This window comes from Acanthochromis polyacanthus, chromosome 11 (genome assembly GCF_021347895.1).
Source record: "Acanthochromis polyacanthus isolate Apoly-LR-REF ecotype Palm Island chromosome 11, KAUST_Apoly_ChrSc, whole genome shotgun sequence".
NCBI classification, from domain to species: domain Eukaryota; kingdom Metazoa; phylum Chordata; class Actinopteri; family Pomacentridae; genus Acanthochromis; species Acanthochromis polyacanthus.
In genome coordinates, this window is record NC_067123.1 from 25,058,741 (window position 1) to 25,347,098 (window position 288,358).

General features: G+C 40.7%; 6 protein-coding genes across 9 annotated transcripts; 2 read left to right on the top strand and 4 right to left on the bottom strand.

Annotated features, from left to right (window-relative positions):
• The first annotated feature begins 53,545 nt into the window (after nt 1-53,545).
• On the top strand, nt 53,546-60,226 carry LOC110959511 (tissue alpha-L-fucosidase). The gene is made up of 8 exons (XM_022206393.2): nt 53,546-54,231; nt 54,372-54,506; nt 56,932-57,069; nt 57,231-57,336; nt 57,468-57,668; nt 58,136-58,326; nt 59,299-59,398; nt 59,619-60,226. Exons 1-8 carry the CDS (start codon nt 53,891-53,893, stop codon nt 59,751-59,753), a joined length of 1,347 nt encoding a protein of 448 aa, XP_022062085.1. The 5' UTR covers nt 53,546-53,890; the 3' UTR covers nt 59,754-60,226.
• A 12,018-nt stretch (nt 60,227-72,244) lies between these two features.
• On the bottom strand, nt 72,245-225,804 carry dlgap3 (discs, large (Drosophila) homolog-associated protein 3). 4 transcript variants are annotated; one of them, XM_051956241.1, is made up of 15 exons: nt 225,635-225,804; nt 180,817-180,929; nt 150,809-150,883; nt 103,452-103,516; nt 95,443-96,620; nt 86,081-86,295; nt 83,254-83,356; nt 82,958-83,174; nt 81,100-81,638; nt 80,185-80,279; nt 78,992-79,211; nt 76,066-76,360; nt 75,884-75,975; nt 75,528-75,674; nt 72,245-74,927 (listed from the first exon to the last, which is right to left on the bottom strand). In XM_051956241.1, the coding sequence occupies exons 5-15, from the start codon at nt 96,544-96,546 to the stop codon at nt 74,613-74,615; spliced, it is 3,342 nt and encodes a 1,113-aa protein (XP_051812201.1). In that variant the 5' UTR covers nt 96,547-96,620; nt 103,452-103,516; nt 150,809-150,883; nt 180,817-180,929; nt 225,635-225,804; the 3' UTR covers nt 72,245-74,612. The 4 variants fall into 4 exon arrangements, with proteins under 4 accessions (XP_051812201.1, XP_051812199.1, XP_051812200.1 ...); XM_051956239.1 differs by lacking the exon at nt 180,817-180,929; XM_051956240.1 differs by lacking the exon at nt 103,452-103,516.
• Nucleotides 225,805-238,214: 12,410 nt separating this feature from the next.
• Nucleotides 238,215-243,350, top strand: gja4 (gap junction protein alpha 4). Its single transcript, XM_022206395.2, has 2 exons — nt 238,215-238,394; nt 241,188-243,350. The coding sequence occupies exon 2, from the start codon at nt 241,197-241,199 to the stop codon at nt 242,310-242,312; it is 1,116 nt and encodes a 371-aa protein (XP_022062087.1). The 5' UTR covers nt 238,215-238,394; nt 241,188-241,196; the 3' UTR covers nt 242,313-243,350.
• Nucleotides 243,351-250,633: 7,283 nt separating this feature from the next.
• Nucleotides 250,634-253,617, bottom strand: smim12 (small integral membrane protein 12). The gene is made up of 2 exons (XM_022206396.2): nt 253,505-253,617; nt 250,634-251,848 (listed from the first exon to the last, which is right to left on the bottom strand). The coding sequence occupies exon 2, from the start codon at nt 251,818-251,820 to the stop codon at nt 251,545-251,547; it is 276 nt and encodes a 91-aa protein (XP_022062088.1). The 5' UTR covers nt 251,821-251,848; nt 253,505-253,617; the 3' UTR covers nt 250,634-251,544.
• Nucleotides 253,618-257,386: 3,769 nt separating this feature from the next.
• pef1 (penta-EF-hand domain containing 1) lies at nt 257,387-263,043 on the bottom strand. Its single transcript, XM_022206397.2, has 5 exons — nt 262,944-263,043; nt 261,177-261,426; nt 259,530-259,685; nt 258,776-258,919; nt 257,387-258,671 (listed from the first exon to the last, which is right to left on the bottom strand). The coding sequence occupies exons 1-5, from the start codon at nt 262,962-262,964 to the stop codon at nt 258,442-258,444; spliced, it is 801 nt and encodes a 266-aa protein (XP_022062089.1). The 5' UTR covers nt 262,965-263,043; the 3' UTR covers nt 257,387-258,441.
• Nucleotides 263,044-264,263: 1,220 nt separating this feature from the next.
• gjb9b (gap junction protein beta 9b) lies at nt 264,264-269,568 on the bottom strand. Its single transcript, XM_022206398.2, has 3 exons — nt 269,500-269,568; nt 265,702-266,191; nt 264,264-265,426 (listed from the first exon to the last, which is right to left on the bottom strand). The coding sequence occupies exons 2-3, from the start codon at nt 266,089-266,091 to the stop codon at nt 264,998-265,000; spliced, it is 819 nt and encodes a 272-aa protein (XP_022062090.1). The 5' UTR covers nt 266,092-266,191; nt 269,500-269,568; the 3' UTR covers nt 264,264-264,997.
• Nucleotides 269,569-288,358: the final 18,790 nt, after the last annotated feature.

Genomic DNA, 288,358 nt, shown 5'->3' on the forward strand with positions numbered 1-288,358 from the left:
CCTCAAAAGGTTGTGCAACAAAATATTAAGTTATGGGTACCATCATTTTTGTCCAGCCCTATTTCATTAGTTTGTTTTTTTAAATAATTATGTTAATCAACAATTCAAAAGTAATGGCTGTTTTTGATTATTTAATTTTCAATAAATTTTTATTTATTGTTACTTTTGTGAGTTTCAAGTGATTTCAGTGAGAATTGTGGGTTTTTCCTTCTTTAACTGAGGGGTACCAACAATTTTGTCCACGTGTGTACCGTAGTTTAGCTTGAACTTTTATTTCTTTACGTTAGCTCATTCATTCGTAGAGAAGCGACTGTGATTCCCGGCAAAACAATGCAGACAGGAAGCAAACGATGGTTTTCAAAATAAAATCATAGCAATATAAAAGTGAACCATTAACTCCAAAAACACCAGAAATGTACACATAAAGCAGGTAAAATTGCATTTCTTAACAAAACCCATATAATAAAACTCAGCATATGTGAAGATTATGTCACAAAAAATGCATTTTGAATGAAACTTAATTTTCTAAAGATAACTCACACACAACAAGCTGCCATCTGGTGGACAAAATGAGACATAGCACGCATAAAACAAAATGGGTTTGCTACAAAACATGTCATCGTTGGTCAGATCAGGCAAGGGTCCAGAGAAAACTATGGAGTCCGACATGGTTTTGGCGAAAGTACACACCGATGCCACGCTAATTTTGGTGACCTCCGATTGGCGTAACCGGGTGTCGTTACCACCGACATGTATAACAATCTTGCTATATTTACGATTATCTTTAGCCAGCAGTTTCAAATTTGCTTCTATGTCACCCGCTCTGGCCCCTGGGAGGCATTTAACTATGGTCGCTGGTGTCGCTAGCTTCACGTTTCTGACTATGGAGCTGCCAATGATGAGAGTTGGTTTCTCAGCGGGTGTGTCACTGAGCGGGGAAAAATTATTAGAAGATTAAAAACATGAAGCAGTTTGTGGTGGGCCGGGACAGCAGGCTTGCGCTTAGAACTGTGTTTCCTACGAACTGTCACCCAGCCAACCCGACTTCCCGGCTGTTCGGGAGCTGCTATGGGACGGCTAACAGATGCTACACTAGCAGCTAAGCTATTGCGGTCCACACCGGCTAAGGGGGCCTGGCTAGCTGCTAGCGGGTTATTTTCCATGGTGCGGAGCCGCGATTCTAATTCGGAGAGCTTCGCCTCCAGAGCTACAAAAAGGCTCCAAATATTACACATATCGTTATCACTTAAGGAGGCAGAGGATTAACTAAACATGTGGCACACTGAGCAGGAGAGGGAGAGAGAGGGAGAGGAAGAGGCAGAAGCCATGCTAACAACACGACACAGCGCTGAAACAGGAAATGACGCAATACGCACACCGTAACGTCAGACGTCGTCGTCCTCAGCGAGTCCCACTGTGTAATAATGGCCGGTGGAGCCAAGATACTGTAAAACTAAATGAAAAACATATTAAAATCATTCAAATGAACAATTCCAAACTAACACTTCACTAAATATGTCCTCTGTCATTAACTCAGGATTTGGCCTGACTTTCGACTCTCAAATCATCCTTCGTGGGTACCACTATGTCAACTTGAAAATGAACTGGACCGATGCTCAGCAATACTGCAGAGTAAAATACAATGATCTGGCCACCATTGAAAGCATGGATGACATAAGCAGGTTAAACAGACCTGCTTCGGAAACCTCATTGGCATGGATCGGAATGACAGATGACCCAGAATCCTGGAGGGAAACTATGGGCAATAATTCAAACTCCTGGAGATGGACAGCGACTGAAGAAACAAGCAGAACTGGTTTCCATGACTGGGCTCCAAGTCAGTCAAATAATTCTGGAGGGAAGGAGAACTGTGGGTATGTGACAAGGACAGGAAAGTGGGCTGACAGTGAGTGTGTCCTTCGGCGACGTTTCATTTGTTACCAAGGTAAGAACATTTTGTGTTCGTATTGTCTTAGTATATATCTGATCTATTGTGGTTCAAAGTTCTGAGTTTGTTTCGATTTGGTCAGAGATGAGCCACACACACACACAAACTTGTGTTACTTAATATGTGACAAGTTTGAACCCTCTTGCTCCAATTCTTTTGTCACTCTGTGGATTTTACGTGGCACTGTGGGCAAACAGAAGGGATAGAAATCTGCATGTTTTAAATGATCTACTCATCACTTCAAATCTGAAATGTGTTTTGGAACAATACCATCTCTTCACAGTAAATGCTGTGGTCCGTCTCACACATACTTTATTTCTCTTCTATCAAGATACAAATCCTCCATGTCAGAAAACGTATACTCTCAGCCCCACGTCAATGAAATGGAGTGATGCTCTGGCTTACTGCAGAAAACACTACAAAGACATGGCTATGATGGAGAATGATCAGGAGAACACACAGATGTTGTCAGTCGCATTAAACCTTGATGTATGGATAGGCTTGTACCGAGAATCATGGAGATGGTCCGACAACAGCAGCAGCAGGTTCAGAAACTGGGCGTATGGTGAGCCAAATAACATAAATAATGAGCACTGTGCAGTTGAAGACACACATCATCTTTGGTATGATGACCCCTGTGCTCGGAAGTTGCCCTTCTGGTGCCAAGGAGGTAAACAGAAATACAAATATTGGAAACAGCTCTGTGTTATTTTCTGCAATTCAAAAATGTTCCTGTGCTGTGGTTTGTGATGATGTGTTTGTTTGACTGTCCAGCCCCAAAAATGAAGACCATTGTGAAGATGAAGATTCAGAGTGATGCTGACCTTTCTGATCCACATGCACACATGCAGATCCTAGATCAGGTAAAACTCACTCCCAGATTCTCTGGTTGTATCATGAAAAATCAGACCATCAATTAGTTGCTGACATACACTTATAAAGACCATGTACATCCACTGGCCACTTGTTTTAGGTACATTTTGCCAGTAAAAGGCTGGACTCCCCTTTGCCTTCAGAACTACCTAAATTCTTCAGGGCATACATTCAACAAGGTGTTGAAAACACTCCTCAGAGATTCTGGTCCATATTGAAATGAGATCACCACGCAAATGACACAGATTTGTCAGCTGCACATCCCAAAAGTGCTCTTTTGGATAGAGATCTGTGACTGTGGAGGCCATTGGAGTACAGTGAACTCATTGTCATGTTGAAGAATCCAGTCTGAGATGATTTGAGCTTTGTGACTTGGTGCATTATCCTGGTGGAAGTAGCCATCTGAGGATGGGTGCACTTTGGTCATACAGGGATGGACATAGTTGTCAACAATACTCAGGTAGGCTGTGTACAAGTAGGTATAAAAGGAGGACAGCAGAACAAGCCATCAACAGGAAGTGCTCCAGGAGACAAGGATTCAAGTTCAGTTTTCACTAGTTCATTTTTAGGTCTAACTGGCTGTTTTCTTTTAGATTTATGCACCAAAACTACTTGATTAGATTTAAGATCATTTCATGGTTTGGGTTAAAGTACTTCCCTTTCACATCCCCTTTGAAGCTTCTCCTCCATGTTTTTAGGTTTCCCAGGTGCAGTTCATTTGAATTGGAACATTTTTTGGTAGACAGGCCTGTTCATGTCATCATGCATACAAGTGACAGTCTTTTTTTGTTTCCAAACAATCCATCAGAGAAAGTGAATACTTTGATGAAAAATTCTGCTATATTCGTAATTTGATTACATAATCTTGTAGTGTTCCAATTTCTGCTCAAATGTCTGCAAACAGCACCAGATATCTGCTGTAATTCTGCTTTATCTGTCTATGAGTGCCTGAGCACTATGCTTCTTGACTGTGGGAAAGTGACGGAATAGAATGAAATCGCTATTATGAAACTGTTATCTGCCAAGATAGATGATTTTACCCTCGAGAAAGTTGCACATGAAAATCTCAGGAGATCATCAGTTTCTAAAACACTCAGACCAGCCTGTCTGGCACTCGCGACCATGCCATGCTCAAAGTCACTTAAATCCACTTTCTTCCCCATTCCCCATTCCGAATTTTTGAAAGTTGTTTTGACCACGTCTAATTGCCCAAATAAATTGAGTTGCAGTTCCATGTGATTGACTGATTAGCTTTTTGTGTTTATAATTGCATACATTAACCTGTGGTGTTGCGATTTCTGCTCAACTGTCTACAAACAGCACCAGGTATCTGCTGTAATTCTGCTTTATCTGTCTGAGAATGCCTGAACAACACTTTTTTTTAACGTGGGAAAGTGACAGAATAGAATGAAACTGCTATTATGAAACTATTATCTGCCACGATAGATGATTTTACACACAGAAAGCTTTACATGTTTCTTCTCCTTCATCAGATTGATGCAATGATGAGGGCACAGGGACTGACTGATTTCAAGCTGCGATGGAAGATTCCACCCAGAAAAGAGGAAGAAGAGGAGGAAGAGGAGGAGGAGGACAAAGATGAAGACACTTGCCACGGGCCTTAATAAGTCATGGATAAAGTAGCAACAGTGCAGTAAAATGAAGTAAAGATGGACACATTATTGTAGTTTTCATTTAAATATCATTTCAAGAATTGAATGAGTATACCTTATAGTAGATGATGTATTGAAATAGTGTGATGAAAGTAAAAGTTGTTTTTTGCATGACTGACCTACCATATCATATTACAACCATATTTAGTTTGTGTTTATTTAATATAATATATTTAAGAAGGAGCAGTTTGTTAGAAAGATGTAAATGTGAAAGTTCAATACATTGTAATTTAGCTTCAAGTCAGTGAGGTGTTTGTAATCAGACCTCGAGTTGAATCAACTTTCGAAGTAAGGATGTGCAAGAAAGACAAATATCAACCATTCTGAAATAGTATTTCTATTTCAAATTGTGTTAAAAAGAATTATATATATATATATATATATGTATATATATATATATATATATATATATATATATATATATATACATATATCAGCCTGCTATTAAATTGTAACGAAGATCGATAATGACAGTGACTTGAACTCAGTCAAATTCCTCCATCCATCCATCCTCTATACACCGCTTTATCCTCACTAGGGTCGCGGGGGGTGCTGGAGCCTATTCCAACTGACTTGGGCGAAGGCAGGGGACACCCTGGACAGGTCGCCAGTCTGTCGCAGGGCTACATATACAGACAAACAGTCATACTCACATTTACCAGTCAAATTCCTTATTTTGGTTAATCCCACTCCACCAAAGCCTTCTAAATTGCTCTGTCTTTAGAAAGGGAAATGAAATATTTGCACATCAGGCTGCCCTGCACATCGTCTATGGAAACCCTCCAAACCTGCTCAATTGCCACATAGGAAAAAGTACTTAGTCATTTCCGGACACATCATTGTGTTTTATTGCTTAAATGACTGAAACCATTATGTTCACTGTAAACTGTGTTCATTTCTGATAATTCTTTTATGAATCCAGTTATTGTCTATGGCAGGCATCTATAGTATATTAAAGTGTCGTGCTTAAGCTGGAATTCATGGCTGTTATTCTCTACATAATAAACTACATGTGCTACATACCAGTTGCTTGAGATCTCTTCTGTCTTGCATATATTTCTGTGGTAAATGGGTGTACTCACTTTTGCTGCAGACTGAACTTAAAAGCGAAACAGGAAAATAATCACTCACAAGAAGTTAAGCGGCCATGCCGCTTAGAAAAATTTCTACATGACCAAAACTGGATGTATATATATGACCCAGACGATTTTGTAATTTTTCCTTTTGACCGACAATAAATCTATCAAAGAGCCAGAATGCATGTCTTTTGTGACAATAACACATTTTTTAAAAAAAAGATTGCATCATTGAAAATTCTGAATTTTGAGAGTCATTTTAAAATAAAGACAGCTGTGATATGCATTGTCTTTGCAGGTTTATGCAATCTTTTATTAAAAATTGAAAATATAAAGCTCAGAAAGCAACTTTATAAAGTTTTAGTGATATGTGTTTCTGTCTTTTTAATATTTGTGTTGGTACTCATTTGTCCTGCTATATTTTCATGTGGACCTATTATTATTAGTTTTCTTTTTTATTGTCTGTGGTATTTTATATTTAGTACTTTGTATTTTGATTTGGATTGATGTTGCATTAATTACAGTTCCACATGTTACAGCTTCACATGATTTGGAAAAACGTGGTTCATCTTAACACATTTCAAACTTGGGATGGTGTTTATATCAGTTGGTCAAGGTGACCTTTTCACCATCTTTTTTTGTATATTTAAATAAGTGAACAATAAAATACAGCACAGCCACTAGCGGAACAAATCAGAGCCTGGCCGGGGACGGGGCAAATGACCAGGCCCTTTAAACCCAAATAATAAAGCTCATGATAACAACATTTTACAACATACACATGCCCGCAACAGCGGGGCTTATAAGCTTCGGCACCACGGAGAGCGACTGTCGTTTAGAAGTCCATCAAACGGACATGAAGTATAACAAACCAAGAGAACAACAAAAACTTTAGGCCATATGGTCACTCCTAAAAAAACAACACAAATTCAAAGCTGTCTTCAGAAAGTTCATCAAAGTGACGCTTAACTTTTCTGGCCCTGGTTGCTTCAAACTGCGTTTGACTTCCCCATTTTGTAGCTAGAGAAAGAGTAGCAGACTAAACCTCATCAAAATGCTCCCGAGACTCCATCAAAACACTGATGGCGTTTTGCAGAAGAGTAGATGCTTTCAGAATGTCCGCATCCTTAGTTTGCAGTAACTGTGAGGCAGCGTTTATACACTCAAGAATCTTGGTTTGCACGTTGACCAAAAATATGAAAGAAAACTTGCTTATAGCATTCTTGAGCGCATTTGCTTCACTACGCTCCTCTTTTCTGTCACTGGTCAGGGATATGTTGACGAGGGCTTTTATAATGTCTCCATATCTATGCCTTAACGCAAAAAGTGCATCATGTCGAGATGACTAGCGAGTGGGACAGAGGCGTTTAAATGTGACAGTTCTGCTCTCTGGTGTCATTAATTCACTGAGGAGCGCCCATCGTTTGATACTGTGACCAAAAAAGTTGTACAGGTTCTCTACAGTGTCATAGAACTGCTTCACTCCAGGGACATTTTTAACAGAGTCGTTGAGAGCAAGGTTGAGGTTATGAGCAGCGCAATGAACATAATGGGCAAGGGACTCCCTCTCTGTTATTCTTGCCTGTACACCTGAATATCACCACTCATATTCGCGGCCCCATCATAGCCCTGTCCGCGGCATTTTGACAGATCTATTCCATTTTTCTGTATAGAGCCCAAGATTTGGTTTTCAAGCTCTGATGCTGATGAGCCCACACTCACTTCAAAACTCAAAAACACTTCATTGGTCTGTATATCTTTTGCAATATCCATGTCATTCTTAACAACAGTTACGTAACGGTACACCTGGCTCAGCTGGTCTATCTTTGACACATCTTGCGTTGTGTCCATGATAATGGAATAAAACAGGGCTTCGTTTATTTCATTAATTATGTCAGCTTTCACACGTTGAGACAAGATGTAAATAATCTCATCTTGAATCTGGTGACTTAGGTATTTCACTGACCCTTCTGATCGGTTGATTAGCTCTTTCAAAACAGGATCGTAGCGAGCTAATATAGGGTGACCATACGTCCTCTTTTGCCCGGACATGTCCTCTTTTGAGAGGCTGTCCGGCCTGTCCGGCCGGCGTTTATAAGGTCCTTCAAATGTCCGGGTTTTTGATCCCCTAAATTCCACATAACGCGAAACCGCCACGCCGCACCGCGCCGCACCGCGCCGCGCTCTTGAATCGTACTGCGCAGCGCTTAGAACCCATTCTCTTCTATCAGACAATTTCCACTGCACACGCTGCGTCTCTGAAGCGTCGGCGCGCGCCACGGCACTGGAGATTCGCTTCCTCGCAGGCTGACAGGCAGGTAGGCACACTGCGAGAGAGCACTCGAACTGAAAGAAAATGCCGAAACGCAAATGTCATTTCACTGATGAAATGCGAAAAAAGTACCCCTGTTTTCATCCGGGTCGTGTCAAATGGGAGGCAGAATGTACAGTCTGCAAAGCTGGGACTTATGTCTCTGTAGCTAATAAGAAAAGGAAAAAGAAGGAAAAAAAAAGGACTGTTGACTTGAGGCATTATTTCTATATTTTTTTCATTTGCCATTAGACACATTATTTTGAAGAATGGCCTAACTGAACATTGAAAAATAGGCTACCTCTCTTTTTTCTTTTTGTTTAATATTTTGAGGCATTATTTCTATTTTTACATAATTGATAATTGGTAGGTTATTTTGAAGAAAGGTACTCTACCTCACTTTTCCTAACTAAGGTGTAAATGTCAGACTTAAGAGAGATGATTATTTCTTATTTTGTTAAACATCTGAATACATGTGTTCCTACACAACTTGAGTCAATAACTATTAAAGACTAGAGCAGGCCATATTTGTATGTGACTGATTATATTGTTTAGGAGAATGGCTTTAATTTAATACATATATTATTTATAAAGCAACTGTTTGTGAGTGTTTTGGGCTATTTTTCTGTATATCCAGGTAAAGTGTTCTTTTCTGGGGAATTCAGAATATCTGTTTAACTGAGTTTGAAGCACAGAAAGCCCCCTGACCCACGAAAAACCCCTAAAAATGTGTGTGTGTGTGTGTGTGTGTGTGTGTGGGGGGGGGGGGGGGGGGACTGAAAATTTTTTGCGCGCAAGCTGGAAGTGTGTCCTCTTTTCAGAGAAACAGAATATGGTCACCCCAGCTAATAACTCAATTATTGACAAAAAGTTGCCAGCATTTCCCTGACCTAGAACTTCCCTGTGCCCCCTGAATGCCAGGTTGCAATGAAGCCAGAGTAAGAGTGACATTTACAATGCGCTCTAGGACCTGTCTCCAAAACAAGGCTGCATTACCCACATTCCTCTCAATTTCAGCGTCTATTGTGCTGTTGAGTTTCCACTGCTCGTAGACTAAGCATGCACCAAGATGTATTTGTGTAGATTCATGCTTCTCAACTTTGACAGAAAGATGTTTCCAGTCTCTTATTCCGTTTACCCATGCACTGTTGTAATACGGGGCATTTCGGTTGGCAAAAAGCCAGCAAGGCTCACAGTAACTGCGGTCTAATTTGGGGGAATAGCACAGCCAGCTGCGTGGAAGTTTCATCCCAACTTTAGGGGTAGAGGTGTAATAACTTTCCGAAAAACACCGATTGTCGTTATCAGTGGGAAATGGACCTTTTGGTCTTCATGGGCCCATCTTAAGGATGTATCTTTTAATGTTGGCATCCTGGATGTTTTCAGGAAAATTGGCCCGATCAGACATAAAACATTTCAGAGGAGGGTTTTTATCCTTTAGCCTGCGTGTCATCTATAGCAGGAGGAGACCTGCTGCTGCTTTCATTTCCAGTGTCCAGCGCTGGTGAGGAGGGGGGGCTGTTGGTCAGGCACCAGGTCTGGCTCTGCCCTGGAGCAGCTCGCAACTGCTGAGTCCCTGACATCACTGCTATACCGCCAAGAGAGAAAGAAGGGGATATAAGCTAGGCGGCTGGGCTACTAAATTGTACAATCATGAACAGTTTACAACTAACTCACACATTGAGTATAGTGATTGTTAGAATTGCTACCTGTAATTAACCGGGCTCCCTGGCTGTGCTGGCAGTTTTGGCGGGCCTGAATCGCTGCCAACAAAAAAGTCGAGTTCATCTCCAGGAGGACGAACAAAAAATATGTCCATTTTTTGTAACTTGCCTTTTCCTTGCTCTCGTTTTTCCTTTTCTTTTCACTTTGCCGCTCCACTTTTATGCTTGTATGAAGTGCCACTCATGTTAGCTTAGTCCATAAAAATGCTCTACCTAGTTTGAAATCTGTTGACAAATGACAGATGAAGATGTTTGTGGACAGTGATGATGAGTTTTATCCAAAATGCACTTGGAGAAAATATCAGCGATCCACTTGTAACTTTGCACTATAAAGTTAAATGTGACAGTGAAAATAAAGCCAGTCATGCAGTACAACATTTTATTCAATATTTTATACCTACTACATCACTAAAGTCAGTCAGTCTTGTAAAATTTTTAGCAACCATGAGTCAGTCCTGATTGGGAAACCCTGTATAAATATTGTACTTGTCAAGCAGAGCATGCTCATATTCTACAGCCATGGCCATAAGTTTGGACACAAGTACCATGACGCTTGTGAATCTTAGAAAATACCACAAAATTGTCACTTACAATACAGTACACAACTCCTGAGAACTATATTAAGTTTCATATTTAAAAAAAACATCAAAAGAGTTTGGTGTCATTTTGTTATTCTTACCAAATTCGGTTGTGAAAGTACTGCATTTTTTTGTTATTTTCTTCTAATATTATGTTTTGGGAACAAAGTTGTTCCAATTGTTGGAATTTATTGATAATATAAAATCCCTTGTTGATTTGTTGACTAATTAAACTGGTGCTGTCAAAAAATATTAGTTATGTTCTGTAATAGACATCAAAACAGACATAGTAAGTCATGCTGTGTCCAAACTTATGGCCATGGCTGTAGGCTCCTCTGGACACAAGTCATGGGAGGGCCCGCTCTCTCCAGCTCCCCAGAGCAGTGGTAGTGGCATGGCTCTCTCAAGTCCCACCCCACGTCCGAGCCCCTCCCGGGCCCGGGCCGGGAGCGTGCCGCCCTCCCAGCCCCCCCTGAAGCCCCGCCCCTGAGCACAGCACCGAATCCTTCTGAGAAACGTCCATTAAACACTGGCAGGTGTGATTCGGACTTCAGATGCTGGACTTTAAACCAGTGAGTATATCTTCTATTCATCTAATCTGTATTTCAGCAGGACGATAGGAGAATGAAACCCACGAAACTCATTTATATCAAAGTCCTGTCACTCCGCTGTGTTTTATGAAAAGATGCTGCACTGATGGTACAAGAGATATAAAACTGTGACCATCAAACATTCCTATTTTGCAAGCTGATAAATCACTTCTTAAAAGATGAAATTTGTATTACCTGTATTAAATAATAATGAATGTTTCATGAATGTATTTCTGTAATAATGGCAGATTCTTAAATTTGTGTTTACAAACTGATCTTCAAATCATAAATGCTGCTCTGCCAATCAGGTTCTTGAAAAATTCCAGTAATTTGAGGAATATGAAAGAGACGTGGATCTCATTCAGACAAATGATTATTTGATTAACAGTCTTCAATGTCCGTATTGTTGATTGTAAAAGAACACAATTTAAATGGTTTATGAGGCTGTGCAATAAAATGTTTTAACCCCTTGACGCCTATTGTCGCAAATTCACATCATACCACTTTCATTCAGACTGCAGCAGAGATAGCGTATCCATTCCCACAATGCCGGTTTGTGTATATTCAATGTGTACCTCGGAACCTTTTGCAATCACTGGTTTCTCATAGGACCGGTCGGAGTGGGAACTAAATTATTACAAATCTGCTATTATTATTCTGATTATGATGATGATTATTATTATTATTATTATTATTATTATATCTGTTCTATGTGTAAGAGATAAATGAATGATCTCCACTCATTTAAGCATCAGCTGGAAAGCAAAAATACACATTTTTTAAAATTTACTTGTAAATAAATGCAGGCATCAAGGGGTTAATGATTAGTGCTGTTGTAATTTACTCTAAAATACTGTTTGAGGGTCGACATTTGTTCTGATCTCTAATGGTGATTCTTGTTTGTTTCATTTGCAGTGACATAAGAAATGGATCATAAATTGATTGTGATTTTCCTCTTCTTTGGTAAGAGTCAAGACTGATTTTTGATTTACCTAATCTTATTCAAATGATCCATGGTATATTAGCTTCCTTTGAAATGCACAGCCGAGAAATACAAGCCTGAAAAGGACACTATATTCACTGGAGGACAGCGACAAACAACAACAAAAAATCTCGTCAAGTTAGGCCCTGATGAAGAAATGAGAACTGTCATTTAATACACAAGACAAAATGGCACAAAGTGGAATAATTCTGACAACAGACTGCACAAAGGAGCTCAAATGACTGCTATTTAAACTGATTTCTATCATCTTTTTCTTTTTTTTTTCAATTTACACTTTATTGGTTACTTCAACAGAGCAAATATTTTCAAACTGTTACGAACAATAAGCCCTTGTTTGGTCTGAAGAGCTAAAACGCGAGATGTGACACAGAATACAAAATACAGAATACAGAATACAGAATACACGATAGTATATGCGAGCTCTGCATTGTATATCCCACACCTGGCCCCACACCCTGCTCAAAAGAATAATAATAGAAAAGTAAAAATAAAAAAAAAATTAAAACAAATATAATATATATATATATACACACACACACACACACACACATATATATATATATATATATACATACATATATATGTATACACATAAAAAAAATTGCATAACGGGAAAAGAGGTGCTAGCAATGAAACTATGACCAAAGAACAAGTGCGTCATAAAATATATATATACATACATACATACATACCCATACATACTGTACATACACATACATAAATAAAATTAAAAGGATATAAATATGTGTGCACATAAAAAAGGGGAATACAGTGAAGCAGAACCATAGTGTGTAGAGCGCCAAGTACAGTGAAAGTCTTGAAGGAAACCATTTAAAAAAAATAAAAATTCTCCCTCCCCTTCTCCCTCCCCTAAGCCAGTCGAACCCCAGGCACTATTATGAACTAAATTCACTTAAATCCCTTTGGTCTGAGCCTACCCAGCCTGCGTCAAAAAGGGACTCCACACCTCCAGGTAGACCTGATTATTTTATAGATCAGCCTTTCGTAGGAGGCTGTTTCTGACAAAGCTATGAACCACTCAGAATATGTTGGGATATTCTGACCCAACCAGTGTCTCAAAATGACCCTTTTGGCTGTAGTGATGGCTACCTTCAGCCACTGGGCTCGGAGCCTGTCAGTTCTGTCCTTACTTTCAAGACAGTTTAACAGACATAAAGCAGGTGTTGGTGAAACTTCTCTTCCGAGGCAATCCCCAATCTTTTCTATAACTCTTTGCCAATAGATGGTTAACCTTGGACACATTAACAACATATGAATGATGTCACCTTGCTCTGAATTACATCGCCAACAAAGGCTGGAAGAATTAATACCAGCTCTGTGCAACTTAACAGGAGTCCAATAAAGTCTATTGAGTATTTTAAACCGAATAAGTTTAGATCTGGCATCTCTCATGGGTTTTAACATATCCCTCACAAGAGATGTCCACCTATCTATTTCAAAAGTTCTCTGCAGATCTCTTTCCCATACAGCTTTAAGGCTTTTGTTAGAGTCTTTACGACCTTCTAATAGATATTTATAAATAAGACCTGCCTTGTGAGGTAATTCATCGATAATCTTGAATCTTGAATAAGCTGAAGAGTGGATAGGCAAGATAGTCTCACGTGAAGTTGCTTTAGCAAGACAGTCCCTCAGTTGTAAATACCTCCAAAAGTCTTTTTTTACTTCGGTTATATGTGTCTTCGAGATTTTCAAATGTTCTAAAGCTATTATTACAATACAGGTTGCCTATATTTTAAATTTTTTTTGAATACCATTCCCTCCAAAAAAACATCCTCCCTCCTATCTTTAATTTTGGATTGTTCCACACTGAGGCTGATTCTATAAGATAGAGGCATATGCCCTCTCTCTTGTGTATAGAATGCCAAATATCCGTAGTACATGTAATTATTGGATTTTGAATTACCATTTTAGGACACTAAGTTAAATAATCAATAGCCTTAAAAGGATTCGTTAAGTCATCCTCCATATGTACCCATACTGGATTACTCCCCCGGCTGGAGAGAAGAGAGGTTTTATGGGTTCCTATGAAAGGCTCCTGATAAAGTCTTAGATTAGGTAATCTCAATCCTCCACTTTCTTCTTCTGCCTGTAATCTTTTGAGACTCATCTTAGCCTTTTTTCCTGCCCAAAGAAACTGGCTAATCATTGTATCTAAAGTTTTAAAGGTAGTGTCTGGGACGTGGATAGGTAACATACTAAAAACATCATTTAACTTTGGTGCTATTACCATCTTAACTCATTCGCTGCCATTGACGTCTATAGATGTCAATTAAAATCTGAACGCTTGCTGCCAATGACGTCTATAGACGTCAATCATGTTTTTGACTGAGGGGGCTGCAAGATAGTCTGTCGGAGCTTGTCGGTGAAAATCCTGGAGTTTTGGAACGTGAGAGTGTTGCGGTGGGCCAAAAGAATGACAAAGACAGTGGCCATGGTGGGGCGACAACAAAAAGTGCCGTTGCCAACAGCCGCTGGCGATCAAAGCCGCGCTAGTTTTCGGTTTCGGTTTCGCCATCAACGCTCTCTTGAGCTCATCTGACGAAGCCGAGTCAGATGAGTTTAGAGCGAGCACACATACACACACAGACACAGACACACACACACACACCTAAAAATAGATTGTTTATATTTTGTAAGATGTATTGTTCTGAACCAAAATGTTGACTTGTGTTGTTTGTTTGTAAATAAATGATTTAGCGAACAAAAGGTTAAAAAGTTGGCCTCAAAATGCTTTTTCGGAGTTGTTTTTGTTGTTTCATATAAGTAAACAACTGTTCAGTTGTGTGGGATGTCACTAAACCAAAAAATATTGGCATCAAAGTGACTGCTCTGATTGATGTGCCTCTCTGCACAAAAAGCTCGTTATCTTTGTTTTTTGGTAAAAAACAGGTGTTTTTGCTGAAACGACCCTATGTTTAGGTGCCGATAACTTTAGAACCGAAAATGCTAGAAACAAACTTTTTTTTCCTGATGAAAGAAGAGACCCTTTCTTTCGATAGTTTCAATGTTTATGTAGTCTTAAAACTTCATATTCTGTAGATCTTGAAAAATCTGTCAAAATTCTTAAAAACTCTGGCAGTATGAGGCTCTTTGCTCTGAAAACAGCTGGCAGCCAATGAGTTAATTACCTAAACTCACCCCCATAATGAAATTTGTAATTTGTTCCATCCCTTCAATAGGAGTTGTATTTTATTCAAGGCAGGGTAAAAATTATCTGCGATAATATTCTCCAGTCCTGGATTTAATAGTGTATACCCAAATACTTAAGGCTCTTAGAAACCCACCTAGTTCCACTTTTGAAAAAGGGCCCTAAAGCAAGACTTAGATAAAGGCATCACCTCGCATTTGATCCAGTTTATTTTATATCCCGACATGTCTGAGAATAAATCCACCAAGTCTAGCAGAGGCGGGACAGATCTGTGTGGGTCTGACATCAGGACTAACATGTCATCGGCGAAAATCGATCATTTATGCACTCCCCCCCCCATTTCAATACCCTTTATTGCATTGTTCAGTCTTATAGCCTCTGCGAGAGGTTCCAGACCAATGATGAAAAGAAGTGGTGAAAGAGGGTCTCCTTGTTTTGTTCCACGTCCTACGGGGAAGGCATCTGATCTTAACCCATTGGTTGTTACAATAGATTTCAGATTTTTATAGATAATTTGGACAATATCTTGAAATAAGGTTCCAAACCCAAATTCTTTAAGAGAGAAAGTTAAGTAATCCCAGCTAATGCGATCAAACGCCTTGTCTGCATCTAAGGAGAGAGCAGCAACAGGAATATTAAAGTCCTTGGTTTTCCAGATCAGATGCAGAAGGCGTCTAAGACTACCTGAGGAGCACCTACCTTTAACAAAACCAACCTGATCAGAGTGGATAATACTTGAAATTACTCTGTTAATTCTCGTTGCAAAAATTTTTGTAAACAATTTCACATCACAACATAAGAGGCTGATTGGACGATAGCTGCTGCATTCCAGTGGGTCCCTCCCCTTCTTTAATATGAGGGTAATTAAAGATTCTGACATAGATAGTGGAAGCTGTCTAGCAACAACCGACTCATTAAAAGTCTTCACCAATTCTGGACCGAGCTCAACCTTAAATTTCTTAAAGAATTCATTGGGTATTCCATCAATACCTGGAGTCTTCCCATTAGGTGAGGTTTTAATAGTTTTATTTAACTCCTCTAGCGTTATTGGTCCCTCTAAATCCTTGGCCCTATCTGCTGACAATTTAGGAAGCTTAAGCTGTTTGAAAAAGACATTTATTTTTTTTAGATCCATTTGACCCTCCTGACTGTAAAGATCCTCATAAAATTCTCTGAAAACATGGTTAATTTTCCTGTGGCAAGTTAGTATCATACCTTTTCTGTCTCTTATGCCACTTATCTGACGAGATGCTTCATGTGCTTTTAATTGACTGGCAAGACGTTTACTAGCCTTGTCCCCTGATTCATACCATTTTTGTTTTAATCTGTACAAGGAATATTCTGCTTTTTTTTTGTTTGTTTTTTTAGAAAAAATGGTTTTCAGTTCATATTTAATCTTAACCAGCTTGGCCAAACAAGCTGCATTTGGATTTTCCCAGTACTCTTTCTCCAACTGTTTTATTTCCGCTTCATAGGTGTGTATCTTATTTTGGTCTTGTTTTTTAACCACTGAAGCTTGTTGTATACATATTCCCCTTAAAAAGCCTTAAATCCATCCCATACAAAGCCTTGTTTAGCAGTCCCATTATTAATTTCAAAATATTGAATGATTTCATTCTTTAATTTTGTACAAAAGGCTTCGTCCTGTAACAAGCTAGTATTCATCCGCCAACCTTTTATCTTTTCTGCAGATATTACTGCAGAGATAACAAGGTCTACAGGTGCGTGATCTGTCAAGGCTATTGTTCCAATATTACATGCTCCTATTTTTTCAATTAGTGAGTGTGAAATTAAGAAATAATCTATACGGGAGTATACTGTATGTATACTTGAAAAGAAGATGTAATCCCGGGTTTCTATCATCTTGAATGAAATTAGTTTTTTTCTTTAGCTATAAAGTAATTCTGCAACATCATGAATACACAACTAGAATAAATCTTTCCAAACTACCCAACAACTTACAATGTTCCATCAGACCAGGAAAATACATTTACATGGTTGATTTCAGGTTCATATTAGCTCAGAACTGCAGATATTTGATATATGAGGTGGATTGTTGCTTGATATTTGCTTTCCTGGTGCAGTCTTGTGTTTCTATTTATTTTTTCTTTTTATTTTCTGTGGAATTAGAAATTGATCACAGGGAAATATACACAAAACCCCGAAACAGCTCTAATTTGAATATTCAGTTTCTTCAATGAGGTCGTCCATATCAGATTTACAACGACACCATTGGAAGAAAATCCTCTCCAAGATATGAATTACTTTAAAGAGATTTGAGGTTATACTGTCCTCATGAAGAGCATATTCTTAAATAAAATCATGATCAGTCAAATTAAATGATAGATTTACACAGATTCTAAAATATGAACTGCTGTTGCAGGACTCTGTGGTAGCTTGGATAGCAGCAGGGTGCATATTCCAGTGGTAGGTGGGCAGTCAGTGGGAGCCAACAGCAGAGGCCTGTGAACAGGTTGATCCAACCACGGTGTGAGGGTAGGATTATGGCCTCTCAGAACTAGATGATATTATTTGTCGTCCAAAGAAATAAGAATTGATTACAATGTTTCTGAATGACGACACTGGAAGGGAAAGGAAAGCCATCGCAGTCAAGGGGAGGATCATTATTTAAAAACTGTGACAACAGCTCACATGTGGAAATCATCTCTCCAGGGAGACAATGTAAAGTCTCACAAATTGTAGAATAATACATGAAATTTAAAAACAAAATATTTTTCTTGCACTTTTCTTGCAATGTGCGACATTTCAGCTCATAAACAAAATTGCTTCAAACTATGACTTCAGTGTTCTTCATCACCTGCATTCAGTGCATCATGAGGAGGTAAAAAAAAAAGGTGTGGGACAAAAAGTGAGATTTAAATAAAGTGATTTTTATATATACCGTATATGCTGTTTTCTATTGGCGTGGTTTTATATAGTGTGTTGTAGTGGTCGTATGAATATTCAGATAACTGTGCAGCCTCAGATAAAGGTAATGATCAACACAAACACCCACTGATCGATGTTTGGAACATGTTGTGGAGAGGAGGCTGTTTAATGAAGCGTGCAGTCAGTACAGATCATACATCCAGATTAAATGGGATTTAATCAATTTAAAATGTTCGACTGTAAAATTAAATGATAAACATATTAAAGTCATTCAAATGAACAATTCCAAACTAACATACTTTACTAAATATGTCCTCTATCTTTGACTCTCAGGATTTGGCCTGACTTCCGACTCTCACATCCTTCGTGAGTACCACTTTGTCAACTTGAAAATGAACTGGACTGATGCTCAGCAATACTGCAGAGTAAAATACAATGATCTGGCCACCATTGAAAGCATGGATGACATAAGCAAGTTAAACGTGGAAACCTCAGAGGCATGGATCGGACTGACAGATGACCCAAAATCCTGGAGGGAAACGATGGGCAATGATGCAAACTCCTGGAGATGGACAGCGACTGATGAAACAAGCAGAACTGGTTTCCATGACTGGGCCCCAGGTCAGCCAGATAATAATGGAGGGAAGGAGAACTGTGTGTATGTGACAAGGACAGGAAAGTGGGCTGACAGTCAGTGTGTCTTTCAGCAACGTTTCATTTGTTACCAAGGTAAGAAAATTTTGTGTTTGTTTTGTCTTTGTATACATCTGATCTATTGTGGTTCAAAGTTCTGAGTTTGTTTCGATTAAGTCAGAGATGAGCCAGACAGCAAAGTTCACGCACACACACACACACACACACACACACACACACACACACACACACACACACACACACACACACACACACACACGTGTGTGTGTGTGTGTGCCCATGTTTTTGCTATATTGTGGGGACCAAATGTCCCCACAACTGTAGGAAAACCGAAAACTATGTCACTTGTGGGGACCTCATTTCAGTCCCCACAAGTTTAAACAGTGTTTTCTTGGCCATGTTGTTGTTACTGAAAAAAGTAAAAGTGCAAAAACGTTTCTTTAGGGTTAGCCATTGTTTTGGTTAGGGTTAGGGTTTGGTTAAGGTTAGGGTTAGGGTAAGGGTTAGGGGTTAGATATGAATGTGAGTCAATGGTATGTCCCCACAATGATAGCAAGACACACACACACACACACACACACACACACACACACACACACACACGTTTGTTTTTCTATACCGGTGGGGACTTACCATTGACTCCCATTCATATCTAACTCCTAACCCTTACCCTAACCCTAACCTTAACCATCACCAAATCAATGCCTAACCCTAAACAAACGTTTTTGCACTTTTACATTTTTATTAACAACAATATACCTCATTTTAGGTCCCCACCGTAAGACAAGTCCCCACCTTTATAGCAAATAGTCAGGTCAAAGTCCCCACCTGTATAGCAGAAACAAGTACACACACACACACACACACACACACACACGCACACACGCACGCACGAACAAATGAGGGGTATTTCTTTTCATTTTATTACTCAGTGCTGTCTGAAAACTGAAAATAGTGATACTTGTTTTTAACTGTAAAAGACAAACAAACAAACTTGTTTTACTGACTGTGTGACAAGTTTGAACCCTCTTGCTCCAATTCTCTTGTCACTCTGTGGATTTTACGTGGCACTGTGGGCAAACAGAAGGGATAGAAATCTGCATGTTTTACATGATCTACTCATCACTTCAAATCTGAAATGTATTTTGGAACAATACCATCTCTTCACAGTAAATACTGTGGTCCGTCTCACACATACTTTATTTCTCTTCTATTTCAGATACAAATCCTCCAGGTCAGAAAACGTATACTCTCAGCCCCACGTCAATGAACTGGAGTGATGCTCTGGCTTACTGCAGAAAACACTACAAAGACATGGCTATGATGGAGAATGATCAGGAGAACACACAGATGTTGTCAGTCGCATTAAACCTTGCTGTGTGGATAGGTTTGTACCGAGAATCATGGAGGTGGTCCGACAACAGCAACAGCAGGTTCAGAAACTGGGCAGATAGTGAGCCAAATAACAAGGGTGATGAGCACTGTGCAGCTGACAAAAATGATCATCTTTGGGGTGATCTCCCCTGTTCTTGGAAGATACCCTTTTGGTGCCAAACAGGTAAACAGAAATACAAATTTTGTAAACAGCTCTGTGTTATTTTCTGCAATTCAAAAATGTTCCTGTCCTGTGGTTTATGATGATGTGTTTGTTTGACTGTCCAGCCCCAAAAATGAAGACCACCATTGTGAAGATGAAGATTCAGAGTGATGCTGACCTTTCTGATCCACATGCAAACATGCAGATCCTAGATCAGGTAAAACTCACTCCCATATTCTCTGGTTGTATCATGAAAAATCAGACCATCAGTTAGTTGCTGACCTCAGACCTCAGGCGTCAGATCAGTGTTGAAAAAAGTAGACATACACTTATAAAGACCATGTACATCCACTGGCCATTTTTTTAGGTACACTTTGCCAGTAAAAGGTTGGACTCCCTTTTGCCTTCAGAACTACCTAAATCCTTCAGGGCATACATTCAAAAAGGTGTTGGAAACACTCCTCAGAGATTCTGGTCCATATTGAAATGAGATCAGCATTCAATTGCTGCAGATTTGTCAGCTGCACATCCCAAAAGTGCTCTATTGGATAGAGATCCGTGGCTGTGGAGGCCATTGGAGTACAGTGAACTCATTGTCATGTTGAAGAATCCAGTCTGAGATGATTTGAGCTTTGTGACTTGGTGCATTATCCTGGTGGAAGTAGCCATCTGAGGATGGGTGCACTTTGGTCATACAGGGATGGACATAGTTATCAACAATACTCAGGTAGGATGTGTACAAGTAGGTATAAAACGAGGACTGCAGAACACGCCATCAACAGGACGTCCTCCAGGAGACCAGGATTCAAGTTCACTTTTCACTAGTTAGGGTCCGAGCACAGAGGGTGCGAAGGACAGGCGGTGCAAGGGCACCGACTGTCAAAGGCACCAGCGGTGCCTAGGACCCTATTGAAACGCGAGGGTTTATTATTATTATTATTATTATTATTAGGGTCCGAGCACCGAGGGTGCGAAGGACAGGCGGTGCCAGGGCACCGACTGTCCAAGGCACCAGCGGTGCCAAGGAACCTATTGAAACCCGAGGGTTTATTATTAGGGTCCGAGCACCGAGGGTGCGAAGGACAGGCGGTGCCAGGGCACCGACTGTCCAAGGCACCAGCGGTGCCAAAGACCCTATTGAAACCCTAGGGTTTATTATTATTATTATTATTATTAGGGTCCGAGCACCGAGGGTGCGAAGGACAGGCGGTGCCAGGGCACCGACTGTCTAAGGCACCAGCGGTGCCAAGGACCCTATTGAAACCCTAGGGTTTATTAGGGTCCGAGCACCGAGGGTGCGAAGGACAGGCGGTGCCAGGGCACCGACTGTCCAAGGCACCAGCGGTGCCAAGGACCCTATTGAAACCCTAGGGTTTATTATTATTAGGGTCCGAGCACCGAGGGTGCGAAGGACAGGCGGTGCCAGGGCACCGACTGTCCAAGGCACCAGCGGTGCCAAGGACCCTATTGAAACCCTAGGGTTTATTATTAGGGTCCGAGCACCGAGGGTGCGAAGGACAGGCGGTGCCAGGGCACCGACTGTCCAAGGCACCAGCGGTGCCAAGGACCCTATTGAAACCCTAGGGTTTATTATTATTATCATTAGGGTCCGAGCACCGAGGGTGCGAAGGACAGGCGGTGCCAGGGCACCGACTGTCCAAGGCACCAGCGGTGCCAAGGACCCTATTGAAACCCTAGGGTTTATTATTAGGGTCCGAGCACCGAGGGTGCGAAGGACAGGCGGTGCCAGGGCACCGACTGTCCAAGGCACCAGCGGTGCCAAGGACCCTATTGAAACCCTAGGGTTTATTATTATTATTAGGGTCCGAGCACCGAGGGTGTGAAGGACAGGCGGTGCCAGGGCACCGACTGTCCAAGGCACCAGCGGTGTCAAGGACCCTATTGAAACCCTAGGGTTTATTATTAGGGTCCGAGCACCGAGGGTGCGAAGGACAGGCGGTGCCAGGGCACCGACTGTCCAAGGCACCAGCGGTGCCAAGGACCCTATTGAAACCCTAGGGTTTATTATTATTATTATTATTTTTTTTTTTTTCTCCCGTAAAGTAAATTGGCTTTTTGGCGGCCTTATCATACTCCAAAACGCGTGAAATTTGGCATGCACATCAGGACTGGCGAAAAATTTGATATTTTATGGGAGTTGCGCATGTGCGTGGCAAAATGGCTCTATAGCGCCACCTGCAAAGTTGAAGAAGTAGTCATTAGGCCAACTGCCACAATGTTTCATGTACAGCTACAATATTTGGTGGGCATATGCAGAACATCTGGACACACAAAAAAGTCAATTACAGCCACGCCCTAAACCCAACAGGAAGTCGGCCATCTTCAATTTGCTGTAAATTTTTCAAACTTAATCGCTCCTCGGGAAATGAATTGCCTTTTTGGGGGCCTTATCATGAACCAAAACGCGTGAAATTTGGCGTGCACATCAGGACTGGCGAAAAATTTGATATTTTATGGGAGTTGCGCATGTGTGTGGCAAAATGACTCTATAGCACCACCTGCAAAATTGAAAAGTGGTCATTAGGCTAACTTCCACAATGTTTCATTTACAGCTACAATATTTGGTGGGCATATGCACCACATCAGGACACACCAAAAAGTCAATGACAGCCACGCCCTCAACCCAACAGGAAGTCGGCCATCTTGAATTTGCTGTACATTTGTCAAAATGTATAGCTCCTCGTGGATAAGTCTGAGAGAACTGAAATTTGGCCAGTACATGCACCAGACCTTTCTGATGAAAAGTTATCAAAAACTCAACCAGAAGCCAAAAGGTGTGGCCATGGCAGAGCCTCAAACAACTGATCCTTCGCCATGAAACAGGAAGTGGTGTCTAATTCTTCTCAACATGCTCCAATCTGCCTGAAACTTTACATGTATGATGACAGTCCTGTCCTGATGTCATCCACATAGGGATATTCATTGACAGTCATAGCGCCACCTTGTGGTTTCAGGAAATAGACATCTTTTACACTTTCATGCCCTATTGTTACCCGGTTGATCATATTCACTTCAAATGCAGTGACAACAGCCTAAACACATTGATGATGCATCCCAGTGAAAATGGTGACTTGTCATCAAAGGGCGTGTCTGTGGCGGCCAAACCAATTTCCATGTTTCGCCATGAAAATTTAACGATTCATATCTCAGCTGAACAACATCCTATCTGCCTCAGACTTCACATGCTGGATACCAGGTCCAGTCTGAACACATCCACACTCATAAATTTTGAAAAAGTCATAGCGCCACTTGTTGGTAATAGTAAGTTTAAGGCCTTATATTTTCAGGTACAATGGCCCCAAACTTGGTGATATCATGCTGGAAATTGGTCAGTCGAGTCTTCACCTCTTGACAATCACACACTGTGAAGGGTGTGACATTTCATGCAACGCTGTTGCCGTAGCAACCAAATATCGCCATGAAAAACAAAGCCCTTTCTGACAGGTTAGGAATACTCCAATGCTCACAAAAATTACCACACACATCACCATTGACCCAAGGAACAACACTGTATGCATCTCGGCACTGCACATGCTATAGCGCCCCCTACAGTATTTTTAACAAACAGCCCCCCCAGCACGTTTCACCTACATCCATGAAATTTGGGAGGCTTATAGAGCACATCAGGACGCACAAAAAAGCCTCTTGGAGCCATGTCCTAAACCCAACAGGAAGTCGGCCATCTTGGATTAATTGTGAGATTTTTGATGATTTTTCTCATTTTTGAGAGTTAATACCTCCGAGGGGATAATTCCAGGAGACCTGAAATTTTGTCAGTCCACACAGCAGGACTTGGTTTGGAAAAGTTATCAAAAGTTTAACCAGAAGCCAAATGGCGTGGCCATGGCGACCATTAGAGTTTCGATGCTTCGCCATGAAACAACAACTGCTGTATAACTCTCCTCTGCATGCTCCAATCTGCCTCAAACTTTCCATGTGTGATCACAATCCAATCCTGATCACATCTACAGGCCAACAGACACTCTCAGTTGCAGCGCCACCTGTTGGAGGGACAATAAATGCTGTATAACTGGCCTCTACATGATCAAATCAGCCTGAAACTTTTCATGAGTGATCAGAGTCCAGCCCTCATCACATCCACTGTTTGAAATACACTCTGAGTTACAGCGCCACCTGGTGGTGGATGGGCAGGAAATGCTGTATAACTAGTCTGAACATGCTCCAATCTGGCTGAAATTTTACGTGTGATTAAACTCTGGTCCAGATGTGATTCAGAGGCCAGCACACACTCTCAGTCACAGCGCCACCTGGTGGACGTGCATGGATTCGCCGACCAGCGTGGATGCGAGGACCCGTCCATCGCTGCTTGCAGCTTTAATTTTTTTTTTTTTTTTTCTCCCGTAAAGTAAATTGGCTTTTTGGCGGCCTTATCATACTCCAAAACGCGTGAAATTTGGCGTGCACATCAGGACTGGCGAAAAATTTGATATTTTATGGGAGTTGCGCATGTGCGTGGCAAAATGGCTCTATAGCGCCACCTGCAAACTTGAAAAAGTAGTCATTAGGCCAACTGCCACAATGTTTCATGTACAGCTACAATATTTGGTGGGCATATGCACAACATCAGGACACACCAAAAAGTCAATTACAGCCACGCCCTGAACCCAACAGGAAGTTGGCCATTTTGAATTTGCTGTAAATTTTTCAAACTTAATCGCTCCTCGGGAAATGAATTGCCTTTTTGGCGGCCTTATCATGAACCAAAACGCGTGAAATTTGGCGTGCACATCAGGACTGGCGAAAAATTTGATATTTTATGGGAGTTGCGCATATGTGTGGAAAAATGGCTCTATAGCGCCACCTGCAAAATTGAAAAAGTGGTCATTAGGCCAACTTCCACAATGTTTTATTTACAGCTACAATATTTGGTGGGCATATGCACCACATCAGGACACACCAAAAAGTCAATCACAGCCACACCCTAAACCCAACAGGAAGTCGGCCATCTTGAATTTGCTGTACATTTGTCAAAATTTATAGCTCCTAGTGGATAAGTCTGAGAGAACTGAAATTTGGCCAGTACATGCACCAGACCTTTCTGATGAAAAGTTATCAAAAACTCAACCAGAAGCCAAAAGGTGTGGCCATGGCGGAGCCTCAAACAACTGATCCTTCGCCATGAAACAGGAAGTGGTGTCTAATTCTTCTCAACATGCTCCAATCTGCCTGAAACTTTACATGTATGATGACAGTCCTGTCCTGATGTCATCCACATAGGGATATTCATTGACAGTCATAGCGCCACCTTGTGGTTTCAGGAAATAGACATCTTTTACACTTTCATGCCCTATTGTTACCCGGTTGATCATATTCACTTCAAATGCAGTGACAACAGCCTAAACACATTGATGATGCATCCCAGTGAAAATGGTGACTTGTCATCAAAGGGCGTGTTTGTGGCGGCCAAACCAATTTCCATGTTTCGCCATGAAAATTTAACGATTCATATCTCAGCTGAACAAGATCCTATCTGCCCCAAACTTCACATGATGGACACCAGGTCCAGTCTGAACACATCCACACTCATAAATTCTGAAAAAGTCATAGCGCCACCTGTTGGTAATAGTAAGTTTAAGGCCTTATATTTTCAGGTACAATGGCCCCAAACGTGGTGATATCATGCTGGAAATTGGTCAGTCGAGTCTTCACCTCTTGACAATCACACACTGTGAAGGGTGTGACATTTCATGTAACGCTGTTGCCGTAGCAACCAAATATCGCCATGCAAAACAAAGCCCTTTCTGACAGGTTAGGAATACTCCAATGCTCACAAAAATTACCACACACATCACCATTGACCCAAGGAACGACACTGTATGCATCTCGGCATTGCACATGCTATAGCGCCCCCTACAGTATTTTTAACAAACAGCCCCCCCAGCACATTTCACCTACATCCATGAAATTTGGGAGGCTTATAGAGCACATCAGGACGCACAAAAAAGCCTCTTGGAGCCATGTCCTAAACCCAACAGGAAGTCGGCCATCTTGGATTGATTGTGAGATTTTTGATGATTTTTCTCATTTATGAGAGTTAATACTTCCAAGGGGATAATTCCAGGAGACCTGAAATTTTGTCAGTCCACACAGCAGGACTTGGTGATGAAAAGTTATCAAAAGTTTAACCAGAAGCCAAATGGCGTGGCCATGGCGACCATTAGAGTTTTGATGCTTCGCCAAGAAACATCAACTGCTGTATAACTCTCCTCTGCATGCTCCAATCTGCCTCAAACTTTCCATGTGTGATCACAATCCAATCCTGATCACATCTACAAGCCAACAGACACTCTCAGTTGCAGCGCCACCTGTTGGAGGGACAATAAATGCTGTACAACAGGCCTCTACATGATCAAATCAGCCTGAAACTTTTCATGAGTGATCAGAGTCCAGCCCTCATCACATCCACTGTTTGAAATACACTCTGAGTTACAACGCCAACTGGTGCTGGATGGGCAGGAAATGCTGTATAACTAGTCTGAACATGCTCCAATCTGGCTGAAATTTTACTTGTGATTAAACTCTGGTCCAGATGTGATTCAGAGGCCGGCACACACTTTCAGTCACAGTGCCACCTGGTGGACGTGCATGGATTCGCCGACCAGCGTGGATGCGAGGACCCGTCCATCGCTGCTTGCAGCTTTAATTCATTTTTAGGTCTAACTGGCTGTTTTCTGTTAGATTTATGCACCAAAACTACTTGATTAGATTTAAGATCATTTCATGGTTTGAGTTAAAATACTTCCCTTTCACATCCCCTTTGAAGCTTCTCCTCCATGTTTTTAGGTTTCCAAGGTGCAGTTCATTTGAACAGGAACATTTTTTGGTAGACAGGCCTGTTCATGTCATCATGCATACAAGTGACAGTCTTTTTGCTTGTTCCTAACAATCCATCAGAGAAAGTGAATACTTTGATGAAAAATTCTGCTATATTTACAATTTCATTACATAATCTTGTAGTGTTCCAATTTCTGCTCAAATGTCTGCAAACAGCACCAGATAGCTGCTGTAATTCTGCTTTATCTGTCTATGAGTGCCTGAGCACTATGCTTCTTTACTGTGGGAAAGTGACGGAATAGAATGAAATCGCTATTATGAAACTGTTATCTGCCAAGATAGATGATTTTACCCTAGAGAAAGTTGCACATGAAAATCTCAGGAGATCATCAGTTTCTAAAACACTCAGACCAGCCCGTCTGGCACTCGCGACCAGGCCATGTTCAAAGTCACTTAAATCCGCTTTCTTCCCCATTCCAAATTTCTGAAAGTTGTTTTGACCACGTCTACTTGCCCAAATAAATTGAGTTGCAGTTCCATGTGATTGGCTGATTAGCTTTTTGTGTTTATAATTGCATACTTTAACCTGTAGTGTTGCGATTTCTGCTCAGTTGTCTACAAACAGCACCAGGTATCTGCTGTAATTCTGCTTTATCTGTCTGAGAATGCCTGACCAACACTTGTTTTTTAACGTGGGAAAGTGACAGAATAGAATGAAACTGCTATTATGAAACTATTATCTGCCCCGATAGATGATTTTACACACAGAAAGCTTTACATGTTTCTTCTCCTTCATCAGATTGATGCAATGATGAGGGCACAGGGACTGACTGATTTCAAGCTGCGATGGAAGATTCCACCCAGAAAAGAGGAAGAGGAGGAGAAAGAGGAGGAGGAGGAGGACAAAGATGAAGACACTTGCCACGGGCCTTAATAAGTCATGGATAAAGTAGCAACAGTGCAGTAAAATGAAGTAAAGATGGAAACATTATGGTAGTTTTCATTTAAATATCATTTCAAGAATTTAATGAGTATACCTTATAGTAGATGATGTATTGAAATAGTGTGATGAAAGTAAAAGTTGTTTTCTGCAAGATTGACCTACCGTATCATATTACAACCATATTTAGTTTTTGTTCATGTAATATGTTTAAGGAGCAGTTTGTTAAAAAGATGTAAATGTGAAAGTTCAAGACAATGTAATTTAGCTTCAAGTCAGTGAGGTGTTTGTAGTCAGACCCGGAGCTGAATCAGCTTTTGAAGTAAGGATGTGCAAGAAAGACAAATATCAACCATTCTGAAATAGTATTTCTGCTTTTACATTAACAAAATTATGTTAAAAAGAATATATATATATATATATATATATATATATATATATATGTATGGCATGCCATTTAGGAAACTATATATATAATGAAAGTCGATATATATTGAATGAAAGTCGATATATATATACTGAAAATCGATATATATTGAATGAAACTTGATATATATTGAATGAAAGTCGGAATATATGGAATGAAAGCCGGAATATATATAATGTCCAGATTTTCATTCCATCTATTCAAAGTTTCATTCCATATATTCAGACTTTTTCCTACTGAGCCCTGGAAGGACATGGCAAGCAAAAACAGGAACCTTATTGGACGTTTGCTCTTCAGATGAGCTCTTCTGTGATTATCTATCTGTCTTCATCGCTGTCACAGGCAACAACGACTACGTTTGCGAAGGCAGGTAATTTTTAGAGATGTTTTGATTCTGAACACTGAACGTGTTAGCATTAGCTTAGCTACTTAGCTTCAACTACGTTTGCATCCACTCCGTATAGGTTAAACACACGCTATATGTTGATGATAATGATAATATCTATGTTTATCTTTATAGCTGGTCTTAAGGCTAATTACGAGGCAGAGGTCAGCCGTTGCCTGGACACATCCACGATCACGCCACTGGTTGGACACAATTGTACTGGATTTCAGCTGAAGGCTGCTGTTCTGTCCAAACTGAGACATTTTTATTGTGACATACCCTCCACTGTTGTTAGCTTTTGATTCAATAAAATTTTTTGAGATGAGGAAATCACTATTGCATGTTTCTACTTAAATGCCCTACTTTTATGATATGATATCACTACAGCATGAACTTTTTACACTTTCCATCAATTTCACCCAAAAGTTGAATAACTATTTGTGAGCAGTGTATGTAGACACATAATAGAAGCACATTTCAATAATATGTCTGCTGCAGTAGTGCAGTTTATCTACCGAGATTGGCGTAACAGTAAAAAACAACAACAACATATGCTACTGATATGTTTCTGACTAAAATTTGTTTGAAAAGCACAACCGATTATCTGTCAAAATGTGTGTAGCAAAAGTGTGCACTCAACACTGAATAAAGTCTCTGTAGATTATAGACAAAATTTGCATCTCTCATCACAAATTTCTGTTTATTCACCCGAACTGCATGAGCAAAATACAAAACAGGTGAAGTTAAATAACTAAAAAGTAAAGGAATTTACAAAAAAAGATTTATTTTCTAGTAAAGGCAGTAGTGGACAATGCAGTTTATTTCTGGGACAGTTGCTCCAGCACCGACATCATGCATCCCATCAGTCCAACCAAGGTTTTCATTCATCCTCTGGATGTTCTGGAGCATGGCAGAGGTCACGTCTTGGTCTCTTCTGATCTGTTCCAAGAACCATTCCTCTGACCTCTCCAGATACTGCAGCAGATCCACAGCAGCTTCCTGCTTCCCTTTTCCTGCATAAAAGCACCAAAAAGTACTAGTTGTCAGTAATTATTTTCTATTTTCATAAACACAGTTAACTTAAAGTGAATGTTATATTTTGTGATTTTAGGATGGGAAAAAAGATAACATACTGATCATGTTGATGTCTGCATAGTCTAAACAGATCTGACTAGATTTAGTTTGTTGAATGGAGGACGGTGTGGAAGAGCTGCAGGATGGGACCAGCAAGCTGCAGACTAGTGCTCCTGGTAACTGGACCTCATCATCCAAGGCTGACAACTAAATAAAATGAACAAGACATGCTGTTGATAGCATCTGTAATACAAATCATTTTCTCCATTAACTGATTAATTATTGCTTTATCCATACAATGTTAGAAAGTGTTACCAAAAATACCTGTAATCATTTCCAACTGCGCTAAATGCCTTGTCTTATTTGCCAACAACTAAAAACCACCAAAAGCATCTGTGTATAAGAAATCAGTGCATTGAATTTCCACATCTGTAAAGCTGGAAAATCACACATCAGAATTTTACCTTGAAATTATGAAAATAGCTGCAGATTACCAGTACTCTTTACTTCATTGTGTTAACTTGATCATTTGAATCAGTTTTTTAGACTTGTATTACTGATACAAAACATAATCAACACATAAATTAAAATGTGTTCGCAAAGAGTTCACTGGTTCTTCAAGGGAAATTTCAATGATTACCATATAGTTAAGTAATATGATTAATGGGTCATTGTTTAACAGCGTGGGAGGTTTTGAATACAGGTCTTGTACTGAAATATTGCTGCTGCTTTGCTCCGGTTTTATAAGGAGTTGTTTCATAGCTTGTTAGCTTACCAGCAGCTAACTGGCTGGCAAACTATAGACATTTTCGCAATGACGTCAGAGTCTGGGACACGTGACCATACCTTCCTTAGCAACGCACGCCGCCATTAAAAGAGAGGGCAACAAAGTCATTAGCAACCGCGATTTGACCGCCGAAACCGCGCAGTTTTGACCCGGAGAAAAATGTCTGCTGATTATTTCGGAAATCTTGAGCCAAAAGCCAAGCTACGGTATCAAGAAAAATTAGAACTGGTTGGTTTGCAGTCATGTCCGTACCAAATTCCTCTGGTTTCATGGGAAAACGACCGTACTACGTGGCCAGATCTTCAATGGCACGCCGTTTACGAGTACCTTATCAACAGCCCAGGCATCCACACAATGGAGAAGATGAAGACTTATAAAAGCCTGGACTCATACGTTTTCTTTGAGGTATGCTTATATTTATATGTTTATGTGCATACAGGTCAATGTCAGAATGATAAATGCCTTGTAAGATACGGCTACACCAGCTCCGCTATGCTAAGCTAATGCTAAGCTAACGGGGTGAGCCATTACACCTTTTAATTTCAAGTGGAAGTAGTGTATGTATATTAGTTAGATGTGCATTATCAAAACTAAGAGTCAGATACCTGTAAATGAGCTCTACCCACCCTAGGCCCAAGGGTATGAGGTGCTAACAATAATGAGGACAATGCTGCTGATTACAGCATAGTAGTTAGCAGAACGAAAGGGAGGAGAGAAGGGAGACTTGTTTGTTCAGTATTGAGTTTAGGAGTGTTTAAAAATAGCAGTGTGAGTAGAAAGACCCCTGACTTTTTGTGGGAAGCACAGCTAGCACTAGCCTAAGCTAAGTAGCTAGCCTTCAACATTTCAGATAATTATAGACATCATAAGCTGCAGTCAATTCCAGCCATTTTCAGTACAAAAAATATGACGAGAAATACAGGGAATATTGGATGCACATTGCGAGGTGCATTTCCTTGAAAACGACCTATTCCTGGAGTATATACCGACTTCAAGACATGTTTTGGACAAAATATGTTACTGGCTTGTTTCGTCTGGATGTCCAAGGTTGGATTATGGCCGTTTTTTGTGGAATATTTTCATCTGTGTGTAATAATGAACCCGGAAATGTGAGTCGCGCTGTGTACGTTGAAGCCGTGAATAGAGAACGGATGGATGGATATTCGTTGTTTGTCGGACAAATGTGGTTATATTACCCGCTGTGGTAATCACATCTGAAAGTGGTTTATACCGGCGGATTCATGAGAATCTAAGCTTTCCATCGGCGTATAGTGTTTGTATAATCGCGTTTGCAGTTTCAGACATTTAGCAAATTACTTATGCAGATCTCAAAGTGTACCGCGGGTGGGACACTGAAGTGCAACTGAAGCGCAACTGGTTAAGCTTATTAATTAATAATTTCAGAAAATCAGTTAAGGGGTAATAATTTCATGAAACACAACATACCATTGACGAAATGCTGACTGCAAACATAGGACCATTTTGACTGTGGGGTCCATGTGGTTCCATCATTGTTAATCCGCCTCAATGCTTTGAGCCATAAAGTCCTTTTCTGGCCCTTTCCAGTCAGAATTCTGTAAAAGGAAATGTTCTTGTTGCTCCATGAGTGAGAACTACAGCCAAAAACAGTGCAGGTTTTGGGCATATCTGTTTCTGGTCGTTAAAATCGGGTGGGAAAAGTGGGAAAGTCCTGGTCGTCAAGGCAAAAGCATACCCCTCTTAAAATGGCGGAATCGCGTTGCTCGGGGTGGTGACCGGCGGTGACGTTTGATTATGACGTTTCGGAAAAAGGTCAATAGTTCAACACCAACCTCTAATCACTGATCCGGTGTCCGGACCGCGTTAGCTGGCGGAACGTTCATAATACTGATGTGGGACTGTTGTAGCCAGCATATTCATAGTAGGCTAACAGCAGGATGTTGGAGAAATAAAACTTTTCATTATCAGGATCGCTGGTCTGCATGGCAGACTCTTAGCGCATCGCACTGCTTGAATGTCTGTGTATTTCAGGACGATTTCAAAATAAAACTCAATAAAATTCTCGTCTGGGTGAGTGCCCTTCATTGTAGCTTCGCTGTACGGACATGTCCCTTCCGGGGCTCGGTAGGAAAAAAAGACTGAATATATATTGAATGAAAGTACGAATATATATATAATGAAAGTCGGAATATATTGAATGAAAGTACGAATATATAATGAAAATCGATATATATTGAATGAAAGTACGAATATATTGAATGAAAATCTGAATATATTGAATGAAAGTCGATATATACTGAATGAAAATCGGAATATACTGAATGAAAGTACGATATATGGAATGAAAGTCGGAATATATGGAATGAAAATCTGAACATTATATAAAGATATATATATATATATATATATATATATATATATATATCGACTTTCATTCAATATATTCGTGCTTTCATTTTATATATATATCGACTTTTATTCAATATATATCGACTTTCATTCAACATATAATTTCCTAAACGGCATGCCATATATATTTATGTATGTGTGTATATAATTGTAATAAATACAGATGGAGGTCATTTGTGAAGATCGATAATGACAGTGACTTGAACTCAGTCAAATTCCTCCATCCATCCATCCTCTATACACCGCTTTATCCTCACTAGGGTCGCGGGGGGTGCTGGAGCCTATCCCAGCTGATTTGGGCGAAGGCAGGGGACACCCTGGACAGGTCGCCAGTCTGTCGCAGGGCTACATATACAGACAAACAGTCATACTCACATTTACCAGTCAAATTCCTTATTTTGGTTAATCCCACTCCACCAAAGCCTTCTAAATTGCTCTGTCTTTAGAAAGGGAAATGAAATATTTGCACATCAGGCTGCCCTGCACATCGTCTATGGAAACCCTCCAAACCTGCTCAATTGCCACATAGGAAAAAGTACTTAGTCATTTCCGGACACATCATTGTGTTTTATTGCTTAAATGACTGAAACCATTATGTTCACTGTAAACTGTGTTCATTTCTGATAATTCTTTTATGAATCCAGTTATTGTCTATGGCAGGCATCTATAGTATATTAAAGTGTCGTGCTTAAGCTGGAATTCATGGCTGTTATTCTCTACATAATAAACTACATGTGCTACATACCAGTTGCTTGAGATCTCTTCTGTCTTGCATATATTTCTGTGGTAAATGGGTGTACTCACTTTTGCTGCAGACTGAACTTAAAAGCGAAACAGGAAAATAATCACTCACAAGAAGTTAAGCGGCCATGCCGCTTAGAAAAATTTCTACATGACCAAAACTGGATGTATATATATGACCCAGACGATTTTGTAATTTTTCCTTTTGACCGACAATAAATCTATCAAAGAGCCAGAATGCATGTCTTTTGTGACAATAACACATTTTTTAAAAAAAAGATTGCATCATTGAAAATTCTGAATTTTGAGAGTCATTTTAAAATAAAGACAGCTGTGATATGCATTGTCTTTGCAGGTTTATGCAATCTTTTATTAAAAATTGAAAATATAAAGCTCAGAAAGCAACTTTATAAAGTTTTAGTGATATGTGTTTCTGTCTTTTTAATATTTGTGTTGGTACTCATTTGTCCTGCTATATTTTCATGTGGACCTATTATTATTAGTTTTCTTTTTTATTGTCTGTGGTATTTTATATTTAGTACTTTGTATTTTGATTTGGATTGATGTTGCATTAATTACAGTTCCACATGTTACAGCTTCACATGATTTGGAAAAACGTGGTTCATCTTAACACATTTCAAACTTGGGATGGTGTTTATATCAGTTGGTCAAGGTGACCTTTTCACCATCTTTTTTTGTATATTTAAATAAGTGAACAATAAAATACAGCACAGCCACTAGCGGAACAAATCAGAGCCTGGCCGGGGACGGGGCAAATGACCAGGCCCTTTAAACCCAAATAATAAAGCTCATGATAACAACATTTTACAACATACACATGCCCGCAACAGCGGGGCTTATAAGCTTCGGCACCACGGAGAGCGACTGTCGTTTAGAAGTCCATCAAACGGACATGAAGTATAACAAACCAAGAGAACAACAAAAACTTTAGGCCATATGGTCACTCCTAAAAAAACAACACAAATTCAAAGCTGTCTTCAGAAAGTTCATCAAAGTGACGCTTAACTTTTCTGGCCCTGGTTGCTTCAAACTGCGTTTGACTTCCCCATTTTGTAGCTAGAGAAAGAGTAGCAGACTAAACCTCATCAAAATGCTCCCGAGACTCCATCAAAACACTGATGGCGTTTTGCAGAAGAGTAGATGCTTTCAGAATGTCTGCATCCTTAGTTTGCAGTAACTGTGAGGCAGCGTTTATACACTCAAGAATCTTGGTTTGCACGTTGACCAAAAATATGAAAGAAAACTTGCTTAGAGCATTCTTGAGCGCATTTGCTTCACTACGCTCCTCTTTTCTGTCACTGGTCAGGGATCTCTACTGGACAGGTTCTCCACAGTGTCGTAGAACTGCTTCACTCCAGGGACATTTTTAACAGAGTCGTTGAGAGCAAGGTAGAGGTTATGAGCAGCGCAATGAACATAACGGGCAAGGGACTCCCTCTCTGTTATTCTTGCCTGTACACCTGAATATCACCACTCATATTCACGGCCCCATCATAGCCCTGTCCGCGGCATTTTGACAGATCTATTCCATTTTTCTGTATGGAGCTCAGGATTTGGTTTTCAAGCTCTGATGCTGATGAGCCCACAGTCGCTTCAAAACCCAAAAACACTTCATTGATCTGTATATCTTTTGCAATATCCATGTCATTCTTAACAACAGTTATGTAACGGTACACCTGGCTCAGCTGGTCTATCTTTGACACATCTTGCGTCGTGTCCATGATAATGGAATAAAACGGGGCTTCGTTTATTTCATTAATTATGTCAGCTTTCACACGTTGAGACAAGATGTAAATAATCTCATCTTGAATCTGGTGACTTAGGTATTTCACTGACCCTTCTGGTCGGTCGATTAGCTCTTTCAAAACAGGATCGTAGCGAGCTAATAACTCGATTATTGACAAAAAGTTGCCAGCATTTCCCTGACCTAGAACTTCCCTGTGCCCCCTGAATGCCAGGTTGCATGAAGCCAGAGTAAGAGTGACATTTACAATGCGCTCTCGGACCTGTCTCCAAAACAAGGCTGCATTACCCACATTCCTCTCAATTTCAGCGTCTATTGTGCTGTTGAGTTTCCACTGCTCGTAGACTAAGCATGCATCAAGATGTATTTGCGTAGATTCATGCTTCTCAACTTTGACAGAAACATGTTTCCAGTCTCTTATTCCGTTTACCCATGCATTGTTGTAATACGGGGCATTTCAGTTGGCAAAAAGCCAGCAAGGCTCACAGTAACTGCGGTCTAATTTGGGGGAACAGCACAGCCACCTGCATGGAAGTTTCATCCCAACTTTAGTGGTAGAGGTGTAATAACTTTCCGAAAAACACCGATTGTCGTTATCAGTGGGAAATGGACCTTTTGGTCTTCATGGGCCCATCTTAAGGATGTATCTTTTAATGTTGGCATCCTGGATGTTTTCAGGAAAATTGGCCCGATCAGACGGAAAACATTCCAGAGGAGGGTTTTTATCCTCCGCAGCCTGCGTGTCATCTATAGCAGGAGGAGACCTGCTGCTGCTGTTATTTCCAGTGTCCAGCACTGGTGAGGAGGGGGGCTGTTGGTCAGGCACCAGGTCTGGCTCTGCCCTGGAGCAGCTCGCAACTGCTGAGTCCCTGACATCACTGCTGTACCGCCAAGAGAGAAAGAAGGGGATATAAGCTAGGCGGCTGGGCTACTAAATTATACAATCATGAACAGTTTACAACTAACTCACACATTGAGTATAGTGATTGTTAGAATTGCTACCTGTAATTAACCGGGCTCCCTGGCTGTGCTGGCAGTTTTGGCGAGCCTGAATCGCTGCCAACAAAAAAGTCGAGTTCATCTCCAGGAGGACGAACAAAAAATATGTCCATTTTTTGTAACTTGCCTTTTCCTTGCTCTCGTTTTTCCTTTTCTTTTCACTTTGCCGCTCCACTTTTATGCTTGTATGAAGTGCCACTCATGTTAGCTTAGTCCGTAAAAATGCTCTACCTAGTTTGAAATCTGTTGACAAATGACAGATGAAGACGTTTGTGGACAGTGATGATGAGTTTTACCCAAAATGCACTTGGAGAAAATATCAGCCATCCACTTGTCAATTTGCGCTATAAAGTTAAATGTGACAGTGAAAATAAAGCCAGTCATGCAGTACAACATTTTATTCAATATTTTATACCTACTGCATCACTAAAGTCAGTCGGTCTTGTAAAATTTTTAGCAACCATGAGTCAGTCCTGATTGGGAAACCCTGTATAAATATTGTAGTTGTCAAGCAGAGCATGCTCATATTCTAGGCTCCTCTGGACACAAGTCATGGGAGGGCCCGCTCTCTCCAGCTCCCCAGAGCAGTGGTAGTGGCATGGCTCTCTCAAGTCCCATCCCATGTCCGAGCCCCTCCCGGGCCCGGGCCGGGGGCGTGCCGCCCTCCCAGCCCCCCCGAAGCCCCGCCCCTGAGCACAGCACCGAATCCCTCTGAGAAACGTCCATTAAACACTGGCAGGTGTGATTCGGACTTCAAATGCTGGACTTTAAACCAGTGAGTATATCTTCTATTCATCTAATCTGTATTTCAGCAAAACGATAGGAGAATGAAACCCACTAAACTCATTTATATCAAAGTCCTGTCACTCCACTGTGTTTAAAGAAATGATGCTGCACTGATGGTACAAGAGATATAAAACTGTGACCATCAAACATTTATATTTTGCAAGCTGATACAGTAAATCACTTCTTAAAAGATAAAACTTGTATTGCCTGTATTAAATAACAATGAATGTTTCATGAATGTATTTCTGTAATAATGGCAGATTCTTAAATTTGTGTTTACAAACTGATCTTCAAATCATAAATGCTGCTCTGCCAATCAGGTTCTTGAAAAATTCCAGTAATTTGAGGAATATGAAAGAGACGTGGATCTCATTCAACAAAATTATTTTATTAACAATCTTCAATGTTGTTCGTATTGTTGATTGTAAAAGAACACAATTTAAATGGTTTATGAGGCTGTGCAATAAAATGTTTTAACCCCTTGACGCCTATTGTCGCAAATTCACATCATACCACTTTCATTCAGACTGCAGCAGAGATAGCGTATCCATTCCCACAATGCCGGTTTGTGTATATTCAATGTGTACCTCGGAACCTTTTGCAATCACTAGTTTCTCATAGGACCGGTCGGAGTGGGAACTAAATTATTACAAATCTGCTATTATTATTCTGATTCTGATTCTGATTCTGATTATTATTATTATTATTATATCTGTTCTATGTGTAAGAGATAAATGAATGATGTCCACTCATTTTAGCATCAGCTGGAAAGCAAAAACACACACATTTTTTTCAATTTGATTGTAAATAAATTCAGGCATCAAGGGCTTAATGATTCGTGCTGTTGTACTTTTCTCTAAAATACTGTTTGAGGGTCGGCATTTGTTCTGATCTCTAATGGTGATTCTTGTTTGTTTCATTTGCAGTGACATAAGAAATGGATCATAAATTGATTGTGATTTTCCTCTTCTTTGGTAAGAGTCAAGACTGATTTTTGATTTACCTAATCTTATTCAAATGATCCATGGTATATTAGCTTCCTTTGAAATGCACAGCCGAGAAATACAAGCCTGAAAAGGACACTATATTCACTGGAGGACAGCGACAAACAACAACAAAAAAATCTCGTCAAGTTAGGCCCTGATGAAGAAATGAGAACTGTCATTTAATACACAAGACAAAATGGCACAAAGTGGAATAATTCTGACAACAGACTGCACAAAGGAGCTCAAATGACTGCTATTTAAACTGATTTCTATCATCTTTTTCTGTTTTTTTTCAATTGATACTTTATTGGTTCCTTCAACAGAGCAAACATTTTCAAACTGTTACAAACAATAAGCCCTCGTTTGGTCTTTAGAGCTAAAACGCGAGATGACACAGAATATATATATATATATGTGTGTGTGTGTGTGTGTGTGTGTGTGTGTGTTCCACGTCCTGCAGGGAAGGCATCTGATCTTAACCCATTGGTTGTTACAATAGATTTCGGATTTTTATAGATAATTTGGACAATATCTTGAAATAAGGTTCCAAACCCAAATTCTTTAAGAGAGAAAGTTAAGTAATCCCAGCTAATGCGATCAAACGCCTTGTCTGCATCTAAGGAGAGAGCAGCAACAGGAATATTAAAGTCCTTGGTTTTCCAGATCAGATGCAGAAGGCGTCTAAGACTACCTGAGGAGCACCTACCTTTAACAAAACCAACCTGATCAGAGTGGATAATACTTGAAATTACTCTGTTAATTCTCGTTGCAAAAATTTTTGTAAACAATTTCACATCACAACATAAGAGGCTGATTGGACGATAGCTGCTGCATTCCAGTGGGTCCCTCCCCTTCTTTAATATGAGGGTAATTAAAGATTCTGACATAGATAGTGGAAGCTGTCTAGCAACAACCGACTCATTAAAAGTCTTCACCAATTCTGGACCGAGCTCAACCTTAAATTTCTTAAAGAATTCATTGGGTATTCCATCAATACCTGGAGTCTTCCCATTAGGTGAGGTTTTAATAGTTTTATTTAACTCCTCTAGCGTTATTGGTCCCTCTAAATCCTTGGCCCTATCTGCTGACAATTTAGGAAGCTTAAGCTGTTTGAAAAAGACATTTATTTTTTTTAGATCCATTTGACCCTCCTGACTGTAAAGATCCTCATAAAATTCTCTGAAAACATGGTTAATTTTCCTGTGGCAAGTTAGTATCATACCTTTTCTGTCTCTTATGCCACTTATCTGACGAGATGCTTCATGTGCTTTTAATTGACTGGCAAGACGTTTACTAGCCTTGTCCCCTGATTCATACCATTTTTGTTTTAATCTGTACAAGGAATATTCTGCTTTTTTTTTTTTTTTTTTTTTTTTTAGAAAAAATGGTTTTCAGCTCATATTTAATCTTAACCAGCTTGGCCAAACAAGCTGCATTTGGATTTTCCCAGTACTCTTTCTCCAACTGTTTTATTTCTGCTTCATAGGTGTGTATCTTATTTTGGTCTTGTTTTTTAACCACTGAAGCTTGTTGTATACATATTCCCCTTAAAAAGCCTTAAATCCATCCCATACAAAGCCTTGTTTAGCAGTCCCATTATTAATTTCAAAATATTGAATGATTTCATTCTTTAATTTTGTACAAAAGGCTTCGTCCTGTAACAAGCTAGTATTCATCCGCCAACCTTTTATCTTTTCTACAGATATTACTGCAGAGATAACAAGGTCTACAGGTGCGTGATCTGTCAAGGCTATTGTTCCAATATTACATGCTCCTATTTTTTCAATTAGTGAGTGTGAAATTAAGAAATAATCTATACGGGAGTATACTGTATGTATACTTGAAAAGAAGATGTAATCCCGGGTTTCTATCATCTTGAATGAAATTAGTTTTTTCTTTAGCTATAAAGTAATTCTGCAACATCATGAATACACAACTAGAATAAATCTTTCCAAACTACCCAACAACTTACAATGTTCCATCAGACCAGGAAAATACATTTACATGGTTGATTTCAGGTTCATATTAGCTCAGAACTGCAGATATTTGATATATGAGGTGGATTGTTGCTTGATATTTGCTTTCCTGGTGCAGTCTTGTGTTTCTATTTATTTTTTCTTTTTATTTTCTGTGGAATTAGAAATTGATCACAGGGAAATATACACAAAACCCCGAAACAGCTCTAATTTGAATATTCAGTTTCTTCAATGAGGTCGTCCATATCAGATTTACAACGACACCATTGGAAGAAAATCCTCTCCAAGATATGAATTACTTTAAAGAGATTTGAGGTTATACTGTCCTCATGAAGAGCATATTCTTAAATAAAATCATGATCAGTCAAATTAAATGATAGATTTACACAGATTCTAAAATATGAACTGCTGTTGCAGGACTCTGTGGTAGCTTGGATAGCAGCAGGGTGCATATTCAGCCCGATCTCACGAGGATTCGTGAAACTGTCACGTAAGTTTTAGTTTCGGTTTCGTGCGCACCAACACGATTTCGTCATGTTTTTCGTGCCGCTCACCACGAAATGCGCACCAATGTATTTTAAACGGCGGACTTTTCGTGCCACTCAGAACGTATTTCAAAAGAATGTGTATATTATATTTTTAATGTAAAACCGTGGCGAATCCAACGCTATATTTTGCATGACATCGTTCCTAAACATAACCCTAACCATAACCATAACCTAACCATAAGCCGGTGGTACACTTACCAATTTGCATAGGAATTTCAAGAATGTCCGGCGGCCGGCGGCCGCAAACGCGATCGCACAAGCAGTATACGCCGATGGACAGCTTAGATCGTCATGAATCCGCCGGTATAAACCACTTTCAGATGTGATTACCACAGCGAAAAACATTTCGTGGTGAGCGGCACGAAAAACATGACGAAATCGTGTTGGTGCGCACGAAACCGAAACTAAAACTTACGTGACAGTTTCACGAATCCCCGTGAGACCGGGTTGGCATATTCCAGTGGGAGGTGGGCAGTCAGTGGGAGCCAACAGCAGAGGCCTGTGAACAGGTTGATCCAACCACGGTGTGAGGGTGGGATTATGGCCTCTCAGAACTAGATGATATTATTTGTCGTCCAAAGAAATAAGAATTGATTACAATGTTTCTGAATGACGACACTGGAAGGGAAAGGAAAGCCATCGCAGTCAGGGGGAGGATCATTATTTAAAAACTGTGACAACAGCTCACATGTGGAAATCATCTCTCCAGGGAGACAATGTAAAGTCTCACAAATTGTAGAATACATGAAATTTAATTACAAAATATTTTTCTTGAAATGTGCAATATTTGAGCTCATAAACAAAATTGCTTCAAACTATGACTTCAGTGTTCATCACCTGCATTCAGTGCATTATGAGGAGGTAAAAAAAGGTGTGGGAACAAAAGTGACTTTGAAAAGAGTCAAAAGACTTGTTCTAAATGTGAGATTGAAATAGTTATTTTATATATACTGTATATGCTGTTTTCTATTGGCGTGGTTTTATATAGTGTGTTGTAGTGGTCGTATGAATATTCAGATAACTGTGCAGCCTCAGATAAAGGTAATGATCAACACAAACACCCACTGATCGACATTTGGAACATGTTGTGGAGAGGAGACTGTTTAGTGAAGCGTGCAGTCAGTACAGATCATACATCCAGATTAAATGGGATTGTTACGATCCAACCTCTAGGGGTTGGCTGGATGCAACAAAATAACCAGATAGTGGTGGTTTAGGTAAAGGGATTTATTGCTTAGTAGTAAAAGGAACGAAAAAGTGACAATAAAACACAAGACTGGTGAGTGTTGCCAACACAAAGAACGGAATAAAACATAACGAAGGCTAACAGAGTTTGAAACTGAGCTAAACACAAAGAAAACAACTAAACTCCCTAGCCAAACCGAACTACAGAAGCAACACCCACCACCAGGAACAAAAACTAATACAAAAGGTGTACAAAACAAACAAAACAAAACTGGTGCCTCTGAATAGGTCTACATACTGAGCACAGTTCACAAAAGCTCAAAATACAAAGTGGCTTCTACACAGTTGGCAGACTACGAATTGGAGCCTCAGTCTCCACTGACACATAGGGCTCCACACTAAACTAAAGCCAACAGAAGGTCGAAATTGTCTGTAGCACCCACCACAAGTGCTTCCAGACCGAAAGACCACACAGAACAGTAATATGGAGCCACAATACGAAGAGGCACCAGGGTGGACTGGTCAAAGTACCAGTCACCAAAACTAATGGCATGGTGGGACTTTATAGGTAGCAGGTGTGGTGCCTGGCTGCCTCTGGTTGGTCGGAGGAGGAGGAGCTGGAGGGTGGCCCAATCAGGACAGCCGGAGGGCGGGGAGAACCAGAGTGGAGTGCAGGTCGTCATCAGCTCTGTTGTCAGCTGAAACGGCTGGCAGCTGGGGTTCCAAAGGCTCTGCAAAAATCCACAGCTGAACCCACACACAAATTACTCCCAAACAAAAGGCCCTACAAAACACCACCTCAAAATAAGACAGCACACCAATACTGGTGGCCGTAACAGGGATTTAATCAATTTAAAATGTTTGACTGTAAAGTTAAATGATAAACATATTAAAGTCATTCAAATGAACAATTTCAAACTAACATTTTGATACTTTGCTAAATATGTCCTCTATCTTTGACTCTCAGGATTTGGCCTGACTTCCGACTCTCACATCATCCTTCGTGAGTACCACTATGTCAACTTGAAAATGAACTGGACCGATGCTCAGCAATACTGCAGAGTAAAATACAATGATCTGGCCACCATTGAAAGCATGGATGACATAAGCAGGTTAAACAGACCTGCTTTGGATAACACAGGGGCATGGATCGGACTGACAGATGACCCAAAATCCTGGAGGGGAACTATGGGCAATGATGCAAACTCCTGGAGATGGACAGCGACTGATGAAACAAGCAGAACTGGTTTCCATGACTGGGCCCCAGGTCAGCCAGATAATAATAGAGGGAAGGAGAACTGTGGGTATGTGACAAGGACAGGAAAGTGGGCTGACAATGAGTGTGTCCTTCGGCGACATTTCATTTGTTACCAAGGTAAGAAAATTTTGTGTTTGTTTTGTCTTTGTATATATCTGATCTATTGTGGTTCAAAGTTCTGAGTTTGTTTCGATTAAGTCAGAGATGAGCCAGACAGCAAAGTTAATGCACACACACACACACACACACACACACACACACACACACACACACACACACACACACACACACACACACACACACACACACACACACACACACACACACACACACGAACAAATGAGGGGTATTTTTTTTTCATTTTATTACTTGGTGCTGTCAGAAAACAGTGAAAATAGTGATACTTGTTTTAAACTGTAAAAAACAAACAAACAAACAAACTTGTTTTACTGACTGTGTGACAAGTTTGAACCTTCCTTCTCCAATTCTCTTGTCACTCTGTGGATATTATGTGGCACTGTGGGCAAACAGAAGGGATAGAAATATGCATGTTTTACATGATCTACTCATCACTTCAACTCTGAAATGTGTGTTTTGGAACAATACCATCTCTTCACAGTAAATACTGTGGTCCGTCTCACACATACTTTATTTCTCTTCTATTTCAGATACAAATCCTCCAGGTCAGAAAACGTATACTCTCAGCCCCACATCAATGAAATGGAGTGATGCTTTGGCTTACTGCAGAAAACACTACAAAGACATGGCTATGATGAAGAATGATCAGGAGAACACACAGATGTTGTCAGTCGCATTAAACCTTGATGTATGGATAGGTTTGTACCGAGTATCATGGAGGTGGTCCGACAACAGCAGCAGCAGGTTCAGAAACTGGGTGTCTGGTGAGCCAAATAACAAGGGTGATGAGCACTGTGCATATGAAAAGATAAATCATCTTTGGGGTGATATCGCCTGTTCTTGGAAGATACCCTTCTGGTGCCAAGGAGGTAAATAGAAAAACAAATATTGTAAACAGCTCTGTGTTATTTTCTCCAATTCAAAAATGTTCCTCTCCTGTGGTTTGTGATGATGTGTTTGTTTGACTGTCCAGCCCCAAAAATGAAGACCACCATTGTGAAGATGAAGATTCAGAGTGATGCTGACCTTTCTGATCCACATGCAAACATGCAGATCCTAGATCAGGTAAAACTCACTCCCATATTCTCTGGTTGTATCATGAAAAATCAGACCATCAATTAGTTGCTGACCTCAGACCTCAGGCATCAGATCAGTGTTGAAAAAAGTAGACATACACTGACGAAGACCATGTACATCCACTGGCCACTTGTTTTTTTGCCAGTAAAAGGTTGGACTCCCTTTTGCCTTCAGAACTACCTAAATTCTTCAGGGCATACATTCAACAAGGTGTTGAAAACACTCCTCATAGATTCTGGTCCGTATTGACATAATATCACCACACAGTTGCTGCACATTTGTCAGCTACACATCCCAAAAGTGCTCTATTGGATAGAGATCTGTGACTGTGGAGGCCATTGGAGTACAGTGAACTCATTGTCATGTTGAAGAAACCAGTTTGAGATGATTTGAGCTTTGTGACTTGGTGCATTATCCTGGTGGAAGTAGCCATCTGAGGATGGGTGCACTTTGGTCATACAGGAATGGACATAGTTGTCAATACTCAGGTAGGCTGTGTACAAGTAGGTATAAAAGGAGGACAGCAGAACACGTCATCAACAGGAAGTGCTCCAGGAGACAAGGATTCAAGTTCAGTTTTCACTAGTTCATTTTTAGGTCTAACTGGCTGTTTTCTTTTAGATTTATGCACCAAAACTACTTGATTAGATTTAAGATCATTTCATGGTTTGGGTTAAAATACTTCCCTTTCACATCCCCTTTGAAGCTTCTCCTCCATGTTTTTAGGTTTCCAAGGTGCAGTTCATTTGAACAGGAACATTTTTTGGTAGACAGGCCTGTTCATGTCATCATGCATACAAGTGACAGTCTTTTTGTTGTTTCCTAACAATTCATTAGAGAAAGTGAATACTTAGATGAAAAATTCTGCTATATTCATAATTTGATTACATAATCTTGTAGTGTTCCGATTCCTGCTCAATTGCCTACAAACAGCACCAGATATCTGCTGTAATTCTGCTTTATCTGTCTATGAGTGCCTGAGGACTATGCTTCTTGACTGTGGGAAAGTGACGGAAGAGCATGAAATCGCTATTATGAAACTATTATCTGCCAAGATAGATGATTTTACCCTCGAGAAAGTTGCACATGAAAATCTCAGGAGATCAGCAGTTTCTAAAACACTCAGACCAGCCCGTCTGGCACTCGCGACCATGCCATGTTCTAAGTCACTTAAATCCGCTTTCTTCCCCATTCTGAAGCTTGATTTGAACTTCTGCAAGTTGTTTTTACCACGTCTAATTGACCAAATAATTGAGCTGCAGTTCAATGTGATTGACTGATTAGCTTTTTGTGTTTATAATTGTTAAGAAAGGAGTTTTCGCTGAACCCAAGCAGTGAACACTGAGGCAATTTAACAGACTTTAATCAGGGGAGAGGAGATGACTGCAACCAGGTCTTCGGTGGTTGGATGATTTCTAGGCTGGGGGGAAGCGACGGCGCCAGGGGATAATGGCTGTGGTTGTCTGGGGAAGACGAGTGTATGGCGGCAGGTAGCAGGTAGGTCTTGGTGGAGTCAAACTGAACAACAGCTTGGTGATCCAGCGAGGCAGACAGAGTGGGGGCTTGACTGTGGAAGCAGGAGGACCAACAGCCGACTTGAACTGGCAGGAATGGATCCAGAGGATCATGCGACGAGCAGAACCAGGAACTCCGTAGACACACTGAACAACACGACAGGGCAGGACACGATCCGAGCAGCTGGGTCCAACTACAGAAACAGGGAGGACAGACTAGGATTAAAAACCTCAAAGTGTAACAGGAATATTTTACGTGGCAAGAGAGAAACTGACTGCATGAGCAGAGTTTACAATCCAGCAGGGTGTAGAAGCAGGAACCGGTCTTTTATTGCAGGTGTGTAGATGATCAGATGACACTCAGCTGCTCGGATCAGGTGACACACTGATTACTGAGTGGAGCCAGCTGAGGCTGACTCCACCCAGCACAGCCGGGGAGAGAGACAAGAGGAGAGAAAGAGAGAGAGAGACAAAACCAAAATGCACACACAATGCATAACCCTTACAATAATTGCATTACATTATCCTGTAATGTTGCGATTTCTGCTCAATTGTCTACAAACAGCACCAGGTATCTGCTGTAATTCTGCTTTATCTGTCTAAAAGTGCCTGACCAACACTTTTTTTCATGTGAGAAAGTGACAGACCATAATGAAACTGCTATTATGAAACTATTATCTGCCACAATAGATGATTTTACACACAAAGAGCTTTATATGTTTCATCTCCTTCATCAGATTGATGCAATGATGAGGGCACAGGGACTGACTGATTTCAAACTGCGATGGAAGATTCCACCCAGAAAAGAGGAAGAGGAGGAGGAGGAAGGAGAGGACAAAGACGAAGACACTTGCCACGGCCCTTAATAAGTCATGGTTAAAGTACTGCAACATTCAGTAAAGTGAAGTAAAGATAGAAACATTACTGTAGATTTCATTTAAATATCATTTCAAGAATTGAATGAGTATACCTTATAGTAGATGATGTTTTTAAAGAGTATGATAAAAGAAAAAGTAGTTTTCTGCAAGACTGACCTACCGTATCATATTACAACCATATTTAGTTTGTGTTTATTTAATATAATATATTTAAGAAGGAGCAGTTTGTTAGAAAGATGTAAATGTGAAAGTAGATGACACTTTATTTTAGCTTCAAGTCAGTGAGGTGTTTGTAATCAAATCTCAAATTGTATCAGTGGCTGAAGTAAGGATGTGCAAGACAGATAAATATCAACCATTCTGGAATAGCATTACTGCTTGTACATTTACAATATTGTGTGTGTGTGTGTGTGTGTGTGTGTGTGTGTGTGTGTGTGTGTGTGTGTGTGTGTGTGTGTGTGTGTGTGTGTGTGTATCAGACTATCATGAAATTGTAACAAATGTGGATGGAGGTCATTTGTGAAGAACTATAATGGCAGTGACCAGTCAAATTCCTTATTTTGGTTAATCCCTGTCCACCAAAGCCTTCCAAAGGGCTCTGTCTTAGAAAGGGAAATGAAACATTTGCATATCAGGCTGCCCTGCACATCCTCTATGGAAACCCTTCAAACCTGCTCCATTGTCACGTAGGAAAAAGTGTTTAGTCATTTCAGGACACATCATTCTGTTTAATTGCCTAAATGACTGAAACCATTATGTTCACTGTAAACTGTGTTTATTTCTGATAATTCTTTTATGAATCCAGTTATTGGCACATGGCAGGCATCTATAGGTCGTGCTTAAGCTGGAATTCATGGCTGTTTTTCTCTGCATAATAAAGTACATGTGTTACATACAAGTTGCTTGTGATCTCTTCTGTCTTGCATGTATTTCTGTGGTAATTTACTGAGAAGCTATAAAATACTGAGGAACAGTACAGCGGTTAGATAATTAACACTTCTGATTCTTATGTGTAAATGTCAAGATTTTGTAACAATGATTAATGTGTTGGAAATGAATGAAAATAATCACGACAAGCCCACTTGGTATAAACTGTCTCTCATGTGAAGAAATTAGAGTAACATTCATTAGAGAGTACCTTAAATCCTGATGGAAGCTACATTTTTGCGGTTGGAAAAGATATTATTGTCAAGATAACAGCACATCAACCACATTTGAACAAATCCACATCCATATATGACTGATATGACCAATTTATATTCCAAGGTTCAGAAAACATACTTGGAAATACAAAGTAAAATTAAAAGCTACATGCTTTATGTTTTCCCATTTTCGATTCATTGTTTTAATGATTTTCGTTCCTGCTACATTTTGTTCAGACACTGTTCACAGTATTAGTTTTCCGTCCTCAGTCTGATTTGAAGTTAAATACGTTCTATTTTCATTACGGGTGAGTGTACATTGATTAAAATAGGCCTTATTAGAGCTGTACAAGGATTGTAAAAATGTGGTTCATGTTGAAACACTTCAAACTCTTAAATGGGTCATTCTACCTCAAATCACTAAATTTTAACAAAGGTTGACACACGAGCATCTCATATTTGTTGCATTTTTATTTCTGGGCATATGTATGGTATGACGTAAAACATATTTAAAATCTGGGGTAACATGTCTATCTCTGGGTGTTTTTCTTCGAGTCAATCTCTGGAGCAGTGTCCTAGAAGTCTAGAAGTTGCTAAGTGACACCATGGCCTAATTTGCATAACTGGCAATTTGCACATTGTAGGAGAGCGGAATAATGTTGTGGGAGAGACAACAAGTGATTAAAAAACACCCAAAATATATTTTTGAATTAGAGGCTGGGTGAGTCAAATGCAATGATTTTTGACACGACAGCTTTCATGTCAGAGCCTCCAAAACACTAGAAAAAGTCACTAGGTTTGTTGCTAGTCACTTCTGACCAAAAAGTCAAAAGGAGGATTTGAAAAGTCGCCAGATTTAGCGAGAAAGTTGCCAAGTTGCGGAAGGTTTTAAACAGACTGCCATGATGGAGACAGGTACGTTTGGTTGAAAACACAGCTTATGAGGACTGGTTTAAAATCCCTTCATGCATAGAGGTCACTACAGTGTACAGCTATTCAAAAGCTGTTTTTGTGTATGGCATAGTTGCACATCAGCCACTACAGTGGATCCTATTGCATCATTTCATGCACTGCCAGTCATTCTCTAGCCATTGCAAATAAATTTTAAAAAGAGTGAAACCAAGATTGCCGGCACCCAGCCAGAAACACCAAGTTGCTCATTTTCTTTTGTTCAAACCTTCTATAAAAAAAAGAGACCTTTGCGGGGGAAAAAAATATGATGACATCAAGTAACATCTAAAAAGTCATGCAACTGCAAAAATTTTCCAAGTGTTGATTTTATATTGGGAGGAAATTATGATTAATCATATGTCCACTACGGGTTTTCTCCGGGCACTCCGGCTTCCTCCCACAGTCCAAAAATATGCTGAGGTTAATTGATCACTCTAAATTGCCCGTAGGTGTGAATGTGAGTGTGATTGTTTGTCTGTATATGTAGCCCTGCGACAGACTGGTGACCTGTCCAGGGTGTCCCCTGCCTTCGCCCGAGTCAGCTGAGATAGGCTCCAGCCCCCCCGCGACCCTAGTGAGAATAAAGCAGTGTATAGAGAATGGATGGATGGACATGTCCACTCCAGTGTACATCATGCATCATGAGCAATATTTCAACTACAATTCATAGGCTATAATTTGGCTGTTGCTGCGGCTGTTCTGGAAAAGACGTCATCTGCAGGAACTTATTTTGGCTGTAAATAAGCTTGTTAATGTTTTTAGACTGTAACTTGAAGTTTTCGTGTATATTTATATTTTGTAGAGCTCAAGCTCTATCACTGGTGTTTTGATTATTTATGCATACATTATATTATTTTATAGTTCACATCACATTTCACAGTTCAATACAATGCATATCATTTTATTCATTTCTTTGTTCAATCCATATTTCTAAAACAAAATGCATGGTGTCCGTCTGATTGGACATGTAAATATATTTTTGTTAAAATGGGTTGAAAAGAAATAAAGTTCAAACCTTGTTTTTCATACCTAAAGATGAATAGTCGGTTAAAAAAAAATCCTAACTGAGGTTATCATAATTCATGCATGAAAGGGTTAAATAGACCGCGATGATACAGAGAGGTGCATTTGATATATTATATATCGTTAACCTAATAGCATAGTTGCCTAAGTCATATCTTAACTCCAGTCCGAGGGTGGTGTTGGTTGCGCAGCTATCAGCAAGCTAACTGAGGAGGGCGACAGATAGCCTATCTCGAGCGTAACGTGCCTGAAACCATAGAAGAAGAATGAATATTTACGACAGAAAGCGGCTTCGAGTGCGGTGTTTACTGAAGCAGCCTTTCTGCGGGGCGACGCGGTGATACATGGGGAAGTCGCGAGATTTAAGCGAGTTTGAACGGGGTATGATCGTGGGAGCCCGGAACGCCGGCTGCAGCATCTCGCAGACAGTGAACCTGCTGGGCTTTTCCAAGACCGCGGTGTCCCGGGTGTACAGGGAATGGTGCGAGCGGCAGAAAACCTCCAGCCACCGAGGGTCGTGCGGGAGAAAACGCCTCGTCGATGAGAGCGGCGAGAGAAGGATGGAGAGGATGGTGGAGGCGAACAACCAGGCGACCAGCGTGCAGATCCAGGCTCTGTACAACAGCAGCGGACCGGAGAAGCCCATCTCACTCACAACCACCCGGCGGACCCTGAAGAGGCTCGGTTACAGCCGCACTACGCCGCGGCGGGACGCACTGCTTGTGGCCGGGCTGGAGGCTTTAGCGGTGTACGCATCATGCTCACAGCAGCTGGACACCTCAGCGGACAACAAACATGACTCCAAGCCTCAGACTGAGTCCTCCACGGGCCTTACATGCAACAATGACAATGACCCAAACACATGGATGTAGTAAAGATTGTTCCAATATGGCGTCCTATTATTCCCAAAGAAAGTTGTCCACTCTAGAGAATTTCTTCATCAACATTGAAGACTTTCTTACCCATATGTGTATATATATATATATATTATCTTCGAATAATGAAAAAATTAAACGCACACAAACAAAATCAAATAATACAAAACCCCCCACTATATTTAAGAAAATACCTGTTTTCTTTTAAGTCATTCATATGTCTGACAAAAGTGTGCCATGTTTCTTTTGGAGTGATTCCATTTAAAAAAAAAAAAAAGGGAATGAAATCGGTAAAGAAAGCATTTACCTATTCGGTTACCTTCAAAGAAATTAAAAGAAAACTGTATCCTGATGCCAGACCGTTTTCTCAGTCTGTCATATTTGGTATGCAAAATTTTGCTGTGGTGAAAGTTAAAAGGGTAAAAGATGATCTAATAGCGTTAACTTAAAGATGAAGCGAGATTAGTGCATCATTTTTATTGTGTACAATTTCAGTGTCATCTTATTTTGCTTGTTGGGGTCATGACTTCTTCAAGGTCATTAAATGCCAGTTGGTGCAGATTTGAATGGTTAGAAATACTCTGACTGGAGCTGAACAATTCAGCAATTTCAAATTGAAATGACAATTAGAAACAATGCAGTCAGTAGAGTGTGAGTGAATCCTGCAATTCAGAATATAGAAGTTGCAGCTATTGACTAAAGGAAGTACCAATTCAGTTTTATTTAATTTCAACAGACTGAAACTTTCAGATGCCTGTGATGAGTTTTAACTTCGGGTGTTTAAGGTGGAATTATACTTATGTCCATGCCAGTGTCCACATAGACATCATCCTTGATAATAATGCCCCCTGATCAATGTATACAGCAAGGTTCAGGCACACACACTGTGGTCTGACTGACATAAGCCCAACCTCATTATTTAACAGCCACACTTTGTACATTTTGCAGGATTTAAACTTTCACAGTATTAGTTTTACAAATTCGTGCTGTTCTCCTTGTGTGACAGTCACTCTTTTTATTGTGTCCTATGCCATAATGCTCCATTGTGTTTCAAACTGAGAATATTGAGCCAAAGCTCCATCAAATTATATTGCCAATCAAATTGCAATATGGGCAAAAAATCCCAATCTGATGTTTTTTCCTGTTCATCCCTACCTTTTCCTCCTCCAGCTTTGCTCCAACAATCAGCAGCCAAGCCTCCTCTTGGCAGCTAAAAAAAGGAAAATTAAAATAGACAAAGCAGTGAAAAGCTCTGAGAAGATAGCAAAAATGTTTTAAGGTAGACCTTTACTCAGTTTGTAATATGTTTAAAAAATGGGATGTAACTGGAGTGTTTGAGATAAGACTGAGATCTGGAGGAATTAGCTGACTGTGGAGTGTTGGTGGACTGTTTCTTCGTGCGGCAACCCACCACTCTCATGAGGAATTCTAAGGAAAAATATTTCCTGCATCATAACTATAGAAATAAGTGTCAGAAATTTGCAAAAACAAACAACAAATTTAAATTCATCACATGTTGGGCTTGTGGTGCAGCCAAAGTCACAGGGAACATTTCACTGGTAAAGAGAAGAATAGATTCAGTTAAGCAGCAAATTTTGGAAAAAAAAAAAACCATCACAGTGGCTGTAAAAATGCTCAAGAGGAAAATAGTATGGCTTCTACAACAGGATAATGATCCGATACACAGCAGAAAATCCACAGTGGACGACGTAAAGAAGTGCAAAACACCAACAAAAACAATCCTCCAAAGTGCCATATGTACAAGGCAGCTCAAGAGTCTCGCAGAATTAGAAACTTTTTGCAGGAATAATCAGTGAAAATCCCATAAACAAGAACCTATAGGCCCTCATTTGTTACACGTATTTACAAACTGTCATATTTTCTGACTTGAGCATTAAGTACTGACCATAAGGACCCCCCACATTTTGGTTTGGGATTTTTTTTTTTAAAGCAATCTTTCCTGAAATAGTTAAGAAATATGTAATGTTATACTCCTTTTGGAAATCAGTTAATCTTTTACTCATTTAGGTGCCCAAACATGATCATGACAGCTTACATGCAGATCAGAAAAAGAACAAATTACAAATTGCTACAAGTTATAATGAATAGAAATTAGTAAAGGTTTTCTTTTTGCACTTCAACATATGGCTTATTATTGGAAATGTCCTGTTTAAGCTTCTAAAATAAAGCATTATTACATTTGTTTTTTAAAAATCAATCATAAAATGCAGTTAAATTCCCCAAGAAAATGTTACTGAGAAAATAACAACTGTGCCACAATTTAGAACCAGTTCCATGGGAATGGGATGGCGCTTTTTATTTTTATCAGCTTTACACACATCATAGGTAAAGTGAAGTTGTCCCACAGTCCAGTGTGCATCCATTAGGTTTGTATCTACCATTGAGAGCAATATGAGGCCATGTCTTCAGTAGTTATTTCAAGGAGTTTAGTTATTTAGAGGGAGATTATTACTATACATTGACATCCATGACTAAAATTAGGGCACCGAAAGTTAATTAATCCTTTCACATTAACTTTAACCCTGTACATTTCTCAGCAAATGTTGTGAAACAAGTAACTGAATGAATACAACATAAGAATTCTAACATTTTCCTTTCTTTTCCCGTGGGATAAAGGAGGTGGGAGGAATTGTCTTGATTTCAGCATATTCAAATCCTTGTTACGGCCCTGGAAACGTATCCAGCAAATGATGCCACAATAATTTCTTGTTATTAGGATTTTTTTCCCACAATTGACACCCATGTATAATGCATGCATGGTAATTAAAGTCGTAATTGAAAATAAAAACGAAAGAATGCACTTTGCACTGATGAAACAGCTCAAGAAACAGTAAGTCATCGATGTTACACAGTCTTGAACAGCAGGTGGCGGTATGTACTTTTGGGTTGTGTGTAGTCCACCAGTAAAAAGAGCGAAGAAGAAGAAGCGTTGGCAGCAGCAGAACATAGACAGCAGAAGAAGAAAAAGTTCACGTGATTCTGGTCATATGATGGCTCATGACAAACAGTGAAACCTGCTTCTAATTTCGCTGCCAGGGGAGCAGTTTGACTTTATCATGTTCTTGTTTACTTCGCGGTTTTTGCAGATAAAGTTAACTATTATCTGTTAACTTGCTGAACTCGCTTGTAGCACTAAGTCGCGCTGACAGCTGCAGAAGTTCCAGGTGGACTGAGCTGCTGTAAACATGCTGCCTGTTGCCCTCCTCGTCATTGCTTTTGTAGCTCGAACCTCGGCTCGGTTCACTCCGGACTGGAAGAGTTTGGACGCCAGGCCGCTGCCTACGTGGTACGACGAAGCCAAGCTGGGCATTTTCATCCACTGGGGGGTGTTTTCTGTGCCCGGGTTCGGCAGTGAGTGGTTCTGGTGGCGCTGGCAGGGTCAGCAGCCTCCCGACCAGAGCTGTGTCAACTACATGTCCAAGAACTACCCACCTGGGTTCAGCTACCCGGAGTTTGCTCCTCAGTTTCACGCTCAGTTCTTTGACCCAGAGGAGTGGGCAGATATTTTTAAAGCTTCTGGCGCAAAGTGAGTTGCATCTTTGTCTGTCGCTGAATGTTTTCATAGAGCACCTGCTAGCTAACAGACAGTGTCACAGGAAACAGGTCCGTGTTTGAAATGCATCTGCTTTGATTGAATAATTCACTTTCACACTGTTTTCATTGCAGATATGTTGTCCTGACTGCAAAACACCACGAAGGATTTACTAACTGGGGCTCTCCAAACTCCTGGAACTGGAATTCTGTTGATACTGGTCCTCACAGGGATCTAGTGGGAGATCTGGGAGAGGCTGTGCGCAGCAGGTGGGTCCTCAAGATGTACAGTTGTGAAGCTCAAAGTTGGTAAACAAGAGTTTTAGTCTTTGATACATGATGCAAAGATACATTTTTTCCCTTGACAATAATGCCTTAACATGGCTTAGATGTAACTCTACACTATTCCTTTGTTTAGATTGTGCATGTGATTTATAACATTAAGTCCCTACCTCTTTCTCTTCCTATCCCACACTATTTGCTGCAGCTTAAGCACATCCGCTCAGCAAACGAAAGAGCATCAACTATCCGGTTACTGTGACTTCTGGCTTCCTTCTGTGGTACTATTACTGCAGATCACCAGTTGTTCAGTCATCTTGTGTTACCACCCAGCTAATGCTGATTTGCATGATCAATTAATATGCCTGTTAAAATTGTAACATTTTTGTTGTTTGGATTTCTTGATTGATTATTTTTTCATTTCATTGTACTAAAATGAGTGAAATCCATCCCTACAGCCATTTATTAGCTTTACCTGCTTTATCCTGAGGGTTGTGAGAGGCTGAAATTTGGTAGTAAAAAAACTAACTGATGCATGATGTTCATTCTGCACTCATATGTTAAAGGGGAACTTCGGTTTTTTTCAACCTGAGGTCTGTTTTCATATGTCATTCCATACATGTGAGTGATGGAGAAATGAATTTTCGACATAGCTCTAGTATTTAGCCAGGCAGGCAGCTTAGCAGCTCAGCTAGCGAAAAGTATGGGACACCTGGCCCCCCGCGTCAAAGTCTGCTCTAACGTGCTTTTTTTCCCACACTGACTGGCTCGGATAGTCTCAACGAGTGTCCCACAACATACTAGAGATGAGAAGTGAACAAAAACCTCCACATTACTTGGCAATCGCTATTTGTTGTGGTCTGTATCCAAATCTCGGGACGCTAGAAAGCAAATCTCGTTCCGAAATCGTACGATAGCTCGCGCCAAAACACCGGTGGGGGAAACAGCTGTTTGTCTCAGGTGAAGAGAGACAAGTGGAGCGATTTTGTGTCGGATTACATCTCATTATTGCATTTCTTACTTTCTCTTTACTTTTTGTTTTTGATCTGCTGGATTGTGAAAACGTTCACTGCACTGACTAGTACTAACACACAGGTATGGCTGCAATTATTTCCGCCTCCCAACTTACAGTAAGAATCAAAACAAACCGTGATAAACGGATATAAACTAAACTGCTGTTGGGAGGCACATAAAACATTAGCTAATAACGTACCTGCACTCCACCTGCAGCTGGTGTCTCCCATCTAGGAACTGCACTTTTCCTCAAAGAAAACGTGTTTGGGATTTGCTCGCCTCTTTGATCTGGAGTAATCATCCCGGTCAAAATGGTCGCTGCAGACTCTGTGGTCGGCATGTCGAAGTGCATCAACTGGAGTTTCAGGGTCCACTTGTAAAACGTTTTGCCACAACTTTAGCGTTTCCTTCTCCGAATACGGTAGTCTGTGAAAGCTGCGCGAAGTGTAGCGCACCATTCTGTTGCCACAACTCGGAAATGCACACTGACGACCCATTAGTTTTACCAGGTTTAGAAAAAACTAAATGTTCTGTAATCCGACACAAAATCGCTCCACTCGTCTCTCTTCACCTGAGACAAACAGCTGTTTCCCCCACCGGTGTTTTGGCGCGAGCTATCGCGCGATTTCGGAACGAGATTTGCTTTCTAGCGTCCCGAGATTTGGATACAGACCACAACAAATAGCGATCGCCAGGTAATGTGGAGGTTTTCGTTCACTTCTCATCTCTAGTATGTTGTGGGACACTCGTTGAGACTATCCGAGCCGGTCAGTGTGGGGGAAAAAAGCGCGGGGGGGCAAGTTGCCCCATACTTTTCGCTAGCTGAGCTGCGAAGCTGCCTACTGGAGCTATGTCGAAAATTCATTTCTCCATCACTCACATGTATGAAATGACATATGAAAACAGACCCCAGGTTGAAAAAAAACGAAGTTCCCCTTTAAGGAGGCTTCCCAAGTTGCCAGACGCACTTCACACATCAGTAGTCGTTTAGATCAAATATATTCCTAAAAATAATATTAATCTATTAGTTGTAGATGAGTATGGACATATGGAATAGGTTTAGTGTTTCTACTGTTAATTACTGTCATGTGGTCTCTGCTCAGGGCTGCTGACCACATTTCTAGCGCTACACCACCCCTGTTCGTATGTTATGCCGCATCAAAATTATTTCAGTGGGTGCCATACACAGATGTATACCAACTTTCAGTTTAAGAGAAACTGACTACAGTCCGACTTACGCTGAATATTTTAAATGCTGCTTTATTCTATTCTTGTTATCGTTACTGTAGCATGTCAAGAAACCTGGATTTTTATTGTTCTGGGGCCTGTATTTTGCCTGTTAGCCACCCTGCAGTAATGGTATGGTCTCGTGAGTATTGTCTTGTGTTATTGTCTCATTTAGGTCATTGCACTATGGACTCTACAACTCCTTGTACGAGTGGTTCCACCCTCTCTATCTGAACGACAAGAAGAATGGCTTCAAAACACAGGAGTTTGTGATGCATAAACTCCTTCCAGAGATTTACAACATGGTTGTCAGGTCTGTAGTGCTCAAATTACTGCATCAGCTGTTTGCATTGTCTATGTGTTTTTTTTCTGTACATACTATAATCAGGCATTGTTATATTGACATGTGCCTGTATGAGAGCACAGCATAATTGTTACATTTTTTTGCACCTTTTTCTTGCTGTTGCCTTGCAGGTACCGACCTGAGGTGATCTGGTCTGATGGAGACTGGGAAGCACCTGACACCTACTGGAACTCCACTGAACTCCTGGCCTGGCTCTACAATGACAGCCCTGTTAAAGTAAATGTCTTCTAAGGAAACAATGTGTTACTATGGAAGAATAGTGCCGATTACATTGCTTTAAATTATTAAACTGTGCGTTGTTTCAGAACAGTTACACATACTGACCAGATCTGCCTCCTCTGGTGTAGGATACCGTTGTGACCAACGACCGATGGGGAGCCGGCTGTGCCTGTAAACATGGGGGCTACTACAACTGTGAAGACAAGTATACTCCAGGCAAACTGCCCAAACACAAGTGGGAGAAATGCACGTCTGTGGACACACTCTCCTGGGGTTACCGGCGAAACATGAAGATGAAGGAACTTATGGACCTCCCTACCATTATTAAGGTGAGGATACAGCTTCAGATAATCTTTTTTTTTTATATAACTGACTACTAAATCTGAAAAGGTAGTTGCTTGTAATTATTCTCACCTGGACACATTTTTGTACTTGTACTGGCTACGTTGTGCCAACCTTTAAATCTAAGCCATTTTTAATTCATTTTAATTCTTTATTTCCCTTTAATTCTGTTCTAATGTCTCACTTTTCCTCTTGCAGATCAGTCTTCGAAGTTTTATTTTTTTTAATTAGTCACTTTGTTGATCCTTTCACTCACATGTTACTTTTGTTAAGCTACACCTTGATTGTGTCATCACTGTCCAGACAATACTGACCAAAGCTTAAGCTGTGCTCATAATGAGCCCACATTCTGTTACTCATCTGGTCTTGACTGTAAGTAATACCAATAGTTTGATCGGGACATTTTGCCAGTGACTGACTGCTTCCTCTTTTGTCTGCTGTTGCTTTGTTCCAGGATCTGGTCCAGACTGTGACTCTCGGGGGTAACTACCTTCTCAATGTGGGTCCTACACCTGATGGGATGATCCCTGCTGTGTTTGAGGAGAGGCTCAGGAGTGTTGGAGCCTGGCTGGAGATCAATGGAGAGGCCATCTATGCCTCCAAACCCTGGAGGGTGCAGACTGAAAACAGCACTGTACCAATCTGGTAAGAAAGATGGAGAGTGTTTACACACCCAGTTCACTGTTTACATTCACCATTTGCAAAGACAATGTGATGTGGAGACACATGGCAGTTTGAGACTGCATCCACAGCCCTACACTTTTTAGAATACTGTTTTAAAAAACAAAAGGATATCTGTGTGTTATAATCGTTACAGAGATTGCCACCCATCCTAACACACGTGAATATGAATGTAATGTGACACACAATCCTAATAACATACACTGGGCATGCACAAGCCAAACAAGAGGCAGAGGGTTGGCTGCTTGTTGTAAAAAAAAAAAAAAAAAAAAAAAATATATATATACACAGTATTTTTTGTGCAGTACCTTGCCAACTGTACATGTGGGAAGTCATAGCATTATACAATACTGAAATGAACTGCACAATAGGTGCTGTCATAGACAACAGAAGCAGCAATGTCTATCGATCTTACACCCAATCACCCATTTACCTGTGTCCTTGTTTTACTATATTCAGTTCATTTAAATATATACAGCACCAATTCACAACATAACTACTCTCTGTTGACTTCATATAGTAATGTCAACACTTTCCAGTGTGATAAAGAGAAAGTCAGTGAAGATAATAATTTCCTTTTCAGCAAGCACTTAGAAACAATGGGAAGGAAAACTCTTTTAACCAGAAGACACCTTTGACAGAATCCGGCTCAGGCAGGCAGCCTCAGTTTCTGACTGGCCATACTGAAATATAATCCTGGCATTTTCAGACTAAGCCAGGGTCAGCAGTGTGCTAAAAAGTCTTTTATTTTAGTGGGCTTCAAAAAAATATCGAAGTTTTGTGGATGCTGCGTGTAAACATTGCAAAAGTTCTGTATTTTAAAACAAAACCAATCAGTATGGATGTAGCCTCAGGCTTGAGTGTCGAATTAAACTTGCTGTGATCATGTTTATTAATCAAATGATCTATAACGCAGTTGTCGTTTCCATCATTTAGGTATACATCTAAGGGGACCACTGTATATGCCTTCATAACAACCAAACCCCCAAAGCCTGCAGTTCAACTGCTGGAACCTAAAACGTCACCAAGCACAAAGGTAAAGGGACAGTGCTGTCTATGTTGTCTTCACAGACTGCAAAAACTCACCAGTAGAGCCTTACTAAAAATACAGTTATGTCTGGTTAATACAAATACAATAGATTTAATAGAAGAGTTGAGCTACTCTCTGTCTACAACATGACATTTTGCAATCAGCTCAGTGACTATTCATTTAGTCATATGTGAAATGTAAATCGGAATGTTTGCCTCTTGTCCAGGTGACCTTGTTGGGGGATGCTACGTCCTTACCGTGGTCCCCAGTCCATCCTGATGCTGGCCTCAATGTCCTCCTGCCTGAGCTGCCTTATACTCCTGCTCAGGTGTGGACACTCAAACTGGAATTTGTCCAGTGAGCCTTAAACACCTGAAGTGTTGAATCTCTGTAAGACTAAATGTTTAGAATTTGGTAAACTCAGGTTTTTAACAGGAAAATGGGAAAACTTCTGCACAATCACTGAAGCGACGCTTGTGTAATAGCTAAGTATTCTTGCCACAATGAAATACTGGAACACGCCACTTCAATGATTCCTTTGTTGCTTTGAGGACTAAAATTTGAATGTGTCCCTGCTTCTTAATTGTAAGTTTTTTATAATTACATTATTATGGATGAAAAGTGGAGCCTCCTGCTCAGCTTTTGCAGCTCTTCCGGCACTTTCTCAATTGTCAAATTACTTTTTAGAGAAAAATCATTATTTGACTGGTCTGTTTTGAAAATGAACAATTTGCATACAAAATACTTTCTTTTTTATTTGTTTTTTAAAATATTGTGACTTTGTTTAATTTTTAGCTTGTCGAGTTCGTGAAGAATTAAAATCCTTTAAAGCAAGGTCAAGCGGCAAAGTTCTTTTACTATTTGTTATGGGATGCACTATGACAGCACATTTTGCCAAGGACAAGTAATTACATTTGGGTACCTGTCGATGCAGACTACCGATGTGTGTCCTGAATACCTTTACAATTCTACCAATGAGGTGTTATATTTTCAAACACAGCTTCCATAGCTTGTCCAGCATGCAAATTCTTAGACTGCTTGCATGTAGAATGACACTGGGGGGTTAAGTCCTCATCAATCCACTGAGCAAACCACTGTTAGCGGTGAAGCTGAAGGCTGCTCTGTCCTACAGCCGGTGCTTTTCCACAAAGTCGTTTTGGTGGTGAGGTTTCAGTGACGTGATCGCTGGGAATCTCCTGTGGGCTCCAGTAAACTGAAAAGAATTAATTTAGTATTTTCTACGATTCAAGAACAGCGTGCTGGTTCAGAGCTTCCTATTTGTATAGATTGCTCATCCTGAAGTCTTTACAAGCTGCTAATGTTTAACTAATGAAAAGTAAAGCATATTTTTCTGCAAAGTAGAATGCTTGCATTAAAATAGAGCATAGCATCTTACAATGAGTAGTTACTCCCTCATTTGGTAGATTTAGTCAACCCTTATCACTTCAGGGACTTGTTTCTTGCTACCATGTTGTGCTGAGATTCTTTTCAAAATGGTACATGAACTTCTATAGTCTCAGCTGACATGTACACACTTTTGGAGTGCTTTTCACGTACAAGTAGGAGTGAATAGCCGATTTTTTTTTTCTTGCTTCACGTTATGGTCCAATGGGAGCAGGATGACTGTTTTGATTTTATTATTTTATTTTATTCTGCACTTGTTAGCACTTCTGTTTCCAGCAACGCCCTGAAGTGCCTCAGGAGTTCATTTCTCATTCATCACCCCCACTTTCGTATTTTACTAACTGCTGACCTTTGACTGCAACCTGCTTCTCTTACCTTGAGGTTACTGCTACATGTTTTTACATCTCAGCTGGGCGCTTATATTAAGTAGCATTTGCTGTAGTGGGAATGGACAAAAATATCCCTTCAGTGTCATTCCGAGTTTAGACCTGTCTGGGAAGAGAATACCCCCGGGGATCGAGCATTTGAGTCAGAGAATACCAGCACTAAATTGTTCTCTGTCCCCTCTTTTACCCTTTCCTAATATGTGTATGTGGCCTGCTTGATATTTGCATTGTAAATTTCTCCAGGCTGAGAGAAGCACATACAAAAAATGTAAATTATGTTTGGGAAAAAATCCTTCTTCCTGACCTCCACTTTGCATTTTTGCTGCATGCCATTGAGGTTAATACAGCAGCACTGCAAAAAAAAAAAGTCCATCTAAAAAGTGGCTCGTCCATGAGGTTCATCTAAATGATGTTATCACCAATGGTGTGAGGGAATGCTACCACATTAGGAAAGCTTAATTTAAGGTGAAATTGCAGAAAATGACTTTGACAAAAGCAATAATTTTACTCCACTGGCGTGAGTGTCATAAAAGCTCTGAAAATATCAATCAGGTTGTTAGAGATGGAAATGATTGTGCTGGTGTTTTTGCCAAGAGTTAGATGAGACAGCTGAGACCACTTGCATGTAATGTCCTTAACCCTCCTGTTGTCCTCATTTCATCCTTGTTTTCATCCTTCCCAAATTTCTGAAAACTTGCAAAACTTTCAGGAAGAAAATTCCAATAATTCCTTAAAAGTTTTATTTAAAAAAATCCCCAAAACAGTCCTAAAAATATCTAAAGTAATGATATATATATATATATATAAAACTTCTGTTTTCTTTAAGACCATCTACAAAAAATCAACCAAAATTCCAGCGAAATTCGATGGATTATGGCTGATTTTTTTTGTATGAATGTTCTTAAACATTTTTAACATTTCTTTTTTTCCCACCAAAAATATTCAAAGATTTCCCAAAAATGTGGACATCAGAAGTTTCACTGTGAAAATATTTTTTCCCCCTCATTTTCAAACTTTAAACGGGTCAGTTTTGACCCACAGGACATTAGGGTTAAACATCCTGTTGTATAGCCAGCAGCTTCATAGGCTCAACCAGGTAGCCCACCAAGGTACCTGCTTCTTATGTTTTACCACATATTTTCAGTACAAAACCTTAAGTTAGATAAAGTTGCTTGCTTTAAATATTCAGGAATGAGGACATTTTCATTTTAATTAGTTTGCTTGAAGAGACTACATTGAGTCAGTCATGTTTTAGAGTTGGAAAATCCATTGCAAATTATTCCTATTTAAGATAGTTATGCATTTGATGTACAGATTTGTTTTATATAGCGAAGTCCTTCTAGGCAAGTCTTGCCACTTGCCATAAATCTTGCGAATGTGACAAGACCGTGCTCCCCTCTGAATGAATGAGGAGAACCATAATTGTAATGCGAGTCGTCAATTGGATATAAACACTGCTTATATCTAATCACAAGCCAAATCTTCTAAAAAAATTTGGGACTCTGCAGCTACACCTTTATTTTGCATGCATAGTTTCACTACATCAAGCTCACATCAATGTAAGAACACGATCGGCTGATTGTATTCTGGTTCAACTGTTGGAAAGCAGATAATTGGCTTTTTGAGGGGAGGGGAGGGACAAACGTGTCACACAACCATCATTGTGCGAGTATGAAATTCTTCCATAAGTTTCTGTTCAGGATTCTTTAAATTTCTCAACGGGTGAAAATCCATTTTTTTAAAAATTGTGTTCTATGGTGGTTGTGAATGAAGAGTTGTTAAGCTATAAAAATGATTATTTAACGCTGTTCCTCAAGGCCTCCACATCGAACAGCTGACTGCTCTGACTGTCTGTCACAGATGAAGACAGTGTATTCTTCCTGAAGAAGGCAGGGACAGCTGCAGTTCACTGATTTTCAGAACAGCCTTTTTCAAACACCCCTAATAGCAGGACTTATACAGTCATGGTGAAATTAATCATCTTTACAATATTTTGAGTTGAAAAATTCAAACACAGGACATGCAGGACGTTGATTACATTGCTAAAAAGGGGAAACAATATGGGACCTTAAAGTGCTGAGATTGTCCATTTTAAGGATTTTGCCTATGTATAGTCAAAGACTATCAGCCTGCTCAGTTAGTCTCCAATTTTTGCCTGGCAACTGCTCAGAGCATGGAGAGGATGGTAAAGGCTTGTAAAAATGTTTATTTTTGTGCAGATGTGTAGTATTCTCCAGCAAATGAATTTATTTCTGAAAACATCTTTAAAGTTAGAGCCAGTTCTGCTATTTATCCTGTTTTTTTCTACTGATTTAGGGAGTACTCCGCCAAGGCTGCTCAGTCTTATCATTTCTGATGGCTGAAATCTTGAAAAAAGTCATGGCAGATATCACAGCCAGAGGCGGATCCCGATAAACTTTAGTGGGGGGGCACAGGGGGGTACAACAGATATTTTGGCGGGCTACCGAAAAGTTTTAAGAAAAAAATGAAAGCTGCTACCTACTTCTTGCTTTTACAAAGTATATTTTTTACATTTATTTATTTTTTTGCTCTTTAAAGCAATAGGAATGCTGTATATGACCTTTTAATTTTGGACTGTTTAATTCTTCGTAGTTCCGCATTTTATCTTCTCACTTCCGGTCAGCCCTTTCCCGTAGCCGGCTCCACAGAGTTAAAGCATCAAAATGTCAACAGACGTGACACCAGGAGCTCTAAAATGGGAACATGCTGCAAGTTTTATTAGGAGAACGGATGGTCTTGCGTTCCCTCATCCATCGACCATGTCAGTGTGGGTTGATGACATGAGAAAGTGGCCGGAGATCACATATGGCGACATTTTTAACTACTTTGTGCTATCCCTGGGTGTTGATGGTGCGTCTATGAAAAATTATAAGAGCACAGAGCACCAGTACCTTCATAGCGGCAAACTTGGTCGTGTATTCTTGCACACAGAAGATGATTACATGTTTTTAAAAGCAGACTTGAACCCGAGCCAGGCCAGCAGTACGAGTCACTTGCCGTGGGTGCTAGTTAGCAGTAGCGGCGCGGTGGAGACGACGGGATGCTCCTGCATCGCTGGATTAGGACGGTCTTGCAGTCATGCAGCCTCAATATTATGGAAGGTAAAAGTCCTACACCTTACCCTTCTTTTTGTCATGACTTGTTTTGCCATCATTGTTATCATTATTATAATTACTGAAGAAAAGTTTTCTCTATTAAAAAAATGGTGGCGCTTGAGACAGTAATATTTGTTGCTTTTTGCATGTAATACATGCTTAAAGCTGTAGTTCTAACATCAAAATATTTGAAACTATGAACTATTTATTTCTTACATTGTATTTGGACTGCATTTAAGGCTATATTACAGAGTTTTATGGATATAGCATAAGTAGAAGTGGTAGTTTTCTTGCTGTTGTGGTGCACAGGTGGTAGAGATCTGCAAATTTGCACAGAAACTCATCTATCCTCTTACTATAGCCATGCAAAGTCCCAACTTCTAGCCATCACTGCATCATGCTCAGTGTTACCCTCAAACTGGGCCATTTTTGGTAGTCACGAATCTGAACATTACCTGTTATGCATATATAGTGTGCATATTTATGCTGGTGTGTACAACTGGAGTTGGAAAAATAACTTCCACATTTTTTAGATAACTTGCAAGGGTTGAATTGTGCCCACTGAACTTCTGAATTTAATAGAATAAACATACCTACTTTCATTCAAGAAATTACAGAACAAATCATTTCACCTCGAAAATTTCCTGGACATACCTCATCTTGAAGAACAAAACTCTTTCAAGCCCTATGTCACTACATAGGCAAGTATAATTATATTTAAAATACCTGCAATCAACTTTTTATAGAACACAGTACGAATAAAAGATATCATAAGGAGTAGGCCAGTAACATTGACTTCAGGGTCCTTGAAAATTAGGCACTTTTCATCGGGGGCCAATGTTCAGCAGTCCATATCTCTCTAAATAAGGTGCTTAGAGGGCTCCCCCTGTATAAGTTATAAGCCAGTCTGGTCTAGAGCAATACTAAATGGTGCTAAGACATTAATCTGGAAGATTTCTGGTATTTTTAACACCCTTAACCCTACTCGGGAGTGGTTTTTACAAACAATTTATACATTTTGGGCGAGCTCCCCTGCTCTGCAGAGACTTCTACTGAGTTTGTGTGTTGTTTCTAGGACATCACCAACACGTAGAGAGCTTGGAGAAAAAATTTCAAGTCTCTGTGATACCCAGAAACAGAGATATAAGCATTTTAAAACCTAAAAATTCAAGGCGAGGATTGGGGGAGGGCATTTTGGCCTAAATTATTAAAATTTGAAGATGCCATAACTCAAAAATTATTGGGAGTATAAGCCTGTAAATTTGCACACAAAGCTTTTTTATCATGATCTTCCACCACCAGCACCCACAGTAAAATTGAAAATGGCTGTGCGATCAGCAGGAATAGTTCTCTCACACATACATAAGACATTACACAGGCTGCAGAAAGTCATGGTGTATAACGAATATTTCTGTAAAGTTCATATTGGCGATATGCTGAGGAACAGAAACGGGCACGCGTCATACAACCCAGTTTGTATTGGATCATGCAGTCAGACGTGAGGCACAGTTCGCCCCTGCCTCACCCGGGGTTTCTGCCCTGGATTTGATCGGAAAAACTCAAATTCAGCAATTTTTACTCAATAAAATGTCAGAATTGTGTAGTCATACTGCAAATGCATTTTTAACACAGATCAATGGAAAATATTAATATTTATTTATGTACACTTCCTTTTTCTTTTTTTGTCATGATGACAGGTGAGGCAGTGCCTGACCTGCCTCCCCTGACCGCACGTCACTGCTATGAACTACAGGCCATACTACGTTATTCTTGAAAAGTATACTATACGTTGACATTTTCTGAACTACATCCTATACTATGGCGTTATACACAGAGTACTTTGGTTACATGTTGAGTTATAATCTCGATTTTTTTTTTTTCCTGTTTTGTTTTTGACAGGATTACCACAGATCTGACCGTGAACACCGTTGACACCCACCTGAGGGAGACGCTGCCTAAGATCTCAAGGCTGCTTGGTCGTGGTCTTTCTGGTCCTGCTCCAGAATGCCTTCATCAACTACATCTTCTTTTGAAGAGGCCCTCAGATGCTGCGATCTTTGGCCTTAAGGAGGAACTGCTACTTTCATTTTGTAACGAGACGACGGTTATTTCAAAGATCCAGCTCCGGCTTTGAGTGAAAATTCAACATCTATCAAAACGGAACCGCAGACAGTTAAATCTGAGCTGTCGGTCTGTATTTCAAACATCAAGTCCGACCCGGGTGCCCTAAAGCACGCTGTGGGTGAAACGGGAACTTCAGTCGCCACATCACCGACGACATCGTCTCACTTCAAAGCAGAGCACCTGTCTGCTGAACTTTTAAAAGTGGATTATAAAGGTGAAGAATGTGAGCAGTGGAACAGATGTGATCAGAAAGAAGTCATTTTCTTTTTTCTTTTCTTTGTGGTTGACTTGATGCTGTCTGATGCAGATGTTGGAGCTGATTCTGATCTTTCAAGATAAAAATCTGCTTTTCTTTCATAGACTTTTCAGGAAATTATTCTCTCAGGTTTTCTCTGCTGTTTATATTTTTATTATCTGTGATTATGTTATTATTATTATTTTATTACTGAACTCTTTGACGTAGCTGAACTAAACTTCCATTTTCCTTCTGATACTAGACCTAAACGTGACTTCAACACGGATCATCTGGTTTTAATGAATCAGCAGCAACATCACAGCAATAAATGAGACAATTTTCAACAAATTATTGAAACTGATGCCATTTAAAACTATGTCTGTTTTAGTGTCAAATTAAAGCTGATTACTGACAACTAGAACATTAACGTTACTGTCTTAATCACATTTAAGTTTCCTTAACGTTAATATAAAATGTAACTGACTGAGCTGTATGAATTAGATCGAGGTATTTTAAATTGAAAGAAACACAAAATTAACTGAAAGATTTCAGTCAATTAAACCTGAAATTAATTTACCTAAGAAAACCATCCTTTAATGTCTTACCATAAAATGACCTACATTTTCAAAAAATATAGCTGCAAAGTAAAAGTTTAACACTAAACATGAATCACTGATGAATATTTAATTGCATTAACTAAATTATTATGAGGAAACATATATCCATTTCTAATATTTCTGTCAAATATGTTGGACTATAAAATATACTGGACATCAAAAAAAAAAAAAAAAAGGACACTGTGGCAGATTTGTGACCTGAACATTAGCACATCGTTTAGTGGAAAAACAACCATCCTTGTACATTTCTATCAGCACATGCATTGAGTCCATCCACGTGCTACTATGCCATGATCAATTTGAGACCCTATACCTGTAAGAAATCTCAGGATGTACATTTTCTAGAAGTACGCTAAGGGCCATTGCACTGTTTTCATTAATATCACAACCCATCGCTGACTCCCACACTTCCTCAAACCTTTTGATAAATGCTAGCAGCGGCTCATCATCATTTTGCACACAAACATTAAAGGCATTATGGAGGAAGTTTTTTTTGTTTAATTTGTCTGATTCACATAAAATGAATATACTGACCTTTAGTGGACTTGTATGTATGGTCTCTAAAAGAATAAAAAATTTAAAAAAATAACTGTGGACATGGCAGGACCTGAAAAACATCAGCCAATCAATGCGCTCGGACCGAGGTGTTTGGTTTGCTCCCTTTCCTGTCAATCAAAAATCTTCCGGCTCAGGCCTAGTTATGTAGATTACGTACGCCTTGGACTTACGTGTTTTCTGTATGTGTTGCTTTGGTACAGCTTCGTAGTTAGCTGGCGACTTGTTTTGCTCATCTTTTTTCACATAATGGCAGATAAAGATCCAGGGGGACCCAGCCATAAAAGGCAACTTCACGAGTGCTACGCAAGTTTCTGGAGGGGGGCGTTTCTTCGTAAATGGTAAGAAGGGGGATGTTAGAGGGGGGTGAGGGAGAGGTTGTATGTGCGCATGCGCATGCTACGTTCAAAGTCGTAGGAAATGAAATCTCCTCTAATGCCTTTAAAGCTTGTAAGGTTTAGCAGTATGGTGCGCATGTTTAAATACTGCCTTTTTAGCTTTCTCCATTAGCCATGTCTACATGTCCAGGTTGTCAGGCTACTGGACGTTCTCAGTAGGAGGTAGATCAAAAGAGGCCTCGACCGTGGACCACTCTATGCCATAGAGTGGTCAGTACCTGCATGTCTGGAACCAGAACATTATACAATGTAGCTGTAACCCACAACCAATCAAGATATTTCATGGGGCTAGTGAAAGGATCTGGTGCCCTAAACACTATATCTCTGGCCAGTCAAATCTGATCTGAACAGCATACAGTTTTTAAATGCTCTTTAATTGTGACTGTTACTTATTTAATGATGAATATTAAACATAATGGGCAAAAACTTTAATTAGTTCAATAACTCACTTCAGGATTCTGTTTCTCAGTGGTCAAAACATTTGGCAGAGTCAAAGAATCGACACACAAGAAAGACAAAGGAGACGCAGCACCCTCTCATTTAACTCGCTAAAATAGCTTTATAATAATCATATTAATAGTAATAATATTAGCCATTAGAAAATGTTTTGACAACGTTGACAGTGTTACATTCTGTGTTGGGGTAAACCACGTCACAGTGTGCCATCTCTCTGGGCTTCAGCGCTATCAGACGTGCTCCTTTTGACACATCTAGATCCATAAACCATACGAGAGATCAATAAATAAATTTGTATGTACAAAATGAGAACCACAACACAACAAACAGAATCATGATTTACACTGTGCATCGTCCTCCACTTGCCGTCCAGCGCGTTGTCAGACTGCAGTCTCAGGCTCACCAGTGTGTTCTCATGCATCGTGTGTATCCAGTAGTGGCATCATGAAAAGTTTATATCTTATGGCATCTCTATTGCTATATGGTCCAGTCAATTCATTTTAGAAGAGAAAAAAAACAAAAGCATCTCATGTTTGTATGTACAATATGCTGTCTTGGCACTGAATAAAATGTGTATAAAACAAGTGAACTCAAGAATAAAGCTGAGCTTAAAGACAGAAAAGCTTGCTGTATCAAACCCGTGTGATTAAAAATCATGGTGTTCAGTGAGAAATACAAGGGATGAAAGAGGAGGAGGTGGAGAGAGTACAGAAGTAGGAGCTATTTCATTTTTGCTACATTATACAGAAGAATACCAAGAGTGGAGCGTCTGTATCGGCTTGATGTCCGTGTTGCTTTCCTCCTCCGGCAGCACGAAGAGTTCAGAGTGGAATAAAAAGCACATGGAGAAATGTTTGGATCTTCCATTCACTCCATCTGTTCAAAGCTTGCTTTCCTCTTTTGGTGATCTCTCACTCCTCTCTGGAGTGTCCATCATTGATCCCAGAGAAAAATGTCTTCCCAGAGTTATTGTCAGTTTGCTTTTCCTCTTCTCCATCTCCTCAGTAGCAGCGATTTATTTTCATTATAGATGAAACCGTTTTTTTCTGTTATTGTACACAAGACTCGCCCTTGAATACGGAACAATGTTTACCCATAGCTATAATCAACAACACCATTTATAATAATGAAAGTGATGGCAATAATTAATCCTTTCAATGACAATAATCATACTAATAATAATCATATTGTAAGAACAATATATGTAATATTGAGAAGAGCAATGTCCATTGATAACAGGTATTTACATTTTGTAAACGTGACGGTGGCAGGGTGTCGTTCTTTTTTTGTATGTATTTTTTTTTACTAAATTAATTACACAGTAATTGCTCAGTTGTCTCTGATCCACATGGTTAGCTGTGTGTGTACTGTAAAGCAACATTACAGTGTTAATACACACGCATACACGTACAAACAGAATTACACCTCAGTGCTAAAGGCACATTGGAGTTTCAGTTCAACATCTCTTTGGCGAGAGCTGCTCTGGAGGCAGAAGGGAATAAAAGAATAAACAAATGGGTTTCACGAAAGTCTCGTCAAAGTGGAACGTGAAGTATTAAAGATATGATCCTTATGATTTTTACTAAATCACACTGATGCTGGATAAGGTCAAAGCTTTTCAGCAGTAGCCATCCTGCAAGTGCCTCGCTGTTAATACCGGGGTCCTGTGCTGCTGCTGCTGTAATTTTATTTCATTGATATCAGCTCTTTTAGACATGTTTTCATATTGAATGCAAATATTTAATGAACTTTCACAAAATCAGCCGGAGAAAATGCTAATTAATGTGCATAATCATCCACAGTGGGTGGCGGTAATTGTCTAGTAAGGTGCCATTAAAACACTGCAAATGAGGGCGGCGAGGTGGTGTCATTAAATGAGTCAAGTCAAACCATAAAATGTGGAAAACAGTCAAGAAAGTGGCATTTATGTGTGCCTGATGTATTAATTTGAGTAAATTTATAGCCTCTTCATCACCTCTGCCATCCCTACCTCAATATTTCAACTGCAAGCCATGTCATTGTTTTGGACAAGTTCGAAACATTGCTGGGAACAATGAAACAAGAGCAGCAAAGCCTCACAGCTCTCTTTACTTAGCTTGAAAAACTGAGCTTCTCCCGCTGAGGTTTAATTCAATACTTAACTTTATCCCCCAGAGCAGCTCTGCCTCACAGAAATGTCAAATTAAAACTCAAATCTGCTGCTACTACTTCCCTCCAGCTGCAGTTTGTTGCAGACGCACAGTATACAGCACACACACGCGCTCACAAATCGGCTACAATTGAGCTGCTGCCTCAGCCACCGCCTCCTGCGATCGGAAAAATGGCTAAAAGAGAATCTGTACTTAAACGATGAGTTATTTCCCCCTCAATCGGGATTCCTGCAGGACCAATGTGACCCCATATTTTCAGGGCCTGGTGGTTGTGTCGTGTCGAAGAGAATCCCCCTGAGGACAGAGGCGTGGGTCGGGGTTGGAGACACTGCTGCTAGAAACTGAGGTACTCGGAGTTGACTTGTCCGTCTGACTGTCCGCGTGGGGTTTTTGCACTTATACAAAGAGGTGAAAGGGTCCACATAGTAGTCTGTTGTGTTGGTGAGTGCTCAGATCATGTTTGTACATCTACACACCCAAGTGCTGGGGACCCCCATACTGTGCAGATATAGGACAATGGATTGGTACAATACTCAACAAAGAGAAAAACAACCACCAAAAGTGTGTTTGCAATGGACCTGTTTCAAGGCAAGGTGGCTGGCTAACACCTCAACTTGTGATAAAAAGTATAGAGGAGAAAGTCAGCGAGAATTGAAGAAGTAGTAGTTGCTACTGTGGATAAATATCCAACAAAGCTTCTTTGATTCCTGGTGTCCCTCAAGGCCAACTCGTAATGGAAAGACCTTGCCATCCCTCCGCATGTAGGTTTGAGGATCGTGAGGGTGGAGTCAAGAGTCCTTCACAGTGGAGTAACAGTATTATAGCAGGTCTTTGTGCTTTGTTTGATGAGGGCTGAGTCAGACACCACTGAGATGGTGCAAGTTTGGAGGAGAGAGGAAGATGGGATAAAAGACTGCTCTGCAACCCACACTGCTGCAAATGAATTAAACATGACGCCTGCCCCCCCCCCCCCCCCCCCCCCCCCGGTCGCCAGGGCGGCTTGTTATACATGGAGGTTATTAAATTGATCTGTTGAGATTCAAATCAAAACATCGATTGCTGTTTCCAAGGATGCCAGTATCATTGTCCTCCAAGGATGTAATCTTTGTACAAAGAAGTGACTCTGCAGTGTAAAATCCTATTAATTATTGTTGTTGTTGTTTTTTTTTCAATCACAAAAAAAGGTTTGTAGGCTACAAAATTTGCTTTCCATTTATCGGTCAAAAACAAGATTCTGCTAAATTTTTCAAAGGAGGTTGTCATAAAACATGCAGTATTAACATCAACAAAATTCGCCAGTCTTATATGTGTATTGCAAGTGAAGGTGAGGGAGATAAACGATGGTGTGTGAGTACAATAAAAACATTTTCTTTAACAATATTCTCTGCAGATTTCATACTTTTCTATTTACATATCTTTATATATATATATATATATATATATATATATATATATACTGTAAACTGTGTTCAAAGGAAACCTCCACATATAGCTGGTTAGGCACATGTAGTTGGTTCTAAAGAGGAAATACAGGGAGGGGATACAGCAGTATATGTTGTTGGAACCACAGACAGATATATAGTAGGCCTAAGGAGGATCAAACTTGGCAATTAACACTTGCCAGTTATACCCTGTGAACCTGACTCACAAACTGAAGATAATAACAATTGTTTCAAATTCTTTTTCACGTGTACTGAGTCTGGATATGCCACACAGCTGTAGTATCACACAATGCTATAATCTATCATAATAATACTGTAGTATTTCACATTTGATATATGCTTTCTTTGTACATATACTGTACTTAATAATCTCTACTAATCTAAAAATGTAGATTATATTATAAAATATACATCTCCCATTAAAATATCCCATTTTGCCAACACATTCCATCCAAGTGTTACAAAAGAAAAAAAAATTGGTCATGCTAAAAGATTCTTATATTTAGTGTTTTTGGCAGATTTGGACGTTTTAGTACTCACTGGGCTTGTGTCCCTCATAACACACAGCCTTCATCTTCATTAATTCCAGTGCATTCACACACAAACATCTATGCAACATCCATACTAAATACTTAAATTAGAAATATCTATTCTGGCATACAATTTGTAAATACGATCCCTTTAAAACTTTGAAAATCATGCTGCACTTGTGGAAACACCAGATAGTTTGATTTCAGGGTGTAAATAAAGGGAACGGGAAACACAGTGCAACAAATGTACACTATTCCATTCATATCAAGTGTTACGTAATCTTAGCCTCATACAATTGCTTCTTTTCTATTGTTTCACAATTGATGGGCTCCTCGGTTTGATGACTCTTTGGAAGGGTTACAGAGGGAGCTACTGTTCACTGATTGACTGCTTTTGTTTGCTTTTGATCAAAGAAACCATTCCTTCTGTTATCAGTGCTGTGGGAAATTGTGAGGACTGCACAAGAAATTAAGCAGCGCTCCCTCTTTTACTTTGTGATCTGCCACCCTCTTAATTATCCATAAAAACATCATGGGAAAGTCCATTCAAATATTATTCAAGGGAAGAGAAAACACACTGCAAGTCGAGGGGAAAGAACTGAAATGAAGTTAGAAAGAATCTGATCTTCTTTCATGGCTGTTTCATCAGGGTGTCTGTTAATTCCTGACTGAGGTGGAGAGAACTCTCTACAGACCACTGTTGTTAGTGTCCTCATTTGACCACTTGGTGGTGCTATAGTCTCACAGTGAAAAGGTGGCTTCCTCAGTAAAGTCCTGAAAAGCCCCCAAAAATATATTCCCCTAAAAACTCCCAGAAACCCCACCCCTGAACACTTGAAACTTCAGAAAGACTACGTAAGAAGGAAACGGCTCTTCTTTTTTTTCTTTTTTCTTTTTTTCTCGTCTGTGATGCTCTCTAGCTGTCAAGGCTGTGATGCTACACCGCAAAAACTCCTTTTGGCAAACATGAGTGTGCACTCTATGTACAAAAAGCACTTGCACATTCAAACAGCCTCACTGCTGAATGCTGAGGGTCGTCTGCGGACACACGGGGCGTGAGAAAATGAAAGAGATAAAAATTGTTTCATATTCTCTGACCAAGCCCCCCCGTGTGGACAGATGGCACCTGGGCCTACGGTGCCAGATGTAGTTGACTGACTATGCTCAGGGGATGTTCTTTGGGGTTTGCCAACCATCTGACTTTAAGGGCATTTAAACTGATGCTGAGAAATTCATCAATGTTTATTCATCCATACTGGTAGCATCGGTGAAGAGTATGGATACGTCGTGATTCAGAAACCCCATGAATGTGACATGTAGCTGATTTTGCTGCAAACCCCATCTGGGATTCACATTAGGAGATTCTGTCAGAGGTCTTGTGCCTGTTAAGCCCTTAATTTTCAATGATGGAGATGTGCTAGGTGAACACGCACAGGCATGCTACTACTGCGTGAACCTCCGCTGACTACTGTTATAAAAATGGACTGGTTCTTGTTTGTTGTCAGCCAAAATGATAATAAAAAAGAAATCCAGAGACCTAAAAACGTCAGTAACTGCTAGCTACCGTTTTAGATCGAGGCTTCTGTGTCAGTAAAATGTCCAAATTTCAAGACACTAACATGGCTGTCATTGCTTGTTTAATGAATTTGATGGAATTGCTGAGGGGGAGTAGCGCATGGACAGCAATGACTCGCTAAAGATCCAAAACTGGGCTCAGAGAAAGATTGGCTGAGACTGGCGCACAGGCCAGCTTCACAGGGGTGAGGGTGAGTGAGGGAGGTGGGAGGGAGACACCTCAGCCTGGCGTTCAGAGTCGAGTCTGGGCTTCGGGGATGTAGATCTCGATGCTGTCGGCGCTCTCCGTGGCAGAGTTCTGCCTGAAAGAGGCAGTACGCTTGGTCTGTAGCAGCCTCCTCCTTGCTTCTGTCCTCTGACGGTCCACGAGGTCCAGGGACTTCTCCCTGATGGGTAGGGTGTGTCCTCCCACGCGAGGCACCACCAGGCCCCCCGACCCACCTCCTCCACCTCCAGCACCGCCATCGCTAACGCTATCGGCCCGGAGGCTGCCGCTCACCCCGCCCGCTGGCTTCTTTGGTAAGGGAGGAGGAAGCTTCTTGTCCTCCTGGCCCGGCGACGGTGAGACGTAGACACAAGATGAACCCGGACAGTGGATATATCATGTTGGGTGGTGGGGGAAAAAAGAGGTTTTGTATGGTTGTGCAAAAAGGGATCCCATGCAAAAAAAAGGGGCGATATTGGGAGACACAAAGAGAATGAGAAACCAAAGAGCAAAACCACCAACAGAGAGGGTAAAATTCAAACGCGGAAGAATCATGTGCCGGAACATCAAACAACAAAACAACAAAAAGTATTTCAAGCATGCATTGGATGATGTAAAGGAAATGAAATGGCAGAAGAAAAGGTAAACAAGGTAATGTAAAAAGAAAAGAAGAAAAGAGAAACAACTGTTAGTTTGTTATTAACAAAAATGTAGTTGATCAGTGAGTAGCCTAACCTTCAGAGAAAATAACTTAACAGACAACCTAGCACTAGACTCCAAAGTCTCCAGGGCAGCTCAGTTCCTCTCGCTGTTCTGTATTTTCACAGCCTGCAGAGGCTTGTAGGGCACAACCATCTGCGCTACACGCCTGCACACTGCCATCTTAGCTCTGGGACAGTGCTGAAGGGAAACCAGGGTTGCTTGGACCCCCAGGTCTCTCACCTTCTTTTCAGGTGGAAGCCTCCAACCAGAGTCCTTAAGCCTCTGAAGGTCCTGAAACTTGACCCTGACGTCCTCTATGTTGAGCTGGAGCAAGTCCCAGAAGGCTGCCAGGTCCTGAGACGTGGGTTGGGGGTAGACTGATGGATCCTGGGTGGGCAGAGAGATAACATGTGATGAGTAACGAACTGATACAGAAGGATTTGTGAAATAGAGATAAATTACAGTAGAACTAGCTCCTCAAGTAGAGCGTGCGCAACCAAGCAAAATTTGCCTTTAACGACAACGAATCTCTGCAAAACCATGCACCGTATGCAATGTGTGCTGACATGATTTTTCATGTAGTCAGACATACTCACCACACTTTGTTGGCAGAGGCGGAAGAACTGCTGGACTTTCTGAGACATGAGCATCTGGGCGCTGCCAACTGCATTTCGAATCGGCTCAAGAACTAGGGAGGCAGACAGTGCATAAGCAGTTTTAGAGAGCTAAGAATTATTCATTGTTGATCTTTATACCCGCTCCTCCTCCCAAAACTCACCTTCCTCTGGAAGTTCATTCTCCTCTGCCTCTCTCTCCATGTTCTGGCACCACCCCTCCATCCTCTCCACTTCCGTCTGCAGGAGGCGTAAGAAGAACTCTCCGTCTCTCATGCAAGGCGAAGCTCGGCCAGAATCAGGAAGGCTCCTGGGGCCCTCTAAGGACGGTGTCCCCGCCCAAGCTCGCTCAGAGGTAATGGGCAGAGGTGAGTGGGAACGTGGAGGCAGGAGTGGGTGCTGGTGGGGCCGTGGGTCTGCTTGGCAGGCCTCACTGGTGTAGCCGCTCTGGATAAAGTCCTGGGATAACATAAGAGAAAACTGTTTGGAAACGTGGTATTTTGCCCATCCAGAGGTGCTCGTCTTGCAAAGAGATTTTCACTGCAAACCTTCTGTTCATTGAAACAACCATTTTCTGTGACAGTGAATGCAACAATGTCAGCACAATAACTGCACTGAACTGTCTCATATCCTCAAATGAGGTGAACCATACCGCTGCAGCTCGTCTTCCAAATGGAAAACATCTGATGTGGGGGATATTATGAACACAGTGCTTAATCATGTAGAAACCATCTGTGTGGTGTAGTGGTAGCGCTATCATTGTGGATTCCACTGCTGAACTATAAAACAAAGCCGACGTGAATGGGAGACTCCGTTGTTGGTCATGTTTAAAGGCACTCTATGGAGGTGTAAGCCACTATAGCGCTGTAGGATGAAGCTTTTAAGCAGGTCCTTGACCCACTTGAATCATGTGTGCAGATTCATTAGAAAACGCATGAGCACATGATCAGCGTTGCACTCCTGCTGAAAGTTTAAGTGCTATGTTGTTAAGGCCAGACGGCAGAGGACTAAATCTCAACTAAATAACCATCCGAATTTAATAACAACCACCTTCTAATTAGTTAAACAATAATAAAAATGAGCTTATTCAAAAATTGCTTTGATTGAGTTGTTTTTATCAAGTTGACATAATCATGACTGATATTTCTTTTGTTGCAGTATATCAAATTTTATATGGAAAATAACAAGTTGTTACCATTACAAAAACACCTCTCAAGGAAGTGTGTTAATTCCAAATCAAATGACGTGCTACACATGATGTAATTTTCTGCTGGAGAAAAGACGGTCAAGACTCCAAGGCTTTCTTAGTTATTTAATACAAAGTAATGTGTTAGTGTGGATTCATCGCATGTCAACAGGTTTACCACAATATCTTTAGAAATAACTTTCAATTTCAATTTTCCTCAATTGTATATATAATATTTGGAAGAATCTTTGCCTAAAAATGCCAAGTGGTGTTTGGTTAGAATAAAAGAAATGCTGATTTTAGGCCTGAAAACAACAAAAATGTCAATTATGGCACCCGTCAGTTCTGATGCAAAAAGTCCTGCAATTATATATTGACCCATTTTATTTTGAGCCAGAGTGGAGATCTGCATAGTGATATCCAATTTGCACCGTTACACACAGACAGCAGGTGGTTTTATGGCATTGTACAAATACAAAAATTTGCCTTCAGACGTCTCACGCCAAACACGTCCGTTATTTTTTTTTTAAACTATACTGAACAGCTGTAGCATCACACAAAAGCAGGATCCCAGCTGTCTATTGCACTGCACCATTTACACAGGTGACACAACAGCAGCAACTTCTGTCTCTTGGCGATGTAACCAAGCCTTTTTTAACATCAATGCTTTTCAAAAAGCAAACAGCTGAAATTCAGTTTCTGCGGTGAAATGACTGTTTTCTTTAAAACAAGCACTTTTCAGCAAAAGTCCAAAAGTACTTTTCTTTGGACAATCAGGATATTTTTGTCTTGTGTATCTAGTGGATCATTACTGAAAGCTTGTTAGACAGTCAGCAATATTTGCAGGAGAGATATTACTGAAAGCATGGACTTATTTAATCACTTAAGTAGATAAAAATAATTCAATACACAGTTGGCTTAATAATAAAAAGGACATAGTTACTGGGAATAGGCTTGTATATTTTGGGGTTTTGTATTATTCTCCTTTGGAACTTCATGGAGCTTTATGGAAATGGTCTTTTTTTCAAACACATTTAAACATTTTCAGCATCCAAATTACCAAAAGGTACAGCAATAAAATAATCTAAAAAAAATAAGAGTCTTTGTTTCTGGCTATTTAGACATTTACTTTGTGACTTCTGGCTCTGACATTGGAGGCACGTTGTTTAGAAAATTAGAAAGTCTTTAACATCTCTGTTGTCGCTCTGTACTACACAGATCCACTGAAGCCCATGTATAGTTTTCACAGGAACTACTTTGTAGAGTTAGTCCCTATTTTTACTGTCTGTCATATAATCTGTAACCCTGGCCTCTCTGTACAAGGGTTCTCCCTCCTTACAAATCCTAATTTAACCCCTGTATCTACCAGACACACATATACTACAGCGATTTGATGATTCATCAGTTTGTCAGTCAAGAGAAAATGAATCAGCATCTTTTCGTAATTGGGTAATTGTTGGGTCATTTGTCTTATAATCTCAACATTGAGAATTTACTGATTGTCCTTTGTTGTACACTAACAGTCAAAAGTTTGGACACACCTTCTCATTCAATGGTTTTTCTTTGATTATTTTATCGATTGTAGCCATCAAACTCTAAACAATACATATAGAACCATGTTGTAAACAAAAAAGTGTTAATCTTCAGTATTAATCTACAATGTAAAAAATAATACAACTAAATAAAAAGCATTGAATGAGAAGGTGTGTCCAACCTTTGAACTGGTAGTGTACATTACAGGAAGTTCAAGAGCTCTGGACAATCCCATTTTTCAGTAGTTTTGTTTAACTTGTATTTGAAGTGTTTTGGTGGGAAAGATTGATCGTTCACACAAGTGCGACCGTTTCCATGAAAACTCCATCTTTACTCAAGGAGGAGAGTCCTGCACATGGTTGCAGCCCTACCTCTCTGTAGGCCCACTGTCCCTGCGTGTGGACGGTGCGGTGGCACTCGGTGTACTGGCTGGCCGACTCGGGCTCCGATGAATGCCTTTGGAAGGAGCAGCCGAACTGGAGACTCTTGTCCTGCGTTGGCACGGCCATGCTGAGCCCGGGAAAGCCCTCAGGGTCCAGGTCGGCCTGTACGCTCGCCGTCACGCTATTGGAGCGCTTGAAACGAGCGCGCCTGCAAGACAGGGAGTCTCAGCGGGCCCAGAGCAATCCAGTCACACAGTATTGCATGCACAAGCCCTTCTCAAGTGCTTTTTTTCCCCCCTTTTCATCTTCTAATAACTGCACATTCCCATTTGCGAGAGGCTGTGCTGTCACTGCAGTCACTACTACTCACTTGCTTGTGATAAGTCCTGCTAAATCCTCTGGCATATGACGCACCAGTGTGTGCAAATGTCACGTCAGTGGACTCAGTAATGAGTGTTTACTCTATTACAAGTTTATCCCCCCTCCTCCCCCATCCTTGTTTGCTGTCTGATGAGGTGTGACTCAGATTTCCGCGACCGGTCTCCTGTTTTCTCTGCGGATGCCACACTGTTATCCCTGATGCTTGCGTGAGGTGAACACTGCTACCAGGTGTACGATCACACAGCGCTAGAGGTTTGGAAGTAGCGAGCGCTTTCATGCATGCGTGCAAATCTGACCCGTTAGCAGTGCTGGATATAATTAGGAGAAGGGCTGAGTCACATGAGAATGTCATGTTGCGTGTATGATTTGCAGTTGTCATGGTTACACCCACTAATGGCGAAAAACAATACATTCTCGGAACAAAGCATGACTGAATTCAAGCTGTGATGTCTGATGAAATGTTAAATGAAATAATAGGATCTAGCCTAGAAATCAACCATAGGTGGCTGCACTGCTGGGCGCCCAGGAAATGAAGGCTTTTTCAGATTATCAGCTGAAATTATTCACATAAATTACTGTACAAATACCAAAAGTTCTTGATGAAGCCACATATTTTGGGGCAAAGATAAGTGATCAAACAAACAAATGTGCATCTTAGTTTGCAAATTTGTGCACTCATAATGAATGAAGTTAGTTAAATGCCAGGCAAAACAAACAGCTCAAAGAGTTGGAAAGAGATTTGGAAGATAAACACTTTTTTGCTGCTTAGATTTAAAAAATAAAAAAAATTGTGTCTTTACCTTTTGTCTTCCTCCACTTGGACTCCTATAGAGTGGACCTCTGTAAGAGCTTTGCCTTCTGCGTCCGAATCTGACAGAGTCTCTGAGCTGTCCACCTGCAGCAGAAGAAGCCACAAGCACCACAGTTACACAACCAGAAATGAAGGAATTGTGAGATATTTCGGGAAATGTTGGGTTTTTTTTTACTTAACATTCAACAGAACTCTCATCTCTGTTCATGACCAAAATGTCTACAGCGGATAACTCAACATGATTACTGCAGCCTGAGAACACAGCTAGCTTGGTTTTGTCAAAGGATTATTCACCAAATAGCACCTATGAAGTTCAGTAGTTATTTTTGTACAATTGACAAGAATCACACAAATCTGTACAAAAACATAATTGCAAAAACATCAATTTGTGGTTTTGTATGGGGTTAAAAGGGATATTATAGTGAACTTACAATGCAACAAAACCAGGGCAGCTATTTCCCCATTTTGACTTTTTGCTGAGATAAACAGTTGCTAGGCATGCCTTCAAATTAAACAGATACCCATAAAGGTGGTATCTTCTCATCAGAGGCTGAGCATGAGTATGAACATGATTCCCAAAATGGAAAACTGTAGCTTTGTATTAGAAGAATGATGCCGCTCTCTCAAGAGGCACTGTTTTAAATATGGATCAATAGCCAGAGGTCTGTACTACAAAGCTGTGGGTTACTGAGGTAACCGTGGGTTCAACTGAACTGTCTTCAGGACTACAACAGTGGCTCATTCCTTAGTGGAGTATTTTTCCATGGTAACTCACGCTGGATACCTAGCTTGCTAAAGATCTGGTTATGTATAGGGTAACAGATCAATGCAGATCAAAACATCACTACTGACCAAGTACACATAATTTCAGTTTTAGTCAGATCTACTCAATGTGCTCTCTTACCTGCACGGCTATGGAGGGCCTCCACTTCCTGCCTCCACGTCCTTCGTCCTGCCCTCCTACTTTACTCAGCACTATGCTGTTTTGAGGCAGAGAGGCCGACTTCCCCAGGCTGCCTCCGACCCTGCCATCCCTCTCCCTGGCTGGCCTCGGTGGACCCTCAAGGAGGCTGTCAGCTGAGCTGCTGTGTTTGGCCCTCACCCCGACTCCCGGGCCCCCTCCATAGGGTACCAGCTCCCTTGACCCCCTGACCCCATCTAGGCTCTCTGCAGAATTACTGTGCTGTCGGGAACGTCCTGGGCCGCTAGACGTGTAGTAGCCTCCTCTGGAGGTGCGACCCGAGGGCCCGTCAGAGCTGCCCAGGTCCACGGAGTTGCTGTGCTGCTTGGGACGCCCGGGGCCGGAGCCTGAGGCCAGCTGTCCGCTACTCTGGTAGTAGGTATCCTGGGTGGACTCGGTGCTGCTCTGGGCTCGCACTGAGAGTGAAGACTTTGACATGCGAGGTGGGAGTGGGGGAGGAGCACCTTTGCGATAAGGAAAGACTGAAGTGTCAGAAGAGCAGAGAAAAAGGAAGACAGAGGCAAAGAGGGCTGTTAAAAGTAAAAAGGGTAATATATCAAGAGGGAGCAGCAGAGGTGGATACTTACAGAAGGGACAGACTGGAGGGAAAATGTGACAGGAAATTTAAAGAATGAAAATGGAAGGAAATTAATTGAGGAGATCAGTAGAGGGAGATGGGGAGAAAACAACAAAACACATTAAGAAATAATGTCAATGCAAGATGTGACAGAAAGATTTACAAACAACTCAAAAATGACATTTCTCTTCACTACAAAACATCAGCTTTTGGTATGAATTTCAGCGAGAGGGGTGGAGTGAAGAGCTGGGGAAGACACATGACAGAAGTGACAAAAGGAACCCTCTTCCCTTGAGCTAACTTAACTCTGCTTCTTAAGGAGATAAAGCAGTTTCCAAGGAGAAATACTAAAACGTGATGTGCACATTCTGCCTCTTCCTCCTCCTTCTTGTGCACATACATCCACACAGTTTATTTTCAGAATGATCACTATGGAGCTCTAACCTCCCATGTGTACCTGCATCTATAGGTGTGTGAGCATGTGTGCTGTGCATGTGTGTTGATATAGACGACACTTCACAAAGGCTTTAATAAATCTCGGGGGGGATTTGCTAGAAGAAATTTGAGTCCTGCAAGGCACAGAAAGTGGCTCCACTGAACAAACACACAGAAGCAAATACATGCACCCACAGACACGCAATCATAAACTACTGCGGATGGATTGTGTATCGGGCTTGAGCGTTATTGGGAGGAATTGTCAGGGAAAAAAACACAAACATCACAAAGAGTGACGGGAAGACAGAAGCAGTTGGAGACAGTGAGCTATCATCATAATCACGAGTGTTCCTGTACCTATTACTGAGCCTGAGAAACCTGCAGTCACACAAGGGAGGGTGATGGAAGAGATGAGATACAAAGACAAGAGAGAGACGACAGAGAACAAAGAGAATGCACAATTACATACACACAACTCTGTGCTTATAGCATGCACGTGTATACGCAAACAAAAAAGCCTTGAGTAAGAAAAATGAAATCATAGACTGAAAGAAGAGAAAAGGAAAATTAAAAATTTAAAACCGACGCATGCAGCAGTGCATTGAGGGCTTGCAGATGTGTGTGTGTGCATAGATTTGCTTTAGTCAAGGTGAACAGACACAGGTTGTCATAAGAATCTTTCTCCCACTGTGTCTCCCACCAGGTTTGTGCCACATGAAAGGCAACCGCACATCTTTTCTAACGCTCGCACGAGACAACTACAGACTTTCAGGCAAGCCGCACACTCACCGGCCCCACCCTTGATGCTTCCCTGGGGGCCAGACATGGAGAAGACGGACAGGCAATCGTCGTCCTGGGAACAGCCAGCCTGGATGGCGCGAACGTAGCTGTGGCTGCGAGTGCGGAACACGCCAGGAAGATCCAGGGCCTCGACGGCTTGAGACTCCACCTCCCCGAACATGGTTTCACACACGGCCTCGAACTGACGATTCAATGTGTCTCCCAGCTGGAGCGCGACAGGGAAGGTGATGATCCGAGTTTCACATTCCCAAACACAGATGCAATCAAACCACGTTATTCATTACCTGTGAGCTGGTCAAAGAGCGGGTGTAGCTACGAGAGCGGGTGTGGGTTTTGGGTGCCGTCCGGTTGTTTGGGTAGGAATCTGTGCACTGCTTACACGAGTACCTGGAATAAACACACACATGATCAGCATTACTGATGACAACAGCTGTGATGAAAATTAGAGATTCGTTTTTTGTACGTTACATTCTGGCTGTTAAATCTGAGGCCATTTGCTCTGCTATTTTTGCCTCATTTTTGACACACACAGCACGCCATTTGCTTAGCCGCAAATATCAGATGAATTTTCACTGACTCATGTGGTATGCCTTCGCCAGCTGGAGTAATATTGAGTATTGTGATGCTGCATTCCCATGAAAAATGGGGCGGTAATGCAGAACAACAAATTATAACTGTAATTTAGTCATTTTATTTGAATCCATTTGGAGCATTTGAGCATTTATCGTGCCATGCCGAAGAGCAGTTAAATATGAAAACTCTCCATGTTTCCAGGAAGCCTACCTATTTAAAGGTATAAACTTTATATAACAGGAGAATGAGTGCTGCTGCTATTTCTGTTTTAATAATGGTGACTGAACTGTGATGAGGTGATAAGAAGTTTGCAATAGCTGATGTTTATTGCAAGGCTGGGAAATATTAAATATAACTGAACTTTCATCTGAACTCCCTGAATCCAAAGGAGTTGCTGGGCATTTTTATGCTCATGTCATATTTTTACTCAGTGTGGGGTCATTTTTGACTGCATCTCTATGGAAACAGAACAACCACTACTAAAAGTAGAGAGAACGACATAGTTATACACACGTGGACAAAATTGTTGGTACCCCTCAGTTAAAGAAGGAAAAACCCACAATTCTCACTGAAATCACTTGAAACTCACAAAAGTAACAATAAATAAAAATTTATTGAAAATTAAATAATCAAAAACAGCCATTACTTTTGAATTGTTGATTAACATAATTATTTAAAAAAACAAACTAATGAAACAGGGCTGGACAAAAATGATGGTACCTCTATAAAAGATTGAAAACTATTTGACCAGAGTGACATGATTAACTCAGGTGTGTCATTTAATTGACATCACAGGTGTTTCCAAACTCATAATCAGTCAGTCTGCCTATTTAAAGGGAGACAAGTAGTCACCCTGCTGTTTGGTGAAAAGGTGTGTACCACACTGAACATGGACAACAGAAAGCGAAGGAGAGAATTGTCCCAGGACATCCGAAAAAAAATGATAGACAAACATCTTAAAGGTAAAGGCTATAAGACCATCTCTAAACAGCTTGAAGTTCCTGTGACAACAGTGGCTCATATTATTCAGAAGTTCAAGACCCACGGGACAGTAGCCAACCTCCCTGGACGTGGCCGCAAGAGGAAAATTGATGACAAATTGAAGAGACGGATCGTTGGAATTGTATCCAAAGAGCCCAGAGCAACCTCCAAAGAAATTAAAGGTGAACTCCAAGGCCAAGGTACATCAGTGTCAGATCGCACCATTCGTCGTTGTTTGAGCCAAAGTGGACTTCATGGGAGACGACCAAGGAGGACACCACTGCTGAAAAAAACTCATAAAAAAGCGAGACTGGAATTTGCAAAAATGCATGTTGACAAGCCACAAAGCTTCTGGGAGAATGTCCTTTGGACAGATGAGACCAAACTGGAGCTTTTTGGTAAGGCACATCAACTCTATGTTCATAGACTCAAAAACCAAGCATACGAAGAAAAGAACACTGTCCCTACGGTGAAACATGGAGGAGGCTCAGTAATGTTTTGGGGCTGCTTTGCTGCATCTGGCACAGGGTGTCTTGAAAGTGTGCAAGGTACGATGAAATCTGAAGACTATCAAGGCATTCTGGAGAGAAATGTGCTGCCTAGTGTCAGAAAGCTTGGTCTCAGTCACAGGTCATGGGTCTTCCAACAGGACAACGATCCAAAACACACAGCCAAAAACACCCAAGAATGGCTGAGAGAAAAGCGTTGGACTATTCTAAAGTGGCCTTCTATGAGCCCAGATCTGAATCCCATTGAACATATGTGGAAGGAGCTGAAACATGCCATTTGGAGAAGACACCCATCAAACCTGAGACAACTGGAGCTGTTTGCTCATGAGGAGTGGGCCAAAATACCTGTTGACAGCTGCAGAACGCTCATTGACAAATACAGAAATCGTTTAATTGCAGTGATTGCCTCAAAAGGTTGTGCAACAAAATATTAAGTTATGGGTACCATCATTTTTGTCCAGCCCTATTTCATTAGTTTGTTTTTTTAAATAATTATGTTAATCAACAATTCAAAAGTGATGGCTGATTTTGATTATTTAATTTTCAATAAATTTTTATTTATTGTTACTTTTGTGAGTTTCAAGTGATTTCAGTGAGAATTGTGGGTTTTTCCTTCTTTAACTGAGGGGTACCAACAATTTTGTCCACGTGTGTAATAGCATTAATCAGAGAAAAATAGACACGTTTCTCAAAAACATTCATGTTTTTTGTCATGTGACCACCAACGCAGTACTTCGCCAAGGCTGTTCAGTCATTGTATCATTTGAGATGGATGAAATCTAGAATAAAAAATGTTTTGGAGTAATGTTGATAACAGACAGACAAACAGACAAATGTACGCTGATTGTCACATAACACATGCCCACAAACTCAGTTCAGAGGGTTAAGTATTGTATACTGCACCACTGTGTACGTCTGTGCAATCCTTTATAGATGTTTTGTTGTTCTCTATTGAAATTATTAAAAAAAAAAAACACACAGACAAAAAAAAGCCTCAGTGGAAGCTTACTTCAGCATCAATATAAAGACTGAATTTGAGGTGTATGACCTTTGATCCATGCTGATAGCCCGTCTGAAGGCATCCCTCTGAGCGATCAGGGTGGACTTGGGCGAGGCTTTAGGGCTTGTGTCTGAGTCGGCACTGTCATCATCACCCATGGCTTTGATGTAGCTGCCGCTCCGCATACGACGACACGGAATCTCCCCTCCACTGTCAGCGGCATTGCCACCACCGTAGCCACCTCCCCAGTCTTCTGAAGGGACCTGAGACACATTAAAACATTCAAATGCAGCCAAACATTCAAACAGTCAGCGGTGACTGTAAAAATGACCCACCAGGACTGATCTGAAAATACAACATGTAGTGAGTAGAAATGTATCAACCATGTGGACAAGACACATGGTCAGACTTTTAGTAGGATTCTCTAAAAATGAGTTAAGATGTTTTGAAAGGTAAGTATGCATTCCTCTTCTACACCAACTGTTAAGGGAAAAGCAATTAATCACAATATGAATTAATTAGTGTCGAGATATTAAGGATGTTTTCACTGCACTGTTGGCAGTCTCTTCCCAATATCCTTCATTAAAGTTCAAAGACTGCTCAAAACAGAAATATGTTTCATCGAGGAAAAATATTTCACACCTCACACAGAAGGACAGCGATGATTCACACATACAGTCCTGGCACGCGTGCATATAGCATCGAGTTGGAAAGCAAACACACAAGACAGCTCAACCATGCACAACGAGTGCACACACCCACACCCACACCCACACCCACACACACACACACACACACACATGCACACATATGCATCCATGGGAGATAATGTTAGAGGAAGAGAGAAAGGGACAAGGGACTTACAGAGAGAGAGAAACTCTGACAGCTGGAGAAACACTGACACAGAGAAGGAAAAACAGCGTAAGCTAGAAGCTGACCGACAGAGAGCAAATAAACAAATATGCAGCGAGGCAGGTAGATAAGGAGAGAGGACAGAAGACAGAACACATGACACACAGACAGACAGGGAGTGAAACATGGAACAGAAGCAGAATAAAAGACTGCAATGGGCAAAGAGCGGGAAAACAAAAGGAAAACACGCAGGAACACGTTCAAGACGAGAAACGAATCAGGAAACAATATATAGAGAACTGACAGGAAGCAGAAGTCATCCAATTCCGGCCGGTGTGAAATGAACAAACTGTGTAATGAATAAAGTTTCCTTTCTAGAATATTCATATGAGGTGACTTATTTTCGAAAATATGGATTACAGTGGTGCTTGAAAGCTTGTGATTCCTTTGGAATTGTCTATATTTCTGCAGAAATGTGACCTAAAGCATAATCTGATTTTTTTTCCAGAACTTCTTAAACTAGATAAAGAGAACAAAGTTAATCCTCTGAACTCCAAAACCTACCAGTGGGTTTAAAAACCATACTACCTTTTAAAAATTGCCCAAATTACAAAAGAACATTCAGAAACTCAAAACAGAAAGAACTGCAAAATTACAACTTGTCATCTGTGACCCAATCTAGGCTTAAAATAATCATATTTCATTTTAAAATTGGTCAAAAATAATCTATTTGCACTAGCAAGATTCTGTAAAGAGAAAAACATTCGGCTCTCCTTGGTGACTCAGCTGTAACAAACAGTCACATGACTGAAATCCAAGGACTGTCCAGATGAACTGCAGGCTGTGTTTACACGCAGCAGATGGTAGACGAGTACGGAAACAGATTAAAAATCTAAGTAGAAAAATATCTATAGCTTTTTGAGCCAACACTTCTTTCCCCAGTATTGGTAACACCTAAACAGGTGTACACAGTGATTCATGGGTTTTTCTAACATTTTTTCAAATTATGTCAGACCTGTCATTGTGCACATTAGTTCCCCCTACTTCTTGCTCTTGTTTTGTTACATTCCTACTAAGGAAACTTTATGTTGTAGTAAAAAAAATATCCTACAGTGAATACAAATGTAAAAGAAGAAAAAAAAAATCCCAGCAACTGTTTGAAGTTCAGAGGGTGAAATTAAAATATTGATACATTTCCTACTGAGGATAATGATCTAACACTACATATGAGCTCGCAATCTTTATGGAAGTGTTTTCATAGAATCTCAAAAACATTCTTTATAGAATCTGGACTCCAATCTACAGTCAGAGAGACTTTGTACAAATGGGGAAATTCATTACCGCAGTCACCTCTCCATGAGTGGTCGACCGACAATCTCGACGAGAGCAAGGTATTTATTATTTGTTGAGGTCACAAAGGAACCCATGGTAACCTCAAAGCATCTAAAGACATCTCTCCTGTTGGCTAATGTTAATGTGCATGGCAGGTCTGCAAGCAGAAAGCCAAATGCTCTCCAAAAAGAACACTGCTGCTTATCTGCAGTTTGCTAAAAATCATATGGATGATCCATCAGGCTGTTAGACGATGCTTTGTGGATGAATGAGACCAAAAAATAACTTTTTGGCTTAAATGAAAAGTGTTATGTCTGGAAAACCAAAAAAGATCACACTCCAGCAAAACAACTGTATCCCATCTGTGAAACACGGTGGTGGTAGTATCAAGGTTTGGGCCTGTTTGTCTGCATCTGTCATCTATGGCGGAACAATGAGCTCTGAATTGTATCAGCGAAAATGTCAGGACATCTGTCCATGAACTGAATCTCAAGAGAAAGTGGGTCTAGCAGAAAGACGACCCCAAACACACAAGTGGTTCTACAGGAGAATGGTCAAAGAAGAATAAAGTTAATGTTTTGAAATGACCAAGTCAAAGTCCTGACCTTAATCCAACAGAAATATTGTGGAAGGACCTGAAGTGAGAAGTTCATGTGAGGAAACCCGCAACCCAGAGTTATAACTGTTCTGTACAGACGAATACACTGAAATTCTGACAAGCTGACATCTGATGAACAGTTAACAGATACTCAAGATCAATATTAAACACTACTGCCACTTGTATTTATCTGTGTTTAGGACTTGCATGGAAATTTTTGTGACATTTTAGGGCATATTTCTGCAGAAATACTAATCTTTCAAGCACCACTGCATTTTCAGATTTGGTCAGTTATAGAGAGAAACAAGCAAATACTTTACAGTTCTTGTTTTAAAGCTGCATGAATAGATTTTCTTTAGTCACTTGGGGGAGGTAAGACAGCTTTAATAATCACATTTAAGACACTATCCAGTGGACAAAAAGCAACATTTGCATCATCTTGGAGTTGTGTTTAATTACAGAAAGCTGTAAAAATCTTTCTGTCTTGCTGTTTGATTGTCTTCCCCAGTTAATTGCTCACTTTGTATGTGGACTGGTGCCAGACAGGGAGCAGAACAAGTAGCGGAAAACAGCTGCATTCTGGAAATGGGTTTCATGTGGGCATAATTTGCGGGTCAGAAAACTAAAACAACGAAGTGCAAGCTGCTTAAAATCTCTGTAGAGCTGAACTGGAACTGCAAAGATAGGTGATCATTTCATGTGGGTTTGTCACCACGAGTGAACCCTTTCACACATCGCCAAGTGTGGCTTTAATTAGCATCATAGCAGATGAGTAGACCTATTAACCTTCTACACAAAATTCTATTATTGTGGAGGACCACTCAGATCGACAAGTAAATGTGCTCGTGTGCATGTGTGCACCATTTGATCCCCGTTCTTTTCTAGTATTCATGAAAGCTTTGCACCAGCCTACAGTAACAGCAGCTGCTTGTGCTGAAGGACCTCTCAATCTTTTGGTTTTAGCAAAATGCTGTGAGGTGTGCAGTCTCACACAAGCATGCGACCAAATGAAAACACCTACACTCGCTCACACGGTGCAGGCCCCAGGGTTTGGCATCCAGCTGAGTGTGTGTTTTTAAGGTCATCGCTTAAAAGATGATTCAGCCTAATCTCCTGATCCCTCTGGCCTCCCACTATCTCTCTCATTTCCTCATCCGGCTCTTTCTCTCCTCTTCTCGCTTTGCCCCTTGGCTACCATCACCTCCTTTATCTCTTTTCTATCCCTGAGCTTGCTTTTACTATCTCTGCATCCCTCTACCTTGCTCTCTTCCCCCCTCTATCTTTGTCTCCGTCGCCACTTCTGTCTTCATTTCACTCTTGCTCAATATTCTCTCTCTTTTTTTTATCAGTCCTTATCTATCAGACACAGGCCGAGGGGAAGAGAGAGGCTTAGGGAACGGGGAGATTCTGGAGCTGTACGTCGTGATTGGCGTGGACACCATAGGAAGAAGCCTCAAACATGCTCCTTTGCCACTGACCATTGTAATTCAGGTCACATCTGCTCTAATACGTTTTCATTTTAAAATCTCCATCCACACCAACATTTGAGAATTGTTTCAGAAATAACCTTCTTCTATGCTAACAAACTGAAAAACACACACATGACACACCATTTACAAACCAAATTTTCCTAACTGACCCTCAGGGACAAATTAATTTTTTCTCTGACTCTGATTCTGACAAAGGTCACGCGTGTGCTGGTTCAAACAGGAGGCAGGTGCTTGATTGCTTGAGTCACATGATAGGAGTGTGACGAATCACAGGAGGACACTTTGTAACTGATTAGACTCCATTAGCAAGCTAGTGTGGATGCCTGCATTTTCAAAAATGCTCAGTTTTCTACATATGAGTTTCTCAAAAGGCAATTTTTCTAGGAAAAGTTTTAGTTTAAAAAAAAAAATCCTGTTCTGTCTCTTTGCAGTACACTTGAGCAACCACCCAGTGTAGGTTTGTCAGTATAAACCTGTATTTAAATGTTGATACATGTTAATGTGATGTCCCTATCAAGTTTTGAGTAGATTCTACTCGCCTCTATTCCTCTGGGTGAAGGTGAGCCGTTCCTGCTGCTCGATTCTCTTCATTACATCTGTTTTCCGGCGCTGTTACAGTCTCTTCCTTCTAAGTGTCAGTGTCACTGCTCTCGTCCAGTGATCTCTCTACCCACGTTTTCCGAGCGAGTCAGCTACCAACAGCAACCCTGTTTAAAATAACTGTAATTCTTTCCCTCTCCATTTCAGATGGTTTGTCATACATACCTCCTGCTCTCCATTTCCACTTCATCCAGCTTCTCCAGGGCATCTTAAAAAGTCTCTATCAGCTGTCTGTTAATTTTATCCACCACCTGGAACTCCTCTCAGTCAAGTCACTTTTCACGAGAGTAACCAAAATACTTTAGTTTAATTCTTCAGTTCCATGATCTGTCCTTACTAAAATGACACAAAGTCGGTAGACTAGGAGAATGACTGGGGAGGAAGTAGTTGCAATATATTTGAACATTTTTTTTAACATAGCGTATTTGTACTATGATCTATGGTTCCCTGTGCTACAAAGAACTCTTTGTCATCAAAGACTTGTTAGTGTGGATTGATATAAGGTGTCTCTTTAAGACTCCTGCCTTTGAATGGGCACACGCTCACTAGTGGAAGAACGTTACTAGTAAAAATCATTTTTGTCACAATGCAATGCTTGGCCGGGAAACCTTGAGTCCTGACATTCATACGGATGTTGGACGTATCACCCACCTAAGCATCGCAGGTCAAGCAACCCCCGCATGGCAACAGGAGTCCTTGATGTTGGTTGCTACCCTCAGCAGCATAATGCACCCCGACACACAGCAAAAACTGCTCAGGAGTGGCCCAAGGAACACGACAAAGATCAGGTATTCACCTGGGTTCCACACTCCCCCAGATCCAAATCTTATTGAGCATCTGAGGAACGTGCCAGGATAAGCCTGATCTAGGTAGGTCCCACAGAATTCACTGCCACCATCTCCCCAGAGGTCCTGTGTCCATGCCCCACTGGGTCAGAGGAGTTTTAGCAGCAGAAAGGAGACTGACAGAATATCAGGCAGGTGATCATAATGTTATGCCTGATCAGTGTACATGTTGTGAACACAATTGACATATTACTGTTTAAATAAAGTGACAGATTGTTAATTATTGCACAAATCCAGCAGCTATAGAGCCAAATTAGCATTCATTTGAAGTTGTGTGTCTTTTAACTTGACAAATGTCAGTGTAATATTATCTCTATGTTTGGATCTACTCTTTGCTGATAGTTCTTTTTGTCACAACTAAGTTTGAGAGTAGAATATCTGGCTCTCTGACTCCAGTAAAGGTGTTCACCAGTTAGTTTAGTGTCAGGTAGTGCACATTTGTCTTTTTGAGCTTTTATGTTAAAAAGCCAGCGTGCTGCAGCTAGAAACTACTACTAATGCTGAAAATAAACTAAAATAGAACAAGTGTGGACATATAAGTGAAATCGATGAACTAAAAGATGCTATAAAATTCCAGAGCTGAGGGGAACTGCACATTCCAGTGTGAATTCATTGTCAACTTTTCACTGCAAGTAATGCTTTTAAAGTGAAAATAATTGTGTTTAAAGTCAGTTGTTGATTGTAGAAGGTCTGTGTTTTCTTTCAGAGAAGAAGGTTTCAGTTTAGAGCTGTTGCTTCACTCTTCAACCTGTCCTGCGGTCCCGTCCAGGTGGAGCTGACCTGAGCACCTCTATCTGCAGCTCCAGAGAAGTGCCTGCTCTGAAGCCATGGATCAATTTGGCTGGCCTCAGCACATCTAAGCATAGCACCAAATTCTCCGAACACACGGTTTCCCTGCTCCTCCCAAAACTGCTAGTGACACCTGGAGATAGAAAAAAATCTTCAGCAGGGAAGCTCATTTCGTGTCCGGCGGTGTGAATGTGATGGAAGCCTAAAGCACGGAGTCAAATTTAGTGGGGTTTGTCCTTTGGAAGCACAAACACACACGACCCCGCTCTCTCTGTCTCTTCTATCAGCAGACCTCAGCTGTGTCTAAAGGATGAGAGTTGGAAAAACACCAGGGACTCCTGTGGCTACCTGCTGTTTCCGTAGAAACACAGCCTGCACGGCAGCTCTACCTCAACACAACTGGAAGTTTGTGTGTGCATGTTCGTGTGTGTGCGCAGCTCTTTCAGCTGCCTACTGTAACCACCACTAGGTTCTTCTTTCATTCTAGGAGATTCATTTACACAAAATAAGTGAATGGACACTGGGAACACTGCATGTGTGGGATTCAAGATAGAGCGTGGTGACTGGAAGTGGGAGACGGATTGTTGGAAGAGACACGTAAATAATGTGTAAGTGACGAGCATTGTTTTCTGACTCACAGCTAAATACCAAGACAGTCCATCTGCTCTCTCACGAGGATGTTTAACTCTTTCAACTCTGCGCTGCTCAGTTTCCACATTTCATTTCATGTTTTATGGAATTCAAAACAGCTGTTTGTGTATAGATTTTACCACACGGCAAATATCTCAGGATGTACTGATGCCGTAAAATTATTTCCAATAACATTCCAATAGCCACATTACATTGGTCCCTGTGTCTCAGGTTGATATAAACAAATCTAAACCACTGAGAACACACAGACAGATAGCAGATCACTTTGCAACAACAGACTGTGACGCTCAAAGTTTGAGGCACAATTTATGTGTCTGTGCTATGTCCCAACTGTACATGCACTGCAAGAAACAGTGAGTGCAACTGTTGTAAAGGAAGCTGGAGTATGCAATCAAAGTAAAAAGTATGCAATTGGGAATGCAGTCATTGCAGTGATTGTTTTAACCACCAACAATTATCTGCTCAGGAGTTATGACTTCCTGAAGGTTCATGAACTTTAGGGTGGTGCTTGCAGTTCTTGACTATCACTGATTGTCCATTTCCACTAACCTTTTCCCCACTTTTTACAACTAGCATTCCTAAAACTCCTTTCTTGTTCTTTTTTTTTTGTTTACTGTGCTTCTATGCAACAACACAAGAAAGCCTATGATTTATGGGCAAACAATGATTTTGTTAAAGTTGTCATCGATTTGGCTTTGTCTCATGCAAAAATGATTAATTGCCTAACTTTTTGCAGGGTTTCTGACAGCAGTAGAACCACAGATTGATTAAGTGATGGATCTGTCTTTAAGTTACAACAATAGCTGAAGGAAATTTTAGTCCCGTGAAAAGTTTCCAGATCTTAGTCCTAGGTATTAAAAGTTCTAGGGACACTGGTGGAAACACAGCTCAAACTAGTGAGTTTCCTGATGGCTACACTTGAGCTTTTTTAATAGTCTGTATGTCTTTTTGGCAAATCTGTATGAAGCTATGCATCATGAATTTACATGGTAGGGGCTCACAGAGTGGGATCATGGGGCCTTGTCACACTTGGTACTAGAGTATGTTTTATTGTTGTTTTTAGCTAGTGGAAGAGAGCAACACAAATCACGACTTAGCCCATTGTTGCTATTGCCTATTTTCACATTTTGTTATGATAGAATGGAGGGAAAACCAGCCTCAACAACTAATTGATTAAGAACCTGACTAATTGTTGTGTGGTCCATCAGGACGGCTTCCTTAAGCCCCAAGATTAGATTAAAGTTGGTGAACATGTCTTTAAATACTACAATGTCTACAGTTTATAACGCTAAACATGATGCCACGGTGAGTGCAATCTGTGCATATTTAGAGAACCCGGCAAAGTTTGAGAAGTTGGAGTAATAACAATCCTAGATACAGATATCGAGCTAAAGCCTGACCATAAAGAGGAGGAGGAGACTCATGTTGTTATTGTGGAGGGCATTCTGCTTTTCACCTACAGACATTTGATTGATGTGCCGAACAAACATCACTTGATTTCCAACCCGAATAAAGAATGCAAATAGAATAAGTGCTTTAGAGGCAACATAGTACCACACTTTGCTGGTCTTTTGCCAGCCATATCTGGCTCAGGTATTTGAGACACAAGAGCATGGATGGGACATGAATGACTACATACTTCCCCTTACATAGTGGATCAAAATATGAGAATATGACCATATGTGGCCCAGAATATCTCAGAATGTGGTCTGAGAGATCTCAGTGAGTCATTAATGCATGTTGGCTTCTTTCACACCTGTACTCAGAAGTATCCACATGTGTCTGTGAGCACCAACATGTCAGATGTGAATGTGACCATGGATGCACAGATAACCATCCCAAACATCAAATTAAATCATTTTTAAAAGGGAAAAGAGCTTAAAATCGGACTTTTTTAAGCAGACTTCAAAATGGGGACACATATTACTGGACAATCAAATCACTGTCATCACTAAAAAATTAGACATTCCAATTTCACTGAGTTAAGACTCTGAGAAGAAAGTGTGCATTTCCTGATGTGTGTGAAAGCACAGCAAAATGTAGTTTCTTAATAAACTCAATGCACATTACCCTTATCCCGAGGAACTGTGCATTAAAAATGCCTGGTCTTGTGGCTTTTTTACAGAAACATTGCTTTTTCCTGCAGGTCAGTACCAAGCAGCAAACAAAGTCACCTACATTAAATATTCCTTTTGTACACTCACAAAGCCCTACACACAGTACACACTTCTTGATGTGCAGGCGCACACACACCTGCAGGTAGTGGAAGGTCCTCTCCTTCATCTTGCTCTCGACTGGCACCAGGGCTTTGTCATAGCCTCCTCCCCTGGTGGAAGGATACACCTCTCGGGCCTGACTCACTGTCATGGCTGACCAGGTGCTCCTCTTCAGGGAATGACCGTGGTGCCCGTGATGCCCATGATGTCCATGGTGTCCTCCTCCCTCAGTACCAGCCAGGGCCATTGTGGTACAGGCCATGCATTCCCCAGATCCCGGCCCACCACCTCGCTCCTTGGGCTTTTTCATAGTGAGCTCCTGAATGGCAGCATCTAGGCTCTCATGTCCACTGGGATACCCTCGTCTACCCCCACTGACCAGGAAGCTGCTGTCGCTGTCCAGATTGTCATCAGAACTCCACCAGCCTGCTGTCCTGCTGCGATGGCGTCTGCCCGACTCATGCCGCGAGTCTCCACTCTTGCTACGCTCTCGAGACTTGCTCCTCCTGGTAGAGCGAGACTGGTGACCCGAGTATTGACCCTCCTCCCCTCCACTCCTGTGGCCTCCCCCTCTCTCACCACGGTAGTCCCCGCCTCCCCTTGTGCCGTTGTACTCCCGTTTGGATGGCGCTTCCAGGGAATGGGACTTGGCGAAGAGGCGCTGCACCGAGTTGACCAGGTGGCGGATGCGGGAGGGGCTCTCGCTGCGCTGCTCAGCACCCCCGCTGGCAGTGCGCTGGTACTGCAGTGTGTGGAAACCATCAGGGTGGAAGGGCACCTGCTTCTCGAACTGATCCATCAGATTTGGGGGAATCCGGTGCATCTTCCCTCCGTGGCCCGACGATAGGCACTCTTCGCAAGAGTCAAACGACTGGAGAGGTGGGTGCTGGCTGGGGTGGGAGCGGGGGAAGGTGCCCCCTCCAGAGTGGCTATGGGAGTGTGAATGGGAGTGTGAGTGGTGCCTCTCCAGTGCCAGAGCCTCAGCTGGACCTCCTGGAGGGTAATAGTGGCCATCGCTGTGACCCTGGTAGTAGTCTCTGCTCGGGCCGTCGCAATCCTCAGGCATGCAGTGGCAGGGGCCTCCTCCGCCACCACCGGAGGAATGCTGAGACATGCTACGGCTGACATGGTACCCTTTCATAGGCGCCGGGGCGTGGTGGGCCGTCCGGGCCGAAAGGGGGCGCTGTGGGCGTGACAGGGCTGCACCGGTCTCACCTGAAGGTAAGAAAAAACAAGAAAGAAAAAAATAACAATAATTTAGGTGTTATGAACAGACAGTATTCATCAAAAAAATTATCCTTATCAAATAATTGAATCTCGTGCTCAGTAATCAGTAAAATGTTACTGTCCTACACAGAATAACTGTGAGAGGATGAGGCGGTCCTGCTGATCATTTTTATACCGCCTCAACAGCTGCTCAAATTTCAAGCATTCTACACACAACTCTGCATGAGAACTTTGTTTGCACAGTAATATAATCCTTTAAAAATACGATGCTGAATGAGTGCAGGTATAAACTATTTTTGTTCTGCATATGAGACACAAATGTGGGAGGTGCAGTGGTGTGAAATTCATAGTATAAGCTACAAATGAATCACAACAGAAAGAAAGATTTTGCTGATTGATGTCCAGACTGTTTTCGCTCTTCTATCAAGTGGCCTCAAAAATTGAAAGCGAAAACAATTTTGTTTATTGTGTTTTGTATTCTGATTAACATTTTTATTGATGTTACACTTCAGTTTTTACCCAACCAAAGACAAACAGAGCAATGGTGAGCATTTATCCTGCGGGCTGCAAACAGCGGCCACAGACAGCTTTCTGCTTCTCATTCATCTCCAGGGCTGCTGCACTGACAAATCACGACTGTAAGCTATTCTTTCTTTCAATGTATCTCTTTAGTTTCTATCATTTAGCGCCTCTTGATCTTCTCTGCCATTTACATTTGTCGGACCAGCGCCTCTTGTTTTTGTTTCTCTCGCCATCCAGGCCTGCAGGGCATCTGTTCTCATAATTTACAGCCGAGGAAAACTGCGTGATTATCGATCACCTGCATCTTAATGCAGAGGAGATAGACAGAAAGCGGTGGCAAGGATCCAACGCACATTCAAAAACGTCTGTGCGATCCATCACAAAGAGAATTCACTGTTTGTGCACCAAGTAAACAATAGCGCAGTTCACAATATCCAGGTGACCATACAAAAGCCAAACGTGCTACTGCCTCAAAAAGACAATGGGATCCGCCTCACAAAACAAATGCAGGAAATGAAATCAATACACCTCGTCAAGCTGCAGTAAAAATGTGGCGCAATGTAAACCTTATCACCCACGCTTTCTGGTTGCTGTAAGTAAAGGTAAACAGAATGGAAACAGGAAAAAAGGCTATCTTGGGATTGCCTGTCTTTTTCAGCACACGGATAACAACTGAGATTACATTCCAAATGTGGTAATCATGTATTTTATTGGGCTGGCATTAATTGCCGCTGCTGTAATCACATCCTCTATTAACCACTTCTACCCTAACTATATAATGAATCATGGGCGCACCGCCTGCTCATAATGCACACAACCATTTCCTGTCATTTCCAGATTTGATTAAATTGAGATGAAATTGCTCAATGAGAGCCAGAATCGAGCCGCTCGGCTGGATGGGATTCGCTGAGCTCCTGCGAGTGTGTTTGGGCCTGTGTTTGCCGGCTTTCACACAGAGATGAGAGATAGGGGACAGATGCTGGAATAATCATTAAATAGAGCGTGGCCTGTTTGCCTTGATTGGCTGAATGAGAGCCGCCACCCAGAAAGCTCACCCACATCGAGCCGTGTCATTGGTGTAGCCGTGACGACAGGCCTCTCCAAGTCAGCATCCCACCGTGGACAGATTTTAGACAGCCGTGGCACCTGAGGGGACTCTCATTCACTCTGTGGGTGTGTGCTTGTTCGACTGCAAAAAGTCGAAACTGTGTGAATTTTGCCGTTTTCACAAGTCGTAAGGGTTTTAAAGTCAAGCTGGCATGAGTGGGTGCTCAGATCGCAAAAACAACAGCAAATAATGTCAGCAGCTGGGATGTCATGAGCTATTTTTAGGGGCAACTCAAACATATATTACACCAGTCAAGGTGGTGCTAGCAAATAAATCTTAAATTTCTTCCGCAGTAGGTCAGAAAACACCATACTGTATAGCGCACAATGGTTTCTCAGCAAAAATACACGTTCAAATTCTGAACTTTTATTTTGCAACAAAAGAATGAATCATTATTTATGAGGAACAAAACTTCAAAACAAGTGCCATCCCATGTTTGAACAATGATTCCATTTTAAGTATGAACACTGTATCAAATACCTTGTTGAGGTCGATATTTTTTGCAGTGTGTTGTGCTAGCGTATGTGTGTGTGTGTGTGTGTGTGTGTGTGTGTGTGTGTGTGTCCCTGTTTATGAATAGACAGCAAAGTGAGCAGCGCCTCTCTGCCTGGAGGAGTAAATTAAACCATGTTCTGTTTATTATGAAGTCTTTGGCTTTGGAGCAGGCTGCTGGCGAGGAGCTGTCAATCACGGCGACACGCACGCACACTCCCGAATATGCGGCTGCACGCGCACAACCCCCCCAAAAACAGACATACACAGACAAGTGAAAAAGATAGTAAGGGATAAAAGACACAGCCCAACGTTGGCTGTCGCATTCCTTTATTTCCTTCTTTCTATCCATCTCCCTCTCCTCCTCTCAGTCTCTCCTCCTGACCTACTTCCATCCATCCTCCAGTCATGTCTCTCCCTCCCCGGCTCTCATTCTTTCTTTGTTTTCTCTTTGTTTTTTGTACCTGTCAGTCCGTCTGGCTCTCTGCCTGTCAGCACTCTGTGCGGAGTTAATTACAAAGTTTGTTTCCATTCTTCATCTTGTGGCCTCTGCTGATCTATCTGTCATCTGTTGGAGTTCTCTCTTATGCATTCCTTGTTAGATAGCTGATGCATTGTAGGACTACGTACACACATATTACACAGCAAATAATTCACAGAGACTTTCAAGATGATGCTTCCTTTGTTCTCTCTCCATTACCTTGTATAGTGTCACAGATCTCCTGAATCTCAAAGCATTGCCACTATCCCCCCTACCCTCTTGTACTCCTTTTATTTTTTTTAATATTTCTGTTCCTCTCTGGACAGCTCCCCTCCTCCTCCTCCTCTCCGGGAAGGCAGGAATATGCGGTAGCAGTTGGAGCTGTACAAAATGCTGTCATTGTTTAACACTGCTTGGCATTGACGTGATTGTTACAGAGGCTTCAGTCTGGGGCTGTTTCATTTTAAATATTCATGCGATCATGCCAGCTGCTCTGACCCACTTTGCTAACAGCTGAGTCTGCCTGCTCTCTGCCGTCTCTCCGAGTAGTGGGTCAAAGGGTGTTTCACATCACAGAATTTCATACTGTAAATTCAACACCTAGAAAGGCTTAATTGACAATATTTATTTCTTGAAATCTCATCATTTTTGATGGATTGGAAATGAAACCCCTCAAAAACATCAGAACAGATTTTCATGCACATCAGTGGGCAGAAACATCTTGAACCAAGCAGCCTTTAATTAGATTTACATGCTAATCCAGTTGTGATTTAAAAAAAAAAAAAAAAACTTGAAGAGATAACATTTCAGCAAATAAATGGGTATACATTTAGATTTGCGATCAAAGGCTCCTTGAAGGTGGTTTCAAAGACTCTTTTTTGTTTGTGTGTTTGGGCTCTCTTTTTTATTTTTCTGTGCTTTGCATGTATTCAAATCCGCATTGTTAAACTTGCTTTGAACTGCACCATTCTGGTGGCATCTCATGGTTTTGGGTTTCTTTACGGCCTTCGTTAGATTTAAGGACAGTAACAAACACAAACATGAATATTAAATCTCTGGTAAATGAAAAACGGCCTACTATAAACATAACATTTAAGAGGGAGGTTTTGGAACAGGTTTGTGGAGGAAAATTGTTTTGGTGTAAGCAGATGAGCATTGTAATAGTGTAAAGTGTCCAGTTAATATGGCCATGCAGATCTGCAAGGAAAAGATTCTGGAATGCAATTTTACATCAAAATATGTGATAATTATGTTGGTGGACACTGCAAAGCAAAGGACTGTCAAATATTGAGATCCCTATGGATCTTTGGCCTGTTTACCTATTGGCCAGCATCCACGTCACATGACTTAAGTTTGTTATTTTGCACAAAAAAACAGCAACAAGGTCCCCATTAGAAGGTTTGAGAGGTCTTTAATCAGAGATCACAGACAATTCTGTTCTAGATTTATTACTCAGTCAAGGAACGCGGTGGAGCTATGTGACGATCGGCGTACGTTTGTCTGTCCATGTGCAACATTACTCAAAAACAGACGAACGGATTTGAATGAAATTTTCAGGGAAGCTCAGAAATGGCACAAGGACCACCTGATTAGATTTTACCAGTGATGCGGCTTATAGTCTGGATCCACGGATTTGTTAAGTATTTCTGTATCATTGCAAGATAGCGGCATGGCATCACTGTAACTACGACAACAAGTGAACACTCCGTCAGCTACCTGCTGATGATCACATGATTGCAATCCGATTACAAACCCACCGCTGCGGACTTATCTGGGCTTATCTGTCGGAAATCACACAATGACTGAGCAGCCTTGACGGAGCACTGTGCTCTCTGAGTGTTTTTCTTGTTTTTATATTCTGTTGTGTTTTCTTCTGTTCATTAAATTACTTTAGTTACGATTTTGGGTTAAAATACACCCATGCAAATGCTCACCACAAATCAGCACAAGAGAATAGTCACTAATAAATGTACGACTTTGTGCGGTGAACCAACATAGCTATTGTAAATTGTGGTATGAGACTGGTAGTGGAAGGTCTCATTTTCAGAACAATATAAAGTATTTCATAGATAAATGTTTGGTGATACAAATGAGATGACACGTTAGAGGAACAATCTACCGGTGTTCTGGGAAATCTGCCAAGAGTTAGACAAGAGGAATGATACCACACGACAGACAGACAGACAGACAGACAGACAGACAGACAGACAGACAGACAGACCAGCAGTCTCTTAGCTTCACTTAGCATAGCATGAAGACTGAAAACAGGGGGAGTTACATTGTGCTATTTTTACGCTCTTTTTTCACGTTTTCACTGGTAACACATATTGTTGTTGCATCTCCCATACCCATATCCTAGTTCTGAGTTGATGCAAGGACTGATATTGACTTCAGACTTCATATAAGGTATTTTGATCAGAATATATATTGATTTTGTCACCAGACGTTTCCTGGAGGTCCTGCTGTCATTTCTATAAACTGGTCAGATTAAACTCCTCTCCTGCTTAACATCTGATTATCGATAAACACCGCAGTTTACTGTCATTCGACAGATGCTGCTAGGCGACTGCAGCCGAGTCAGACTGGCGTTTAACCTCAAATTATTTTGATAAGAGTGAAATAAAGTGTTCTAATCTCAGATATACAAAAGCTGAAGCCAGAAATTTAATCAACATGGGCTGTTTTTTATGTGCCGAGCACATTGTAAATGTCACAGCTGCAATCAATCATGTCAATTCAACTGTGGGAAGCCAGAACCATGACTTTCCAAGTCATTGCGGTTAGTTTTATTTAATTTTGCAGCCCTAGTGCTCGGTTGGTCACTGTGACTGAATGTAGTACTTTTTCTTCTTCAATGGCTCAGTTTGTATCTCCCTGCCTGCACCTGCACTCTATCAAAAGGAGTATCTGAGTTGGACCTCCCCATTTAGATTTTTCAAACAATCAGCTATCAACCTGCTTCATCACTGGAACATGCAACAGTGAAATGGATTGTTTCATGTGTTAGGTAGGGAAAGATTCACTGAGCCAGTGAAGGTACAATTTTCCACCACTATGGCTGCCACAGCTGCAACATGCACCCACCAGAGGGGAACCAAAACAGCCTAATGATGCACGTGTTCACTTTGGTGAAACGTTAACTTGTACACTCAATAAAACGTTGCATACGTGACCAAGTTTGTTGCAGCCCTGTAAGCTGACTATCTGCTGGCTTTAGAATAATATTAATTATTAATCATAATAGATCAGTTTAGCCAAGTGTGACACTCTTCATTTCATGTATGCAAAATTTCAAAAGTTCGCACTTTGAATTGTTTTTTTCCAATTGTTTCTAAGACAGTGACCTAGTGGGAGACAATAGGAGACAATCATTTGGAAGAAGCAGCCACAATCTTGGCTTTTCCTGAAATGGGCCAACACTGCAAAGCTGTAGGTATTGTGTCCCTGAATACTGGCTTTGTTTGACTGCAGATACAATGAACCAAGCCACTGCATGGCCACAGGCTGATATGTCAACTCATTTAAGAATACGAGAAGGTGAACTGCACAGACCCCAGTTGTAGTCGAACAATGGGAAAGTTTTCATTAGTCTGGTATCTGTTCATATGTTCCCATATAGTAGACTTGAAAGAGAGTATTAACTACTGGCACTCTGCAGACCCATAATGGAGAGCAGGACAGACAATAGCGAAATGTATGAATGTGGGAATGGGGAAATAATCGAGGGTTGGCTCAGCTATGTGTTGGCGTGCTCTTCCTTCTTTGCCAGCCAGAGACATGCATGCTGGGAAAATGGCAGAAGGACTGATTTGCTCTTCGCAGCTTTTAGCCATGAATGATCTATTTTCATTTTTCCACTGTCTTTCTCTGAGTTGCACACAAAGACACACACACGGACACACTCTTCTCTGCCGTAGCTAACCTGTCATGATCCAGAAAGAATCAAGGATGATGGGAAAGATGGAACATTTCAAGGGTGACCCAAAGAACAGGACCCGTAAAAATATGAGTGCAGCACTGAGCTGGGAGGCTGCAGCTCATCAGCTCTGCATACAGAGAGACAGGCAGATGTGGAATAAGGGGAAAGGAATATACAGGAAAAAAAATATATGATGGGTACAGTTTTTCAAAAAGGTGTGAGGCATCTGCTGGCCTAATGCTTTCTCTTTTGTTTTGCGGGAAGATATTGTGGGAGCACATTTGAACATGCACTCACATTCACAGTCTGGACATTAAGATTGTCGGTGAAGGTGGCTGATGATTGACTGTTGCCTGAAGTGCCTATGAGGGACAGAAAAAAAGAGTGTGAGAGAAGCAGAAATGCAGCAAGAAAGACAGAAGGGAAATGCTGGAAGAGGGCAGAGTGAGTATGACAGCGAGTGTGTGTGTGTGTGTAAGAGAGAGAGAGAGTGAGAGAGATGATGGCTACAGCACAGGGGAAATATGCTCCCATCATAAGGGCAAAATTGAAGAGTGCCTAGGGGGCAATTCCTCTATCTTTCTCTCTGAGTCTCCTCCTCCTCTTGCCCTGTTTTCCCATCTCTCATCCTTCTCATATTATCTTGCACAACCTGCTTTTTCCCTTCCTCCTGTTCTCACACTTTCACTGTTACGACACCCGATTGTCGAACGCAAACACAAGATTGTTCGTCAAGTCCAGCGTCGTCAGTTTACAGGAGGTGCGTGGTCAGCACTGTGTTTGTTTTAAATAACATATTATCAAAATGCGAATTATGGTACTTTAGAGACACTTTTGTGATGCCGGTTAACAGTAAAAACAAAAACACACACATCTAACACAACAGCCTCGGTGTCTACACAATCACAAAGCCTTCACAGTAACAAAATGTCCAAAATGCTTCACCACAAAACACCAGTTAATATTTACATATACATTTTCCACTGGTTCCACTCATTAGGCTATATCTGATCTGACACCTGTTTTTTTGTTGTTTTTTTGCCATCCCAGGTTAAGTTTAGGCACAAAAACTGTTCACTACTATTAATAAAGTATGATATCACAGTACTTTCCAATGTTAAATACCAAGACTTTCTGTAATATATTACATTTCATTAAAAAAGAAGAACATGTACCTTAGTAAGCAGCAGGAAATCATTAGTTTAGCCAGTTAAAACTGATTGGACTGATCGGGCTGTTGTGATTCGTTGGCACACCTACTACACCTAGATTTTAAAAACAAATGCTTCATGCATTGTAAGTCTTATTTTCATTCTGTATTACTGTGTAATTGCTTCATGATGTCATTTTGGGCTCCAGTAATTGCTTGGATGCACTTATTATGACAGTTTGTTAAAATGGCAGCTGCAGCAGTATCTGATTAGGTTTGGCATCAAAATTTCCAGAGATCCTTAAGCTTTAAAAGGACTGGGGTACTTCAAATCCTCACAAAAAGTGATAGTTTTACACTGCAAAGTTTTGATTGTGCAAGAGAGAAAACACACAGGTGTTATTCTGGAAGATGCACGATAAAAAACAAAACAGCGAAACCACCCGAAGTGTTGTTTATTCATTAGTATGGAGAGCTGTTTTAATAATTTGTCCTTGGAGCTGCTAAATACACAAATACAGCTCCAAACTAAAAAAAAAAATCATGAAGAGATCTATCAGATTTTTGGAGGAAATGAATCATTAAGCCAGGTGGATGAGGCCTATTATTTCAAAACTGACCATTAACTGTCCATGATGAGAAAACAAACATCATATCTACTCCAGCTGCTACTAAACAACCTGCCATCCACCAGAAACTATTTCAGAACAAACAGCCAATGAGAAAACATTTTAAACTTCAGCAAATTAAATTTAAGACTACTTGATATAAGTGAGATGCTTGTGATTAACACCTGCAGATAAGACTGTTAAAAGAAACCAGTGTTGACTGCCGATAGGAATCTGGATGCGCATCAGCCTCGAGCGTCACTCCAGCAACTTCACACCATTTCCATCTTTGCTTCTCAGATAGAATAATCACTATTCACCAGCACAACACGTCATTTGTCAGAGGAGGGCAAAAAGAAGCCATTTTACAGTTATTTTTTTCTACCAGATGACTGCAGATGTTGTGTGGAGGTTAATTGGTTGAACTATATTAGTGCTTCATTTCAAAAGGAAACACGCTATCACGGAGGTGTGCAGCAAGCAAATTCTTTCAAAAGATATCCAGAATAACAGAACTGAATAGGCTGTGGTTGTCCAGAACTTCGAGTAATTGAGAATGAATATCATGAAATTTCCATTTTTCTGACTTTTTTTTTTTTTATGGCAGCCTCCAATGAAATGACATCAAATTGGTCATGTCTCTTTAAATCAACATGTCTCGTCTGGCATTCATTAGTTTGAACTTGATGAAAAAACACGTTCAGCATAAAGCTGTATGTTTACGCCGCCGAAAACAGCCTGAGAGGGCCTCTGACTGTGACTTAATGAGAAGGAAAATACCAACAGCACTTAGCAGAGTGCTGCTCACTTGTAATTGGCCTTCATTTTCCCTCTCTGCTTCGGATAACATGGGAGGACATAGCCACAGATATTAGATGGGGGAAAACAGAGATCAAAGGTGATAAGAGAACAGCAAAACAGATTCATTCAGAGAGTCAGTCATTAGACATTAGGCCATAACCTTCTGCTGGAGAGTCCTTGAGCACACCCACAGCCGCACACTGCAGCTCTCACTCAATTTTTACAACACACACATGCTAATATACCTCTTCCTTTGGTAGTTTTAGCTTCATATTTGTTTCACCTTTCCTCCTGTCCTTTTATATCTCCTCCTTATTCCCTCTTTCTTCTTTCCTTTGCATCACCTCTCTGGCTCATCTGTTCGCTGTTACTTCTGTCTCGGTTTTTCTCTGTATCTACCCTCTGCTTTTTCTTTCTGTGCCCAGATGTTCCTGTGCTGTCAACACGTAATGCTGCCAACCAACAGAATCGGAAAAAGTTGCAGAATTAGCCTGAAATTTAGACAGCGTAGGTTATTTCTTATTATTTCTTGGAAAATTGTGAAAAAAAACCCAGACAAACTGAAAGAAAGACTTACTGCTACTTGTAGCAAAATAAGCGCAGGATTGTGGTGATGCCTTCATGTTATTCAACTGGACGTTCGATACAAATCAAGGCAATAAAGCTCTATTCTATTCAGTGTTTGAACAGAGTCGTAGGTGAGCAGGTGTGCTGGAGCTGCAGCGGGTGGGTGAGAGGTGCATGGAGAGGGATGCAGTGGCTTCACAGATCTGCACACTGTAAAGGAGTCAACTGTGTAGAGTTACATCTGAGCCATTTTCAGCCAGATAGGGATTCTTTTCATGATTAAAAAGTCACACACAACATTATGACCACTGACAGGTGAAGTGAATGACATCAATCATCTTGTCATAATGCAACGTTCTGCTGGGAAACCTTGAGTCCTGACATTCATGTGGATGTTTGACATGTACCACCCACCTAAACATCATCTCCCCACCTCTCCCACGGCAACAGCAGTCCTTGATGCCAGTTGCCACACTCAGCAGGACAATGCACCACGACACACCACAAAAACTGCTCCGGAGTGGACCGGGGAACACGGCAGAACTAAAGTGTTCACCTTGGTTCCACACTCTCCAGATCCAAATCTTACTGAGCATCAGTGGGATGTGCCAGGATAAGCCTGATCTAGGTAGGTCCCACCCTAGAACCCACAGGACCCACAGAATTCACTGCCACCATCCCGGTGCCACAGGATATCCCCAGAGTTCCTGTGTCCATGCCCCACTTGGTCAGTGGAGTTTTAGCAGCATAAAGGGACCAACACAATATTAGGCAGGTGGTCATAGTGTTATGCCCGATCGGTGTATAATACGGGCTTAATCAAAGACCAGAGAGGGATTTCCAGGTCTCTGAACAAGTTTATTAGGAGGTCATGCATTGATAAAGTGGAAGAGACAACATCAATCAGAAAAGAGCTGTCTAGAGAAACCTGATGGCCACGCTGGGGATGCTCCAGCTACAATCTGAGGGCACTCAGATTCTGAATCTATCAGCAGTAGACAAACCTGCCTGTCAGCCTGAATTACTTTCATTCCTGCTCACAACAGAAGTAACAGGTAAAGAAATCTGACTCATCTAAACAGCACAACAAGTGTGTTTGGCAGGCATACATCATTGTATGTCATATATCATATATCATCATCACAGGTTTGGATAAGGTCGAGGTAGAGACTGGGGTCACCTTGGTCAAAAAAGTATAAAACTTGAAGCTAGTAAAGGACGTGTTGCTGCTATGGCCAAGCAAAAGACTGTCCTTGAGATTAACAGAGCTGGGAAAGGAGACACTTCCCATTAAGTCGAAAAAGACAAAAAATGCACACACAGCTGATTTGACAGAAAGAAGTCGGGCACATATTAAGGTCATCACAGACACTGTGCTTTTCTGTGCCAAGCGAGGAATCACTCTACGAGGCCACCAGGAAAATCTAGAGAGTCTTATCAGAGGACATTTTTAGAGATGCTCAGATCTGTTTGTGTGGATGATCGTGGCATACAGAGACATCTCGATGAACTCGGAGGAAATGCAAAATTGATGAACCCTGATAAATAAAACGAGCTCAGTGAGACTTCAGTAATGCGTGCACAGGCTGGGGATGCTATTTTAACTGATGAATGCAAAATATTTCTTAGAATAAGCTCACTGTCATGTGTATAAATACCTAAATAATGGAGTCATCATAAGAGAACAGTGGGATTTGTGGCGACACATGATTTGACATCCCATCTGATCTGATCTGACACTGGAGATATTGGAGCGACTGAACCCTGTAAGGTTCAATTTACACAGCGGTGAAGGTGTGATACTAAATTGCAAAATAAAAAGTAGGAAATCATCTACTGATTAATTGACATGAAAAGAAATCTTTGTATCTATTCTTTTCAGTGTCAATTAATCAGTAGATTATTTTCTCAATAATAAAATATCAGAAAATTAAGAAAAATATGTTTTTCAAAGCTCAAGATGGCATCCACAAGTACTTACTGTCATAAAGGAGGAAAGAAACCAGAAGATATTCAAAATTAAGGAGCTGGAATTACAGAATTTAGACATTTTTCTTGAAAAAAAAAACCCTCTAAAAAGTCAATAATTTAATTTAATACTTGAGAAATTATGGATTATTTGATAATTTATTACATCTCTAACTATAATTCACACTTCAAAAATCTAAAGCTTTTGCAAACAAAGTATCATCTTCTGTTGTCTCTTTATGACAAGATGCAAACAGAACCGGAGAGAACTTCGTTCAGAACTTCAGTTGTACTTAAATATTTCATGGATATAAGATGGAGCTTAAGATCAGACTCAGTTGGTAGACTTTTAGCTTTGTTTGATGCTGTATTAAAGGCACTAGCAGAATGTGCTAAAGCTGTATCCACACCAAAATGGATGCAGAGTGTCTTGTACAGCCAGTGCAAATTAAGCGATTTATTTCTCAAGCTGTACAGTGTTGATTTTGTCTTTAGCCTTCAGGCCCATCAATAAACTAACTGCACTGATCTGACTGACAGTCTATCACAGAAGAGAGAAAAAAAAAGACGTTCAGAACTGAAACATTGAAAAGCTGCCGGCCTGTTGGACGATCGCATCCATTCAGAGCAACCAGTGGTTTACAGACACTGTGGACTCCTGCTCTGGATAAACAGCATCTAGAACTGAGGAAGCTTTTACAGATGAAGTCATTTGGAAGGATGGGAGGAGAGTGATGAGAAGGAGCTGACTTTGGAAGAACACCATGTTGAAGTCTGCTGCTGTATGGAGCCAACATCGCTCCTATGAAGAGTTTGCAGGTCATACTTATTAAAGTGCCCTTTGTATAAATGGCCCTTTTTGTTGGTAGCAGTGATTTTGAAAATGGGACCTGATGGTGTGATATACTGTGTGGATAAGAATGGACCAGCTTATAAAAGAAGCTGAACTTAGTTATTGTCATGTAATGCTGTATTATTATACTCACAAATAACGCGTGTATGAGTGGCAGGCTTTCAATTTGTGCGGCATGTAGCTTACATCACTCCTTCATGGTTTGCTGACACATGTAAGTCACTAATGTGCTTTCTGTTAGTAGCAGTGCTTTGTGAATTGGGACCTGCTGGTGCATTAATGTCACATTTCGCTCCATTGATCTCACTCCCAAATCATCACACATGAGTCAGGCTGCTTTGTCAGGACGTCTTGGAATCACATTTGAACATAGTAGGCAACCTTTAGAGGTGCGGCGCAGACCTACGAAAATCAGGTAACGTCAGAAATAGATTCTATGAGACCACAACCAAGTCAGCTGGCGACGTCACTGTCCGTTCCAGGCAACAAGAAGTTTGTTTTGTAACGTGTGGTTAATGTTGTGAGACCGTGAATTTTCACCGATACACTGATTTTTTGCCTTAACTTAACCATCAAACAGTGAGCGAAAACAAAACAGAAGACACAAAATAAAATGACACAAAATGTAAAGACGATATTCTGACATGGGACATGAACCTGTAACTTACATTACCACTCATCCAACATCCATACAAGCCTCTGTTGAACTGGAAGAACTTCTATGCATGTATTGTTGTGAAATAGTAATGCGGGCGGCACCAATGCTAAAGGACACTTTATGCACAACACCTTGTCCTTTGATGCAACTGTAGTATTAGAAGCCCTGGGAATGAGAATGGGTAGAAATAGCCTTAAGAGACATTTGGTTGTTTTGTTGTATCCAATTTTATGCACTTCAGCATTCAGTGTTGCAGCTGTTCAGTGTACTGGCCATTACAGCTACAGATTTGACTGCTACTATGCTATTGGAATCATTGCAGCATTAAGTGAAATAATGTTGCAGGTCACCTCCACCAACAGCAAACAAAACCAGTAGCCAGCTATTGATACAAGGCTCAAACTGATATCAGGCAAATAATCTGAACAATTTTTTAATAACGTCTTAAAATTAGACTGAAAAGCTGCTGTATCTGATCCACAGATCACTATCTGCTTTGCTTCTTGCACACATATCATCCCACAGGCCCATCTAAATTAATATTTCTGACAATGCTGCTTCTCTCTCCATGGATTGTTCCTCTTCTTCCTCTCCGTCTCCCGAGTCGCTTGTGTTGTCTTGTATTACAAACCCTCCTTCCAGAAAATCAAAGGTACATGCAGAAACTACTGCTCGGAAAAGACTCAAGACACACACACGCACACACACAACAGCAGCTTTGTGTTTTCCCAGTGCCATAAACCTCAACAGAAACTGAAATGGTTTTAAAACCTTTCTGCTTTTCACCTGAGTGAGCTGTTTTTCTTTCCTTACCTTAGTAGCACTAATTATACAAGGTCAAGACTGAACTTCAAGTCTGAAGTATTCTTACATAGTTCAAAACTGGAAGGACAAATTTATTCTTCTCGTCTTTTAGCCATGAACGATCCATTCTCATTTTTCCCCCGGCTTTTTCCACACACACACACATTCTCTAAGTTTGACAGCACGGATGAAGAACCTTACTCCGAGGAAATTTACCGTGTGCAATCCAATGACAAATGAGTAAAACACCCAAGATGATTGTGCGATTCCTTCAAAAGCTGGGAAAAAAGCCTATAAAAGGAACTTGTCCTGACTTTGTTCTGGTTTTAAGATAACAAATGAAAAAAAAAAAATCTTCAAAAACTCAAATTATGAGGATGTTCTGAACTTATTTGACTGACAGGTGATCACAGAGAGGCAAAAAAAAAAAATCACAGTAAGAAGTACAAGAACAGAGATAAAAATCAGTAGAAGGAGTCACTCACAAATTAATATCATGCAGCATGACAGATTGCTCCAGCAGCAACTTCCAGCTTTACCAGTTCACCTGATTCCCAGCACACGGACACTTTAGAATCCTCCAAACGCTGCGCATACATGTATACTGGCTGCAGTTGTGACCAAGGATGCAAATCACACACAGACAAGCAGAGGGATGGACACATACACACACACACACACACACAAACAAACACACACTTCTAACCAGCTGACTCTAGTGTTGCTAGGTTACTTGGTGAACTAGGTTACTACATGTAGAACGTATTTGCATAAATCTCACATGGGTGTTCATCCAGCATGAGAAGGAGCGTGTGAGTGAATGAGAGAGAATAGGTGTCTGATGGGATCAATAATGGTGATCTGCCTCTGAGGGCACGACAGTGTCAGAAATGCAGCACAATTGGGTCTTATTTGTGTGTGTTTTGTTGAAAAGGCTTTGCATACACATGTAAGTGAAATGCAAATAAAATATACATGCAAAGTGTGTACATATTTGCATGATGTATGTGCATGTGTGTGGCAGCTTTGGCTGGTGCTTTGACGTAGGATTGCCACATACAGAAGCTTTGAGGGCAAAGCAAGCAGGGAGGCATACCCCTTTCCTTTCCTTTCCTTTCCTTTCCTTCCCTTCCCTTTGGTGTCCTCCATTTTAATTCCCTTTCCCCTCCTGTATTTTTCCCGCTCTTTATTATCCCTATCACACTTTCTCTTCCTACCAATCTCCCTCCCTTATTCTAACCGCAACATCTTATTAGAGCTAACTAATATCAATGCACAAAGTGCAGTGTACGATCTGCAGAGCTCCAATACTGAGCAGATGGAGGAGGCCTAATAACACTTAATCTCATTAAGGTGCAAAAGAAATAGTTTAGCAGTCATCTCTGCTAAACGGGGAAGTGTATACATCATTTAGTTAAAAGAGAGCCTCGGTATCTGTGGTACCACATGCTGCATTAGGATGGATTTTACACGTGCACACACACAGGTAGAACAGCACACACAACACATAACCTACAGATGCACACAGAAAGATGAAAAGTGTGCAGTGCTGAGAGGTGGTCTGTCACTCCTGGCAATAGGGACACAGCTGTGCAATAGCAGAGAAGTGACAGACAGCCAAAACCTTGTTTTGTGGTAGAGGGTGTGTGTGTATATCTTCTCTAACTGGCTGCCCCGTCTATCCACCACCACCGGTATAACAAACACGTACATGTACCGACTTCTGCACAGAAAAACTAAGAAATGTGCAAAGAGCTCTACAGGGTGGGTACTGTAGTGTTCACAGGTATTTCTGTGATTGAAGAGTTCCACTTAAGTTTGACACGGAGCTATTTTCCCTAATCTTGACAGAAAATACCCAGAACAGCGCTGTAGTACACTCGTCTGCCTTGAGTTCCCATCTTGACACACAAAAAAAGCCTGATGTGAGAGCAGAGCAGAGCTGGCTGACACTTGAGACTTGGAGTTGAGGATGTGAGACTTATTTTGTGTTTTGACTGCTGTGACGTTTGGCATACAAACATCATAATATGATCCACGCCACGGATAAGACTCATGACCTGGATATGAAAACTGTGTGCAGCTGCACGCTCAACTCCCATCATTTAGTGGTTCATAGTTAATTTTTTCTAAGTTTTTTCTTAATTTACCTTGCAAATCTGTTTTAACTTTGAGTCAAAAGAGTATTTTTTTGTTTTGTTATTTTGCAAATTATTGGCAGAAAAGCCTGTAAATGTGAAAAGATTAAATGTTGAAAAGCAATAAATAGGGACATTTTGCAGAAAGTGAATAGTTTTAATAAGCACTGTACAAACAATCTACATCTGCACTAGTGACTGAAATAGGCATTGGGACTCCATGAATTACTTTACCAACGTACTGCGATTAAAAAAGACTCGTAAGGTGAAAAATGTAATTCAAAAATCTGGATCACATAAAACTCGGTCAGTAAAGCTGACTTTTTAATACTGGTACACCTAAAACAACAAGTAGAGCCCATTTTGAAATCATTGACTGGAGCATTATGCAGCCCTGTCTCTCAAAAAATGATGCTCCTTTGCAACTAAACTGAATTCAATTAGCTAGATTGTGTTAGAAAAAAACCCCATATCAGATCAAGATATTTTTTGTCATTCATTTTTATTACTTTATTGTTGCTCCTTTTCAATGAACCAATCACATATTAGAAGGGATGGGATGTATCACCCTGGTAACCCAGAAAATGGAGAAGAAGCTAAAAACAGGTTGTAAAAGGGTTGCATTTTAATTAAACCCATGTGATTTTTCTTAATCTAACCAAGTAATTTAGCTTTCAAGATTAAACCAAGCTTCCAACATGAAGGTATTGTTGTGAAAGTCAACCATCATGACAACAGAACTTAAGTCTCAGAATAATGTTACAACACGGGATGTAAATTCTGCTGTCATGTTGCCGGCATATACCACAATCCTCCTCTAATATCAGCTCATGCAGACTTTGTGAATCCATCAGAGTGGCGGCATTTCCCACTATGTCACAGTAATACTTTCAAAGTGTAAATTAGGGTGCAGTTTAGTTCTATAGAGATGGAATTTTAGCAGGGCCAGGATTGCATTATACACTCCTAAACCTAGTTTTGCTATCCATAGGGAGCTAAATATTTACATACTTATTAAGGATTTGCACTTGTAAGAAGCTGAAAACCACTTACACCCTGAAATCAACAGAAAGTAAGGATTTTTTTTTTACTCTGATTCACAGCATCAACACCATTTCAGGCACTTTCAGTAATAGATGCCTGTTATAAATCCATATGTTTGCTCAGATGTTCACACAGCATTAAGAGAGAGTGACCTGCAAAGCTATAAATATAAAAGCTGCAATCCGTTTTAGTAACATAGCAGTGAGCAACAGTGAACAATGTGAGCAGAGAGTTAATTTGTGTCTATTTCAGTGGCATTTACAAAGTGAGTCACATCTGCCTGACGTGGAGGAGTCGATGACGCTCAAGCACGGATGATTGGAAACTTCATAATGTTACAATCACAGAGGGATATTAAGAATCTAATGTTCCACATCAGGATAAGTCATTACAGGGATTAGTTTAAATGTGAACTTTCTAATTCACGCAATTGACACAGAACAGAAGCTGAGAGAAGCTGAAAAAAATACCAATTTGAACTAATAAGCAGTCCTAGCAGCTCTCTAAGGTTGTTTTAAACTGAATGCTAATGTCAGCATGCTAATATACACATATTGTGAATACTAACATGCTGATGCGTGGTAGATATAATGTTTACTGTGCTTATCTTCTTAATTTAGAAAGTGAGCATCGCTAATCAGCATTATACACAAAGTGCCATTTAGCGTGATGGAAATGCTAATGGGTTTGCCGATTTTTTCGAACAAAGTTTCTATGAAAAGTCTGCAGATCACCATAGTCGCTGATCTTCCGGGAGTCAAAGAAATGTCTGTACAAAATTTCACACCAGTCCATCTAATAGCTGTTTGGAACAAAGTGGTGGCTTTAAAAACTGTCATGGTTATTCCTGAAGCCCCATTACAAAAGCAGCTGAGATAGTAAGGCAGGCAGGCCTTTGCAAAGCAACACACAAAAGCAGGGAAATTCTAGGGACGTGCATTTACAGGATTTGGTCTTAATCATGTCATAAAAAAAGCACAATAAAAGTTGAAGTATGCAATTTGAGTCCCACTCCAAGGGATGTTATCAAATCATCAAATACGCAGCATCGACTCCTTTCATTCCCATACATATGACCAGGTAGGGACCTCCTCCACCATCTAACATCAGTAGGCTGGTATCACATCATTTAAGGTGGAGCTGCAATTCAGCACTTGCATAACTAAAGTCTACACTGGAGGCTGGAGGGGTGTAAGAGATTCAAGTCAGTGGAGTTTTATAGTTCTAGCTTTCACTTGTTCATTCAGGTATGAAAGTACTTGGTTAACTTTTGAAAAGGATCCTAGTTTGGGTTAAAATACAATCTGTTCAGTGTTTACTGTGTTACAAAGCTCCACTCCTATTCACACACCCACAAGATGTTGCCAATGTTATCAGGGTTACTTTCTGTTTTACCAGTGCTCAGAATGGATGATAACATGCCTACTGAGTGTACTAGAAGGTGGATCACATCCCTATTAGCATAAAAGGTAATGATGTGCACTGCTAGTGGGCCATTTAATAGATGGCACTGTCCAAATCAGGTGGTAATCCAGAACACACCAGATTCATTGAATATCTCCACATGGATTGCAAACTTTCCACCCACACGATACTATTCCATTGTGTACCTGTCTTCGACTACAAGACAGAGGGAAAGGAAAGAGGAGAGAACATGAGAAAAAGAGGACAGCTGAATACTAACAATCTCTCTCAAGAATTGCAGGCTCTGCCTGTAACAGCTTTGGAAGCAATTGTCTTATTTGTCAGATGCCTAAAAAGCTTGCCTATAGTTTGACTGATTGACATGCAAACAATGCAAACCTTGATTTGAACATGTATTATTTCATTTCAGGTGTTTGGGGGAAAAATACAATAATTTGCATAAGCATAATAACACCGTTACCAAAATTGGTCTGTTTCTCATTTAAAAGCATCCAAAACAGTCAAGCATTACTCTGACTTGTTATTTTTTCCTTCTGTAGAGATGAGCGATGTATGTAATTCCATTATTGCACTGCTTACGCGCAGCACTGCCAGGCACAAGTAATCTATTTCACTTTGTGATGAATTTGTCACTGCAGCACTGTGAAAGGTTCTTGTTACTACTGTACTCTTTTGCATTAAGTGTGTGTCAGAGAAAGAAAGGGAGAATGAGAGAAAGGGAAGGAAGGAAGAAAAGCGAAAGAAGGAGAAAAAAACACTTGCTATTCAGCCAATCTCACATCCAGAGGTTGCATCTGTGTGTCATATGAATGCATAATTCTGTTCACTCAATTCATATTCAGCACAGTGCTCTGCACACTTCTATTAGCCTAATATTACCCAAATCAAATTAACTGAGGGTAATTTCATTTCTGTAATAGATACTATCTAATAGGCTATGCACACTGCCATGTAGCATTACAACGGCTGCTCCTTCAAAAAGACAGATTGTCACCCAACACTGGCAGAATCTGACCTTTAGTCAAGTCATTTAAAATTGCATAAGCGTTTGAATTTTATAAATTGGTGTTTCGATTTATAGCCGCCGCCTACAAACAGGCCACAGTGAAAAGTCAGCAGGGTTATTATTAGAAAGGCCTCCTCATTCATTCCATTCATAGTTAAGAATCAATGAGAATTCTCACATAAAACGACGAAGAGCGACATTAAACCAAAGAGGGAGAGAGAGAAAGAGAGAGAGAGAGAGAGAGAGAGAGAGAGAGAGAGAGAGAGAGAGAGAGGGAGAGGGAGAGAGAGAGAGAGAGAGAGAGAGAGAGAGAGAGAGAGAGTGACATTCAGGAGTCATTCACTGAGGATGCAGACAAAAGAACGAGTATCGCTGAGGAAGAGAAGTGAAAAAGTACTCTGCTATTGTTCCCACTCTCATTATGAACTACAAAATCGGCGCAATCTAACCAGGCAAAACAATGAGACCAGACGAGAGCGGGAATGAAAAGAAGAGGCAAAACAGGAGATAATGAAGACTTCATTAATCAGCGCTGATACAAGCCCTCATTTATCATGCCATTGTTGAAACCAATACAAATTTCACCGTTGAGATGTCCTTAAAAACGCCTGATTGTGGAAACTTTTCCACTTGCTGTCACACCGACGCAATCTGCAGAGCTGCACGCCGAAAGAAGGCACACGACGGAGAAGCAATTCAAAAATCTTTGCGCACTCACGCAGCGAAATTTACAGGTGGCGTTAGATTTGCAATCCATTCAGCGGAGTAGAATGAGGAGATGTGAACGCAGGAGTGACGGAAACAACCGTGTCTCCCTGCTGTTAACGGCTCACTGTGGCTTTGATTTTTATAGCAATGAAAACTGCCAGTTCAGTAAAATGTTAGTGAGATAAAATAGTCAGACACGATGAAAATGAGTCTGTGGATCTAATGAAATTGTCAGAAAAGATCAAGGAAAGCAGCAGGTGTTACTTTGGGTTATGTGGGATGAATAATGCAGGGAAGTTCATTTTTTGGTTTTGGGTGGGCATCAAGGAACAAATGTTAGCAGTCTGACATGTTCTTTTGCAGTTTGTAGCCATAACGGACCCTAAATGAGATGCGTATAATGCAAGTTTATTCCACCTAAGATGGTTTGTAGTTCCCCGTTAATCCTGCAGAGAATTATACACACTAAAAAGGAGCCATACAGGTGCTGCAATTTAAATTATATCCAGAAACATGTCATTTTCCAATATGACACAGATTACTCTGACACATTCTGTACCAGAATTAGGTATCATGTCTGGACGATGACAGTTACAGGATTGTGTTTTGTCAGTCAGCACATTCAGTACTGAACAGTGGAAACAATAAACTCTTAGAGACTCTTGTTTCCTTTTCAGTGTGAAATACGGGGAGTTTATTGAACTCAGAGAGACTGTAATATCTGCCTGTAGAGCGACACCATGTTTATTTACTTCATTGTTAAAAAGCAGACATAGCTATGATTATTGTCCAAAGTTTCATGAATATTGTGATGACAATGCACGATGTTGAAGCATCGAACTTGCAAGAGGCAGATTGAAACAGGAATCTATACTTACAGACATACAAATATAGGTAATACAGATAACTGTGATATACTTAAGAACACCTCAAGGAAAATGATATTTTAAAAATCAATGATGTAATGCTCCTCTGTGGAAAAAGCAGCTACACACTTGGCCTCAGAAGCCTGTGTTGCCCCTTTTGGCTGCAGTCTTTTTTTGGTAGGCGTTTTATGTAACTTTCCAGAAGTCTGACATTGGCTTTTTGAAATAACTCCTCAAATTTCTTCTTCTGGAGCTATTTCTAGCGGACTTGTTGGTGCGCTTAGGATCATCACCCTGTTGAAAGGTCCACTGCTACTTCGCTTTCAACATTCAGATAGCGTCACATCATATTCAAGCACTCTTTGATATAAGGCTGTATTTGTAGTTGAATCAATGACTGTAAACTTCAAACCCAGAACCTCCATGCTTTGATTCATCTGTTCAGTGCACATTATTCCAAAAAGTCTGGTCTCTGAGTAAATGTTTATTCGCTATCATGTTCTTGTTGGACAGTAAAATGTTTTTCCTGGCACACTGCAAATCTTATCAAAATTGTGCAATATCTTTTTGATTGCAGATGCAGCACCTTGACACAAACTCTTGCACATGTTACCTGCAGATCCTTTAGTCAAATATTAGAGATTTTGGAGGATTCTTCTTGCATCAAACAGTCTGTGCTGTCGCAGCCAGACCTGGACAGACCGACTGTCCTCGAAATCAATGCTACCTGGAGATGATTTATCTTAATTTTCCCTTACATTTAACCCAAAACTTTTAAATCCCTTTACAGGCTAAGAATCATCCACAACCTTATTTTTTCTGAAGGCCTTCGAGAGCTCTTTAGAACTTCGCATAATGACACCAAGCACTTCAGTAGCTCTAAGATTTCAGAGGTTTAAATAAGACACCTGGCACTTCCCGAGGAGGCTCTAATCACTGGCACCAATTCTGAATCCCCCGTTTCTAATTTTATGGTTTTGTAGATGGGATAAATGTAGGGAATTTGTTTGTTTTCCTGTGTGGCTGGTCTTTTTATAGTTATCTAAATTATAAAACATCCACAAAATATTGATTCCATTTATCATTTGTAATAGGATCAAATAGGATGCTTTGTTTGCTTGACCAAAAAGTCCAAAAAGTCCAAAACTTCCACATATTTTTTTTTACATAGCTACATCTTTAACGAAAAGGCAAGCATGCTAAAATGCTCGCAAAGACAAGGTTAGCATGGTGATCTAAAGAAGGTAACTAGCAAAAAAAATAATTAACAGACAAAGAAAAATGTCTGAAGTGGTCAAAACTCCTGCAACACTTAGTACAAAAGACCAACACTACTGTTAGACCAACACTTACCTGACTTTTTAAAGCAGCAATTTTGAGCATTTCATTAAAAAAAAAAAGTTTATTAATCCACTATCCATTGGCAAAGGGGATAACACACTGAGTTTGGAACCAGCTGAGGAAATTATATAAATCTCCTTGCATTTCAAGATTTACAAAGTAGGTGTCTGTGGTGACAATGCAGCACAAACAGTAAATCCCAAAATTATCATCTCAGAAGACATTATTCCCTTTTCATGGTGACCTCAAATTGACCTGACAAAATTACAAAGGTGACACTGGCCGGATTAAGTAAAATTGAGGTCACAGCTTACTGTTGTAGGTGCTGCCAAAGAGAACAAAATGGAAACATTTGAGATGACCTCTTTAATTAGCACTAAACACAGGGTAGAGTTGACCAAAATCATTAACATTCATCCTTTAAGAACCATGCATGTCCATTCTCGAGAGCGACATTTCCAACATTTGTAAAGAAAAAAATGGACAAAGTGCCTGATGATATCGAGTGGCCGGCCATCCATTCATCCATCCTAGTCAGTTGGGACTTGGTTGGGCTCCAGGTTAGCAACAATTGTAGTCGGACAAAGAACAGAATGGTCAAAATCCAAGCAGCACATAATTAGACAACCTGACTTTGAATCATGATTGTGGGCCAATTTCATGGCTCTTTGAAAGTTTAAAACCACAGATTTTAAAAAAAGAAAATCTGAATAAATAGAGCAACTAAATGTTTTAGGTACCTGTCCATTTAAAAATAGTAGTCTATGGGGGAAATGGGGCCTATGGGGTCTTTGGCATCTTATCCAACTTCCTTAATACATCCATGGTCAAGCTCAGAAAACACTTGGATCTAAAATTCCCACAGTGCGGCTCAATAACATCTTCTGTTAAACCCTTCCTTGCTGGTAAATGGCTGCATCTTTCAAACTGCATGTCCCCAGTGTGTATCACAGGCTCCAAGCCCAGGCTGTGATAACCCCAATGACTCCACATGTCTTGTTCTCTCAGAGTGAACAAAATCATGTTCCGAGGCACCAAAAGCATAATAGGACTGTACTCACAGCTACCCTTTAAATGTGACTGAGCGTTTTTCTCGACTCGAATGGAATCAGTTTGAAAGGTCACGGGGTCACAGATATTATTGCAGTGGATGCCTCATTTAGAATCAAAAACTCTTACTGATAACTAATTATCTCTAAAAGTGGGCTAAGTGTAATAATGAAATCTGACTGCATGCTCACTTGATAAATGAGGCCTGTTGTAACTTTGCTGCTTTTTTTTTAATTTATTTATTTTTTTGTAAGAAGCCTCTGTTCTTGTAGAGGCAACTTCAGATCCACAGATAATCAGGATCCTGGAAGTAGTGGAGTGAAGAGGAAAACGCTAATGAGTTCTAATGAGAAAAGAATTCATGGAAACAGCCACTTGATTACCTGTCTGACTCACTGTAATGGAAGACAATGTACCCATGATTAGTGTGTTTCCAACAGGAAAATTGCTCCATCAGTTTCTCTCCTCACCATGCCTTTATATCTCTGTTTATGTGAGCTATATTGTATGCTAGAGGGCTTTCCATTCTCTATTGATATAGTTGCACGCATCTATGTGTGTGTTTGTGTGCGAGTGTGTGTTTGCATGTGTCACTGAGATAGGAAGAATGATCTGCCCATCATCCATCAGTGCAGACAATAGAAGGCAGCCGTAAATCCTCTGAGAAATATCCATAATCAGAGAGAAACACAGAGAGTTGGGATGACTCAGAGGGACAAGCTTAGCAAAACTTTCTGAGGAATTTTGGATCTCTGGTGAGTTGGAGACTGTATGACTGACAAGCCATCTGGGGGAAACAGATGAGCTACGCAGCTATAGCCGAGAAAGCCTTCCACACAGAGGGAGAAGCTATATTCAGCGAGGTAGTCAAGGGTAAATCCACCTTAATTCAAATTTACACATTTGCAGAGGAGTTTACCATCTGCTGCAGATATCTTTGTGGAGGAATTCAGCTTATTTTCACTTCGGGAATGCCTTCACATTTTCTCTTCTAACCGGGAAGGCCGATAAGGGGAGAACATCAAACGCTGTGCTTTGGTGCACTTATCCCTGAGCACCAGAGATATCACCAAAACCAAAAAGTAAGAACCTTGCAAGGACATGGAGTTTGTACTTCAGCCATGTTTTAATTTGCTCCACATCTCTGGCTGGAAAACAAGCGGGATGGTTGCCATTTGGTAAAAGGAAGTAGGAAACGAGGGAGAGGGGTTCTATAAATTGGATAGGGAAATTATTTTTGCAGTCACTGGCACATTTAATTCTCCCAGGTTGCCAGACAGTGTCCATCTTACAACCATTTAGCTCCTTATTTGCACTAATAATGATAAAAAAAAAAAAAACAATCTCAAATCCAAGTCTCCTATCACTGTATTATTCACCACTATCTGTATTTTCTCCACTTGTAATTTAGTCCCTTAGACGCCTTTTTAAACCCCAGAACCACAGAGCAATTTCGCTTTAATCTAGTGGTACATGGAACAACTCATAAGTCTTCAAAGTGCAATGATTCATTTAGAGGACCAAGTGGTCCAACTTTTTAATAGAAGTGATTCTGCAAAGAGCCAGTCTACAGAGTCATATTTTAGGGTAATTCTAAAAGATACCGGAGTTTTATAGGGGTGAAGGTAACGTTTTTCCCTCTTGTAATTATAAGAGAACTACTTATGTTGCTACAGACCTTCTCTTTGAAGCAATAAACTACTCTGATGATGCTTTACGGTGATTTTAGAACAGCTAAGAGGTGCTGTTTTACATTGCAGAGTAAAGTGTTGCACTGTAAAAGTACTGATTTATGTAGGTTAATGGCTTTATAGAATAGTAGACACACACACTGACATGTTTCAGCTCAGTTCTGCACTAATTAGAGATGTTTTGAGTCTGATCCCAAGATTGGAGCAATTTTTTTTTTATTTTAGATTCATTGTCACAATAACATGCAGGAGAAGCCACAGTCAAGACTGTTAGATATTAAACTATGTTCTAAAAATCCTGTCCTCATTTAGCCTGGCTTAATTTAACACTTGTGAGCTGGCAGGACATCAGTAAGTCTCATTTAAGTCTTCATCATGGTGCTCCTTTACTTAGTCATCTCCCATGATGTTCTCTGCTTATCAACACAGATGCGTATGCCTCATCTGGTTGCTACAGTTATACGCCAGGTACTGCAGTTAATCTACAACATTTGAAGGTTGCATTATTACAGTGAAATTGTGATGAACCACGAACAGTTACTATCGAAATGTTAAATGAGAATTTTAAATGAGATGCTGATACATCAGTTTCTACCCCTTCAAAGGAAACATATGAGGTTGGATGGATGGAATCAATCCAAGTCTCTTCTGTCACCTAAGAAACCGAGGCATGTGTCCCATGTCAGACCTTTGTTTTCCCACTTAGTTTCATTTTCACTTGATGTTTATTTTTGTTGGTTGGTTTGTTGCTTTCCAGGCTTAATCTGAGGAAAAGTTTATGGTTTAGTTTAAAATACATCCCTTCATGTGATTAATCACATCACATGACAAACTTTGTTTCCTGAAAAGTAGCAACAGTGACAACACCAGCAGAGGACATTTGGCTGTAGACTCATGGTGCCTATTTCTGACATTTGCAAATTTTTGTAGGTCTATTGGACTACCCTGCAAATTGAACAAAAATATGCTAAACGGTAACCAGTTCATGATACCCGAAAGCAACAGTATACGATGAGTTGGGAGTTCAAGTTATCCTTGGCTCCATGTGTCATGTTTGCATCTTAAGATTTATGAACCAAATCACCAGTTTTGCCAGATATTTTCAAAGCAAAGTAGTTGAAGTTGCTAGCTGTCTCTAGATTGTGTTGCACATTAATCAGCAAAATTGTGAAGTTGTGACTTTTAAGTGCTGGTAGCTCCATTCAAAGCAAGAGAGTTCGGACAGTTCCTTCCTACAGTTCTTTTCAACTATTATTGCCATTACTGCTACTCTGACTAAATTTCATTAATTTCCCCTTCAAATATATTTTGTTACATTTCCTTGATCCTTGTTTTTTTCTTCTTCTCCTTTCTTTTGCTCCCTCATCTCCCTCATCTCTTAACATTATCATACTATAATGTGTGTCTACTTCCTTTTGTTGTCTTTTGGCATGTTTTTTTCCTATTCTTTTATTTAATTTTTTTTAGTGATTTATTATTATGACATTACTGTTTAAAACACTGCCTCTGCTTAAGCCCTCCTCATTATCTCTGATGTTACTTTTACTGTTATAACCAGCTAAACAACCACCAAGAAAGTACCACAAACTAGCACATGTACAAAAACACATGCACACGCTCACCCCTACACTCCCGCACACACACAATACTCACAACCTATTGTATGTTTCAGTTTTGTACCCCTGTTGTCTGTTTTTTTGTTTGTTTGTTCGTTGCACAATGTTTTGTATGCTTACATGTTATTAAATGTGAATAAAGGAAAAAAAAAGCAAGAGAGTTCTCAGACAAAGTCTTAAACATTGCTAAATTGCCAGTCACTTTTATCTTTAGATGTTGAAAAGCTAGGAGACACTGAATTCTGTAGCTAAAGAGGTGACAGAAAGCCAAATCTGTGGGAGAAGAGTTTCGACAAGGTGCAGATGTGGCAAGAAAGCTCGGTGTCGAGGTTCACGAACCTCGTTAGTTCTGCCTCTCACAGGAAGCTGATTTCTCTAATCAGAATAAGCAGCTTGTCAGCACACACTTCTCATCATCTAATTAATCACACTCAGACAGGAATCAACAACACTGGCGCTACCTAGACATCTCAAAAATTTGCATACATGTTGAGAACACACACACATAAATAGCAAGTGGCCTTAACTCGGCCCGGCTGGCCACAAGTGAGTTTCTTTATCCTGCTGTACTGGCGGATGTGTTCCGGCATCTGGGGTGTGACCTCACTAAGTTTCAAGGGTGCCATGAAAGCGGAACGATTTCAGCTCATCAAATCAATACTAACCCTTAACGGCCTTAACTTCTCAGCCAGCTGTGACGAGGAGGAAAAAATTGCGACTCAATCAAACGAAAGATAAAAATCACAAAAGCTGAGACTGAGAGAGAGAAAGGAGGCGTGAGAGCATGGTGGGGCAGAGTCTGGAGAATCGCTCGGGTGGGGAGACGGAGCGATTTAAGGGGCATTGTCACCCACTCGTTCCTATTCTTGACTCCTCGAGGATCAGAGGAAAGCCTGGTGTCATTCGCCTGTCTGCTCTTTGATGTGTTCTGTGAAAGAGCAGAGACTCCTGGCCTTTCATGTCGTACTTTGTATTCAAGCATCCCACCCCTGGCAAAAGAATTACAGTAGGATAGTCATTTAGTTCAAGCTCATCACACAGCCGATTTGCCTCTTCAGAGGTTCTTATGGTAAAGGAGCATTCTGGTTTATTTCAGCCTCATGTATTCCCCATTAAGGCAGCATTGTGGATCTATGAGTCATGCTGACTCTGCACTTTTCATCTCTCCTGAAGCATTTCTGGAAAATAACGAGTCGCACGAAACATCATGTGAACAGTGTGTTGCAGAGCAACTTACAAAAGCTGGAAAACTAATTTTTGCATTTTTTTTTTTTTAAAGTTTGACTGAAATATGATAGAGCAATTAGCAACTTTGCACATGCATTTTGCACAAGGGATCTTCTTCTGGGGATACCGAATCACCAACATTTTTAGCACCCATTTGTTAAATGTGTTGGAAGAGATATGTAGCAAAACCTGACACTAATCAGACTCTAGGGTTAAATTTTGGAGACTGGAGGACTGATAAGCTACAACATTCCGCTAAAGAAAATAGACTTCCTATTTATTATTGCTTGACAAACATCACCTTTCACATTTTATTTTGCCAATTCCATTTTTAATCCCTCTATGATGCATTTTCATTATTCCCAGGTCAGAAGAGAGGTCTCTATCTCAAAGCTGTCTGTCACACACACCCCTACACACACACACACACACACACACACACACACACACACACACACACACACACACACACACACACACACACACACACACACACACACACAGTGCTCTTAATGACAACAGCAGAGAGGACTAAATGTTCAAAAGTGTGATTACACTTCACTAGCATCAGTGCTGACAATGCTTGTTGCCACGAGAACATCAAGTCTTTTGCATGTCAGGCTGAAAACCAAAAACAATCTGTCCAGACATCAAGTGAAAGTTCATCACATACAGGCAGAGAAATGCACCATCTTCTATGGCTTAGCATAGTTCATCTCTTGTTGCTCCTGCAGGTGTGTTATTCATGAGCACCCCAGGGCTCACACATGGATTTAACTGAATAATATGAACAAGGGTCAATGATTAAAATAGCTGCCTGCTTGCTTAGGCTTGAGTGTGTTTCAAAATTTAGTCTGAAGTGGTCAGAACATCTTTGGATGTCATTTAGATTTAATTTCACAATGCTCAGGGCAAGGAGAGATTTACTAATCTGGACGCTGCTTTGTTTTCAGCAGTTATCTTAAAAGAAGTAGAAGAAAAAGTACTCAAACATTTTCTTCTTGTGAAAAACTGTAATTACAGCACAGTTACGATTAAATCAAAGTCCTGCGTCAAGCTTTTGACTGAAAAGTGAGCTTGCTTTTCCTTGTAAAAAAACAACTAATCCACAGCACTGGATCCATGAGCAAACTGAGTGAAGTCGTAACAGTATCCATCCCATGAGTGAGGCACTTTATCTGAGGTCATCCTCTGAGGAAACTTAGAGCTAAAAGCAATGGCAGATTATCCCATGGAGCATTATGAGGATGACAGTGGGTCATTTCATTCTGATGGTCAGGCACATTTATTTCACAGATGAGGAAACTGGTGGCTGTGCTCACTACGCTGCTGCCAAATGAGGAGGAAAAGTTTTGTTGCAAAGAGTGAATCCTGTTAATGCCAAACTTGGAAAATCTCTATGTGTCCACTGATGAGAGTAATCCCAGCGGCAGAACAAATGAGTTTGGAAGTGTGATAAACACAGGGTGTTTAACCCTGAAACCAGAGAAGATCAAAAACATCTGGACCCGAAGCTCAGCTCTCTATATGGTAAGTAAAAACCAATGAGTCATTCCAGAATTGGAGGACATTTCACATCCTACCCATCAAATTTCAAATAATCTGACGTTAGCATGGAAAAGCAACCCTGTTACTGTGATTAGAGTAGGTTTAGCAAACAACAAATAAAACATGCAATAAAAATGGTCCTATTGTTGTGTAAGCTGAGCCAATCAAGCCATTCTTAGTTTATTACCTATTATTGATGAATATGTAGCATAACATTGTTAAACAGAAGGTTTAGTTTTCAAACAATTTGAAGCCCAAATGACCTCCAAGTCTGCAATGACCCTAATACAGTTCACCAATAGTAGTTATCCCGTTAATTACCGTTCACACCCTGTTTGGTGCAACTACTCATTTTCATAAAAACTCCACACTAGAGGTAGAGAAAATTAGTAAATTTTATCTTGATACTTAGAGCCACAACAGCTACATCAATGAGAAGTATGCCAAAGCTGAAATAAACTGAAATACTTCATTAAAACTTCAACAAAGAATATCAAGTTGTATTTAACTGCACAAAATATGAAAACACACAAGGGAAATATCAAATTCCACATAAATTTATAGTTTATTAGATCTCCTGCCGTGAGCACACTATAGCTACTGGTATTCATGCACAGAGAAACATCTTATTTTCAGTTTATATCAGTGTACAAAGAGGTTAAAAGGCCATGCAGTGATTTCCTGAGGTACACCATCCCCTGAGCTAATCGCAATAGCTGGATAAAATTATTTGATATAAAAGTAGCTTCGAAAGGTCAATGCTTTGTTCGGCTCAGCGCTCTATTCATGGTCAATAGTGCTAGACTGCAACACAGGGATGAGATCATCAAGCAAGGTCTGTTTTTAGTTCTTGGACAAAGGCTCCCGATTGGCTCGTCCCAGTCTGCAAGAAGAGCACTGAGAACTGATTGGTGTCTTTAACCTCAAAGCACTGTATTGGTGTTTTCTCTGTAATTAAAACAACAAAATATCAACATGGTGTGTCAGATGTTCAGAATCCAAATCTTGTGGCCATCAGTTGACCTGATCATCAGTCAAACCGGGGGAGATTCACTGTGCAGGACACATCGTTTTCTCCACCACAGTGGTTTCAAAACGCAAAATCAAAATGCAATGGGCATAAAAATCAAAATGGCTGTGCATTTCCTGGTGCAGTATGCTTCTGATGCACAAGTGCCAAGTACTGATAGTGCTCTAAATAATTCTGTTATCATTTTTGGCTTCAGTAGAGAGTTTCTTCATGAGTCCTTGTGGTTGCCCTTATACACACGTGGACAAAATTGTTGGTACCCCTCAGTTAAAGAAGGAAAAACCCACAATTCTCACTGAAATCACTTGAAACTCACAAAAGTAACAATAAATAAAAATTTATTGAAAATTAAATAATCAAAAACAGCCATTACTTTTGAATTGTTGATTAACATAATTATTTTAAAAAACAAACTAATGAAACAGGCCTGGACAAAAATGATGGTACCTCTATAAAAGATTGAAAACTATTTGACCAGAGTGACATGATTAACTCAGGTGTGTCATTTAATTGACATCACAGGTGTTTCCAAACTCATAATCAGTCAGTCTGCCTATTTAAAGGGAGACAAGTAGTCACCCTGCTGTTTGGTGAAAAGGTGTGTACCACACTGAACATGGACAACAGAAAGCGAAGGAGAGAATTGTCCCAGGACATCCGAAAAAAAATTATAGACAAACATCTTAAAGGTAAAGGCTATAAGACCATCTCTAAACAGCTTGAAGTTCCTGTGACAACAGTGGCTCATATTATTCAGAAGTTCAAGACCCACGGGACAGTAGCCAACCTCCCTGGACGTGGCCGCAAGAGGAAAATTGATGACAAATTGAAGAGACGGATCGTTGGAATTGTATCCAAAGAGCCCAGAGCAACCTCCAAAGAAATTAAAGGTGAACTCCAAGGCCAAGGTACATCAGTGTCAGATCGCACCATTCGTCGTTGTTTGAGCCAAAGTGGACTTCATGGGAGACGACCAAGGAGGACACCACTGCTGAAAAAAACTCATAAAAAAGCGAGACTGGAATTTGCAAAAATGCATGTTGACAAGCCACAAAGCTTCTGGGAGAATGTCCTTTGGACAGATGAGACCAAACTGGAGCTTTTTGGTAAGGCACATCAACTCTATGTTCATAGACTCAAAAACCAAGCATACAAAGAAAAGAACACTGTCCCTACGGTGAAACATGGAGGAGGCTCAGTAATGTTTTGGGGCTGCTTTGCTGCATCTGGCACAGGATGTCTTGAAAGTGTGCAAGGTACGATGAAATCTGAAGACTATCAAGGCATTCTGGAGAGAAATGTGCTGCCTAGTGTCAGAAAGCTTGGTCTCAGTCGCAGGTCATGGGTCTTCCAACAGGACAACGATCCAAAACACACAGCCAAAAACACCCAAGAATGGCTGAGAGAAAAGCGTTGGACTATTCTAAAGTGGCCTTCTATGAGCCCAGATCTGAATCCCATTGAACATATGTGGAAGGAGCTGAAACATGCCATTGGAGAAGACACCCATCAAACCTGAGACAACTGGAGCTGTTTGCTCATGAGGAGTGGGCCAAAATACCTGTTGACAGCTGCAGAACGCTCATTGACAAATACAGAAATCGTTTAATTGCAGTGATTGCCTCAAAAGGTTGTGCAACAAAATATTAAGTTATGGGTACCATCATTTTTGTCCAGCCCTGTTTCACTAGTTTGTTTTTTTTAAATAATTATGTTAATCAACAATTCAAAAGTGATGGCTGATTTTGATTATTTGATTTTCAATAAATTTTTATTTATTGTTACTTTTGTGAGTTTCAAGTGATTTCAGTGAGAATTGTGGGTTTTTCCTTCTTTAACTGAGGGGTACCAACAATTTTGTCCACGTGTGTAAATGTTAGATGAAAGCGATTTAACTAACGTGGCGCAAAAAAGACAAATCTAGCACAATGACTAACTGCAGAAGCAAATAAACGTCGGACTCACTTTGAATTGTGTAACACACAACAAACTTGACAAGTACTGTGTAGTCTATAACACCTGCCTCGAGCACAATCATAAATTATTAGGCTTTCCTTCATTCATCATGATTTTGAGATGAGACCACGCCTGTAGTGGATATGAAGGTAGTGCTTTATCAAAGAAACATCAAGGGCTGTGCACGGTCCAACTTATCATGAGGTTTGTTTTCTTCTTCAGTTACACACATTTTCATGTAGCTTAATTGATTCCATCATGAAATCATCTGTCTCCTTTTTCTTTTCCCCTCAGGGGTCGCCATAGCGAATCATCTGCTTCCATCTAACACAACGGACACATTAATCAGCAATTATTTTGATAATGATATATCCATTTGAATGAGTTCTGAAGGGAAAAAAGCTTAAAATTTTATAGAATGAAAAAAAATGATGTCCTTTCTGGCAATGTATTTCACGCATACCAACTTATCATAAAGACAACACTTGCCTCTGCACCATCATCTGCTCAGCTGCAACGCATTCTCTGCTACATGTGCTGCCGACATCGCTTAGTATTGGACACAATCGAGGCAGAGATGCTCTACTGGGATACATACGTGACAACACCTTGTGTAAATTATACCAAATATGTTTTTCTCTGCTATTGGTATTCTCTGCTTCTGTAAAAGAAAAAACATAATAGATAATATAATTAACAATACAATATATCTGTGGGAAGACAATATCATCAGTAATATCGGCAGACATATCTACTCATATGTCAGACAGGCTCTGATTTTAAAGACCAAACAGATTAATTGACAATGGAAATTGAGAATTCTTCCAAAATATATTCCCTTGTTTCATGTTTTGATGAGAGAGCGCTGTCTAACACATTGCTTCAAAATCTCCCACAGGTGTTCAGCTGGGTTGAGATCTGCAAAAGGCCATAGCATATGAGTCACAATTTTTTGACGCAATTTTCATGAAAATTCAGCGATCTCTTGTGCCCCGTGTTTGGGGACATTGTCAGACCTCTCCCATCAAGATGGAAATGTCTCATCATACTTATGAATTTGCAGTGACTCTTCCATCTAAGGGAACAAGGGGACTCAATCTATGCCAGAAAAATGTCGCCCCATAGCATAGCAGAGCCACCAGATTCCCTCAATGTAAGATCAAAGGTTCAGGTTTTTCCTTTAATTTGTCACCCATCTGTACATTTTCATAGCTGCAGAGCCTAGAAGACGGACTGAAGGACAGATGATGAAATTTTTATGCTAAGTGCTAATATAGCCACCAGCCGGGCCTGGATTCATATTCAGGGTACAAATGTGAGAGCTCAATCTTCCTCTCTTCTTCATCTTCCTTTAACCTAATGCATATGACCTATTTAGCAGTGTCTTCAGTGCCAGTTATATTCCAACATTCTAGCAGCAAAAACTTGACCTTTGATTTGAGTGACAACAAAATAAAGACAGAGAAACTCTTCGTGTTCGTCTGATCTGCACTTTGTAACCCAGCGGAAAGGTTATCAAGCAGCAGGCTGACTCACGCTTGAAACACACCCGAATACAAACACCCACATGCCTGCACACCAACACGGGTGGAAAACACTCTGAAAAGGTCAAGGGTTGTGGATCAATTCTGACAGGGCCACCGGGATATGGACACAGATGGCGCATAATCTCCCCATCCCCTCTGAATTATGCACCATGACTCTCGCCTCTCTCTGCCTCTCTGTCTCTCTCACCCAACTCTCTCTTCTCTGGCCAAAATCACAGCCAAAACATTCATTCAGACCTAGTTACACTCCACTAAAAGCCCTTGCTGATTCACACTCCAGTGACACAATAAAGGGAGAACCAATACCCAGATTAGTCACCAACTAAACACATAAGCTTTCACTGTGGATCTTCTGTTTTTTTTGTTATTATTATTACTTATTTAACTTACTAAAGGCTCAAACCAACATTTTTATTAAATATAATCATACAACTTCTATGGGAAGTGAACTCCTCCAAGTAAAATTGGGCATCAACTTGTCGACCTCAGTATTTCACGTTATAATGATGGAACTTGTAGCACAATGTGTACAAACACATGAATAATAGTACAGTTCAGGATGGCAGTTGTGTAAAATTTCTTTAATTTTCATTGCTATGAACTCCAGTAAAAAGTTGGAAAAAAGGCAAATTTCCAATCTTAGCGCTCCTTTTTCAAGCTTTAAAGAAGATGAAATTAAAGTGTAAAAAATCACTTTGTTAATATATAACAATGTACTTTCTCATGCAAATTTAAGGTCTTTCATGTGGCCAAAATTATTATTTCTGCTGTCACGCAGGTAATTCAAATATTGATTAAAGTAAAGGGCTTTGATTCAAAGTGAGGCAGGGATCAAAACACATTTTTCAGGACAAATCTGGTGCAGCTTTCTGCCGTCTACAAAAGCCCGGGACAAAAGGAAGGGACAGCACCATGTCACTTGTGCTTATAATACATGATTTTGTGGGTAACTACATGAATTGTCCGAATAAAAAGACCATTTCTGGGGTAATAATGGCACACAGAAGCATAAGGGAGATGTACACAAAAGGAAATAAAGTCAAAGAAAGGGACACAGGATGAGCTCCACTGCCTTTCAATTACTGTCCCCTCTCTCCTTATGCTCTTCCAGCTCTCCTCTGAGACGGAGCTGTGAAATTGAATTGCTGAGCACATCTCGACAAACAAAGCAACTCTCCACCTTGCTGCCAACAGGAGGAAGGACCGGCACCGTGACAGCGACAACACATCCATGTCAGAGCCTGATAAGTTCACTAACTGTTGGAAAGAAAACAAATCTGCGGGCTTAAATCAAAAGTGCAGCAGAGGAGTTGATAGGATGAGGGAGGTGGGAGCTATTGGAGCTCTGTGATTGGTCAACTTTGGGTTTTTTGTTTTTCTTTATAGCTCCAAGATACTTTACAAAATGTGGTGCTTCAATTAGTGCCAAACTATTCAAATTTGTTGATTTGAAAAATCTGGATCGCTGCATGTGGTTAAGTGACGTTCTTAAAAGGAAAGCTGACATTTTGGGAAGTGAGATTATTTGCTTTCAAGCTGAGATTTTGATGAAAAGAGACATCAGCCAGCCTGGCTCCATCCAAAGCTGACAAACTCTGCCATCCAGCAACACAAATGCTAATGAATTAACACATTATATTTCACTAATTTTATCTGTACAAGAACCAGCAGTGCAAGAAAGATCTCTGGGCAGAGTCAAGCTGGCGTTTCCCCTCTGTACATCATATTTGGTTTACAAATAGAAGTGAAATGATTCTCTCATCTCACTCTTGACACTCTTGACTTACTCTTAGGCATGTTTCTTAAAACTGTATTCTATTAACAAGCTCAGAAACCCTTCTTGGCTTCATCGTTGGACTTTTGCCCTCACTCATATGAATAATATAACAACTAACTCAGCCATGTTGTCAATATGCTGAATATAGATTTGACAAAGCAGCTTTCAAAGTGACAGATGAATCTGAGTGACGCTGAACTTTCCCTGGCAGACAGCCTATCCGACATGTGCAGGTTGGAATTTAATGATTGAAGTATAGAAATAGCCCATGTAGCACAAATTGGTCCCTGCAGACATTCGGTGGTTGTCACCGCCACGGTGCGAGAAATATTATGTAGAACACTCTCCCCTCACATATCCAAAGTGTTGTCAGATTACAGTGGGCATGGTTGAAAGGCTGTGAAGGATATCTTACTTTGGGAAAGAGGCTGTCTTGGTGTTAATGCACTGAAAAGTATGAAAAAAAAGTCTGTGTCAGTTGTTCTATGATCTACAACAAGGAAACCTGAAGTGCGATGTTTTTTTTCTTTAGTCATGTGAGGGTAGTGGAAACAAACACTCAAACATACTACTAAACAAACCCACTAAAACAGTAGTACCTACATGGAGTCGTGTTTCTGTTCACCATCTGATTATAAGTTCAACTTTCAATCTCTTTTAGCTCTGTTTTAGTCTCCACTGACCCCCCCGAGTCAAATCCTGGTGCTGTCCAAATCACTGACATTAAGTTAGAACGGATCATAAATCCTGCTATATTCTCTCTGCTGCTCGGTTTACAGCAAGTAGCATGAAGTAGAAAAGAAAATTTAAAAGCGATCTCTTCTCTGGCCATCCTATTTCTCCAAGACTTAACTGAGTTCATTCTAAAATCAATATTAGATTCTCGCCATTTTTCGTACTTCTTGAAGACTTGATTTAGTAAAACACAAGTTTTTACCTTGTTAACATGTCAATACACATTTTATATGCCAGAATATCATAAATATTAAGTGTATTAATGACAGTCAGGATTTTACAGATGTGAGGAAGAATCCTGTCAACTTGCAGGATGGGGGCTTTCTTTGTCATTGTTCTTCTTCAGAATAAGTTTCCAGCTTTAATGTGTCTGACAGAAGTACTCTGATATTACAACTTGACATTGTAGTTTTACAGTTTTTGAGCAGAGTCATAGATGAGCTGGTGTGCAGAGTTGTAGCGAGCAGCAGAGGAGTGAGTGGAGAAACAGACGAGGGCTTCATGGATGACAACATTTTGGAGGAAACAACAATGTAGAGTTACATCACAGCCATCTTAAAGCAGGAAGGAATTATTTTCAAGGGGAAAAGGGTAATTTTTATACTCAGAGATGGGTTTAAGGGGTTTAATCAATGCCTGGTGAAGGTCTTTCAATTTAACCCTTGAGAAATGGCCTTCCTCTCATCTCAGCTCGATTCCAATTTAAAATTTGAAGATGCACTTCCCTTTCTCTCACTGCACTGATATTTTGTTGTCTGAAATAATCAGCTCTTGCAATAATAGCAAGATCTAAAAGAAACCTGACTAGCTTATAAAGAAGCCTGAACAATACTTTCTCACTAATCTACCTATAAAGAAAGGAATCCACCCATGTGGTAGTGTCGGTCTGTTCTTCACACCGTTCATTTGATTTACTTCACATTTGTTACTTCATATTTGTGAGGATCAGAGGAAGTCCGGTGTTGAGTTATTCCAAAGAGCAGTTCTCACATTTTGGCAAAAAGTTGCTTTCTGTGAACTTTCACAACATGTGTTTTCATGACGCATGGTTTAAGTCCATCTGCATGAATCGCGTGAACTCAGTGCAGCTCAGTAGTTGAGAGTTTAGAGGCCACGCAGCTCCATGAAGCCGAGGGTGAACTGCAGAGATGTGCAATAGCTCTCTGTGGGTTTACTACTACAAATGACCCATTTTGCATAAACATAAAAGTATCATATAGCTGCTTTTAAAAACTGTGATCTTGCAAAGATAGGCAGTTTACGCTGAATTACTTTACACACACACACACAAACTCAAATGTAAAATATGCCTATGAGAGCAATCATGGGTGAATAAATGGCATTGGAGTGGATAGAAGTGTACATATAGATGTTTATCCGGGCTGTTCCAGTTCCCACTCTGTTTGTTGCCCCGAGGTGAACAAAGCGCAGTGGACAGTCTGCCTGGTCTTGCTTAGCCTGAACCCCAACACACACACACACACACCCTGGAGGCCCCGGGGCCCCCCTGTGCCAACCAAACTTCCTTGGGCCCACAGTTGGTGATCTAGTTTTACAAGCTGACACATATGGGATCCCTCCATTATTCATACTCCAGGGAGGTGGTGTATCGGAGTCTTGCTCTATGGTGCCAGAGTGGCAGGACGGGGGGCAGACGGGGCTGTTGCTTCCTAGTTTTTGCATCCTAACAGTGTGTGTGTGTGTGTGTGTGTGTACGTGTGCATTCATTATTTCTGGACGGAGGGGGGGGTTTCATTGTGACATGGGCTTATGCAACACATCAGATGATCCCTGTACTGCAGCAGACTGTGAATTAGAAAGCGAAACACAGAGAAAGTGAAAGAGTTCAGGCTCTCCATGCAGAAAATACACACTAATGCAAACAAAAGTGAATTCGATCGAGGAGAGAGGAGCACACAAACACACACACATACATACATACTCTCAGCAGTGAAAAGGTGATGCAAACTCTATAGTACCCTCCTCACACACACACACACACATGCTGATTACTCCTCTCTGCTTGTACATGAGTGGGCCTCTGACCAGCAGAGAGGAGCTGGGAGTGAATTACAAACCATTATCCCTTGCACTAAAGCAGTTACAGTAGAAACCTGAGAGTCCTCAACGGATGGAGGAGAGAGAGAGTGAGGAGAGAGATGCAACTGAGGGAGTGACTTCAGGACAAATGGAAACGAGGAGAAAACAGATGGGGAGGAAGGTGACGGAGGGGTAGAATGACAGCGAGAAGCAAAGCGGGAAGACAGAGTGGAACGCCGACTCTTGACATTTCTCCGCCACTCTGCATGAGGAGAACTCGGATGACGGTGTACCTTTCGGGTGTGTTTTCTCATTTTCATCCCTCTCGCTCCTCACCCATCCGGCTCTTATCGGCCCTCCTCTCTCCCACCCTCCTATGCCCTCCCTCTGTTCTATTTTCCTCTGACACTGTCACAGGTTCATAGCTTCCTTGAAAAGATGACATCACATTAGTCACGGCGTTTAATCAAATGTCATTATCATTTCACAGAACTCTCTGTTTGCGTGCGCGCGTGTCTGTGCGCAATCGTGTCAGCAATGTCACTTCTACTTTTGGCAGGAAAAGATGATTTATCCCTATGGGGATCCATCTCAAAACTCTGTGAGAAAATGCGAAGGAAGAAGTGGGGAGAAGGGGTGAGAGGAAGCCCAAAAAGAAAGACACTTGATAAGATGGTGAAGATGAAGAGAGTGAGGGAAAAAGTTTGAAAGAGTCAAAGGAAAGGTGGAGGAGAAATATGTGCAGTAATGAAACAAAAGACGCAGAAGCAGAGCTGAAGTCTGCAGGAGAGACAAGGACAGGAAGTGAAGGGGGGAATGCAGAGCAGCGATGTCCTCGTGGGGTGGGTGCTGGGTGGAGGTGGTGGTGGTGGGTGTGAGCCAGGGATAATCCTTGTATCCCATTGTCTCCTGTTTTCAAACCAATTATTGTCATCTGCAGCTCCATGAAAGAGAGTTAATGAGAGGAGCAGAGCTTTGGAGTGTCAGGGCACAGTCAGGGGAACAGAGATAAAAAAAAAACAAAAAACAGAGGATGGAGAGAAGAAGGGGACACGGGAGAAGAAAATGTGGTGGAAAAAGGACAGAATGTAAAATAAGTGAGAGAGAAGAGAAAAAGTCAAGTGTCAAGGAGGCAGGTGATGCATTTTGTATGACCTGCACTTTTTCTCATTACATGTCCTTCCTCGAAGGAAATTACTACTCCTAGTTTTTATCTTCTTCATTTTTGCCTTTTTTTTGGGCTTCCCTAAAAAAGTCATTTTGTGCTACATGTTTATATTTAAAAAATAAAAAACCCCAACCGTACAGAGTTGTTTATTTAGACATGCAAAGATAGTAATAAAGATTGAATTAACAGATATTACAAAGCTTCTCAGTTAATTATAACTCAAAGTAGTGATAGGGCCGCACAGCTACTTTCAAAAGCATTAATCTTATTTTTTTTTTTAATTAGTGAAGAGCAACTTGTAGCACCACTGGCTACATTTTCAAAATACAACTACCTAAAGAGTTAATCTTTATCTAAAAAATTGCACTTAAAAAAGAACAACCTTTGTTCGTTTTTGTTGTTAAGAGATTTCAACGAACTTTTTGTATTTACTAAGATCCATAAAAAGGATATTTTGTCGGCATCTATGAACGCTATGGATCTTTTGAAATACTGAATAATTTATGAAAATGTATATTTTGTCATATGATGCCGTTTGTGATGTCTGTTCTGTCATGATAGCTTAAAATGTCTGCTTAATCCCATATGTGCCCAACATGTGAACGTTTTTTTTTTTTTTGGTTCCTGTTTGCAGTCCAGATGTGCTGAGTATTTTTATATGTCTGTGCAACTTGCTCAAGGCTACACAGGGCTCTCTCTGCCTTCACTCAACAGATTGTCTGCTGTAGGCTGCTTTTTTTGTCACTAGTAGTCTGTCATCAGCCAGAATATTAAAACCCCCTACAAGTGAAGCTGACATTGATCATTGGTTGTTATAACGCAATGTTCTATGTCACTGTGACATGTACCACTCACCTAAACATCTATTCAAACCTCACGGCGGAGGCACATTCAGACAGCGGTGACCTCCCCCACAACGCGTCCCACCAGACCGAGAAACACGCTCAGGAACAGCTCAGTGAACATGACGAAGAGCCCAAGGTGTTCATTAAACTCCCCAGATCCCGATCTGATTGAGCATCCAAGGCATGCACTGGAACAAGTCAGATCCATGGAGGCTCCCACCCTCCAACCCAGAACACCCAAAGGATCCGCTACCAACATCCCACTGCCAAACACCACAGAGGATCCACATTCCACGGCCCAACAGGTCCTAAGGGACCTACATGATATAAGGCAGGTGGTTTAAATGTTGAGGTGCAAATTTATGCAAAATGATGAGGAACAAAGTTAAGCATGAAAGACATCTGTTACATCAGTGTGATCTCATGCTCTCTGCATTATTTCTTCATTGCTTCCAACCTAATAAAAATACAGAGTAGATTAAAACAATATATCAGTACCCAAAGCTGGAAGTCTTGTACACTTATTTCAATACGTTTATCATGATGTAATGCATATAATTCCTTGCTGATCACACTATGGGACTCCTTTTCATAATTCTGGGCCTCATTTTTATAGGATCACAAACTACTTTTTGGCAACAGGATGTCTTTATTTCAGGGCCAACAATAAGAGAAGACAGGCGATGAGGGGAGATGAATCTGGAATGACATACAAGAAAGTAAATACACTGAGTCCTAATTTTGCTGCTTAATTTTTGCTTCCAAATAAGCCTGTCTACCTTGAGGTTTGTTGCTAGGATGTCTTCTTGTGCTGTTGCTGTATTTTCAGATCTCAGTATCTCATATAGTCATTTGGCTTGGAAAACATTGAAATGGTGGCAAAAACTATAAAGTAAGCCCTATGTTGTGATAACAAATATACTGAAAATGAATGGTGTTGAATGTTCAGAAACCCTGAGATGTGTTTTGCTGTTACATTAAATCAACAGGGACTATAACGGCCTAAAATGAAATATTGGCATCAGTGCAAAATGACCATTGACTGGCAAATAACACCTAAAAGTTTACAGTTTTGCTATAAAACGTTAAATAAAAAGTAATATGGCGTCTTTAATGCAGTGTTAAATGGTAAATGGTCTGCACTTGTATGTTACCTTTCTACCTTAATGGTACTCAAAGCACTCTGCAGTGTTTCTCATTCACCCATTCACACACCAGTGGCGACAGATCTGCCATGGAAGGTGCCTGTCGTTGGGAGGGACTTTGGGTTCAGTGTTTTACCCAAGAACACTTCAACATGGTGGGAGGCAGGGGATTGAACCGACAACCTTGCAATCAGTGGACAACCCACTCTGCCACCTGCGCATCCCTAACTGCTGGAATCATGTACACACTTTGCTATTCAAGTGAATTTGAGTAAAACAGATTTCAGGTTCTTCTTACACCAATGAGTAAACACATTTCCTGAAATCACTCGATGCTCACATTCATACAGGCGTACTCTGCATGTGTCCTGTTAGTGTGTGAGTGTGTTATGTTGTGAGCACATGTTGTTTCAGCTGTGACTGGCAGGACAGGTCACTGTGGGAGCATAAATGCTGCAGTTGACGAGAATCTTCAACTGCCTTCATTTCCCCTCAGACGCAATCCGCACACACAGTCAGCTGTGTTTGAAAAACCTCAGACACACATGTGAGACCAACGGATGCACAGAAACGCACATATGCTGTGCACGATGCTCAAATCTGTTGCATTTTACTGCACCTACATCCCTTTAGCAGCTGGTTTCTGTGACATATCTGATCGGTTTTAGGCTGGAACCATCTTATTACCTGCGCCGACAACTCAGTCGCAAGTGAGAATGAAATGCAGCGAGAAAAGATTGCATCTGAGGAGGAGATAAGGTGATGATGACAAATGAGGATGTGATTTTCCTTTGCATGTGTGATTGTGTTTATTAGCGGAGGAGACGGAGGGAAGGTGGTAGAGGAGAAAATGAGAGAGATGTCACGGGATATGAAGTATGGAGACGAGATGGAAAAACTCAAATCGTAGCGCTGCACTTTTGTGACTCATCCGCACGTTCGGTAAGAGAATAAGTGAGGAATAGAAGAGAGGGAAAAGGGCAAGATGTCTCACTGCATCAACCCTTAGTCTGTAATCTGCATATTTTCATTAGGGCATGCACACATTCATTAGTCTATATTGTTTTAAATTCCTCAGAGAGCCCATTGATCCACTGTGCTCCCCCTCATCAAATCAATGTAAACACAAAGTCAGCATTAAAACAGGATCACTCAAAGCGTAAGAGCCACATTGTTGGTTGATTATGAAGAAGCACAATAAAAATACACCTAGGCAGGATTACTGCTAATCTGTAGATGCAATACATATTCTGATGTGCATGTAATTGGCAGAATCCTTATTGAGTGCCTTTTATATACTAAGCATGTATACAGAAGGTGGATTAAGGTAATGTTGCTCCTCTTGATCTGATTTCCCTGAAAGAACAATCAACATTTTTTACGACAGCATGGAAAACGTAATTTTACAGCAATCTACTGAGACACTGTAAAGCCTTCTTTCAACATCATTTAACATTTTGAATTGAGGCGAAACTGGCTTACAACAATTGGCATGGAAACACACACTCATTATTGGAATAATGAAATATTATAGAAAGCAGTGGGCAAAGACACAAAGTGCTTCCAGTAACCATAGTACCATTCTACAGTCATGGAAAATATGATTAGACCACCCTTCTTTTCTTCAATTTCTTGTTCATTTTCATGTCTGGTACCACTAAAGGTGCATCACCCGAATAATACAATGAACATGATAAAAAAAATGCAGCTGATTACATAATACTCTATGTCCTATTTGACATGCTTCAGCTTCATTGTATTCTCAGGGTATATAAGAGGCCATTTTATGTCATCAGCAGCACTGCACATGCAAAGGCCTAGAGTGGTGTCCTGCTGACATTAAAGCCGTAGCACAACTCAGAAGTTGCCAGCTCTCACATGATACCTAAAGCAAAGGAATTATGTGAAGCCACAAAGGCAGCCATCTTAGCACTGTTGGAAATTGGCATGAGTGAGAGACAGGTAGCAAAAAAAACTGAAGATCTATAAGACAGCTGTTCATTACTAGGCTAGCCGCGCTAGACCCATGCTCTGAAGACACAAGGGTCTAGGCACGCCCCACAGGGAGGGAGGCGGGCTAAAAGGTTGTCTATCAAATCACTCTGCAGCAATTGGGTAAGTATACAACCAATCAGCGCAACGAATAGGCTCCTTGAGCGCCGGAAATCAGAGGATGCGGTAGTTCGGTGAAGCCTTATTTATACAGTCAATGGGTGAAGCTCAAGTATATTACAGACATGTTAACAGAAAGATTATTCAGAGTCGGCGCTAATGGAGCTCAACGACTGTTGTCGTTTTGTTGTCGACCCTGGCAGAGAATTAAATTCGTTGCCGTGGGTTGTCTAGCACGGCTAGGCTAGTTGTTTCCGGTTGTTTCTGTCAGAATCGTCGCGCCTCTGTCGTCACTTAGTTATGCCCGCCTTCTGACTCTACACTTCATGGTGATTCGTCCGGCCAGTTTTAGGAGCATCCAACCTCGAGCCTTATGGAGGGTAACTAGACCCACCCTGGTAAAGAATTAAATTTGTTGCCGTGGGTTGTCTAGCGCGGCTAGGCTAGTTCATTACACCAAGAAAAAACAAGCCAAACTTGGTACTACCAAATTGGTAGCTGGTCAAGGCAGGAGATGACCGTGCAGTCATCCATTTCTGTGTCAGGAATCGTCGTCAGGCCTCCAACGACCTTTAAAAATGAGTGGGCACTGTGGAGAAATGTGACTGTTCGGCCTAACCTGCTCAATCACCAGATCTAAATCCAATTGAAAACCTGTGGAAAATCAAACACAAAATGGAGAACCACAAGCCCAAAAACAAAGCAAATTTCTTTGAATTTGTGCAACAGGAATGGGCTGCTGTGACAGCCGAACAATGTCAGAAGCTGGTGGAGAGCATGCCAAGGTGTAGGGCTACTGTCATCAAAAACAGTGGTTATGCAATCAAGTACTAACTCTTGTGTGTATCATGTGACTAAAACAGACAGGAAAGAAAACACTGAATGCATAAAAGCACTGTTTTTGGCAGTACAATGCCATAGCTATTGCTATAAGAACTTAAGTGATTTTGGTGATTATCAAGACAACCATGGAAAATGGCTAGATATCAGCTCTTAAATTTAACTCTTCGGAGCTATTTTTGCTGTTGCCATTATACTTGTTCAAACAAATGTGCTTTTAGTTCTTCTAGGCATTACAATGAACAAGAAATTGAACAAGGGTGTTCTAATCATTTTTTCCGTCACTGTATATAGTATACCAGAAAAAGATTTTGTATATCCCAGTATGTTTCATAGTATTTCAACAGCAGTTTGCCAAAAACTGGATATTCTACTACATCTGAGGCTTTTTCTTTTTGCCTTTCTGAACCACAATCCTTTGTGCAGCAGAAAGATATTGCACATATATTATAAACAGTTTATTTCACACTAAAAGCTGCAATGGATATATGAGGAAGACGGTCAAAGTTGAAAAGGCAATATTATAATGAAGGAATATGTATCTATTGTATGCGCATTGCACACAACAGTACACACTTTGTAAGGGCAGCTATAGGTCATACTGACACTAAAAAAAATACGCTGTTTAGAATGCAACCTTGATCATCTTCAGTGTCATGACTCAATGATCATATCATGATCAACATCAAATCTCTGTTTCTGTGATGCACATTTATGCATAACTGAAACAGATGATTCCACCATACTAACCCGAACATTAGTGACTATATTAGGAATTCACATTTTTACCTTGTAGCATAAAGTATTACTGCACAGTCAGAGATAACCTTGTAGACTTCAAGGAGGTTTACAGGGATGCTATCAAACAATGTTTTTTTTTTAAAACTCAGCCAGCAAACACTGATTACATTTTTTAGCCACAGGCTGCAAAAACAACACCGTGTTATCACCCTTTGTGCATTGTCCATCGAAAACTCTCAGTTGGCTGGAAGGTGTGCATTAACATTTGGTAAATGTACAGTGCAACTAGACACCTACAGTGCTGAAGTGTAGGCAAGGACAGCAGCAGTGAGGCTTAGCTGGGGGGGGGGTTGAACTTGGGTAATTTATGCAACCGCAATGTCTCTGTGAGAAGCACACAAATATTTATGTGTTCTGCACGTCCGCAAGTCCAAATCAACCTTAGGTGTAAATGTAGCATTATTAGCATTAATGATAGAGGAAGGAAGGAGGGGATTTTTGAAGTTGCCCAACAACGGCTGTAATAGCTTATGGCAGCACAAGACTCTGTTCTTTATTTGAAAACCCTTGAACCCATTCACACAATTACACTGTATGTTTTGCCTCGCAATACAAAGGCAGGTCTTCTAAGGATATATTTTACAATATTTAAAACAGAGGTCCAAAAATTTCCAGCATAATAATTATAGAAATAGATCACTTGGAACAGCTTCTTTTAATATGATAACATGTGGGATTTCTTGTTATATGGTCATGGTATAAGCAGGATAATATTATTATCTGCATACATTTTATGTGTGTGTCCAGTTGATGAATGCTGGTAAAATATACAGTCTCCTTTGGGTTTTCACCATCATGTGAGAACAAATATATGTGTCTTTGGTAACTAAATGCTTCATTATGTTCAACCAGTGAGATCCTAACGTTGTCTGCCTGGCATGTTGTGCTGGGGAGGCAGTGTACAGTGGGGTTTAAGACTTTTTGCTGGACTGCTGGACTGTAAGAAATTATGAAACAAAAGTAGTGAAACAAAGTCAAATTAAAAAAAAACACCTAAGAATATTATAAGAGGGTTCATTAATGCAAGAAACCCTTTCCAAAACTGGTCATTTAGTTCAGTTATATTAAAAAACATGGACCACTGCAGATTTCAATATTTCTTACATTCATGCAAAGATTTCATCAGAAGCACTACAACAAGCTGAACTGGTACGGTGAATTAGAAGTAAGGGGTGCTGTAATCATTTTCTCTAGACTAGACTAGTGTTGACACTTCAATGACATTAAATGACTTTCTTGACTTTCTGTGCAGTAAGTCACCGCATTCTGGTCAGTTTTGCACAGAGTTCTCTGCCTGCCAGCATTAATTCTACACAATTAATTGGCCATCAGGAAGTGAAAACCCCACTGACGGAGACCAAGTTAGGCTGACTGCCTCAAACTGCTCCCAGTTGTCTATCGCTGACTGATTATGTCTAAGTTTGGTGCCAACATGTTCTCGCTGCGATCGTCCTGGGTGGATACAGAGAGGCGGTTGTTGAACCTCACACTGTGGTGGGACCCTCCCCTCTTGTTTTCTGGCTGTGTGTAGAAATAGAGATGGGTGTGAATGTGTATGTGTGTTCTAACTGATGGGCTCTGGTCATGCGATCCATGCTGCTGTCTAATTATCCAGATGTGATGGATGGCTTTGATTAAATCATGTGAAGGCTGTGAGACAGTCACTGCCTCCCTCTACCTCTCTTTTGCGTATTCTGTCTCTCTTTCACTTACACACTCAGCTTGCAATCCCTTCATTCTAATCTCTCCTCTTTTCCCCCCCTTTCTCTATATAATATAAGACTTGAGTAGTTCAGAACAGATGAGCCCTGCTTTCAACATTGATAAAAGATATCCATAAATCATCTGGAGGGAGAGGAACAGAGTGAGGGAGGCAGTGAGAGAGAGAGAGGGAAGTGTGTGTGAGTGACACTAGAAGAATTCTAGGTAAAAGAAAAGATGGACAGATAGACTTAGATGCAGACAATCGCAGAGAACCAGAGTTTACATGCTAATAATTCTTGGTTCATGGTAATTTTCACTTGGAATAACTCATCTCTTATTTCTGTCAAAAATCAGACATTCAGAATAGTTCGGGGAGCGTTCTATGTATAATTTCCAGCATTTATTGAACTTCTTTGAAAGAATCTTTTCAGGTTCAAGCTGTCGCTTTTTCTCCGAACTTAACAGCAGCACATCAAAGTTTTGAAAACCAGCAGTAACCTTGTGCCACAAAATAGGGGGCGAGTTTATTGCATATTTTTGGTTATCTCTTTTTCGTTGTGTCCATTTTCCTTTCAATAATTCAAAGCAGAACCTCCAGCTTTTGACAGGTGGCCTTCTTTTCATGCAGCTCAGATATGAAGACCAACTTTTCTGATCTAAAAACTGTAGAATCCTGTAGGAATACTAACAAAATAAAGTTTATTTCATACTGATGAGAACAATATGAAAACAAGAAAGTAAATCTAATAATATTATTCCCATGGGAAGTTGTTGAGAAAAAGGTTGCCGTGCAGGAGTGCGGCACAGAAAACGATTCTCGACCTAATTCTCTTATCTGCTGCTGATAAGCTGCACTGCAGATAATCAAGAAACACAATTGATAACCTGTTCTCCTGAAGGCTCACTTCTACCTGCTTCATCACAGCTACACAAACCAGACTACACACTTCCTAATGCGCTTCCTAATGAGATGCTGTCCCTCAGTGCTACAAAAAGCTGCCGTTTGAAGTTACTCTCCCAGAAACCATATGCTGACAGCAGGAAGACTGGGCGCAGGGCCACAAGCCACACATGTAAGTACACATGCCTTCAATAATATATGGACAGCCACACAGACATCCATTCAGAAGTGACATTTGTGTGGAAGGAAGGAATCTCGCCTGCAAAATAGTCCTCACATGACATCAACTGAGCTCTTTTCATTGAATTCACTGTATTGTGAAAACATGAAACACACTGTCGCAAGCTACATAAATAGTGGTGTCTAATTGTAATTGATGTTAAGCTGCCATCTGCAAACACATTTTCATGTTGAAAGATAAATAATAGAAGCCTGGAATGTCAAATATAGGCGAACAATCAGCCACAGCATTAAAACCATCTGCCTAATATTGTGTCAGTTTCCTTCGTGTGGCTAAAACAGCTCTGACCCATCGGAGCATGAACTCTACAAGACCTCTGAATTTGTTCTGTGGTATCAGGCACAAAGCTAGCAGTAGACATTGATGTCTCATATGTTTCAAAGTGGGACCTCCATGGATCAGCTTGATTGTCCAGAACATCCCACAGATGTGCAATTGAGATCAAAACAACTTGAGAGCCAGGTCAACACCTTGCACTGTTTGCCACCTTCCTCAAAGCTTTCCTGAACAACGTTTGCAGTGTAGAAGGGAGCATAATCCTGTTGAAAGAGAGCACTGCCATCAGAGAATACTGTTGCCATGAAGGGGTGTACGTGATCTGTGGCAATGTACACACGTGGACAAAATTGTTGGTACCCCTCAGTTAAAGAAGGAAAAACCCACAATTCTCACTGAAATCACTTGAAACTCACAAAAGTAACAATAAATAAAAATTTATTGAAAATTAAATAATCAAAAACAGCCATTACTTTTGAATTGTTGATTAACATAATTATTTAAAAAAACAAACTAATGAAACAGGCCTGGACAAAAATGATGGTACCTCTATAAAAGATTGAAAACTATTTGACCAGAGTGACATGATTAACTCAGGTGTGTCATTTAATTGACATCACAGGTGTTTCCAAACTCATAATCAGTCAGTCTGCCTATTTAAAGGGAGACAAGTAGTCACCCTGCTGTTTGGTGAAAAGGTGTGTACCACACTGAACATGGACAACAGAAAGCGAAGGAGAGAATTGTCCCAGGACATCCGAAAAAAAATGATAGACAAACATCTTAAAGGTAAAGGCTATAAGACCATCTCTAAACAGCTTGAAGTTCCTGTGACAACAGTGGCTCATATTATTCAGAAGTTCAAGACCCACGGGACAGTAGCCAACCTCCCTGGACGTGGCCGCAAGAGGAAAATTGATGACAAATTGAAGAGACGGATCGTTGGAATTGTATCCAAAGAGCCCAGAGCAACCTCCAAAGAAATTAAAGGTGAACTCCAAGGCCAAGGTACATCAGTGTCAGATCGCACCATTCGTCGTTGTTTGAGCCAAAGTGGACTTCATGGGAGACGACCAAGGAGGACACCACTGCTGAAAAAAACTCATAAAAAAGCGAGACTGGAATTTGCAAAAATGCATGCTGACAAGCCACAAAGCTTCTGGGAGAATGTCCTTTGGACAGATGAGACCAAACTGGAGCTTTTTGGTAAGACACATCAACTCTATGTTCATAGACTCAAAAACCAAGCATTTGAAGAAAAGAACACTGTCCCTACGGTGAAACATGGAGGAGGCTCAGTAATGTTTTGGGGCTGCTTTGCTGCATCTGGCACAGGGTGTCTTGAAAGTGTGCAAGGTACGATGAAATCTGAAGACTATCAAGGCATTCTGGAGAGAAATGTGCTGCCTAGTGTCAGAAAGCTCGGTCTCAGTCGCAGGTCATGGGTCTTCCAACAGGACAACGATCCAAAACACACAGCCAAAAACACCCAAGAATGGCTGAGAGAAAAGCATTGGACTATTCTAAAGTGGCCTTCTATGAGCCCAGATCTGAATCCCATTGAACATATGTGGAAGGAGCTGAAACATGCCATTTGGAGAAGACACCCATCAAACCTGAGACAACTGGAGCTGTTTGCTCATGAGGAGTGGGCCAAAATACCTGTTGACAGCTGCAGAACGCTCATTGACAAATACAGAAATCGTTTAATTGCAGTGATTGCCTCAAAAGGTTGTGCAACAAAATATTAAGTTATGGGTACCATCATTTTTGTCCAGCCCTATTTCATTAGTTTGTTTTTTTAAATAATTATGTTAATCAACAATTCAAAAGTGATGGCTGATTTTGATTATTTAATTTTCAATAAATTTTTATTTATTGTTACTTTTGTGAGTTTCAAGTGATTTCAGTGAGAATTGTGGGTTTTTCCTTCTTTAACTGAGGGGTACCAACAATTTTGTCCACGTGTGTATAGATATGTGTCAAAGTAACATCCAGATGATTGCAGGACCCGAGGTGGACAGGGGTCTGCACGGACAGGTCTGCACCTGTACAGCCCCATATACAGCAAGCTATGATTCAGTTTGCGTTCTGACACCTTTCTATCAACATCAGCCTTTTAGACTTTCAGCAATTGGTGATGCAGTATCTCCTCCGTGTTATCCAACTGCACGGACCAGCTTTCAGTCCCCACGTGGACCAATAAGCCTGTCATTGGTTCTTCAGTTGTCCTTTCTTTGGGTTACAATATTTGTAGTAGGTATGAACTACACCCCACATGACCTGTTGTTTTGGGGATGTCCATTTCTTCTTCTTCCAACACATCAACTTCAAGACCTGACTGTTCAGCTGCTGTCCAATACATCCCAGCCTTTGAGAGGAGCCATTGTAGCAAGATAATCAGGATTATTCACTTCATCTGTCAGTGGTGTATCTATGTATGCACATTTATCAGGACAAGGAGTGAAAATTGAGAAAACTTCAAGTCTGCATAAGCTAAGAATTGGGAATTTACAGAAAGAACATCTGGCACTTTTGGGTTTTAGTTGACATTTACTTTCCGATCACAGCTTAGAATTGGGTAAGGTCAACAGAAATCTGTATCCTACAGGTGTGGTCACATCATCGCCAGTCAGTGTGATTATGGCCTCCTATTGAATTTTTATCACAAAGATTTGCTTTTTTCCGCTGCATAACTTTTTTGCTTGACATATTTGGAAAAGCACATGTGCTGTTAATAACATTTCTGCTGGCTATTCATGTACCCAAGTCCCATTTTGTTTAATTGATAGTTAATATAACTGTGTAATCATCAAAATCTAAATATGTCACCCTGAGGTGTAAGAAAACTCAAAGGACATTTAAGGTGATGTCAATCAAGTATATCATGTTCAAACTTCTCCCAGGTCAAATCAGTCAAAAAAGATAAAACACTTGCATGAGAACAAAGGCTATAGGTCTTTTGGCAGTTCAGACACAGTACTAATCTAGACTTTATCCATTGTTGTAGCCGTTGCTGAGATGTAATTAAGGACTAAAGCTGGCTTTATACTCTGCCAAAATTGCTTGCAGGATAGTTGGATACCTTTGGGTCCATGTAACGCTTTTCAGTTCTTTGTTCAATTCGCACCATCAAAATGAACAGAATGAAAAATTGTATTGAAAGTTTAATTATCCACATTCTTTCATTACTTCACAAATGGAAAATCGTCTCTCAGTTCAATTTTAATGATTCACATTTCAGTTGATTTTTGGAGAACAATTAAAAAATGCCTCCTTATTTTAAATTTCTATTTACAGGCAGTTGGCAACTTAAAAGTAAAACCAAATAGTAAAACCAAAGTAACACATAGTGAGGTGCTGGGCAACTGTGTGCCACTGAAACAGCTTTAAAGTGCCTTGGTATCGGCTCTACCCATCTCTGGAAATCTACTGGAGGGATGCAACGTCATCCTTCCAAAAGACATCTCTCAGCTGATGTTTTAATAATGATGGTAGAGAGTGCTGTTCCAAAATCTAAACTAGACTGAGATTTGGTCAGTCTGGAGGCTGCAACATGTGATTCACATTGTTTTCATACTCATCAAGCCACTCACTAACCCTTTGTGTCCTTGGGATGGAGGCATTGTCATCATAGAAGAGACCATTCCCACCACGATAGAAATGTTTCACCACAGGGTGAAGGTAATCACACAGAATAACACTGTATTGATTTACAGTAACCTTTCTCTCTGGGAACAAGTGGACCCAGACCATGCCAGCAAAATTATTCCCACAACATAATAGAGATGCCAGATCTCTTTACAGTATGGGTCAAACAGTTCAAGGTTTTCCTTTTGTCATCCGTCTGTATGTTTTGCACTTCAAGTTGGACTGTACCATTCGGGCAGAGGATGACGCGAACTACAGCTAGACAAGAACTTGTTAACACAAAGAACTGCAACGCTGTGGAACTCACCACAGCTTTTCAACATCAGTTTTTAAGATTTGTGGAACCTTCCAAAACTGAAAATCTGACTTTCGAATCAATTTGAAGCAGTGATTCTAAATGATTCTGAAACTACTGTACATCTCTGTCTGCTCATGCTTTTCTTTTGTACAGAAATATTTTCATTGCTTTTCATACGAACAACCAAGAGCAACGCTATAAATGTCCTTCATTAGTTTTTAATAACCCCATTTCCCCTTAAATGTATCTTTTCATATCTCACAAACTATAGTCTACAAAAAGCAAGTAGTCACAGCAATAATATCTATGCTGTACTGATGGGTTCAGAGGAATACATCTTAATCATTTTCTTATATCAGCACATCTCAGGTGCTATTTCAACACATCGAGTAGCTGTCAGCAGTGGATATACAGTGTTTTCACCCTTACAACAATGACAAGCCTGACATATCACTGTGGCAACTGTGCAAAGCCTTCGCCATGATAAGTACAAAAGGGTTTCCGGTTCATTCAGCAACACTCTGATGCATCTGTGATTTTACTTGCATAGAACATCACAACCCATCCTGTTTCTCCATCCCATCACAGAAAAAGCATGCACACACAGGCCATTTAGTCTCTAAGTGGCCCTCTCTGTGGCTATAATTAAGTGGAAGCTTCGAAGCTCTGTATCGCCTGATAAATCCAACTCTGGTCAAAAAAACAGGAGTGTGTGACTGTATCAGCTAAGGTGGTGATGGACAAATAGGTGAATAGGGAGGATAAATAAATAAAATGACAAATGGTTGGGAAGCAGACGGATGGAAGACAGTTAAGTGGTTTTAGCCAATTATATAGAGAGAGTGGATATCCAGAGTGCTTCCAGACACCAGATGGACTGTAGAGGACTGACGTCACAGCGGTAACACAAGACTCAAGAGAAAGAAGGGAGGGGAGAGAAGGAGGAAAAGGAGGAGACTGAGGCTAAGAATAGTCGTACAACCTCGGGCCAGCACAATCGTTCAGGCCTGCCTGCTATTTTTTACTTTACTACTGTGCCAGGCAGCGCACGTCTGACATCTCTCTTCTCTTTCTGTTTCACCCTCTCCATCACTCATTTTCCAAAATATAAGGGCACCCTTTTGTCACATCGATAATCCCTCTGAAAAGCAGCGTCCATGACCCACGTATGGTAGGTACAACTCAAACCGTTATCTGCGGTGTTCAACTATGGCTGTGGACAACAACTTCTACAGCGAAACATCTACAGAGAAGTAACTCAGTCAATATTTCCTGAAATGCGAGATCAAACACACGGCACCAGAGGCCGCAAAGCAGAGTGAGTGGCATGCTTCTGATTTCCACTTTCTTAGAGCTGTTTCACTGATGTGGGTTAATCCTTGAGAGGTTCCACTTATGCACTCCTCCAGGGGATGGATTTCAAGGATGCACAAGACAGAAGTGGGATTTACATGTCCGTACAGGTGACAAGTAACTGCAAGATTTACATTTGTGTCTGTGTGCATGTATTCTACTTACCACAGTCTCATCAGGAAATGGTGCTCCATGTCTTTAGGTAGGAAAGGGCAGCAAAAGAACTCGGTGCCAATCACTCTGCAGAAAGAGAGAGACAAAGAAAACACATCAGGGGGGCTCAAACTACAAAAAGCCCACATGTGCGGATTTATGCAAAACCTATAATACCTGGCAGGAAGCATTTAGCTCTCTTTCTCTATCATTTTTCTACAGTGCGTGACTCCCTCTGTTTTGGGAAAAGCACCCCTCTCCATAAGCTCCGACCTGTAAATGGGTCCCTGGCGATGCCTGCAATGTGGTGGAAAATGTGTGGCTGTGCCTGTTGGTCCCAAAACAGAGAGCTCCCCTGACTGCCTGGCTAACACCTCAGCTCCTCAGTACAGAGCGCTGGGCCCTGAAGCCACAAATGGGGGAATGACAGGAGGACATGATGGGAGGAGAGCAAGGGAACAGCAGAGAGAGTGAAATTAGACATGGAAATAAATGCTTGTGAGGGACGGATGGAAAGACAGAAGCAAAAACACAGACAAAAAGAGGAGGGGAAAAGGCTAACAACTTAATTGAGCGTGTGCTGCATCCAATTACCTCCTAAAGGTAGCAGAATGTGTGAAATCACTTGAACTTCAGAAAAGGAAAAACACACACACACAGCGAGGCTTACATAAAGTAACACTGTGAGCGTGTCTCCTGATGTGAGAACATGTGTACCTGTGTTCATTCCCATGGTGATAATAGGACAAAAACAGGAACACAGCGTTGTGCATTCATCCTTGATGTGTCTGTGAGAGCTGAATGCTAAATGCTAGTGAGCTAACTGCAGTCGCATTTGAGGATGCCACAGGGTTTCACATGCTTTATTACCCTTCCATTAGCATTAGCGCAGTGATTACTGTTAGCCGTTAGCATTAGCACTGAAGCTTTGCCTTCTCTTGTTCTGTACCTCATTACAGCTAATGCACACCCCATGTGCTAGTATGGGGCTCCACAGCAACAGTGGATGATATAGAAGTGCATTTACAGTCAATATGAGGAATCATCTCCAAAATGACTGAAGTGCTCCTAAAATTCCCAAATGCAACAAGGGCCTGATTAAATTTCAGCTGTGTTCACCTGGTTTTTTTTTTTGCCATGCACTATGCAACAGCATCTTAGAGACTTGAAGGCCGTCGTCATCACAAAAGGGTTTTAATATGCAATTGTATGACATGAGGCAATGTATTTTTGCCAATCCTACACAGAGGATCTGCCGCTGTCTCTCATCTAGCAGAGCGTGGCAGATGCTCTCACGAGCTCCCATTGATTTGACGGAAAGTGTGTACGTATGTGTGTACTCGCGTGTGTGTGCGCGCGGGTGTGATGTGTCGCTAGCTAGCTGCAGAGATAATTAGAACACAACTCTTTTGCTGTCCCTGCAGGCCACTGATCCAGCTGCTTTCATCTAATATAGGTCAGCTGTGACAAAGCCCTCAGCATGGACACTGATCAGCTCTGCTAGCTCTCTCATAGGCAAAATATGAAGTCAAACTCACACACAAACACCTACACACACGTGGAGAAATGCTGTTGCATGCATGTTGCTGGTACATATATGGTGCACGCATGTATTGTAGATACACATACACACATACACACACACACACACACACACACACACACACACACACACACACACACACACACATACACACACACACACACACACACACACACACACACACACACACACACACACACACACACACAGCAGGTGAAGTCCCACAGTATGGGATCGGGTGTGCGTATTCACAAAAAATGCTCCCCGCTTCTTCTGCCCACCAGTTTCCAGCTACTGCTGAAAACACACTGCCTAATTCATGAATACACTGGGGAGTGCAAACGAGCAACTTCAAGTCGGCTCTCTCACAGTAATAAGAAAATACTGCCAGACATAGTCAATGCAAATTCATTTACTTGCTTTGAAGTCAATACTAGGCTGGAAATTGTCTTTTGACATAATATCTAATACTCAGTGATGTACAGACTGCCGTAGTTTACAGTTATTTATCATACTGGCATGTAATGGATACAAGTACCACAAGCACAAAAACATTAAATTAAAATTGGGTGCAGCAAGGGACATGAGTGAATCATTTAAACTGATGACTAATGTTTTCAGGCCGACATGATCCTAGTAACACGATGGTACATATATATTGCAGTATTTTTGTGACAGTAGCATCTGGTAGTGACAGAGACTATGTATTTCTATTGAATTACTCTTCTGACTAGTATATGTGTTTCTAATTCAGGAAAAGTGATTGAATGCTACTCTGACTACTTAAGATGCGTATGATAGAAAACTTGGATTTTTATTGCACATTAAGGTAAATGCATGTGTGTTGTAGTCCAAGAACTGCATTGTTTCTTACACCTTTTGTGTGCAGCTCTATTCCAAAACAGTGAGAGTAAAAACACTCAAAAATGTATTTTTGCATACAATTTATTCTTTCCTCTCAAAATCTGAAATATAACTGGTGTCATATTCTAAGCTATATTTTTAATTGTACTCAAAAGATTTAAACTCCATGCTACAAATATAAGAATCACTATTTTGACTAATTGCTTTTGTTTCTAGTAGTTCTTTAGCACACTGCATTGCAGATTACACAAGACTGGTTTGATTCTCATCATTTACTAAGTTGTTTGCCAATAAATTCCTAGAAATCTTGTTTAGCACTTCTGTGACTTTTGCAATTCACCTTTGCAAATGTAACTGAACACTCTGTTCTTTGGCAGCAACTGTGGGAGTCAAAGCTCTCCTCTGCATAACCTCTAAAAATGCAGAGAGGGCTACAGCTTAGTTAACAGTAAATCCTTAATGTCCTCATAGACACTTTCAAACGCATATTCTCCACTCACATACATGAAGACTTACACTTTTTTTACACACTCAGACACACTCCCTGTACTGGCACTTGCACAACAACTTACAACATCATATACAGTCCCTAATCATCGGTCACCAGGGATAACCAGAGGGCAGCAGCTAAGAGGAGGCAGGTGGAGAGTAGAAAAGCAATTATTTTCTCCTCTTTTCTTCATGCACTACACTCTGTTGCCCCTCAGTTTCAAAGGCCAAATTTATTATGTGTCTCCACCAACAGAGAGATTACAACTAGGGTGACTTCTTCACCTCCTCAGGTGTTTTATCCAACCTATTATATTGATGATCAACTCAAGAGAAAAGCATCATTATCGTCAGCCACCCTACTACAGTGGACTCACTAATGGGGTAGTAATTGGTGCAAATTACAAAGTAGTGATGTAGCCTTTGGGATGGTTAGACTAGGATGCCTACGCAATGTCGCATTGCGGGACATCTATACATTCTCTTGACTCTACTCGCCTCTTTTCTCCCTCATCCAGCCTCCCTATATTTTTTTCTCCAGATGCATGCCCAGATATGCAAAGTTAGCAAGTAGGGTCATGCAGGGGCTTTAAACAACTGCAGCTATTTATGCAAATACAATCAATATTTGATAGTTCCCTTTCTACCTGCTCTCTCTCTCTTTCTCTCTCTCTCTCTCTTTCATTTCCTCTCTCTGCCTTCGTCTAACAAGAGACTGCAGTAGGGGCATTAATTAGGGTCAGACATGCACCAAGGATTCCCTGCAGGACTGAGCAGCAAGGCCAGTTCATACCAGGTCAAGAGAGTACAGGTTTAGCCCTGACCACAGCAATCAGGAAACAGCGAGGCAGCACAGAAACAGCAGTGGCTGCGCAGCAATCTCCATCAACGTTGGTTAACTTTAAAAGGCTTATTAAACCAGCTTTTATGCAAGTGAAGGGCATAAAAATGCTTGTCAAATAATCTATTTTTTTGTTGTTTAAAACTTAGCAATATCCTGTATTTTGATGGACTCCTGAGTGAATAAATGTGATTTCCAATGATAATGGTGGTATATTACTATGCAAAATGTTTTCAGTTTTTTTTATAAACTGCTACTTTTAAATTTTTAATAGAAGAAGACGAAAACAGTTCTCTCATTTGTAGCCAGAGACCATCGATTTGGGGACTGAAATAACAGCTGTTACTGGCAGATTTTATCAGTAACCTGCTAGATAATTAGGCTAAAGTTGGGTCCATTAGTGTGGGTGGACTTTCTAATGTTTCAGGTAAAAGGGGACTTAAATATACACTGTTAGATTGAGCAGAAGGCTCTTTATAAATCATATTAATGGTTTGTTTTTTGTCTGATAGATAGTGGGCAGGGCTCATCAGTTAACCCGGTTGTCCAGGTGCAATAAGGTGGTTGCATCCACTTTTGATTTGGGGCTGAACAACTGCAACAGTAGAGCCAGGTCTTACTCCCAACTCATAGAGGCGCTTTGTCACAACCCCTTGGAATCACAGTTGTCTGTTTATAGGGTGGTACAACAGACCTACATATGCATTTACCTGAACATCACAAATTGACTTCATGTCTTCAAGAAATAAGTTTGCTTTGTAGAATGTGATAATGTTTTGGAAAGGTGTAGTTGAACTCAAACCATTATCTTTTACTAAACTTGTTACTCTTTTACTAAACAAAGTGGTGGTTAAACTTTACATAACATCTAGAGAGAACAACAATAAACAGCAGGTACAAATTAAGTTTAAGTCACAAAATGAAAAGAAACTGGGCAAAAGTCTTGTAACCATCAGTCCATTGACCTGCTCAATTTGGACAGAAAAAAACTCCTTTATGTCCACTGGCTTTGAATACTGACACTGGTGGCACTGACGCCAAAGGAAACTTTCTTGGTATCTGTCAGACACTAATGACTTTGACAAAAGCGCAGTTTTTGACACTTTGGGGATAACAAAGATTTCAAAGAGCTTGAGAGACCCAACTTTCAGGTACCTTGATATCTTTGACCTTTAAGATTGGAGACTTACTTCTTCAAGTACACAAAAGACTGTAACATAGAACATTGACCTTGACTTAATGCAGTCTGGCTGCTTGTGGGCATTTCTGTCAGATGTAGCTGCTATATGCTGTCTGAAGGTAAACCCATACAACCCAGCCAACCTTTTGTTCGTGACATACACTTTATGTTTTGGAAAGGAACTAGCCCTAAACGCATCAAGAGCTGGACTCTCAGTTGTGCTTCTAACAGCACTCACTGACATGATGTCATGCTAAAAGACTGAGGCTCGTGTCTCAAACATAAGAAAAAAAAACAGTATCCTTTCCAGTTAATGATCCATGGAGACATTTATTATGTTGCAGAAGAGTCAGTATTGTTATGACAAGATATTCATTTCCACAGGTTCTTGAATTTTTCTTTCAATTTTTGGTTTGCATGCGTTCCAGGCTAATGGAAATTAAAGAGCTCCTTTCATCTGACAGTACTTCAGAAAGATTATTACCCTGAGAGATGACCAGACTTGTGTCTAACCATCAACAATAGAAATGTCTCATCACTTCCAACAGCTGAAATGCGAACATAATTTAAAAGCACAGCAGTTCTTTGAAAGCAGCTGTAAGTATGAAAATGTGGCATTGGGCTGATGCTGTGATGAATGGGGAATATACCCTAACTAAATATTCAAGAGCCATTTTATCCCCAACCAAAGAGCCGATGTCAAAAGCATTCTATTACTGTACTCTAAACTTTGGGGCAACCGCTAAACCCGAAGAGGCTGAAAGCTTAGTTCCATTCGTGAACCAGTGTCCTACATTTAGGACATAGCACATAGATTTTTAATAACTTCTTAGGGATTTCCACAGGATTAGGTTCAAACAACCCAGGCAACTTCCTTAACACCAGCCATTTCCAATTAGATCCTATTAACAGAACACTGACTTCAGCTCTGCAAACACCCTATAGGGGATTTCCGTCAGCTTAACAGAGGAGGAGAGTTGAATAGCAGTTACATGCATTCGGTCCATACTGCTCTGATTTTTTCATTCCAATGCACCATGATGTTGTTTGATAACCCCTGAATCCCAGCAGTGTATATATTTTAAGTAGGGGTTGGTATAGTGCCTACGACACATAAATACTTCAGGATCAAGCTAATAATATCGCTAGGATCATGTATATGTTACAATTATGATTAATCTGCATGGAAGATGACGGAGCTTTAGAGACTGTATGAAACAAGATCAGGAGAGAGGAGAGCAAAGAAAGGAGGAACGCTGACTTTTCCCTGGTGCAGATGCAGATGTAGATGTAGAGGATGGATGACGAAAGCCAATAAAAGAAAGATGCTTTAGTGGAAAGGTTATATGAAGAAATGAAGAATTGTTGAATCTGGTGAAAGGTTGCCAAGTTGAAAACAAAGGGATTTCTGATGCTTTCCTTTTCTAAAATCAAACTTTCAGTCTAAGATCTCGGTCACACCAGCATTTAAAAAGCAAGAATCTATTCATTTTAATGCCAATTCAAGCCTCCTTTGCTGGAACATATCCACTCTGCACGTTTTCTTTAAAGATAGGTGTGTCATACATGATCAGTTTTATTAGTCCCAGTAACTCTGTTTGCACTTTTTATTAACGTGGTGACACAACAAGGATGGAATGTATAGTATATCATCCTATGGATTTGTTCTATTTATATTGTTTCAGTCTTTAATAGAGTCCCATGGTGAAGTTTGTAGTCGTCATGGCCTTGCTAGATGTGTGCTTTCGGAACCATTTTCAGCTTGTTTTCACTTTCAGCAGTCATAACTTGTTTCTGGCTGAAGTTGACCAATGACAGTTTTGTGGTCTCCAGATGGGATCTCCATTGTCTCCAAGTTACAAAAGAAGGCATATTTCACTCCTGCATAATATAGTATAGTAGTTATGTATTGAGGTTCACAGGATAACTTTTTAATGTCTTACCTGTAAATAAAACTAAATGTTAAAAAATCTGTAGTTTAACAGAATATTTCTTTTGTATTCTTCAGATGTTGTTTTTATTTTGAAATTTACAAAAATATGATTTTTTTATGTGAATAATGGAAAATGAGATTAAACCTGTAATTGTGACCACTGCAACCAGAAAAATAAAGTTTTGCAGAAAATTGAAATTATTTCAACATTAAGTAAGGCGCACATATTTAGAAATTTATCATAATTTCACCACGTTTTGACCATGTATTTGCTTTGATTTAATACATGAAACTGTTAAATTCAAGTTTAATACTGTAAATGTGTTTCTAAAATAAGCAATTAGTGGCAGGTATCAGACAAAGAAGTATCTGTACTATAATTCAACAGAGATTTGTTTGTTTGTTAAATGAGAGATGTCTTGTTTAAGTAGGTAAGTTCAACAAAATTTTCAAATAATCGATTTTAATCGGTGCATAATAGCTCTAAGCATTGGTCAAAATGCAGTTTATCATTATCTGTTTAATTTCTCATTACACAAATGTTAGAAATGATGTGTTTTATTTTGCAGATTATTTTATTGTTTTTTTTTACATGTAAATATCCTTCTTTAAACAGTAAAAATGCACAAATATGTGATTTTAGTTCTGGAAAAATACAGCATTTTTTTATTAGATGTTTTTTTCTCCATTATTTTCCTGTTTTTTTAGCACCCTGGTGGTGGAATATTTACATTATTTTTTACAGTGTTTTTTTAAAGTGTAGGTGACTAAGCTAGCAGCACCCATTTCTCTAGAACGTGTGAATAGACTTCCCTCCGTCCATTTGTGGTACCACCAGCGCGAACAGACACCTCTGTTGTCTGTGTATGGGGACATCTTGACCTACTACAAACTGCTAATAGTATCAGGAAGAAGATTTCTTCAAGATTGTGACATAGAACCCTTGTTTACCGTTAAGGGCAGTTCAGTTTGCTCTACATACAACTTTGGGCAGTTAATCAATATAGTACTTCAGCTTCAGTCGGCTTCACGCAGCTGGCCTGCTAATGGCCCGTTTCAAAATCGGAACTGTCATCTGGCCAAATCTTTTCCTCCAAACAGCTGGACAACGACCTTTTACATTTGGCACACACACACCTGGATGCTGCTCCTATCTTAATGGGTTTTAGACTATATTCTGACTGTACACAAATCAAATGAATGTACCAGCTCAAGGCATGCCTGGAGAAACACTTCACATTAGAGTGAGGTGGTAGTGATATGGTGCTTTTAAGCTGGCACAGAACTGCATGCATAAATCAGAGCCGTCGAGCCGAACAGAAGAAAGAGGGGCACAGAGCGGCTGAAAGGAAGGTAAAAAGTCGGATGAGGACATGAGAAGACGGAATGAGACATTTCTGGGAAAATAAAAGTCGAAGCAGAAAAAAAGAGGGGACAAAAGTACTTTTTAATGCTTCGCTGAGCCTTGTTTCATTCTTACATCTGTGTAAATATAAACGCATGAGCGTGTAGGAACACATATGTGGGCGCATTAATGCAGCTGTGCTTTGGTTCACGGTGATGTGTCTTTATGGGTGCACTTACACACACACACACACTGGTTAGGGCAAAACACTTAGAGTCCAGCTCTCCCTCCAGTACTCACCTGACAGCTCACCATTTTTCTTAGCATTTCTACTGCCTGCTCCCTCTCCCCCGACTCTTAAAGATCCCTTGGTTCTCATTAGGTGATTCCTTGGCAGCAGCTGGATACAGTAAGTGAGCGTTTCTTCTCCCTTCGCTCTCTCTCAATCAATCTTTCACCCTCTCCTACTCACTCCTCTTACCCTCTCGCTACCCTCCACTTGTACATCTTGCACCTCTCCTTGCATCCTTCTACATTCCTCACCAACTCTTGGCCTTTTCATTTACTGCTATAAAAACTGTTCAGCTCTGCTAGGAGACTAGGATGGGGTGATGAGTTGCAAAGGAGCAAAACAAGGCGACGACATTTAAATTTGGAGAATGACTTAAGTTATGATTAATTCATTCCAATGCTGCTGGTGAACATTACAGCAGAAATGATGCCCGGGAGCATCCAAACAATCAGTATCGTTCTCATTCTTCTCAGTCAAAAGATTTGGTCTATGTGTGGCTGCTAGAACACATTCAAACTGTGCACGCACATGCGTGATTCCTTAAATGCAATTTTTTATCCGTGTCCCTTCACCCGAAACCCAATTTCAAGCTTGCTAATGTGTTATGGATCATTAGACAAATATACTGACGGCACACTGATTACAGAAATGAATGATGCATGCCGTTTGGCCCCATTGTGGGTGTGTAAATGTATTTAGTTGCAGTTGTGTGTTGGGATGCATGCAGAGAGGTCATTTAAGAGAGACAGTCTCAGAGCAATGAATAGGATGTCCATTAGTGGCAGGCTATTGGTAATCTGACACAGAGATTACAGCTCAGGTTCACAGCGTCATCCTAGACCTCGTCATCGGCTTCCACTCAAGGTCAAATGCAGTTTACCATCGAGAGACTGTTCCTGTTCTTCAGCTACTTTCAATCTTTCCTTTAACTTTAACGGAAACCTCAAATGGTTCCAGCTTCTACACGTCCACTGACGAAATTTTCCACTGACAGTTCAAAAAGTAGAAGTCATATTTCAATTACCGACTCCCCACACAAACTAGCAACCTCCATGGCTGAAAAATGAAGCTAACATAGAAGTGCCAAAAACTGTAGTTCCTCAAATATCCACTTGAGGCTGCTCCAAAATTGTGTGAATCCTCATAGACACCCATGGAAAAAGGTCCAACTATACAGCAGAAACAAGCATGTTTACAATCTAGGATGAAAAACTGGTTTCTGTAGCTAATTTTTTTGGTTCCTGACAACTGTAAGGATGATATTTTTTGATACGACTCACCCCTTTAAAGTACATTAAGGCTTAAAGTAATGCGTAATTAATTTAATCACAGGTGGCTGCCATCAGAAGACAGCCCATGGCCCAGAGATGTTTAAATAACCCACTTCAGCTCCATTCAAGCTTCACCTCTTTGCTCATTTTTGGATTAGCCCGGAGTTAGGAGGAGTCAGGCACTGCCAAGATGACGGCAACCGGATCCGCCACACTGAGCTTCAAAACTGCTCTTCTGGAAACCTCTAGGTGACGTTTCAGGGGGTTCGTCCATCTTTATATACAGTAAGTGCTTCTTGCAGAACAGCTGATGCTTCAATTATTTACAATGCACTTAAATCTTCTCTGTGGCTTCAATTTCAATTGCTTTTATTGATTACTCTTCAGATGACCGTTAACCTGCTTGCATCAATCACCTTTCAATCTGCAGTTAAGAAAAAAGACCCTCAAATGCTTTCAGTGATTGTGCTTCAAATGATTGCATCCGATTTTGGCTCTTACACTTCAAAAGACACTTTCTGTGCCTGAACGAAAACTGGAGATTTCATTGAAATGCTCAGATAGAAACAGTTTGCAATCCTTTTACGGCACGATTTCTAGTAAAAGGGAGCATACTTAGATTTTCTTCAGAAAATTTAGTCTTTTTTAGTTTGTTTCATGGTGTCTTATTGCATGAGAACAAGTGGGATGCTGATGTTAGCCCCATATGTGTCACTCGGATAAAAGGACATCTTCATGTGCACGGAACCACATTTGATCATTTCAGCTGTCTCTCACCGCTCATTTGGAGTTTTTCCTCCCTCACTTTTCAATGAACAAGCCAATTTTCAAGTGCGCTTTGGATTCTGTTCCACCCAAAAAGCATCAGCTGTTGATTTTCCTCGCAATGCATCCAAATGGCAGCTAAAAAAAAAGTGCTTCCTCTACTTACCTCTCTCTACAATATACCATTCCACAATCATTGAGAAATGGTGACATTAGTTTTCCACCTTTTCACTCCATCTGGCAAAATGATCTCCAGCCAATCAGGGGCGGCGACTTCCACGGCGGAAATGGGGACGGCGTGAATGAATCAGAGCAAAGTCTATAAGGGTCACACTGAGGTCAGAGATGATGTCAGTGAGCAGCGAGTCTCTTCAAGTGAAGTCATCAAAGCCTCATTATTCCTTTCACTCGGGTCCGCTCAGGCAAATTAGCTTCACCACTCAGGTGTGTGTACGTGCATGTGTGTGTTTCAGTCTAATTTGTGGAAGAGAATGAGCTTTAATGTGCATGCACGTATGCATGTGTGTTTGTGTGCACAGGTGCTAATTAAGTTTTCAGCCGTTCAAAGAAGCACACGGTACTTGACCACATGTTGTTCAAGGAAAAGGATACATCATCAAACAGCCCCTTTACAATGAAAAGCATTAGGGATGATGCAGATACAGAGGAAGCGCGGGCAGAGGGTTAGACTATCCTTACTGTTTATATTTGAAAAATCGTTTTCATTCAGTTGAGCAATAGACAGAACAGGCAGAGAGAAAAAAAAAGTTGACAAACAAACAAAAAAGGAGTTTATTTATCTTAAAAATCATCATCTACCTGTCGTAGTGTGCACCGGCGGAACCACTGGGCGTAACATTCGTCACGGACTGGCTGCCTCTGCTGCAATTTGCATATTCCTGTTTGCATAAAGCACATAGGTTTGGGCGTCTAATTATAGTACAACAAGCATCAAAAGTGATTGCTGGCGCATCTGTTCTGTTTGGGGAGTTGGTCTTGATCTGAACAGCCATTTGGTGCGTGCTCACAGTTGTCTGTTCTGCATGTTTTGTAAAAGCGAGTGATCTGGTGACCTTTACAGAGGAGGACACCGAGAGTCATATCGGGTTAACGCATTGCTTTTCCAGATTGAAGATTGGCCATATCAGGGGAACATGTAAAACACTCCATCACATGGAGCTTTGCTAAAGGCCAGCTCTGTCACAGCTGCTTTGTGAGTCTCTAGGTAACTGCTGCTGCTATTTACTACATACATACGCACCCACATAAACTGCATTGGCATTATTTTTTGCAAGCACAAAGCCATGCAAACAAAAACATCCAGGGACTATATCAAATGGAGGTCACTCACTTTCCCTTAGATGTGCTCCTTGATGCATGCGTAAAATATAAATGCAAACTAAATGCAACAAACTGCCCTTATTTTTAAGCATATTAAGCTACACCTGAATTCAAACATCTGTTTTATTTTGACAATCTGTATATTCATTCTATACCAATTAGCAGGAAAAAGTCGGCAAAGATTTCATTGTAAATGTCAAAAAGACCTACATGCACACCCAGCGGAGAGTGAGAGGAAGAGAGAAAATCAAGGACAGTCAAACACTAATTAGCGGACGGGAGCAAAGTGGCGCTAAGAGTTTTGACAATGACGAATGTCGTAATTTTGAATCTTCCTCTCATGCTCTTTCTCTCCCTCCTCTTCCATCCCATCCCTCTCATTAATTGGCTGTCACCGTTGTGTGTCTTTATGTATGTGTGTGTGTATGCGTGTGGTGATTGTCAACATCAGAGCGCTGTGGGCTGCGGTTGCCCCCGGCGATGAGCGACCACATCATTAGAGGGAGGTGATTATCGTACTCCATGTGACGGAGCAAACTGTATAGTTCACCTATACGCACACATTCACATGCCATCTCTTTCTGCTAGTTTCCCTCCCACCGTTTCCCTTCATCCATCGATTTTCAGATTTTTTCTTTTTACTGAATTCCTTATTTTTCTGCTGCCTTGCTGCCCCTCACATTAGACCCATGCCTGAACACACACACACACACGACAGGGTAGGAAAGTCAAGCAAAACTACAATAAGTGGACAGTTGTAGAAAACGCCACCCAATTGATAATGAAGGGAAGAAATGCTAACGTGTGTGTGTGTGTGTGTGTGTGTGTGTGTGTTCTTGTACTTGCTACATGGTGAGGACCATTTTCTGCATTTAACTGTCAAAGTGAGGACATTTTTACAAAGTGAGGACATTTTGGCCGGTCCTCACTTTGAAACAGCCATGTTTGAGGGTGAAGACTTGTTTTTAGAGAACAGGTATGAATTGAGGTTTGGTTAGGGTTAGGGTAAGGATTAGGGTTAGGCAATCAGTTGTGATGGTTAAGGTTAGGGTAAGGCTCTAGGAAATGCATTACGCCTATGGATGTCCTCACTAAGATAGAAGTACAAACGTGTGTGTGTGTGTGTGTGTGTGTGTGTGTGTGTGTGTGTGTGTGTGTGTGTGTGTGTGTCTTAGCTAAGTGGCCCTGTTAATGTTTGTGTCCACATATGCTTGCTTATGAGACTGTTAAAGTTTAGAAGATACAAAAGGAGAAAAACAGAAAGTTACCAAGACTTCACACAGAGCCACAGAAAAAAAAGAACAGAAATAAAACAGCAAAAGTTTTGTTTGTTTTTTTTAAAACAAGAAAAAAGCGAGAGATAACTCATTTTCTCTCCTACTGAGATTCATCTGCGGACTGTGGAATTGGGCTATGCCATCTTTACTGCTTGGCTTGTAGCCCTTAAGCAATACAGGGATTAGTGTAGAATTTGTTCTGTGAAGTCCCTGCCGTGTTAAGTGGCTGTGATCTAAAGGAATCCATCTCAATGCATTAAGACCTGAGGGAAAGCTGTGTAAGGAGTGGTGAAAAAAAAACAAAGATGAAGGTGTTTGATAAAAAAAAAAAAAACAGTTGCCGCACGATTCATCCTATTAAGTCGAGGTGTTGGATCGCTCCGAGTCTGTCAGCGGGGTGGTGGACAGGAAGGGTTGCTGTTACTTACATGTTACCTGGAAACTTGGGAAAGAGACATGACTCGTTCACCGCTACATCTGAGGGGGACGATTTCATATTGATGAATTTGTTGTATAATCATTTGCTGCTATTATGCTGAGGCTGACTGAGGACGTACTTCCTGTCTGACACTGCTGGGTGCTAGAACCGGCTCCTATAGCTTGTTACTTAGTAACATGAAAGTTTTGCTGTTGCTTCCTCTGAAGGTGTTTATTAAATAGACGTAATTTCATACCCATTATCAGTGTTTGCCATTTTCTGTTCTTCACTGCAGCCATTACATGATGCTTCAGGAATGAAAAGGTGATATGAGAGATGGAAACTCTTAATCAGATTGGCCGTGGCTATCGGGAAAGCATGTCATTGTATCTGATTGAGTTTGGCTTCTGCTTATCTTCTTTATTTTTGTGTGCAACATATTAGATTAGGGGCAGACTGATATGGAGTTTTAAGGGACAATACTAATTAGTCAGGGAAAAACTTAGTGTAAGACAAATTCTAGCAGAACTTTCTCAAAATGTCTTTACTTGTATTTTACATATACTCAGTTAAAGGAAAATTTAACATTTATCCTTTAGTATTGATGAGTTATTTGTTTGTTACATGAAACCAGATAGTGTTGACATTGACACCACAGAGTAATTACTGGGAGAACTGAACTGAGAGAATAAGAGCAAAAGCTGTGCATTTCTAGAAAATCTTTTATTTTAACATGAACAAATAACGATAACAATAAAAGGAAAAATACTAAATCTCAGCTTCGATAATTGGCCTGGATGATAATCGCTCAACACGTTCATCCGACACTTGAAAAGATTTCAGCTCAATGATGGGAATAAATATGCCTGCTACTGAATTCTTGCAGTGACAACAAGACTCCAGGAAGGCTGTTTTGCCAATTACTGCACGGATCTCCCGCTAAAATTGCAAAACCGTTAGACATTCATTTTGTGGGCACATTCTACAAATGGCCAGTGTGAGATGTTTTGGTTTTCAGAGTTTTGATCTTAGGACAGAGCCACACTAACTGTTCTTTCCTGCTTCCAGTCTCGAGGCTAAGCTAAGCCACTAGTGGCCAATCAGTCGGTTGATAAGGAACCTAAATTGATGTCATAACATCATGTGAAGCCAGCTGGTAACTATTAGATCTGCTCAGCTTGCCTTTTTGGACCACAAGCAGGTCATGGGAACACAAGCCAGTCTGATGTGCATCCGCGCTAGCAGGGTGCTGAAAATTTGAACAACTGTTTTGGCACTCTCAGAGTCTTCCTGCGATGCTGTTTCTCATTATCTTCGTGTGTTAATCCTGAGATCTGCTCATTAAACAGAGCAAGAACATCCACACACTGTCAGCAACTCCACGGGAACAAAGTGCCGACACACCGGGAAACGTCCGCACACAAAGGCGCACGCAAAGACACACAAGCCATATCTCATCCCCTCTCCACATGTGTCACTCACATCATGGAGTCATTTCTGCTTCAATCACACGCTGAAACGCTTTAGATTTCCAATATGATGGCATGTGGCATTTAGCTAATCAATTTTTCATACTCGACACTGTATGAATATAATGAAGGCCAATATTTTCACAGCCACTCATATTGGTCTGTCATGCCGTTGGATATGTGTCTGCCTGTGTCATTGCTTGTGAGAGTCTCTGTTTTAGTTGGGGGTTAGAATCTCTTTGGGATATGAATTATCCCTCCCTAAAAACACAAACAAATGCAAGATGTATTTTTGGCCAAAGAGAGCTGTCAGACCTGATCTCCGTCGATGCCCGCTGTGTGCATCTGCCCATGATGCTGCTTGTTTTATATTCATGCATTTCTTATGCGTTTGCAAAACTTCTTCGGAACAGTTCGCTACCAAAATGACAGTGTATTCCTCAAATCGTGTGCTATAAAACCAGTTCACACAAGATGCAGCCTTGCATAACATTACTGTGGTTTTGCTTGTTGCCGAACCCCACATTAGTCTAAGCACTAAGTGACATCCATATTGCATGAGAATATTCCTGGGAAATGGTCAGACAAACACATATCCTTATGCACAAGCTTGCATGCATACAATCCACCCAAAAAATACATACAGAAACATGCATGCAGATTAACAGAATGCGTGCACACTAACACTGATTATAAAGTATGAGCTCATGAGTTCAGGCCTTGAGCCTGCTGCTCAGATAGCACCTTCTTCTCCTCTTGTAGTTTTATTAATTCATTGAATGGGAGCCGAGCTTCACAAGCTCCACAAATCATAATTTACTATGCACTGCACTAACAGCTGGAGTGTATCTCAAACAGAGTAGTTTCATTTCCCCCGCTGTCCTTTACATGACAACAAAGGCATCAGATCAGTTATTTTTGATTTTTTAAAGCGCACAAGAGAGAAGCACTGCAGATGGGCCGAATGACAAAGAGAAACTGCCTAAACTCAGCGTGCCTCTGATGTTCATCAGTTTGCTGAAAAGCTGGAGGTTAAATGAAGGAGAAGTAAATTATTGCCAGCTAGAGGAAAGAGCAAGTGGTTAGCAGAGGATTAAAAAAACCAGCATGTGGCATTTTACACAGTTTCACAGAGTATATTTAAATATGAAACTTCTTCACTTTTCTGTCTTTCAGTCTTTGGGTTAACCTTCTCTTCTCGTTCTGCTTCTTTTTACTGATTTTCTCTCCTCTCGTGCCCTGAGGTTATGGGCAGATTGCCAGCAGAGAGTGTGTTTGTGGGTCCCTGTAGAGAGTGTGTAAACTTGACCCCCAACCTACCCTTGAGAGATCCAGTCCATCAAATATGCATATGGTGGGAAGAGGCAGCCAAAGCATATATATATATATATATATATATATATATATATATATATATATATATATATATTCAGACAGTGAACTCTGCAACAGGCTCTTTCCTGCTCTCATCTGAATGAAATTTGTAGATAAACTCCAGAAATTGTATGCACCATTCCTCTAATTAACACTCCGTCTTAAATCTATAATCACGAAAGCTGATGCCTGAAGTTTCTTATTCTTGGTGCAGACTCACCAGATCGTGACACTCCTCCTCTGCTCATGCCCGCTGCCTTTTTATCTCACTTTTTTTCTAGCTTAGCATCAGCGATTTCCTTTATTTCACCCATGCAAGCTTCAAGCTGAGAGAAGGCTGCGCCTGATGAGACGGGTTCACACAAAATTTCACAGCCTCAAAGAGCAGGTGTGATGAAATGAGAATCTGCCTTACATTTGGGTAGCTTGCACTACAGTTTCAGTCTGTTTACCTGGAAGCATATGAGACAATGCAAGAGAGTCAAATGGGAGGGAAAAGCCTAAAATGCCATCCAAAGTCCTCACTCGGGGTGCAGCAGTACACTGTTTCAAAGGGGATTGTTATCCTTCAGCCAGGATGTATTAGCTGGCAGCTACGGATTCTGTCAGACACTATGAACTGGTATCCAGTGAGACAGATCTCATCTTGAGGTGCCTTGGCTGCCATTTGAAGGTATTTCTTTATAAGCTTGGACACAAATCCTGTCATAATGGGATCAATGAAACCCTCTCTTGAAGAGAAATCCACCCAAAATTGATGAATCTTTCACTGCTGAGCGTTCTTTTCTGACACCTCTTCCTCGGCAAAAAGTTTCCGAAGTTTAAACTGTGTAGGTGCACAATGAAAAGACCAAAGACTCTGGCTGCAGCACAACATCATACAATGTTGTAGCAACAAGAGATTCTGTGTTTTCAATCTAGAGGCTTAACACTCGAAAACCTCTTATGTCACTCTGTAAAGGTGAAACTGAAATAGACAGGCACTTTAAGTGAAATTGGAGGCACCAAAAAGTACATTAAAACACTTGGAATGTGTTACAGTATATGTGTTGTGCGTAAGAGTCTGTTGTGCAAGGGCTCTCTTTTAGTTTTGAAGTGCTGCATATTTATGCTTTCATCTGCACCCTCGAATTACACTCAGTAATGGATATGTAGCCTCCAGTAATATACAGATTTTGAGTGATTAATATGCAAGTCCATCTTCACACATATATGTGCACATTCTGTCCTAAACAAGAACTACATTCTGCCCCAAACAGTCCAAAGCAAACAAAAAATGATGGGGAGCAAGAGATGCATACTAATAAACACCCAACCAGAGGCTCGCAACCATGACAAGCAATGAATGATCCTCTGCATTTAAAGAGCTTAGAGGCAAGTGTTTGCTTGAAAAGAAGAACAACACAAGAGCAAATACTGGACAATACATCCTAAAAGCCAAGGAGCACATCGTTAGCTACATTAATTAGTTTGGGTTACGGGTTATGTTCATGATTGGCACATCCACTGTGTAGTGTTTTTACAAATGCAGTGTCATTAAATTTGGTGACGTTAGCTGAACCAACATGGCCTGAGACTGTGGCCTTGTCCAGACTGTTATCGATATTTTGTAATGAGCATTTTCCTCTACATTTGCACCTCTTATCGGCTGTAAATGGCATTTTGGGTCTCCTAAACAGTGTAGTGAGTGTATGCATGTGGACATGCTGCAGCAGTCCAATTGCGCATTCCCATTGTTGCTTTGTGTAATGAACATGTGCCTGACAAAACAACAATAACATAGAGATACAAGTTTCTTTTCTCTATTCTAGCAGTAACCATTACAAAATTACAACTTTCAAGGCATTGCTGCACCACTTCACAGGCATACGAAAGAGTCACTACATTACTTGGTCCAAAACATCTATAGTTTCTCAGAAATTATGAAATGACAATGTTTTTCTGCATTACTGGATGCGTTTGCTGTAGTGGTGTGTTTTGCTGGTATTTCCGGCAATACGGTGGATTTACCGACACGGAGTATGGTTCTGTAAAGCCAACTCGACCCAGAGCACTTTCAGGGTACAAATTTTATAGGAATGTCTGAGGTTGGATCAGATATAGTAGTTAGAGAGAGGGCTGTAGGTAATTGCCAAAGGGAATAGTGATTAATTTGCATATGATTGCTAATCAGTGGCCGAGGGTAAAACAACAGAACGAAAGGGTAACTGAATCAAGAAGTCTGGTGAACAATAGCAAAGGTGTGACAACAAAATGTAAGAGGCGCATTTGGCTGACAGCGGCACATAAAAGACAAAAGAATTGTGAACAACTGTTGGAAATGGAGTGACACGTGACAGTAAGTATATGGAGCAAAAGTTCTGGTATTTTCTTCATCACATTGTTGATGTAGACAGGCTCAGAATGCTTATTACACTGGTTGAAGCTGTTTGTGCGCTATGTATTGAGACAACTTTCTAGAACGGTGGTCATGTGGAGAGAATTTTTCTTATTTAAACAAAAGGGGAATTTATATCTAGCTAGAAAAATATCTGTAGACGTGTCGACAAGGCCACTGGTTAGTCAGCATTTTGAAAGCCTTTTCTCTTGTAACGCAATGTTGGGCAAGAAGCAGCATTACTGTTTTCAGAATCAAAGAGCTTTTCTGTTGAAAAAACTCATTGATCAGGTAGTGTGGTAGCGTCCACACGAGCTACATTTTCCCAAGCATTTTAAACGTCAGGAGAGCTTTCAGTGTGGTCTGAAAACAAAACCAAGGATCAGTACATGATGCCACCACCATGCTGACAGATGCTCCTCCACCAGCTAGCTACATAATCCGCAAGAGAGCAATGGAGGTTTGTTATGTTAGCCTGTATGCTGAATTTTATGTTAAGGGTAACGATGTTAGAGAACCTGCTACTCATTCAGGACAACAAGAGAGCAGAACTAATCAGGATGGAGACCTGTACGGCAGTTTTTCCAGGTCACTGAGAAGTATCTATCCCTGAAGTGAAGTACTTTTTTTCTCACCTGAAAGTAACCCTGAAAGAGGTTATGGGCAGTGGTGGTTCATGTGCACACACAAATATTCAGACTGCCCTAAAATGGCGCACAAGTTCCTGCCGTGGAAACAGCCTAATGAAGGAGTCACCAGTGAAGTCCCACTGTGTCAAAAACAAAGTATTTTGAGGAGTTAATCTGCCTCTGATATCATTGTAAGCTGCATGAGCCATGTGACAAAGGAAAACTTGGCAGGCGGTTGCAGCAGAAAATGAAGGAGAAGGCCTCGGTGAACAGTTAGTTATTCATTTAGAAAAACCTGAAAGACAAATGAGTCTGTGCAACTCTGCCAGTTGTTTGGAAGGATGTTTAAAACTAACAAATGACACTACAACTAATAGACAAAGTCTGAACTGAACTAAATGAGCATATCAGTCATGTGCAAAGACAAAGTGGAGTCACGGGAAAAGAAAACACGGTCAAAAAACCCAAACAGATAAAATATCCTTCTGCAAGATGAATAACTGACATTTTCAGGCCATGTGTGGCCTCATAATGCCCAGGATCAGATCTCAAAGGTCCCATTGAAATGATGAGTGAAACGAACAAACTCCTGTGTTTGAATGAGAGAGGTTCCTACAGTCGTGCATGGATGGCCACAGACACACATTCAAGTCCAGTGACATACTCATAGTCTTTAATTAGCACCGATACGTTGTTGTAAAGGGCAAAGCTGTCTTCTGGCTTTTGGGTATGACACTCCTCCGATAACCTTCCAGTTATCAGGAGAAGGAGGGGTGAGGAGATGAGGAAGAGAGGGAGAGATCATCAGCCATGCAAACACTAAAACAGCAGAGAAAGTGGTCAAAATGGCACTATTATATGCCGAATATGATTTTACAAGGCTGCTTTTGTCTGTTGAGTGTGTGTGTGGGGTTGTTCATTGGCTGGTAATGATTTGGCCGTTCACGCTTTGTCATCATGTCATATTGTGTGTGAGTCATCTCTGTGAGGGGATTTAGATGTGCTGGACAACACAGAGCAAAATAAAACCATCTCATTCTCCAATTTCTCTCTCTCTCATGCAGAAACCTGCCCAAAACCTAAAACAAAATTCCTCTCACCTGAGCTGAACTCCTAGAAACAGGCCTACATCTAAAAATGAAAGGATCGATGCCAATTGTGTTTAGAGCAGCTATCGTGGTGCAAAGAGAGAATGGCGGGGCATGTAATAGAGACGGAGAGCCGGTTAGGCAGCACAGAGATTCCGAGAAAATTGACTGTGTAGCAGTGCAACGCTGAGGGATTTTCAATGAGAAAAGAAAAAGAGTAAATTGACTTTAGATCAACTCATGGGTAGAGATTTGGCTGCGACTATGAACTATTTCCGTCAGATATTACCATACTTGAAATGATGATGATTTCTAATGCAAGCAGCATAGGTCTAGCGATACCCATCTTATACAGTAGACTCCACACACACATATACTTCCAGGTGTCAGTGGAGCATATACAGTAGGTGAACTGAAAGCTTGAAGCTCAATGAACCACGAGCCCTCCACTCTCTGTGCCCCTTGTTGGAACAGATGGCAACACCACCGACAGTCACACTCATCTATCATTCACTATTCATTTAGCCAGGCAGTGTATAGGTGTGTGTGTTTGTGTGTCCACGGTTCACTGTTAGGTGAAGTGACACCGAGGAGACTGGCTATCAAACAGGTCAAACTGAAGCTCGACTGTAGGATTTCAGGTAAGCCGCATTCTCTGAAATGCTCCCGTGAACGCTAAACCCCATTCTAAAAATACGCATGGGTCAAAAAGCTGCAGTACATCTGTTTGACAGAAAAAGACAAGAACATCCAAGGGGTTGAGCAAAATGAAAAAGAAAGACTGTTGGTAAAACATATCATGAGATGATGGATGCCATGTGTCAACTGTGACGGCTGTGAGCACTGCGGCACAGTGTCGGTGATGCCTGTCAAAACTCCTCCAGTATTCTCTCTGCACTCTCTACCCTTCCGAGGCACTGGAGGAAAGGAAGGGCAGATGTGTAGTTAGTGTTTCAACGCATCATCTCTCTCCATTGCTCTCTCTTTCCTTGTAGTCATTTCTGTGAGTATGGAGTGCCTCGGGCAAAAACGCTGAAACCATCTGCTCTGCTAAGTCTGCCTCTACATTCGGCTTTTGCTTATAGTTTCTCCAGCTCTCTCTTTGCTACCTTTGCCTTTCTGTCCATTCCCTTTCATAAAGCCCTGCGGTTTACCTCCCATCTTGCTCCAGTGATCGTAATTTGTGGTTTGTTTAGCTTGTCCAAAGTAGCTTGACCCTAAATTCAAAGCTTATAATAGCCAAATTAGGTTTTGTCAGCATTTCCTGCAATTTAAATATTTAAGCTCAATGTTATTTATTAATTTTACAAATAGCTAGAGCTGGAAGCAGTGCTGATTTTTACAGGAAGCTGTAAAGTCTTTTCACAGAATATGTTTCAGACATTATAGGTGCATGTTTCCATCTCCAACCCTACAAAACCTTTGTTTTGTCAACCTTCTGCTTACAGAAGCAAGTAGTAGTGAGCTTAAACATCTGGCCTCTGAGAAGATGGCAAACTCTGCAGTTCTTGTTTGGATGTCAGTGTAAAAAGACAACACAAGAGGCTGGTGGTTTTTTATGTCACATACCTTCTGTCAACCTAAAGAGAACAGCTGGTTACGTGTTCATACTAACAGGTCGGTGCAACAGAGGCCTTTGTGGTTTCTAACCTTCCTCAAGTGGTCTCCACTGGGTAACAACTTATTGTTATGTCTCCAGGTCAATAACCTTTTAGTCCACTAGAGGTTTGTGTTGCATTGACCCAAGTGACAGACCAAGAAAACCAGTGTAATGATGTAGGGCCTCTGCATATTCTTCAAGTTCTTGACCCTGTGTGGTACGACACAACACCTCTAAAGTTAGTGTTTTTACGCCTGTCGAGCTTTCCATTCATGCACTGCATTTTATAGACACAACAAATGTATAACTTTTAATTATCTATTGTTTTCTTAACAATAGGTGTTCTATTTCAGACACAGGCAGATTGTGCAGATAATGAAGTTGACATGAAAGTTGCTTGAAAACATGATTTCTGTTCGAGTTTGTTCTTGTGTAAGTAAACAAAGGAAAAATGATTTTATTCAACGGTTTAGCTGCTCTGATATTGTTACAGTGGTGCAAAAAATACTGATGGCTTTAAAAATCTAAATGAATGTGATTGCGACAGAAAAGTCACAAATAGGAGGAAAGAATATCCTGGGAGTTAGAAAAGTCCTTCAGGACATAAAGATAGCTTTAACAGTGTGGAACCATTCTCTGTTTTACTCTCTTTCTTGCATCTTTCACCTTTTATTAAAAAAAAGAAATCTGTTATTCAGCTACACTCACTTTGTATTTATTGTAATAGAAATCCAACGGGGCACAGTGTTTGATTCACCGCTCTCCAGTAAACTCTTTCTAAACGTGATGAAGTCAAATGACCCTGTGTTCCTCCCTTTCAACCAGTCTATTCATTAGCTAATTATAATAAATGGCTACTTAGCCAAATCAATTAGAAGACGAGCACTGCACCGCTAGCGTCCAGCTCTCTCCCTATGGATCATGGTATTGAGGCTCACAGAGGAGCTGACTGGATCCAGAGCTCTTCCTGGGTTAATACAGTTAGGTCTCCTTCCTTTGATTCCTAGAGATTTTTGGTTTTGAGCATTCATCAATTCGTAGATCAAAGGCTAAAGTAGTTAGTGTGAGGGTGACACACACACTTGCACAGAAAAGTGGCAATAATGAATTCGTCAAACAATACTGCATGCTGGGCTAGGAACAGTATCACAGGTTTCTGTCAACAAATGGGCAATATTTTGACAATGCTTCAAACCAATGAATTATTCTGTTTAAATCATGCTTTTATTATGACGCTGAAAGCCACCGCATGACCAGGGAGCACAAATCCGTATGCCCGTGTATTAAAATTTCAGATGAATCAAGGCAACAATACAAAGCATCCAGTGCAAAACAGCTCTAAATTTTTAAAATGTAAACACAGAACAAAAGCTGTGTGTGTGTGTGTGTGTGTGTGTGTGTGTGTGTGTGTGTGTGTGTGTGTGTGTGTGTGTGTGTGTGTGTGTGTGTGTGTGTGTGCATGTGCGTGTGTGTGCATGTGTGTGTGTACGTGAACTGCTTCAGAAAACTAAACAGTGGACAATGAGGCAAAATGTTCAGAACTGCGTAATACATTCATTCCATATTTAGCCTTCTGCAAGAAAAACAATGAACAGTGTCCTTTTTTTCCATGTCCAGCATTTTACATACATACATATTATGTATCACTTCAGTGGTTCACAGAAATGAAGAAGCCACTCACGCTGGCCGTTGTCCAGTATATCATCCATGTCTACCACAAATCATAGCAGGTTTTATTTCCTTGTTTTGGATTGAATGTTCTTGATATTGCATTTGTTAAAGTAACATGTAACTTTATCTAATATAAAATTTGTATATCATCACTCAAAGTTTATGATGCCACATGATTTGGGACGTAGCCCCACAGAATGGAGGACTGGCTAGACCAGGGATCATTGGTCAGGGCAACCACACCCTCCATGTGCACCCCAATGTCCAATCAGTCTGTGTAGTTTAGGTGTATGTGGTGTGGGACACGAGGCTGTATGTGGTTTTAGGCTGCAAAGTCCATTTTACAAGAGCAACCACTGGCACCCTCTAGCAACAAGAGGGTCCAGGTGGCCACAGATAAGCACACCCCGAGAGACCTGCACAGTGGCCATGCAGGGAGGGTAAAAGGCCTCCATTATCAGGAGATATGATAGGATAACAAACGCAAGTAAGAAGCTTAGGGTTTGTTTCAAACCCAAAGTTAGCATTTTAGTTATGCAATTTCATGGGAGTTTGCATCTCAAGCACTTAAGTGAATCAACAAACCTTCTATTGAACTCAGTATTCATATCCGGACATGTTTTGTGAGAAGCAAAGGAAGATGTGACTTTTTGTTAGCTTGCATTTCCTTGGACCACCATTAAAAGTTCACATGTTAGTTCAGATTGGATGTTCATCTTCACAACTCTGAGGTCGAAGTACATGTGATGGACACAACTGTGACATCTGTCTGTCTCACACCTACTCCGTCCTGTCGCGTTACCAGGTGAGAAGAGACTGAGTCTCAGTGGTCTCTGTCCGTCTCTCACTGTCTCTCCCTCTTGGTCACACCTTTTTATTTCTTTCCTTCCTACTGTCACTTTCTTTCCCCCCCTTAACAGACTAACAGGAAACTATGTAGTCAGAAAAGAGATAAAGCCGAGGTCTGGCAAATCTACAACAGATGGATGAAGATGACAGAGGCCCTTCTTCTGAACCACTCAGGTTTATCTGTGGATCTTTTGTCAAGCCAGTGTGATCCGCTGGTGGGATGAGCCGCTATTATCACTGAGAACTGGCTTAACTAGATGATCACAGCTCTATTTTTAAAGTTTATAGGAAGAAAGCTATAACCTGCATGATGTAATGCTAAAACAAGTGCTCTCCGATGACTGTAATCTGAAGCACAATATGCAAAAGGTCACACAGAGCATTAGAAATGCATCGTGGGTTTTATGTAAGGTTTCAAATAGTCTGTAAATGGCAGCAGTGTCAAAATGTGACAAATGATAAGCACTTTTGTTTCCTCTGTTGCTACACTGCACATCTCTGTCCAGATAGAGCACAATCTGTTTTCCCAACTGAACAAACAGGCCAAACCACTGCACATAAAACACACACGTGCGGAAATAGGCACGCGCATGGACAAAACTCGGGCATAAACGCACGCGTACATGCAAAAGCACATCATGCACGTACTAGATAAACAGGGCAAAGAGAAGTGAAACTACTCGCGCACAGTCCAAACTGTGGCAGGGGAGCAGTAGCAGGCGCAGATTGGTAATAAAACTTTCCCTTAGTCAATGGAGTCTGTGAGAGTGTGTTTGTGCATGCGTGTACTATTTGCTGCTCTCAGCGGCGTGGGAGGTCTGATTTGTAGCAGTAATATCGACAGGCAAGGCCTTGGAATGAGGTCTTTCCTTCAGGGAGCCCTCCTACCCTTTTGTGCCTGTGCAGAAATGCTCACACAAAAACACATGCATACAACAACTAGGTTTGTATAAATATGCTACAGACATTTCCACAGATGCCATCTAGTGTCTAACATCTAACCTTAACAGTACTCTTATCTGTGTGCAAAACTTCAGCTTAAAGAACTGAATGTGAACATTTAAAACTGTGCCATTTGTAATATTTTCGTTGTTACAATCAATTTTGATGCACTTTGACATCCAATTGCTCTTGCTGACATTTTGCAAGCCATCTTGCTCGTGTTAATATTTAGGAGAACAGAGGCCCAAAAGTACAAAGATGGAGCAAGTTATTGTAGATTATTAGTTACCTGAGGGTCACCTGAGGATCCAGGGTTATGCAACTTCTCTCTTGCAAATTGATTCACAAACAAGGAACAATTACAGACATTAGTGACAGAGAGGTACACGTTTTCAACTCTAATGAACTGCGTAAACATATTTTTGGGCTTGCAACCAAGCTAATAACTGACACTTAGCAACCTCGCTAGGTTGGAGAGATTTTATCCTCCTTCGATAACTCTTTACTGACAGGAGGCAATTAGCAGCACAGTATGGAGAAAGCAGGGAGAAGCATAGTGAGTTATTGTGACTCGGGCTGAAATGATTTCTTGAGAAATTCAAGTTATTTGATTACTAAAATGCTTCGAGGCTTCTATTTAATCCTCTCTATGTTATTTAAAGCACACAATGCACGATGCAGCGTGGATGTCTGCCCGTGTTTTGCCCAGAATGTTATTTCTGTTACACAGTACGATCACTTCCACTTTTGGTGCTGTAATGTGCATGCCAAGTGTGTAATGGAAAATGGAGAGAGACAGATGATTACTCAATGAATCTGCAGAATAATCAATGGGATACTTGATCATTAAAATAATTGATAGTTGTACCCTGAATTGTGACTGACTAACCAACCAGCTAACTACTGTCAATAGAAAGTAGCTAAATACTGCTGAAAAAACCCGCCAAATGTAGCTAGACAATGCTAATTAGAGTATTCATGGCATCACTGTGTAACATTTGCATCATCAGCCCTTTACATCCATTTTCATCTCTTCTACTCTTTGAACTCATATATACTGTATTGTAACACAACAAATATGTTGTCTCCAATCTCATTATACACTGTATAATGACAATAAAGCATATTCTATTCTACGCCCTACTTACATATTTTTCAATTTCTGGTGTCAGACAATGAGGCCCATCTCACAAATGTTGCATTTCTATACAATGAAATTGTATAAATGTTTTGATGGGACTCATTTCATGCTGGGTTATGTTTGTTTTTAAAGAGCATGTAAAAACGACATCTTTCTTATTTATTTCATTGATCTTAAATGTAAAAACACATTTCAAATCAACACATCCTTCTCGTTTATTTCATTGCTTTACTGTCACTCCTTTTCAGCTAACCCGTCATATATTACAGCAACACTCACCACCCAGGTCACAAAGAAAAGGAAGGAGAAGCTTAAAACCTGCTGAGGAAGTATATTTTAGCCCAAAGCATGATATTTTCCTAAGCCTAATATAGTATTTATGGTGCCTGAACTCAACCAAGCTTCTAACAAGTAGCTATGATTCTGAAAATGTTAACCAAAATGCGCTATTTTTCTCAACCTAGTCAAGCAGCAAGCATAAATTAAAAATAAACAATTAGCAAAAAGGAAACTTAGGTCTAAGACTGATGGTCTCATGGGGGTTCCATGCTCTGATTTCCTGGTTGAAAGTCCTGGACTTACGGTGTCATTTTTAAGTCCTTCCTCCTGACACTGTGTGACTCCTTGGAAGCATGTTAATCTTTTCCTTTAAGGGGAAAAATTAGTTTCTTTCAATACATAAACGAGGATGTAGTTTAGTTGTATAGAAACATCCCTCTTTAGAGACAGGTTTGCAGAGAACAGACTGAAAAAGAAGTAGCAGGACTACATGTTAACTAACAGGCACTTTATAGCCGATCCAAACTGCTGTTCTGCACTGTTGAAATCCTGATTTTGTAACTGCAATGGGATCTGACAAAATCCCCACAGATGTTAAAAAACAATGTCTGTGTCTTGAATTATATGTAAAATGATTGCCCAGAGAGAAGGTAAGATCATTTTTTGGTCTCAAACAGTGTTTGAGACCAAAAAATTTATGCATTTATGTGCCGAGTAGACACAGAGAGAGTTGTGCCTGTGGTGGAAATAAAGACCTTGCACTTGCTGAGAAGACTTGGCAACTTTATTCTACAGGGAGTTCCTAAGGTTTATCCAAAAAAATAGTTGCGCTTTGGAAAAAAGTTGCTCAATATTGTGACGAAGTGGCTATGCTGGCCACTATGGCAAAAGCTAGAACGTTCACCAATTAGCCCTGAGATTAGCCACTATCACCAACCCCAAAAACCCAACATCTGGTGATGACAAAATTGTGCACCTTTCTAATGTGGTTTGGCCTCACCTTTCACGTAGTCTTTAATTCCAATTTAACCTTTAAATCCTACCCTGAGAAAACTGTCATTTTGTAATCAATAGCACAAAGCTGCCAGGAATGAAACACTAAACATACACATCAAGAAGCTCAGCATCGAACACAAGGACACCTTTCTCACTCAAGCTTGCAACAACAAACGCAACCCTAGAAAAACAAGGGAAACTGACAATCAGAGAGGAACACATCTCCAGCTGCAGCACCTTGTAAATCGGAGGGAGCTCGGAGGGCGATGCACTCTCTCTGCAGTTGTCCACACTTCTCTCACACCTTGTTCCTCTGCTGACACATTGGCCAATTAAACTTCTAAGCTCTGACACTCAAACTGCCTGCTTTTAGGACTATCTGGGGTATTCTGCAGCCCGTGTGTGCGTGTGTGCACACGCTCAGGATATAACATCCTGGCATTTATGTCAGGCAATAGATGGACTCCTGTTTGCCTCTGAAGCTGCAGAACTTTTAAAAGGCATGAGACAGCAAAAACACAGCACTCTTCCCGAGCCCTGTGCAGTATGGCATAAGATAGACCTCAAAGAGGGCTTTTCATAGCTTCTGTCTTTGTCTCCTCTGGAATCGCTTTAAAACATATTGAGCTGTTTGTTGTCCACATATCAAGTGTTGTCCATGAAGCTCAGCCAATCTACAGACAGAAAATAAAGTGCTTTTCGTGTTGCCAAATGGCTCATCCTCAACCACAATCAAGCTGGGGAAGAAAATGGAAAGTCACCTTCAGCTAAAAATGGAGAACAAGTGAGCGTGGTTGAAGATTTGGGGACGTTTGGGAAACACAGTCTCAGTATTTTACCCTTCAATTTAGAAAACTTTGCCAAAGCCTTGAAAAAACAGCTTGAAACTTGAATAAGTGCTTTTTTTGCTAACTATTGTGCATCGTGTCAGTATTGTTGTTGTTAATTCAGGTTCATCAGCATCCTGTGGCTTTGGCTGAAAATTGTAGGACACACTGATGAGGCTGTCCCTGTGCTTTAACACACCCAGGATCCATAGCTAGGTTTAATCAAAGCAATAGTTAACACTAACTTACACCAGTGTTACCACAGTACATTGTCCCTGCATATATATTCTATTCCACTCACATTTATGCCAAACTCTCAGGGGTCAAACACTCAGGTATGATTTTCAATCAATCATTTTTCACTTCAGTGTGATGGCATACAAAGCACTTCCTACGAAATCACAGAATTTCCAGGTGGCTAGTTAAGGCTGATTGACAGGCCTGTTTCATTTTCCTTTCAGATGAAAAAAAAAAAAAAAAACGCAAAAAGAGATGAAAAGGCCAGAAGATCTCAGAGCATTTCAAAAGCAAGGACACCATCAAAGATTCAGTTCACGTGATGAATCCTGTCCAATGCCGAGCCTCAAAGATCGCAATAAAGGCGGTAAATGATTGTCACATGGTGGCAGAGCATTTCTTCAGGTTATCTGAAACACGGTGAACATCTGCAGCAGGTGTAGGTCTGTGTGAGTGTGTCTGACGTTGAATATGCACGTGCGGAGGATGTGTGTATGAGAGTGACCGCATGAGCGCATACCATCCACACAGGATTATAGAAACACTGGATTATTTCCTCTGCGCCTCGAAGAAGCTGCTTTAAATCCCTAAATGAACAGTCAAGGAGAGGACAGCAGCTTGAAAAGACGTGGAGATGAAATGGGTTCTTCTGAGTCATTCTGGGTATTTTCTGGTAATACAGTTGCAACAAAACTGACCTCCAGTTTTCAGAACAGAGAAGCTTTGTGGAATAAATCAGCCGTTAAAAATTCACAAATCCACAGTGTGTATTTGCCAGTATTTGTTTTGGGTGACAGCACATTTTTTTGTTGAATAAAGAGTCTGTCTATGTGTGTTTGTGCACACATGAAAGAAAGATGTGTGTATATAAATGAAGGCGCGGCACCGACTGTGTGGGCCCTGACACCCAGCAGTAAACAGCTGAAGAAAAACCTAGACGGCTGAGCCCATCAGCCTTTTAGACTGTTGATAAAGGACAGACCTTCCTTCAGAACACAAGAGCAAGAAGACTTTAAGCCTGTGTCCCTCTCCTTCCTCTCTGTCGTTTTCTTAGTACCATCTTCTTTGCCCTTCTGCGATGGCATCTGTCACCAGCTGGGAAGGAGAAAGAAGATGAGGGAAGAGGTGGAGGCTACAGGTGTAACGTTATACAAAATTCACACTTTCAAATGTTTTTGGTGCAGAAGAGAAAATACAATAAATGTTATTTAGAAAAATGCAATAATTCAAAAGGGTCTTTTTACTGTTAACAGTTAATGCACTCAAATGTTGGCACAACAGGAGCAAACATACAACATGAACAATAACACCATTATGAAAAATGCTTTGGGAATCCACACTCTGACCTGTATGCTCTCATGCATCATTGAGCGATATGTTCAAATTATCCAACCAGCCACCATCAGTCCAACAAGCAGTGATTGCTAATATATACACAGAGGACTCTGATGTTATTTGCGAAAGAATCAGATGGTGTCAGATCAGTGTCCCCAATACTCTGATGTATCTGTAGCAACCAGCCACAATAACAGCATTAATCTCAACATGTTAGCTGTCAATTTTTTAAACTATTTGTGTAAAATTATATTTTATTTTGCATCTACTCTCTCTTGTGCAGCTCTTCCTCTTCAACTTGAATGAAAGAATCGGTCTGCCATTTAAGTCTGCACAAACTTTTCAAATCAGACACAATCAAGTTAACTCGGAAAAATTAGTCTATCAGTTCTTGAGACAACACCGTCAATCTCAGAGACCCAAACCCTAAATTAAGTTAATACAAGCATATAAGGTGCTGGAGAGGAGGAGACGAATGGGGGAAGGACCTGCAGCAAAGGGGTATGAGCTGGATTCAAAGCCATGTCCACTGGGGACTATGGCTGAAATGTTGTAATATTGCCTGAACTAAGTCATTTTCTGGGGCAGTGATCATGGTACACAACGTTTATCTCTTAAGGTGAAATTTGAGCCCATCTACACTCTAGGCCGATGACACCGACTTAATCAGCTACATGCTGCTAACTTGCTTCTCACAGATATGCAACTTAAACTACTAGTTCCTGTTAGGGTGTGCTTTGAAATGTGATTTAGAGGGTAATTATTTATTACCTTAAATTTTCAAGGAAGCAGGACATTGAATTAACATAATTAAAAAAAACTACTAGCCCCCAAAAATGAACCAGTAATGGACTGTGCCAGTATTTGTCCAATTACCCAACACTACAGCCTTTCTTCTTTTTTGTCAGTACAGAAGACATAGCCATCCTGTTTGACTAACTTTTATTGGAACTATCCCTGGACAAAGCCAGGGGGTATTCATTCTGGTTGTGCAGGAAGTTTGAACGAAACGTGTAGTGTGAGCTGATTGTACATCATAACGAAAAATGAATAATATCTGCCCACCTTTTGAGGCTAACCCTCCTAATGTGTTACAGCTGATTGGCAACAACTGGTTTAAGCAATCTTAAAAGATGTAAAAAAAAAAAAAAAAAAAGACTTGAATAAAGGAATCGTTCAGTAAGTCAGGTAAACATTCAAACATTCAAGTCTTAACTAAGGGAAAACCACATAATGAGGCAAAAATATCAATAGAGAGCGTGTAAAGCTCTCTCAAAGTCATACACAAGGAACACATGGAGAAAAGAAATGACAGAAATGCTTTATGAGAAAGAATATATAGATAAACTGACAACTGATTGATGGGGCTTGATACAGTGAGGGCACTGACTGGATATTGAGCCACAGGTGATGCAGGGAGCTGGCAGGTAAGAACATAAAGGCAGGAAGCCAAGCAGGACACATCAGATGTGAGATTAAGAAAAAAAACAAGACAATAAAATTGAATTTCCGGGACTGTGAGTATGTGGACGTAAAAAGGCTATTGTGATGGTAATTTTTTTTTTGGATCTCGGGGAATACAAAACAGAAGAGCCATACCAATGCAAACACACAGCTCTAATAGAGACAGGCGGCAGATGTGAGGAGAGAGGAACGAGGGACGGAGAAAGTGGGAGAATAATTGAGAATAGATTTACAGGTAGTGTTGAGAGTACATCCAAGAAACTACAAAGAGATGGGAGGATAAATGGATGGGTGGATGAAAACAATAAAACTGCAGGCCGCCAAAACACAGATGAATGCGGGCATAATAGAGGGAGAAATATTGAAGGCATGAGGCAAGATGTGTGTGTTTCTGTGTGTGCGTGTGTGTACGTGTGTGTGTGAGTGTGGGATCTGGCGAGCGCTGCTTTTGGCCTTCATTGGGGAGCTGATAAATCCACAGCCATTTGACTCCTGCCAGACACCCCCCACCCCAACACACACACACTACATCTCCATCTGTTTGACTTGTGCCAGTTGCCCTCTTTCAATTACCCAGCATGCTTTGCACTCTGAGAGAAATGAGCCTATTCAGTGAGTGCTGTGAAAGAGAGACAGATGGACAAACATAAAATACAGATAAAGACTTTAGGAAGAGATGACTGCTGCTAAAATTATCTTCTTTGTCACCCGAGTTTCAGACTTCAGTTAGCATGTAACTTTTGATAGGCTCTTCATATTGTGCGAGTAAGCATTATTTCAAAAATTAGTAAAGCATGTTGTTATTCAAACACTAAAACTGATTCAATTCAATTTCATATGTATAGCACAGATTCATAACATATGTCACCCCGCAATGCTTAATATAGTAAGGTACAGACCTTACGAATTATCACGAAAGAACAGAAAACCCAACAGTTCAACTTTGCCTTTGGATTACCTTTTAGCGGAGGGAAGGATGATAGGAAGGAACGGGGGGGAAAAAACTAGAATAGAGAGAGGGAAACAAATAACTGACAGAACCAGGCCCATCTACCTCGACACAGATATTAATTGATTTCATTTGGTATCCAACAGGATCATTTAAAAATTCGGTGTTTGAACTAACAGAAAAAAAGTGACGTCATGCTCGAAAGGGATGCAGCAAAATTCATCATCACAAAAAATGTGACTTGAGAGTTTTAGTGTCGTAGTTACTGAATGTTAACTCACTGAATAAATGAGCTAGCTAGCTGGACACACTCTGTCACTATTTAGTTACAGCAGCTCTTTATCCATAACCTGGCAATAGCCAGATTAATAATTGTGTAGTACTTGATAGTACTCCACAATATCAATCTGGGACCGCTCCATGTAAATCCGTTCGGAGGAAAGAGGCACAGATTGGACAATGCAACAACATGTCCCGCCTCTGGCAGGTTTGTTTTTAGCCAATCGTGGGATCTTCACAACGAGCGGAGCCAATTGGTAGATTAAACTCTTATCAAAACCCGTTGGTAAAGAAGCACAAACATCTTTACCATCCAGAAATGCGCAAAGAGCCTCTCGTTGTTCTTCCTTCAAAGAAGCGATACGAGATTCGGCTAAAACTGACTTAATAGCAGCATCTACACAATCGTTGTCCTCCGTTGCCATGTTTGTTTTGATCTACTGGCGCTTGGTGTCGTCTAGAGTGCTGTCGTCTTCACACCCGGATATCCCGCCCCGCACACGAATACTGCTGCGTGATTGGCCCGTGCCAACTTGGCTCTGTCCGAACAGTGAAAGCGGGAGCGGTACAAGATGCTTTCTTGAGAGATTTGTGAACTCACAAATAGCGCGAGAAATCAACTTGCTGGCAAGGTTACTTTATCCAAGCTGTTATCCTATACTGTCTCAAAGCATGATTACCATATTTTAAGGGTCAGCTGATTGTTTGGCTTTTTGTTCAGTACAGTAAGGTCAGCTGCTAGTCAGCGGCTAATAATGTGTGTACCATATTCGTCAGTGTTGAAGTTAAGGTTAAAAATATGGATGCTCTTCTGAGAAAATCCACTCATTGGGGTAGAAGCAAAGGAAGTGAAAAGAATCCAGTCAAATATTTAGTTGTTTTAAATGCTGGGCCTTATCTAAAAGTTTCAAACAGGCTCCTGTACACTGTCAAACCTGCAAGAATATTTGCATGTGAGGTTTCCCTGCTTGACCTACATCTGGCAAATGGTTTGTAGTGGCTGCAACTCCACAACCAATCACATTCTCAAAGCCCAAAACCTAATTCTATTGAATGACCCAAAATTCCTTCCATTAGATAAGATGTGAATGCATATGAAATGGGTTCCACTGCCCACATGTCGATTAACCTGCAGGCGGACATTTAAACAGTATGTCAAAAAAAGAGTGTTGTGTTGTGTCATCAAGATGTTGGACATGTAGGAATGTAGTCGGATCCGTTTTTTTTTTCTTTTTGACTAATGTCACATTTTTCCTCACTGTGGGCTTATTTTTCTACTGCAATATAAAATGCTGCACCTCTATGGAAACAGTACACCCATGTCTACAAGTAGAGAGAGATGATAAATGGGTTTGGTTTTGTGCAGTATTAGTTCTGCTCAAATGTTCCTGATTTCTTCTTAAATGACAAAGATGAGTCACTCATAGCTTCATGGCTGCCCCGAGGAGCACAGATTTTCTTGTTTTTTGTCAGAATATGGTTTGAATGAGACATGTCGAATAAAGTTAATAAAATATATTGATTGTAGATTAGATTTGGATGATTCCTTCAACAAAACAGTACATCACGGATGATTAGTTCACGAAACATTGGAACAAAATTTTTTAATGCTTTCTGTTTTTACTCTTTCTTTCTACGGCACAAGGTGTAATTTTGGCCAGTTTTGAAAGAGATAATGTGCCTTTCACACCAGTGGATCGGTTTGGGGTTCAGAGGATTAATAAAAAATATGAAGGGTGCATTTGACTGCCATTATACAATGCTTTATAATTTCCTGTATGTTATTGGAAATTGTCATTCAGCAGAACAATATTTGGGATTCATAGATTCAGTTGCGTAGTTACAGCCAGTCCCTATTTAGGATGGCGTTCCATTGTAAAAATATCATTTGCCTGATGAAGGTGAAGCACCAAAACATTCCGAATAGATGTATTTTTGCAAGTTAGACCTTGTAAGCAGGTCTTTTTCGCATGCTTGTGCCTCCCCTACACATCTGTCTCGCCATGTACGAATAATTCCTTGGTCTGAAATCAGCAACTATCTTTTAAGAAAAGGTAGATAAGATTTGCCTTTGCTTCAAGCAGGAGGTCACAGTTCTAATTTGACATTTATCACCTTCCTTATGGACACAGGTGTAGGAAGAGGCGTGAAGCACATTTGCTGTGGGCATCTCTTTTCGCAGTAGATTACCTGAACACCTAAACCTGTCATGAGCGTGCATTTCACACAACCGCTCAGTCAGAGCCATTATAGCTTAATATGTTCGCTTGTTCGTCCATCAAAGCAGCCACATTTCAATTACATTGCATTTTGCATGACAACTTGTTAAATTTGCATAATTATGCTGCATAGCTCCAAACTGGTCAAGCCAATTTGTCACCTGAAAAACCGAAGGTATTGTGTCTGTCTGTCAGCTGCTCGTGTGCATTACAGTGAATTCATTGCCTCATTATACACATACTGTTAGAGGGGCTAATGAAATGCTGCTATATCTGTTAGATCGGCTCCCTGGTAACGGACGAATGCTGCCCTGTCAATCAAATGGGGAGAACTAAACAATAAGGCCTCGTTCCAGGTGATTTGTGAGTAAAGGAAAGTCCAAGATTACAGACGATTCTGCCTGAAGCCAAACATTCCAAGCATCTTAAATTCCTCTATCATATCACACCTATCTAACAAGGTGATGAGAGTTAAATGCCTTGAGTGAGCTCTCTGTGATAGTTACATGCCCTCACAGGTGTGATAGCGCGCCGCACTGCTTTAAGCCGGTTGCTTAGAACAGCATGAATTCAAAGATTCAACACCCTGTGTGGTCAGCAACGTAAACCCCAATAAATCCTTTTTGGTCATTAAGACATTCCTTGGAGAATAGGGCCTAAAGTTGCACCACTCCTTAGTTGTTCCTGTGTGGAGTTTGGGAGTGTTGATTAACGTGCAGCGGCTTCCATTCTGCTGACTCCTTCAGGGACCAGCTCTTCTCCCCCCCCTCGTTTAAACAGGAGGACAGCAGATAAAGGGCTCCACTTGGTCAAACAGTGCCGAAGAGCGTGAGATGGGCTAATGAGAGCTGTGTGGCCCAGGCCTCCGGAGTGGAGTGCTTGGGTGTGTGTGTGCGAAAGACAGAAAGTCTCGAAATTTTGGCTGGTTTACAGATAAGTCCGTGAAACTAATAGGGCAGTAGCAGTGAGGAACAAATCACACACACACAACCACACAGATATTAAATACATGGAGCAAAAAAGCTGCACTGCATGTTAGCAGAACATGGAGCTAAACGAGTTACAGGCACACACCCACACTCAAAAACAAACTGATGTGATGTAATGCACAATAGAAGAAAAAAAAAGCCATGGTTTGCTTGCTTCCAAAATGTACATCATTTCAGCCTGCTGCTCCCGTCTCTGCTCAGCTGCTGTAAGTAGGGCACATCAATTTTTCACACTGCCTCTGTCTCTCACTCAGTCTATGGCTGTGACCACAGCACCTGCCTGGGCCACATGTGTGCATATATGCAGCCTTTACTTTATGTCTTGGCATACAATATCCAACTCATCCCTTCCAAAAAATATTTTAAAAATCCTCATATCTCATACTCCCCTCTCCGTCGACGTGATCCCTTGAGAGCACTTTTCCATCCATCTTCCCCACTTTCTCTGCAATTTCTGCTACCTCAGCTGTGAATCTTTCACAGAACCTCACCATCCATGGTCTAATATATGCAACATGTAATAATCACAGAAGCACAGACACATATGTGCACACACACCATGCAGGGGTGGCTCAATAATGACATGGAGATTGCGTAGACCTACGGCTGCAGCACGTAGGAGGAATTTGACCTTGCACACTCATGAACAAAACACGGTGTTGCTGATTTGCACTATTTCAGATACATCCAGAACCTATGGCCCAATCCTGGCATCAAGAATCCATGGAGCAAGTTTGTTGCCCCAGGTCTCACAGCTTTGAACCTACTCCCTCTGAATTATACTTCTGATTTTCTTTGTTAGTATGCATTGTGTTCTGCATATGCCAAAGACAAAGCAACAATCAAATATGTCAAGTGGAAAACAAACTCATGCATTTTGGAAACACATCAGGGAATAGACTTGTTTAGAAAAAGACTCCTTTAAATAGGCTGTTCCCTTATCAGTGAATCTCATTAAATCACTGCAATGCAAAATACTGAGTTGAGAAGGTGACAACTGATTTCACTGGTTAACCTTGAAAGCATTCAGATTAACTGTGGAAGCAAATGCACCTGGGTTTCTGCCCAATGTGAACGGGTAAACAGATTCATGTCTCCACAATATGAGCACGCACGTGTCTCACACAAAAACGATAGAGATACATTTTATGGGTCAGAGAAACCTAATTATGAATGACACAATAAACAAATAAACTGAATTTCTTATTTCAAACTCTTAATCGGAAACAAGCCTGAAGTAGTGTCTTTATAGCTAAACATGTAAAAAGACATTCCAGATTACTTTTTGTCCAGCCCCTTTAAGAGACTGACATATTTTCTTTAAATATCAAGACTTAGTCATCCTGCATTTAGTATTTTAAGAAAATCCTGTTTGGGTGCATGTCTCTTTACACCACCTTAAACCTGCACGGTGTCAACAGCTGACTAAACCTCAGCTAGTGCTATCCAAAAGTAGTGTTAGCTTCCAGTGCTAACATTACTGCTTCTTTGGTACATTTGCATGTCCCCTTCTTAACTGCACATTTTGATATGAAAATGTAAAAACAATGTGAGAGGTGTTGCTTGTAGTTGTGTGGCTGGTGAGAGTTAGAAATCAAATCTACAGCTCCCTACAGCTTTCTGATAAGTTATAGCTCACAGTTTAGTCTTCTGCTGCAGTTTTTCCTGCTTTTGTTCACTCCCAAGACTCTCACAGCATCATTTTTGATCACAGCAGGCAGCTGTTTTATTGAAAAGGCTCTATAAACCCTCTGAACACCACCTGCTCAGCATCAAACAGTAGACAAAGTTCCTCGTATTTATACCTATTTTATAATCATTATTACTTATTTAATTCCTTTTTTTGTGTAATATGTCCTAATTTTTTTGTTTGCTGTCTTTATTGATTGTACTACCCTATCATCTTCACTAGCCATTAAACATTTTGTCTTATTCCACTGCTTTGGTGAGCATTTGCCTCGATATCTGTTTTTACTGTCAAATGTTTTGTCTCTTGTGTGCGGCTGCTTGTGAAGCACTTTCAATTGCACTTGCTTAATCTATAAAGTGTCATATAAATAAAGTCTGAATGAATGTTGAAAGGCAGCAACGAGCTGGTAAACACAGCAGAGCAATTTGGAGATAAAAAACCCTCAGGACCTAGTGGAGACCAAAACAGAGCTAACAGAGAGTAAAAAGTGGACATCCAGAAACACAACTTCAAATAAACGGTAGTTCCTCGATAACTACTAGTTGTTTAAAAAGAAATTTGCTGACAAGTTTGTTCAATCAACTTAAAAGGTGATGTAACGTTATGTCAGTGTTGTTTTTACCAATTTTTATGCAGCCCCAAGTGACCAAAAAATGAGGATTAAGTTGGTAGCGAGAACTGAGGAGCCACCAGCATATTCTTGAATCATCACAGAGTAATTACTTTACTCACATTGATTTGTCTGTAGCACAGTAATACAATACATTATAGTTGCTAGATTTAGTAAGCACATTATCCACAGCCTGGCCAAAAAAAAAAAAAAACAGTTACACACTAATATTTTGTTGGACTGCCTTTAGCTTTGACTATGGCACTCATTCACGGTGGTATCATTTCGATAAGCTTTTGCAATCTAACGGCATTTATTTTTGTCCATAGACGCATTAACGTTTCCACAAGGTCTTATACTGATGATGGGGGAGTCGGACCATCTTCTCCAGCACATCCCATAGATTCAAAATGGGGCTAAGGTTTGGACACTGTGGAGGCCAATCCATGTGTGAAAATGATGCCTCATGCTCCCTGATCCATTCATTCATAATGTGAGCCCCATGAATCCTGGCATTATCATCTTGGAACATGCCCATGCCACCAGGGAAGAAAAATTTCATTGATGGAAAAATCTGGTCATTCAGTATATTCAGGTAGTCAGCCGATGCTTTGGGAACTTAATGTTGCTGAGCCTGACCAACCCCAGATCATAACCCTAACCCCCACAGGCTTGTAGGCACTAGCCATGATGAGTGCATTACTTCATCCGCCTCTTTTCTTACCCTGGTGCACACATCACTTTGGAACAGCGTAAATCTGGACTCAGACTACATGACTTACTGAATTTGTTTTTGTAATTATCCAATGGAAGGCTCTTATCTATTTGCTTAGTTAAATCCAGGTGCCGACTTTTTGGCCAGACAGTGTATAAGTTAAAGTTACTACTCTGATTCTGAGGCAGTGTAGTCTACAGCTTGTGCCATCTTTATTCTGTTAAGTGATCTTTGGGGAGTTTCTTTACTAAATTTACAGTTTTATATTCTTCATTAAAAAAAAGCATAAAACTTTATTAAAAATCATTAAAAAAAGATTTTGCATATGTCCTCCTACTTAGGATAGGACTTTGTGCTGATTTGTTGGCTTATATAGGGCGTGTCATTGTCTTGTTCAAAGTATTATGATCTTAGAAAATAATTTTAAGTTATTTACCATCTAGCTGGAACTCTGATTACTTATCACTTATTGCAGTGCCCTGTTGCCCTTGCTTTATAACCCTGCACACTTGGTGACATACTATGTAGAAAAAAAGCGAAAATTAATGAAATCAATAAAAGAACCCATCATTACGAGGACACAGGTCAAATCCCTAATTTCATTACTTCTAGAACTTGTCTTTAATGTACCTTCCGGTGCAGCTTGTGAGAAATGTCAGGTCAACCGGTGCCATGATTAAAGTTCACAGTCCCACAGTTGATACAACTTTTCCCTGACAGAAATATGGGTCAGGCGTGATGGGCCCGAACCTTTACTGAAGGCTTCTACTGTGAAAATGCTAAATAATTCATCACAAAAGGGCAGTTTTGAAAAGCCTTAGCCACCTGAGCTAACCTATTCAATATTGTAGGGGGTCAAGTTGGAGCCTGCATTGAATAATATACTTTTATTTTAGCCTATATCAAATCTCATATGTCTCTAATACCAGAGGGGGCCCACCTTCACATTAACGTTTGGGACTGGGCACAGAAATGAGAAAGACTGAGAAGGAAGTGACTGCTGGTAATCTCTCTGATGTGTGAGTAAAGACATAAAAAGGATGCAAAAATGAGCTTCATAGATCACATGATTCCGATAAGAATGAGCAATGAAGAGATAAGTGGAAAGGCATCTAGAAAAGGGAATGAATTTCAGGAAAACATACGCATATATGTGTTTGCTAAGGATGTCTCCTCGACAGGAAAAATCAGCAAAAATGACAGCTATAAGATAGCTGTAGCTGGTTAAATAAAGAAGTCTGGAGATGGTTAAGGGCGTCTTTGGAGAGCTAATCTGTTTGTCAACCAAGCCGTGGGCTGGGGACAGGACCCAGTACACAGAGACAGAAGGAGTAGAAGAGGAAAGGATAACACTTGGCGGTGGAGGTGCAAACAGAGAGGAGAGGTAGGAAATAAGAAATAGAATAGGAGAGAAAGGCAAACAAGGGGAAAAGACTGAAGGAGACAATCGAGTGATCAGACAGATGGAGGGGGTAAACACAGGAGACAGGCAAAAAGGGAGGAGAAAAAATTTAGCACAGAGCAACAGTGGCCAAAAGATGAAACTGGGAGCAGATCATGTGGGGGGAAAAAACTAGCTAGGGGGCTTTGAGATATTGTATAAAGCAATAAAACAAGCAGGCATGACAAGAGAGCCAGAGGGAGCAAGGGGGCAAAAGAGCGAGTGCGATGAAGGACAAAAAAATAATTAAAAAAGATGAAGACAAAGCAGAATCACAATGACATTAGTGTGTGTGTGAGAATAAAAGAAAGTAAAAAGAAGGCAGAAGGGGAAAAGACGAGGAGAGAAAAAGGGAACAACACTATGGAATGGAAGAGAACAGAAAAATGAGGGAAGATAGAAACATGAAAGGGCAGCGGAGCGGCAGAAATCAATTCCCGTTGGGGGCTGCAAGATCGGGGCAGTGAAGTGCAAATGCTACATTATAAACACTCAGTAGGTTATGGCCGCAACACAAGCCATCAATTTGTCCTGGATGTGCAATGAAAAATATCCTAATCGCTTCCCTATCAAGTGATTCCCACATAAATGGAGTTGTTATTGACTCACCGCATGTACAGGCAGCAGAGTTTACCTCTCGTAAGGTCAGCATCCAGAGTATTTCACGCTGCCCTTTATAGTGAGACATTCCCGTTGCTCTTGCAAGTTGGTGTTGTGTCAAAAAAGTTCCTCTGTCTGAATGACGTGGTCGTGTTCTACCATTTCATGTCATGTCACTGGCTGTTTGAAGAGTTTAGGCCAGCATGTGCCTGAAACAAAGCAGTTTTTCACAAAATGTCATCTGACCACATCTAAAGGCAAAACTGGCAGGCGTGTACCTGTTCCAAATGGCTGCAGTCAAAAGGAGGGCAAACAGTTTGCCATCACAGAGGTGATGAATCATACATAAAGGGATGACAGCAGACACATTTTTGGACAGGCTTTCATAGTGGTGCCCATATTTGTAGTAGCAGTTGCATGAAAATGAGCAAAGACAGAGCTCAGTCACTCACCTGGATTTAGACTTTTTTTAAGAGAGAGGGGGTCTCTGATTTTAGTTGCGTGCATGTTTAAATAAATATATATAATAATATATAATCACAAATGTCAAATTTTTGCAGATTTATCAAAAATAAAAAATAGAATCTCTCAGTTGCAAAAGTTATCGACTCTTTGCTCCAAATACGGGTCATCTTGGGATTTATCCCGTTTGCTTTAATTATTCTTGAAATGTGTCTAGAACTTGACTGTCCACCCATGGCAAATTAAAATGATCGGACTGAGTTTAAAAAGGGAGAACCCTGTGTACATAAAGATCCCACGATCCACACTGCATGTCAGGACAAGAACAAAGTCATTAAGACCAAGAAGCTCTCTGGAGACCTCTGTGATAAAACTTTGGTGAGACAGATCAGGCCAAGAGTACAAAACTACTTCTAAAAGCTTTGAGTGTTGCCAGAAGCATAATGGCCTTAACAATTGTGAAATGAAGGACGTCTGGAACCACCAAAACTCTGCCTAGAGCTGATCATCTGGACAAATTTAGCAGTATTGAGCAAAAAAGGCTTTGGTCAGGAAGACAACCCACATCCCAAATGTTCTTAGTCATCTTCTTGAGCTCTAACAGAGCTTCAGAAGTCCTCTGAAAGGATGACATCTACAGCAGCAGTTCATTCAGAAAAAGCAGAGGAAGTCAACCTTGAATGAGAAGCAGAGCAGTCCACTTGGAGTGTACCAAACAGCATCTGAAGGACTCTGAGGTCTAATCCCCATGTCCTCATGTCCACACCCACAGACTCTCAGACGTTGAGGCACATTTCTGCTAAGTACATGAGGGTTAAGGGCTATTCCACAGCTAAATTGTCAAGTGTATACTGATATTTTTAGCCGTTATGCACAGTTTCCGTAAGTCTGCAGTCGTTGCCTAAGGGAATCACCCACAGTTCATAGCGTTGCGACGTTAAATACAGTCTTACCAGGGGAAGCCTGGAAGCGTTGTAACGCTACAAAAAACTTTTCACATGTAAGTGTAAAAACCTAGGTCACTAGAGAATATAGCCAGATCTGTGTTTAGCTGTTTGTGAAACATGCTTTGGCATCCTTGAGGTAACATGGTTTGTTGCGAAGTGCTTTACTATTCCTATAATGATTCACTTACCAGGTGGCTTTGGTTAAACATGTGACCGAAGTGCTTAGGTCTTTTAAATGAATATTTGTACTGAGCCTTAAACATAAAAGAGAAAGGGTCTCTGATCTGGTGAAACAAAACTTTAACTTTATAGGCAGAAATTGAATCACTTGATCTGTCAAACCATAGGCATGGAGGTGGCAGCATCATGTTTGGGGGTGGTTCACGACAGCAGGGACAAGGATACCGGTCGCAGTTTAGGGAAGGGTAAATGCAGCCAAATACCAAGAGGTTCTTAAAGAAAACCAACTCCAGCATGCAGCAGTCTGAAACTGGGGCAAAATTTTGCCTTTCATCACAACAGTAACAGCACTGGAATGGTTAGGGGACAAGTCTCTGATTGTCCTTGAGAGGCCTTGCCAAGGCTCAGCTTTAAACCTCATCGAACATCTGTGGACAGTCCTGAAGATGGCACTTCACAGATGCTTCCCATCCAATCTGACGGAGCTTAAGAGGATCAGCCAGGAAGAATGGGGTAAACTGCAAAATCCAGGTTTGCAAAGGCTGTACAGACTTACCCAAGAGGACTCAGAGCTGCACTGGCTGCCAAAGGGACTTCTGCAAAGTATTGAAATAAGGGTCTGAATAATTGTCAAAATGAGAAATTTTAGTTTTTTGGATTTTTAATACATTTGCAGAAATTCACTTTCTAATTATAGGTTACTGAGTGTAGACTAATGGGGAGAATTTTCCATTTCCATTCATTGAAAATTCCAATCATACAGTGAGGGAATGCAATAAAATGTGCTAAAAGTGAAGGAGTCTGAATACTTTCTCAAACGACTGGATATCTCAAAATTAGATTTCACTGAACAATGAATTCTCCCTGATATCATTCATACTGTCATACTATGCTCCAATAAAGTTGTGTACACTTCCCGAAAACCCTCAGCCAAACCTGCTATTGCTGACATTTCCACAGTGACTTTTAAAAAGATAAATGCAGATATATTGAGGACAGAGTGATCGATGATCCCTCTTATGTGATGGCCATATAAAGATTTGCAAAGTCAGAATCGGGCAGAGGAGCACTTGCAGATCACTAATATGTTTTGATTTGCTTTTTAATCATTTCACTTTTTAACATTTTCAGTGCGACAGAAAATCCTCCAAATTAAATTTACTGATACTTAAATTCATTAATTAAGTGTTATTGGCAGATTTGCTGGAGCAACATCAACTCAAACATGATAAAATAGAAGTTATTGCCACCAAAAGAAATCATTACCTTGTTTTCCAACTAAAAACAAACACACAACGTCATGGCTAATGGAACACAATGCACCCATTATGACATGATTAACAGTAGAGCTGGAGTCTGTGTGATTTAGGAATCAGCAGTTTGTGAGTACACCTATCTGTGTCTGGGAGTTTGTCAGGTCACGCGTGAGTGTAAATGCGCTTCCATTCTAAAGCACAAAAAGAAGTTGATAAATCAGATTATACATGTAGTTAACGAGCATACAAAAGCTTTAAGCACAACCCTGTTCATATACAGGGGTAATAAATGAGGACCCAGATCTTATGTCCACCAAAGAAATTGATACTCATTGTGCCTGGTTATGTTGTGCTCTTTTGTGCTTAATGGGCTTAGATAGGACTTGAGAGGATTGCCAGCAATAATGCTTTTGAGTTGAGAAGGTTTAATTTCATTGATAATATCACCTTTGCGGCCTGAGCCTAAGCCTTCATCCCTCGGTGCCGCTGCAGTGAATCAAGCCTCTGCCTGCTCCCTCTCCCTGCTTCCTTCTGTCTTGTCTTGTTTAAGTATTGCTAGCGTGTGTACATTTGCTCCTGTCTTTGGACTCTGCGCTGTGTTGTATCAATATGTAGTCCACAGCATCTTTTTTCCACTCTCTCACGCGCATACGGAAATGCGCACATAAACACTCGACCCATACCCATAAACATGCCTTGCCAGTAGCATCTTCATTATTAAAATTCCCACAACCATTGTAAAAGAATGGACGCCTCCCCACAATTACCCCATGCAATTACTGACACACTTGGTCACATAATAGCTGGTTTTCATTCATTCAGCTGGGCTGTTTTCCTTGAATCTGTCTGTTCTTTCTTGCCATTATTTTTCATACTCTCTGCCCTCAGACCGGCTGCCTCAAAGCCTCTCTAATTGCATTGGGGATCGGCCTTTAAAGGGTTGCTATGGTGACCGGTAGAACCTTTGCCGCGCCACATGCCATGCTGGCTTTCCTTACTTCAGCTAAAGCTTGATCGCTCACAATCTCTCTCTCTCTCTCTCTCTTTTCTCCTCTTTTATGTGTCACCATACTTCCTACCTCATCTATACTTTTCCACTTCATACCGTTCACCCCCTAATTATTTCCCACTTTTCCATGTGGCCTGATGAAAGTGGGGGATGATTCCCAGTGGATGAGTGATCTGCAGATGTGGGAGGAGAAAGCTTCGCCAATAAACACTTTACATGTATGGATGCATGTGCATGCATACACACACACCCACATACAAACCCCAGTCCAGCCCCTATAACACACACACGGCTTTGAAAGCAGCCCCACTGTGTTGGCCAGTGGTGCAGCAGCAGGCACTGGGAGGCAGCCCAGATAGAGTGTTCTGTGCATCATCACAGCTGGCCAGTGGTAAATGCATGCCGGCTGACAGCTTTCACAATGAGAAGGCAACGTTGTCAGTCAAGGAGAAATACCTTGCCAGGAACTTTCCCCCACTTCAGGTTTAATCAGCGAGGTGTGGGTGAGTACATTGTACTCTGGAATTGAGTAGTAAATAAAAGCCACATAAACAAGGACCTCATGCTAGGGACATTTCCATAAAAGCAATTTCTTTAGGATCTTTGATTCTGGGCTGGTCGGCGTTTAGCTTTTAGCGCTGTTGTGTTTTGGCATTTGTCAATCAAACGGTGGGATTGGTTCTGTCAGTTCTTCTAGCACGGTCATATCGCTGATGTTCCTGCATGTAGTGTGGTTTTCTTTTCAGCTCCCCTGCCAGGAGGTTGACAGTTTTGCAAAAGTCTACATTTAACAAAAGTTAAAGGCTCAAAAAAGTTCAGTGTTGCTGATTTTTAACCATTTTTGAATTACCAACTAGAGGATTATTAAGGTTAGGCAACTAACAGATTCAGTTTAAGACACCCTCCAGTGAAAATCCTATTTTTCCACTTTGTCCATATGGTGCTTTTTATCTGCTGGAAGACATCATGAGCAAAATAATTAGTCACCACGATGATGGAGCATTTCCTGCAGTGAATCGATGACTCACACATTCAGCCAGCCAGGGTAGCACAGGCCACGAAACAAGTCCCACTAACTTGCAGGGTGGGGCTTTTTTTCTTCTTCTTGTTTAGAATCAGTTTCTAAATTACACAAGTTGCCATTATGTTGCACAGAGTAATTTGACTGTAGTTGAGCAGAGGAGAGCTGGTGTGCTTGAGCTACAGCAAGTGTAGAATGTATAGAGAGGCAGGGACTTCACAGATCTGCCCAATCTAAAGAAATCAATGGTGCAGAGTAACATTAAAGCCATTTTAATTGAATAAAACTTCTAAATATGTAACTTAGGTACACAGAGATTGGGTTTTGGGAGATTTAATGACTGGAGATTGACTTTAAAGTTTGGAAATGTCTTAACTATGGTTTAAAAATTGCAACATGAATGAGAAAGGACACAATAAACCATTTCTAAGTATTCTGGACAGCAGTATGCGAAGGGTGAAATTCTGGCTGTCATGGAAAGAAAAGTGATGGAAGTCGTTGTCTAAAACATAGAAAAGTGTTTACAGTATATTATGATTATATATCGATAGAGTAAGGGAAAAAGGCAAAAGTATAGAGGAAACGTTCTTTTGGTTATCACATTCAGTCATCCAATTGGCTGCGGATTAAGTGGCCATTATCTGTGCCACCTGCTGTTTAAACAGTAAACAAGTCCAAGTGTGCAGGCGTGTGTGTGTGTGTGTGTGTTGCAGATGACATTGATCCACAGCCATGTTCAGCTGGGTGCTACAAAGCCAGCACCGGGGGAAGTTAGAGCCCCACTAGATTTGCCAGTTTGTAGCACACAGGCACACATACAATCACAGTATCGCACTCTCTGCTCACACTGAAGTACACACACAGGCACACAAAACTTTGCACACATAAACACCGACATGAGCAAATAGGCGCAAAAAGCCCGACAGCCTCTGCAGCTCTATTGAGCAGTGCAACCTGAGCATGAAGAAGACATTAGTGCACAGTGACTGTTTTTCTTTCCCTTCATCTCCTCCAGTCCCAAAGGCCATGCGCTTCCATATGTGTGTGTGTGTGTGTGTGTCCATGTATTTCCACAACTAGTTAAAGTCAGTGTGGGTAAAAGCCCCTGCTGATCCAGCCATTTCCTCTTTACAACAGCAGCCAAACAAGCCATAGGGAAAACTACACATTCTACTTACCTCCACCTTTTGTTCTTCATGTCTCTTCTGCCTTTTCAGCATCTCCGCCCTCTTATACATTTCCCTGCACTGTCTGCTCCTTCCCACAAATCGCTCTCTCTCAACTTCTCTGTTTCTTCGAGTTTTTTTTTCATTCCTTTATGGACAAGCTCCCTGTTCGCTCTCCATCTTTCTCCTTCTGCCTTCAATAATTCAAGTGGCTTTTCTCTTGGTGTACAATATATGAGGTCGGAGTCCCTACAGAGCTTGAACATCACTGATGGAAGAGTGTGTTTGAGGATGTGTGTGTGTGGGTTGCAAGTGTGTGTTTGTATTAATAGAGCTTTGCATGTTTTAAGAAGAAATAGATTGCAAGACCTTGGATAGATGTATTTTTATATATATATATATATATATATATATACCGTGTGTGTGTGTGTGTGTGTGTGTGTGTGTGTGTGTGTGTGTGTGTGTGTGCGCGCGCACACACAAGCTGCTCTAGGTGAAATTTTGGTTCAGTGAAAAGACAGCAGTGGGAAAGTTTGTGAACTACAATTTAGTTTTCTCCTGATATTTGAAACAGCAAACCAAGAGTAAGTGATGCATTAAACTTCTCTGCCAATTCTTTGTAAATGCACTCTGGATATCATTTGCTTTACTTACTCTTGCGTACATTAAAAAATACTTCAGAGCTAGCTACTCATGAAGCTCACAATGAATTAGAAAAATTAGAGCATGCTAAATGTAGCTAATGCTATTTGGTAATTCAGTTATTGGCATAACGGCAGTATGCAATTTAAGTATGCATTACACGTAATTTAAGGTTGGTTGTCCTCTTATTGTGAAATTTCATTAAAAACCTTCCCACTTCACATCATTATTAAGCAGCATTTTGTCAAACTAGCGCAAAAATGTCAAGTCATCTGCATAACTCAATGGAAAAATACATAAAATCCATTTAAAAACTTAAAATATTATTACTTTGTTAAAACATTTTAAAAAATGTTTTAAGAAATGTTCAACTGCATTCATTACACCGGTACAAAATGAAGAATACACACCCTCCAAAGCCAGTGTGTGTGAAGCAAAGGAACATTTTAAATTCAAACTGCACCAGAAAAATATACATCAGAGGCAGAATCAGACACAGATGAGGATGTTTGTGCATCTCAAATCTTATGCCCCGGCAAATATGGTGAGGGCTGAAGTTATGCTTCACACAATTACAATCTGCTAATAGATGTATAGGACCACATGACTGAACTTATATGCACATCTTTTATAATCCGTTTGATACGTCTATACGACATTTAAATAGGGAAAGTCCATATAATTTATAGACATTCCGATGAAGTTGCCCTGCACGCATCCTTGTTTAGAGCTCACTAAAATCAGACTATAGCAGCAAGTTGGTTAGTTCAGTGAGTTTCAAGTTACTGGGTGTAAATCCTGACTGCACTGAGGAGAACTGGACACTGGACTCAAAGATGTAGCCCAGTCACTCCATGAATGGAATGAATGAAAATTGCCTGGCACAGAAACAAGTCAGAAAAACTTTCTCGCTTCTGGGTTTGCTTCAGCGTTGTGCGGCCCACTGAACATGCGAAGAATTGTTCCTCCGTTTGGCCCGTAGACATTCGGATGACCTCACGCAAATAAAACTCACTTTTATAAGCAGCGGGGAAGCGTTACAATCGTCTGTGGATTAAAAATTCATAAACGAATGAATAAAAACTGACCTTGTTTGTGGTTTGGATGTGTCCTGTAAACTGTTTTACAGTGATGGTAAAATTGCTTTTGGGGCCATTGAGGATTCAACCACAAGTGGCCACTAGGAAAAACTAGATGAGCCCTCAGTAGAGGGCAGAACCACGCCCTCTACTGGCAAAAACCCTGTCCTCCCTATAGAAATGATGCAATATGTATCAATTTTGATCATCGCACGTATCTCCCTTCCTACTTGATCTGCTGACCTGTAACTCCACAACAGAGCAGGGGACCTTAGACTGATCTTCAGTGCCAAGTTTGATTATCCGGACTTCAGCACTTACAGAGATATCGGAACGGACATGGCCACATACATACATACATACATACATACATACTTACCCAGCCAGCCAGATACCGCACCGAATGCAGTAACCCCACTGACGTTCGTCAGGTGTGGTTAAATAGCAGTGAAGCCAAGTGGCAGCACTGTATCCTGCTCTCTTAATTGATCCACGGCGTAAATCCTTAGCGACGAGAATCCTCTATGTAAGGACTAGCTAATGTGTGTGATGCAACCCTTTTAATTTAGTCATGCATAATTCCTCACATATTAAACCTTTATGTTACAACCAGGCTACATTTAAACTGATGACGAGCAGGTAGAGCCAGTTTTCAAGCAGATTGATGCTACCTAAACTACTGGATGGATGGATACACATTCATGAAGAAAGACATGAAAAAGAAAGGGGGGGAAAAAAGCACATTGAAACAGACAAAGCAGGTTTAGCCAAATGCTGTGTGTGAATAAAGCAGCTAAATCCACTAAATCTTCCTCTGTTTTGAGGCTTCTGGTTACACACAGAGAGAAAAGCAATGGAACAGCATGATGCAAAAAGATGAAGCCAACGAACAAGAAAGGCTAGCCCTGTTTTTTTTTCTTTTTCCCATGCAGCAAAAGGGAATTTTAGGTCAAGTAGGAAAGCAGCGATGGAGTGCGCTTGTACCATCCTCCAGAGAATTTCAAATGGGAAACCATTCGACTTGACAAGGACATTAAAATCCAATATATTCACATTATGAGGCCTGTGTGTTTGAGGTTATTTTGGACATCTCCTCCCCATACAGTTCACACACACACATTTACACACAGATCTCTTTGTGAAGTGAAGACAGCTCTTCTGGAGTGTCATTGGCAATATTATTTGGAATTTGTCACTTTGGGGACTTGACTGCGATCCCAGTGACAGTATAAGCCCAATCACTCTTCGTGACTGCTTGGCACATGTCGATGTCCATAAACGCACATTGATTTGAAAGCTGAGAACGGATGCGACTACACACACACCGACTCCTGAAGCACGCAGACGCTACACACAAATGTATCACATGCGCTGAAGCACAGCCACAAAGTGATTGATGGGGATTGTTTGCCACTGGTTTAAGACAATGAATGGTATCAGGGTGCAAGCTGGAGTCTGCACAATAATGGGAGGGTAACTTTGACATTTTACCAGTCGGAGTATTACTCCTACAATTACATCTTGACATTTCTGCATCAGACCCATATGTAGGCCTGTTTCACTGGACGAAGGACAGTGTGTATGTGCATGTGTCAATTAATCCTCTTATTTACCAACACTGCAAACATTCGCAGCTGTAATTTCCACCCCCGTCTTTGATAGTGAGTGGGCTTTGGGGCTGTCGGTGTATCTGCGTGGACTCAGGCTCCAAATCCCCACAACGGCCACAAACACGACTCAGTCCAGACTTAACGAGTTTACTGCTTTATCACCTTGCTCCCATTTAAATGGAGGATGGGATTCGATGTTTTCAAAGGCTGTTTTCGCTTTTCTTTCCCGGCGGTTGAGTCGAGAGAATGTTAAAACGTCGTGAGGGATCACATAACGGCAGTTTGAATCAAAGGCAGCCTGAGCAGCATTGATATTCCTTCACTTTACCAGGCTATAAGGAAGACGCCGCTCTGTGCAAGTGTGTGTGCATGTGTGTGTGTCTATGTTGTTGCTGCTGCTTCTTCTACATTGCCCAACTTCAAAAGCAGCGTCTCCACTTTAATCTTCTCTTCTCCTGCACTGCGGACCCAAAGAAAGACAGAAGAGAGAGGCCTGGGCTCATGCTGCCACTCCCATCCCTCTTTCTCTGTCTGCTCTTCTCCCTCAGTCCCCCCCCCTTTATAACATACTGATGATGTACATATGTACTTAACATCTCGGTCTCTCTCTTGCCCGCACACACACACACACATTCACATGCTTGCTGTGTAAATGCGCCGCTATCGCTACACATGCTGCTTGGCCTTGTAGTGACTTACAGTAATAGCCTCATCGCTCTCTCTCGCTCCCACTCACGCAGTCACACCGCATTGCAAAGCACTGGCACAGAGAGGTGAATGTATCAGGCATATTAAGTCATACTAGGAAAGCGCTGAGCAGCGGGGTGGGAGATAGCTGGCACTGGCACCTCGCGATTTCCACCACTGCAGCGTCAAAAATTGAAAAGCCAATTCCAATTGGACCCCAGTAATTAGAACTGACCTGAATGGCTGCGCTGAATATGGAATGAGAAAGAGAAGGGCAGAGTGGAAGCAAGGGCAAATGACCTGCACCTCAATAGCTGTTGTTTCAATGGGTGGGTATAATTGAACCCTATGGAGCCACACTGTCGCCATAATGACCGTATGATGATGTTTGACAGCAGTGCTGGTTACATGGGCAGGATTTCCCAGTACTTTGAGGAACAGAACAAAATTTCAGGAAAAAAAAAACAAAACAGTTGCATGCTTTCTTTCCTCTCTCTGGATGTGTTTAGCCTTGTTTGGAGTTTAACAACTGGAAGCAGCAGCAAACAGCGAGAGCTCTGTTTAAAGTTCAAGAATACAAACCTCTAAAGTTCACCAATTAGTATATCCTATTTATATTTTTTTTGACTATTACATAAACAGACCTTTCTTTAATGGCGGTTTTAGGAGTAGTTAAATCCCACATATTCTTTTAGTTTTGCTAGATGACCTGTGTCACTTGGACTTATAGCAGGAATCAAAACAGATTAAACATATTTGTATTAAAAGTTCATCTGTTGTTTTTGTTTGTTTTTTTTACTTGTTAATACATCATTATGCGACCCTGGCTTCCAAATATTACATTTCAGTACAAATAAACTGCATTTTCATCTACATTTTGAAAGAAATTTAGTTTCTCCCAGTCACAAAGTCAGCAAAAGGAGGAAGGAGGAGAGAATAAAGGCAACAGGATCTCCTTCCAGAAGGCTGAGGTTTGCATCTTGTTTAGGGTCCTTGTCCTTAGACTTAAATTTGGCTTATGTTCAGTTTGTACTCTGTTTGCTTAAATTTAGGCAACAAAAGACTGCGGTTGCTACTTTCACAACAATACCTGCTTGTCAGAAGCTTAATTCAGTTCAACCACCACAACTACTTGGTTGGGGTTATTAAAACAGCAGGGTTTGGGTTCGAACACAACAAGCTTCTCCTTCATGTTCCCGGGTTACCTGGGTGATGAATTCTGCCCCATTTAATGTTTGATTGGAAGAGAAAGTACCAGTAGTAAAGTATTTAAAACATGTTTTTTGGTTGCACTCTTTGGTAAACAGGAAGAACAGGATTACTATCATGAGGGAAAAAAAATTCAACTTTGATAAACAGAGATGACTTTTTAGGGGTTAAATCGATGACCAGAGAGTGAATTTTACACTTGAAACCATTTTTAAAGATCATCAACTGCACCTTTGGTTTTCCTGCTGTGACAAGCTTCAATGTAAAAAAAAAAACTCTCATTGTTCTTGCTGCCCTGCTCTTACTGCTGTTCGTGTAGCGTAACGCTTACCTCCACCCCATCCTCCAGAGTCAACCTTCCTCAGGGGGAAGTTAATACCATCACTTCTCTCTGCTTCTCTGAGCTCAGTGTTTTCAATGAGACCAAACAGCAATACTTGCAGGAGTATGCTGTATATTCATGTACAACTAAATTAGTCATGTTTTATCCGCCTTTGTTAATCATTCAACATACACTGGAGTCTTTATCCTAACTTAAGCACAGCACAAAAGGAGCACACATGAGATTAGCATCATTGTTCTTATCTCACTTTGGAGAAGAGAAAATCAGTATAAGCTTCTTCTCAAAAACATGAAACTCTTCCTTTAAAATGTGTCAAATTAAAGTTTAATTTCACCTCAGATAATATGACCTGCTTTTCATGCAAATGCACCCAATCTGCATATTTCTCTTCAAAAACCAACATCAGCGTGTCAGATCATTTAACTTCGATTGAACTTATGGCACCCGCTTTAATGAAAACCTTCCAACAGCTTGTTTTCAGAGAGAAAACTCATTTGTTTGTTTGTCTTTCAGAAGAAATCATATTTCAGACAGCAACACAGAAAAAAAAAGTCCTCCTGGACTGACATCACCTCTCCCAACCACCCCCCCATCCTGCTCCCTCCATCCTCCTTTTACCATTTCACATCCAGTCTCCCTCACCCTTAAATCAGTCCCCTCCCATTTCACCTCACCCTTAGTATCCTCTTCCTTCTTTGACTCATTCTGCACCTTCACCCGGCCTCTTTCTGCCGACCCCATCCCTCATCCCCCAAGCTCTCCATCACTGCTGAAACTTACATCTCCCTCTCTTAAACTCCCCATTGGTTTCACCTTGACCCTCACCTTGCCCATCTACGTCCAAACCCGCCAAGACCGATGGAGTGAAGCAGCGACCCAGACACCAGAGGCTGAAAATGAGAATAGGGAGGAAGAGAAAAGAGCAGAGGGGCTTGAATGGGGTGAGCCCAGAGAAGGGAAGCAAGAAAATGTCTAGAATGAGTGACGGCGGAAATCACAGAAGTTCGAGGGGTTGCGACATAGAGATGCTAGCGATGGGATCTGTTTTCACACACAGGTTTATACCATCACAAACACACAGGCGAGTTCACAACAGCTGTCAAAGAACATGTTCACACTTGGACGACCATGGTGTAGCACAGTGCATTTAGAGAACACATACAGCATTAACTACTGGCTGCTTTCGCTCAAATCCAACACAGAGCACAATAAAGACTATTTAACCTCTGCCTACCCACCAATTTCAAGATTGTTTAACCGCCTTTTGAAAAGGAACTGAATGATTAAAGGGTCATGGTTTCCTAACCTACTGATGTTTTCTGTGCACAAAACAACAAAGGTAACAAGAAAAGCAGTCAGAGAGCACAGTACTCCGCCAAGGCTGCTCAGTTTTATCATTTCCAATGGCTGAAATCTTGAAAACATTTGTGGCAAAAATTACTGCAACATAAACATAAAATGTGGCCATTTAATATAGATGCACCCACAAGCAAAATGACCTTGTGCTGAGCACATGTGTGTGTTATGCATATGTACGTATACCAAATTGCGTGATCTAAATCTGTAGTGGGCAGCAGAAATTGATGGGACTTGGAAACACTCCTACAATTTAATCAACTGTTCCTTGTATCATTTCCAACGGATAAGTCCCGATAAGTTGATTTGCAGTCGGATCCCAATCAGCAAGCAGCTGATGAAGTGTTCACTTGTCAGTTACAGTGACGCTGTGTCGCTACCTCATAACCATACAGAAATCTTTAACAAATCTGTGAAGCCAGACTATAAGCTGCATCACTGCCAAAATCTAATCACTTGGTCCTTGTGTCATTTCTGATCTTCCCTTAAAGTTTCGTCCAAATCCAACAGTCTGTTTTTGAACAATGTTGCTAACAGACAGACAAACGTCCGCCGATCGTCACACAACTCTGCCGTTCCTTGACCGAGTAATAAAGTGTTTTCAGCATGTAACAGGGAGCACAATCAGTATCACAGCATCCAAATACTGTGCAAATTGGACCAAAAGGCTCTCTAATCAGCTGAGGATGGGTTTTCACACATAGTCCACTTATTCAAACAACAACTTCCATTATGGATGTAATAATGAGCTGTCATGTAGTGCATAAAATGTCAAAATACAGTGAAAAGTTGAACAAAATTCAAAACTCCAAAGTGGCGCAAGTTATTTAATATGCAATTACTGAAATAATTGAGAATGTTTTTTTTTTTTTTGCCTTGACAGATGACTTAAAAGATTAACTGTCAAAATTGTTGATGAATTTTCCAAAAATGTGCTAATTGTTTTGGCAACAGTCTTCCAGCAGGCCATTAAGTCGCTGTATCTCACTGTACAACACTGAACCAACATCCCTGCAGAGGTCAGTGTGAGGGAGCAGGATGTCAAACTTCCTTCAGCAAAGCCAATCAGCTGAGCTGGATGAGGCAAGTAGCTTGACAGGAGTGGAGGGGGAATACATGCATCCATGCATGTGCACATATACATGCAATGACTGCTTTTCTCTATGGTAATGGCACTCTGGGATGCACACACACACACACGGATGGGGGAAGGTATTCCATTAGTGGGTGCTGTAGGTATCAGAACTGATTGTTCACCCTCTAATGGCCACAGTCCTGCAGTCATCCAGCAAAGCGACTGATTGTCATACTGGCAGGAGTGTGCGTATGCATCTTGCTAGTGTGTGCTCCCCTCGGCCCCCCGGAGCTCGTCTCTTATCTGTTTATGCACTCAGCAGTGTCACTGCATTTCCTGTCAATGTTTGCACTGCGAGGAGTCATCTGTATAGTATTAAACCTGCAGTAGAGAACTTTTACTGCACAATACACAGCCTGCACTATACTGGCTTACTAGTGCAATAAATAGTATAGCCGCCGCTAATTCTTCTCATCTCTGTCAAAACAAAGAAATATGTTCATCTTCAATTTTCTCCACTTCTTCCTGCATTCATATTCAGTGTGTTTCCTCATTAGCTGTAGCCGTGACATCCCAGACAGAGGTCAGGGTCCCTGCAGTATCATGTCGAGCGGCTGGACCTTTGCTCCCCTGTATGCAGTCAGGTCACCGCTGTGTGACAGCTGTGGGCCTCTACTGCTCTCTTACTGGCACTGGCTGCTGCCTCTGGCCCTCCTCCAGAAGAGCCACATTTAACCCAAACTGGCGCCGACTAGAAATGAGAATTGCTCAATTAATGACAATGCAGAGTTGAAATTTTTACTTTGGGAAAGATATAAATGACAAAATTGCGGTTTTATCTGGGGTCTGCACAAAGACGTGTTTTACTGCAATGGTTAAATTACCCATTCAATATGAAAATCACAATTTAAATAGAATCTCTGAGTCAGAAACTCAAATAAACAGGCTGAAATTAGTATTAAGCCTAATGAAAAAAAAGAAAATCTGTCAGAGTGAGTCACACGAGGCAAGCTGTTATTGTAATGAGATGTCAGCTAATGCCATATTTCTTTCCAGCTTAAGATGACAACATGAAGCTACATTTGTAAATATTACAGTGTCTCAGTTAATGGTCACATAATCAGAAGTTAAAGCTGCAGATTGGTTGAGCCAATTTTAACTGTTGTGCATCAAGAATAAATACTTGGTTTGGCTGACCATATTCATCTAATTCAAAATTTCCAAACAAGTTTGTCAAAAGAGACACACTGCAGGAGAACAGGGTAAACTAACAGACATCACCATAAAACTTCTGAAGTGGATTGCATACATTAGGCAATTATTCTTTGTTCTGTGAGATTTCTAATACTGTCTGTTTAAATACTGAAATAAGATCTCATTAAACATGCACTAATTTGCATGAAACAGAGATACAGTAGTTATAGTAGTTTGTGGAAAAACAACAGTATATCTCGGATGCTTTCTTCCCACTAGCTTGAGAGAAGACATGCTATGAAAGCTAAATATTCAGAAATCTCTCGAAAGAAATTGACCAGTACTATGCCTGTAGAGTCTCACCTTAAAATGTTGGCACTGGCACCACTAACACAAAATTGCAGCTTGGAGCAGCTACAAAGTATAAGCTGCACATAAATTTGAATGTATTTCTGGTGTCATGCACGGCGAGTACATGTAACATTGCAACGAATCCCGCTACAAAACATGCACAACCTCCCCCCAGAGGAGGCTCAGCATTGTTGGAGGTGTAAAAAGTGGAGCTTTTAGGGCCCTCATTTGTCAGCTTCTGGCGAGAACACCGCTGACAGCAGACACTCTCGCGCACACTGTATCACACCTCTGATGGATGGCAAAAAACACGACAGGATTTTTGCTTCATCTACCTTACAGATTACACACGGACTCAAAGGTAGACCCCCACAGAGACCAAGAGAGGCAGTGGGAGAGGGCAAAAAGGAGCGAGAGTGAGAGAAAAAGGCATGAGATACTGTGCATATGAGTGTGCAAAAGACACCTAGAAGGCAGAGGAAGACCGCTGAGACTTCTCAAAACTCTCATTTAGTCTGTCTCTTTGTCTTCGTCTCTCTTACTCTCTGTTCCCTCTTCCTCTGCCGCAAAGCACCAATCTCTCCATCACATCCCATTGTGACTCAGCACCCCACTGATCAAACACCGTCTCGTCCTTCCTTTCCTCCATTTCCATTTCACCCTCCTTTCCCTTCTTTTTACTCTCTGACAGACAGTTGGAGGCAGCCACACACAAACAGCTCCCTAAAATGCCCCCCTGAGGGACCAAACCCTGTATTCTTGAAAAGTAAGAAGCGCCCTCCAGGAGAAGGCTTTACAGAAAAAGTAGCGAATAACAAGCCAGAGAGAAAATAACAAGATGAGATCACAAAAACAACTCTTCTTTTTTTCCTTCTTTCCTCAAGCACACAGCATTGCTGGCAGCCAAAATACCAGGAGACAAAGGGGCACACTTTACTTCCCCCCCCAACTCCATGCATTTCTTCCTTTACACGACCCCTCTTCTTTTTCTTTATTCAGCTAGACTGTCCCCAAAACCCTGAGAAGCCCAAAAACTCTGTTTGTTCCCAGCTGACAGTCAGGATAATAAATCCCCCTAAAGTCAAGTTTCTTTCATTCCCTTAACTGACAAGAGGCTTTACAAATCATGACGGGATATTCTGATAGCCCAATCCCTGATGAGATGAGAAGTAATGATCATGACAGAATGAATATCACTGATAGTCATCAGTGCAGCGACTTGTGAGAAATAGACGCAGCTGAAATATCATCCCTATGAATGCATTTCATATGGGCATGGCATGAGCTCAAATGACAGTGTCATTTAACAGACAGAGAATAGGTAAGTGTACCCAGTGCTTGTATGGAATAAAAACCCGCCACAGTGGCCGTACCGTGTGGAGCCTCTTCTCTTCTATGGGCTATAGATTTACAGATAAAGCTGATTTATGGATGTTTATTCACAATACACTTAGGAAACACGACTCCTGCGAAGTGTAAGTCTCACCGGTTCAAGAATTGACTGAGTTATGGCTTTAGAAAGACGGTGTGGGCTCCCCCTCAGGAAACACTGCCAGTAATCCAAACCAGCAGCATAGCATTCACCTACAGGATTTCAGGACTCGGATCAAGCACAAAAATGATCCAAAAAGTAATTCTAGTAAAAGTAATCCTAATTTGATACACTAACAGTAATTAAGATGCACCATATAACATATAGTTTCCTCACCAGTGTTCATACAAAATTCAGTGTTTCTGACATCAGTGACGCTCTCAGTGTCAACAGGGTAATTGCAATGCAATCCATGACCTCATGCCACCTTACAGAGAACCAACAATTACACAGATGCAATTTGCTCCATGGGTCACAGAGGGCCTGGAGACCATCCCACCTGATACAAGGCATGAGGTGAGGTACACCTTAGATAGATCATCAGTCCATCAAGAGCTGAGCGTTATGGCTCACACCTCCAGCCAATTTAAATTAATCCATCATTTTTGTTTTTTGACAGCCAGAGCTTTATGGGAAAAACCCACACAGGCACAGCAAGAACATATAAAGCCCAAACACAAAGAATCCAGGCGACCAGCAGGTTTCAGCCCTTCTTGCTAACAACTGTACAACTTGCAATGAGTCAGTATTTTTAAGGGCTGATTAATTCATTTGTTATTGCCTCACAGGAACATTTCAAATCACCGCTGCAAAAACGTAATATTTTCTGATGAGACAAAGCAATGGATAGAGTTTGGTTGAGGTTAGAAGTAAAAATGATCAAAGAAAAGTTTGTTGTTGTGCCTGTTAATCAAGGGTAGAGGCTCTTCACTGTCAAGGTTTATATAATAGCTACTTGGTTATGGCTGAAAGACAAAACAGCTAAAAGAAGCAAATGGTGACCACCTGCAAAAAAAAAGGGAACATGAACAGTATCCTTTCATCCATCCATTGGCTATACCTGCTTTATTCTGCAGAGAGTAGCAGAGGTTTGGAGCCTGTCCAGCTGAAATTAGGTGAGAGGCAGGTTACACCTAAGACATAGCAGCAGTCCATCACATGGTAACACAAAGAGACAGACAACCATTCACGCTCACATTCACACTTACAGCCAATTCACAATCACCAGTTAACCTCAGCATGTCTTTGAGCTGTGAAAGGAAACAAGAACAACTAGACAAAACCCATGTAGGCACAGAGAAAGCATACAAACTCCACACAGAGGCCCCGTCCAACCAAACGGTTCAAACAGGTGACAATGAAGTAGCATGATGTATACGGATTTTAAATCAGAAAAAGAACACTGGTGTTAAGATTCACTGTTACGGGGAATGGGCCAGAGAACCCAAGCGCAGACAAGTGATTGACTGAAAAAGATTTATTAAACCAAATAACTGAGCCAATACATAAATAGAAAGCTGAATTAGGGGGAAAGAACCAAACTAAAACTACAAGCCAAACTCCAAGAATACCAAAAACAGAGGTCTACAAAACTGAACTGAATCAAACAAAGCTTAAACTGGGAGGGGTACTCAGTAGAAGGGTGGAACTGACAATGGGGGAAGACAGGCTTGGGGAATCCAGGAGCAAACAGAGTCCAAAGTGCAGAATCCAGTGAGGGGGAAAGCAGAAGAGTCCAAGAGGCTGAAGCAGTCCAGACGTGGCAGGTTTGGTGGGGAAGAGAAACTATGATTTGACGGGGACTGAGTGACTGAGCAGGGTTTACATAGTGGAGGAGTAACTGCAGACAAGTGTGGTAGGTGTGCTGATCAGTGCAAGTGATTCTCACAACAGTAATCAGGAGTGCAGGCAGGAGTGAGAGTGAGACAGGCAGAAAGACAGAGACCAACAGGAGCAGACAGAGGGAGTCAGAGGTACAAGACAAGGAGAGAGAGACAACAGGGAGGGAGAAGACAGGATGAGTGACAGAAATACAAAAGAGACAAAGACGGGAAGAAGAAGGGAGAAGGAAGAAAAGAGGAATAAGGAGAAAGAAGGTCAGGGGCTAGGACAGAGATCATAGCACTCCCTGAGTTAATGCACGACTGCAACTGATATCAGGAGATTGATATACTGTAGTGACAAAATCTACATCATGCATTGCCTCTCAAATGGACACATAAGAATTTCTTGACATTATTAGGAAATTATAATTCATCCATTTGTCTTTGGCTTCCAGAGCAATTTCAAGCCAATGCTGAAAAACACAACGATTATCGTTCATTGTCAACACAGAAAAATCACTGCTTGGTTAAGGCTGGGAAGAAAATGGCCAAAGGGAGCCAAAGCTGACTGCTGGAGAAGAATGGAAAACGAAGAGTAGTCTCTGGTGTCAGTGTCCAACTCTATGCTGAAGCATCAAACCACCTTGACCTCTCCTCTCTGTACACTTTGTAGCTTTGTAACATTGTCCTGCTGCTTCCCTCTTTGCTCCTGATGGACAAGAGTCACAATCCCCTCTACTGCTAAACGGCCTTGTCTCCAGGCTTTGCCATTATTGGCCTTTTGTTAAAACCACCAACATTTTTCATGAGAGGACAGCCCCCTCAGATTGACTATGAGCTTCAACTATCAAGAACAAAGCTGGCTACATGAAAGAAAAAGATAAAGATAACAGCCACTGGGTCCCTTCCTCTCTCTTGATATCAATATTGCAAGCTTGTGAGCTGGCATATGCATGTCACCATCAGTGATGCCTGGCAACAATGCCTTGAGGATCTCCTGCAATATTCAGAAAGCCCAACAAGCACTAGGGCTCTGCCATTATCTATTTAAATCTGAGCACAGGCATGTCCCACTGAAAGCATGTACTCGCACCGCCACCTGCCCCCGCTTACAAGAGACGGAGAGGGATGTAGAGAGGAGGCAGTGTAAAAGAGGAAGGAAAACATGCGGAGGGGAAGGTGATGGGGAGGCAGAAACATTACTGTTGGGAAGGGATGGTGGTGATACAGGGACAGAGGCAGAGGTCACAAGGAGATGAGGACAGAGGACGAGGAGGAATTAAGCATGACAGGAAGTGTAGCAGGGAGGTTAGACAAATGTAGCGAAATAAAAATAGGAGACAAAGTCCAGAAAATGAAGGCGGGCAAGGAGCGATGGAGGCAGATATTAAGAGGGCATTAGGGAAATAGGATGAAGATGAGATGGGGGGGAGAGTGAAAGGAATGAGATGGCGAGAGAAGAGAAGAAGGAGGAGAGAGGAAGGAAGGAGGGTGCATCAAAGGGGGGGATGTGAAGTGAGAAATGAAAGCCCAAAGAAATGAAGACAATAAGACAGAAGGCAGGAAAGAGGTCAGAAAAGAAGTAGATGAAGGAAGGGGTGAGTGTGAGAACTGAAGCTGAAGAAAAAGAGGAAAGACGTACATTTTTTTTAAAAAGCGGTGCACCTTGAGTAGAGAACAGGAGGTAAATGAAATGAATAGCCACCACATGATGTAGCGTTTAAAGACTATTCCTCTGTATCGTTTCATATCTCTCTTCCTCCCACCGCACCCCCTTCAATCATCCATTCATCAAATGACTGCCACCCCGTCACCCTGAGTCATCAACGCACTTGCTCATCCACTCCATTAGCCTGTCATCCCAGCCTCCTTTATTCATGCCCCCCACCCACACCCCGTTTCTCCATCCTGTGATCACGTTCAGGTTAAGCACACTGCTCTTGTGGTGCAGGCAGAATGGAGAAGGCATGCCTAGGCCATAAAAACATCCAGTTTAACAAGTCATTCAATCCAGCATCAAGTCTTCTAATGCCATTTTCATTTGCTTGCCACTGGGAGAGATAATTTCACATCCAATCAATCAGCTTGTTTCAAGGATTTTCCATGAATCAAGCAACATGCTCTTGAGTGAGTGATCACCAGTACTAGTTTGCCTTAGCTTTTTTTTGCCAAAAGAAAAAGCACAACAGTAAAACTGAAAGGACCTGATTAAAAAGTATGTTTACATGTACTAATGTAAGCTGCACATTTGAGCATATTAGCTTACTACAGTCTTAGGTGTAGTTCCACTGGAGCACACCAGAAGGACAAACTGCCACTTTTACAAATGTGAAATAGAATATCCCCCCATAATCCAGTGGAAATCCGGTGGAATGCTCAAAATTGTGTTGACAAATTTGTATTGATTGATTCACGGCATGAAGCTCGAGTAACATGTAGGAAAATCTTCCACCGTAAAGGTTGGCTTTCTTTTTCTACCAAGCTAACATTGGCTAGTAGAGATGAACAGCGAGTACAACATCTGTTCATTCATCATTCACTTGTCTGATGGTCTATTGTGATACATCTGCAAAGAAACATTACAGAGCCGTCCTGTTGAACTTGGACAGCTTGTGCTGTTTCCACAATGGCTGCAGGACATGAATGCTTTCTCACCTTCATTTTCATAGCAAAACCTATTAGATGAGTGTGACCTATGTCTGCACTGCAACCTTTCCTCAGAATGGATGTTTTGAATGCGACACGGCACGAGTAAGTAAATAGAGGGATTCAAAACAAACGGCTTGCATTCATTTCCCATGTTGCATAATGCCACACCAAATACAACCTGCTACATCCATGTGTTGTTTAAAGCTTCTTAGCTGCAGATGGTTCTGTGTGTGGTCATTACAGCTAACTGATGTATGGAAACTTGCCACTGTGACTACAAAGCCTCTAAACCAAGCCACAACTACGATCTCTGTGCTTCCGTGCTCAAATAGCACTACAGCCCTTGATGTTAAGTTACTACTGTACTGTAACTCAGCATCATTGTTGAAGTCCAGGGTTTTCTTACTAAATAATTGTATTATTACTCCACCAAGGAACGTGGCATAGTTAGGTGATGACTGGCGCACGTTTGTCCTTCTGTCTGTCTGTCTGTCTGTTCACAACATTAGTCAAAAACGGACTAACGGATTTGGATGAAATTTTCAGGGAAGGTCAGAAATGACACAAGGACCACCTGATTAGATTTCAGCAGTGATGCAACTTATAGTCTGGATTCACAGATTTTTTAATGATTTCTGTATTATTGCAAGATAGCAGCACAGCGTCACTGATTGCAATTCTACCACAAATCCACCGCTGCAGACTTCTTGACACTTATACGTCTGAAATTATACATGGACTAAGCAACCTTGATGGAGTACTGTGCTCTCTGAGTGGTTTTCTAACTGAAAAATGTATCTTTTTCAAGGTGAGAACATTGACTTTATGGGATCTAGTCATGAATGTTCGTTATGTTTTCTCCACCAACTAGGTGATGGTGTTATTGCTGTTCGGCAGTTTGTTAGTGTGTCAGCAGGATTACACAAAAACTACCAGAGACTTTAAACATGTGCGCAGGATGAACCCATTAAGTGTTAGTGCACATCTTCTCTGGGTTGCAAAATCACATATCATAGAAGAGTGGATTATTGTGCTTGGAGGACGTCTGTGCTCAACACGTCTTTTTCGAATTTATAGTATTGTAGCTAACTAGCTCTTATCTGCAAGAATAATCTTGTGATGATCTTTTTTGTATGTCTTCTAAGGGGAGTCATGGAGACATTTCAATACTGTTGGTGGTGCACATGGGCATCAGTCACATTCATGGAACTCATGCATGCAGTAACTGTCACAAGTCAAGAGACTACATCACACTGCAGCATTAACAGCATTTATATGTGTTTTTGAGACCATTAGCACATCTTACTCTGTGTCAGACAGTAGCAAGGATGATCTAGAGTTTGCAAAACTGAACCATTAGTTCAGGGGTACACCAGGAGATTGCTGGTTGTTAGCTTCAACTTTCATGTGTTTGTGCGCTTGAAATTAGTTTCCCAGGGTCAAAAAGCAGAGCTCCAATGTAACGTCCTGAAGTGTCTGAGGAAGAACATTCGGTGCAAAGACCTGAACTGTCGAACAATGGCATCCGAGTGCCACCATGCACAGTGAATCTAGTCCCAGTGCAGCAATTACACAAGGCTATTTTGGCCACAACAATTCAACCATCCCTCCCCACCCCACATGGTAGGCAAATTTAAATCAGGTCAGCTTTTAATTTTTGATTTTTGTTTTTTTTATGGGCATTTTTTTTGTATCCCTTTATTAATGGGTCATTAGCTGGATGGTGATGCTGAGGTTTCATCTGAGAAATATAGTTTTATCTCCAGGTTTTTAGCATGTTTCATGCATGTATAGCTATTATGGGCATCTTTGATAGCAAATCAGCTGTCAATTTTACAATTTAAAAAAAAGAAATTGTAAGCTGAGGTATACAAAAACAGCTAGCCAGAGCTAGAAATAGCTTCCAGCAGCTACAGTTGTCATGTCAAGTAATAAAATCAGCTGCTGTCAAGTTGAAATGTGAAGACTCCACCAGTAACCTTCAACGCTAATTCATGTGCAACATTGATCATTTTACCTCAGAAATTACATTTACAGGACCTCTTGGGGATACGATTTGGTTTATTCTAGTAACGCTGGTTTTTGCACTCATCAAGAGTGGAAACTCAGTAAAGATATGTAATTTCTGTCTTTGTGAATGACAGACATTTTATAATATTTTCTGGGAAACAAAGGATCCTATCAATGGAGGGAAATAATACGTTTTTCACAACAGGGTGCCAGCCTCCTCTATTATTTCTCCAGTGCGCAACTGTCATGGGAAACAGTGTTCAGGATGTGTGTAGTTCTAGTTCCCCATATACAATTGCATTGCAAACACACATCTTCTGGGCAGCGTTTCTCAAGCACATAATACAGTGGGGTGCATGTTAGATTCATTCTGTCGTGGTTTTCTCATTGTTGAACGACGCGCACACAGATGGATTCATATTTTTCTTACCATATGACTTGTTGAACTCCCGTGTAATGAAAGGCTGTGAGTCACGGTCATCAATCACGAAAGTCATCAATTCATCAATTATGAAGGAGGGCAGGATTGAAAACACACAGTCATCCACACACGCAAACACACAATCCTCTATAAATATATGAATGAACATATGCTAATATGTTTCCTTTCCAGAAGCCACTCGAGCCACAGTCCTCAAATCGGCTTCTCTCATACTTCTCTGTGTTCCTAGCTGACTCTCTCTGAATTTAGCGTGAAATGCTCAGTGATCATTCTGCTGCAGTTCTCTATGCAGCCCATAATCATTGCAGCGCTCGCTCACTTATTCTGTCAGTCAGCGAGGAATGGAGAGGGCCAGCTGACATCCCATACCCCACCACCACCACCACCATCCACCTCCCTCCGCCATCTCACAAACACACTCATCAACAAACACTAAAGTAAACGCTCACACAGCTCGACCTAAAGCAAACAGACAACTTTGGCATGCCAAGGCACACACACACACACACACGCAGAAAGGCCACTTTGCCTGGCTAAGGATGGGCAATGGACTTGGGCTCGGGGCTTGCTAGGGTGGAAAGGGGAACAATTTCATGCCCAAGTGCATCAGAGAAGAGTACACTGGGAACACGAGCAAACATTTTTTCCACCCAGATAGGTTACAGCAATTACCCTCGCCTCTTTAACCTTGCCGCTCGCCTGCAAGCTCTGTTTCAGGTCCCATCCACGAGACGATTCTGACGCTGGGTTTGGATCGTGAGTGTTCGGGGCGGCTGGGTGGGTACGTTTCTCTCTATTACATCATTTTCGCGGTCTCGAGGTTTAATGTGCATTCCTACTGTATGATTAATGGTGAGTTTGGGTTGACCCGTTATCCCGCAATAACAACAGCGCGTGTGATTAAATACTCATCATCCGTCGGGACAAAATGTGTCAAAAGAAGGTGCTAACACTCCAGCAAGAGTAGCTCCACTGTGGCAACAGTGGCATATACGGTGGTGTACTTACAATCAAAACAGAAGTGTGAAGCATATGAAAGAATATTCGTGTGTGTGTGTGTGTGTGTGTGTGTGTGTATAAGGCTTCTTGTCCCACAAAACCTGGATTAACAATACATGTCCTCGCTATTTTATTAGTGTTTGTCCTATCGCCAACACTCCACGCCTGCCAACAAAGAGAGGAGAAGAGAAAGCTCTTTTGACACATGAGTAAAGATTAGCATTAAAGTGACTACAAACGCACTCAGAAAATGTCAGAGTGGTTTTAAGCCCAACTGGAACTGCCATAACCTCCATATAAAGCCTATAGGAAGATTATATTGATCATACTAACTTAATTATATTGCTTAATCACTGTGTATGTACTTTGCACAATTACCTCGAAAAGGAAGTTTTCCTATTAAGGACATGCTTTTAATTTCAAGGCAATAAAGTTTAGCAAAATTTTAATTAGGAAGAGTATCTGTCATCATTATTCTATGTAGTATATTCATGCTTTCCCTTTGTCATTTCCAATGCAATCAGCTAACTGGGAAGCGGAGCAATTAGTTTAATCAACGGGTTAGTTTTTTGTGTGTTGTTTATTGGAGAGGAATATATTACAGGCAAAGAAAACTAGAAAACTGTTTTCAGTGTGTTATTTTCTTGGATGTGCTGTATGGAAGCAGTATGTGATCTCAGAAATAAATTGCTATATATTTACTGGAATTTACACGAGCCTTGCACTGTGTTGGCATCTAATTTAGATGGATGAGGACCCTGTTTTGATGACAAACAAACACTCATTTTGAAGGGCCAAATTTGGCCCATGAGCATTGATGTGCAAACCAATGACATAGTGTAAGAGGAGTTATTTTAGATGTCGCTGGTTTCCAAATTTAAAAGAGGCATACAGTTGGACTAGGCTTGCATGATTATGGCCAAAATGGTGATCAGTATTGCTTTGATCTATATTGAAATTAACATTTATTAGGGTAATTAATTGATTTTAGGGACAATTTAGCCGATATTTTCAATTGCACTTTTCAATTCAAATAAAAAAAAATCATTGCGTTCACTTTCATTTGACGCTACATCCCTACTAAAGTCTAATCTTTACATCAAAAAAGAATTCAATAAGGTTCTAACCCTGTGTTTCAAGCATGCCCTAGAGAAAAATATAAAGGAAACTGTGTCCATTCATTGGGCTAAACAATTAATCAACCTTAAATCAAAATTGCACTGTCAAACAATGCAAGTAGCAAAACAGAATGCACATTAGAATATACATTAAGCAGAGCATTTCACCCAGGGTTAATGGTTTTACACATTCATGTCATCCACCTTGTGTGACAGTCCCGGTTTTAATGCTACTTCAAATGGTAATGCTGCATTAGGTTTTAAATCTCTTACACAGTGATTATTAAATGGAGGACTGACGTTTAAAAAGGTCAATTTCTTTTAGGTATCGCAAATTAAATTGCAACTGCAATGTCTAAAAAAAAAAATCACAATTAGGCATCTTCCTCAAATCCTTCAGCTCAACAATTTCACCATGTTGTAAACTTCTTACATGTACTGTAGGTTTGGGTAAACAATCGCTTGACTGCTGTACACAAAGAAGATTCTAGTCTCCACTCAGCTACTGAGTTGTGGATACAATTCAGACAGGTGTGTGACCACAAACTACTTTGAAAAGAGGGAAATATGGTGTTCTCATGTAAGATTTACAAGTGATTTCACCTACAGAAGCTGTAATCTATGAGCGGAGCAGATTTTAAACATTAATATTACAATTTATCATGATCATTTAATTGTGGGAAACCAAAATAGTGACTATGATTGGTGTTCAATTTGCTGTGCAGCCATGGTATAATGAAAGAGAAGTAATTTGTGATACAGAGTTGCAGCACTTCTAAAGCCTGGATGGGTCCAAAGCTCTCACAGTTGAATCGTCAGATTAAAACATCACAACAGACCACCTTCATTAAAAAGTACTGGGTTCACTGATTTAAAGTTTACTCCCCGAGGTGGGAGAAGAATTAGTGGTGGCCACAAAACATCAACCTCCATTGCTGATTATCTTTCCTAAAGGAAATCTTTGATTAAAAAAAATCACATCAATAAATATGAAATTGTATGTTTGAATGCAGAACTGAGAACATGTAGTTCCTTCCATTTCTCAGCTGTACTAAACATTTTTGGCTCAACCAGTCAAACATAGCTGTACTTTTATAAGCCCATCATCTTATTTCTGACTTTAAAATCTGCTCCTTTGCCTTCAGTCACTTTTTCTCTCTGATTGTCCATTGGGTACATCCAATAAGCTAATCAGATTACATCCACTCAGAGCTTCATCTTGCCTCAATATTGTTCATTTATTCACCAGCAACAGTCTTGATATCATCAGGCTGTGTTATTATATGGCTAACAGTATGGCTATTCCCATTAAGGAACATGATTTCACAAAGGAAGCAGGTACATTTAGTATTCCACTTCCAAACAGTTGGTGCAATCACAACAAATAGATGAAAAAAAAGAAAGAAAATCAAAGCAGCAGGGGCCAGTGTGACTGAAAATCCTATATTTCCCAAAATGCAACCAAAAGCATATTTTGTTGAACCCCACCTGTGTGATAAATGGTAGTAATATCTCTGAGAAATGCCCCAGGCCATATCCTAAGATCGAGCAGAGAGATAAGCTCGATTCTTCATTTAGACATTCATTGCTACATGAACATGTGAAACAAGTTGTAAAAACATCAATCTCATATGCTGCTAGGCTACAAAAATCACTGTAGTTTATCCTAATATGATTTCACACTTAAGTGCTGGCTGGAGGTCATTAAGCCTTAGAAAGCTCTGTCATGGTGCTATCTTATTAGCTGAACTCCCATAATGCCCTCTGCTTGCAGAAGTGTCCACGACCCCTTGCCACTACAGCATCAAACAATTAGAGTCTCAACCAGGTAATATAGCTACTCTACAACGCTTGAAATGTATAATACTTGAAAAAATATGATATTAAGTATCTGCAGACACTAAATAATAAATAACATGGATTGGACGCACAGCATAAAACCTTAACCAGGACATCCCTTATGTCTTTTCCGTTCCATGCAATTCATTTTTAACACTGCCTTTTCCAGTATAATTTTTCATCTCCAAGCCAAATGGATGATGATGACGATATCGGGTTTTATTTGCAGGCTTTGAAGCTCCGGACAACATTATGCTGCCCTTTTCACGGGCTAAGTAGTTCTCATCATGATGACTAAACTGGCCTTCGTGCAGTAAACTGGTGGTGTGCCCTTTACTTTCTCACACACCGTATCAAATACATCAGGTTGCATCTCATAATTGATGTGGAACAAAAGAGGTGAAAGTGAAGTGAAAAAAGTTTGCGCTAGTGCAGCATGCTATATGGTAGTTTGTGTAATTTCATATAATCACCATGACTCATTCCACTTATATCACCTGGATATAAGTAGCTATAAGCAGCGCACCTGCGGTATTTTGTGTCTGTTAAAATGCAGCCATCACTGCATATGCCTCACGATTAATGTTTGTCGAGCAGATTTGTCATCTGCTTCAACGTTTTAGCCGATACTGAATCAGTTTTCCACTCTGTGGTAGAAAAACCGTGAGCGTACCTGGTTATTTCAGCTTCAATAATGTCTGCAGCATCTAATCATCTCATCTGTGCCCGCCTGTGTTTCATAACGACAGTAATCTCCCTCGTTCCTTCTGTTTGGCTCTGCGGGGAAGATACAGCTGCAGGACAGGCAACGTTTTAAATGACTAATGTTACAGCCACTGATTAACTCAAAGGTAAATGTTATACTGTTAATTACCACAGGGATATTAGTGAGCAAGTCCAATTAGACCATGAATCAGTCATGGTGGCCTCTTCAGAACCTAGGCTGAATGCTACACCACAAGAAAAATAAGCATCCTGATTATTCAAATCGAGAACTATGCCAGCGCCTCTTATCGCTCCGCTCCACGTCTGATCTGACTTTACCTCACATCTGTCATTGTTATTGTACTCCGATTTGTTTTAATTCCAGCTAACATTTGGGGTTTTATGATATGGCTTCAAACTAACTACTTATGTATTTATAAAAATTGACTGGCTGATAAAACACACAGACGACCGACCACAGTGTGTTTATGTTGTGCATGCACAGGCCGCAATCTGCTATTTGTGTCTGAGTGAGCCCAATAAAAGTCCTAGCTGTAGAGATGAAGGCTCTTTATTGATATGCAGTATGGAAAATGGTCTCAGTGTGAGCTTTAAGAGTTGGGGCTAAAGAGGAAAGAGAAGTAGAGAGATGACCAGAAAGTATGATGTTTGGAGGTGAGGATGCGGCTTTTGCACATATATGTGAATGTAATCATATATGTAGCTGCTGTTTCCCCAATTTTTTCCTCATCTGCAGCATTCATTCATGCAGACTTTAAATGAATGCACTATAACAGCATAAAAAGCTTTTCCTTTGAACATCACCATCTGCTTTGCCCTGAGTTTTCATGCAGCGGTCGATCTTAGAGGGAACTGTAACAATATAAAAACACTCGAAGCCCTTCACCTTGTCATGCAAACTGGTATTGCCTCCCCTCTACTGAAGGATGTCAGCATTGAGCTTTGATATTTTGCAGAGATGGTAACAGAGATTTAAAGGATAGTCTTTTTGCATCAGCTTATACTGGGAGAATGGAGTAACGAAAGGTTTGACTCCAAAGCAGCTATTAAAGGCAAGCAAATCTGATATATGTCAGTGCTTTAACTGTTCTCTTTCTCAGTAATGCTGAGTTGGTTCCATTAAACAAGAATTACCTTGTATCAAATCCAAATTAAGGTTTGCCTTTTCTGGAGTTATTTAACAGCTGATCTTGGTGCTTATTTTCTGCCACCAGTGTGCTTTGTGCATTAATTTACCACTTCGACTACTTTGCCTTGACATTCATGCTCCCTACAGGATGAATCTTACAGACTTTCATGATCCCTTTACTTTTTGCTTGAGCGTCACCAGCACTCTGAAATATTTGGATGTTGCTGAAAAACTCTTGGATTGTTTGCTATGAAATCTGATGCAGACATTCATGGTCTCCAGATGATAAATGGTAACACCAATGATGACTGGCTGATTTTCCTTCTAGTGCCACCAACAAGTCAAAATTTCCACTTAATCTTTGAATTGTTGTATGTCGTAAATGGACTGGGACAACATTTTGGACGGGCAATTATGGTCCCCACAGGATAAAGCCTACTGTCTTTAGTGATTCACTGGCTTTTCCACAAGTCAGTGGGTCACTGTCAACCAGCAAATTGACAGTTTTGACCTTTGCTAAAAAATTATTGGATGAATTACTATGAAATTTGATGCAGACATTCATGGCTTTCAGATGACTGAGCCTTACGACTCTGATGGAACCCTCACATTTCTTCAAGTGCCACCATGAAGTCAAGTTTTCACATAGACTTTGGATGGATTGGCACAAAGTTTCGTACATGGTTTAGTTCATGGTTTCCACTTGACGAATCCTAAAAGATTTTCTTAGTGACTTTGATTGGAATGTCTCAACAACCTTTGAATGGATTGCTATAAAATTTGGTGAAGAGATGAATGGGTTTCTAAATGAGGAATCCTAATGACTATGGTGATGTCCTGATTTTTTCTTTCTTGTCATATTCTTGCTTATCCTGAAATGTCTCAACTACTGTTGGATGGATGGCCATGACATTTTCCTCACACATTCAGGCTCCACTCAGGAGGAATTTAATCATTTAGGTGATGCCCAATTTCTCGGCTAGTTCCACTGTGCAATTTGCAAAACTATGGCTAGTCCCAACAGCCTCAGTTGGGTTTTGTGTTTAGTGCTAATTAGCAATGATGTACTATCCTATTAAATCAGGAAAGTGCATGCAATATTGTTCTCATTAGCATGTTGAGCTGTAATGATTAATGATTTAATGGATTTACTGTCGTCAACTGCTTCCCTCCTTTATGATAATAAACTGAATATCTTGGGATAGTGGACAAAATGAAACATTTGAGGAAGTTGTCTTGAGCTTTGAGAAACACAAACTGACATTTTTCACCATTTTCTGACAATGTATAGACCACACAATGAATCAAAAAAACAATCGACACATGAATCAGCAATGAAAATAATTGTTAGTTGGAGCCTTATTAGCATGTTAGCATTGCCACTGCAATAATGTTGGCATGCTTATATTAGAATTGAGCTTAAATCACAGCCTTGTGGAACTACTAGGCATTAGACTCCTTACCTTGTCATTAAGGCGTGTACAAGCGCTTACATTTCAGTGTTGATCATCGCCTGCTCAGGTGTTTGACACTGAAAGATCAGGGCATTCTGCCAGACGTTGCATCCTTTTGTGCCAGGAAATTGTTTGCTTCTGAAGCCATGCAGGATAATTAACTGAAACCTCTCAGTGTCTGTGTTGCTTTCTCCCTTCCCCAGATCCTTTATTGCTCAGAGAACGCACTGTGCAGGAACCCTAAACAGACGCCAAGATGAACACTTAATCTTCATGTGCCCATCAAGATGGAGCATCATTACTGAGCCTCTTATGTGATGGTGAAAATGGGATTTGTGCAATGCGTGTTGGTGCACCAAAATGAGCACCAGCAAATTCAGCCCATAGACACAGCAAGAAATGTCCATTGCACATAGTCTTTTCTTTTTTCGTGACACAGGAAAAGAAAATCAATTTCAAGCCTGAACAAGACCATCATTTTAATGGCATCTTGCTGTCCTAATGCACTGCCTTTTTTTTGGAGAATGAAGCAAGCAATTTAATGAGAGAATGATGTGCAGTTGTTTGATTAGCTATTAGGAGTTTTTTTTACACCCACAATACTCAAAAGTTAAAATTAAAAATGGAAATTTGATTTAAATATTGTATTTCTTCAGCATTTGTTGCTGTATAATGTGACAGTGTTCATTAACAAAGTGAAACAACTCCACTGCAACTCTGTGGAATCATTCACTGTCCTGTCAAACTGACCCTTTTTTCCATTTAATGGACAAAATGAACACCGTGTCCTGCTGTGTAACAGAACCTGCTGCTTCATCACACTATTTTCACATCTGACAGAATGCAGACAGAAAAGTGCAATTGACTGAGGGTGTCTCCACTGGAAACCAGCTCCTTTGGTTAACTGGATGTGCAAGTACGGACGAGGTCAAATACAAATATGATCTTGTAGGCTGGGTACTTTGAAGGGAAATTCCATTTGATATTCAGAGACTGCGAGGAACATATATAGTCGTCACGAAGCTGAGAGTCCTCGACCCACTGTTGCCTTAACAATTTATCACCCTGACACCAAAACCACAGTATCTGTTCAATCAATCAATTCTCCACTTTGTTATCCAGAGAAATTTGCTTTCATGTAATCAGGTTTTGGAGTGACGGTGTTTTGGATGCAGGAACATTTAGTTAATGTACACTGCATAGTGTATGAGGCCCTGAGGTTACCACCCCCACCTACACACAAATGCACCAGACCACACTCAAACACAACCACTAAGCAAACTGCAGCCTGGATCCAGCAGGAGAATCAGAGGAGGGAAAACTACTCAGATGCATTCAGTTAACTTCGTATAGAATCTAACCATCTAAATTCACATCACACCACAGCAAGGCGCATCAAACGCCTGATCTATGCCTGATATTCCCATCGAATCCTACTAACGACATGCCATAAAGCAAGGCAGTGTCAAAACAGAGGCTTGTGTTGCAGCAGCACGGATGTGACATAGGTTACTAGAGTAAAAGGGGCGGTAACTGAGACAATTAATGTGGAACTAGATGTGAAAACTGAGAATGGTGACCATTCTTTAAATCGGAGCCAAATGTATGTTGGAACGACAGTAAAAGCTCGCCTCCTTTAATCATCCCAGTGTGCATCAGGAAGAATAATAAAGCATCCTAAACGACCCCACCTCGGCATCAGCAGCCCCTCTAAGGGACTCCTGGACCGGGTGGTCCTGAGGAATCATCCCCTCTCTTTCAGCCAAGCGCAGAGCTCGTTGTACGCAGCTCTCGCTTGATTAATTAAACCGCTGTGCTCCTCTGCTTTGCAGTGTAAACGCAATACTTCTGCAGTCAGCGCGAATTCCTTTCCGGGACACACACAAATACACACACTCTCTCTCTCTTTCTTTCTCCTACACATAGGTTTTTACCACACACACTACATACGAGCAAGGCGCGCTTTACGGTCAGCGAACATTTACGCACGGATGAAACTCGGCGATCGCCAACATCTCCATATGTGTTTCGCGTTTCCAGGCGAAGACAATTTGGTGCTCTTCTGTGTGTGTGTGAATGTGAGAAGCGGGGTCGTCCTGCAAATGGCGCAACTTCTCGTTTTTCCCCCCCTCCTGTCAAGTTGACACAGCTGGGAGCCTCGCTGATTGCAAACCAACCAGCGGCTGATGTTTCAAGGGAAAACCAACATCCAGTCTCTCCCCAGAATGGAAAAGACACGAGCCACATGACAGCCTACTTGTGCTGCGTGCGCGGACAGTGTGCGCTCAGAGAACATTTTGAACAGGAGCACCTGGACATTCTGCTTTCTTTACTCCATCCAACAGCTTAGAGAGTCCTTACCTTGAAGTCGGGCTTTCTGTGCGGCGTTTTTACTATTCGTAGCCTTATGGAGACACGCGTCGATTCCACAGCTCCCCGATCACTGTGGAGGAGAACGGAGGATGGAGAAGCAGCAGGGAAACCAGCGGTGCCTCGTCCTCCCTCTCCCTCTCTCTACTTCTCTCTCTCTCTCTCTCTCTCTCTCTCTCTCTCTCTCTCCCTCTCTCTCTCTCTCTCCCCACTGAAATATTACCGGCAACTGATTGGTCCACGGGATCCTCGGCGGCCCCTCTTCTCCGCTTGCTCTAGGAGGGGCCAAATAAAAACCGCTGTAACCGACAAGGCCAAGACACTGCAAATGAATCAATCTTTCGAGCTATTGAGTCTCACGTCTTTTTCTTGACTAAAGACGAGTGATCCATCTTTCTGGTCTATACTCAGGGTGATTCTGTGCCAAATGTTTCCAGTACGCGGCTGCGTTTTGGAGACTGTGCGTTTAGAATGCTAATCTTTGTCTTTTCAGCTTATTTTCCAACTAAATGCTACAAACTGCAAGACATGGATGATTAAAAGAAAGTTCTACTTGTTCCAAACATTTAGGAAGGCACAAGAGGACACAGGGCCCTGCTGCAGGGGCTCAGGATGATACCTCTAATATATTTCTTTGGCTATGTGTTGTAGCTTGATGTTTAAAGAGTCAAATTAATCAGATAAAGTTAAATCTGGCCCCTCCACTCACACAGGCATCACTGAAGCAAAGCTTAGGCTTAGTCCATGTCACAGAACTGACCTCTGGTGTTTTCAGCAGCATGGAGGTCCATTCTGGATTCACCACCACATCAAGCACTCAACTTAGACAGTAGCTACTGTAAATGGGTCAGAGCAGTGTGAGAGAGAGAGAGACAAAGAGGGGGAGGGAGCAAAACAGTGGAAATAAAGACTTGTTTTCAATATAGGCCCAAGGGCCATTTTATGATTGCATGAGGGTTTTGTTGTACTATTGCAAATTTATCGGCCTAGATTTATTTTGCTCATTTTGTGGTCTCCCAAACAGGCAGCTTTCAGCAAACATCAGTCAGCTTCAACAGCACATGTTCAGTCAGATCTTGTCCTTATACACATAGGCTTGTTGAGTCAGCGAAACTGCTGCATGTGTCTGTATGTGAGCGGCGGAGAGAAAACAGAAGGGGGATAGACTGAAGAGGTGCACATGTAGAGACTGCCCAGCCCCACCACCTTCCTAGTTTTTTATTTATTTAATCCATTTCTAATGGAGAGCTCCACTTTCTCTCGGCCTTTGGTGTTAATTTCCCTTCATGCCGAGTAAATGGATTCACTGAGACAGAGGCTCTTCAGAAGTCATTTCTGCACAATTTGCCGATAGGATTCTCTAATGTCAGTAGGGAAGGCATTTTGCTGCTTATACCATCATGAATATGTTTGGAGAGAAAAAACAAAACCAGACAGGGCATGAAAAACAAAAGTACTGAGTAGGGCACACTGGTAGAACACAATGCACAACAACAACATGAACACAGCATGCAAATGGACTGACTGACAGGAAAGTTAACAATCTGCTCTCGATTGTTCTGTGTGTCATGACCAGTACACAAACACTCCTTTGACGACAAAAGCCCACCTTAAAATGTAGTTCTATTCAAATGACTTGATGGCTCAGATGACAAGAGAAAGACGACAACAGGCTGTTGGATGCTGCTTGTCAGTTTAGGCCATGGCCAGACACTCAAATGTCCACAACTCCACCATTTGTCATCTAAGAAATCCTTTCAGACAAAACGGTCTGACAGACAAGCTGCCATATGATGGTCTGGATGTCTAACAACATGACCCTGTCCCCCAGAATGTCTACCAATTCACCAGAACCCTTCAGTCAGAGTGGGACATTTTCCCACAAGTAGCATCGACAACTTCATGCACTGATCGCAGATGTGTGGACTACACACTACAAGACACAAGACTCCACTCCAGATCTGCCCATTATCTTTTCTCATATTCATACTTGATTGAGTTGCGATGCCCATTCTGTTGTAGAGATGCTGTGTGGTGGAACAACACACACTTATTTTCCTATGTTGAAAATAAGGACGGGATTTAAGCAAATGCAGCATTTGTATAGTTGTTTATATAAAGGTTACACTGAAACTATTGTACTGGCAATTTTACTTGCAATTGTGTGGAGGTGTGTTGTGTGTGTGTGTGTGTGTACATGTCTATTCAATCTGGAGGTATGTATATTTTAAAGAGAAAAAAATAAAGGAAAAAAACACATACACACAGACAGGTCACAAACCAGAGGTAAGCCAAAAGAAATGAAGGGAGGTGTACAGTGAAGACAAATACTTCGACACTGCGTAATACATCCAAGCAACCAACCAATCATACTCTGTTGTGCACACAAAAATAGTGAGAAAGCCTAATTCACTACAATCTTGCTTCAAGATTCCAAAGTGAAAACATCCGAGTAAGAGTGTTCACTACTGGGGCGTTGACGGCACTTATAAGATGCCAGATAACAGTTTCAATATAACTTTCTCTCAGTACCTTTTAGTGGTTTATGCGTAGAAACTCCTATAGTCATTTCCCCTTCTTTCATTTGCAAAAAGTTTCCACTCTTCCAGGGCTGACAAATATCCAAGATATATTAGCACTTTCAGATTTAATATGTCTGAGGTCTAGTAAAAAAGTGATATGTTTCTGAAAGTATAATAAACTCTTTTACTGCACAGCTTCCCATTTTCCCTGTGATTTTCACCCACTGGCAATCGCAGATTATTTTAGCCTCACTTCAATTTACTGCTGCAGTGCTTTTGATAGCAATTCAGCATCTTGTAGTTGTTCATAAAACTTCATCACCATGGTAAGTTTGCATGAAATAGCCCAAATGACAGTTGTGGACAGAGAACAGTCTGATTAGAGCGGCTGCCTTTTGGTTTCAGCACCATGGTCAGAGACACTGATACCAACCACTGTGTCTGTCTGTTTATAACAGTTCCTACCACACAACTAAGGAAAGGAATAAACATTTTGACTATGAGGATAAAAATTTAATCATAGGACAAATCAGAGTTGAAACTTAATCAAGGACTACTCTGCTTGGTGTCAAACTTTCCTTTTAAAAGTGTCACACTGTTGCCACATTAAACATGGTGAAATCACATCTGTCTTTGCTTAATTTATAAAGTTTGAGATTGTTACATACTCTGCTAGTTATGTAGTTGGTATTGGACTTTGTACAGCCTCTGTGCATCGGGGTGGCTTGTGGTGACTGTATTGATCACAGGTGGCTGAAGACCGAGCTCCATATCCCACCAGGCAGTCATCAGGGGCCTGGAGCTCCTGACCTGCTCTCAGCCCTGGTCCTCCACACTTCCCGACCTGTCAGATAGGTCTGCCACCACAACTCGTCCTCCCACAAGGCGCCAGCTATCACTACATATGTGTTTAAATTTGCAACCAAACTTTCAGTCGGGGCGGCTGGGATTTAGTGTGGCCAGTTCGCTCTGGTGCCTCTTGTGTCTGTGTTTCTCATTTGCATTCTGTGTGGCCTGTAGATTCCGCTACCACTGAGAGGTGGCTACTCTGAATATAGCTTCGGTTAGCGGCTGACAGTTTGGTGAGGACTTACCGGTCTCAGTGAAGAATGTAATTCCTTTTAGCAGCCCTCTAACTTGGTGAGAAGCTACTTGTGACTTGTGTATTCATATGCTGTGTCTTGTTAGAAAATGTGTGTTTTGAGACAACAGTTTTATTCAGTTAATTATGCGCACTTGGCACTTATTTGTATTAGTCTCTATTGTGTGTGATGTATGTTGCTACTGTGTTTAGGTTCGGCTGAGGAGTTTAGTTGTTTTGTTTGTGTTTAGCTAGATTAAGAACTCTGCTAGCCTTTGGTTTTATTTGGTTCTGTGACTGAGCAATATCCACCAGCTGTGTTTTCCTTTGTTTGACCACTTTTGTATTATTTCTGTCATTGAGCAATAGATTGCTATACCAAACCAATTACATCTGGTTATGATTATTACACCCAGCTGACCCTAGCAGTTGGATCATGAGAGCTCAGGAATGCTGCTCAGAACCAACTGCGTGGAAGAACATGAATCTACATTAGCCATGCTCAAGTTCCCACACACCAATAGCTGTTACAAAGTGATTGCTGAAGGATAAGGTAATGTTGATTAAGAGCTAAATTCTGTACACTTAACATGCATCGCTCGCCCCCAAGCTTCACTATAAGCGTGTTTCAGCTCACTCAGAGTGCGTTAATACTCATGCAAAGTACTGAAACATCTGTCCTTTAGTGAATTAGCCTCATTATGTTTGTGGTGTCCCCTTCTCTAGTTGCATTCTCAGTCATGGCAAACAATTTCCTACATAAACACTGCTGATGTGTCTGCGCACGCTGTCTCTCCATGGAAAGCAGCATAATGAATATTTATTGGTGCACCGGGTCAAGGTGTAATATCCACATTTTCAACACAGCACAACACACGGCCCTACCTCTCATGTATGTGGCAGGGCATTCATCATCAGGGTGGAATCGTTTACAGCTCAGCCTTGCGCCACCTGCTTCACATCCTGCCAGCAGATCAGTTTGTATCTTAATTAACACTTGTCCAGACTACACCGAAGCCAGATGTCAGAAGGCCTTGACCTCGGCTCACAAGCCACGAGTTGCATTTTGATACAATACAAGAAGATTTCTTCCTGTCTCCTGCAAACCAGCTTCTGCTGTGCCAATTTTGTGACAGAAGTCCTGGATAGCCATGGTCACAGAATAAATTGAAAATTGGATTCCCTGCAGCAGAAACATTGGCTGAATTGTTATTGGAAAAACCTATAACCTCTCCTATGTGTTTTCACAGTCCAAGAGTTGGCAAAGCAGGTATTTCCCACATGCTCAAAGCAAATGAAAGTCAATGGCAAAAGCAAATACTAATCTTTCTCATAGGATCCAAAGATTAAAGTAAAATTAGGTTTGTGCGACCATTCCCACCCCACCATCTCATCAACATATACACAACCATAAATCACAGTGGAAAGAGTAACAGGCCCCTGGAATAAGAAAGTCAAAGAAACAAAAGGCTGAATTAAATCATAGCAGTTTCAGTTTGACAGTTGTGTAATTTCTACTAAGTCCAGTGACACGTAAATGCTCAACAGAGGGCTTTCCTTCTGTGATTTACTTGTGGCTGGAGTGCTTTTCCCCACTGGACAAAACAAATTGATCACCTTTAAAAATCCAGCCGCTCAATTGATCCCCAAACAAACGCGATGAGCTCTATCCGTAGTTCATCCCCTTTGGGCCTTTTGATATGGGGAAACTTGCTGATCCACCTTGTCCTCCTTTTCTAATAAAACTGTCATCAGCTGCCAATGTGCACTTTCATGGCGTCGCTCCAGGCCTGCTGAGATCGATAGCATCAGTCAGGGAGTGGTCCCTCGGCTATAATAGGGCTGGGAGACACATGGTAAGAAGACCACATGGGGATGCAGGCAACGCTCTGATTAGATATGGTGCCTGACTTCAGCAGCAGATTTGACAGTTTGTTTACACATGAGATGTGAAAAGAGAAAAAGAAGAGAAGCGATCATTGTATAGATATAACCAAACCGTATATATAGAAAAGACAGTGAATGCAGTTGTATTATGTGTCTGTTGGCTCAGCAGTACTGTCAGAGCCCTTGTTAGTGTAGTGTGATATCACGTCACCCTTCTGCCATCAGCTTGTCAGAGTTCAACTTATACAGTGCATATATATACACACTAGTATCTATATCAGTCCCTTCTGAGGATCTACAGCTCATCCAGTGTCATGCATATTTCATCAAACAACATGCAAAGCTGTGGAGCCCAGAGCCCATAGCTCATGTAGCGCTGACATCTTTACTAACCAGGCAGCACTGATAGACACACATTGCTTTCTGCGCGGGAAATTTACTGTCGATGTGAGACAGACTGATTGAGTGACAGAGATTCTTGTGCCGTCCCGTTCAAGCACACCCACACAATACAGACACATCGAACTACACTGATTCCACGTAATGTAGCATCAGAAGAAGAAGCAGTAGTATATCTCGCAGATTAATTTTGCATGATATGACATGTCACAAGAAGTTTCGACTCTTGGCTGAGACTTCTTTATGTGTGAGAGCTGCAACACAGGGATGGTCAGTGATATGAAGTTCCATCTGTTTTTGATCCTACAACGAACAGATTTTATACTAGAAAAAACATAATTCCAAATTCAGTTCTCCCACGAATGAATTGTATGAGGTGAAAGCAGTTGGTTTTCTAAGGGCCTGGAGAGCTCAGATAACAGCATAATAAAGTGCAGAAAAACAAGACAAAAACTGAAGAGCCATCCTATACTCTGTGAGGTTGCAAAGGAGTAGTTTGAGCTAAATGCTAACATTAGCAATCTGGCATGCTCTCAGCAACAACATGATATATACTGTAAAATATTTACTCCAATATTTATCTTAGTTTAGCACATTAGCATGATAATATTCACTAATCACCCCTAACCCAGTCTGACTCGCTAGATGGAGACTGTGGGTATAAGTCTGCTGAGTCTGTTATCTGTCTCCTCCCATTCTACTATCAAAATTCCCTTTGCTATGGGAGACAATAGCAACTGCAGACATTTACAGAATGGAAATAACATGAATGTGTGCAAAAATCCATTAAAATAGGAATGTCGTGTCGTGTCGTGTCGTGTCGTGTCGTGTCGTGTCGTGTCTTGTCTTGTCTTATCTTTCCCTTCTCATTTTTTTAGGAGTGCCAATAGTGATTTTTGGGTTTAGCACAGTATAATACTGTGCCTGGTTTGAAGAAATAAAAACAAGCCAATATGAATGATAATGTGATACAGTTCGACCATTCTCCAGTACTGTGGGGATGGATCTGACTATGTGACATCAGCACTAATCCAAAATACTGCAGAGACTGTTTGGAATGTTGTTCCTTTTGCAGACCAGTTTTATCCACTATACAGTTATGGTGGGCTGGAGCCTATCCAAGCTGACATTAGTTGAGAGGCAGGGTACACCATTGACGGGTCACAATTCCATCACAGGACAAACACTGACAGACAGACAGCAAACAGCTACTACTCATGCACTAACAGCAAACTTAGAATCACCCTAATCAACTTAACATACATGAACTTGGACTGTGTGAGGAAGCCGGAGCATCCAGAGAAAACCTATTCAGTCACAGAGGAAAACATTCAAACTCCACAGTGTCCTTAGTAACCAACAGGGTCAAAAGCCAGGAACCTTTTGTTGCGAGAAACTAGAATGGTGGACAGCTCAGATTTTGACCTGATGATGGCACCATAACTCACTAAGAATCATCTTCCATAGAACATGAAGGTCAAAACAGCAACGCAACGTACAAAACAATGTGCCAATCCATCGATGAGATTAGCCAATTGTCTTGCAACGTTATAGAGATACATTCTCCAGAAACTAAAAGCCTTGCTAGCACTCCAACTAAAAGAAGTTACATTTCATTGGATAAGTCAAAATCTTGACCTGCTTATGGCTGTCCAGGAAAAATCACAGAATAATCCAAATCTGTCAAGTTCATCCCCTTGGGACCATGAACATCAGCTCTAAATGTCATGGCAGTCTATCTGATGATTGTTCAGTCTAGACCAAAGTGCTGGAATTACTGACCAGTGCTGCTAAAAAATATCACGGAGTCTCACAAAGGATTTTCAGACATTTGTTTTCCACCCCACAGAGCCATCTCTTGTGAGAAGTTAAAGGGAGATTGGCTAGAAGGTACCACGGTCTGTTTTTCTACAAGCAAAGGTTGCAGTTAATCATTTAGGAAAGCGCGGTCAGGGTGATTTAACACCCCTTCCATTATTTATTCATGTAAAAGACAAAACAAACAGGGGTGTGATATGTAAGCTGTCAGTACTTTCTTTTTTCTGAAGGAAACTAAGCTGTCAAATGAATGTATCGTGTCATTAGTTGCATCAGTCTAACCTGTGAGGATACACCTGTCTGTACGTTTTATCTTGAAGGCTTTCCTGGATAAAAACAAATGGTGGAAAGTAATCAAGTACATTTACTCAAGTACGGTACCTGGAATGAACTTGGAGTATTTTAGAGGGAAGTATTGTACTTTCTACTCATTTACTTTTACTTTAAAGGTTAAGTTACTTTCTAATATATTAATTTTACTGTCATATTTTGATAACAACATTTAATGTGCCCAGAAATCAATGAACAGCTCGCAGCATTACATATCATCCAAAATGAGTCTGAATATCGGGGAAATAGGGACTCCAGTACTCCTCTCATTAATGTTGACATTTTGAATTATTTGATCAGTGTCTTCCTGTGAATAAGCACAACAAGTTTGTGCAACCAGAGTTTGTATCTCCTAGTATTTGAGAATATTTTTTCCGCTGTTATCAAGCCCTCGCTTCAGCGTTTGAATATGTGAAGAGAGACTTAAAGACTCCTCTGAGCATCCAAAGAGAGCCAGGTCTGTCAGGACAGAGAGTCTTATGGCAAACCGTACGAAACAGAAGAAAAATATTAATAACAATGGTTAGTGGACAGATCCAAAATAAATGTAACAATGTGCCATCATTTCATTGCCATTTATCCCAGATTGGAGTCACAGAGGGATGAAGTTTATATAACCGGACCTTCGAATAATGAAACTGGAGAATCTCTTTGAACTGAATTAACCTGTATCTGCTGTTTACTGAGGAACCATGAATGTGTCAAAGTGCAGTCCTCCATATTTTATCAAGCAGCACGGCAGTGATTTCCCTTTCCGAAGCTATCTTAATACAGTTGACAGATACAGAACCCTTAGAAGAGTAATGCACAAATTTGGTGATAAGCGTCTCACTCCCCGGTGAGAGATGAAGCTATTGAAAAAGAGTCTTTCTCTCTCAAGTGGATTCAGAATGGAAGATGTTTTCTACATCTATCAAAGCAATCACAGTGCAGTAGAATTTACTTTAAGCTTAACCGGCCAAAAAAAATTGCAAATGTGTTGTCTGAATAAACAACTATTATGTACTTCAACCATGTTACACATCGTGGAGCAGATATGTTGCAGGGATTTTTACACAATGGATAATATACCCAGCTTTAAAAATACAACACATAGTTTAAGATTAAATCTGTGGTTTCCAGCCTTTTGAGAAGTGTGTTGCTCGGTACATTGCAGATGTCTATCAGTTGTAAACAGCTCCACTAAACAGTGACTTTATCCTCTAAACTTCCCACATGGCTTCTTTTCAGTAATTTATCATATGAGTCAATATCTCAGCAAAAATCATAGATTAGAAAAAGAGTCCAAAAACTGAAAACAGATTTGTTTATCACAACTTCCATTTTCTGTACCATTAATCATCTGATGAACCCTTAGATTTATCTGCTGTCCCTGTATATGAAGTGACTGGGACCAAGCCAGTACCTTTACATTAATATTTAACTACAATTACTTGTTATTACTTACATGCTTTTACTGAAGTGGGCTTTCTCAAGCGTGACTTTTACTTGTAATAGAACATTATTTTACAAGATCTTGATTTTTTCTTCTATTTCTATATCTTATAGTTCGCTTTCATCTTCCCGATGAAAGCAATCCGAAAAAAGATTTTTTTATTCCCTAAATTCTCATTATTTGATGTTCCATCTTATCTCTACATTAGTATTCATATCTGCTTTATTGAGTTCACTGATGTACACTCAGGACTGAATCAGTCGTAAAATACAGCAGTGGATGATATCGTGTGTCCAGCAGTGAGGAATTGATAGAAGTTGAAACTGGTAATTAGTTTTCACTGATAATTGTGGCAGAGGAGAGGAACACACAGGAAGGCGTAACACATCTCCTGAATAGCAACAGTTCCATTACTCTCTGTCGGCTATCCTCACTCCCCTCCTCGCCATTCATCTGTGCATGTAATGACCAAAGAAAAGAGCAAGACGCTGATCTGTCTGGATGATTCACTGTCAATTTACCGGGCTTTTTATAAAGGTCTGGCGTGTGCAGCAGCAGGGTAGACGGGCCCAGTCTCCTAACTCTTTTATTAAGCTGCACAGTGATAGCTAAGGATGGCACGGTGATGATTGGGAATAACAGTGAGGAGATGATTTGTCTGTACAAACTTTAATCTGACAAAGAGTGGCCACAAACAGCTGGATTGGGGCAGATTATGTGCTCCGGTGCTGTATGAGTAGCCAAACTGTTTTTGAATTTCTGTTATCATGCTGGAAATGCATTTGAGTAAAATGCTTTGATTTGCAATGAATCACAGTTTCAATTTCTTGTTGACATGAGAAGGCCACTGGGTTTAATGCTCGTAGCGGTGTGCAGCCTGGCTTATGCTGAAATTGATTTAAGATATTAAATCCAAGCTGCCAGCCACCTTATACTCTGTTTGCATATTCCAGAGGAGAAAGGCTTGTTTAGTAACAATGCATTTCTCTACTCAGTGCATTGCCTCAAGGCCTTGCATTATTTCTCCCAATGAGAGAGAGTGAATCTGAATTAGAGCAACATCTTGGGCTTGTTCAGATTCACTATGACCACACATCTGCAAACAAAGCCTGTGCACAGCCAGCCTGCCATCTGGACCTTGACAGGGAAAAGAAGAAGAAGAAAAAAAAAACTAGACAGACCACAGACTACCCAATAAACACAAAAAGAAGGTGAGCTTTTGCTGCACGGGTTGCATGAGCAAACAGAGAACCTTGTGCTATGTTTATTTCAGACAAAATAGTGAAATACCACAGTGGGTTATTTTAACTGGCAATAGGATTACAGTCTATTTATTCTGTTTGCACCTAAATGACTTTATTTAGCTAATACATAGTCATGTTTTTATAGCTATCTGTGAAAGAACATTTATTAACATAATGCATCCCCTCCATAACTGTAGTTGATTTTACCCCTACAAACTGATCTGTCTTATATATTTTGATTTTGCTTTCCCAAATGGAAATGATCTCTTAACACATTAAAATGGTGTACATGTAACCCTATACCTTTGTTTGCTCTAAAATGATCAATAAACTCCCTGTCTCTCATCCCATTCACCCCTCCTTGCACATGCAAACTCCATGTAAACTCTGTTCAGGCCCAGACCAGGACACGAACCAGGGATTGCCCACCTGGAAGGCAACAGTGCTAACTGTGCAGCCCCGGTCAAGTTTAGATTATTCTATAACCTGGACAATGATGCATTAAAATGTAACTTTCTGTATTGTTGTAGCTAAACAAGGGACAAGTCATTTTAACAGTTAAAAAAAACAATGTTTTATAAAGGTAGTTTTATATAGAGCATCACTACTTAATTTACAACATTTTGAAGTGAGGCTTTTTCAGTCTGAAAATACATTATGAACTACACATAAGCATGGAGGAATGAAAGCTATCATATTTCCTCTTCTAAAGGGAAATAAATAGAAAGGACTCATCAAAAAGCAAGTACTTGGCGTGTATTATTGTGCTCACACCTGGGTCATAAGAAACTGTACTATATGTGAGCAGTAAACAAACTTGAATTGTAAAGCTACACGTCCTCCTGATTATTGTACTGCTACCCACACACAATTTGTCACAATAAGTGTTACTGGTGATGTGAACCTAATTAGGTAATAACAAGACGACATGGTCATCAATATCCCCCTCCACATGTGATGTCTATGAGTCTATATCCAAAATAGTGATCAAGGGCCATAACGCTGTTAAATATTATCGCACAGGTCTCATTTTCGAACTTGATCAAGGTGTCTATGGTGTGAAGCTACACACTAAATTTCGTAATCCTAGCTGTAATAGTTTCCGAGAAAAGCTGTCCCCTTCATTTCGGACGGACGGACGGACGGACGGAGGCCAAACCTATATCATATCCCCCTTTTCCACTTCGTGGAGGCGGGGGATAATAATAAAACAAAGACTCTGCTGTTCAAACAACTGGATACACCTTTCAGCCGGTTCCTGTTCTCTGTTGAAGGGTACGTCATGTGCTTATTGGAAATAAGCTGACTGGCGCCATTATGTGGCTTAATAGAAAATTACACGAGTCTGTGAACGATCAGGAATCACAATCTGAAATCAGCTGATCTATCACGCTTAATAGACAAACAAAATGTGATTTAAGGTAGTTTTAAAAGCTGTAGAAGAAAAATACTGCGGGGAAAAAAACTTATAGGTCTTTTTTAGAGCATAATTAGTTGCTGATCTATTTTGGGAAACAAGAAAAATAAGTCGAATGAACACTAACAAAGTGGTCTAGAATGACCTAAAATGCGTTTATTTGTGTTGTTTGTGCAAATGAAAGCGTTCTTCTCACTTTAAAACTCGGATCCCTCCCGTCCTTCTTGTCTATTGTTCATTCATGCCTCGATTTTTTTTTCCCGAAACTCTGCACCTCTAACCTTTAGATAACCCAAGGCAAGCGGTATTTTCATGCAAATAATGTAAAATCGGCGGTTTTTCAAACAATGTTAAGAACCGAACGTCCGAGCGCACTTCACCAGAACTACTCTAGAGTTCATCCATCCCATTTCCTGGAGTCAGTTCCTGAGGGAGGACCAGCAGAGCAGCCATGGGAAAGTTCTCCCCACTTTTTCCGATTACATGGAATCTTTTTAAAGAAGGCGAACACAGAGGAGCGGCAGAGTGGTTCTCCAGTGGAAGGAGCAGAGGTGACAGTCTGAGGGCTGAGAACAGAGATACAGCAAGGAGATAAAGCCAAGTTCACGAGAGAGAAAGGTAGGAATCTTTATCTCTAGGGAGAAATAAGTAGATTAAAATGTAACCAGATGTCTCCTCAGTTCTTTATAGTTGTCAGTGACTGAACTGTGATGTATTTTTCATGTAGTTTGTATCTTCTCAAGGTACCGCAATACCATTTCCTACAAATGATGTTCTGTACAGTCTAAGCCAGTACATTTTACAGACTTACTTTTCATCATTTTTATCTTTTGTGTCCCAGTAGTGGATTACAGACTGACTGCAAAGTTCTTCTACAACTTTCAATAAATAACTTAGTGTAACAGTAGAAATGGCTTTGAGTTTTTGCTTTCATTAGCTGCTTTGAAGTAAGTGTTTTCCTTTAAGTCCGTATGATTTCTTTGAACTCAAAGTATGGCATTAATAAACCCAGTGAATTTTAAGTGACTTTAAATAATGGACTTGTCAAGTCCTGAGCAAAGCCTGTTGATCGTTTGTCTCTGCCACTAATGACTTCTTGTTTCATCATATTTTAACATGTCATATTCTCAATATGAGCTTCTTTTCTACTGACTGAACCTATCTGATGCTTTCAAAACATCTCTTATAGTGTAGGTTGTAATGATTGTTTCCACTGTGATTAATCTGTTAATTATTTTCTTGATTAATATGTGTAACTATACATCGTATAAAGGAGAGGCACAGCAGTGAATGTATACTGCGCTATTATCATCACTATGCCTCCAATTTATAGCATGTTTGGGTACACAGTGGTCACTAGCTTGTGGTTTATTTATAATTTAGTTTTGCAGTGCTATTGATATACTTTTATACCTATATTCCAAAATGTTCACAATAATTGTCACAATGGTGTGGCAACTATGATTGCTGAAAATTCTGCACGTTCATGACATTACATACTTTATTGTGTTTTTTTTATGGCGTGTATTATTGTGCGCGCACCTGGGTCATAAGAAACTGTACTATATGTGAGAAGTAAACAAACCTGAATCTGATTGACCATCAGTTTGCTCTATAAAAATGTCAGAAAACTGTGAAAAGCTTAGATTACTGTTTTCTAAATCCTGAGATGACTGTCCACAACTCAAAGGTATTCAGTTAACTCTCATAGAAGACTACAGGAAACAGAAAATACTAAGATTTAAGAAGATAGAATCAGATGTTTTAGACCTTTTCCACCCCAAAAATTTATCTCACTGATGAATCAGTCATTACAATAGTCAGTGATTAAGTTCATAATTGACAATCACTTGATTGATCGACTAATAGTTCCCACTCTGCTAGAATAACATATTACAAATCTGTTGATATTTTGTGGTGTGTTTAGTCGAGATAACTTCAAGACAATGCTCTCAAAAGAGATTCAGTCCCGTTATGACTCTGTGCCTCTTTTGTGGGTTATTTAGAGTCCCTGACAGGCCATTGTCTTGTCCCATCCTGTCTGAGGAGCTTATTTTTTTTACGATCGGAGAAGTTTTTCTTTCCTCAGAGGGGAAAAAATAACAGAAAAACACTAATAGCACAAACAAATAGGCAAGTGTCACCACGGTGCCTGAACTCCCTCGCACAGGATGTTTGTTCAGATGTGTGTGTGTGTGTGTGGGGGGTATGTGTGTGTGTGTGTCGAGTTTCCCGACATGCCACTGACTGTGACTTTTATCATTTCTAACCACTCACCTTCCATAATTGAAGACTATGAAATCCATAATAGTATCTGATTTGAATCTGCATTAGCTGATTCATGCAGTGAATGCTCCTGTTTAATGTAAAAAAAAAACGTGTCCACCCTTTCTTTTCACTTCCATTTAGCTGCAAACACTGAAAGTGCACACTGTTTCCATTCATATTAAATGCCAACTTTGGCTCCATATGTTTTGTTTTAGTTTATTTTAGAGTATGGGGGCCTCGCTTTTCACGTCTTTATTGAAAGGAGTTGGACTCCACCTTAACAACAGTGTGAGCTCATGGAAGAACTAATAAGAGGGAGGCTGCGGCCAGATACACATGTTCCTCAGTAAAAAAAGACGCCATCACACCACGGCGGTTGGAGAAACTTAGCTCATTTGTCGTTTATATAGAAAGGATTGAACGCTTATGCATTTGGCTATGAGAGCCCCTGAAAGTTATGTAAGGCAAATAAAATATGCCAAATTGGTGTTAAGTGAAACATTCAAGCCAATTTGTTCAGCAATGTGGCAGTAAAGGAAAAGGTGGGTAAACTATATGAGCTGAAAAACTACTACAACTAGACCTGCAGAGAGGTATAATGGAGTCAAAGCATCTGATACAGCATTTTACTCTTTAACCTGAATGAAGAAAGTTTAAAAGGGTCAATTAAAGTGGGTTGTTTTTGGTAAAACTTTGATTACATTCATTTTAGTTTGACTTTAGTTCACATACAGTGGTTTCACTATATATTTAAATTGGATTTAGTCACAGTTGCTGAAGGTTAATTGGAAAAACTACCAGAAATATATACACTAACATTGGCCTGTCTTTCATTATTTGGTGAGGTCAAGTTCTAGAAAAAATGAACAATCTTTAATGGGTCAAAAATGATGTAGTCGATATCATGGTACTCAATGTAGGCAACTTAAGGATTTGCAAATCTTGATATGCAGTGTAGATATCTCCATTCCTTATAGCATGTGTGTCCAGATTAATACTTTGTCTCTGCTTTAAAGAGTCTATCTTCATTTGGTATCCGCAGTTGTAGTCAAGACAATCCTCTGTGTGCCTCCAGTGGGTTAACTTTTATATCTTTTCCTTCATCTCTCCACTCATCCCTGATCTACCAATTGACCCTCTCAGGAACAGAGGATGTCCAGAGCTGACTGGTCCTTCCTGGAGCACCTGCTGGAGGAGGGCCAGGAGTATTCAACAACCGTGGGTCGTGTCTGGCTTACCGTACTCTTCCTGTTTCGCATGCTGGTACTCGGAACTGCTGCCGAATCTGCCTGGGATGACGAACAAGCCGACTTCGTCTGCAACACCCTCCAACCAGGATGCACCGCTGTCTGCTACGACAGAGCCTTCCCAATATCCCACTTCCGCTACTTTGTCCTCCAAGTCATATTTGTCTCCACGCCGACCATCTTCTACTTTGCATATGTGGCTGTGAGGGCTGTGAAGGAGAAGGAAAAAGTGGAGGTTAAGGATGAGAAGCAGGCAGAAGAAGGTCGAAGCAAGAAAGGGGGGATCAACGCAGAAGAAAAGGAGAAAGAAAAGAGTGGTGGGAAAGGTAGAAAAACTGACAAACCTCTCCCTGAGGTGCCTAAACTGAAAGGGAGGCTGTTGGGTGCATATGCATTTAGCATCCTGTTCAAAGTCCTCCTAGAAGTTGGCTTTATTGTTGGCCTCTGGTTCCTTTACAACGGCTTCGTCATTGAAGCTAAGTTCGAGTGCACAGGGTTCCCGTGTCCTCATACAGTGGACTGCTTTGTCTCTCGGCCCACAGAGAAGACCATCTTCACCATCTACACTCAGGTGATCGCTGCCATCTCCCTGCTTCTCAACCTCATCGAGCTCCTCCTTTTGCTCCAGCTGGCCATCTCGCATCGGCTGGAGAAACGCTACCGAGTCGAGTACCAGGACTACCTACCTCGGGCTGAGCAGGAACCAGCGCGACAACAGACTCCAGAACTCCAAGCAGAGTTGTCAGAGCCTTATAAAGCAGAGACACATGTCAAACTTCCCTCACAGGGTGCAGCTGTCCACTACTCCAACTCCTGTGAGAGCTATGGGGACATGGCCATAGAGGTGAACTGGGGATCTGGAGAGAATGGGACCGACTTGCTTCCCAGTTATGTGAACTGCATGGGAGCTATGAGAACTACACATTCTCCTAGAGTTCATTATAAGAAGCATACACATCACACTGGGAAGAATACTAAGGGTGTCCATAAGGGACACTCAAAACAAAAACATTATGTATGATGCAGTAAGATGGGGTTTTGCAGTAAGATGTGTATATGTATGAAAGCTGTGCTCAAGTTTTTGGTTTTTCAGAAATGCAATCTTGCACACAGCACTTGACTATCAGGAGTGCACGGTAAGAGCCCAAAAGGGGGAGAAATGAAAAAGAACAACTATTACGCTGTGAACTCCATGCCTCACAGGCAGACAGACATTCAAACAGAGATTTACTAGATAAATGGACCTATTCTAAATGAAACATTTTGAGAACACTCCCCAAGGCAAGGAAAATGAGACTCCTCAATGAGACAAGATTAAAGTCATAAGATGCCTTCGTGTTACATTTAATGGATTTTATTGCAAAATGTGATGGTGTAAAAAAGAAAAATAATCTGCAGAGGGGCTACTGTGTGAGTGTTTATAGGAGGGAATGCAGCAGAGCCAGATTTAAGCATGTTCCCCTGAGATTTGCACTGTAAACCCTGGAGTTGTTTGAAGACCCCTCCGCTCCCAGCAGCTTCGTCCACACTGTGGAATGCACTGGTCTCTGGATCATGCTCAGCTCCCAGGAGGATAATGGCTGCGTGGATGCAGACACGCATGCATGCTCACACACAATGTCATTTTCAACTTTCACCCAGTGAGCGTTGGTCACTCAAGTTCGGGACGTGGACTGGGAAAGGCAGGGTTGAAGAGAAGGGGAGCCAAACCATGGGAAATGTGGGACTGAACATGACTGATCATTGCCAGCAACCATAATATTTCAGCTATGAAAGAAGAGGGAGAGAAAGCTCCACTGCGTACTGCACTCGTTGAATAATGCAAACACAAACATCCAGTTTGAAAAATCAAACCTTTTAGTGAGCTAGAGATAGAGCTCAGGAGATGCATTAGTGATTGCGCACTGAATGGGCTGAAAGCGGTACAGAAATGTACAAATTCAACGAAAGGAGATGACGAATTATGTGAAAACTGTATTTAATGTTTAAGGTATTACAAAGAAGTACCAGTGCTAATATTTATTTTTTTTGTGTGTAAAATAAAAATGTAATGAATGAATGATGACACTGTCATGATATAAATACCACACGATCATTCGGCAAATGAAGAAAACAACTCCATTATTCACATGCAAGTGGAATTTCAGCGCATGTGATGGTTTTCTTCCCTTTGATTTCTGGACGAGATATGAGATAGAAGCAAGCCTCTCCGAAGCGAGTGTGTTTTCTGTGTCTGACCATACACTTTCTGCTATCTAAATACAGTTGCAATGTGAGGGAACTGAAAAACTCAAGGGAAAGATAACAGAATAAATAGCAGAAAGACATAGGTGTGAAGAAGTAAATGAGCCTTATATGGTGTTATGAGTCTAACCTAAGGGGGAAAATTGATTTAATGGCTGTTTTTAGATTTGCAGCTTTGGCTATACAGGGAATAAGGGCATCACTTATATGCCAGTGAAAGTTCATACAAGGCCGAATAACGCTTTATGTTGGCTTTATTTAATATCCCCCTGAGAGTGCTCACTGTTAAAGCTATTTTCTAGGAGAGCAACTGATAAAATCCAGAACTTCAGCAAAAGGTGCTCGCCCAGGCTCTGAAAAAGTGTAGCCATGCGTCTTTTTCACGATGCAGCAGCAGCGCTCTGCTGTACGCCATTCATTTCCAGCAATTTACTGAACTGTCTCCATGGCGATAAGCAGTCAGGAAAAAGGGTTAATGGGAAAATTTAAGTGAGATGGGCCTTCATACCACAAACAGCTTGGACTGTTCGTGAGTTCAAATGAACTGTAACACAGCTGAAATGAAATGAATCTGGCTTTTCCTTTAATTTTGCTGTGGTTAAATAAAATGTTTTCTAATTTAATAATAATAGGAAGGCTCAGTCCTTGGAATGGAATGTGTTTTTATTGTGGGTGCGTGTTAAGGATAAATTGGCAGATTCTGTTGAGAAAACAATCCACACAGCCCGCTGAAGCTGCCCAGTTCAATGCCTGTTCACAAGAACTTGGCTGGCAGTCGGCTACAGTCTTGTTATCTCAGTCAGCGTTTGCGTGCATGCGTCCATGTGATTGTTCATGTCTGTTTTCACAGAAAGCCAGGGGGTCATGGAACAGATTGCACAGGGCAACCCGTATCAGCCCCCTTTGCTGCCAACTGAAGCAAGCAACAGCACAGCGGAGCTCCCTTTTGCATCCATCTTCCTTAGAGCCGATCAACGCCCTGTTCTGTTCTTTGGGCAGACTAAACTCTCACCTCCTGTCCAGTGAAGCAAATATAAACCTGCGAGATGAGAACAACAGTCAGTGCAGGTTATTTGCTGCTCCACCGGCTATTTTTCTTTGTCTCAACAGTCACTATCTTCCCAACAGAGAAATTTCAACACCCTCCAACAATACAGATGAAAGTCATTTTTTGCTTATATGTGCCCCTAGCAGGACAATAGGACATTACTCAGATGTTTTCCCTTTCTTTGGTTTGATTATTTATTATTAATGTCTAGAGTATTTCCCATAATTACAACACATGGTGTCTTAAAAGGATGTCCAATAAAAGCTTAACAATAAAGACACGTATAAAACTGTGAAAATAAGAATGAAAGGGAGTTATGAGTTACAAAGACTTGTTTCTATGAGACAGATTATCCTTAACAGTGTCGACAGAGAATGTCTGGGATCAGATGCCATTCAAACCGTACTTCCTGGCATTGTTGAAGTCACTGCTGATGCATTTCCTCAGTCTGTTGGTGAAGCCACATGTGGCCTATCCCATGCAGAGACAGGCAATTTTGCAGTTTGGTGAAAGAGTGTACACACACATAGGCAGAGATGGTAAATCTCAGCACTGTACACAAGCTTTTAGACTGTAAAGCAGTTTGAAGTGCCATCAAGTGCCCTCCAGGCTCCAGCAGGTCTTATAAAAGGCCAACTGTCAAGCCCAGAGGCAGCTCTTCTTTAGGGAAGGTTCTTGGAGCTTTCATGCACGGCACCGGCCTCTGGAGGGACTTTAAAGGGTTCACCTACACTATGTGCCTGGCCTGGCCAAAACAGGCTGATCTGCTGTCATACTTCCTGCCAGCTGTACTGGTGAAAGCCCTGCGTATCTTGAGGAAGCACCCTGAAAAGGCAGACAAGGCACTCACATGCACAAACACTCTCAAAAAGTTACGCCTCACTTCACAAAACTCAGACTTCCACACGGAGAACCAAGTGACCAGCAGCTTAAAATAGCAACTGCAGGGCAGATGAGGTCACTAAAGTTATCTAACATCTCTGTATTCTGACATAATTAGAAATAATGTTCCTTGCAAAGATCACAGTGTTAATGTTGTGACGTGTTTGTATTTGCAAAAGGCATACATGTGCCAACTCCATTTGTTTCTCCTGACATCCATGCACACAATATCGACACACGACTTTCTCTGTATCCATAACAATGTCACGTTCGTGCACCCAACCCTTTATTTGAACATTAGTACGACAAGACAAAAAATACTCTGACCAGTTCCTAAATTTAAAGGCTGGACAGGAAGTGGGCCTGTATCTGTTTCCTGGTCCAGTATTGTTTGTCTCCAGGGACTGGTTGTTGGGGATTGTTCACCCTGACAATGGGGCTGCAGTGGGCATTGTTGCATTGTTTTGTCCCCCTGTTTGTTGACCTAAAGTCACGGCCGCCCCATCAAAGGCCCGTGGAGAATGGGGGAAATGGGCACCGCGCCTGATGTGCGGCTGGACTCAATTAAGACGGCTGGTACCACTTACAGCTCACACAGATTTGCGTGAGTGCGAGCAGGGTGGGGGTTTCATTTAACTTGTCCAGGTTCATTTGTTAGTTGTAAACCTTGCAGTTGTGTAGCTGAATGACAAGTAGGTTTACTGTCCTACTGTATCTGTGGTAACAGTGAGGTCCTTGTGGTCACAACCTTCCACATTTTAATGTTTGAGGTAGTATTAGTCAGCATTTAAAAGGGGTGGCTTAAAGTGGTGACTCTCTACAGAAAAAAATCCACCTGACTCTTTAGTGTGCCTCAGCAGTATCGGACTGTTTTAGTGCCATCAAGCTCATGGTTCGCTTTTACAGCACACACTTAAAGCTGTCATCAATGTATAATAGCTTTTAGTCAAAAAAAGTAAAAGATAAACCCACTGTACGCAGTAACCAGCTGTTGAATATATAAAACAGGTTTGTTCAAAACCTAAAATGTTGTTTCCTACATAGAATAAGTTGCCATAAGTTGCCATCTGCGACATCTGTGGGACTGTTTGAATCCTGTGAGGAATGAAATAGAGTTCGTTAAGTCGTCAGAATAAACTCAACATTGAGTTTTAACATGCTGAATTTTAGCAGAAGCTTTAAGGCAGGGGTGTCAAACTCCGTTCCTGGAGGGCCACTATCCTGCATGTTTTAGATGTTTCCCTCTTCCAACACACCTGATTCAAATGATCAGGCTCGTTATCAGGCTTCTGCTGAGCTCGATGATAAGCTGATCATTTGAATCAGGTGTGTTGGAAGAGGGAAACATCTAAAACATGCAGGATAGTGACCCTCCAGGAACTGAGTTTGACACCCCTGCTTTAAGGCTTCTTCTCAGGAAGGAAAAGCTGTATGCCGAACTTCCTGAAGAGCTGACAATAACCGCCATGTACTGAACTTGGACAGTTCACAACAAACTGTTTGGTTCAGTGGGTGCATCGGACTGCAAAAAAAAACAACAAAAAAAACAAAAACTGAACTGGCTCCATGTCAGTTACAAAAGCATAAGAGTGGAGAATTGAACAGGAGGAAGAGACCCAAATAGAGCTAACAAAAAAAGAGACATCATGAAGGTAACTTCAGACAAGTGACCCAGTACCCCCTCCAGTGTTTGGACTATAAACATGATGGCACACTTAGCACTTTGGTGCTGCATTTAGATATTACGATGACTCGTTTAACTTGCTGCTACATCGTCTACTTGAAGCCGAATGGTTACGATATGTCCTACATGCATGCAGGTACAAATGCCTTGAGCAATGAGTCCCTGTTTTGATTTCTGGCTGGGGACTCATTTTCTACACAAAAATATACACACACACTCAAAAAAACATGCCGCAGCATCTCTATGTCACGATGGCATGACTTCTATACCTATCTATCAGCACAGAATAAACAGAGCAGTGAAGACAACTCAGCTGCAAAGTCTGATTATCCTGTCTGGGACAAAAAAACAATGCTCATGACACCGCTTAACAAAATGTCCTATAACTGAGTCACATTTGAACTATTTCCTCCGTTTTAAGCCCCAACCTGGTCCATTATGCTCCCTGATGAGGCTATAGAAGGTGGATAGAGGAGTAGAACAGCCTGTTGTGTACAGGCATCAGACTGTAGCCAAGAGTCCCACTGGCACCAACTGCTTGCTGTCTGAAAGCATGTTCAGATTTAGCTTTGTCAAGAGGCCAGAAAATATGGGCAGCCTACTGCTGTTTTTCTGTGTCCGCTGGTTTTGTACATACATAATAATTTACTACCATGCTTGCCGCAACAACTTCTTAAGATATCAAGGATGGGATACAAGCTTCTCTTGCTCTATATTGCAGCTTTAGAGCTCATCTTTGTGGGTTGCCACCATGCTAATTCTATCATTCAAGAAAAAAGAAGAACGGACTTGACATTCGTTTGCTTGAAGAACATATTTGTAACTCATTTAGACGCCTTCCAAGAAAATACCTGCAAATGTTTTTCATCTGATTTTCTCAAGTACGAGACCCACCTTTTGTATGTTTATCTTCTGGCTGCATTACTTATACTGAGATACCTGTATTCCTAGCTTGTGTGTATGTAGTTATTTAATAGGGGGATGTAGTGCCCTTCCAGCAGGCAGACAGCTCTATTGTTCCTGCAGCAGAGGGAACAACGACTCCAGCCTGTCCACTCAGGATGTTGGATTGGACCTCCTTAAAACAAAAAAAGAGCAGCCACCATCACCCGTACCCATTATCCCCATCATCCAGCGAAACAATGGAGCACCTCCCACCATCCCCCTCCTTTCCCAGGAGTCTCTGTGTTTGGTTCCCACACTACTGTCCAGTTATGAGGAGCTGGGCCATTGTTAAGTTGGTCGACCTGTCCTCAGATTGTTCCCAGGGGGACACACATACCTTTCACACACCTAAAAACACCACACTCCTTGTTAACTCTCAATGGAATCTATCCGCAGCCTCACTTCCACCTCTCCATCCTCGCTAGCTTCAAATGGAAACTTCCACCAGTTTGAAGTAATTGCTACTCTAAACATGCACAACAGGGGTAGCTGGAGTGGAGCCGGTCATTCTACTGATAGCAAATTTAAGAGGGGAGTAAAAGCTGATGGCTGCCGATAGCACAGCATTCAACACTCTTGTGCCAATGTAAATCTGGGCCTCATAATCTTTCCCATTTCAGTATAGCTCGCAGGGTAACGTAGCAGAACGTCTCCTGGCACACTGCAAAGGTTATCATCCAATGAGAGAGCTCATGGATTGCAGAGGAGATGGATCTCTCTGTTTCAGTACAAGGAAAGGCTGTGGGACTGGAAGAAACATGCCAACAAAATAATTATTCTATTTCTCTCAAAATATGTGTTGAAACCCCAAAATATCTCATTCTGGAGCATTTACGAGACCCACAATTTCTCCGTCTTCAATTTGTGATGAATTCTGATGCAGGTCTGTACTTTCTTGACACATCATGCAATAATAATGAGGTTCATAAAGATTTTCTTGATTTAATATGAAGGCAGAGACAGAGTCGAAGGAAACGTCATGTCTTGACAGTCACCCTGTGTATTTTTGAGCACTACATTATTATGGAGAAAAATACCATGTTTTTAGTCATGACTCAAATTGCCTCACAAGATAAAATGAGTCGATGAAAGTGAATCATCGTTTTTGTACTAGTTTATAAATATGTAACATTGCTGACAGACTGAAATAAAGGCAGTGGAAAAATACCCTTAAAAGGAATTTTTCCACTGACGCATGTCTCAAAAAGAATTACTAGCCATCCATCAGTGTTGCTGTATAACAACAGCATAGAGTTAACAGCAGTGCAGGTCAACGGTTATCTGTATCCAAATGGATTAACTATGGCTTATGCACATATTGCCTCAGTTATTGCTGGTTATGGTTTTTATCACAGTGATCTGTTATCTGGATTAAAGGCTTCTGTTAAGAGTCAACCAGCTAAGTGGGTTCTTTGAACATAGTTTAAGGGCTGATTGGTTAATAACCTTCGATCAGGCTGACTTGAGAAACTGCTTATTTTGAAATAAAGACAGCCTAACATTAAAACCACTTGCCCGTAATATTCCTGAGTGTGTATGTCGCCCTAGTGTAGCCAAGAGGTACGACCCATCGGGGCGTGGACACAATCCGCTGGGGTGTCCTGTGGCGTCCGTTACCAGGATGTTGGCAGCGACTCCTTTGGGTACTGCAATTGTGGGATGGGATCTCTGTAGTTTGTGCATTGTATGGGGAGTTTGGAGACCGGGGTGTGGTTTTGCGGGTGTGGCAGGACTTACTATTGTGCTGAGAGAGACCACCAGCATTGTGGGATGTCCTTTTCATAGAGGTAGCGTGTTCAGTCTGAAACAATGTTTAGATGAGCAACCCGTTTCCAAGTAATATTCACACAAACGCCAGAATCCAAAGTTTTCAAGCAAAACACTGCATGGTAACACCACAGTGGTTTTCATGTATCTAATCAGTGCACAGTATGCTATCAGGTGAATGCAGCACTTTCATGAGGGGGGAGTGTGTTGGCCTCCTAACAAGCACTGAGGCACTGAATTAATGGAAGCTTGTGTCATTTTATAGATGCTTTTGCGTCATTACTGTTGTAATTTTAAACAACATCGCACTGCATTTTCACAGTACCAACTTTTAGCGCTAAAATAGCCAGATTTTTACATGTTGTGATCAAAAAGACTAATTCATCCCAGAGATTCTACGGGGTTGAACACCCAGCTGTAACTGAAAATCTGTTCTTTCTAAAACAGGACTTTTAATACATCAACTACACAATAGCCAGTTAGTTTAGAGTTTCTAATTTTCTGAACACCACACGGTTCTTTTCCTTTGACAACTTATGATCACATCATTGTTCAAAAGGTCAAACTGTAAAGGTGAATGAATTTGCGGCTTCCTTCCAAAATAATTTCCTTCTTGAAGCTCAATGAGCAGAGTCATTGCTTCCTTCCTTCAACTTTGATGTTACTTTCTGTCCTTGGCAGTGGACTGGTTTCATACTGACACGGGGAGGATCAAATATTTGCTCGGACCTGAAAGTGAAACAACACTGCTCCAACACAAGCGACCAAAAACTGAGACTCAAAGCTTTATTATTTGGCTAGAATAAATTTCCCTTTAAATAATTCTTGAGAGAGGATTCCAACATTGATTGAAACATCAATCAGGCACTTTCAGCATAAAACCACGATTTTCCTTTTCATTCATAATTTTCAGTAACACGCACAGTTGAAACTTGCAGTGTGCAAACCATCCAAACTTTCGAAAATGAAAGTACTGTGCATGTGCATGCTCCAGACAATACGACTAAGCAGCTTAAACTTCTTGAGGGACCTCCCACACTGCTGGCTTATTTTGTCACATACTAACCAAGGTTACGGGAGATAAAAAGAACTACAACAAAGGCCTGTGTTTCTTTTCCGCTTTATGTGCACAACCAGAGGTCCCTTCTTAAAGTACAGAACATGTTTAGGAAGAAAAAAAACACTTTGTGGGAGGTTTGTACCATGAAAATCAAACTTTATGAGATGACATAAAAGTGATTTCACGAAAAAAGTCACATTAAAAATTGGTGTCACAGCGCCACAACAAGGTTTAAATAAAACAGTGTTCTTCCTTTCGCTGCATGATCAGAAAGTTGGAACACCCAATGTTCCACAATGAGGGTGTTCTAATTACAGTGGCAAGCTTCAGGTACAATCACATAAGCTAACGTGCACCAATCAACTGGCTGGTCAGAGAATCACATACAGCACATATAAGATTGATTTGATTTAACAGAAGACAAAGAATATGGTATTTAATTTTACTCCAACTACTGAAGTGTCCAGTGTTCGCCCGGGGAAGCTGATGCTTTTTGGTGTTGAAGAGTGGAAAAGTATGGCTGAAGTGAGTAGAAAGAACGAGCGATTTTCCCCTCTGATTCACCGTGTGTTCCCAGTGCATTCTCCTCCTGACAGGATAAAAGTCTATCGCACCAATGTCAGTTAGCTCTTTTCAGCTCGGTTCCTGTTTAGAGCTGCTTTAGGGGTGAACTCAAGTTTCTCTTTCAGGCTGAGCACCTGGGTGCTGTCCATGCCCACTTGTTCCTGCAGCTTTCGCTCCTCTCTGAGTTCCAGGATGCCCTTCTCGTCCTCCCGAGGTTTGGGGGTCCCTCTGATAAACCACTCCAGATGGTATCCCACTGCTCCGACCACAAACGCCACAGGGAAGGTGACATACGGAGCGTAGGTCCGCAACGCTGTCCACACGACAGGCCACATGGCTGCACACGGCTTTGGCTGCCAGGTGCTCCATGTGGGGAAAGCAGAGAATAAAGGGTAAATCTAATTAAGCCTGGATAAGACTATAATTGCAGCAATATCGTCAGAGGAAACAGTTAAGGGCCCTTCAAAGGGCTAATAAAATTCACTCATAAAAAACAAGCAACTTTCCTTTACCTCACACGTTCTGACTTTATTAGCTTAAATGTGATACACATTTCCTATTTACTGGTTCGCTCTTGTGGCTTGAATTTGATTCTGGCAGTTCAACCAAATTATGTTTTAGAGCTGAGAATTTGGGGAAATATCTAAGTGTGATTTTTCTGACTGCTATCGTAATTTGATCTGCATTTATGTATTTTATAAAAAGTCAAGCTTCAGTTCAAATATTCACCGTGAAACCGATTTAAAACGTGGCTCGATCACGTTTTAAATCTGGCACATGTGAGACACCATCCAAAGAAGAACGGCATGAATATTTAAAACCACTGACACTACAGTGATTCACTGCATGACATACATCCTGAAACGCAGCCTGTACAGTTTACTAACTGCATTATTTCAAAACTGATTTGACTTAAAACATGTTAATTTTTCAGGTCTGTTCCTTGCTACTGGCAGGGTGTTACTGAACTTAGTAAAGAAAAATACAAACATAAAACTACTTGTTTTACATTTATTTTTTTAAAAATGTCACACGGTCTGCTGTGTACAACTTAAAGTCATAAGAGGACACTGAGGAAAGCTATTATTTTAGTCTTTTTCACGAGAGGTCATATAAGGGGGAGAAAAGCGGAAAAAAGGGTTAAAAAAAGTGCACCAGGATTGAACTAAACAGGCATGTGTATTGCGAAGTCAGCAGGCCTATCTTGTCCTTGTTGTGCCCTCCTCTTAGCTCTGACCTGCGGCACAAACAGTAAACAAAACAAATGGCGGAACTAACAGCCAGCAAACTACAAGTATTTTTTTACCTTCAAAAGGAGCGACAGACTATTACATATTAACAACTTAAACAAAACCCTGACATATTTTCTGCGACTGTCAACACAGACACTGCACGTCACAGTCACTTTAATGTTAGCCCCAATGACGTATATATAGAGCTCTATATATACGTCATTGGTTAGCCCACTCTGTTGAATGGCTAATTTACATAACCACAAACAAATCTCACAATATCACAGTAAATCGAGTTTGTGTTTTTTTAAATTCATGCCGAATTAAAGAGCTGTTCTTCACCATTCACGAGTGTTTGTTTCAGATTCGACATCCCTAATTTTATCTTGTAAATTAGCGTCCGAAATTAAATGGGAACATTTGCAATGGAGTTCGCCATTCAGCCGCTTCCACCACTGAACGCGGTAAACTAATGAATAGGAACTGGACTCCAAACAATATAGACACGGCGTCTAAAAGCGTAAAAGCTACAATATCTAAAGTATGAGAGGAGACGGTGTATTTTTGGTTATATTATACAATGTTCGGCGTCAAAGTCATTCATATAAACTGCCTGTAAAGTGCAGCAAATAGTAGTTCACAGGCGCCAGCTCTTCAGTAACCTTAACAGTCACTTTAAGATATCGCTTTACCCACATCTCCTCTATCTGAAAGCTGCCTATGTGCTGTTTGTCTGTCTGTAGTATAAATAATGACGTTAGTTTATTTCCCAGTAGTCTTTACTCACCTTTACCGTTAGCACGTTGGTGCTGCAGTGACTCAACATCCGTGTGAAGCTCTGAATCCTTCCAGGTCAGAGCTACAGCCTTTTCTCTGTGTTTTAGCGCCGCCTACTGGTCAAAATGGCGCATTGCTTTGAAATACAAAATTACTAATTATTACTTTTAGATTTTGTATTCTTTTTGTAATATAATATAATATAATATAATATAATATAATATAATATAATATAATATAATATAATATAATATAACATAACATAATATAATATAATATAATATAATATAATATAATATAATATAATGCTTAGATTCAGTGCAACAGTCAGACTAATATACTCATAATAAGTAGCAAAGTTATGTTCATTATTATTAACTTTGTTTATGGAGTGTTTTTAAATACAAAGATTTAAAAGGAGCGATGATTGACAAATTAAAAGCAGCATACCCAGAAAGCAATATAACAACATATAAGACAAAGTTTAAACAAGAAGTCTACAGGTGCAAAAATACAAAAAGCAATAACTCAGCATTAGTTAATCCATATTACTGTTATTTAAAAAGCACATTTGAAGTAACAGTTGAGTCCAGTAGAGAAGATTGGTGTGATGAATTTGTCAAAATTGTATCTTTTACTGCCTATGCTTTGTCAATATGGTGCTTTATTATTGTTTTTTCTGCTTTAATTGCTAGTTCTATTACTCAGTGAAATTCTGCATTTGGCATCTTTTACAGTATCAACTCTATTTCTCTCTGTTTTGCTTCTTTTGTCATTTCTTTCTTTTTTTTTTTTTTTCTTTCTGTGCCCTGGCTAACTTTCTGTCGTATTAATGTCTTGCTGACCATTTTCTCTTTTCTTGGCTTGTCTGTTAAATGACTTTGTACACCGGAAAAAGTAAAAGATAAAAGTGAGACCTCAGAAAATAAAAAATGTAGACAATCCAACAAATCCCAAAAGTAAAGAGGACCTGCAGCAGAACCAATCTCATTTAGGGCAGCTATCTGCCACGATCAGGTGGAGTGAGAATAAAGTGGAGAGAGAAAAAGAAAGCAGATGGAAACAGACAGACAACAAAAAAGAAACACAAACACTAGATAAACTGGTGGGACCAGTAACTGCAGATCAGGTATAGGGAGAGAGAGAGAGAGAGAGAGCTAATGGTGATAGTGGTAACCAAATAAATGTATATCTTTAAATATATAACAACTGTAAAAATCAACATTAAAATGTGGATTCAGTGCAACATTCGGACTCTAATCCACTAATTAGGCGATGGGTTATGTTGCTGAAACCATGGTTACAGTTTTTGTTGAAACATTTGGTGAGATGCTTAAAGCAGGGGATAGTTTAAAAGTCAAACACTTCATGTCCTGCATTCTGTGGGGGTTTTATTGCATCAATTTACAGTGAAAAATGTCTACATTTATGTAAAAGGAAAACATAAAATTCAGGCACCAGGTGACAGTTCAAAAGATAATGGAATATAATGCAGTGAGGCTCTCAGGCCCTCTGTGATACTTTCAAATATTTATACTCATGTAGATCAAGTGTGCTCATATAATCCTATCCCTGCTGAATCAACACACACACAGGTATGATTTACTCCTCTGTCCTCTTTTGTGTCTCTTTAAATCTGCATGTGGCACCTTTTCATATCATGATAAATTCATTCATTGTGATTAATTTATGAACTCCTCCTGAACTCGACGAGATTTCTGCTCACACACGGAACTTTTCTGCACATTGAGGACATATCGCACATATCTGTGGTTGCAATGCTGGAGGTGCTGTTGCATTTATGCTATGCAGCTGGGGGAGTAAACTGCATTGTTTTGAAGTTTGTCAGGCAACCTACAAAACTATTAAACAGTTCTTAATCGCGTAACCTAAATAAAGCACGTGTTTGGTAACTAGTCAAAGTCTTCTTACGTAACATACTTGAGATGTTTGTCCCTTCCATGGCACTGACTAGGAGCCACAAACAAGCTTTTCGTGTTAAAACATTCAGTGGCATTCTTGCACAAATCCTCCTCTCACGGAATACACATGAAAGGCTGACAGATCTGTCACCAGTATTGTGCCATTCAGTGACAAGGCGTGAGCTACCCCCCTTTTTGGATGACAAACCCCTCAAGTGCCAAGATAGTTTTCTTTCAGTTTAAAAGCACCGTTTGGCATATAAAAGACACACACTTCCAGAAGATTCCTGTACTGTGTGAAGACACAAACAGTTTAAGAGGCTTTGCTTACTTTAACTGCTTATGAGGGATGCAGAGGAATTGTGTAAATTTCACCCACAAAGAAAACTATATATTGTAACTATGACTACAGGGGAGGGGAAGTATTTCTCTTTGCCACTGTAGTTTCTGGGTAGTGAGTCGGTAAGTGTTCCTTGCAAAGCTCTGTATGATTGATGACACTGCTATTTCAGCTCCCAAGCCGAAAAGTTTTCCATAAAAATATACCAATGCTGGGCACAAGGCTAATCTATAGCAACTGGAATGCAGCCTGTCATGGAGGGATGAGTAGCTCTGACTCAATGGTCATTTGTGCAGAGGCAAAGAGTGAAAAAAAAAAAAAAAAAAACAACACGGAGCTATATCCAAATTCGTTATCATTGCTTCAAATGCTGCTGAAAATGTTGTGATTAACTGTGTGGGTGATTTTGCTTCATGCTTCAAAATTATTCTTTTAAGCTGTTCCTCCCTCTGTGCTGTCCATCTTGTATTTGCCAGAGCTGGCATTTGATCAGTCCTGTCAAAGAAAGTGAAATGTGCTCATCCCCTGCAGGAAAACAGCATTGCTAATGCCAGTTCTGCTTTACCAGAAAACTTGGCACTGCCAGGATTATTTCATCAGTTGCTTTTTATTAGTGAATGTGATTTAGAAATGCTCTCGCCAAAAAAAAACAAAAAAAAAACATTCCTGTAAAAATAGAACCATCTTATCCATCTAAATCAGAAAGCGAGGCTGACAGAGTGGAGTGTCACAGCCCCTTAACTTCGGCCCTGTAGACCTGCTCTATTTGCCCAAGTTAATTACAGATGTCAGGCATGGTCAGTGGTGGGAAATTTCCTCATTACACAAAAAATGACAGTCAGGACTTAGGTTAAATCACTGCTGAATCGCATGAGCCAGAAAAAAATCTGCAGCATGGCTCTCCACAGGCTGAAACCTTCAAGCACGGTGCTCTTTTGGCTGTGAAGTCCCCAAACTCAACGTTTTGAAAACGGTCCAGACACTAAATACACGGGCTAACAAACAGGGAGGTGGCAGCGACGTGACACATGTGACACAAAGTGTGCTTAAGGACCTGCGACAAGCAGTTTTAGCCTCAAATTAGGATGTAGGGAGAGGGCTAACGAGGAGATGGATGTGGAATATGACCAAAAAAGATGCACAAGAGATTCTGATGGATTGCCTCTGATTTGGACTGAAGCAGGAGGACTCTTGACACGGACTGTGATCAAGCAGAGGAACAGATGGCGAGGAGAAGAAGTACCAGATGTGGAAAACAAAGATAAAGGCTTTTTTGCACTTTTGTGCAGCTAGTCTGCCCTACAGTGTGAAAAATAACTAACTGGTGTTGGGTATTTTGAGGTTAGAGGCCATGAGGAGAGTTTGGATTTCAATCAGCCACTCATGGCACATTACGGAAACAACACTTTTTGCTGGGATCAAATGTCAATTCTTTTCTCCCGTTTTTGGACCAGAGGCATATTTAAACCGTGACATTTTTCAAAATTGTCACAATGACAATAAAGTTCAAGTTTTACAGTGATATTAATGAATACACTCAATACTTACCCTTTAAATTCAGATTAGTATTACTCACAACATGCCCTTTGAGGTCATACAAGCATATTAACACTGCTAATGAAGTCCAAAATGAATACGAAAACATTTATTTGCTTTTGGCATTACAAACCATTTTGGCATGTTTAATGGTTTCAGAATATATGACACAGTGGAGTGCATTATTCATTAATTACAGACCCCTAATGGACTGGCCACAGAAATACTGAAGCTCCCATTTAATTGGAATGAAAACATAATGAGGCGCGATTTAATTTCTCTTATTTTTTAGTCATACATCTTTTTTTCATTTTCATTTAGAAGTGCAATTTAGCGGAAAAAACACAAAAACACAATTTATTTAGAGTAGACTTGAAATCATTTCTGCACTCCACTAAATGCGAGAGTAGAATATTTTTCATATTATAAAGTGTGTCCAAGTTTTACAATAGAGAAACACCGTCCGGGAATGCTAAAGACCCCTCATGTACATAAATTTAAGAGGAGTTTTAATGGCACGGGATCATGTTATTGCTGCATGTGAGCAAATTCAGAATAGGAATATGCAGGTCAGCACTGTCACTATCGTACAGGAGGAACACAGAATTTTTCTTATTTCTTCAATTACTCCGTTATCTCCTATATTCAAGTCTTTAGACTGATTCAGCTCTGACAGATAGATAGTGAAGTCTACATTCAGGTAGTAAAACAGATTTAAAGAGTCCCTAAATTGGATCTCAGTCAAACTGCTCATAATACCAAGTATTGGTTCTAGTGAACAAGAAGTATAACAGTCACTATCACCAAGGCATCTCTGGTAAAGATGAGACTGTTAGACAGACAGGACACAGGAGCACTGGATGTAATGATTTCAAGAAGCCCATTTGTGTGTCCTGTTAAAAGTTAACATACTCAGTGAAAACTTTGGCTGCCTTCAAATTAGCCACTGGACGTCACTGAGGTGCATAGAGTAGGTTCATCTATTTACAGCAACAAGCTATGGAGCAATCGGTACTGGCTGGTATATCGTGTACAAAGCAACATGTGGGGGCACTTACGGCAAAGCATTTAAGACTGAAGAAACTATAACCTGAACATGGAATGATACTGTGCATCCACAGTGCAGAGGGAGTGTCAGTGGAATGAGGCTCACATGAGCCTGCTGATGGTACCAGAGAGGAAATCCTCATAGCTGAGGCGAACATTGCCCGTCATGTTCGTGTCTCTCTCCCTGAACACCTGCGTCATGCTCTGGAGCTGAGTGCACACCTGGATGAAGCGGTCCAGCTGGATGCCGGGTCGCCCGCCTCGGAAGGTGAAACGCTGCACCAGCGTCTCAGAAAACTGGGGGCTGAGATTGTAGCCCATTTGAGCGAGGGCTGAGGAGAGAAGAGGAATGGGAGGAAGTTATTTTGGTGTGAGATTATCCTTGTTTTCTTTCCAAATAAGAGTAACACTATAACACACATGTAGAAAGGGCTACCTTGATGTAACTCGGCACCACTGATAGATCCTGAGCGGTCTCTGTCATACTGCTGGAACAACGCTCTCCACCGCTGCATGAACTCCCACAGTGCCGAGAAACCAAACAGGTCAATTCGACCCGATCGCGTCTTGTCAAACATGTCTAGCCGGAAACACAAACCACAGCACGGTGAGCAAAACAAGACTCAAAGTGTTTTTTGTCAGTTAAGACAAAGCACACATATAAAATGCATTTTCAGCATGTTCCATCAAGCCCGTCTCATGTCGTCATGGATCCACTACTTGTTGTCTAAAAGTAGTCCAAACAAGCCACACACTTGGCATCATGGCAACAGCACACATTAGTCACTCCCTGGCAAATGCAACAGGAATGCAGGGACAGGCGCCCAACGAACAGGCACCCAGACAAACATGTTCACTTGCTATTTTTTGGCTGACTCCTGGCAGCCTAGATTTCTCCTTTTAGAAACATGAGATTTCTATTTAAAATTTTTGGAAGACTGAAAGGGGTATTCATGTATAAACCCAACCTACTCTCTTTTTTCCCACCACTTTATCCATTTGTGTTGTCTAAATAACTTCCCCCTCTCCTGTGCTGGAGCCATTTAGGTCAGTGAAAGTATATTACACAGCAAAACATCGCGTCATTCTGCCTCAAGAAACACTGTTGAAGCAATTCCAACTAATTCAGAAACACAGAACTACCTCACACCCTTAGGAGCATTTCATTTAGTCGCAGTTGTGTGACTTACTGATCATCATAAGGCAGGTCTCGTCATTAAACGCAGACCAGTTAGAGTTGACAAGGGCCTGCTTCAGCTCCTTTAGGTTGATGAAGCCACTTCGGTCCGTGTCAACAGTCTGGAACCACTGGTACGCCTCTGGATTAACACCAGGAGGGATATTACCTACACAGAGGAAAAAGAAGGATGATAACATGGCAGAGGAAGGAGAGGCATGCAGACTCTTTGAAGAAACCCATCACTAGAAGATTGTTTTCTCAGCATGCCCATCGCAGTTTCCCTCTTTTTTTCTCCAATCTAGTCGAGCCAAGTTATTCTCTTTATCATTTCCCATCCTTATATTTTCCACTAGTTATTATTTCAGTAAAAGCTTTGAGGAGTAACGAACGTGGACGGGAAGAGAAAAAGAAAAAATGAAAGAGAGAAAGGAAACGACAGCGAAGATTCTTGGAAATGAAGCGGCTGCCGCGTTAGAATGCCACTTAATTTTTTATTTATGGGGAGATGAAGAAACACACGTCGATTGTCTGACAGTTGAAACTGTGCTGCGTCTGTCGAGAAGAAACTTGATCATAAAAAATAATACATCTGTGCTTGACTCAGTCTTTTTGCCTTTGGTGCTTAGAATGCACCAGTTTAAATAACAGGACATAATGACTGCTACACAGAATATGTGGAATTTGCCAAATATAATTCTTAAAACTAATGACACTTTATATACATTTGACTTCAACAGTTTCAATCGCTGGACAAATGGTTGGATAAAAGACATTATGCCAACAAAAACACTTAATTGAGTTTGAAATATAGTGGTTTATAATTGCATATAATTCTGATAATCCCACTGTCAGACGTATTTAATTAAAATACTGAATAATTTTCTAGAATGGAAAAACAAAAAAGAAAAAAATGTACAATCCTACAGTTACGAAACCAGCAGGTTTTTCACTTTTAAAAAAATAGCTCTCCAACCTTAGGTATACATTCTCAGTGCTCACAAAAGCACCAGGGGTGGAAAAAAGGTAGAGGCAGGGTCAAGGGTTGAAATGTCATCTCAGCAAGAGGTAGACAGTGTTGGGGCAGGAGGCCACTACCTGAATACATGGTTGGAAAAGAAAGGGAGTGTTGGAAAATATGGTGTTTGTGTGTAGAAGGGAGGAGTAGAAGGAGGGCTGATTGTCAGAAAAATGAATGGGGAGAGAGGGGCAGGTGACACTTCGGTCCAGACCCTGATGGATTCTGTCCCTGTGGGGAGCGATGGTAACATCGGCTATCAGGCTCTGACTTAGACGTAGCTGCTACTGGAAACTGTGTAATCACACACACACACACACACACAAAATACACTCTTTGCCCATCTGTCTCTTACTCTGTTTAGCCCTCACTCAGTATTACGGGAGTCATCACTCCAGCCGTGTAATCCTGCTGAGGGGCACAAACTGAACCCTGTCTCTACATGACTGTCTGGGAACGTAAGTCATTTTCTATCCATCATCCCACCAGAGAGCGAAGGAGCTAGAAAAGGAGACAGAAGCAATGAAGAAGGGGAATGAGAGACTATCTGCAGTCTGCTCGCGTTCAGAATATGCCTGGTTAGGTCCCACAGGCAAAGATACTGCAGATGCTTATATAGCTCCACTCTTAGCCCATCATTACCTGCAGGAGCATGATATCCGCCAGGTCCTCCATGAGGTTGTCCCCCGTAACCTCCATAGTGCCCACCAGGGGCACCACCTGGTCCATGTCCATAGTGCCCTCCATGACCTGGGGCTCCATAACCGCCATAAGGGGCTCCTGTTGGACCAGCAGCAGCACCTCCATATGGAGCTGAGGGCTGATGCCCATAGGGACCCCCAGCTCCACCATACTGAGCACCTGGTGGTGCGTTGCCTCCTCCTGGATAGCCCTACAGTGACAGACAAGTTCACTGGAACACTTTGATAAATACAAACAGTAAATGTACTCATCACATGATCATTAGAAATTAGAGGTATTGAAGTACTAGAGGTACACAAGCTACTTTGGCAGGCTATATGAAAAGCAACAAAGTTCATTCTGTACCAGAGAAAAATTAGGAGTTAGTGGCACTTCAGTTGAGTATTTCCATATGGGATGACTTTGCACATTGCTACTGTTTCTTTACAGAGTGAATGCATTTATCTGACAACAATTAGCTTGCAGACTTTATAAAAAAAACATGTAACTGACTATGACACACTGTTATTAACTATTCAAGTTCATATGAAGCTACTTCAAACAGAAAGTTGCACAATTACAACTATCAGTCAGCTGATTGGTTTGAAAGACAATCACCTCCTATTTTATGGTAATTCAATCGATACTTCCAGCTTCTCTTTTTCAAATAATAACAGGTGACAAAAAATAAGGAAAATGTATCAAAAGTGTCTTGTAAATGTGTTGCTCCACCATATGCCATCAGGACAGTGAAAAAAGTGTCGATTCTCCAAGTCTGTGTAAATGCACTGGAAGGATGGAACAACATTCTTCCTTATTTAGTGTTTTGTTGATGGTGGCCACAATGTTTTCATAATCAAAGACTTTAGTGATCCTTCGTGTCCTGCGGATGGGTGAACTGTCATCCCGGAGGTGACCACTCCCACCAGGATAGACATGTTTCATCACTCAGAATAATTTTGTATTCATTTTCGGTGACAGTCCTTCCTCATGGGGCAAATAGTTCCAAATTATGCCCCAAAAATGCCCTCACATATAACAGAGCCACTAGATCACCTCATTGCAGTGGTGAAAGGTTCAGGTTTTTCCTTTAATATGCCACCAAACAGTATCTTTATCACGAAAAATACACCCATTAACTAATCAAATGAAGAAGATCAGTATGAACAAAACATAAACAAAAGCTGTACGTTATAGTAAAGTAAACAAATTTAACTCCATTCTGATTATCTACAACCATTCAAAACCTTGGATCTTCCTGTATAATAAAGCCTGCACTACTAAAACAGTAACACTGTTTAAGTTAGAGTACAATATCCTTAGTGAGGTGTGACTAACTTAACTGATTGGCCTGCTTGTTCTGAAAGAGATTATCTGTGCTGGAATAATGTTTTGCTTAAGGAAAACTGCAGTAACTTTGACCTCCGGAATAGATAAACCACAACATTTACATACCGTAGGACAACAACTCCAGCAGTGTTAGCGACATTTAAAATAAGCACGGTAAAACAAGCGATTCGTTCTGAAACGTCACTAATAAAACGCAACAGTGTACATTGTAACAACACGCTGCTAACCACCGCAAACACACGAATAGCTAACATTACTTGTGGTCTCAGGGCAGAAACCATTAGTTACGTTATTTCCAGATAATACCCTTATTACACTATATAAACACCGTTATTAGTAACAGCATAGAATAAATCAGAAAAAGCAGTATTAAGGTACCTGTCCGTAGTGGAAACTCATGTTTGACAGACTTTGCTTCCTTCAACACGGCATCCGAAAGGAAAGAGTACAGCACTGCTCGTTCATTGGTGCATTTCCCTGTCAGTCAAAACCGCGCCCGGTCTCTCTGCTCCTGATTGGACAGCAGGGTGGAAAAATTCTGACGACAGAACAAGTAAGGAAGTATAGTTTCGGCAGTCTTTACCCAATACTTTGTGAATGAGTCAGTCATTGTGTGTAATCCTGTGACAAATACAAGGTTTACTCACAGACTGTGGCGTTGTTAGGCAGTATCGTCCGTGGCGTTAGCCCTAATGTTTCATGGAGAGCCCTGGATCTCAGTTTGTGTTTGTTTGTTTGTTTGTCTGCCTTAGGCAACCCTAAAATCTCACAACTACTCAGCATAGAAAGTCTAAAGGCTGCAGAAAGATCTTAAAAAAACAACAACAACTGTATTTGATGTATGTATGAACGCTACAAATGGAAGCACAATAAAGTCTAAATCAACCACCAAATTATAACCAGAAGCAAAAAGAGAAGTAGGTAAAACTAGAAAGAAAACTACAAAAGTACCCTCACATCAAGAGAGCTTCTTTCAATGTGATGCTGACAGCTGCCAGTGAGAGGACTATCAATATTACTTTAAAGGAAACAACTCAATTTGTAATTTATATTGTCTCAGTGAAGTCAGTTTGTTGATCCAAAACATTGTTTAGTGCAACACAATGTTCTGTCTGTTGTAGTAGTTATGATCTGACTGTTATTGCCTAGGTATTTATTTGGGGTATTGTGTTTTTACCAAACTGCATCTCTTCTCCTGGACTATGTTAAAGGTCAGTCTGCCAAATTATGTTTACATTAAATAATTCTAAATGCATCAAATGATGATTGAACAGCTATAGGATACACAATCTCACTCCAGCTGATAGCTGAAAGCTGCTGGTTTAGCTCAGTGGTTCTCGAATATTTTTGTCGCAAGGCACATTTTTACACATGATAATAGCAAGAAATGATCATAAATCAGACTAATTCAAAAGGTACACAGTTTGAGAATCCCTGATCTATCCTGCATTCACTATAACAATAATGTGGAACATGGACTGACCAAGTGGGATGACCTCTTACATATATTAGTTTTACTCTGAAATTAATTGATAATGGTGCAATTATCCAGTTGAGATCTAACGATATGTGGGCAAGGATAAGTCTTCAGTGTTTCAATATCCGAACAACATTTCTGCTGACAAAACATAAGCTCTTTACTGTATAATAAAACAGACAGACACTGAAATATTGTGAAACAGCTTTATAGGCTGCAACAATAAATACAAAATGCAAAACAAAAATTCATTATCTACAATCTTATTCTGTGTCGGTATAAAACAGTTTTTGCGGCCATAATTTCGCGTATGTCTCACCTTCATTAAAGAACTCTGATTTAATAGTGTGAAAGCACAGCATCAATAGGCGTCGAACTGAGTCCTGAACAATAAAGAGCATTTTCTTCATATTCCATGTCTAACAACAAAACACCCCTTTTCTGCTGATTTCTGTGCCAACAACTAAAGAAAGTGCTCTGTTTTATTTGGTTTATTCATTAGTGGGTAGTGTGTATGTGCAGGCAAACAGTTTTACTGTCTATTGTGTATTTACATCACTTGGGGTCTTTCAACCTTTCATAATTTTATGAACAAATTGCCTGATTTACCATCTTAAGCCTACTACTGGACAATGGTACAGAGACAAAAACACAGATACAGATGCACATTCGTACATACACAGCACACCATTTCCAAAAGAAACATTCGATAGCCTCTAACGTCCTCTGTAATCCTCCGTTTACGGGAGTAGATTTGCATGCACAAGGTGTGCCCTCCTGCAGAATCTCATTTAACCTGATAATATTTACAAATCACTGTCTCAGAAATCCCTGAAGTGATGGTTATCTTTGGTGCTGAGCGGCAGTTCTCTGTGGAGTCTGATGCATGCGCTCGCTTGCAGTGACACCTAGAATACATAGTTTTTCATCACAGCCACCACTACACCAAACGTCATTACTTCTTAGGAGGCGGTCCCTCCTCAGTCTTGATGTTGGTGAGGTTCTGGATGGATGCTGTGGGATCCACTCTGAGTGATGCTTTGGACCTGTACTCTGACCTGGGCGCTGCCAGTGGCGCCATCTCGTGACTCTCTGCAAACATCCTCCTGTCCGCTTCGGCCTTCTTCCTAATGAGCTTCTGGATGCGTTTGCAGATGAGGTAAATCATCTCACAGATGCACATGAGGATGCAGAAGGCAGAGGAGACCACCATGAAGAGGGTGAAGATCTTTTTCTCTGTGGGACGGGATATGTAGCAGTCCACTGTGTTGGGGCATGGCTCCAGGGAGCACTTGGACAAGCGGGGCATGTCGTAACCATCGTAGATGTGGTACAGGATGTAGAGGAAGCCAGCATCGAAGCTTGCCTTGAAAATCAGGCTCACCTATAAGAAGATAAATGAGGCTGAAACTAGGAAAAATGCAAGTGTTTCACAATTGTTCTGGGTTTGCTAACTTGAGAAGTGATGCATTTTAGTATCAGATTTGTAATCTAATACAGGCATTTTTTAAGAAAAACTGCAAGATCATGACTTAGCTTCAGTCTGGTTTGGATGGATGGTGAAACTGCAACTACATTTGATATTTCTAACGCTGGCTTCAGTTTGGATATTGTTTCTTCGTGTGACATCTTCAGTATAAACTGTCCTTTCATTCTTACCAGGTATGTCCACCACAGCCCCCCACGTTTCTTCCCAGGGTTGGCATACAGATGGGTGCCCTTGTGGGAGGCGGTGTACTGCATGTCCTTCTTCTCTCTGTACTTGACGTGGCCGACGACCATCAGTGACGGACAGGTGACGAAGATGAGCTGCAGGGCCCACAGGCGGATGTGGGAGATGGGGAAGATGCTGTCGTAGCACACGTTGTTGCAGCCCGGCTGGGCGGTGTTGCAAACAAAGTCTTTGCTCTCATCACCCCACACTCGCTGGGCCGCCACCACGAACACCATGACCCGAAAGACGAACACCATCGAGAGCCAGACCCGACCGAAGACGGTGGAGTATTTGTTGACCCCGCTGAGGAGCGCCTCAAGTGCAGACCAGTTCATGACTGCTGCCTCGGAGGTAGAGGAGAGGACGGAGGAGGCTGAGGGAGGTGAAGTAGCTCTTCAAGAGAATAAGTAAGAGGGGGTTCCTGATGATCTGACCCTGTGGAATGAAGAAATAACAAAGTAGATTAGAGGAAGGAGAGTAGTTAAAGATTGCAAACTAAATACTACACTTTTCACCCTTGTTTTTACTTTAAAAAGATGGTTGAGAGACTTGAGACAGGTATTTTAAACTGAATGGTCAAAACTGAGGCAGGAGAAGCTGAAACATCCTGACTTTTAGTCATACACTACAGCAATGCAATTAAACAGAATCCTTTGTTACACCCTCCTTGGTTGGTAAACACCCGCATCTTTCAGACTCCAAACAGTTATTTTATAATTCAAGCACTCTGTTGTAAATCCGTAGTCTTTGATTCTAAACTGACACAACCCTGCAAATATCAGTCATTTTCTCAGACTCAACAAAGCCTCTCTAAAGCCCCAGGAGATATTGTACTGTTGCTTTCACAGAAGGAAGTGTACTCTGCATGACAAGTAAACTGGAAGAGTGTGAAGTAGGTAGAGTCCTCCTTTAAAGATTTGTGTTCTTGAAGTTACAAATTACTCCATCAAAACTGTTCATTTACTTGATTTATCCAAATCTGCTTCATAATCCAAATAACTGTAGGTGCTGCTGTGCATAAATTACACAAAACAGCATGCAAATAATATTGTGAAATGCTACTTTTACAGTTGTTTTGCATTTATTGTAGGGGTGTGATGATATACTGGATCACTACTGACAACAGCTGTGATATTTCAGAACTGAAATATCCATATAAAATTAAAAATACACAGATAATAATATCATAAGTAATGCACCACCAGTATCTGTCGAGTTGACCCTCCACACAGAACATAGAAACAACAGTTATGTTTAACAGTACAGTTATGGTTACAGACTCTCCACGTCTCTGCACTCATATCTCAGTTGCAATTCATTTGGCAAAACTGGAGACAAAGCAGCTAAATTTGACAACTAGTTTTTAGCTAATTTTTAATAGACATCGCAATGTTATCCTCATCATGAATTCATTTGGACATGTAATGAACATCTGATGTAGCAACAGCCCCAGTTTCTATCAGTATTACTACAACAGTATCAGTGAAGCTATTGCAGCCTGTCTGTTGGGGGTATTACAAAACTCTAAGAACCTGGCTAAACGATCACAAACAAAAGGAACAGTTCTGAAATGATGATCGCCGGTGTGAAATCAGAACGACCAGCATCATATTCACAGATATATTCCCTGTAATAGGTGTTGTGTGTTTACACAGAGCTATTTTTTCAATACAAACTCATTATACATCAGTGAGTAAGTCATCATCAGAGCCTCCCTTTGCAGAAAAGACAAACCAAAACCCGCGACTCTATTAGTCAGCTGTTTGAACAGTGTGGCAGATCAGGCAGCCACAGTCATCTGTGAAATCTCAAATGCCATTTGTAGTGGTGGTTCTTCAGAGGACTGCTAAGGGATTACATTTCATTTGTGAATGCAAAGCATGACAGTGTCATGGGACCTGTGCTCTGGAAGAGAATTTTATTTAAGATATGACCATGTGGATTTAATGATCTGATCATGTGCAGACTTTCAAATCACCTTAGCAGTTTTGAAATTTTAAAAGCCTTCAAATGCGTATTTGATTTTGTTATGTAAGTGTGGACACAAGGAGGGTCTGCTGTGCTACATATGGGTTAGGTTTTTGCAAGAATTTCTTTTAAGCAATGGAAAAATAGCTTCTCTTTTACATTTACATCTCATTCTGATGAATGCTCACGGTCTGACAGAGAACAAGTTGGATAACAGCCTCGCTGTCCACTGTTCCATTTCAGTTCTGTCTCGTCTAATCCTGAGAATTTGAATTTAGAAACACTTTTCCTTCAGCATTTCGGCATCACTGTAGATATATTGAGCTGTCAAATCAGTTGCTATTTTCTCTCTCATCCAGCATTCCTGACTATTAAATTACACAGCATAAAAAGACTTGACGCAATGAATGCTTTCAGAATCACAACATGGGCTATCAAAAGCCAGACACGTTCAATCACTGCTGCTGTTACCTGCACTTTACCTCTCCTTCTAAATGGATAACACAACCGGCAGCATTAATCTTACAGTGTGCCTCACTCAGCCTGTGTCTCTGGGACTCAGATGTTCTGGAGTTTTACTTATAGAACAGGCGTTAAGGACGATTCTTACTGTGAAGCTCCAGGCATATTATCTTTAAAAAGTGCCACAGAGGCTTGATAAACACACTTCCCCTAACATGAATGTACAGTATAAGTCATTGCTTTTTCACAAATGTTTAGAGGAAGTGAATCCTCTCCTAATTTTGCACAAATTTCGAGGTGACATTCAGCCCAGATAGGAGAGAAAACCTCAGAGACAACAGTATATCTTGTCTGGCGACGCCGGACCACAATTTGTTTTCCCATTTGCTCTAGATTGCAATGTTGCTCTCCCTCCCGCCAGCCGCCAGCCTCGTCTATCTCTTCGCCGTGGGTTTGTCTTTCCCTTTGTTGTCACAGAGGAGACATATCACGCTCTCTCAGGTTGTGTGATGCATTTGATAGCAATATTCTAATTCACAGTCATGCAAATATAGCTCTCGTGTCTGCCCCCGGCTTTATTAAGAGTCTTCCAGAGTGTGGGCTAAATCAACAACCATAAACAGTCTCAGCATCACACACAACAGGTGAGATATTAACCATAAAGCCAGCATAATTCTGAGTTAGAAAAGATCCCTTTACAGCTCTCCTGACACAGTGATACATCCTTGGACTGTGACTCGTTCTACAGGTTGAGCTAGCTGCAAATAGTTTTCCGTCCACCAAGAATACATTGTCTGTATGAGTCAAAGCTCCTGGCTAACAAGGTGGGGCTGAGGTGCTCTTGTGTGCCTTCTTTTTCTTCTTCCCAGCTCTGCTTTTCTTAGCTTTTTCCCTGTCATTCACACATCTCACCTTTTTTTTCTTCTTCTTTTTTACCCTCAACCTGACTTTCTTCTATTTTTCTAGGTACCATGAATCAGCCGGAGGAGTAAAGCAGAAGCAATCCGTGTATAGTTTTATTCGCACCGCTTCCAGTTATCTGTCTTTACAAATCTCATTCTTTTGTACGCACCAGAGCTGAGCTCTTCCCTTGACATGATCTTCCCTTGTTATATGATAGAAAAGGAACAGAATGAACAATATTCTTGCCCTTTGACTGCCCCTTTTCCTTACACTAGCTTTTTGTCCTCTTGGATCCTTTTCTTTTTTGTATTCATCTGATAATAAACCAAAAGACAGAAATGATTCTACATTACATCTATTTTCTCGATTCAGCAATCCTTATGAATGCAGATAAATAGAAAGCGCCTTACCCTAGGAGCACTAGAAAGGAGATCCCTCCTGAGTGCCAGTCAGTGTAGCCTGTCAGCTGCTGTCGCGTCAATGCAATCTGACTTGATCTCACCTGTGGATTTTGAGGGGGCTGGCTCTGAGGTGTGGACCTGCTGCAAGACTTCAGGAATGGGAAGATGGGTGGAGCGTCATTTACAGACAGTTCAATGCTCTCACCAACTGCTAATTCCAATCTGTACTTTTTGGGCATGAGTAGACTTGCCCGGAGGTATTTTTTTTAACAACGACAGAGAAGTGACAAAGAGATAAATATCAGAGAAGGGAAAGGGAAACACTGCGACGAGTTAATGGTCATGCAATGGGAAATGATCAGACAAAAATGATGTGAAAATGACAGTTCGACCTAATACATTTAGAGGAAATGGTAAGCAACAGGCAAGTGGACCAACACAGAGATCTGCATGATGTTATATATGATTTTAGGATGCAAAGTCTAATCCATGAGTGTGAACGCTGCTTTTAGACGTCTGACCTTTTGATCCCACTTAGCTACAGCTTCATCAGCTTACATTTACTGCCCGGCTGCTGTGCACAGCGATGATTGGACATGCACGGAAGGAAAACTTCAGGCTGCCCTTTCTTGGCCCACTCGAAATGAAAGTCAGGGAAACATCTAAGCAGTAGTTTGAAATACAGAGTGAAAGGAAACACTGGGGAAATTACAGTAAATGAAAGTTTCTCTTTTCAGTGAAACTTATGGGCGCACTGATATAAATTCACATATAAACAAAAACACACCCATAAATCCCCTTTGGCATTATATTCAAATTCAACAAAGTTTTGGTCCTGAATCGCATTTCTTCTTTCTCAGCACTTATACACAAATAACATAAGCAGAATGAACAATTACACAGCAGCTAATTCCTGCAGGAAATTCTATTGTAGATGTGTCTTCACAGCAAACAAACTGGTTCCACAGGCGGGAGAGATTTCTCAGAATTTTTTTTTTTTTTTTAAATTTAGTTTCCAAGTGATATGCTGACACGCCTACTTGCTTGGCTTTCCAGCAATGAGACGAATACAGCAAGAGGACGTAAACAACCGACATGGTACACATGCTCTTAAATAGCACTCAAATAAATGGATTTTCTATGTGGAAGATGAAAATTAACATAGAACATTGTCAATTAGTTGTTAAATTTCGACTGTACAGTGTTGTTGCTATGTGAGCAAGAGAGAGAAAGCGAAAGAGACAAAGGAAAATGCTAATTACTAAGTTCAGTTAGGGTGTGCCAAGGTAATGCTATAACAATACTTAGAACCCACAGAGCAGGTTCTCTCGTCTGGTTTCTTTCTTTCTTTCTTTCTTTCTTTTGTTCTTTCTTTCTTTCGTTCTTTCTTTACATAACACCAGTCAGTCCTTTTTAAAATTCCGAGATTGAACCTCACTAAAAATAGCACATTCTGCAGAAGGCTGAATTCTGCAGTAAATATAATATTATCCAGCTTTGAGAGGACGCGGGCAGGAGAAAGATCAGACAGAGAGAAAGATGAATGCCTTTCTACAAAGAATATGTTATGCCCTCCGTTGGCCTCTAGAGAATGCTGATGCTCCATCGTTTTATTACACTTTTTTTTTTTTTTTTTTTTTTACCCCTGCCAAGCTGATGGGAAAGAGAGGGAGAGAGGGAAGGAGGCGAGAAATGTTAAGCAGACAGAGAAGAGGGAATCTCATCTCTCCTAATAAGCAACCACATCATCTGTAAGAAAGAAAGAGGGATCTAAGACAAGCCACATTACTGGTTGTCTTTAGTGATATTACTGTCCGAAAACAAGCTCTTATGTGATTTAATTGTACTGACCTATAGATTTAACATTTAAAACGCAGGCAGTCTTTAGTTGAAGCTACATATCAAGCTCTTTGCTCGCTTGTGGTTTCTCATTAGGCACAGTGTGAGTATGTATGCAGATGTTCAGCCAATCAGAGTGACCCTATTTAACTCCTATGGCTCTGCAGTAAATGAGGTGCTGGCAATGCTGTCATCCATGAAGTCTTAAGTAGCTGGGAATGAACATTACAACATATTTGACCGGTCATTCAGTAAGTGTTGGTTGATTCATGCCTGGTCACAGCGAGAGAGTTGAAACCAGAGCTTGATTGTTCCGCTAACCCTGCTGCTCTGTCTTCACAACCGCTTTGCCAATGTGTGGTTTGTTTAGTGTAAATTTTTCAGCACAACAGTAAAGGTGGTTACCGGCTGTAGCAAGGAAATTATGTTTGCCTGCTACGAAAAAGTCCACAACTGTCACTGACAAAACTTCATCACGTCATATTGGATTTTAGTGTTGTTATCGCCTAATTGGTCTCTTACGATATTTTTTTTTCAGTTCTTTTTGTAAGCAATATAAGGATGACACTAATGATGACCAGATCACATGGATTTTTCTCCTGCAGCTGACTGCATTTTGCATTCAAGCCTCATCAAAGTACAAAAGGAAAAGCCCTCTGATCACGTTCAGGTTGATTTAGATACTTGGGCTTATAGGTGTGCATTTCAGTGGTGGAAAGTAACAAAGTGCATTTACTCAAGTACTGCAGTAAAGCACAGTAAAGCACAGTAAATTGCTTAATATTACTATTCTACTACATTTTAGAAGGGAATATTGCATTTTATACTCCTTTACCTTTACTTACTTTTGAAATGAAGGTTTTTGACAACAGATAATATGACAAGTTTTTAAAATACATACATTGTTAAAGATGAAACCAGTGAATTTCAACATTTTTTTGACTTTTCACATCTCACAAACAGTTGTGTGTAGCTGGGTACACATATCAGATGTCTGTGAGCTCTTCACAGCTCCACCAAATAGTGATTTTTCCCCTCTAAACGTCTCACTTGGTTTCATTTCAGTAAAGGTTCAAATGATCCAACATCTCAGCAAAAATCAAAGATTAGAGAAAAAGCCCAAAAACTGAAGACAGATTTGTAGATGAGAACTTTGTATTCTTCTTTGTTTTTTTTTCTTTCCTCTCACACTGATGATCTGATGAGTTCTCAGATTTATCTGCTGTCCCTGTTTACAAAATTAACTGGTTCCATCTGCAGCAGCTTTAACAGTAACATGCTGCTGATGCACTGATGCTTCACGATTATTGTCTAATGATGTTGTATACAATAACATACAGGGAGACAAACACTCATGTTTTTTTTACCAGCTACCCTGCTCTCCCTAAAACAAAATGATAGTCAAAGTCCAGAATACAACGAATAATTTCATAATGAAGTGTTTTATGACTCTCAAATTAAATGTTTGTGTTCTATTCAACATGATAAGACACAAATGGTGCGTAATAATGCAGTCAGAGCATGATCAGGACATGATGTGAGTGTGGTGAGAAGCACAAATGTAACCATTTCTGAGGCTGCAGAAGGACGGATGGTGAAAGATTTGCTTTGCTTTGCTTTGTATTGTCAGAGCTCCAAGATGTGTTTGGCTGTAATAAATCAGAAATATATCTCTATAATATAGTTTTGGATAACATCAGTGTTGTTTGTTCAGCCAAACAATGGCAAGCAGATCAATATTGTCCAGATCTGCAGCTGTTGAAATTTAGAGATATAAGTATAGTACAAATAATCTCTATTTGGAATTGCTGAAAAAAAATGAAAACAAAATCATACCAGAATCAAAGATGGATAAATAAGCTTTTAAGTATGGATGTGGATTGTACATGGCATAAAATGAGCAAGATGCATTACAGAAACATCTGACTTCACATTACTTAATGTGCAAAGTAACCACGGCTTTCCTAAAAAGAATTTTTTTTCAAATGACATTAATTACAAAACAAGCAATATTTTGAGAAGAAATTTGTTAAAATTTTGAGATAATGGTTTCTGATAGAACAGCTTCTTTTAGCAGTTCATTCTTGAGGACCCCATTCAGTAGTCTAGTCAGCAGAAAGGACCATGGTCGATCAAACCCTCTAAAGTTGTACAAAGATGCCTTGAGTCAACACAAACACCTGTAGAAGTATCCATGACAACACTCAGACACGTGATGTTCCTTCATAAATGCGGCCTTGCATTTCATGTAACACATGTCAGTGTACAAAATGAGGAAGACACAAACATTACAACGTCGGCTTGCTTTTCTCCTCATGTGGGTGAAGGCAGAACACTTCAGGCTGATTCATCCTTGACCTTACTGAACGCTGTGTAACAAATTCAGCTGACGCTGTCAACGCCTTCAATTGTTTCCGTTAAGCAACCTTCTTGGAGCCATTACTTATTCTCCAACAAACCTGTCGGAATACATATTTGCCAAGAAGCATTTCCCTAAACAAATACTCAAATTTTGAAGGGGGAGTGCAGATTTTGCCTGAAAGGGATGTGATTCACATCTCTTTGTATTAGAATATATCCGGAGGAGATTGAAAGGTACACGAGCTTCTCATTCCTGTGAGTCAGCAGGGCAGACTTAGTGACAACAGTTAAAAAAAATGTAGCTTCACAAGCCTTCTCCGGGCGTGAAAAATGAAAAAGCAACTCCCACTGAGGAGTAGAGGAATATATCACTGGATGTTTTCTTCCTAAACAACCAGCAGAGCACATTTTAGGTGAGGGTGGCTAAAAACAAGAAAACCTTTCTCCAAACTCCTCATGAAAGTGCAGACGCTGTAGAAATGTGGGAACTGAAGCAAATGAGCAAATCACTCGATCAACACCCCTTTCCTCACGCTGCTTAGCTGTGTGTCTTGAAACGGTGAATCCAATGCTGCAGAAAAGATAGTCTGTGCAATGTCTGCTGGCAATCCAAGATGCAAAGAGGAGTGCTGTTGCTGCTGTTGTTTTATAGGACTGAGCCTCCAAAAGATTAAATAGGCTCAGAGTGATTGGCTGAGCATGTGTGCGCATATTCTCATAATGTTGAAGCTACGAAATGAGTGCCAAAGCTCCATTAGAAATGTGCGAAATAAAACAGTGGAACAAGTTAATTATCTGCATGGGGAATTAAAGAAAATGAGAGTTTTACATTTGGTAACTGAAGCAGATTTGACATTTTTAAATGTGAGACTTGACAATTAAAGCAAGGGACTTCCCGATCCAATCTCAGAGATCAGGATCAGGAAAGATGGAGGCCCTTTTTAACTGACTGGTATGAATACAATCCTTTTAGTTTTTAAAATCCACCATCACACAGGTATTGCAATGGGAGAGCATAGTTGGTGCACTTTATATTTCTTTTGATTTGCTTGGCAGTTGAGAAATTAGCTAAAAGATGCATCACTATCAGCGTGGAAGGAGAACAGAAGTCCTTGGCAGAATATTTTACATTGAAAAATCTAACAGTCACATGTAATAGCTGCAATGCGAGCATATTGAATGGTGGAAGCAACAGGGCTTCATTCAGTACTACCATTTTAATGTGACACCTTAAATGTGAACAGTCACGGGAACACAGTGAAACACATTTTGGTCCTGTAATTCAGGGAAAGGCCGCTCAAAAGCAATAGCCCCTTGAGGATACTTTTAAAAGGAGAGAGACATTTACTTGAGACTGTGACAAGGCCAAAAAGATTACAGAGAGGATAACTGAATTTAGTTTCCTGGATGAACAACCCATTGCTTTGGTAGTTTTCGCCATCTTTTGAAACATTTGGAGCCACGCAAGACCCTGCGCCCTCGACACGACATTTCAGACAGGGCTCTACAGAATGTAATGAGGTTCATAACCACCTACATCACTTGAAGGAGTAGCTTGGATGCAGAAATGCTTTTTTCCCCCTAATGCATTGCAGAGCTACTCAGTTGTCCAGCCGCTGGACTGATTTTAATAACTTTAATGTACTTGAAGTGTGTATTATCTAGAAAAATGGCATCAGATTGGGACACAGTATTGGCAGATAGTCAATATTAAATGACTCAGATTGGATCGAGGGGCAAAGGAACTTAATCGGGACATCGCTGATTAAAACTAGAAGAACCTCAACTCAGGAGACAGCAGATTTCTGTCTCTCACAACAGACTACAAAAATAGAAGAGAAGGCTGTTGGGGGTGTGCCGTAAATAGTAATTAGCAGATGTTGACAGTTTTCTCAACATTACTTTCACTCTTTTCTTTTGTCTATACAAAACTAGCACTGTTCATTTGACAGTGGTACACTGATGTTTACAAATGATCCACATAGCTTTTACACTTGTCAGCTCTGAACTGTGTTTTACTTCAAATATCTGGATCCATCCCCAGTTATCCTGTCAAGCCTTATGCCTTCTCTCTCTGATCATCCTCAACAAGCCAACCCTCCCACAACGCACCCCTACACGTTCTCCTGCTTCTATTCCACACCACCCTACCACCACCACCATCCCCCTCTTTACCCAAAGACCTTTCCCATTACTGTCACAGTCATTGCTCCAGCTCGGGTCATTCCCCAAGGTGTCAGAGCTGGTGACGCCGAGCAGGCCCCTCCTCGCTGTGTGTTGTGACAGCACCATGCCTCCACCGCCACTGTGGATGATGTCAGAATGCCCCCTGAAGGAGGTTACCATCTTCTTTCTCTTTCTTTCTGTCTTTCTCGATCCATTAGATTGACTCCCTGGGATGGTGGTTGGTAGGAGTTAAAAAAAAAAAAAAAGGAAAAGGAAAAAGTTTGTCAGACTGTCAGGGAATGCAAGGCATTTTCTAGGAAAAACACACCACTGGCAGGAAGCTGCTTTATGATAAGAGCCGCTGATTACAGGCAATCAAATAACCATTAATTATACTAATATGCACCACATAGGAAAAGAACAATGGTGACAATAAACCCCTCTAAATATCTGGGCTTTGTGATATCAGACACCAACCTGTCAGTTTGCATTCTGGTGTATAATAACCACTGATGGAGGTAAACCCCATTGTGCCGTCATAGCTTAGCAACAGTAACAAAGCACCACAGTCCAGCTTTGAATTTCTTGCCTGGAGCCATGAGAGTGATATGCTGCATCTCAAGAGTTTCGAGGGGGGATGTATTTTTGAGTTGGGTTTCCTGCATTCTTAAATTCTCACAGAACATTAAAGAATAATTCCAAACACTAAAGAGAGTATCCAAGCCATTCAAGATTTATTGCATACAGTCTGACTTGCTGGATGGATACTTCAGGTGTAACCCCGGGGCTACATTGTATGCATAACGTATGCAGATTGTACTTGGAGCACATGCTGCACTATGCCTCTGCTCTGTTATTATTATCAGTGAATGTGGCAATATTAGGCATGAGAGCAGCACTTAAGTGGTGTGAATGTGCTGCTGGGACATGTGATGCAAATGTAAAGAGAAAAGCAATCTTTTATTTATATTTCAACTTAAGCGTGCCCTTAAACAGAGAAATGGGTCATGCGGTGTTTGCATTTCTTAGAATGTAACTACTGGTATACAGGAAAGGACCTCTTTGTATCAAGCAAGGCTTCTACTTCAGAGTCTTAATTATCCCATTGGCATTTATTTTCCAGTCCCAGCTGATGGTTGCTGGGTAAAATTCAGTAAAAGTTTCACAGCTCTGTGATGGGGCCAGAAAGAGACACAACAATCCCATAATAAGAGCTCATCATTTTATGTTGCCATGACCCAGTGCCCTTGTGCGCTGCAGGTGTAACCAGTAAAAAGACACATTCCTCAGTACAGTCCACTCCCCAAACAGTTGTCACACAATATACCTCCAGCGCAGCCACAACTACATTCCTGCCTCTTCCATTGTGCATTTCATGTCTATCTGCAGACTATTTTTTTCCTGTTTGCTATAGGAAACAACAATCTCCGAGTAGCAACCTACATGTTGAAAATGGAGCATGTTTTGCTGAACATTTTGGTCATGCAATAAGGAAAACCTGCTTGAATCTCTATGTGAATTGAAATTTTAATGACAGCTATCCTCTCCTTGTTTGCAAATGTTCCACCAAAGAAGGTACCCCTAGCAAGTTAGCACTGCCAAAGGTGTTCGTCCATCCATCCATCCATCCATTCATCCATCCATCCATCCATCCATCCATCCATCCATCAAGTGGCCAAGATGATTGTGATTGCTTTAAAGAAATTCAAACATTTTTAAGTGCTGACCAATGTGGAGAGATGTTTGGCTATGTGAGTCTGGGGTCTATAGAACACATGTTAGAACAAACATGTTTGTTAAACAAACAGGGCGAACAAGCTCTGTGAACACTGACATTGTTGCTCCTTATTTGCTGGTGAGGATGATGACTTTATGCTCGAGACCTGTAGCTGACCTCAGTCTTTAGGCTTTGTATCTCTTGTTAAGTGCATAATAAAGACCTCTCTAAAGTATTCTTATTTGAAAATAACTCATCTGGAAAGATTAAGAAGCATAGTAAAGCAGTTTCCATCCAACTCATTGTTTAAGTCTTAGCACTTCTACCGTAGTTTATATTAGCCACTGCTAACACCTGATAAAATTGCCCGGTGACAGTTATTATTCTAGACAACAACATCTATTATCATTGGCAACAAATAAGAGGCCGAAATTTGTTTGAAATGCTGTACTTTAACATTTTGCACATATTCTGCAATTCCGCCACAGTTGTTGGAAATCATCTATCATGACAAAACTATCTTTCAGAAGTGCAGTAACACTTACGTCCTGTATGTAACATGTGAAAAAAAAACAAACAACAAAACTTTAGTGGTGTTAAGTGGGACCAGATACCTTGTATTGTTTTTGCTGATACGTTGAGTAGGTCAGGATTTGTTATTCCAGAGAGCAACTGCTCTTTTTTGTATGTGGGTCTGGCAGTGATTGTGGTGTTTGAGGGAGCAGTGAGCTGCATGTAAAACGACACTTCATTGTTTTGTTGTCTGCTAGAGCAGAAAATTTGGCTTTTTGTGATTAAGCGGTGAATACCCTATGATGTGTATTATCTCTTCATAATTGGAGGACTGTTAATTGAATGCTCACAGTATAATTGTTGGCCTTGTTATTGTCAGTTCTTCATCTTTATTTTAATATTAATATTTTGTGTCTATGGAAACTGAATTACACCTTTAACTTGAATGTTTAACCTTGCATATGATAAATAATGCATAATGATAGTCAGAATTATCTTCAATTATCTTGGAGACAGAGTGATGCCTTGAGTTTGTGCCTGCATATCAATGCAATGTAAGATGATGCCAAGTGATGGGACTGCATGCACAACAAGTGGTATTGTGGATAGATTTTGTGCAGATTGGTTGTTACTCCTGTGAGAATTTCTTCTTCCACTTCTCTGCTAGAAGACATATTCATCATCATTCCACAAACACCCAGCTAATCTCATCCTATACCATATTACAAGACAACTGCTACCCTGCATGACAATGAATTTAATTCTTGTTTTGTCTAAAGTGCAAGTGTAAAGTTAATGAAGATGGTAGAGGCAGATGGAAATGCCATTAGTTTTTGGGATGGATCCATGGTAAAGTCCAACCTCAAAAACAATGATTATATAAAACTTTATGAAAATCCATCAGCTATGGTAGCTATTAACTTCGAACACAAATTGTCAACCAGTTTGTGGCAATGATGAAAATGTTTTGGGGTCACCAATGTCGCATCTTTTGGTCACCATGTCTCTACTTAATGTAATGGCATTACAAACATAAACCATACAACTATACAGTCCATAGTTGTACGAGATGTAATCAAACAGGTACAAGACGGTACTGGATTTAAATTTGGTCATCAATCCTGTCAAAGTAGTATATCTGTGCAACAATGCACTATTTCCAGTGTTCCTGCCATGTTCGTAGTACCTTCTCGAAGTCCCAACATTTTCCAGTGCTCAAACTTGATCAGAGAGCAGCCATCAGACTTTGTGTCAAGCTGACCCTAAGTTACGACACAGAGCACCAACAGTGAAAAAAACCTGCAGTCTCCAAGAATGAAGAAAGAACATCAGGGTCAGCAGTGTGACTAGGAGCATGCTTGTCATTTTTGTTGACACTTATGGGGCTGTGCAACATGAATTCCTTCCCCAGGGTCAGGCTGTCAACTGCCATGAGGTGTCTGATGGGGAAAATTCAGCCTATATGATCGGAAGTGTAGTGTTTGCCAACACAGCTGTTACCATCCACTTGTCTTGTTTGCCAGATTTGGCTCCCCACAACTACCTTTTCTTCCTCAAAATGGAATTCAAGTTAACTGGTCTCTGTTTTCACACAGTGGGGAAGAGCCAGTGTGTTTTGCAGGTGCTTTCACCAAACGGGACCTCCAGGGAGTATTTCAAGTGTAGCAGGAGCACTTTGTTTTCCTGCACAAGGAGACTTCTAAGGGGGACAAAAAATCTGGCTTTTGTTTTTCATAGGGGAGTTTGGTATTTTATTTATTGCACCATACATTTCAGTCTAGACCAATGTGGTCAATCGGTTGACCCTGAAATTTCATTAATAATGTGGCTGAAAAGAAATCAGATTGAGCAGAACATCACCGGCAATGACACAGTTATACAGGCTTGAAACAAGTACAGTCAAATGTACTTTGAGCAGAAAACAAAAGTGTGTAGTAAAATGTATACTCAATTATAGCTTACAGAAAATGTTAATGCAATGGGGAATTTCTCTTATTTTGGCCGTATTTGCATCCACTTTTACTGTTTATATTATCTGATCCACCTTTGGCCCATTTACAATATGTTTATCACCTTACTACTCTTATTTTGTTGCCTCGTCTTCCAAAATCATAAAAATAAGACCTGAGTTATAATAAACCAAAGTAATCCTTTTAGTAGATATAATGTAAATTTAAGTGAGACATTTGTGGGTAATTGTCTAAATATTCTTTTGTGGCTATAATCTCTAAGGATTGCTATTTTTATTAAATCATTTGTTTGCTTTTTGGAAACAATTCCATTCAAGCATTGAGGCCCAGGCCAAGTTTGTATCTCAGTAGACTCCTGCTCAGCATCTAAAATAACCCAAATAAATTTTTTATTTCCACACTACAGGCAGATTACAGTTTTTACTGATGCTATTTGAAAAACTCTTTAAAGCAACAACAACAAAAAAAACTCTTATGTGTTTTAGTCTGGTCCCACGTAAAGAAGACTTGGTTCATACAGTAATGACAGAACAAAGAAGCAGAGGCGGTTATAAGTTTGCTTGCTGTATCTGTTACAGTCGACATACAGCATGCAAGAGCTTTGCTTCCCTTCTGTTTTCCTAGCTTTGGCTCTTAACAAACAATGTGAGAACAATGCCTTCAGTCTACTGTTAGTCAGGTCCCGTCAGTCAAAGCAGGGCCTTCTAATTACCATGGCAATTGGAATGACATGCTTGGTGGAGTTAGGTGATTATACCGTCTACAAAAGATTGTACTACTAATGGCCTGTGAGTGCGTGAGAGAGCTTCACTCTGTTCTGTGGTGGGAAAGTTTACCTGATCAGCAAGGGTCAACAAGTGTTGTGTTGCAAATACATGCAATGTAGATGAAGGAGAGATGTTTAAAGTCATGTGAAATCAAAAGTGCAATCATGATCCACATTCATGGCAAGTTTTAGAAAGAGATCCATGACTCACTGCAGCATATTCAGAGGGACTATTAAACGTGTCAGTGGTTTGAGTCATGAGATTGACCTTTTTTCACAGTTTGTAACGAGATGGATGTAACCAGGAAGAGGAAGCTTTAAATTACCATCAATCCAGCATGGATGTTAAAACTCTGATGCCCCGATGGACATGGCTTCTTTATCAGCAGTTAGCAGAACTTGGAAAGTGACACGTTCCTAAATGTTTTGGCTTCATACAGTACTCTTATTACTGCAGATGTGAAATGACATAATGAAAAATCTGTAAGCTTAAACTTGAGTGAATTTTGGCCACATAAGAGTCAGAATAAATTTAGCAAGGAAGGAAGACATTTATCTTTTTTACTTTTTTTTTTTGCTAAAACTTTGCAATGACTTTTAAAACTTCGCTGCTAATGAACACTGCCACTCTCTTCATAACTTTTGTCAGCCCTACGTTTTTTCCCTCCAGTCTTTTGTGTAATGAGTTTTCAGCTGTGATTTGGTTTGGCTGCAAATGACTCAGCAAGATGCCATACGTGCAATGAAGCAGCGTGGAGAGAACGTAGCTGGAAGAACAAATAAACAAGAATTGGAGCTTTTGAAACAGCTCTGAATAAGACAATGGAATTGTATGACAGGAAAGGTTGGATGACACATTTATTTCTCATAAATAAAATATACACACCTGACAAAATGACCTGAGAATAGCTTTCTACCTCTTTTCTTAATGTCAATATCCATTGCACTACCACCCTCCCACCACCTGCACTCAAATGAATCAACAACTTTTTCATTAGTCTGTTAATTGACTGAGGGAAAGACTTGTAGAGCTTCTTTGGTGAACATGGTTTCATTACTTCTGTTTCTATACTTCATTACTCAGGGCAACCCGCAGCATCTCCAAGAAATCTTGTTTTAGACACATTTTCTTGAAATGGAAAAGATTAATGGATGCTAAAGTACATGATACAAACTGAAAGGAGTGAGTGATGCACAAACAAATGCTTGAGAGCTCCAGTCCTTTGCATATCCACCAGATGATTACAAAAATGTCCCCCAAAAACAAACCTCAGAGCTCAAATATAAATGGTCAGCTGAAATGTAATCTGGGATTTGCATACCACTTACAAAAGTAAACAGATTTCAATGACATCCACAAATAAAACGGGACAACCTGAGAGCCCTGTCTCCTAAAAATGACATTCATATTCAATTAAACCGCATTTTGAATGATATTATGAGGGGACACATGTTTTTTTTTTTTCAATTTTGCTATTTATCATTATTTCCTCATTTTAATTTCCTTTCTTTAATCAAGAGTGTGATCTTTGAATATCAGATCATTATTTCATGTATTTATATGCACAATTTACATTGTTTTCCTTGGCTGCATATTTGTTTTGCTCCTGCTCAAAACTGTTGCTGTGCATTCGGATATAATGTTGCTGTTGTTCAAGTAGTACTTATACTAGCATTTCTTCTAAACAAAAAACAAAAAAAAATTTTGGTGCCTAAACCTGACCAACCAGTAAGTGAAAACAAAAGTGAACAGCGACAATGAAGCCTAAAGAATTCTAGTCTTACATGGGATGTGAACTTCAGTTTTCTGATTGATAGTTCTGCGTTGAACTAATGCCATCACAATACCTTTCTAATATCAGACTTTGTGGCTATTTAAAACTCAAGCTGCTATTTTAATGGGTGGAAATGTGTTTCTTTCAAAATCCCATGAAGAACACAGTTCGATTGGAAAGAAATATGATTTGAGAGACAGGGTTTGGACTGAGCACGAAGCATATCACTGGGTGTGTCTCAGCTGATGTGATTAGCAGTGTGATTTTACTTGTTTTGACCAAAGACGACAGGAAGTGAATCAAGAAAACCAAAATTCTGTAGACTTGGTTTACCTTAGATTGGAATATAGCTCTTAACACCTCAAGAGAAAAAGACTAAAAACTTTAAGCATTTTGTTTGTTAGACTCTTGCAGGGAAAGCAATGTGGAGGACTTAGTGTTTAACAAGCCTGTGACTCCATAGATGACAAAAAAAGTTAGAGAGTGTTGTTCTTCTGTGTACTCCTCCCTGCTACAAAGCTCCTGTTGTTGCTGTGGTATTAGGGTCTTCAAATGCTTTACGCCATTCGAAATGGGAGGTTTTGTGCTTAGAAAGAGCACTCAGAATGGGCTTTTGCCATTCAACACGCATAGTGGCGGAACTTTAACTCAGTCTGTATTTGGGCCAGAGAGTGTTAAGGGATTCATTTCAGAAATTTCAGGATTATCTCATCTCACTTCTTTAGCAACTCATCACTGAGGACCCGCAGCCCACACACAGGAGTATTCTGAGCCAATGTATCTTGTTGTGTGGCAAAAAAAAAAAAAAAACATCTTGAGGACATTGAGTTTTGACTCTTTTACATTGCAGTAATAAAGATGAATGCTAAGAATGTCCTCTATATGTTGGCAGTCCATGTGCACCCTTAAAGCTGATGGACTTGCACTCTCAGAACCTCCTATCAGACATGATTATGTCTCACGAATAATTGCTGCTATTTTGTCATCTGAGGATGACACTGAAGTGGTACTCTGCCTCCCTCATGTGGCACGGGCATCTTTTTTTTGTTTTCTGCAATCATGTTTTGTGCAATTACTTTCAGGTCGCATCATTTATTTCTCATGTCTTATTACGGATAGCAAAGAGTTTACAGCAATTTTTCTCCAGCCGTCATGCTGGGCTGGTTTATTCTTGGATAAGTCAACAGATGTATCAAAACAATTAAACCTACATTTAACCTCTCATAAATGTCATTGGAATGGTTTTACCATAAATTGCATGTTGTGGGTGTTTCGTTATATAAAAATCTTTCATTCCCTTATATATATATATATATATATATATATATGTATATATATATACATATATATATATACGTTTCTGCTTTAAATAATATGTTTTTTACAAAGCCAGTCTATTTGTGTCCTGAGGGCAACAAAAGTATCCAATCTTGCCAGTGCAGTTTTAATAGCTGGAACTATTTATTGTGTTAATCTTTGCTGTGTGTTATTATTTCAAGTGTCACACAATCACACAATCACATGCCAGTATGTCCTGAACATAGCGTGAGTTAAATCATGAGTTGCAACTGCTCCTATTTCTGTGTAAACACCATTCAATTCACTTTGTACACAAACTGAAAAATAAATGTAAATTTGAATGACATTCAGCTTTTATTTTGACACATTAAAGTCTCTATTTTGGTATGAAAAGGCAAGTTAAATGAAAAGGTGTTGACGTTTGAATGAGTTCATTTAGAATCATTTCAACATGACACCAGTTGGTTTCACCATATAATTACACAACACAAATAATATTTACTTGAAATTACTAAAAGATGAATAATAATGGGGTCCAAGGTTGGTAAACAAGCTTTTAGGTTCTAGTGGGGATTGCACTCTATAAAAGCTGGATTTTGGAGTAAATAAATTGATATATTTTTGTTTGGAGAATATGCAAATGAAGAACTGTTCCTGAAATAATAATGATTTTGTTTTTTAAAATTACAGTAATTACATAACTAATGTTTTGAAAGGAAATAACTCAAAGTTTTGGTTTGACAATTGTTTCTTATAGTAGTTTATTCACCAGTAAATCCAGTTGGTTGTCCTGATATTTTGGTTGGATGAGGGTTTGCAGCACATGTTAGACATTTACAGGAGCGTTGCATAATGTTGAAGGAATTACAAGGAACACATTTTTTAAAAAAGTAAATAAAGAGACCAAGATCCAGACTCTGACTCTAATAGCAAAGGTTAGGCCACTAAACATCTGATCTTTCATTCCTGATAATCCACCATCCATATTTTGTGTCTCAGGTTTATTGATAAAAACTTCAGATTTAGACTTTTGAATGCTCCTTCTTGTACCACAGAAGCCATTTTACAATATTTATCACATTGTTTTTCGCAGTCTTAACCTTATATGTAAAATCAGTGGAATGCTCCTTTAATACCGACTTTCTTCTTTGTACAAAGTATGCTCCTGTTTAATTAGTTGTGGTCTTAATTTGATCAAGAGTTTCTTGTGGACAATAATAAAGCAAACACTTATCATATTGCTTGAAAAGCTTGACCACTGTGGCACGAAAATTTCCATTTACAAAAGTGAATTTCACTTTCATCTGCTTTCCTGTCGCTATATTGAGAGTAGCAGCGTTTGAGTGTGTGAGAACAGTCAAAATGGGTCACTTAATTAAATATCCATCTGTTTATATGTGCGACCAAAGAACCATCTTTGTTTTTCATGCACTTATCCGTAATTACTTTGTGTGTCATTAGTGCTTTGTGCGCATATACCTTGCAAGCACAGATGAAAGCTTGGAAGCTTCATCATCCTAATAGGTGCAGACATGTACATATACACACACATCCATTCCAAAAGTGATTACTGAGGGTGGGAGAGGTGGAGAAAATAAGTGTCTTGTCTCTCTTCCAACTTCTTTCCGGGCAAACAATCAATGATGGCCCAGCAACAATTGAGTTACAATCATTTAGTGTTTTCCGGCTCGGCTTTGATGCCGTCTACTTCCAGACGAGGCTTGATGGGACAGGGGCTAGAATTGAATTAACTTAAGTCACAAGGGGAGAATGGCACCTGAGAGCTTTGGTTATTCAATAAACCACCTTTCATTCACTTGCTCTCTTCCCTCTCTTTTTCCTCTTCCTTTTTAAACTCACTTTCCCCAACCATGCATTAAATGCCTGGCTTCTTGGAGACAAGGTGAAGAGAGGTGCCCCGGCGACGCAAAAACAAAGTCTCTAATCCACGTCTTCAGCAGCTGTTCTCGCTTGTTTGCTTTTGTTGACTGTAAATTGTCTGGACTTGCTAATGTTTAAAAATCTTGAAAGGATTACATGGCTATTTCAAGGAATTTCCTACACTGAAAAGAAGCCTGTGCTTGCTTGTTTGTTAGTGCCATTGTCAAGGACATTCTGTTCAATAATTGAATTGAATGAAGCAATTATACGACTCTCTTTAAACACACAAAACCTTCAGCGGCTTAATTGAAAGTTGGAGCCTGACTAAAATGTGTTTACATCCAATTTTGTTGCTGTTGTTTGTGGAAATAATAAAGTAGAGAAGGTATCCACTTGGGATGTACAGTAAATTACATTATTGAGATGAGGAAGAATGAATTTCATTCTGTGCATCTTATTCAGCACCTCCAAGTCTGAGGCTATGGTTCTCTGCAGGAAACCGGTGGATTGCTCTTGCTGGGTTGGTGGGAAGTTGCTTTCCCAAGCAAAGGAGTTCAAGCATCTTGGGGTCTTGTTCATGAGTGATAAGAAAATGGAGCGTGATATGGACAGGCGAATTGGTACGGTGGCAGTTGTAATGCAGGCATTGTACCGAACTATCATGGTAAATAGTGAGCTGAGCTGCAAGGCGAAGCTCTTGATTTATTTGTCCAACTACATTCCAACCATCACCTATGGTCTGGGTAGTGACCAAAAGAAATAGATCCCGGGTACAAGAGGCCGAAACAAGCTTCTTCCACAGGGTGGCTGGGCTCAGGCTTAGAGATAAGGTGAGAAGCTTGGACATCTGGAGAGAGCTCAGAATAGAGCTGCTGCCATCGAAAGAAGTCGGTTGAGGTGGTATGGACATCTTATTCAGATGTCTCTAGGCAGACTTCTTTTGGAGGTTTTCTGTACACTTCTGCCTGGGAGGAGACCCCAGCTCAGGCCCAGAACTCGCTGGAGGGATTATATATCTCGTCTGGCCTGGGAATGCCTTGGGATCCCCCAGGAAGAGCTGGAAAGCGTTACTTCGGGGAGGACATCTGGCCCCAGATAAATGGAAGAAAATGAATGGACGGATGGATGGATGGATATTAAAAATTTAGTGTGACTGCTCTTGAGATCATTTTTCTGTGAGTTCTGGGTACAAATGGCATTCATTTTAAATGGGATTAGGTGAAGTGAGGTTGTTTTCTGTAAACTAGAAATCTTCTGGTACTAAGAACAATAATGTGTAGATGAATGAAAACCAACCACTGCCCAGGCAACAATGTTGATACCAATAATCATGTTGCCCAGTATCAACCTGTTGCCATTAGTTTCTCCCGTTTCTTGTGTTACCTCTGTTTCTCCCTTTTATCTCTTTTGTCTCTCTCTATGTTTGTGTGAAATCACATGACTCACCTGAGACTCATTCGCTTATTATCTGCTGCAATACTTAAGCCTCAGCTCACCACTGCACTGATCTCCAGGTGGTTCTCCCTGCTCTGATGGATCCACTCTTCCTCATTCGTCTCCTTGCTAGCTTACTTCAACTATCAAATGCCTGCAACTCACTCTACCTTCTGCTACATTCATCTCCTCTGTTTCCAGAATGTTCATCAGGGCTGCTTTAATTCACACGACACACCCAGGATTGCCCACACACTTCGACATTCCCACACCAGCCATTCACCTACAACTGCTTCCTCATCTCCGGATTCCCTCCTCTGATTTCCCTCTCAATCACATCAATTTTTTGCAATAAACCTTTTAAAACTGTGCCTCTGGTGTTCTAAATTTGGGTCCAGAAAAGCTGTTAACCATAACAACTTGCAAAATGTGATTAGTAATTATAATTACATTGACATAATTAGTTGCACCACAAATTCTGTTAAATTTCTCATGATGGTTGAAAAACACATTTGCTTGACTTTGTATCATTTCGTAAGATGTTGACACGGAATTTGAAACCTGCAGCTTAAATCTGTAATGCAAATGATTAATGGTGCGAAAAGTAACTCTAATTTAACAAACAAGTTGATGTAAAATTACAAAATCGATACTTCTTTATCTGTTAAATGTTATTAATTCTATTTCATCTTATCTTGTGCAAATAGGTTTGCAACATCATATTTGATTTTAACAGTTTTATCTATAAAATAAGAGGAAATATTTTGTCATGAGGAGAAATTTGAGAATGAATTTTAATAAGTCTTTCAATGTCAAAATAGTTTTTAAATAAACATAAGCTAGAAATTGCTAGCTTATGTTTATTTATACTTCAAGGATTTTGACGTTATTTTACGTTAAATGTATAAATTCACAGTCTATTTTTGTCATTTTATTGATATATTAATGTATTTTCGAAATATGAAAAAAAATCTCAAGGCTAAATTCTGTAAAATGAGAGATTTTTTTAAGATGGCCTTGAAAATTTTTAAGTTTGTGACATAGTGTGGGTGAGGAGTTCTGTTACAGGAAGTGTGCTGTAGGATCCAGTGTATCAGAGCTTCACTCACAGTGGACACCAAAGGTCTTAGATAGACTGTAATTTTTT

Excerpts from the sequence above, each read along its gene's own strand:
- gja4 (XM_022206395.2), top strand. The coding sequence starts at position 241,197 with ATGTCCAGAGCTGACTGGTCCTTCCTGGAGCACCTGCTGGAGGAGGGC.
- gjb9b (XM_022206398.2), bottom strand. The coding sequence starts at position 266,091 with ATGAACTGGTCTGCACTTGAGGCGCTCCTCAGCGGGGTCAACAAATAC. Across the intron at positions 265,427-265,701 it reads GGCTGTGGTGGACATACCTG|GTGAGCCTGATTTTCAAGGC; the intron begins GTAAGAATGAAA and ends ATCTTCTTATAG.
- pef1 (XM_022206397.2), bottom strand. The coding sequence starts at position 262,964 with ATGAGTTTCCACTACGGACAG. Across the intron at positions 259,686-261,176 it reads CGGATATCATGCTCCTGCAG|GTAATATCCCTCCTGGTGTT; the intron begins GTAATGATGGGC and ends TCCTCTGTGTAG. Across the intron at positions 258,920-259,529 it reads GACCTGCCTTATGATGATCA|ACATGTTTGACAAGACGCGA; the intron begins GTAAGTCACACA and ends GTTTCCGGCTAG.
- smim12 (XM_022206396.2), bottom strand. The coding sequence starts at position 251,820 with ATGTGGCCTGTCGTGTGGACAGCGTTGCGGACCTACGCTCCGTATGTC.
- dlgap3 (XM_051956238.1), bottom strand. The coding sequence starts at position 96,546 with ATGAAAGGGTACCATGTCAGCCGTAGCATGTCTCAGCATTCCTCCGGT. Across the intron at positions 76,361-78,991 it reads GACAGTGGGCCTACAGAGAG|GACTTTATCCAGAGCGGCTA; the intron begins GTAGGGCTGCAA and ends ATGTTATCCCAG. Across the intron at positions 75,675-75,883 it reads GCCTCTGCCAACAAAGTGTG|GATCCATCAGTCTACCCCCA; the intron begins GTGAGTATGTCT and ends CTGCCCACCCAG.
- LOC110959511 (XM_022206393.2), top strand. The coding sequence starts at position 53,891 with ATGCTGCCTGTTGCCCTCCTCGTCATTGCTTTTGTAGCTCGAACCTCG. Across the intron at positions 58,327-59,298 it reads AACAGCACTGTACCAATCTG|GTATACATCTAAGGGGACCA; the intron begins GTAAGAAAGATG and ends TCCATCATTTAG. Across the intron at positions 59,399-59,618 it reads AAACGTCACCAAGCACAAAG|GTGACCTTGTTGGGGGATGC; the intron begins GTAAAGGGACAG and ends CCTCTTGTCCAG.